Below are 288,358 nucleotides of genomic sequence, written 5' to 3' on the forward strand. Positions count from 1 at the left end.
TTTTAAAGCACATATTAGACACCAGGTGCAATGCTAGAGGCAGGAAAGAATATAAAGTTGGTACACATAAATCAGACTTTGCTCTTAAGTGGTTCACAGTGTACTAACACTGTTTCCAGAAAGTCGAGCAGAGAGACTGGACTCCAGGATATGGAAGCAGTTTCAGAAAACTCCAAAGAGAATCTAACAATTACCCAGGGGTCTAGAGAACTGAGCACTCTGCCTGCTCGTCAGTGCAGGTGATGGGAAGGAGGAGGGAGGGGGCATCAGTGAAAGTGTTGCCTCATGAAAAATTGGCCTGTTGGCCTGACAGGTGAAATCCAACCCCTCTGCTCTGTGGTAGTAATCCAACTCTGCTTCAGGTCTTAGTTGGGCAAGAACAAAAGGAACAATGCGTTCTTTAACTATCTTTTGTTGTTATTAGAGAGCCCTCCTTGCAGGAGGGGGAAAGGGAAGCGGTTGCAAAGCAAAATCCGAATGTAGTTATACTGATGCTAAATTGACTTTAGTTTTACGGCCTTGTAATCAGAGGCTGTAGTGGGCTGTGCGATGGTCTGCCCTGGGGTCTTTTCTGACCAGGTGGGGTGTTTGCCCTACCTGCAGGACAAAGAAGGAAAGTTAATATCCCTAAAAGCAGCCATTCAACCAATGCCAGGGAGGTAGGAAAAAAAAAAAAAAGTCCCAGCTTCTTGGCACTTTAATTAGAATAACTCTGGCGAATGCCCTACATCGTCTACCAGTTTTCTAGAGAGCCTGACCTCGAGCTGCTGGCAGGTAACCGGCTTGGTCCTGCCCCTTCCCTGGCTTCCTTCCCTTCCCTGACTCACTTCCCCGTATTCCTACCGGGTGTGCTGGGGCCACATTTCAAAGAAATCGCTCGTACTTGAAGGCTTGTCTTAGGCTCTGCTTCTAGGGGCACCCAAACCAACACAGAGACCGTGTCTTGAAAGTTTGCATCCATTATTTGCCAATCATGTTTAAAAAGACTGGCCTAAAGGTAACCTCTTTGAATCTTTCTTCAACTTGTCCACGGCCTTTTTGACCCAAAAAATATTCCACATTGTTATGATGATTATTGTTATTTTAAATAATTAGGTGGCCCAGCTGTAGTGTTCCGTGACTTAACCTCCTCAGAGGACGGATTCAAAACCCCATTCCTTACCCAGAAGAAAGGCCAATGACCCCCACAATGCTACCTTGATTTCCATGGGTTTAGGACGCTATGGTCTCTGACTCCAGGTTCCAGTGAATGCTGAGTTCCTGCTCTGCAGTCTGTGGCTGTTCCTTTACCGCCACCTTGGCCTTAACCTTTATCTGGAATTCAGCCTTTTTCATGGATTTTACCAGAATGGGGGGGGGGACGGGACACTGATATTCATTCATTCATTCAAAACAATATTTCTTAAGCATAAGTGTTCTTCCAGACACCATTCTGGGTTCTGGGGGAAATGAGTATGACAGACAAGGTCCTCATTTCCTGTGGTCAGGCCCATTTTAAATTCCATGTCTTACCTCTATTGGGACAGTTCTATGACTGACCTAAACTATCGTTTTTTCCCCCACTTACTGATCCATTCATCAAGCATTTGTACATATGTACTATGTGCCAGGCACATGTTCCAGAGCCACAGGGATGAACAGTCCCCGCCCTCAAACAACTATTCCTGCCCAACAAATATCAAGTCGCCATCAGAAAAGCCTAGATGGGGTAATTGCCTCATCTTCCAACCTCTGATGTTTATGGATTATAGGCCTGTCTCAAGTTGGTGGGTAGCAAAAAAGAAGGGTAAGAATCCAGACTACTGAAATATAGCTAAGGAAGGCTAGTGGATTCAGGACCAGAAATAGGGCTGAAGAGTTCACCCAGTTAGCAGTGGCACCCCCAAGAGAGGCTGGAAGATTAGGAAATAGGAGTATAGCCTGAGGATGGGTGGGTGGGTGGGTGGCAACACAAAACCAAACCAAATAAGACTCACAGTCCTCTGAGAGCAGTTGCCAGAGCAGAATGTTGAGTGACCCAACAGCGGTGACCTGGTGGCTCTAATTTCCCAGTCCTTATTATGAGTATATTCAGCCCATCATTTTGTTTTCAAAAGCTTGATTAAGACAACTGATTATGGTATCATCAATGCCAATAGAACTGCTACAAGGAACTTATTGGCAATCCAGCTAATTGGGTAATTTGGAATATACTCGAATAGGTCAAACCTGAGATATCCTGATTAGTGGTTTGTGGCTTTCCTATTCCAGTTGCAATCAGTCTTCTCACTCAACAGAATGAATGTCCTTGTGTATAATGAGCCAGTTGATTTTCTCTTAATTGAGCTTGTAGTGTAACTGGACCCCCTCATTCACTGGGAGCTGGCACAGCTCCCCTTTCGTTTGGATAGGAGACACCAGTACGTTAGCAGGCATTGTAGTGTTCTTTTATGCTTCATGCATCCTGCTGTCTCTATGATACTGTATCAATTCACAGAGGAAACTTGAGAGAGCTACAGTAGGTATTAATCTTAAACTAGGTTGGGGTCATACCTTAGCAAGTCTACCTTATTTTTCTTGTTGACCCCCCTCCCCTCTATTTATCTCTGTCTGAGCTCTACTTTGGGAGACTACACGCTCCCCAGTGATTACATCCCCCCTTCCTCTCCTGCAGAACATTCATACCTACTATTTCCCCCTACATTTCTTCTCCATTTCATTTCTCTTTTCCACTAGTAAATTAACCTCAGTATGAAGGTAAATATTTAACTTACACACTTGTTAATTTTTAGTAACATCTGATGTTCAGTCACTGTTTATGTTTATTTTTTAAATGTTTGGTTTCTTCTTAGGCTATAAATCCATGGAGACTACAGAGAATGGCACTGTGTAAAACAAACAACAAAAACCAAAAATAAAACTTTCAGTGATTCCTGTTCTTTTATAGTGGTTTAAAAATTAATTTCCAGTAACTTATCAAACTAATAAAAGATATTTACATGAGAATATTTGATAATTTAAGGAAAATAATATGCTAGTTTAGTTCAAATTTTAGTAAATATAAGAATCATGGGGTAGCTTGTTAAAAATGTAACCCCTAGTTTCTTGCCACACAAATACTAATTAATAGATCTGGGGTGACCACAAGTCTAAATTTTTAACAAGTTGCCCAGGTAACTCTCATGATAAACTTTGAACATCATTGCTCTAATTGGTAAAAATAAATATGTTGTGTAGTCAAAATATCTGTAGGTACCAAAGAGTGTTTGTAATTTCTTATACTAGACTATTGATTACCATTGGTTGCATAATAACTCCAAAACTTAAAGGTTTAAGACAATAAACAAAGTATGTGTGTCACTTGGGTAGTTCTTCTGGCCTGGGTTGGCTCGGCTAGAGCTGAATGATCTAGGACAGCCTTACTCACATGTTTTATGGTTGTCCTGAAATCATCTGGGACAGCAGGGATGATTTGGGTACATATCTCTTGCCATACAGAAGGCAAGCCGAAGTTTTGTCGCATGCCAGGTTCAGGGTTCCAAAGAGCAGCAAGAACAAACAAAGCTCTACTGCACAAATACTTTTTAATTCAGCAATGTTTACTATTGCCCCATTGACCAAAGGAAGTCATATGGCTAAGTCCAAAGTGGGAGGGAACTACCCAAGTGCATTGATTCAAAAAGGTGAAAAACTGAAGCTATTTTCGCATGATATAATTTCCACGCTCAGTTGAAAATGCAATTGACTTCCAAGCACCTGTATGGTAGGAAAAAAAAAAAAGGATCTTGGAGATCAAAGACTTGACCTAAACCAGCATTCCACTTAGCAACTGGAAGATGGGTAAGTCTCCTATCTCCTCAGTTTCACTTTCTTCATCCAGCTTTTTGTGGGAGTTCTTACCATAAGTTATATGAAGGAAGTATTTTTCTTTCAATATACCTGGAAACTGCAACTCATATCAATTAAATAACTTACGCAGGGTCACATAGCTAACGATGTGACATATGAGATTTTAACCCAGTTTTGTCTGACAAAACAAAAGAAAAAGAAAGAAAGAAACCTCTCCTCCCCTTTTAACTCTCCCACAATATAGTTCAGCAACATACAAGTTTATGTTTCATTTCCAAAGGCTCACATCCAAGGAAGCTAAAGCTGCAGCTATGATTTGGGGACTAGTAAAGGTTTATACTTACCTAGTTTAACTATGAATCTATGACCTTAATACCAATAAAAGATATTAAGAAGTTGTAAATCAATTTGAAATAAAGCGTCTAGGCACAAAATCATGTGTTGGTGGTATTATATTAATAGATATTTTGCCTCCCAAGTTTCTAGTTTATCCAATGTTTTAGAGTAAATATTATATAAGAATATAAGGGTTGCTTCAAACAAAACAAAACAAAACTATACAATTTAAGTTCCTCTGCTTGAACTTGTAAGTTTAAGATTTTATCTCCCTTCTGGGCAAGAAGAAAAATTTTGTTTTCATTTTTACTAAAAATAATAATTATGGATAAAATGATATAGTTTAAAAGAATTGGCTTTTATTCCATCTTTGGAATTTCCCACTCCAGAAATCCTTTCTCTCTTGGCAAAATATGACATAATGATTTGAAAGAAAGAAAAGAAGAAAAAAAAACACTTAAGTGTGTGAGGCCAGAAGTTAATTGAATAAGACCTTGGATTCTGATGAGTTTGTATTTTATGGTTGATTAACTTGTTTTAATACCAAAAAATGCTTAGGAAACCCAATTATCATGCCACTTAATCTGAGTTATTGGCTGATTTTTGCTAGTTCCTAGATGTCTTATTGACCAAGTTATATTTCCTACTATGACGTACAAGAGAAACTGAGCTTCAGTTTCAAAAGAAAAATTTAAGTTCAACATGTAAATAATTGCCCCAAATCAGAAATATTAAACTCTTAGATTCTTCGATCCTAAAATCTGAGTCTGTAATTTTCAGTTACCAATTTCCTCCTGCCCCTAAGACTAGGATAGATAGTGTGAGAAAATTAAGGCCCTAATATTTGCCTGTAATTGATCTGTTTTCTCCTAGCATGGTTGCCACCATTTCATCGTTGTCTTTTTCCTGTTTGAAATAAAGACATTGAAGTCAGGTACCTGGTTATAAATAAAGAAGGTAAAGAGGTAATAACTGAAATCATGATAACATTCTGGAAACTGCTGGCCATATTGTTTAAAAAAAAACAACAACAACAGCTCATCATTGGTATGTATATGTTACTGGTTCTCTCTCTACCAAAAAACAAAATAAAAAATACCTACTCCTAGGAGAGATAGCCATCTTTCTTCAGTTGCTAGAAGGAAGCAAGAGAGGTGACTAGACAAAGGCCTAGTAAGACTATTGGAAATTCTTATATAATCCTTTAAAATAAAGATTCTTCACTTAAAATGAGCTCCACAAATGAGTTTTAGGAAGTCTATTAACCTCTCCTTTCACAGTTGTTTGCAAAATTGTGCTATGCATTTTTCTGGTAGAGGTTCCGTGATATCTATCAGATTTTCACAGAACTCTGTGACCTATAAAATACTAGATTAAGAATGAATACTCATAAGTTCTTCATTCTTCTAAGCATAAATATTTTTCTGAGACATCAGGGAATCATGAGGCAAAGCAGAGGAAGACTGAACCATGATTTGATGTTTAGTGCAATTGGAGGCAACATGAAATCATACCTTTTCAAACACAGAATTCTAAGAAACAGGGTTGGCAAGACTGGCTGGAATGAAAGCAACTCTCATAATCCCTAGATTTGCCATTCCCCAGATGAGTAATGGAGAACCCTACATAGGGTGGTTCTCCTCTTTGTAGCATCACATAGTTAGAAGCAGAGCATTGAAACCACTGAGTTACTGAGACCTGTGGATTTAACCTGATTTACATTTTGTAAAGATATTTGATTGAATAACTGCTATATGCAAGGTATAATTCCAGACATTAAAGACACAGTGTTTAACTAAACAGAAATTAGGAAAGTAAGTAAGCCTTGATTCAGCTAAATTTGTAGGGGTATTAAGATACAATGAAAACTCTTTGAGCTGCTTTGTTAATCACAAATTCTCCCAAAGCCACGGAATTTTAGAACTAGCAGAAAACTTGATGAGTAACTACTTCAGTTCTCTTATTTTACGATACAGAAGTAAGAGCTTTGTTCGGGGTCATTTAGTTGAGATGGCAAGGCTGGGACTGAATCTTAGGTTTTCCTTCATCTAGCCCATTCATCTGTCCACTCTTTGAAGTTGTGCTTCTACATCCTGTCTATGATCACTTTTATTTGTAGAATCAAGCAATTTCAGAAATTTCTGCAGCTTCCCAAATACTTAGATGTCAACCTACAATCCCTGGAGCTCTTTCCTCTGAACATCAAGACTTCCATTCCACCTACCAAAAAAGAAGATAATTCAGAACTAATTGTTAAGTATACAGGATGACAAAAAATGGAACCTCACCAACTCCAAAATGAAAATAACTTCAAGATATACACCCAGCCTTTGCTCATAAACAGAAGCATCCCTGGCTCTTTCAAATCACAGTTTTAACTGGTCCACTCCCTCATGATGTCACATACAGTTTGACGTCTGGGCCACGTGCTAAACATACGGCTTCCTCCATTGTTTAATTCCCTTCCCTGAGTAAGATCCTTAGGCAACCAGGCTTCATTAGTTCAGGTGCTAGCCTCAGGGAACTACTTGTTTTAATTAGAAGGATGAAATGGCATTTTAATTGTGCACAATGATTAATAAACATGCTGAGCTGCTGCATAATGATCTGCTGCTTGAAGAGTTTGCTCCCCTAGTCCTGATATCTACATCCATTAACTGATTGTTATCCAGGTTGAGAGCTATTGAGCTCTTCCTCCAACCAAATTGTATATTGTTGTCTGTCCTCCAATTTATCTGCTAATAATAATTATTAGAGCTAAGTCTCTCTCTTTTTTTTTTTTTTTTTTTTGTAGTAACAGAGAGACAAGATGAGAATGGAGAGAGCTTGCAGAGTGGTATACAGTTTGTGTCATTTATTTCACTAAACTTCTTTGTGGAAGGGGGAAAATAATAGGACCAACCTTACGGGGTTTTGCAGAGATTAAAAGAGACAATGCATACAAAGCACTTAGCTGAGTGTGGTCCAGAGTAGGCACTCTGAAAATGTTAGCTGCTATTATCATTAGCGGTATTATTGTCATCGTCATCATTAACTTCCTTATCAACTTCATCATCACTAGCATCAAGACCATCATCTTGGCCAAGATTAGACACTTAGATTAGATTTAGATTAGACTCTTAGAGGTCGTAACGTCCACTATATGACATCTAAGTCAGGAACAGGATTAGTTGCATAAAAGAATGGAGGTTGGCTAGAGGATTTCCCAAGTTATCCTTTATGTTGTATGAGAGTAGATGGGAATGACTTATGTGCACAAAGAAGGTCATGTATCGTAAAGACTTAATCTCAGCTCCTCAGTAGTTGAATGAAATACTAGGTATGTAATATGAACTTCACTGAAAACAGAAACCAGAAAGCTGGATTAAAAAGTGATGTGCCCTATAAAGCTGCATGTGCTAGAGATTTGAAATAGTTTTATTGGCCACTATTATAATTGGGTGAGTCCTTACAACATTATTGCTACTTTCCCTAATGCTGACACCAGTAAATTGTTTTCCTTCCTGTCTCATGGAAATTGTTCCTCAAGGTTATAGATCTATCTTCAGGTCTTTTACTTGATTTGGGAGGGATAATTCTAGATGAAACCCAGGACAGCTGCCCCTATTCACTATTATAAATGTCCATTGTGATTGTTGGATTTTATGCAACTAATTCTGTTCCTGAACTTGAATGATTAATGATAGTATTTTAAAAAATTGGTTAGATGATCTACTGATCTACTTATCTTTCTATTTTGATATGTTACCATATCTGTACACCAATACAATTGACTATATGTCCAACAAGAGAAAAATAGGTATGACTGAACATGGTAGAAGCTAAATGTAAGAACTTCTTTTTATCCCCCCAGATGTTAACAAGTCTGCCCCACTGAAGATGTTTTCCTGTCCACAGGTTCATTATAGTTTAGTGAAGCAGATATGATTGATTACATGGGTCAAATTTTACATGGCCTCCAGGGCACACCTAATTCTTGTTGTTAGTTCCTTTAGGGGCACACAATTGTGTATGAAAACCAAAGGGGAAAGGTGAATGAACTCTTTTGGCCATGGGAGAGCAAGGGAAAAGGGTTTTTAAATAGATGATCAATCCAAAATACCTAGGATGGAGCAGAAAAAAAGAAAAGAAGATTAAACATATTTTCTTATCTGCCCATTTCACTAGCAAAGAAGCCTTTAAAATCACTTCCTTGAAGTTCCACTGAAATACAATCACACCCTAACTGCAATGGCTGACACTAAAGTTACTGACCCTATAGAGTATTGTTGAAGATGTGAAGAAACTGAAACTCTCATACACTGCTGGTGGTACATTACCTCTGTCCATGCAAAATAGTAAAAACCTCTTTGGAAAACAGCTCTGCAGGTTCTTAAAAAGTTAAACATGCAGCTGTTAAGCATTCAGCATTCCACTTCTAAGCATTAACTGAGGAATAAAAGCATATGTACATACAAAGACATACAAACAAACATTCATAAAGTTTATTTGCAATAGCCCCAAATTGGAAACTAAAATGCCCCTTAACAAGGATGCCCCTGCCTGATGCGGCTCAGTTGGTTGAGCATCACCCCATGCACCGAAGGGCACATGCTCAGGTTATGGGTTCGATCCCCCATGTTGGGGTGCATATGGGAAGCAATCAATTGATGTTTCTCTCTCACATCCATGTTTCTCATTCTCTCCTTCTCCCTTCCTCTCTCTCTAAATCAATAAAAATATATTTTAAAAATAATAAATAATAAATAAATAAATAAATAAATAAATAAATAAAAAGTCCCGTAACAGGGAAACATAAACAAGTTGTTGTACATCTTGCCTGTAATGGAATACTATTCAGCAAGGAAGAAGAATGAACTATTGATACATGCAGTAACAAATATGAATCTCAAAATAATTATGCTCAGAGAAAGAAGCCAGACATTATAATCTACAGTGACGGAAAACAGAGCAGTGTTGCTGCAGAGAAGTGTGGCAGGGAGACAAGTTAAAAGGGACACGAGGAAACGTGGGGGAGTGATGCATATATTCATTTTCTTGGTTGTGGTGATGGTTTCAGGGGTGTATACACATGCTAAAGCTTATCAAATTGAAGACTTTAAATATGTACAGTTTATTGAATATCAATTATACCGCAATGATGTTGAAATAAATAACTAAAATCACTTAGTTGAAATATTTGAGCATAATATCTATGCTAAGGGGACTACTGGTTAGGACAGATTTTATTCTGTAACAGTAACAACATAGTATATTACTATCTGGTAAATATATATATATTTTTTCTATTAAAGGCTTTCTGTTCTTATGTAAAGAGATGGGTTCAAGAAACAGTGCCCTTATGTACATATAGATACAATTAAATACAGGGTGGGGCAAAAATAGGTTTACAGTTGTTTGCATGGAAACTCATATGATAGTTAATAAATAATAATATAAGAATAAACTGTGTTTTGCATGCTCACAACTGTAAAACTACGTTTACCACACCCTATATATTGAGAAGACATTCTCTAATCACCATAGTAATAGAAATATAGCTGTGTAAGTATGTTTATGGTAAACTCTTAATTATTTAAGATCTTTTAAATAGCCAGCCAGTAATGTCATGCTAAATTAAGGACTTAGATTATTTTTCCAATTATTTTCTCCAAATTTGGAAGAACTTATGAGAACAGATTTTTCTGGAGAATCCAACTTTAATACTTTCCCTGTCACCCCCAGCCCAATGCCTTAGCATCACAGAGACAGTCAATCCTGGTCTGGTCTCAGGGAGTCAGTCCATTAATGAATCCTTCACCACCAGTGAATCCTTCCTTCACACAATTTACCTTTGACTTTCTCAACTTCACCTGACCTTGCCCCAGTTTTTCTGTGGACTTTACTGAGGTATTGGTGAGCAGGAGGGTGGGGGAGTGTGTGGGGTTTGGAGGGATTGACCAAAAAAGAGAAAAAGAGAGAAAAGTCTCAAGGACACCAACAACAGTGGGATGATTGCTGGGGGAGGAGGTGTTGAAAGAAGCTTAAAAAGATGAAGGGATAAAGAGAATATTCATTTAAAACATGCCTATATTTTTAAAGCACCATTTTCTTTCAAAATACCCCAAGCCCTAAAAACTTGGTATATAACAAAATCACTTTTGAAAAAAATGGTTTCTGAGAAATTTACTGACTTGAGAAAAAAATGTCTATTTAAACCTAATGTAGACATATATTCATATAACTGTCACATCAGATGCACATTTATTACTATTAACTTCATATTATCCATCAGTGCTCTTTAATAATCAAGAACTAAGTAAATTATAATAATTTAGATTTGTCTGTCTATACTGATTGATTAGTTTAATGGTGTTCTCTCTTTGTTAGGAACTCAACACAGCTTTGAGTGCTTATATAATAAAAACTATCACAATAGTTCAAAATTGTTTCAGTGAGAAAGAAAGAAAAAGGGAGGAGGGGAGGGAGGGAGGGAGGGAGGGAGGGAGGGAGGGAGGGAGGGAGGGAGGGAGGGAGGGAGGGAGGGAGGGAGGTTAAGAAAGAGAAAAAATAAAGAGAGAAGAGAGAGAAAAGTCTTATATATATATATACTCTTTCATTCTGTTATCATAATATTCACTCTATAGATTAGTTTAGATTTCCTTCTTCACTTCTCAATTTTAGCTGCATATTTTAGAGCCACTTGGGAACTTAAAATTTTTGTCTAATGTCTAGGTCAACCTCCAGACAGACTGCACAAGAAATTCTGAGAGTAGAGCCAGAGACTGGTGACTTTAATACCACGGGGGATTTGAAAACCGTGTCTTAAAAGGATGGGACTAGGAAATCAAATGTGCAAACTGATAACAGAAGTGCTAGGGCAGCCCTAATCTTCTCCTCAGATATTGATGTAACCTTGATGTCAGCTTCCTCTCGTTCTCTGGCCATTCTGTCTACCACATCCACCATAACTCCCCTTTTGGCATCCCTGCCGGTTCTCCTCCCACCCACTCCCTTCCCCAAATAAAATCAATAAGAAAAAGAAACCCTAGCCATGGAGGCTGAAGATGGTGAAGGGGACTCAGCCAGGACACTAGATCACATACCCCTCAACCACTTGACTTACCTCCCACCAAAGCCCTGTCTCCCCTTATTGCAACTGAGATTTTTTTCCTGCTTTTCCTCCATACGTTCCAGCTCCTGTCACCTCTGTTTTACAGAGCAATTCACCTCCATCCCAAACCTGTATACTCACAGGAAAAGAAAAGCAGAAAACAAAAAGCCAAGAAGTTCAAGAGTCTCTCTATCCTTAGAGACACTTTTCATCACCCCGTTATTATTTGAGCTTGCCTTTGCAAACTCCTGCACCTCAGGTGGCATATGAAACGCTTCTCCCGAACATCTCAGTGAGCTCCGCGAGCGGAACCTTTATACCATCTGCTGAGATACTAAAATAGTCTTCATATCATGTTATCGACATATGCTCATGCTGACCAAAAATTAACAAAAGGTAAGTCATATTCACATGTTAAGTAAATAAAACTCAGAGCTGATAAAAAAAAAAAAGGAACTGAAAAGGGATTGGCCAAACAAGTGCAGCTGACAAAATATGAGGTCAGGGAGTCACGACCAAAAAGATAGAGTGGAAACAACTGGTTGCAACCTTGTAGTTGATGATCATTAGCTTTATAGGTCCAGTGTAGATCCATGTTTCTGAAACTTCAGTAAGGGTCAAAAAATAATCTGAATTCTATCCCCAGGAACACTGATTAAGTAGGTCTGGAATTGGGTCCAAAATTGACATTTTTACCAGCTCCCACGTTTCTGATGCGGATCATCTATAGATCTGGTTTTGGGAGCTTACTATAAAGCGGGTAAGAATTATCTGAGGATCTTGTTGGAATGCAGATTCTGATTCTGTAGTGGAGAGGCCCATGTTTCTAACACACTTTTCTAACAAGCTCCAGGATAGTGCACATGACCCGCGTGCCACACCTTTGTAGTAAGGTAGCAGGAGTTTGAAAATTGAGTTTGGGGTAAGTGACACCTGACTTGAATGGTTGTCCATAAAAGGTAATTTTATGAAAATATCTCCTACATTCCTTGCTTTGACCAGGGCGTCTTCTGCCTGGCCTGAACTAGTTCCTTAGCTATGCTTCCCCTTACAGAGTTAATTAAGCTATCATGAACAGTTGTGGATTCATGAGTCTGTTTTCTTTGTTTAGAATACATTTGGCTACCTCCTATAACAGGGATTGATAAACTACTACAGGCGGGCCAAATCTGGCTGGTGCCTTTTTTGTAAATAAAGTATTATTAAACGCTGCCAGTCATTTGTTTCTGTATTGCCAATGGCTGCTTTCCTGTTGCCACAGGAGAGGCGAGTAATTGCCATAGAAACCATATGGCCCACAAAGTCTCAAATATTTACGATCTGAAACTCCACAAAAAATGTGATGACCCTTGACCTATGACAATTCATAGCCTCCCAAACTTTGTTTTCTGCAATCGGCCTTCAAGTATTTTGAGCATAAGATGTAGTAAAAGAAAAGGAGGGAAACCCTTTATTAATTCTGAGATTTTGCACAGAGCTCGGGAATTTCAGTTTCTCTCTCCTCTTACCACTTAATGTACCTCATTCTCTACTTTCTTCATTCATACATTTGTTTTGTTCCACTCAAGAAATAGTTTTACCAAGACCCATTAAGCTCCCAAGGAGGGACAGAGACGATCCGAGGGGGGAAAGATCATCTTATACTTGATCACAAGAAAGTCTTCTTGGGGAGGCTGAGATTTAAGTTTGATATTTCTTTAAAAAGCAGATATTTAATTGCAAGGACACAAAGGGAAGCGGAGGGAATGAATAAAGAAAGAAATCAAAGTCAAAACACGCAAAGCCTATTCCATAACCGAGCAAACAGTCTACGTAACTAGATTCATGTTTCGTACAAGCCAGTGGAAGACAGGATTAGGCTTCAAAACACTTTGAAAGCCAGTCTAAGAATCCGACATCGCCGTTCAATTCTTGCTGCTCCGAGAGTGGTCTCCAAACTGGTATTAGGGTATCCTGAACCTTTTTAGAAACAGGCTTTCTGCCCAAATCCAGGCCTGAATCGGATTCTACATGTTAACAAGGTCCCCAGGTCACCTGCATACAGATTAAAGCCGAGGAGCACAGCTAGGAGAGGAGACCCCCTGGGCGGTGGAGAAAGCACCGGGCTGGGCTTCCTGCGGGGCCCAGCGCTGCATCCCCCAACTCGGTGTCCTCAGGTAAGTCTCCTCAAAGCCCCGGGCTTCGGTCTGCTCACATACAAATGATGGTTTTTGAGCCTTTTCAACTCATTCTTTCATTCCAGGGGGATGAACTAAAGCAAGGTCAAGATGTGAAAAGTGAGATAATCAGTTTTGCTGTAGGAAGACCAACCTCAGGACTGTTCAACAGGAATTGGAGATGGGTGTGTGGGGGGGATTATTGAAGTATCAGTTAAAGGCACAATGTGGAATTTTAACATGAAGTCACGAGAATATAAACAAACATACTTTATGGGTAAAATGATTTACTAACGTAAATATCATCTTCGTATTAGCATCATTTTCCATTTTCTGCATTTTTAATACACTTTTATTAATGCATTAAACTGTAAGACACAGGTCATACCAAAAAAGAGTAAAAACAAAGAGAGAGAAAAACTGGAAAAAAAAAATCTTCCAAAACCCAGTAGTTGCAAAGAAATTCAAGCAATCATAATGAAAAATGTTAAAAAGTTGTAAAATAAATTGTTTTTTAAATTGTCATTCTTTTGATGGTGGGCATCTTTCTGATTAGAATATTGTGGCAAAAGCCATGGGGCCCTAGCAAGAAAAGTCCTCACGCCTTACTCAAAACTAGGTACAACATCAGCATTACTAAAGGCATAAATTAATTTTTAAAGGCATGAACAAGTTGACAAAATACTGGTCTTTTTACTCCCAAAGAAAAATTTTACTTTAATATGTTATCTAGTGACCAACTTGGAGGGTAGGGGTACTTCTAACTTGACTTTCTTTACTTTTCAAAACATTTCTCCCTCATAAACTTTTCTTCCAGTCCACAGTAGGTATCTTTAGCCATCTCTTCCAGATAAGTACAGAGCATTATTTGAACTGATTGAATTCAGCAGATCCACTTCATGGTCCTTTATTTATGTCCAACCACATTTAAAATAAATAAGGTTAATACTAATAGAACAAGGTTGTATGGGTCTTAGATCTATTTTTTTTCATCACACCTCTTTTGTTCCATCTTGCTTAGCAAATCAGATGCTAGATATATTTTGATTAGTTTGTACTTTAATGGATCATGTATCGAGGGTCCACCTTTCACATTGGGGCCATTAATTTTTCTTGAGCCTGATGGAAAAAACAGGTAGAGCTTTTTTTGTGTGTGCTGATTGAAAAGTGATGGATTATTTTCATGTGGTAAGAAACACAATGTTTTCTTTAGCACAGCAGGATATAATGTTTGCAAGGTCTAACAGTGAAATATTATGCATATCTGCCTCTGGCCAGCTGCCAGAAATGGAACAGCCAAATCAGGGGAGATTTTGAATTTGAATCTTAAAACCAGTGCAGCCTACAAAGAAACTAATGAGCCATTCCAAGCAGAAAAAGCATTTGTACTAATAGATGGTTCCTGCCACACACGCCAGCATTTAACAAAATGGTAAATAATTATTCATTTAAATGTTACCTTGAACTTTATTTCAAGGGGAAAGAAAAGATACTTATTCCAAGTAATTTCCGATAGGCACCACTGCAAGGAATTTTTTTTTTCTATTCCCAATTCAGAGGCCCATGACATTTCTTTTCCTGTGCAAGTAGAGTCATTTTCCATACAGTTTTTCTCCTCGTGTGGCTGAAAAATTGATTCACAGAAAATGTTATCGCACCTTTCTTTAGTTTTTAAAACTGGTATTTTCAAATCAGTACGCAGCACCCTGAAAAAGCTTTGAAGTGTTAGAAAAAATAAACACATAAGTACAATTTGTAGAGGTGGGGGAGGGGAGGTTTTGAGTTTTCTGAATATCTGGAGCTCCTTTGTTTCCAAAGTCAAGGGCCTGACAGTGGGAATGCTTTCTACACTTAGCATTTTTTTAATGTTTTGGGAAGCTATCGGTATATGAAGGGAAACACAATCCATATGTTCACTTACATCCAACTGATCAAGATACTGTTTTCTAAGAAATATTTGGTATCTTAGAAAGTTGGAGACTTCTTCTCTGAGCTTTTAAACTTTATTTCATCGTATTTTAGGGCTAGGAAATTTCATTTAGTGAGCATTAAAAGAAATCTGGGTCTCACGGAGCACTCGCTCAGTTTTAATGGAGAAGCTACACAACCCTACAAAAAATACCCTTGATATTACTGTCCCCCTTGTAAAGAGAGAAATCTAATGGGAGGAGACATTTGCTACCTCTTGATGCCTCATGTATTTTGCGTTGCTGTATTTCAATCTCCATTTTAAAGGTGGAATTATTAAATGATAGGCTTTCACTTTTAAGGCTGCAATAATCTCTCAGTGTTGTAACACTGCAGGGAGGGTGCAGGGACGCTCAGTCTCTCAGAAGCAGGGTGGGAAAGAAGAGGGGAAGAACTGCTGCACTGTCACATCTTGCTGTTTAGAAATCACAATCGAGACAGGCCTGTGACACATTCCATCAAGTCATTCTTCCCCCTGAGTTACTGGCCAGGTGTTCCATTTTCCTGGAAGCTGCATTAACTATCCTGGGCCCCTAGGGCACTGCAGAGGAATTTACTGCTATGTCACCCCAAATGGTGCTCCTGTGGCCCAAGGCCTGGTCTGTCTCCAAACTGACACAAAACCTCAAAGACCTGTTAGGAGTGGCTTATAAATTAGGAGAATATGGCTTATCTTCTAGATACTATTTTTTCAATGTCATGTATTGCATAGTGACTTTTGATTTGTTTAGTAGATATAAACAATATATTATTTTAAAGAGCTTAGAGATCACATAGCCCGTGTATTAACCTGCCAACAAGCCCCCAAAATCTTAATTAAAAATTTTTAAAAATGAAGTCCCATAAAATATGTAAAATCATGTAATTGTAAATTTAAATGTTTCTTTTTAAATTTGCTATGCAATAGCCACACTTGGTAGGAAACATATTCTTGATATATTAAAAAAAAAATCTATAAGAGCTACCCATATATTTAAATTGTGTGAACTAAATCTGCTTTGTTCAGGTGTTTAAAACTCATTAAAAATTAGGAATAAAGGAAAAGATCAGAGAACCTTAAAGAACATATTAGTAGAATGCTTGCGTAAATATATTTCTAAGCAAAATAGATCATGTCAATTCTGAAAAGATCTAAACTTAAAAGAAATGTCTGAGATGTGCTAGTTTCATCTGCAACTAATAGATGGTGTTTAGGCTGCCCTAAAACTGTGAGGTAACATTCAGAATTTAGAGGTGCAAGGGAAAAATAATTCTGGTTATGTTTTCATTGGAAGATAGAAGGAAGAAAGAGAGAGAGAGAAACAAAGATAGATTACACTAGTACTGTTGAAATGTTAAATGGTTGGTTAAATGATAATATGGTTCAATCATGATTAAATGAAGATAATAAAGTCTATTTGTTCAAGACAACTAAAAAGAACATAAACCATATAGTACATATTTGCATATGTATAATTATTGTACGTGTAATGTATAATTACTATATGAATGAAAACTATAATTTTTGTTTTTACAGTTTATGTTCCATTTTCCCTGAGGTTTCCTCCTGGTAGCAATCACGTTCCTATACAGGGGTGGGCAGCCATAGGGTTACAGCTGTGAGTACATGAAACACAAGAGCTTTTTCTTATATTATTATTTATTTATCTCTTATTGTTTTTAAATTTGTATTATTTATCTTATCATTATTGTTATTGTTCTGTATCTTTACTTATGATTTATCTTTTAGATAACGATGGCTGGTAATTTTACCCAGTTTTGTCTTTGATGACATCATTTCATGATTAGCATGACCACCGGGCTCATCTCACTGAGCCTGTGAATTCTACCTGGCGCCACTTCAGCTGCACGCTGTCCCTCACTTACCCTGATCTTCACTTTAGCCTCTGAAAATATCTCAGTAGAGTTCATTTATTAAAGAAAAATAACTAGCCTTTCATGCGTTTAATATTTAATGGGATAACAGTTTCACTTCAGGGCACAATAAATATACAAAAGATCTAACTAGAGATGTTATTTAAAAGTTTGATTGAAATTCAACATGCACTTTAAGACTTCTCCAGATTTCCCAACATTTTATGATATATTTATCCTGGGTAGCTAAAGCCCAAGTATGAGGAAGGAATCACTAGTACAAACTTTGCATTGTAAAGCTCCACTGAACATTGCCCAAACTTGTGAAGTGAAAAGCATAGTGGTTGATTAGCCATATACATATTTTTAATAATCGCACCTGAAGCACATTTCGTAGCTGCATAATCAGATGCCTTAGGTGTGGCAAATACACTTCCTCTCCAAGACTCAAAGTAAGAGTTCGCAAGTAAGAAAAACAATTGCAGTTCCATTACATGCCTGTGAATATAAAACACTAAGACAAGTCAGATCCCTTTTTCTAGTAGCAGATTTGAACTTAACCATATTTTCCTAAGAGTAATTTTCTATTACAAATCACAGTTACCCATCAGAAAAAGTATTTGAAGATATTCCTGGTAGTGTTAAAGTTTTCCTAAAAATGTTCTTGGCGTGTCCACTTTTACTGAGACATTTCTATAATTTATAGAAGTTGAATCCATCTTTCAGATAGTACCTTCCTATAGAGTCAAGAAACTCGTGCTTTTGAAACCTTAGTAGGACTAAGAGTTTTCAATTCATACACATTTTAACAAACATAGTCCATTTTAACCTTTGAAAACCTTAAAAGTAATGGACTTCTATTTCGCCCTAACAAAGCAAAGCAGTCCTGAAATTTTAACAGATAAATCTTAAAAATGCTTTCTCTTTTAAGGATTGTAGAGTTTCAAATGTTTGGATACTTAAAACCAACTGACAGATCTTTTATGAATATTTGGAAAATTATCCTTAGCCCAGCAAAGATGCAAAAAGATCATAATATGCGTTTTGGAAAGCTGTGTGGTGATATAAAAGACTCCCGTGCTCAGAGCAGACGGAAAATGGTAGTTATTATTAATTTAGAAAAACAAAAGAGCAGCCCAGCGTCTCCGTAATGTGGCAAGTCGTGTGCTCTTGAAGGAGACGGGGGTTTGTAATTGGATTTTAGAGTCATTTAGAAGACGAGATAAGATGTAATGGTTGTGTATTAGAGGTTAGAACTACAACAGAAACCCATAATGTAAGGGTTCATTGCACCGGGAGAAAACAGAACAAAGAAAAGCAGCGTGGAGCGGAAATGGCCTGAGTGGGCAGCAACCAGGTGGAGCAGGCTGGGGACGCGGCTGGAGGGTCCCGCAGGGGCCTGCTGTGCTGGGGCCGCTCCTTCTGCAGCAGACGGTGAGGAACGGGGCTTCCTTTAAAATGCTTTTTCTTTAGTGACTTTGTCACCTCCCACCTCCCTCTGCTCCCTACCAGCCAGTTCAGCTGGGCCTTTCTTTCTCCCCAGCAGCCCAAGGGTTCATCGCTGATCCTTGAGCCCTTACCCAGCCCTCCTGGGGGCTCACCTGCTGGACCCCAGGTTTTCTTGGGGGAGGCTGCGGGGGGGATTCTGTCTGCAGACTCCCCCGACAGCGCGCACACAGGCGCGCGCGCACACACACACACACACACACACACACAGGCATTCCCAGCCTCTCTGCATCCTTATGCAGGGAACTCAGGGCTTCTGCCCACTGGGAGAGCAGGGAAAGAGTCAGAAAAAGATAGTAGCACTTGCCTCCCAGCCCACCAATTGCATTCCAAGCCTTGGGCAGACAAACGCTCTCTTTCACCCCTTTGCTAGGGTCCCTTTCAGAGACTCTGCTACGGAGGTCCGCGCCCTCAGGTGGAGGCCTCAGGTGAGTTGCTTCTTTGGGAGTCAGCCGTCCAGGCACCGGCAGGGAGCTGCTGCCTCCAGGCCCGAGCCGCGCCGAGTCCAGGGGATGGCCCTGGAGTGAGCTCCGTCCCAGTTCCCGGCGCTTGGCTACCCCCTGCTGGGCGGGAAGCTCCCTGGCTCGCAGCATCCCCACCCAGGGTCGGGGCTCCTCCCAGAGCCTGCCACGGGGTCCTCTTCTTGCCTGTCAGATTGTTCTCACACGTCCCAACTTGAAGCTGGGGTGTGAAGTTACCTTCCAATCCCCGAGAGGTGTTATTTTTTATTTTTTTCCTCAAGCCCTTTGTATGCCAGTTTGAGCAGAACAAATCTATTTATTTTTTTGGGAGGGTTGGTTTATTAAAAGCAGGCACGTAACTCAAATGATATAGTGAAATGACGTTAGGCTTTGTTGAGCATGCAAAGTGTACTTGCTCAAGCCCCGTTTCCAGCCCGTCAGTGCGTTTTGTCCTGAAGCAGAAGGTAGGTCATGCTAAGAAGACCGGGCCCCGCATGCTGAAAATCTAGCATAACCCCCGAGCTTTCTCTAACCCTCTGCTCCCCACAACCTCTTTTGTTCACCTCTCAAGAAAACCCCAGCCACATGACGTAGGAAACTTTGGCAAGTATGTGTAGACGGGAAACCAATTTTTAACCAGATCAAGTTTTCAAATACAGATTAACACATTTTAATTGTCCTGCAAACTATTCTTAAAGTCACTCTTAACAAAATCCAGATTGGAGGAAATTCACTGCCGTCACTCTAATGTGTATACACTATTAAGACAGTTATGAAACCTCGGACACATTTGGAAGACGTGGCTTAAAAGTGCCTTTAATACGTAATAAAATAAAGTAAAATACAAATAAAAAGAGATTAGTTGTTATAAGCTGTAACACAGCTGCAGTGACAGAAACGGCAGAGACATGTAAACAGAGGGTGCTTTTAGTTACTCGGCGATCCAAATGTCTTTTTCAGACCCACGCAACTCTAATTCCAGCACACTTTTTGGTTTCATTTATTTTGCATACCAAGCAAAAAAGAAATGGACGTTCCGATCAAGTAAACAGGGGCTTATAATGGACAGCCACTGGACTGCCAGATAGGCAACTTCTGTTTACATGGGGCGCAAGAGTAAAGAAACAATGTCAAGACGGCATCCCCTCTGCATTTACTGGTGTGAAGTGGAAACCCAAATACATATTCGCCAACGAAGCAACGGGGGCGCTCGGGCCCAGAGCCTTGCGCGGTGCGTTCAAGTGTCAGAAGCCTGGAACTCCACGTCTTTTCACAGCCTCGGAAATAAACATGAACATTTCTCTCCGTCAGAACGGGGTAAACAAATTAGGCTTCTGCCAACTCCTGCAGTGGTTTTGGTCCCGTGTTGTGGCCTCCCATCAGCCCTACACTGTTTGCAGCTGAAGCAGGCTCCGCTGGATGCCTCCAGCGACTGACCGAAGAGAAGGGCTGACTATGAAGGAAGAAGCTGACTTGAGATTTCTCATTTCTGTTAAGCAGCGGAGTAGCCAGACACTGAGAATGCAGGTGACAAATGACTGTTTTAGCACAGTGCTGCACTCTACTCCTATTTTTTCTTGATGACTCCTGTGCCAACGACTGCTCTCAGGCCATCTTGCAATGCTTCGTTCAGAGAGTTTACAAGGGGGTGAGGGTGGGGGACAGGAACCCCAAGCAAAGAGATAGGCTTACCTCCAATGCAGGAGGCTCTTAATGTGAATGCAAGCAACCCTGACCTGACCCCCCCGCAGTTGGAGAAGCATGCCAGCCCTTCCACCAGGCTCTGTCAGGGGGCGTTTGGTTGTTCAGTCTTTGCTCCTGCTCAACAAATGGAGTGATTCCCTTCTCCAACCCTTGCTTTCTGGTGACTCCAAACTCTTTCTTATATCGGCCTCTTTTATTTCTTCTTTCCATTTTTCTTGAACATTCAACTCAGACCAGCCCGATTTGTGCTAAAAATACTCCCTTACAATGGCTTTATCAAATGCTCGGAGACTTGAGGGTCTTTCTGGTGTTCGATATTGCACACTGAGCTGTGAGGATGCAAAGTAAGTGAAAGATAGTGCCCTTGGCCTAAAGTTTATTAAAATACAATCGGAGAGACTGTATTAAACCAAGAATAACAATGGAATGCAAACAAAAGTTGAATAGTAAGATAATGATTATCCAAGATGAAGGACTTCAAAGAAGAGGAAAATCAGTGGGTTCAGAAAACATTTATACAGCTTCAGTGAGGAGATAAAACCTGACCAGACTGTGGCCTTGATTGTGGTGATGGTATCACAGGTATGTGCATATGTTCAAATTCATCAAAATGAAGACATTACATATGTACAACTTTTTGCATATCACTATACCTCAGTGAAACTGTCTTTAAAAACCTGAATGAATTAAACAATAGGAAACAGTGTCTGCCTGATTATTCTGTGTCCGGCACCATTCTAAATACTATCACGTGTACTATCTCCTTTAATCCTCTTAATCACCCTTAGAGGAGACAATAATTTACCTCCATTTTAGAGGTGAAAAAATTGAAGGCTTGGAAACATTAGGATCACATAGCTTGTAAATGGTGGGGCTGAGATTTGACCGCTAGCCCTTTACAAGCCTGACTTGTAAAACTATGCTGTAATAAGATGAGAGAATGGGTTTGCGGGGGGGGGGGGGGGGGGGGAAGCCACAGCATTGCAATCCAGCCTTCACCTTTGAACTGGGTGGGTTTCATTGTCCTACAACTCTGGAGTCACATTTGCAAACATTGTTAACCAAAATAACCTGAGACTGCTCCTACCCCAGAGAGTTCGGCATTGCATAGTTCCATATACATAGTAAAGGTCTTAAAACTCCCCAAGTTGCATATGAAAGAGACACCTGTGGCCAGTGAAAGAAATTCAAGTAACATTGGAAGGAAATGCAGGCAGCTGCAAAAGGACCATCCAAGGAAAATTTAAAAGTTTCCTTCATCCTTTGTCATTTTGAGTTTATGCTCAGAAGGATCTAGATGAAGGGGCCGGTCGTTACAAATTCGGATGCCTTTCTTCTAACAACCTAGGGACCTGCGACAAAAATCCCAATGGAGGTCCACAAATCGAATGCCTTTATTTTTAAAAATATAGCCAAGCTAATAAACTCTTAAAATAAAATGTGTTTTATCTTCCTATATTAATTAACCGCCTGGAAGGCCAATATTGAGTTTATTTATTTATTTTTCGATTCTCGGACTACTTGGAATTCTGTATTAGAATATGGCCATGTGGGGAGAGTTAGCTCATGGCCTCTGATCCCAACACCAGAATCTATCCTGTGGTCCCCGCCTCTCTATTGAACTCTGTCTCTGTTCTGTCTCAAGGGCCTCACACATCTAAGCTGTGTCCACAGACACCTACCCTAAGCGTCCCATTGGCCACTCCTCAGTCCTCAGGGTGTCACAGCCTGTCTTTAGGAGGAAAGACCCAGGTGTGGGGACTAAAAAAGAAATTAACATTTTTTCTTCCACCTTCTCATTTCTTCTAAGCTGGGCTAATAACCAAGTTAACAGAGACAGGCTAACAGGAGAAAACTGAGTTTTAAACATGTGCATAGGGAATTCACATAAGCATGAAAATTCCAAAGACAGTGAGGTAACGTTGGGTATATTAGACATTTTTTACAAAGGAGAAAAGACGAGGGAACAGGGAATTAGATTTCGGAAGTGAGAATGGGCAATTTACAGGTAGTTGAGGGAGAACAGAACACGCGTGGCAGGTAAATTATTGCTAAGCATCTCAGGAATAGTGGGGCGCAGGGGGTATCTAGCTAACAGGCACCTGTCTGTAGCCCTCTGTTTACCATACTTAATTCAAATTAGACTAAAGAACATCCTAAGGTCTTCCTGGAGGAGGTTTCTCTGTCTGTCTTGGGCAGAAAAGGGAAGGAGGTCAAAGTCTTCCTCTGAGTCTTGTTTCTTAATAAACAGCTTAAAGTCAATACCCCAGAAGGCAGCTTTATGATGGCAAAACTTTGGTTTTCCTCACAAGGAATGGGCCAGGCAGGTTTGGCATTATTCTCGCTGAGAATTCCAGGAGCCTGGGTACCTAGAGCATAATGCAGACCCTTGCTGCTCACAGCATCGGGGGCTTTTAGAAAAGCAGAGCCACTTTCGAAATACTGAATTAGAATCTCATTTTAGGAATGCAGAGGCCTAAAAAGGAAGGACGGCCGCTTGACAGGCAGCCCCACCTGTCTCAAGGACTCCTCGCCCTGTGGGGAGAGGTGGGGCTGAACAAGGGCAGAGATGGAGCCCACTAAAGAGCAGCACAGGACAGGAGCCCTTCTTGCTCAGGTCTGAAGGTTGACAAAGGCCAGGCAGATTACAAAAGTGATGCGGTAGGGATGTGGTAGGCCTACTCTAAAAGACACATGCCTCAGTCTATGAGGGGGATGTTGAGGGTGTAGCCATGTCTAAAATGGGTAGCTCACTGGGGTCCTGAGGATATGCTGGTCATCGGGTGAGGTCAAATTGTGGACAAGTGTAATTAATATACTAGACTGGTAGCTCTTACGGTTGGGAGGGTTGAGAGAGTGGGTATCACAATCTCCTGGAAAGGTATTAAACAATATTTATGCTCTTATCTCCACCCCAGAGAAAGTATCTAAAATTTTGGTTGAGGAAGGGAGATATATACATTTCTTAGGTCCTATTGATAGCCTGAATCTTCCCTACCCCCTGCCATCATATTGAAAGTTGTTTTGGACAACAAAGTACAGTTACTTATTTCCATTGATTGTCATGATTAAGGCCCAGGGTTGTGCTTGGAGGAAGCCAATGATCTTGCCTGATCCTTTTTCGGTAATTTTCTTGTCACAAGTATACATATGAAGGAAGGTCCATGCTCCATCCCTACTTGCCAAGTGAAAGCCAAATGGACAGTCGAAGAAAAGTTCTTGAACCCTTGGGTTCCCAAATGAATCTCTGCAGGAAATGCATCTTGCCCCATGCATCTGGATTTTACCACACAGGAGGATTCTGTCTTTGGATAGTTATATTCCTCATAGAAGGTGAAAGACAAAAAAAAAGTTGGATAAATCAAAAGGAAGGTGGTATAATTATTGAAGAATCCCAAAGCCATCTCTTCTTTTTCTTTATCCATATTTTATACATATGTATATTGCACAAACAATATCCAAGGCATAATTCAAAAATAATTTATCTTTGACATGGGAATACAATGCTATTTTTTTCTTTAACAAATTTTTATGGAGAACACACTACATACTAGGCACTTTCACATACGTTATTTCATTTAATCCTTACAATAACTCTTTGAGGAAGGCCTATAAGCAGTCTAAGGCACCGTCAGGATAAATGGCCTTCCCAGATCATTTATCAGCAGGCTAGTGGGAGAGTATCTCCAACTCATCCAGTGTTCTTTCCACAATGATGCGTCTTTTACTTAGTTATCTGGCGCTGCTGGGAACAAGATATTCCAAAAATAGGATCTCTCATTATAGAAATTTAGCCTGCATAGCGAAGTCTAAAAATCTGAACATTTAGAGGAAAGACTTTTTAATATATCTTGTCTATTTCCCTGCCTTCTAAATAAAGGGTAGTGCACATGAGCTAAACTTTTGCTTACAATTCAGAGCCATCATCATGAAATTTTTTATTGTGCTATGCACAAGTACGAATAGGTTTGCATATTTATATTTTCTAAATTTTCTGTCCCTTTCCCTCTCCTCTCTTATATGTCCAAATAAGCACTAGGAAGGCGAGCCCAAGAGTAAAGTGCATGGAATCAGTATAAGGGCTCTGTGACTCTTTTATGGACTGGAAGACCCTTTGAATTTCCAAATTTGGGGATAAAGCTGCTGGTGAACTGAATTTTGAGTAAGTTAAGAAGTAGCATTTGAAGTCCTGGAGCAATAGATTCACTTCCCTAAATCAGTCTCACTTAAGAAATTCCTGAGCCACACAAATAATTCGATGTAGCTCCCACCACTTGTTGAATAATAAAATGAGAGCAGAGTGTGAGTTAAGAGCGTGGACCCTAAAGCTAGACTGAGATGGTCTGTCTTTGTCATTTACTGGCAGTGTAACCTCAATCAAGTTATAGTGCTTCTCCATGCACCATTTTTCTCACCTGTTCTTAGGAGTTCTTATAAGGATAAAATAGGTTATTTACATTTGCAAAGCTCTTCAAAAAATGGCTGGCATGTGAGAATTGCTTTTAGATCGTAAAATAATATAGACAGAAGCCAAATTCAGATGGGGAAAAAAAAGCCACAGATAATCCTGAAAGTGTATAATCAAGGATCAACGACATAACTAGAACAACTCTAGATTTGAGGCTCCCCCTCCCTGCCATTATGTATGTGATGCCTATTAAAAGGGCCCCTCAGAAGTAGGCTGGTCATTGCTAGTGAACTCCATGGCTCGTGGTAACACGATCCATCCTGAGATGCTGCAACAGGCTGACATTTTCCACATGTAAATCCTGCACTTTGTAATGTAAGAGCAATTACTTTTATGAACAAAATCTTTTCAATCCACCATTTCGAATCCTGTTCTTGCCATGTCATAGTCAAAACATCTGTCCATTAAAGCCAATGTAAAAGTATATTAAACCAAGTGTGTTTGGTTTGGAACATCTGCTTCTTTCTACTGGAATGAGAACTATTCTAAATTCAATGGGTTCAGTCTGTAAGGCTTTCAGGAGAACTTTTCAGTCATATTCATGGGGATTATCAAATAGCCCACAGTTTTGATTACCGTTTCAGGTTCAAATAGAATTCAGAGTTCAACAAGGGACTCAATCAAAATAATGACAATAATAACAGCTATAATGCAAAGAATAAAAATCTTTGTATGACACTTTTACCTAGAGAATTTCATATATTGCTGGTAAGTATTATATAAACATGATATAATGGCTTGTACTATAATGAGTACTCTATACATTTTTAAATATCAATATTTTTCCCTTATTCTTCATTCTGCATTCTTGCTGAAAGTAGTCATAGTTTTCATACCAAACTTAAAGGAGGAAAAGAATGAACAGAGATTGAATTCAGGGGACCATGACTGGCAGAGATTTCTGATCATGCCTGACTCAACTCCAGTAGCTTTACATGTTTTCTCTATAGCCTTCATAGTTAAAGCTGAAACTACGTGAAAGTGTGAATAGATTTTCAAGAAGTAATTTACTAATAAATATATGTCTACAGCTCAGTTGTAAAGTTGTCCCAGATGTAATTAAATTTTGAAGAAAGATAGCTAAGAAATATAGTCAAGAAAATATTCTTATTTCCTTGTTTTCAACCAACATTTGGCTCATAAACAAAGAAGTGCTGTTTTCTAAAATAGCAAAGCCATGTATGTCTTCCCAGCCATGGCATTTGCACTGATCATTTTCCATATTTAATTTTCTTTCTAATCTATCAGCAATAATTTATAGTAGAAAGAATAGAGAATTTAGATTCACAAAAACTCCGTTTAAGTCCTAATATCACTAGCTGACTGTATGAATTTGCGCAACTAACATCTTTCACTTTAGCTCCTTCAATTCACAGTTAATACATGTTGCCTTATCTAGTAAGGTTGAATGTTGATGAAATTTGCAACATGTAAGAAGTTACATAATTGTTAAGTGCTTACTATGTGCCAGGCTTTATGAGAGATGTGGTTGATGGTTGAAAATGGTCCCCAGTGAATCAAGCCCCCTGGGTCTCTGCCCATGCAAAGTGCCTTTGCTACTCCTACATCTAGAGGTGGAGTCTGTGTTCCCATCCCCTGAATCTGGGTTGGGCTGGTAACTTGCTTTGACCAATAGAATGCAGCAGAAATGGCTTTCAGGGACTTTTTCCACTTTGACCTAGACCTTCTTTCACCCCAGGGATCCCATCACCATGTTAAGAAGTCCTGCCTATCCCCCTAGACGGAGAGGCCACATGAGGAGAGAAAGACCTTGGAGGGTGAGAAACCACATGGAGGGAGAGGCCACATGGGTAAGGACTGAGCCACTAGCTCTGGCCAACACCACATAGAAAAGAGATGAACAGACCCTTCTGATCCCTGCCCCAACTGCTGACCCATAAGATCATGAGCAATATTGTGGTGGTTCTGTGAAGTCACTAGGGTTTGCCCTGATTTGTTACATATCAGTAAATATACAAGGTGATTTATACTATATTGTCAATCTTCAGAACAACCCTCTGAAGCAAGACCTTGTGAATCAAAATGGACAGATATTGAGTGTAAAGACTACTTCATAAACCCTTGAACTAACAAGGCAGTCGTAACTTACAACAAAATCATGGAACTCTCTTCAGTTTCACTGAAGAGAAACTCTCTGCATCACAGTCTTGTTCCACTTCATGCAGTGATTCAGAAACCCCCAAATGTTCCCAATAAATCTCTGTCATTTCCCAATAGGCTAAAAGCCTATTGCTGGGTCTTGGAGACTGCAGACTCCAGCCTAATGTAAGTTCTGGGAAGATCAAAACCATTTGTATTATAACAAAATTTTCAGTTTCTCACATTAATGGAAACAAGACTCAAGTTTGTATTAAGTATTAAGCAGTAGCCTTTTGATGGAGTTTGGCTGGCGCATAGAATTTTAGAGCTGAAAGGAAGCTCAGAAGGCATCTGGTCCAAGCCTCAAATATCATAGCTAAAGAGTTGAGATGCAAGAAACTTGCTCAAGTCCACCCAGTCAGCTCACAGCAGCAGGGCCAAACCCGATACCCGATTCCCAGTCCACTGAGCACTTGCTGTGGACACCTAGGTAGGATTACTCACTTCTGGAATCTTAGAAAACATGACTAATTATATTTCTCCTTACATCATAGCTCCTTCTATTTTCGATAAATTGCATAATGTTGCCATTCAAGGCTAAATCTAAAGTCTTTCAAAAGAGAGTCTACTTATTTTTAAAAAACTACACCAGGATGACTTTTAAAGTAGCATAAAGAAAAGTGCACAGAAAAGGCCTACGTGGCATTTGATCAGATGGAAAAAACTATTTAATTGGGCAATCTGAGCTCAATTCTGAATTCATTATTTCTGATGCTTGTTGACATTTGAAGTGAGTCACCAATGTTACCTTCTTAGCATAAAACAAGTGACTGGGAGGAAATACCATGCGAGCGGCAGAACATCGTCTGGATGTATGAAGTGGTCGCAGAAAACAATTACAACATCCCATCCTATTCCAGTTTTATTTTCATGAGGCTCACTCGGCTTTCTTTGTCCTTTGTTGACTCAAAGAAAACAACTGGTGTTGGCCCAAAGAAAACAACTGGACCGATTTATCCCAGTCCTGTGGCCTATATGTATATATTGCCTTGGGCTGTGCCTTCTACAGCTGAAATGTTACTGCATGCTTCAAGCATTCATGTCTCATCTCCTGAACTAGATCAAGGTCTCTGAGTAGAGGCTGTGACTTAGATAGCTTCCTCCACAATACTTACCAAATTCTATACTTCAGGAAGGAGGAAAGTTGCTAAAATATACAGTGATGTTTAAAGCACATTGCTCTCTTTCCCAAGGTCATCATTTTATGCTGTACTGACTGAATTCCTTCTCTCAAGAAAGAAATAAGATGTTTTAAAAAGATACAAACTCAATTTAGAGAATCTGGAATTAGAATGTGCCCAGCCCCAGTGGTCTCTGCACAAAGAGCCATGTCAGGTACTGAGGCACCTGTAATCCACAAAGGACTCGAGGGACAATTGTAATTTAAATATATAAGTTATAAATTTGGGGAGGAGCATGTCACCGCCGTGTAGTCGTACTTTGTGATGTGAGCAGAGAAGGAGACCTTTGTAAGTTGGGAACTGGGAGGGAGCACTGCCTGGAAGTCTCCAATTACAAGGTAACCATCAATTTGCATCGTGGGTACTGCTGACTCTGCCCTAGATCCTTGCCTACCCCTACATGACCCAGGAAAGAGGAAGAGAGAGGGGGAAAAAAGGAGAGGCGTCTACCTGAATTAGCTAAATAATGCAAACAAAGTTCACAAATGGGCCTTTCTTTCCCTCCTCTAGGGTGTGCCAAGAATGCCTCCTGTCTGCCTCTGTCATTTTTTTTTTCCAAGTTAGATATTTGCTCTTCTACCAGAAAGCCTTTCTATTGACAGAGTAACAGAAGAGTAAATTTTAACTTGAAGTTTTTCCACAAAGCAGATGTCTTTTCTTGTGAGAATTGGCATATTTTTACCCTCAGAATGATCTCTGCTTTCATATGCCTAATTAAATTTTAGAGGTCCCCTGCTTAAATAAAGATTTATTAGCTGTTAAAGTTGTAGCATAATTCTTCTGCCACCTACATGCTATCCTTGAACATATTTACAAGCAGACTAGCTTATCCACTATAAAAATATGGGTGATTTAATGCTGCTATGTTATTGGTGTCAATTACCCAAATTCAGCTTTACAATAGAGCTTTCTGAAGATACTGTTATTTGACTTTGAGACTGTCACTGTGCTTGAAGAAAAAGGGTCTGTGAATTTCAGCTATTGACTGTTTGAACTAGTTAATCTAATGGAGGTAATCAGCTGGTCTGGAACACATTCCTGCATGAACACCACCACGTCCCTGAAAAGCCTTCTTCATGGGGGTAAGTGCATGGACACTGACACCCATGTGTTTAGTGAGATATGCAAAACTCATAGAAAGATTTACTATAATGATTTGAAAATCACTTCTGCAAACCAACAGCCTTGACACCTTCCATTTTTTTTTCTGGGATTTTTAGCTGTAATTGTGCCAACGCTAAGTTTTGGCAACATTCTTAAAATTTTCAGAATTGAATTAAATTTGGCAACATTTGCAAGCTTCTGAAGTCCCATGTAATGAGGACATTTCTAAGCATAGATTGCATGGTGCTTATTTCTCAGTGGAATACTTAATCTAATCAGGCCTCCAGAGTCAGTGCCGTCAACCCAATGAGAATCCTCATTGACCTCGAGTTGAAATATCCCTCGCAGACAAAATCAGAACACCCTGATCTGAGTGGGGACACTGGGCAGAAACAAAGTGTGTGTTTAGTTATTTAATAAACTGGAATACTTTGGAAGACACGACTTCTGTTTACTAATTTACAAGAAATGGGGAACTTCCTTAAGCTTCATTTCTTAAGTCCTCAAGCCCTTGTTCAGATGCCTCCCAGGCAAGTCCAAAACCTGTAGGTGATCACAGTCCATGGAAGTCAAAGGCCAGTGGATTGGCATTCTGATTTTAAAAAAGAAAAAGAAAGAAAGAAAGATGATAGAATTTTAGAGTTATGATTAAAATGGTCTTTGGGATCCTGTGGTACTATAATCCAAGGACCTTGAAGAAAAGTCCTTCCAAATAATTTTTAGAAAAATATCTCCCCATGCATTTCTGTCCATCATAAAAGCATCCCAGTTTTGAACAGTAATTTTGTTACGTTGTTACTTCACTGTAGGTTTAATAAATCAACATCTTGCATTTTTTGGGTTCACATCAAATTAGGGATTTTTTGTCTCATTGTGTTTATCTACCTACAAACACACATAAAAACAAGCATTTGTGTGTTTTTGCCTTAGTCGGTGGGGGACACAACACTTTTTTTTTTTTCCCAGAGGGAGAGCAACACACATATCATCTCCATCTTTACTGATTCATGTGTGGGCTTAAATTTTCATATGGTAATTAGAGGCTAACACACATTAGCCCTTAAAAAATAAAATAAAACTATTAAGAAGGAAAGAACATGACTTTTTTCTTTCTTGCCTATCCTAGCAACATGATGTTCCATGTAACACACAGTTGTCAGCGGTTTCAAGAATAGAAAGAAAGGTAAGGTGAGGTCAGCCCAGCTCTCATGAACCTGCTGGGAAATTACCAGCTGTCTGTCTGTCCCTACTGAGATTTCAGCATGTTTCTTCCATTACACACCGTTTAAGACTCTAAATAAAAAGCAACATCTATTAAATAAACACATTTACTTGTTCGTGTTTGATTTGCATTGCCAAATGGTTTCAAAATGACCACACATGCCACAGAGAAAGGGAAAGCGAAACCAGGCTGAGACAGGACATGTATCTTATAATCTATCAAGATGTGATTTATTAATGTTGCACCTCATTTAAAGAAAAACACAAACAATTGTGTGCACATGTGTGTGTATGCACATAATTTTTGAAACTATTTAGTCATTCTATTGTAATACATTTTGAGTCATAACAAAAAAAAACTATTTAATATTCTACTAAGCAGTGAGTGCTTTATTTGGATAGTCAGCCTTCAAGACTTAAAACATCTAGATGTTTGAATTTGGGAATGCAGTTACCACAGAGAGCTAGATTCTATAATTTTTAACACTGGTGTGTATAATAAATTACCACATTCTATTTAGAACCACTTGACTAACTTAATTTGCTTGATTAATAACAGGAACAGACAATAGGAAAATAATATATTTCTATAAGACTCAGGATTAAATCATCTATATTTAACAGTCAAATAATTTATTATATTCTGTATGATTTCTTTGAAATATAGGGCACTGATTGCATGGAATTATTTAATGTGAGCTATTAAAATGAAAGTTCATTTAGAACATGCAATATGTCTTCCTGAACCCTTACAAGTATAACCTGGGTTTTCCTTACTAGATCAATCTGTTAAAATTAAGTGAAAAACCATACCAAATGGTTTTTGTGGGCTCTGTCCCCACCCAGAAGTGAAAGAAATCCAACTTTATGTTAAAGTCACATTTTTCACTCACTGTCCCCCTGCCGCACATACGACTTTGGGAAGGTTCGTGAGGGTCTCTCCTGAGCTCCTGCTTATAACCTGGCGTCCCGCGTTTCCTCCTCTCCTGTTTTGGTTCTTCCTGAAGACATCTTCAGCTGCTAAGCCTCTACTATTAGTGTCCATCGAAGGCTTCAGTGACAGAAGATAATGCCACTGATGGCCTCCAAGTGTGCCCGTCTTTGTTGCTGCCTGAGACACCAATGAAAGATGCATGAGGGCCTCCCAACTCCTTTATTTGAGATGCAGGATAGTCTACTGTAGCTTGAGCCCTGGTATTTGCACTTTAACCTTGTCAGACCTTCCAGCCTTCCTTTTACCCCCTCTTACCTAAGCTGTATTTCCATAAATTACTCAAGAACAGAGCCTTCTGAATTTATTTTTGTTTTTTCTCACAATCTCTTCTGCCTAGAACTCAAGCATAGGTTCTTGTGGGCTGTCCTCAAGGCTATCTTTTCTGGTGTCATTGGATAGAGCTTCTATGCCTTGGAGGTCTCTCTTTTTACCATTCAGTTTTTTCTAAGAGCCGCCACCATCCCTTATACACAGACTTCACTAAACACATCCACACACCCTGCAAATTTTCCCCGAAAAGTTTTCACCTCCATGAAGATGTATAAAGTCAAGATAAGATCTCCTTTTGACATGTATATTTCAAACAGTCCTCTAGTTGTTCATTTCTTCTTCTTTTTTAAAAAAAATATATCTTTATTGATTTCAGAGAGAGGAAGGGAGACAGAAAGAGAGAGAGAGAAACAGTAATGATGAGAGAGTCATTGATCAGCTGCCTCTTGCAAGCCCCCAACTGGGGATCCAGCCCGAAACCCAGGCATGTGCCCTGACCAGGAATTGAACCGTGATCTCCTGGTTCATAGGTCAATGCTCAACCACTGAGCCACGCCCGGCAGGGCTGTTCTTCTTTTTAAAATTGAATTTATTATTGGTTTTGAATTATTAAAGAATTTCTTGAACTTCATGAGCAACATCATCTTATATCCCCCAATACCTTTCTGTGTGATATAATATCAAGGCATAGGAAGAACCCCAGAAAGAATAGCTTGCATTTTCTTCAACTTTGAGATATCTGTTTGGGGGATGTATTTTTGTTTTTTTGTTTGTTTCTGTACATTATAAAATTTCTAAAATTGGGACATTTCTTAAAACAATGTGTACATTTCATGTTTGGAATTTTACCTATTTCCCCCCCCTTGAAAACTCTTGAGAATAGATATAGCTTACAAATGATCACTGTCAATCAAACAAATACAATATATCAGATTTTGACTACTTTTTGTTTGCTTTTGCTTGGTAACTATATTTGGCCTGAGCTATCTCCAAAAACACATGTGTTAACAAACAGTAATACACTGTGGCTCAATTGCATAATTAAAGAGGTTACCTTTGACCCACATTTCAATGAATATGACTGAAGAAACCTAAACAACATGAAGATATGATATGTGTTACTACAACAGAATTATTCAGATCCTTGATATATACCTGAGTATATTATTTTCATGTGAGTCTACATGGACCATATATTATCCTGAGAATGAGCCAACAAATAGCCCACTCCTTGGGCTAGAGATACTCACATGAACTGAATTCATAGTTGCTGTCATACTTGATTTCCAACTTAAAGCAACATTTGCTTTATGGGGGCAGCAAATAAGATTCCACCACAAAGGGGCCTCACAGTTAAACAGGCAGATGCCAAAGGCCCATCACTTGGGAGCCAGCCTGGTCTAAAAGAAACCACCGTCAAGACCATCTGATGTTTTATTAGCAGTGCTTTGCTCAGCCTCTGGTTAAAAAGCAGTTCTTCGCAGCAACCCTGTTTTAGCTGTCCCCAGGGCTCTGGCTTGAAACAAAGTTTGACATTATTTTTTCTAAGCCAAAAGGGCACTCCTAGCATATTAGTATCAGACAAGACACCTGGCCAGGAGCACCGTAACTCATTTATTTCTCGCTGAACAAGTTATTACCCTCTCCTTTTGTGCCTGAATCGCTGTCCCCAGATGCCATTCCCATGGGCGACCTCTACCATCACAACACTCCACTCCTGGTACTGATAGGTCCATGTGCCAAGCCGCCTGAGGAGAAACATGGTTTGATATCTTGGGAGGCAATTCCTCTCCTTGGGGAAGGGCGGGCTCCCGTTGCTCAGCCTGGCCTCTCATTAATGAGCCCAGCTAGGTCTCTTTACTGCTCTATTTAACTGCATCCCCTCTGTTATTGATCATATTGTGCGATGGTACATTGGCTGAGGAAATGATGATTATGCTGTAAAGACAGGGCAGTGTTCTCTACAACTTAGCCACGCTCTGGAGTCGGCCTCAAATAAATGAATCGGAGATGCAACCTGGAAGAATGGAGACAGGAGTGAGGCCAGGCCCTGAGATTGAGACCATCTCCACTGTACGCCGGGACCACTCCAAAGGAGTTATTTCACAGTTTGGCCCAAAGGATTTAACATTAGAGGTCTTTGATTCCCTAAGTGGATAGTCTGCAATTTTGACATGGGACAGTGCGCCTGCATCATCACCTTTTTGTGTTTTCTGTATTTTCAGTTTTTCTCATTTCCATTTTATTTGGTACGGGGTCAAGTTAAGAATTTTGGTACATTCTTGCTTTATTCTTTATACTGAACATTGCATGGGACTGTAATCTTTTGTAATTCATGGATATTTCTTCTGAAAACTGACAGTTGTTTCAATTATAATCTCCTATATTCTGCTACGTCTAGTATTACCAATACCTCCTTGCTCAACACCCATTTAATATTTAGCTCAATCAGTCATGATAACAAAGGAATTCATTTATTTATTTTATAAATTACCCAACTGAAGATGAGAGGATCGTTGAATCAGTCAAGTTCCAATCAGGAGACAGAAACTGCATCATAATTTGAATAAGGAAAGTTTAATTAAAAGGATTATCAACTAAAAAGGGGGGAGTTTCCGACTAGGAGTAGGTAACTTATACCTACTAGGAGATAAGATTACAAAAGTACAGATACAGGGAGAAACCACTACCTCTAGGGCTGAGGCAGAGAACCCAATGAAGTCCCTTCTCCTTCAAGCGCTGAGACCCAGCCGCCCTGGAGGGCACATGATCGTGGTCCACTGCGTGGTTTGAGGCGTATGTGGAACTCCCTGCAGAGTTGCCCTGTGGGATGCTGGGAGAAGCCAATCAAGGGGCTAATGATGAAACTTGCTGTCACCACTGGTGGGTGCCCTGTGAGGTCCTCAATACCGTACACTGTGGAGCAAGCAGAGAACATACTGGGAACAGGAAGAAAAGCCCTTGCCTCTTCTAGTGTCTCTGTAGTGCCCTCTACTAAAAATTTTAACATTGCACAAGCTGGCAAGAGAGAAATGATTCATTCATAAAACCAGGGCAATGAAGGGTGGATTTGGAGCTGAGAAGCAATAGTCTAATAACTGGCACAGTTTGCCCCCTTAGGGTAGACCGAACTTCTTTACAGCAACAAGACTATTCTGTTTCGGCTTAACAACATATAGCTTTCCTTCAAACAAGTATAAAAATGCTTACCTTTTCCCAAAAATGAAGAGGCATATAGTCTCAACATTCATTTTGCCCATCACTAGGTATATTATTACTCCTCAAGTTCAGTTATAAGCTCACTGAATATTCTGTTCCTTAAGGACTAAACATATTGACAAGTAGAGCAACCATCAAGAAACTGGAGCCCAGTGTGTTGTGAGGACATCTCCTCCAAGCCCCACAGCACATCTCCCCCTACAGGAGTATTTCCACGGCCTTTCATTGTCTTCTTCCCAAGCGCCGGCCTATGTCTCCTGCCCCACCTGAGCTGAGATGACCCAGGGATGCTCACCACCCCCTACTGCTTCTCCTGCCACTTCCAACCCTCAGCCTTGCTGTGTTTTAACACCCAGCAGCTCCTAGATAATTCCTTAAGATGTCAGCGTAAGAAGATATGGATAATATGGGACTTACACAATGAAGAAAATTACACAAGTAATTGTTAAATTTTAATTTTGGCAAATAATTTCAATCTCCTTGCCCAAGTAGGAAAATGGACAAACTTGAGTTGAACTCATGTCCCTCCCATCTCTACTTTTTAATGAGAACTGAGTGGCCCAACATCAATGAGGAGAGAGATAAAGAGAAGCAGACTGGATCATTAGCCCATGAAAAGTTAAGACTTAACTAATACAATATGCCTTTTCTTCAGTCTAGTGTTTTTCTTCAATTGTTGCAAATCTGTGATTTGTTATATTTGACCCAGTGGAAGTCCTGCAAGTTGCACTGACCTATTAATAGAAGCAGCCTCCTAACAACCGAGAACCAGAGCTCGAGCCTGCTTTATTTCTCCACTTGCACCTCAACAGCAGCAGTGACCTTTGTCTATCACACACCAACCGTGTGGAAGGCCCCATATTTTTACTGACATCTCTGTTTGGCGTGTAAAGTTATATCCAAAAACCTTCATTTATTTAATCCTCCAGCTGTCTAAAAATCTTTATGGGTGACCATTTTTAGCTTGCCCTTTACCCTTTGCTTCCTGAACCCAGCCAGGTCCTTGCAGGGGGCTCCCAAGGGTCTAAAGATTGGTAGGAAAAGAAAAAGGAAATGGGATGTCTAGGGATGCAGAAGTCAGCTGGTAAATTCCGCGAAATTACGTTGGGGAGAAGCTGGTAAGAGAGATGCCACTGTGTTTTTATTTTTACTATCACAACACAAAATAATTAATGGGTAAAAAATACTTTTTAGTAATTGCTGTTCTTCATTAGTGTGAACCAAGGGCATAGTCTATCTAGGACAATAACATCTGCACCCCATATTTCATTATCACCAAACTTCACATTTCACACAAAAGCATTGCTAGCACAGCCTTACAGCTTTAATTAGTTTCTGCCATAGCTGTGAAGGTCAGCCAATTATTGTGTGTGAAATTTCAATATGAAGTGGCTGAATAGAAGACAGCATTGCAATAGTGTGGGATTCTGCACAGCAATAAATCTAGTGTTTTGGAACCATTTTTTTTAAAACAAGATAACATAAAAGAATCATCAGGTATGTATGGTTTCAAGGCTCACTGGTTAATTTAACATGTGCTTTGTTGGGGGCAAAAACCCATAATTTCTGATTGTTTCTTAAATTTCCTCTTATTACATCGTCGTTATCTATTACACAATTGTTAATGCTGATTTATGTTTTTGTGATTAACTTCTTTTAACTCACTTACAACTCCACTGGAACATTTCATCTAGGAATAAAGCCTGGTTTTACCAAGTTTTAGATGACTGAAAGTTAAAAAGACACAGACATACACTCACATATGTACACACACATATATATACATATATACATAAACGTATCTTGTAAATAAACAAATATATACATGTTTAAACACTGTATTTGACCCATAAACATGTAGGTGCTTATTAACTGATTAGGTCAACTTAAGAATGTCTTTCTACTTAAAAAAAATGCTGAATTAAACGATGTTTTACCAGGGATTGAACTTTATGAGTTTCCTATTTAGGGTCATAGAAATCTGAAGTTGGAACAAATCTTGATGCTCATCTGCTCCAGGGCCCTTTATTTTACAGATAAGGAAATATGCCCAAGCTTGATGCAGGATTTAGTGAGGTCACCCAGCTCCCTAGCAGTAGTGTCAGCAGCTAAACTTAAGTTCTGGTTCCCACTCCTCACAGCTTTCCGCAGGCCTGTTTTGCCATCGCAGAACAAGTTAGATAAGATATGCCACATGATATAGAAAAGCTCCAAATTTTGCTCAAGGATTTTTCATGAGGTTCGAATGCTGTTTATTTGTTTTGTTTAACACATAGACGTATATGTAGTTTAATACTGATTAAAGCAAACAAATATATACAGAGGCATCCTCCAAGGTACTTCAGGTGTCTAGAATGATTAAAATTATCTTGATAAGTTTACAGCCATCAGGGTATATAAGAAAAAAAAAAAAAGAGTAGAAAGAGGAAAATGCAGAATTAATAGAAATAGATCTTTCGTATAGGAGGGAAACAAAGACAAGGCAGAGCCAAGGGAGGAGTCCAAAGGATGAGTGGAAAGGAAGAAAACTGTAGGATGCTTAACAGCATCCTTGCCCTCTAACCACTAGATGCCTGTAGTGTCCCCCATCACCCAAACCTCACCCCAATCATGGCAATAAAAGTTGTCTCCAGACTTTACCAAATGTCCCCAGGCTGGGGCGGAGGGTAGAAAAATTCACTTGAGAACCACGTGTCTAAATTCTAGATTCTGGACCACAGGGTACTGTGGATCTTAGAAGACTTCTCAATTCCAAATAGCCAATCTGCTTCAGCCTCAGTGGGATGCAGGGCCCTTGAGCCTTCTTCCCTCATTTCCCAAGCTACCAGCTGGGATGGTAACATCACTCACTCCAGAGTTTTGGGAAGATAATGGCAGGAATGGGGTGATGAGATTTGATGATTTGGTGACTAATGGGAAGAAGTTAGATTGCAGTGAATTAAAGAATAAGTGACTGTTACTGAACCATAAGCAAGCAGAGCGACATGACTCTCAGAGAAGTTAAAAAGTAAAAGACCAGAAGTGATGCAGTATCTCGAGGGAACTGTAGGGTATCTCTCAGCCTCAGCAACTGTTGACATCTGGGGCAAGATAAGTCTTTATTGAGGGTGAAAGGGAAATGCTCCATGATTTTTTAGGATGTCTTCCAGCACCCTTGGTCTCTACCCACTAGCTACCAGCAGCACCCTTCCTTTCAGTTGTAAGAACCAAAAATATCTCTGGACATTGTCAAATGTCCACTAGGGGTTAAATCTCTCCTGGTTGAGAACCAGTGGATTAGGGAGAAGAGTTTTTGTTTTTTAATTTAAGGTGGAGAAAACTAAGTTAAGTTTTGAGGAACAGAAGAAAAGGCACATAGAATGGGAGAGACTGAAGATGCATGTGAGGGCAAGGAAACTTGGAGCAGGGACCAAAATGTGAGGAAGGTAATGAGGAAGACCTCGAGAGTGCCTTAGGTGGGAGAATGGGCTTCCCTTCAGAGCAAATTAAAAAAAAAGAAGAGGTCCCTAAAGAGGATACAGATGTTAGGAGCATTCAAACCAGGGTCTTGATATTTGAAGCAAAGTTGTGTGTGAGCTTTAACCTGACAATAGCATGTGAGAGGGAAACTTCATTGGAAAGTTGAGAAGCAGGCTGCAGATTGCTGCTTTGCTGAGATTAGAGAACATACTTTTCTAACAGAACCAGGAAGAAGTTCATCTAAGATGCCATATTAGTTGCTTACTCAATTGACCTTTGTCTAACTGGGCTCAGAAGCACAAGTGTACACTTCCTAAGACGAGGGCTTGAGAGAAGAACAAGAGAAGGACAGATGGTCAAGGGAGGTGGGGGTGGGGCAGGAAGTCTGTGTGAGTATAGCTGAGGCACAGCCCAGGGTAAGAGGTAAGTGTAGTCAATAAAGAGTCTATAGCTTGGAAACCAGGGAAGGCTGAAGGGATCATGCATCCCAATGAGGTTGAAGCAGATTATCTATTCAGGAATTGGGAAGACTTTCTAAGATCCATAATACCTATGGTCTAGAATCTGGAATCTGAATCAGTGGTTCTTAAATAAATTTGCCACACCCCATCCCTGCCTGGGGACATTTAGCAAAGTCTGGAGACCATTTTTGTCATGATTGGGGAAGAGGGCCACTACTGGCATCTAGTGGGTAGAGGCCAGGTATGATGCTAAACATCCTACAAGGCGCTGTACAGCCCTCACAATAAAGAATTATCTGGCCCATGATGTCTATAGCGTTCCTGCTCAAGAAACCTTGCTCTAGATTAAAACTAAATATCTAGTAAGTTATTTAATGGAAAATCTCATGAAATTTTTAAAGAAAATTAACCTGCTAAAAGTTCTTTTTATAATCCTATTATACCTTAGCATCATTTTTTATGGCTTCTTAGAAAGAAAGGACCTCCAATTGCTTTTGTTCATTTATTATTTCATTCAGACTAAGTTATTGAGTTTTATTATGGGGACCATATTAAACATTGGTGATATAAAAATAAGGTGGACATAGACAAGCATTAATTCAGAGAAAAGTATTGCTATGGACTGTGATGAGTCCCCCCAAATTCATATGTTGAAATCCCTGACTCCCAATGTAACTGTATTTAAAACCAAGGGCTATAAGGAGGTAATAAAGGTTAAATGAGGTCACAAAGGTGGGGTCACCATCCAATAGGATTTGCGTCTTTATAAGAAGAGACACCAAGGAGTTCTCTCTCCCTTTCTCTTTCCATCTCTACCCTCCCTTGCTCACAGGTCATCTGTGCATACAGAGAGATGGTGGCCACCTACAAGCCAGGAAGAGAGGCCTCACCAGAAACAAACATCCTGAACTCAGACTTCCAGCTTCCAGAACTGTGAGGAAATAAATGTCTGTTGTAAACAGACAATAGCCACCTAGTCTACAGTGTTTTGTTATGGCAGTCCAAGCAGACTAAGATAAATATATTCTCCTATTTGTCTGTTTTCATCCCCAGACTTGTCCTAAGCAAATGCCAGGTTTGCCTTAGGAGCCTCCCCAGTCTGACCTAACCCCTTTCTTATTGTCTCCTGTCCCCCTACCTTGGGCAGTATGGGAAAGAGATTGGACTCTCAAATTAGACAAACCTGATTCTAAACTCTAGCACCTAACCATAGAAACACTAAAGATTAGGACTTAAGTCCTCTGAGCCACAATATCCTCATTTATTATAATGGCCATAACCACATTTACTGGCAGGGGTGAGATATGACTTAAATGAAATATCAGGTGAGAAAGCCTAATAGTGTTCTAACACATGGCAGCCTCTCAATAGATAACAATTTCCATACGCCCTCTTGGATCACAATTGTATTCGCAGGCTGATTTCAGGAATGATTTAGTTTGCTCTTCCCAACTGTCTTATTAGGTGTTGGTTTAAAGAAGCTAAAGTTTTCTCTCTTCCAAAGAATACCCAAAAGAATTCTGAAAACTGGAAAATGTCAGTCCTCTAACAACTGAAAGCCCAGCGATGAATTTCTGGCCCCATAACAACAAGTGGTGGGAACAGTGGTATTTTGAGGTACACCTGACTAGTATCAGAAAAATTAAATAAATATGTAGTTTATACTTTAAAAAAATCAAACAAATAAAATAAAGCCTAACTATGTTTACTTCCAGCATAATAAATCAGTTAAGCATTTTTTGTGACATCAAATGGCACAGGAATGTATGTACAACTTACATACCTATCGATTCCTGCAATTTGCTGCGTGTTCATTATGTGCCAAGTACTGTGCTAAGCCGTCTACACCTGCTAACTCGGTTAATGCTGACAGAAGGTCTTGCTTCACAAGCACGTGCCGCTGAATTATGAATTGAGGGACATGAACCTCCATTGGATACTTATGACGAGCCTTTGTGTGATTTCTCTCAGGAGGGTAAGCAGAGCTGTCATGACTCCTGGAGGAGCTGGATGGCATCTGAATCAAAGAATTTCGGCCAGTTTCATTTGGCAAAAGATTATCACAAGTTTCAGATCAATTGTTTCAGGAGATTTCTTCAAATCATGTCTAAAACCATCTTATCTTTACCCTCTTTAGAATATCAACAAAAAAGACAAAGGCTCTTTTCATGAGGAATTTTTCATGCTCTGAAGCTGTATAAAAATAAAATACAGGTAGTCTCTCTGGTTCATCATCTGTAACCACATAGAGCCCTGTGGTTGGGGAAAGGGGGGGAGCGTTCAGTGCCCTCCCCTAACAAACAGGAAATGTGGCTCCTATTGCTATGTGACCCGGTCAGAAGGACACCTGATCTCTCAATCTGCCCCCATAATAGAGATTAGGAAAGAGACTGTGAGACCAAAGAGTAGGGTGACAGGTACCCATTAAAGCATGTTCTACCTTTTGCCTTCCAGACTCCAGCCTCTAAAGATAAACCTTCTCGTGTTAAACAACACAAATTAAAAGCTAAATCCTGTCTAAATGACCAGGCAGGGACCTACCTTTCCTAAGATACTCTCTCACCTTCAGCTTTCCAAGACAGTAAGAGCCTTCCTGGCAGAGTCTCATAACATCTCCACAGACTTTACTGAACTCATCATTTATTCTCTGGGTTCACTGATACAGCTCCATGAGGGCAGGGACCTGGACCTTGCCACTGCTGTGTTACCATCCCTAGCAATGTGCTATGTCAACAGCGTAGACACTCAGGAAATTATTGTTACAGAAGGAAGGAAGGGAAGAACAGAGAAAGGGGGAGTGTTATCCTAGACCCTAAGCAATGTGGAGAACCCCTAACAATGTAGTCCACTAGAATTGCTCTAGGTATCAAAGTTGAATAGTAAAGGTTGAAGGAATCTCATAAATATAACTGAGCTCAGCCCTTCACTTACTGAGGTTCAGAGGGTTAAGTGGCTGACCATGGCCATTCTCAAGCCTGCAGCAGAGGTTTCCTGGCCTTGGTCCCACAGCCCCTCCCTTACACAGCATGGCCTCTCTGGTGAGTGCTTCTGGCCCCTGTGTCAACATTCTCTATGTCTTTAAAAAGTAAATTGTGCCAGGCCGGACGTGGCTCAGTGGCTGAACATCAACCTAGGATCCAGGAGATTGAGGTTCGATTCCCAGTCAGGGCACATGCCCGGGCTGCCTGTCAATGACAACTATCTCATTACTGATGCTTCTCTCTCTCTCTCTCCCTTCCTCTCTCTGAAATCAATATACACTTTAAAAAAAAAAAAAAAAGTAAAGTGTGTTTAATGTAGAGCCATTAAGAAGTAGATGATGTACTTATTTATTTATTTGATGTACTAAGTTGACATAATCAGTTTTATTTTCTAATAATGGAGCACTCCCTGTTTCCAGAGTGTGTACACATGGGTTTGTGTGCATAGGGGTTTCCTCATCAAAGGAGAATGATTTGGAAGGACATGGAGAACTCACATTCTCAACAGTGTCCTCTTATTAGGGAAAATGCCCCAAGATTTTGAAATTGATGCAGCAGTGACATTTGATATTCTTGAGATTTCAAATCCTGAAATGTGCTGCATGCACACTGACTGTTGTGACTTGAAAGAAACATTGTGATAATTCCCAAGTTTAATGTCATGTCTGTGAATTAGGGAGTTAGGCCAATCAGGGTTTCTCAGGAGACAGAGAGTGGACAACTGCCAACCTGGGAAAAGCGAGCTACTGAGGCCTGATGCCAAAGCAAGAAGAAAGACGTCAGCTGTGAGGGGGGATGCACCTTCAAACATGGAACAAAAGGGCCCCAGCCAGCCTTCCCCAGCCAGCCCTCCACAGCCTCACCTCACCCCTGGGTCAGAGCTGAGAGCTGCTCAGGACTAGTTTCCAAAGAGCATCAAATCAAGAGTTTCAAACTTACAATGTAATATTACATTTACACAGTGTTTTAAAGGTCTATAAATTACTGCCCTTCTCTGTTGATTAGTGTAACACCCCCCTCCCCACCACAAGGACTAGAATCCTATATTTTTTAGGTGAGGAAACCAAGAATCGAGAGGTTAGATGATCCCTGAGCTAAGAGTAGAAGTTTATTTCTTGGCAACCAGTCCCATGGTCTTTCTACTTCACCTAGTGAAAACTCTTTGTTTTTGGAGGGGAGGGCAGGCAGTGATTAAGCTAAAAATTAAAAGATAGAAGCAAAAATAATGAGAGAAATGAAAAACTGTATTCTGGTCACCTACTCTTGGTTTCCCATCACTGTAAAAATGGGCAAGGATAGCAGAATAAATAAAATCCACATGTATATGAGACTACTATGTTAGACAGATGAAGCCACTCTCACAAAGCTATTTAAAAGTTATTTAAAGCTTTTAAAAGCTAACATCCTGTTAATTTTTAGTTGATTTGAGATAGATGTCTTCTGTCTTCCTTGGCAAGCCATGGGATGGCAGTTTTCTAGGGCGTGGTGAAATGGACACAGATCAGAGAACTGTATAAAGCATAGAGTTGGAATCATTGGCCCCCAGGTATTTGAGAGTTGACTGTCCTGTGATCTGACAAACGGGTTCCTTCTACCAAGTAATAAACAACTTTCTGGAAACCATTTTTCCATCACTTGGAAGAACATTTTTCAAAGTGTTCTAGCCGCTGGTGTTCAATATGTCAAGAAATACCTTTAAGCCAACTAAACCTCTAGAGATTTTTCTGTTTTCGCTCAACTCTCGTTTCAGTTCCAATATTTCTAGGAACACGTTGATTGATTTACTGTGGTAAATTACGAGATGTTTTTAACGTTGGATGCAATATATCTGATTTGTGATCTCCAGGCCTCCAATGTTTTATAGCAGAAGTTAAAAAATGTGCACCATCGCCTGGCACAAGCAGGCTCACCCGTAAGCCCATAAAAGCCTCTACCTGATGTGTTACTTCTTTTCTCACACCTTCTGACTCCGCTCTCCCTGATTTAGTCATGATCCACATCAATAACTTAGTGATGCATGATTTCAAACGGCTGAGTTGAGACTAGTCATGGAGCAATCTAAGTGTCATGCTGAAACATACAGATGCCAAGGGCTTGATGGAGGCTGGTTATACACAGTGACAGGCATCATCATAGAAGCAGAAAGGTATGCTGGATGTGTCTGAAAAAAGAAAAAAAGGTAAGCTTCAAGGCTTAACAGTTGCCTCTTGGGCTGTCCTTCCTGACAAACTGTGAGATCCGTGAGGCCTGTACCTGTTCTGCTCACTAGGGAACATCCAGTACCCAGCTCCATGCCCAGCCTGTGGGGGTGCGGTTCATATTTGCGGAAGGGGGGAACTAGAGAATGACCACGTGAGCCACCAAGAGGGAGAAGCACAAGTTAGACTGCAGTTAATCAAAGTCAAAAGCCATATTTCTCAACTGCTTTCCTCTCTTTTTTAACATTGTTTGCAAATTTCTGTCCAGTGTATTGTCAGTTTTTATACAGTTGGGCACAATCACCAACTGCTGTCTGTTGACTCAGTTTCTAATTAAGCTCCCTGTGGCGCAGTCAGTGCCCTTCTGTTCTGTGGCCGAAGAACCAAATTATAACTCTGTTAAACCCCCTTGCTGGCTATGTTAGTTTTCTAATGTCTGACATTAGAAAAGAGCTTGAGTTTAATGGCTCTGTACTAAGTTCCTGGGGTTCCAAGAAAAAGTGCTTGGTAATCTGTAACTCATCCCTCCTGTCACCGTTTCAACCCATCCCTGTTCTTCCCTGGACAACTGTTCACTTTCATGTCCCATTCTTAATTCCTCTCTGGATCAGTTAGCTTTTGCTGTGTCACAAACCACCATCCTTAGTGGCTTAAAACAACTACTATTTTATTTAGTTCATAATTCTGTGTATTATCAGTTAGGCTCAGCCAGGTGATTCTTCTGGCTTGATCCAGGCTCACCTGTTCTTGACAGGGCTCATGCACATACCTGAGGGGCTCAAATGGGTGGCTGGTACCTCACTCCGCAAGGCGTCTCCTCCAGGAGGCTAAGCTGGCCATGTTCATGTGGTGGAACAGGAGCCGCGAAGCCTCTGAATCTTGCTTCAGAACTCATATCATTTCTGTCATGTTGTACTAAGCAGAGCAAGTCACTAGGCCGGCCCAGATTTAAAGGGTAAAGAAGTAGATTTCTCTTCCCATGAGGAAGGACACAGATTTGTGACCATTTTGACAACTGACCACACTACCCTAGACTCCCTTCAGTTTCTTCAGCCTCATCATCTTCGTACATTTTCTAAAATAAGTTATACTTCTGTTTTTCTTGTATACAACTTCCAGACTCCATCTGTGTCTCGCTCACTCATACCACAGATTATTTATAAATTTGCCAGGCTCCATGTCCTGGCTCTCACCTTTACGAAGCTTAAGGCTAGAGTATAAGGCACATAACTAAGAGCGAGGTGATAAGGAACAGAATAAAGTATCCGAGGAATTACAGGAGTCTAGCACAGAGCTATTAAACTCAAGCCCAAAATGGTGAGCCAGGAGATTCCTGGGAAAGGTGATACTTCAACGAGCAGAAGAGTCTTTGAGATCAGTGCTACTCAAAGTCTGTAGACTAGGGACAGTCTTCAAATGTTTCATTACTGATCTGATGTAAGATAAGAGTATAGTTTGGAAAATTTTATAGCAATTTCGTGTTGCTGCAAAATCTAAGCACACCATTTTGAAAAAGTATTAGTCTGCAAGAAATTGAAAATTTTTTAAAAAAAAGATATTTCATCAGAGAGAGTCTGAGAAGCACTGAATAGGTGACAAGGGTAGAAGAGGGTCTCAGGCCTATGTGTGGTAGACTAATAAGAATGCCCCCCAAAAAAGATCCAATCTCAAGAACCTGTAAATGTTACTCTATATGGAAAAAAGGTGTTTTGCCCACATGAGTAAGTTCAGGATTATTCTGCATTATCTGGGTGGGTGCTAAATCCAAGCACAAATATCCTTGTGAAAGATGGACAGAGGGATATTTGACTGAAGAGGAGAAAGCAATGTGACCACAGAGGCAGAGGCTGGAATGATGTGGCCGCAAGCCAAGAAATGCCGGCAGCCACAAGAAATTGGCCTAGGAGTGCCTGGGATCCCCCCCTAGAGCCTCCAGAAGGAGAACAAACCTGCTAACCCTTGATTTCGGACTTCTGGCCTCCCAAACCATATGAGAATAAATTTCTACTGTTTAAGCCACTAAGTTTGTGCTGTTTGTGTTATTACAGTGTCCACAGAGAACTATTACAATATGTGGCATAAAGTAACATGATACTTTCAGGGATCTATACGAAGCTAGAAAATGACAGGAGTAAGAGATATATGTAGGGAGGAGTAGTAGAAATAAGAAAGAGGGAGGCAGAGGCTGGGAAAACCAAGGATCCCAACGTCATCCCAGACTGACGTTTGAATAACAAGGCTTTGGAAACCATTCACTTCTTAATGGTGACGTGACTAAACCACAGAGGAATATCTTCCTTTGAACTCAAGTGTGGGGAAAAAAGAGTCCATCTTGCATGAGTCTAAATTCAAAATAAATTGTGGTAATTGATGTGTACCCTAAGCTCAACTTTATCAAGAGAGGAGGCAATTTTAATGAGAAAAGTGAGGAATTTAGATTATTTACCTGGTTCATAAGAAATGGGTGCTGTAAATAAGCTACTGAGCTAGTAAAAGCAAATCCCCCAATCTGTACAGCCTCCATACACATGAACACACATACACATACACACACACACGCACGTACAGACACACATGCACATGTACACTCACACTGCAAACCCAGCCTACCGCGCTAACCCGAAGGAAAGGGAAAACCATTAAGGGAGGAGTGGTGAGAGACTGAAAACTGGCAATTGTTAGTGACATGTTTACTAAATATGCTTTAAAACATTAAACATACCATTGGAAAGCAGAGGAGCCAAGTGGTTGGAGAAGCCCACTGATTACAATTCAGGTTTGGTCTCTGATCTGCTTTCTCGGCACTTGGCTTCACAACAGGAGCTCAGCCAAACGAATCTGCATCTCTGGAGTCTCTGGGCAACTCCCACTTTGGCATTTCTGACACAGGAGAGCCAGCCAGGAAACCCCTTTTTGGAGGGGAACCATTGGCCAGACTCACTCTATCAACATCCAGACATCGTAGTTAATTACAAACACACAGGACCAACCTGACAGCCAGCCCGGCAAGTAGCAGACACCAGCCTTCCCCAGGGAACTGGCTTGGCTCCAGTGAGTAGTCTCAGTGACAAGAACCCTTTTAAGCAAGACACTCCAAGGACTCAGCAGATTGCGACAGGTTTTGTGTTGCAATGTAAAGACATTCTCTCCTACCACCTCCACTTCCTCAGAAATACCAGATTTCTAGTCAGAGACGGTAAATGGAAACCCCTGGCAATCAGATTATCCAACATTAAAAAAATACAAATGAGTTGCTAATCACATCCTTACTTCCCACCCATCTGGCACTGAACTCCTTTTAGATGGGAGACTAGGAAAAATCTTGAAAAGGAAATGGGTAAAACTCTTGACCCATGACTCAGGTGTGTGGGAGGAAATAGTTTGACTCAGAAGCTTCTGATGTCTCCCTTTTTTTGACATTTTCCAACAAGAAGCTATTGGGGAAGACTGGAAATTTGGCCACAAATGTTAAGATCTAGGCAATGAATTAGTCAAATGCTTTTATGGAGAACCCATTTGTACTTGACATTAACCTGGGTTGTCTGATGGAAAACCAGACTTCTTGAAAGAGGTGAGACCAGGAGAAAGGAGTGCCATGCAACTGGACACTGATTGACTAAAACAACTTGAGACATGCACCCTGTTTCACCCCATCCATCAGTACAACCCTGGCACTTGTACTTGTGACAGGAGAGTCCTTTGGACTGGTAAGTGACAGGGTTAATCACATTACTCCAGCAGCCCACCAGTGAGTGACGACCATCCACAGCCACGACTTTACCAAAGTCACTCAACTCAACTGAGCCAGAGCATTAAGCCAAAATTCTACATGGAGTTTTCGTACCCCTAGGACAATCCTACTACTGTGCAGCTTACCACTGCGGCGTAGAGCTTGGCTCTTAGGAGGAGTTCTCTAAAGCGGATCCCCCCTGCTCTAACACATTTGCTTTGCATCCCATCAACAACTTATTGTGCCACATTCAACTAGGTAAGAGCTTTATGCTTTAATCCTGGCTAGATGGTGGGGAGCTTCCTCAATTATTCTTCTCCGCGTGGAACCATATGTGGGCTTCTAACTCGCTTTTTCTGATGAAGAAATGTGTCTTTCCATGTAAGAGAAAGATGCTTTGTCCAGAAACCACAGCACCATCCCATTCCAGTAATCCCTGGTGTCTCTTACTTGGAAAGGTTTCTCAAGTAACATTTTCCCATTTGTATTCCATTGTCCTTTTACATGCTGCCCCTTTGAAGCTCAGATTCTTAAACTGTGTGCACATCTGTCACGCATAACCCTTCCCCTTAAGCATTCCAAAGGTCTGAGGCAGAATACCAAGTCCTCCTTCCCAGGTCTGCACTAGTCCGGGAGGAAATCTGTGCCCAGAAAGAGAATAGCCCTAATAGAATGACCTTTACTGAGGCTTGACATCTGCTACCTTGTAAGCTTCTTACACACTCAGCCTAATCCACCTGGAGGCTTTTCTGCTTGATGGAAGGTGATAAAAAAGCTGTTAGGCCATAAGCCTTGTCTTAGATTCAAAGCATGCAGGCTGCTTGAGATTCTGAGGCTTAGGGCAGACGCAGGGGGAAATATTTCTTCGTTCAGGTGCAATTCTCAAGATGCTTATTAGGATGAACTCCAGTCTAAGAACAACTTTATTGGTATGAAAGTCAAGGCAAGACTTCCTAGCAGGAAGGACGCTCCCAGCTTCCCGACATTTCATAGGAGCAATGTCCTGGTGATGATAAAACTTGCCGCGCCGACAAGAACCAAGGAGCCCAGCTCGAGAAATTTACAATCCACGGAGGATCAACAGCTTGTATTCTGGATATCTTAAAGGTGACTGCTCTCAAACGCCCGGCCGTCTGTGGTGATGAAAACCGAACACCCATAGTTATAAATAATCCAGTCTGTTTCTTACAGCAACTAAAGATAAGAACTGAATTCCAAATTGAACTGGCTTCTTGATTTACACCCCCGGCCAAGAGAAGGCAGCTCGGAGACCGGGCTTCTGAAAATCACAGGCACATCTCCCAGGGGAGAGGGAGCCCCTGAGATAAGTGACTGACGAGCTGCTCCCCCGAATAGTAGGATAATTGCTTCTCGGAATCGCGAAGTGAAATGAAAATGTGAACTCTGCTGCAAGAAGTAAAAAAGGGTGAAAATGTTACTGTATTATGGAAGAACTTTCCCCCAAAACACAAAAAGTGAGATTCCCGGTGCTCGGCAAAGTCACTCTGAAAAAGATTATTTGTAGTCTGCGCCAAGAGAAAAGTTTGCTTCATTTTAGTAAACGAAGAATTTGGTATGTTGGAAAGATATTTGTCCTTTGATAAACTGTTTATATTTTTCTCTCCCATATAGTTTGATTAGATTATGGAAATATAGGACTCTGTGTGTGTGTGTGTGTGTGTGTGTGTGTGTGTGTGTGTGTGTGTGTAAATATCTCACCATTGGCTTTATAGCAGGTATGAGATAAATAGGCCTCATGATTGCTGACACTACCAGTTCTGCACCCCTTTGATGTATAATCATATGTGAATCTTAGAACACCTGAGAAAACTTGTCCTTCAGGGAAAGGAGTGGGTGATATACATACTACTCTCAAAACAGAAATAAAAACTCCATCAATATTCACAATAGATAGGCGATTATTTTATCTGAATTTCATAGCATAAAAAAATGTGAGTAGATGAAATGACTTACACAAAGCCACACAGCTAGTAGGATTAGAACTGGTATTCCAGCTCCCTAATCTGCTCTTTCTCTAATAAAACATGTTCCCTTTAGTCTGAACCCAAAATGGACTACCTTTCAGAAAAGCTAACAGGGCCTGTAAATGCCATTGTGGGAAGTGATTTATTTTACCCGATCTTTATTCTTCCTGAAAGAGATGTCTGTATTTGCCAGGAGCTAAAACAGTGGTCGTTCTGCCCACCTGGCAGGAACATGGCTCCCCTGAGTTGTGAAGTTTAGGCGTATCAAATAAAGTGGAAGGAGGGAAAGTTACACTGATTTTATATCTCCCAGTTGAGATAATGCTACTGAGAACCACTCGGTTTGAATAAATTGAACAAGTGCACTTTTGATTAATTTCAAAGGATAAAGAAGTATAATATATTTTTCCCTGAATCAAAAGATGAAATGGATTGGAGCAAAATGAAGATTCTATTCTAAGAGATACTTAGCTTTATATTTATCTGCTGAATTGCAATAATAAATATGGAGAATAATTTGAGAAATCTATGCAAGTAAATGATCCCTCTACTAGGAAGTTTCATAGGTAAAACCTCTAAGCAAACAGAGCTATTTAAAACATACAATCTGCCCGGCCTGGCGTGGCTCAGTGGTTGAGGATCGACCTAGGATCTAGGAGATCGGGTTTCGTTTCCCAGTCAGGGCACATGCCAGGGTTGCGGGCTAGGCAGCCGATCAATGACTCATCATTGATGTTTCTATCTCTCTCTCCCTCTCCTTTCCTCTCTCTGAAATCAATAAAGATATGTTTTAAAAAATAATAATAAAATAAAACATACAATCTCATGAATGCAGATGAATCTATCATAACAGCTTTGGCCAACATTTTTCTAGGCTTACCATGTGCCAGGTCTTGTGCTAAATGGGCATTATTTCATTTCATCTTCACAACATCCCTATGAGGAAAGAATTAACATCATCTCCATTAACAGACTGAGGTTAGAAATTGGGGTCCCTGAAGAGGTGTAAGACTCCTGAGGCAAGGAGCAGAGCTGGGAATTGAAAACCCCATCTGCTTTTTCTTCTGCCTGGACCATAGTTCCAACTCCTCTTCACCTAGTTAACTTCTAAACATCCCCTAAATGACTCACTATCACCTCCTCAGGGAAGCCTTCCTGATCACCCTAACAATGTCAAAGTCTCATATTACAACCTCTCAAGGCAGCGTACATCTTCATTCACTAACCAAAATAATGATTTTGCATTTATTGGGTGAATAATTTGATCAACGTTTGCCATTATTCAGTACAGGAGATGCAGCAAGAGCACATGAGCATAGGAGCTTGGGATCCACTGGAGCTGCTATAGGGCATCAGCTGGAAGCAGCTAACCTGACAGAACACTGGAACGCCTGTTACATTTCCACTAAGGTGCCAACTCAGCGTTCACCATCTGCAGGCTCAGGGTGCGATGCCTCAAGATATAGTATATGAGAAAACAAACCAACCCTGTACCTAATGGATGGTGCTCGGCCTTCAGTAGCTAGAACACACAGGCTCATGGTCTCCCGGTGGCCCACCTACTGATTTTGTGTATCCCACCCCATCCCTTGAGACTCTGGTTGAATTAGAGATTCTGGGTCCCAGCAGGGGCTGAGGTGGGATGAGGAATGCTTTCATGTGGGGACAGAGGAAGGAGTTCTGTAACCTGAAGCTAATATTCCTGCCGATCATGCGTCATCGAAAGGGAATACCATAATGGCAGGTTTAGGTGACTGCATTCGTCACAGGAGCTGGGGAGCTGCTCCCGAATGCGGGCAGCGAGGAGTGTGTGTGGAGCTCACAGAGCACCTCCTGGGACTGTCATGACTGGAAGAACCATCACTTGACAAAGGTAAGGCAACCAAGGGCTGGACCTTGATTGGGGCCAGTTGTCCACTTGGCTGAGAGTATGGGAAACCTAGAATAAGCAGGAAAGGAGGGAAGTGATGAATATGGTTCATGAGCCTGGGACCAGCTGCAGCAGAGTGGACTGTAGATATTTATCTTAAATCTTTTTGGGGAGTCAGGATACGGTGGACTTCATGTGAGGTATAACTGTCCCTGAGTGGGGCAGGCTCACCTCAGATCTCAGCTGCAGCTCTGATGAGCACGCAGCTCCATGCACCTCAGGTCCTCACCAGCATCTCCGTGCTTTCCTGCCTCTAGAGGTTTTTTTTAAGTCATGGACTACATTTTGATCTGAGGTTTATTTATTATATGACTTTGGTTAAAAAACATTATTTTGACTGAACTAATCAAAAGTGTGTTTTGCAATTGTAATTTTTTTCTTTGGTGCACATTTCTGTCATATCATTAAAAGAGAAATAATAATCTAATATTTATGGTTTCACTATGGCTAACTGGCATCTTTGTCATTTAAAAAGGTGACTAAGTAGAAATCCTGCTTAATACACACTTATTTTGTGCCTTGACAAACAAAAAGTATTCAAATAAAATATGAAGCACTTATAGGCTCGATTGTTCCTGAATACTCCAAAATATTAGAGACTTTGAAGCCAATTGAGGTAATGATGTTCAGTCTAGGCCTATGTTATCTAATATGGTAGCCACTAGCCACATGCAGCTATTGAGTACTTGAAAGGTAGCTAATCCAAGTTGAGATGTATTGTATACATTAGAGTTCTAAGATATAGTATGAAAAAAATGAATGTAAAATATCTCATTAGTAGTTTTTCTGTATGATTACATGTTGAAATAATATTTGGGATATATTGGATTAAAGAAAATGTCTTATTAAAATTATTTTCACTCTCCTTACTTTTTTTAAAAGCAGCTATTAGAAAATTTAAAATTATCTGTATGGCTTGTGTTATATATCTCTTGGACAGTGCTGGCTGGGAGCTTTCCAAGCCAACTTCCTTCTAGTGGAGGAAGATCTTTTCATAAAAAGTCTTCATGAAGGCAAACTATATCTGATAGGAAAACTGATATACACTTATAGAAAAGGCGCTATTATCACATATCTCTTCTGATGATATTCCACTGACTTCATATCCTAAATAAAAGAAATAGCCCAATAAGTCAACATCTGCCTATTAAAGAGAAAACTGAGTTATGTCTACTGATTTAAGTCCTAATCATCCACTCTTTTTTCTTTTAAAAGTATTACTGTCCAACAAAGTTTGCAAGTAGTCCCTCTCTGACCCTATATACTCACACACCCCAAAAGGAATGTGGCTTGAAAAATATCTGTTGCTCTAACAAAAAATAATGAGAAGTTATAAACCAGAAACTACCATGCAAATAGTTGAGTTTGTCGAGAATCTACTTCATGTAATATGACATGACCTAGCTTGATCTCTTTTATCTCAGCAAGGATATAAAGGCCAGCCACAAGGAAACACAACAAACCCCAGGGAGCACTGCAGAGAAATCCAGCAGCTGCCCAGGGAAGGGCATCTTCTTGCCATCAACAAACCAAGCCAGGAAGAAAGGAGTGAGACTTTAAGTCCTCACTCTGCAAACTCAGTTATCTCGTCTGGGAAATTGTATTTAATCATGAGTAATTTGGCACCACTTTCTGCATGATTTGTCCTCTCAGAAAATGAGCAGACTCAGACTTGTGAAAATGGAAATTGATTTACTTTCTAATCTTCTTGAGCTCATCTATTTCAGGTCTACTTCTGGGATGTGTTAGGAGACCTCACAGTTTTCAAGTTGTAGAAATTTCTCTAAAAAAACAACAAAACACAAAAAGCTTAAGGAGATGCAGAAGGGGAACACACCTAGCTAACTGGTTTCCCATCCAGCAGCACATCTCTTACCAAGTGGGGACACTCAAGCCACAGTCTACTTTGAGAGGCACTGGCAGCCTTATTAGTGACGTGGGTATCTTCTCCCTTTCTCAGCTGGATCCACTCCATTCTATGTATCATGTTTGTTTAAGATAGGGCATACATTTTTAAATATTTCTATAAACAATATCAAGCAGAAATGGTACAATTAGATGCTAAATTATAGTGATGCTCGTTCAAAGGTAAATTACAGAGCTTTGGCCCACTTTGGGGAACATGTATTTAATGTCGCTGCCAATGTCTACTGGCAAGCCATCACCACAAACTAACCATTGGATTTCATAATAAAGCGCCATTGTGATCCACAAAAGCAACACTATCCCTTTAGGTGCTGGATTAGAATCCAGGCGAGTCCACAATATAGTTTTTACACATCATCAACTTCCACACAGGACATAAATTGCACTAATATAGTAATATACTGAAATCTCAGACCAACTGTTTGTCATCGGATTAGAATGTGATGACACAAAATAAGGATGTGAGATGGAATCTGTGCTGAGGTCTAAATTCACACTGGAAGTCTGGAAAGAAAAGACTGTTTATAAAATTATAGCCCAGGAATTGCTGCCAAAGTCAGCCTTTGGTGCAGCTGTAAGTCGGATGGAATCCACCTCCCTGACATCAGACCCACCCACTGGAATGCTGCTCCTCCGACTGGAGCTTCCCTGACAGGGAGCTGCATGTCATACTACAAAGTAGGACCTGTCACGCCAGTGCTGTTGGCCTGATTAATCTTCATGGTTGGTAGTAAATTATCCTCTCCCACCCAGCAAAAAAGGAGGCTCTCAGAGCACTTGTGGTCTCAGCATTCACATGTATCATCCCCAGGTTTTGAGTCTTGTTCAAAGGTTGTCAGATGTCATGCAACCTTGACCTTGGAAGATGAGGTTCTCTTTCCTTCTTCCGTGTTTTCCTTCTTCCTCAGTTCCCTTCCTGTCCTTCATCTTCTGTTCCCAAGAAATGACCACTTCCCCAGTACAGACCTGCTCCTACAAACATTGAGCTATGTCATTTACAAATCCCAAGGATACATTTTTGTTTTCTGTTGTTGAGAAACATTTGAGCCATATTGGAAGGTGCCATGGAGTAGGTGTTTATGCAGAAGGTTCATCAGGATGAGAGAATAAATAAAGTTTGATATAAGTATTTATACATTTCAGAAGCTCCCAAAGGACTACCTTAAATGGTTTTTTAAAAATATAATGTTTGGAGTTATAGCCACAATATAAAAATATTTAAATAAGTTTTAAGTGGTTTAGGACAGCTGGATGGTGAGGGTGGTGGACATAGGGTTAACAAGATTTGCTAACTGCTTCAATATATGTAAGTTGATCCTCATTAAACCAATGTTAGGCAAGAGGACTAGAGATTCATTCAACTTTATAAGTAAGAAAATTGGTGCTTAGAGATGTAAAGTGCCCTGCCCAGAGTTACCTCCTAAGTGAAAGAGTCTAAATGATCAGAATTCAAGTCTTCTGACTCTCAATCCAAAGTTCTACTTCCAAAAACCCATTTGGTACTTGGTTGCAATCAAAGAAACTTATAGATTCAGAGCAGTGGATTAGAATCAGCTAATCTTTCTACCTCTCAGCTATGGTTCATATACAAAACTGCCTTGCCAGTCTCAACTTTGTATTTAAAAGTTAGCAAATGTGTCTTTTCCATATGATGTTAAACTCCAGGTTGCCATAGGCAGTTAGCAGCTAGTAGTTATGAACTGGTTTGTTAATATTTATTTACAAAGATTTCTTGCGCATTTGCTATGTGCCAGGCTCTCAGTTAACTTATGAGCTATTAATTAATACAGTATATTTTGTATTGGAGCATCACCCCAAACACTCTAAAATAAACTGATTACTCTAGGTACCAAAAGTTTGTTTTTCTAGTTCTTGGTTTTTCATCATAAACCTTAGAGAATTCACTATTTGTACTAAGGGTGAGGTACCAGAGTAGGTATCCCTTTATGTTATCAGTGCTGAAATGAAGTAGCATGATTGTAACCGGGGGGGGGGGGGGGAGGGGGAGGGGGAAGCATGGCAATAGCTAAGAAGATGCCCCCAAATCCCTGGGCTAGGATGCAAGTGTATAAGAATTAAGAGGCATTGACCATGAACAGAAATGTGAGTTTGCAGGGCAATTTGAAATTAAAGACAGCAGGAATTCTTAAGAAGGTAAGACCCGTGCAGGCAATCCACTCAAGGTCACAGCAAATTTTCAGCCCCAGTAGCCACTTTTTAAGACTCTTTAGGCAAGTCATTCTTGCTGGTTTCAAAAACCCTGTATCATGAGCCCAGTTCTGACTTTCAGTTGTTTCTTTTGAAGGATGATCTTAAGAAAAGGAAAAGTTCTGTTGTATAAATTATTATAATAAAAAGTCAGCATGATGACTTTTACTTTGGTTTTTTCCCCCCTGGAATTAAGCACGGGCTCAAGGCCTTTCTCAAGATGCTACTGCCCCATAAATTCTCTTCTTCCTAAGCTTTAGATGTTCTTCTGCTGTAACAAATGTCCATGATTTGTAGATTTGGAAAATCCAGAACAGTTATTACTGAAGCATGTGCCTTTATAAATATTTCTCTTCAAACAAATAACTATCCCTCACATCACATTTTTGTCCCAGTTCTTTCCAAGATGATTACTCAGAAATCTAAAAGGTTGCAGTTACAATGTCTTTCTCCTTAAAAACAACAGAGATATGAGAATTTTCTGTTTTGATGCCTCAGTAGATTATTAGACCAAAGTCTTTAGCTAATTCGATCACTGTTGAGAATAAAATTAGATTATTCATAAGAAAATAATTATCTGTATATATTTTTATCTATATAGCATTTTCTGAAGTTGGTCAGTAACCTGGCTAATTTGATCAATGTACACAACTCACAACCATTTAATCAAGCTTAGTATTGAGCCGTGGCTTAAATATCCCAGTTTCAGAATTTATTTTTCAAAGATGCCTTCTTTGACTCTAGATGCATAAAATGAAAACGATGGAACCAAGACGTATAAAAATAAATGTGACAAGTTCTAGTCAGCCAATGGCACACCTTCTCTCAACCCAAGAAAATGTACTTTTGAGAAACTGTTTTATCGTATATGAGAGAAGAGGATTGTAGGGGTAGTGTACAATATGAGAAGGCAAAGGTGCTCAGACCAGGGAGCTTTTGAGGGGAATGATGTTGCCTGAAAAGCTAAAACATTTCTACATCTGTGTTACAGGAAACAGCTGTGTCCCTAAGCCCCTCACTTGGTTCCCCCATTATCTCACCTCTACTGTTTGCTGTATAGCAAACTACTCTCAAATTTAATGGCTTTACCACAACCATTTTATTTGTTCACAATTATTTCAGCCATAAATGTGAGCAGTGCTCAGTAGGGTCATTCTATAGAGCATCAGCTGGAGGGTGGAACGTCCAAGGTGGCTTCCATGAGGCTGCATCTCAGCAGCTGAGACAGGCTGGAAGTTTCAAAAATGCTTCCCTCAAATGTCTGGTACCTCAGTGCCCTTCTGTGTAGCCTTTCTTTCTCCACATAGCTAGCTTGGGCTTTCTCACAGCACGGTGAACCCACATCTTACCCGGTGGCTAGTTTCCACAAGAAGTGAAAATAGAAGATCCAGGTATCTTGAGCCCCATTTATAGTTACACAGCATCATACATTCTATTGGTTAAAACCAGTGACAGGCTAGGGCAGCCCAGATTCACGGATATGAAGTAATAGACGTCTCCTCCAGGTGAGAAGAGAGACCAAAGGAATCCGGGGCCGTGTTTTGCATTCCCCCATACTCGCCAACCAAGAGGGTCATCATTCGTCAGGTCAACCCCATAGCACCAAAGTTGAATTCCCCTTCTTAACTTTGAACCACCTTATCTGCTTTCCAAGATCTCTGAAACCTGAAATCCAAACAGTTCAATGATACCAAATGTTTCAAATTAGTGTGTCTTGTTGTTGCCAGTAGTTGGGGAGAAGATCAATATTAATGAAGAGAGAAGCTGTAAACATTGCTAATGAGGATGAAGCAGGAGAGACCCAGCTCCCCTGGAGGTGTCTCAGCAGCGGTGAGTGAAAGGACACGAGGCATGAAAGCCTGAATCTTCAGCGCGCCCAACAGACCACCACCACCAAGTTAGCACTGTGGATAAATTTTAATAGATGATGTCTTACAAAAAGCTCTTTGCTTGAAATTTAGCCCAAAGACTAAATTAGAGTCAAAGCCCCAGTCAGGTAACTGTGCTATAACATGTGAAGAATTGATTTTCTTATTTTCAGCTGTCAGACCTGCTACAAAGAATGAGTTTTAATTCTGGGGATGTTATTAAACTCCTTGCTTAACTGGCAGAAAAATGGAACTGCTAGCCGGGTGACGGTGGAGCTGCTGTCGGATTGAATGACACCTGTCAGAGTATGATGAATGACCCTCTCTTCCCCACAATCCCCTGTTCTGTCACTCAGGTGAGGCCCATTAATCTTCATCCTGGGCCTGTCAGACTAGGCACCCATGACGACAAAATGTCTTGAAGCATTTACCCCCAAGATGCACGGAACAATATGATCTTCTCATTGTCAGAGCCACATAAAATTAGCATAATTTATTATGACTCCCCTCCCCCTCACTCCCTACTTCTATCACCACCCCCCAAAAAGCAAGTGGGGGCTAGATGGGATTAGACAGATGGAGTGTAGGACCAGACTGCCAACTACGGAGCCCCCTGCAGTGCTTGATGAAGGGGGGAGCATCTCTACAAACCAATCAAAAAGCTGGCAGTTCAATTACAGAGTAATAAAGGGACATTCATCATTCAATTAGGCACCTGTCACGGTTTCACAAAAGGGAAAACTTCTAACCTGAGACTCTGGGGAGAAGATGCTACAACCAGGAGACAGGGAAATAAATGAAAAAAGGGACAAAGTCAATTACTGGCCCACCAGACAAAAGGATATGTTAAAAATAAGGGGAAAGTTCTCCCCAGGCAAAAATCAGAAAAGTTCGACGACCTTACCTAGATTAAAAGGGGCTAATATTAAAAGTAAGGTGGTGCCCTCCTCTATAGTACATCTCATGATTGAATTTCCCCCCTAGAAGCTACCCAGGAAACCGAATTTTGTAAGAAAAAAAAATGAGAAGGAAATACTAACTGTGTTACTCAAAAGCATTGTTCTTTAAATGACTAAGACGTGAGGGCTAAGAGAAGAAAACCAAGGCAGACATCCAGCTTTGATCCATCGCCATATCGGGAGGGTATGATTACAAGTGGCATTTTGAAAATATGATGCCCAGCTAACGATTGGAAATAAGAGTTGACAAATTTGATTTTCTTAGCAAGTGCATGTGCTGGTAATTGAGGCCAGAAAAAAAAAAATTCAAAGGAAAGAAATTTCACATTGCTTTAACTAAAACTCATTCTTATGATCTAGTGGCTATTTCCAACCTCATTCATGCTAAAGCTTCCAGAGGTCTTATGATACAAGATAAGCAAATGAAACGCAGAATGTTAAAGCTTAGAAGTAATAATAGCAACTAGCTTAGCCAGCCCCCTCACAGTTTGGGACACACAGAGCCAGGACCACCCACCTTGGGCAATGGTTCTGTAAATTACCTCCTATAAATTCCTGTTAGGGACTGGACATCACACCTCACCTCTACTCCCAGGCTCACTCCATGGCTCAGCACTGCTTCCCATATGCTTTAAATTATTAAAGATTTTTTAAACAATAAGAAACATTTTAAAGAAAAATATTAGCAAAAGCTCCTCATGTTATAAAATAGTCACAGGTAGAGTAAAAAATAAGGTATTTCTATTTTTTTTTTCTTGACAACTATTTTATTTTATTGTTTAAAATATTACAGATGTCCCCTTTTTTCCCCATGGACCACTTCCACCCCCAGGGTGGGTGGGTGGGAGACATTAACCAAAGGTGTTTCTATTTTGAATAAAAGTTTGCATATAGTCATTTTTTCAGAACTGATTATTCACTCTAATAACCTTTCTCTGCAGATTGTCAGGAGGAAGATGTATAATATGTATACTGTTTCTTTTGATAGTGATTTGGGCCATAAGTTTCATGCCATATTCATCATGTGCCACCATCCAGGCACCACCAGGCTTTCAGACGTGGTTTTAAAGGCACTTAGGTTATGATATCACACCCCCTCTAATTAATTCTGGGAAAGTTTCTTCTTTTTCCTTTCTATCGTCTTGGTTTATTTTCTTTTTAAGTTTTTTGCACTTTCATTTTCTGATTTGAAAAAATACTTGACCTTTGCTCTCGATAAGCTACACAACCAAGATGAAGTTCATTTTTAAAACAACTATCCAAGGAAATGTAAGGTTCTATATAGAGAAGAGAGATGCCTAGCTCAGACTTTTGTGAAGATCACAGAAAATGGTCTTCCTTTCAGATCTTCTTTAAGATCCTTATGAGGGAATAAAAATCTATGTCATGTTAAATTCATAGGTTTATATGTCTGTGTGTGTATGTGCACGTGTTATATCATGACACAAGTGTACAAACACACACCCTTACACTATAAATAAATTCCTTTCAACTTAGATTTTAAAGCCTCACCTGCAGCAAAACATAAAATAAAAAAATTCAGGGTCAACCTCATTTTGCTGTATGCTAAGATATATTGACAAGCCCCCTCTGCTGTTGTTCATAAGCCCTTAAATGTCATATCCCCAAATCAGTAGGATGGGTCATTCGGTCCAGAATGTATTTATCGGGTTAATAGGCTTCTGTAAAATATATTGTCAATTCCATTGGAGGAAGTGAAGCAGGGAAGAGAGGAAGTGACTTGTGCTACCTCCTCTCCCCATCGCTAGCATCTTGGTTGGAGTCATGTTGATGCATTGTTAATCTAAGAAGATTGTAGCGTTTTTTGAGGTTTACATTTTTCAATGGGAAAATAGAAACAAAATTAAAGGTGGAGGGTGAAAATCACCAAGGTTACAATCACTTATAATGCGAAACTTCTGAGATAGAAGAGTCTTCTTTTAAGCCCAGGTTTAAGTCCCTAACCAGTAACAAAATCTCAATAAATGTTCACTGATGCTAACTGAACAAAGAGAACTGACTCTAATAAAATTTTATACATAACTAAAATACACAAAAAGTTCTCCATTTGTTTATGTGCATATTTACCTATGAGACCCATCTGTATGGTGGTGGCAGGACACCCATCAGGGCCAGAAGTCCTGGTTACTGCCATGAACCGGCTGTGAGGTCCCAGGTGGCCGTTTCACCTGGACTTTAGATTACTCATTTGGAAAATGAAAGAATTGAATTAAATGACCTCAAGGCCCTTTCTACATATAATTATTTGATTTTCCAATTCATATCTTAAAGTTATATTTTCAGAATGATGTACATTGTTTTGGTGAAGAGGCCAATGATGTTGGAACCCAACCTCTTATTACATCTCCAAAAATAAGACAGGTTGTATCTTTTTTTAATCATATGCAGTGAGTATGAGTTTATAATATAAATATCTCAGATAATACAAAAAAAACCTGTTGCCTCTCACCCTCTCAGTGCTCTCACTGCTCCCAATAGGAATAACAATGCTGGCCCCAGGGCCCATTGCTATTGTAAATTGCCTGAGCTTGATCTGCTTCAAGGACCCAAGTTCAATTCCATCTTTAGCATGTAAAGCTAAACTGAAATTTGATGGAAGTTAATAAACAACTAAGGATAAGTTCATCCCAAGTTTGCTCTTTTTTAGTACAATTAACACTTCCATTCCAATAATTTTCAAGTTTTTAAGTTGAACAGAAATTATTTCTTTACTGGAAAGTTTGACTAAGGGAAAAACAAAAATCAAGGAGCATAAAACCATGTTTCTCAATGTGGTTCATACCATGGCACACACAGAAAAATGGTTAGAAGGTAAAAATCTCACCACTGAAATATACACCATCATTTTATATACCACTAAGAAAGAAAAATATAATTTCTCCTACCATTCACTGCAGAGCTTGGCATCTAATGGTCTTCATCTACTGAGGGGCCTCTTCCTTTCTCAGACTCATAAAACATTTGGTTGTTTATCCTGTCTGGGACATCTTTTGCTTCATCAGGATCACACTTACATCCACTTCTCTGTTTGCATGCCTCTCTGTGCACAAAATAACTTTTGTGCTTCAAGGCTGAATCATAATGTATTTTATTGAGGACACTTTAAGGGAACTCAACCCGATGCAAGCAGAACAACCATGTCCATCACTCAACTAAAGGTAGGACAATGTGAACAGCTCCCACCAAGTTTAGTCAGGCTATGTGCAGGCTATGACAACTACCTTATCACTGCCACCTGGCCAAAAGCAATTGGAAAATACTGATGGGGAAGCACCTTTGGATTTCAGAGATGTTAAATAAGTGGGGGGAAATTATGTCTTTGAATCCATGAAATAAGAATAAATGGGTAAGACTCCTATTTGTCCAGGCCAACCAGCCTGAGAGCCCCAGCAGCCCTGGCCCATCCTCAAGAGCATCTATAACCCATTCTCAGCCTCGCACACCAATAGCAAGAGCCAACTTAAAGGCCTGTGGAGTCCACTGCCAGAAATATTTCTCTAAACTAAATTCTGGAGAATTGTGACAAGTTGGGATGTGACAAATTAGAATTCATTTGACCAAAGTCACTACTTGTCTTTGGCTTTACAATCTACCTTACCAAAGCTGAAGATGTATATCCATGCCTTCTCATTTATTTTATTCTTTCAGGAAATTTGGATCCTTGCTCTTTCTTTAGTACAGGTTCCCCCCACTATCTAAACAGAGTGTTCCTATGAAACCATTTATAAGCTGAAATGGCATAAAGTGAAGGACCAATCACCTTAGGACACATCTGACTAACGAATGTACAAAATAAATAGAGATAAAACCCAGGTGCTCACAGACCCAGCTCACAGCTATGGCAGTGTGAGGCTAAGATGCTGAGGGTAGTTCCTGGGGAAGGAGCTCGGTGGTGCCACTTCGCTGCTCAGGGTGTGCACTGCCTCTATAATGACTCACAGCAAAGTAAATGCTGGGTGTTATTTTTGCTTTTCAGCTTTTTTCACAAAAGCAAAAATCTTCTGATTTTTTTTTCAGTCATTGAAAACAGATACTAATGTAGTTCTTCCATAAAAGCAAAGCGGTGTAATAGGAGGTTTCAAAAAACCGGGGATGCCTGTATTTGAACAATTATAACTGGCTGGGGATGCTGCTAGGGGATGGAATGTCAAAACACTTCCTCACACCTGTCTCTCTCTTTTCCGTGTTTCATCAATCTGCCTTTCAGGTAGCACCACCTCTATTGTCCATCATCCTACCTGTCTAGGACAAAAGGGGAGCATTTCCAGTGCTCTCCTAGCCTTCTTTTTGAGATATGAGTGGATGCCTCTGGCCAGCATCACAGTATTCCACTTCCTGAGGGATGGAAATTGGCTTCCTTGGTTTTCCTTGGTTGACCTTGAGTGAGTGACCCAAATAACAGGCTCGGGATGTAAGTCCCAGCCCTTGGCCTCTGCTCCACTCCAAAGCTCACTCAGTCTGACCTCATTGGTCTTCACTGTGAAAGCTCATTGAAATCCTCCTCTCACTCTCAAGTCATCTAGACCCAGACAGTCATCTAACCATTACAGTGAGTCCTAGTAAAACACAATTTGTCCAGTTTTTATTTTTTACTTATTTATTTTTAATTTGTCCAATTTTAGTAAGTAATTTTTAAAAAACATTTCAAATAAGCGTAGGCAGAGCTGGGTACCAACCAGATTTGGGTAATTTGCCTCAAGCTCGCAAATACATCCTCTGCATAACCCATATAGTAAATGAGAAGGTGTTTTGTTTTGTTTTGCTTTATTTTCCTGTGAAACATGCAGGCAGTGCTCAGACCTCCACCTCGCAGTCTGTTTGACTATAGATAGACAGGACCGAATATTAGGCATGATTGAACACCCATAATTCATTCATTTATTCATTCACTCACTCATTTACTCATCCGGTGAGTGTCTGTTATGTGTCAGGCATTATGCTGGGAATTGAAAATACAAAGATAAGTAAAATTTAAGCCCTGTTCTCTAGGAATTCACAGGCCAGTGGGGAGAGGCACACACAAATAGATAATTATAACAGTGTGATGAGCACACTGTCAAAGATTGTCCCTGAGTACCAGGGAAGCACAAAGTCAGGGCTGCCCTAATTTCCTGAGACTCTCGCAAGGTAGACTTCCCTCTAGTAGACTTCCGTCAGCGTGTGTGGTATCCTGGCTGAGTATTGAGAGACGGCGATGGTGTTTGAGCAGAAGAAAGGGGAAGTATAGAACAGAAGGCTTTGTTTCCCACTCCAGGTAAGGAAATGGAGGGTTAAAAAAAAAGTAATCACACCAACGCAAAAAGAGGAGGAAGATAGCAAAGTATCAGGAATGCAGCTGGATGAATAATTGATGAGCTGGTGGCCTAACAGAGAGTCTCATTAATATGATCCTGCAGGTTCATTAAGTACTGTTCCAGGCTTTTCTTGGAGGGGGCCTCCTGAGTCTTGATTAGGGATTGTGTGGCTTTCACTTTGACATCAGAACTTTGAGCCTTGGGTTTCGACAACTGCTTCCAAAGCTCCTATCCTTTTACCCCAGCACCTTTTAGAAGCTCTTCTCGATCCCTCTGTCACTAATCATGGGCCCCTAACCATGACAGTCAGTCCTAGTAAATAATATATCAAGATAAATGATAATTGTTCTGTTTTAAGTGTCTCCTAATGAGCATCATAAATTAAAAATTAATATTGCAAAGACTGTATGAATAGCATCAAATCCATAAACAAAGCAGCGGGTATCACGCTTGCAAATGAAAGCTAAACACCTCCCTTGTCCTTTTTTCCATTCCCCACCTCTTTCGACCCTCCCCCAACTCCTTTCCACCTTCATCTTAGTTCTGCAGATCTGAAATTCAGGCTACCAGGAACTACATTGCACATAACAATACCAGTCTTACTTTCCCACAGATTGTTTCTGGTTTGCTATTTACCTATCTTGCTTAGTGTGATTTGAATACCCAATCTTGAGATTTTATTTCTCATTATTTCGTTTCCTTAATCAGAGATGGAGAAGGTAGAATTGAATTATCAAATACTCTTTTAAATCATTTTATATTTTTCTATTGCAGTTGACATACAACATTACATTAGTTTCAGGTGTATACCGGTGATTAGACATTATATAACTTACTAAGTGATCATCCCAATAAATCTTGTACTCACCTGACACCACACAGAGTTATTAAAATATTATTGACTATATTCCCTATGCTATACTTTATGTCCCCAAGGCTATTCTGTAACTACCAATATGTGCTTCTTAATCCCTTCACCTTTTTCACACACACCTCAATCCCCTCTGAAGCTGGCAACCATTAAATGTTCTCTGCACCTATGAGTCTGCTTCTGCTCTGCTTATTTATTTTTATTTTTTTAGATTCGATTGTTGATAGATGTATATTTATTGTCATTTTATTGTTCATATTTTTTATCTTTTTAAAATTCTTCTTTTTAAAGAAAACCCTTTAACATTTCTTCTATTACTGGTTTAGTGGTAACAAACACCTTTAGCTTTTCCTTGTCTGGGAAACTCTTTATATGACCTTCAATTATAAATTATGGTTTTTTTTGGTAGAATAACCTTGGTTGTAGGTCCTTGCTTTCCATCACTTTGAATATTTCTTGCCACTCCCTTCTGGCCTGCAAAGTTGCTGTTGAGAAATCAGCTGAAAGTCTTATAAGAGCTCCCTTGTAAGTAATTAACTGCACTTCTCTTGCTGCTTTTAAGATTCTCTATTTGTCTTTAATCTTTGGCATTTGACTTATGATGTGTCTTAGTGTGGACCTCTTTGGGCTCCTCTTTGTTTGGACTCTGCACTTTCTGGACTTGTATGTCTACTTCCTTCACCAGGTAAGGGAAGTTTTCTGTCATTATTTTTAAAAATAAGTTTTTAATTTTTTGCTTTCTCTCTTCTCCTTCTGGCACCCCCATGATGCAAATGTTGGTCTGCTTGAAGTTGTTCCAGAGGCTCCTTACACTCTCTTCATGCTTTTGGATTCTGTTTTTCTTTTTGCTGTTCTGGTTGGGTGGTTTTTGCTTCCTCATGTTCCGAATTCTTGATTTGATTCTCAGCGTCCTCTACTGTTGATTGCCTGTAAATTATTCTTCATTTCAGTTCATGTGGCCTTCATTTCTAACGGTTTCTTTTTTATGGTTTCCATGTCCTTTTCCATGTTGCTGAAGTTCTCACTAAATTCCTTGACATTCTCACTAAGTGCCTTGAACATCCTTATAATTATTGTTTTAAACTCGGTATCTGGTAGTTTGCTTGCCTTCGTTTCATTTGGTTCTTTTTCTGGAGATGTCTCCTGTTCTTTCATTTGGGACCTGTTTCTTTGTCTCTGCATTTTGGCTGCCTCCCTATGTTTGTTTCTATATATTAGGTGGAGCTGCTACATCTCTTGGTCTTGGTAGAGTGACCTTGTGTAATAGGTATCTTGCAGGGCCCAGTGGTGCAGATTCTCCAGTGTGTGCTATGTGACACAGTCCTGTTGCGTTCTCATGCAGGCTGTCAACTGTGAGACTCCACACGGGTCATGCTCATATGAATATTTTTGACCACGTGGAAGTCTATTTCTTACTATGAATGAATGTCTTGGCTTTATTCTATATAACATCAATTTGACAAAAATTTCAGCTGCTTATGGACTAAAGAGACAAAGATTTCCTATCCTCACTGACTGCTGAATTCTCTATACTAAATCCATGTCTCTAAATGCTATCTCTCAGTGGATTCCCTTGTTTTTCTAATCCAGGGATTTGAATGGTCACATAGCCGCATGCGAAGAAAATATAAAAACAATCCACCTCTTTGGAAAGTGAGCTACATAACTAATAATAAAGGTAGTTTTACTTCAGGCCATTACCCAGATTACTTTGGCTAAACTTAGCTGAAATGCCATCCCTGTGCCTCTGAGGAATGTATGTAACACACATTGGTGCTGGCATTGTTGCCACTGTAATTCCCTCACAAAACTAGAGACACTCCAGTCATAATATTATGACAATGAAAAACTGGACCGCCCTCTCCCTGGGCTACCCTAAACCCAACTATGGTTAAGCCTCCCCAAAACCAAAGTGCACATAAGTACATACAGTGCTTTAGCTAATTAAATTCACTGCAGAACCAGAATTCCAAGAACAGCAGTAACACATTTTTATTTTATAAAAATGCCCCCATTGAAACAACAGATCTGAATGCAAATGTAAAACTAAGCATTTGATAATGTTCACTTTCACATCTGTCAACATTTTAGAGAAACTTCAAGTGGAATACATTTGTGGTTCTAGAAATTCATAGTTTATGCATAGAATACGTTTGAGGAGACTTTGTTTTCACAGGTACCCGGTTTTCACAAACCTTTGAAGCTAGAAGAGATCATGAAAGTCACGTAAACCGACCCCCTCATTTAACATGTGTGATGAAAGTTCAGAGAGGTTGAATCATACTCAAGGTTACTCACATGATTAGATTTCAGGAAATAGAAAGGCTAAAGAGAAATTAGGGGCAGGTTTCCCATTGTACCTTTGCATTTGAATGGCAAATGACTCCATCTGAGATCAAGGGCTAAGCCAGACAAAATTCACTGGTCACCTGACCTTTTGGTATTTTCACAAGCAAAATTGAATAGAGGCTGGAAACATCTGCCTAAATTGCTCTGGTAACATTATTGAGCTTTGTTTAATTTTTTGTTTGTTTGTTTGTTTGTTTAATAGAAATAGAATTGGCAGTGTTACACATCTTGTAGTGTTTAAATATTAATAATGTCACATATGATATAAAATTTGTTTTTATTATATTATAGAAGAGTATTCTTTCACAAAATGTTTCATGTTTCGATTCTCTCTGTATATATACACAGATAGACACATCTAAGCTGGGATATAATGAAAATGTATTTCTTACTATGAGTTATACTATAAAAAACAGAAATTCCCTTCTGTAGAAATTTTACTTTCACCCCATTTTAAAAACACAAAACAAAACAAAAAATCAGAAAACATAAAATAGCACCTTCCCATAAAATTTTGAGGAATTTTTTGTCCGATACGTACTTTTTTTAAATCACTGAATACTAAAATGTTTTTTCTCCCCTACGCCTAAAACAATGTTCTATAGATTATTAATATGAAAACAAAATGTAAAAAACTAGAGAAAATGACAACAGAGGAAAAAGGAAACAGAACATTCCTTCATGGTTTTAACGTACTTTTTTTTTCTTTCCTAAAATCAGATTTGAGGTAAATAACAAATTTAATGCACTCAATTCCCGGTACATAGTAAATAGTGTTGAATGAATGCTGAATGAACTAAGAGCCAACTTTTTCCCCTCCACAATTAACTTGCTATGCAAATCTAGGCAAAGTTCTTAACTTCTCTGAGCTCTAACTTCCTCAAGAGTAAAAAGAAAACAAACTAAAAAAAAAAAGATGACTGAGCAAGAGCAGTGTTCTTTTCAGGAACACTGGCAGAAATTTTCCATGAAATGTTAATAGATGGCTCATGAAAATCATCTATAACTGATAGGCCAATAGGTGATTGCTTCTCAGATTTCTGTTCTCTAACCCCATCTACGGATTCATGATCGCTCAAAGAGTCCTACTTTCTGGTTCAGAAACAGTGGCCTCTACAGAAGAAAAACAAAAAAGAAAAAGAACCCAAAGAATACCAAATAATAATAACAACAACATATATGTCACTCTAAATTTCTTTAATAGAAAAAGAAAATATATCCAACTATAAAGAACAATATTTTTGGCTATGAATTAGTAACCTCTTTCATTTTTATCCATCTGCCCTTTCACCAAAAGGGCGAAGAGAACAGAAGGCATTTTTCATTCAAATCAATATCTTGACCAAAAGACAGCACAGCAACAGTTACTCTGCACCACTTGACCAGGAGTGGTTCTCTGGGGTGAGCTCCTACTTAGGGAACTGGAAATAGCACAACCCCACCCACCTGCCTCTGTGACTTTGGACTAAAGGGGAGTCAAGTGAGTCCAGTTCTGGAGTTGTACCTGCCATCACCTATAAGCTGCAACTCTGGTTGCTAACACTGGAGTCAGAAAATATAGGCTACCCTTTCCGTGAAGGGGTTCTGAGTTTGGGCAGCCAGAGAGCATGGTTTACCTGGAGAAGCACAACATAATATTTAAAAGTATAATCTAGCCCAGCCAGGCGTGGCCCAGTGCTTGAGCATCGACCTAGGATCCAGGAGATCAAGGTTTGATTCCCGATCAAGGCACATGCCCGGGTTGCAGGTTCAATCCCCAGTCAGGGGCATGCAAGAGACAGCCGATCAATGACTCTCTCATCATTGATGTTTCTATCTCTCTCTCTCTCTCTCCCTTACTCTCTCTGAAATCAATAAAGATATATTTTTTAAAAAGTATAATGTAAAATTAGGCAACTCACTGAGGACTCTAAGCTTCAATATCTTTATGAAAAATGGAAATAAAACTGGAACCTACCTCATGAATTGTGAAAAGAATTAAATGAGAAAATACATTTGTAGAACTGGACCCAATATCTGATGCATAGTGACTGCTCAATAAATGGTGTCTATTTTTATTATGGTATAACTGAAACCAGACCATGATTAAGAGAGCAAGGATAAGAAAAATTTAAATGATGTGTTAATAAAGACACATTCTTCTGTGATGTAAAATGCACTGGAAAGACACCGGAGAGGTATACACACTGAATTGAAAACTAGTGCTGCCTTTATGGTTCATTTTGTTCACTTTACTCTAGCAAATGGCTTGGAAGAGTTAAAGAAAACCAATTGGTCACCCCTAGATAATTACCAAATCTTATACTTAATGGGTAGCCAGAGAAGCATCCATTTCTCAGGAGACATCCTTTCTCCATTGATTTATATTCTTTCCTTAAAATTACAACACATTTTGGACCAAAAATGTCAGGGTATTTTGCAACCATTCTGCCTCCTGAGGCTTGAATATGCCAATAAACACCTGCTAATTATCATTATTAAGAGCTGATATTTCATGCTTTGGTCTCTAATCATTGTAACATGGTCAAAGGTGGCTTCAGTTTACCCTGCTGCTCTTTTATCTCAGAGAAGTGGAGACAGAAGGGTGGAGAGGAGCAGCAGCTTTCCCAAAGGGCCCGCAGTCTGCATAAGTGACTGGGCCACCAAATCCTAAAATGTGGCAGTCCGCCAGATGGCAATTCTGGGCCCTTCACCATCCCACCCGACATGCAAATCAGGTCCACAATCACTTATTTTCCTGAGCTACTTGGGTGGTGAGCACAAGTCTCAATTCTTCCAGGTGTCTGTGCTGCAGAAATGGTTGACAGGCTGACACAAGGTATATTTTGGAAGGAAAATAAGAGTAAAGACTTAATTAAAGGATATCTGAAGAAAGCAAAAGAAATTACCCAACCTATCTGCAAACTGCACACTGGAAATGAATGGGTTCTTTAGTGTTTGGGACATTTTTAGTGTTATAAAAATGTAGACTATAGAGCTATTATATCAAGTAATTTATGGGATGAATATTGTAATTCATTGAATGTCACGACTTATCTTTTATTCATATAGTTACTATTCCATTACCAGAGAGGGAGGTTTGTCAAAGGTTAATTATTTTAAATTGCTCCAGCAAATTTATTTTGATTTGTACAATTTTTTTTTGAATAATCATAGGTCTATATATTCATACATCTTTATGAGGCTGCTTTTTAAAAAATAATATTCTTTGATGAGGCAGTTAAAGCTAGATAAATGCCTTAGTGATATCTTTCAAATATATCCTCTTTAACTCTGGGTGTAGATCTACAAAGAATTGTTTCATCATCATCATTATTATAATTATTATTATCATCATTCTTTTTTTTAAGACTTTCTATTTTTTCAAGAAAAATCCCAGTAACAAATGGCCAGGAAATAGAACTTTGACTTTCTCCAGGGGTCGGTCATGGTTCACAGTACCTTTGGCTCCGGGTCACTGTTTGCAATGCCCCCTGGATGGTGGCTGGGGAAGCTGCTGGCATCTGCGCTCCGCTGTGCCCGCCTCTGCCCCTCGGCCGGGGTTCGCCTCCTCAGGACAGGAAAACTGGTCCTGGGAGAGGGTGAATGCCAGAAGATAAAGCAAACACCTTCAAGGCTGAAAAAATCATTTTGAATTATAAACATAAATGAGAAAGAAAGCCAGAAGCCAAAAAGAACAATTAGGAAGGCTACAATGCATGCAGTTTATACAATCTATAGATTAATCCAGTTCCATCTCCCTCAAACCTAAAACCTCTCTCAGGAAGCCTTTAGAATGATGCTCGTTTTCTCTCCATTTCTCAAACACTTATGTATCAAATGTATATTTCATTAACATGGTCTTATTATTATATTGCTTTTCAATTATTCATAATTATTTGAGAGTTAGAGAGATACGGTGGGAACAGTCCACTTTGAAGCCAAAAGACCTAGGCTGACGTTGAAGTTCTATGTTTTACATAGGCTATTGCATTTTTCTGAGACTCAGTTTCTTTTATGTCAAAGAGGACTAAGAAAACTTACCTATGTGCTTTGTAGAATTGGCAATATGTCACCTAATAATTGCACATTTCTCTGGGTTTGTAAAATTCTTGCATATTTATCTCCTTTAATCCCCAAACAACAGTATAAGATGAACACAATTACCCATCCATTTTTATGTGAATTACATAAAAATGCTATTTTTAACACCATAAGTTATTATTATTTTCAGTCTGTGAATTTTATATCATCAATTTAATATTAACGGCCCTAGGATATAGCCTATGTGTATCTTTTATTTCTTTTTTAGTTTAGTTTATTCTTTCCTTATATTCCTTTCTTTTAAGTGGCTTAATGAATAGATTCAGAAGATAAATTTTTCCAATACAGATAACAAAGTGCTTTGCAAAATAAATGTTCAGCAGGGTTGTGTCTATGTGTTCCAGAGTAGCAGATTAATTTTACTGGATGCAGGAAGAAAATAATAATATACCATTTGATCAAAATCTTCTCTTTTTAACCAGTCGTACTAGTCTCATGCACATGGTGAAATGTTCTCAGAAAGCGCAGAAATTCGGTAGTACAGAAATAAATCATACATCTACTCTATAATGGACTTGATAAAACAAAAGCCACAGTAGATTCTTCGGGAAAGCATGACTAGTGGCTCAAGCACAGAAGCTGTGAGGTATTTCCCAGTTACTTACCTCACCAGAAGGCAAACTCCATCCGAATGAGACCCTTGTCTGTCTTGTTCACACTCAATATTTTAAGTGTCTGGAATATGATTGGTGCTTAATAAATATTACCCTAGCATAAGGTCTCTCTTATAGTTATATAAATCAGACAATTAGAAGACTAGGAAAATTTTCAGTTAAACAAGAACTTGGAATTTTGAAATGGGTTCAGAAGAGAAATAGCGTTGGAGATGGGACTCATTAAAGAAAGTTAAATTACTTAAAACAAGAAAAATAAAGGGAGATTATATCATATAGGATATCTTCAGGGGAGTAAAACATGCTCGCAAGGGGCTCCTTACCTCTGCTGTGAATAGCAGCAGAGCAAATGTGTTCATCTATGGCACAAAAGACGTGCATTAGTCAAAGTAAATAAACACATACAGCGGTGCCTCGGTTTTCAAACGTCTCCGTTGACGAACATTTTGGTTTACTAACGCCGTACACCCAGAAGGAAATGCTTCGGTTCTCGAACACGCCTCGGAAGTCGAACATGCCACACGACTTCTGCTGAGGGTGAGGTCCCGAGGCCCAGCTGTTGGCTGTGGATCCCTCGGTTTTCAAACGTTTCAGAACTTGAACGGTCTTCCAGAGCTGATTACATTCGAAAACCGAGGCACCGCTGTATATAAATACATGCACGCATTCGTGCAATAATCCCTCGTGGAGAAGGGATAGAAGGTGAAGAGGAAAGGGCAGCATTAGCTCTCCATGTGGGTCTGTTGCTATGTGTGAGGAGCAGACGCTGTGTCTCATTAAATAAGATCTCTGCAGTTGGTATTATTATAGATGAGAAACTGAGGCTAGGAATAGTTAAGAAACTTGCCCAAAGTCACATGCTGGTGGTCAACAGAGCCTGGAACTAGTGCACATCTCTCCCTCTGGGCTGAAGTGGTCATTAAGATGCCACCATGTTCAATCTCAGTGTTGACCAGCTCTACAGTGTTTCCTCCTTGGAGCCCAGAGGATTCTACAACTGGTTTCTATTTTTACTTAATAGACCGCATGACAGCAAAAGCTGATCGACAGCTGTGACAATGCAGAGTCTTTACTTCTGCTGCCCACAGAATTCTCTGCTCTAAAAAGATACAATACCTATGCAAATGGTTTACTCTTACTTAAAAACTCGCCCTTACCCAGATTCTACAGCAAAATTAGAGCCTAGCAAGACAGAACCATTGAATCAGCAAGTAGAGAGGTTTCAAAACAGAATACATGGCCCTGAATATTATTATGTTCCTGTCTTCAAGCTACACATCAATAAAAGGGTCTCTGAATTATTCTGCATTGTGGCATAAACTTGATCAATTAGCCACGTGGTGGTCAAATATCCACTTACTTTTGAATTATAGAATCTAGTATCTAAGATGAGATTTCTGTGTGAGGAGACACTGGGCAAAGTTGTGAGAGCACTGGCAGCAATTTGAGGACTATTAACAGCCAAAGATATTGCTATAAATCATCAAGGTGATGGAAAGAAAGGCAGGCCCCCAGACAGCACCATGGCAACACTTGAACCCACCCTTTCCTCAGGTCTATCAAGCACCACCAGAGAAAAGTGTGCAGCATCCAGCATCTTTCACCAGAGACGGTCTGATTCTCTTGGATGGGGCTATTTCTATTTTTAATTCTTTTTAGCAAAGACCTCCAAGTCCGGAAGCTTCCTCAAAGGCCTGCAAAGTGCTATTCTGATCACCCCTTCATGTTTCCAAGCTGCTCTGGGATAATGTGGTGGGGGGAAGGCCCCCAGGGGAACAGCTGATTGGATTCTGGCAAGACGGACCAAACATCTGCTTCAAACAAAAGACATCTGCATATTTCACATTTATTTTTCATAATTTACAGAAGCAACCTGCCAAAATTCAGCAAGGGAGAATACACTAGCAAGTAATTAGCTTAAAGTTTGCTTGCTTTAGAAGTGTGAGCATGAAGCCAGAGCTCACCTGGGAGGACATCAAGGAATGGTGCAACTGCAGTTTGATTTCTGGAAATTCAGTTTTAGACTTCGTATGAAAGGGCAGAAGACCCAGTGCTGCTGGGCTTGCAAGAGAGAAGTAAACCTGCCAGAGGTGACACTAAGAGGTTCTTTTGTCCTCACATCAAATAAAAAACCTTCTCACTAAAGGGGTGGTCTCAGATAATGTCATTTATTAAATAAGACTTGATTAAGCAGAAAGATTTTGCTCCTACCACTTAGCACTGCGGTGCCCAGGTGAGATGATGGTGCCACGCTACCTGGTGTTTAATTCAAGATGTGTCTACCAAGAGTGTCAGTGCTGCGGTGAGAAATCAGGGGTAAGGTGCTGGGTTATTTTTCAGGGCATCTGAAAGTCGTTACTTAACAAAAAATACTGGATAGTATATTTGCTGCCCCAATGATGGAATGTTTGGAATATGTGATGAAAACATCAAGAGACCAGGATAATGGATGAAATGATCAGTTTTAGTATATCCTGGTAGAAGGGATACAACAAATTATCTGCCCCCTATGAGCATATATTCCCAGTTGAATTTCAAGCTCTGCAAAGTCATTATTATGTGAAATAACTAAAGCTTGCTTAATTAGAGAACAAAAAGGGAAGAATGGATTTTTTATAACAGAGAGAGGGAGAGAGATTCTTTTCCAGCAAAAGAATTTCAATCCTGTGTCCAATATTAAATAAATAAATAAAAATACTAGCAATGAGATCCTCTGGGATTTCTTGTTATCTTAACTCCAAGGGAGAGGTATATTAAAGTAAAGGGTACAAAATATTAAGTGCTGTTTTATTGAAATATTTAAAACATAGATCCCTGGTGGAAAGTGGGACTGATATTTTGATTTTGCTTACAATTATCTCACAGTCTTAGTCATTGCTTTACAAAATTGTCTTCCTGGTTTACACAATGCTGACCCTATACAAACCTCTGTAAAAAAACACAGCAGTTCCAAAGGATTTAGCATCTTATGTGTTCAGTGTAGAAGTAATCTGTGAAATCCATGCACTATGCATAATTCCTTTGTGACTCCTAGCTAGTTCTAAGGAGTGACTTGTTTGAGGTCATTCCAACCATCTCCTGGTATATGTTTTGGATATCTGATTTAGCACTTTGATGGTGACATGTATATGCCAAACCCTAACCCTAACCCTAACCCTAACCCCAACCCTAACCCCAACCCTAACCCTAACCCCAACCCCAACCCCAGCCCCAGCCCCAGCCCCAGCCCCAACCCCAACTTTAACCCCAACCCCAACCCTAACCCCAACCCCAACCCCAACCCCAACCCTAACCCCAGCCCCAGCCCCAACCCCAACCCTAACCCTAACCCTAACCCCGTTTGAGGTTTGCTAGTTATCCTTAAACATACATTTTTTTTAACTTTCAATGTACTTAAATCCAAACCAGTGTATTATACACATAAACCTTTAATGCAATTACAAATTATCTTCTCTTTTTGCAAAGGACTCTTAACAGAGAGGCAGCTTGGAAGTGAAAAGAAGATAGACTTGACTTGAATCAAGAGCTATTACCTGGATTTGAATCCTGGTTCAACCATCTGTAAGCTCGGGGACCTTGGATCAATTACTTAAACTCTCTGGATCTCAGTTTCCTCACCTGTCTACTAGGGGTAGTATTTTTGCTGTAAGGATTTTTCCTGTGTTTGTCAAGGCCCCTAATTTGCCTACCCTGGCATTCTAATTTTCCGAAAATTTGAACTTCCTTCAACTTATGTGTCTCACATGCTCTGGGGCTCTTTGAAAGAACACTCGACCCAAAAGGAGGGGACGTCAGGCGAGAAGACAAACTTTGAAACCAAGTTTGAAAGTTGATTGAGAGGAATAACGTTAACATATTGGTGTTTGTCAGCCTATGAACGTCTGTGGAGGTCATAGCAGCTACAAGTAAAAATCGAAAGAGCTGTTTCTCTAAAATTTCTACAACATACTGGGGCACAGTTTGTACTGTTTGAGGGTCCACCTTCCCCACTTTCAGGACAGCACTGGGGGCGGGAGGGGGAGGGGGCGGGGCCGGTTTGACAGCAGCAGTGGCCGTGCCTGGTGGAAGCAGTGGGCAGGGGACTGGGGTGTTCCCAACAGAGGTAGCAGGCATGCTCAGACATAGAACATTCCCCCAAAATACCCAGTGGGAGAAGTGGCAACCAGCGGAAGTGTCCAGGAAACACCAGCTTTGAAACTTTTGGATAGTTTCAAAAGTTTCAGTACACCAGCTGTACTATCCAATATGATATCGCTAACCACATGTGGCTATTTAAATCAAAATGGATTAAAATTAAAAATTCAGTTCCTCAGCCTTGCTAAGAGATCCAGCATTGTAGACAGTTCTACTGGACAATGTTGGGCTAGTACACGACCAGTTTGTTCCAAAGCACATGTGAAAGACCCCTTAGAGCCCCTGAGGTGCCTGAAGACCGAGGCAGTGGGGTCGGGGCGTGAATGGGGCCTTGAAACAGCGGTCAGGAGCAAGGGCCGGTGAAACAGGAATTAGCCTCTTTAGCATGGCCTCCTTCCACCCAAGGTGAAAACTGGGGAAATGCACTGTATGTACAAAAGAAACCTAGCCTGTTGCCTTCAACATAAGGCTTCAAAAACTACAAACCCTCTTCTGCTTAAGATCTGTGTCGGTGTTCGTAATATCTAAGATAGCTATCGTTCCGTTGCCAGAATGATCCTCCTACCACCCATATTTGACCCTTAGCCTTTTCAAATCTGCCAAAGACTCTTCATCACATAGGGAATGTGGTGTGAAGTCTGGAGACTCACACGTTGCCAAGATGAGCAGGCGCTGGAGCCAGGGTGTGAATCCCAGCTCTGGTGCTTGTTGGCTGTGGATCCTGCCCCACCGGTTAACCTCTCTGAGCCTCAGATTTCTCATCTGTAAAGGTTAATATTAGCACTGACCTCATTAAGTTGTTATGAGTGCCTGGTACACCATCAGCACTAGGAACATGTTTGTTAAATGAATATGTGCATTCTTCAACAACTGGTCCAAAATCACATTTCAAGTTTGTCTTTGTGCCCATTCCCCTCTCTAGATTTCAGCCATGCAATATTCCCCCAACTTCACTTAAATTCGTATGAGATATATATATATATACACACACACACACATATATATGCATATATGTATATATAATATATATTACATATACATCCTTCAAAATGCACCTTCCTAAAGAATTTTTCCTAGATTAGTCCTACTTTAGCATGTTCATAGCTTATTGTGTATTTTGGCATTATAATCTTTATTTCATCTCACTCTGCCTTGCTCTTTATAGCTTGGTCTTTACTTGCCTGCAACTCACCCCAGACTGTGAAGTCCTCAAGGAATTATTCATGCTTGTAGCCCCCAGAACACATGTCTGAAATAGGTGCTCAATAAGTGCTCATAAGAGGGTAAGAGGAGGGAGAATATGTCATGCCTTTCAGATCTATTCTGTGAAATACCCACTTTGAGTGCTATATGCAGGTCTAAATTCAAGCATAAGTGCCTTTTAAACAACATCAGGTACAATATCCTCCAGGTGATGAGTAAAAAAATTGTTCCATCTCCATTACACATTCTGCTTGATGCCAAACATCAAGCTTCTTCATAGACAGCATCGTGGAAGGACGGACACAACCTTAAAGGACTGAGAGTGGTGACGCTTGATCTACACACCCAGTGCCATCAGCCCATTTACCTGCTTGTGAATTTCCCATGCAGATGATTTCTGAAGCTCCCTCTGGGTGCACTGAGGACAGTAGCCTGGAACCCAAATGCCCCTTTGTGGGGGCTGCTCTTGCTGGAAAGGGACAGGCTGAGCATAGCTCTCTCTCTGGCCAAGCAGACCTGTTTTTTTATGGGCTGCTGATTTTTAAGAATTAAAATGAACTTTACTTATACAGAAATAACATCACATAGAAACATGAGCACTCATTTTCTAAACTATCTCCCAGAAGTGAACCTTGGACCAAGGTGGCGATGAGCAGCACAGAACTACATTGGTAGCCCCGGAGGCATATCACTGAACAAAGGAAGGACCAGGGAGACGCACCCAGTGTGTGTACCCGGGCCATGCTTCCATTGCATAATTCTCCCGTGAATAAGAGTCATGTACTTTTGTGTAATAGTCCCATCTTGGCTCACAAAAGGGATCCAAGTTTCTGCCCAGGAACATTATTTTGGGTAATCAAGACGTGGGTCATATCACCAGCAAACTGGCAGGGTCATGTGTCCCTATTCTTCTCTCATTGGATGGCAGTGACTGACATTTATGGCAAGGTACCCACATGCTCAGCATTTGAATTTATCAACCCAGTCATGGCCATCAAATGATTTTGTACAGGACTGTTTCCTCTTTCCATCCAAAAAGGGTATGTATTTGTATCTCCAGTTGGAGCAGACTGGAGATCCAATCTGACTCAAGCGTTATCTCTGAACAGTTTCTAGAAAATCTCTTTTTTATTTGTTGATGTTTAAAAGCCACAGAAAGCACATATGTCTTTAATTTTTTTCTAATGAGTTTGATACTTAGTATTGCACAGTATGTGCACATCTTGGCCAGGGATGTTGGGGTCTGTCCCTTGAAATCTCCCCTCAGAGCCCCCTCACTCTCTTTAACATTTATACATACATGTTATAACATTTCTAATACAATACGTAAAAAAGACTCACCTCTTCTTAGCCTCCAAGTTTTTCTGGATGATTTCATTTCTTTGTAAGAAATGTAAAATGCAGCTTTATGAGTCTTTAAGAATCTAAAGAAAATAGCTACTAATGGTATCTTTTTATTGCCCACAATTCATCCTGCTGAAAAAGGCTGTTACATTCTTCGAGTTGATTATTGCTCAGTCTTAAACTTCTAATTGTTTTAGATTTTTTCACTTATTTTAGACATTTTCACTTTCCCCTCTAGAGTAAATTAAGATGAAAGGTAAATTAAAAGAGAGGAATTCAACATAAAGAGAATAAATAAACAAAACACAGATTGCAAAGCAGGAATGAAAACAAGGTCTCCCAGACCAATCTGTTAAAGGAATGCTACAAATGTGAAGTGTTTACTATTTTAAAACATTAATCATGTACTCACTCTGTTTATTTAGCTATCAATGTTTTTCCTGTAACTCTGACTTGAAAATGTGTAAGCTGTTGAGAATTAGGACTCAAGCTGAGGCCAAATGATATTTTGATTATTTATATTGCAGAGCTTGTCTTGAAACTTTAGAGATGCAGTCTTTTCGTTTCAATTCACACCTTTTTAAAAAGTCATTATTATTTTGTATAATGTGACATCTCAAATAACTTTTATTGCCACCCACTACCACACGCCCAAGTCAGAGCCATTAAAGATAGGGGCCGGAGCCTCGTCAATGGGCCTATTCAGAAGACTGCCCCCAGAGTGCCTTGACCTCGAACCCACGCCACAGCCCCAGACACTGCAGGGCAGGCCTGGCTTCGCCTTCACCATCAGGGGTCCCAAAGAACTGAGTTTCCCACATTTCTGGCGGTCTTTTGACAGATACTCCTATTTTTAATAAAATTTCACAATTCGAATCTGCTGATGGGACCTGGCTACCCAAGCTATTTCAAATACTCATCCTAAATAAGAGCTTCTCATCTTATCTCACCAAGTGACAAGCTCTGTTAAGGACAGAAACTGATCACATAGAGATGATTTATTCTCTCTGCCCATTGAGAAAGACGGAAAGGCCTGAGAATTTTCTCCTGGGATAAGGAAATGGGAAAATCACCCCATTAGAACACCAACAAGATACCCGGAAGTGTGTATTTTCCCTGAAAATTGTTATTACTGCCATAAAACTATCCACACGACTCAAGTGAGCGGGAAAATATTGGCATCTTTATTTTCTACAGCTGACATAAAATTCCTCCAGTGTCCACCCCGCTTCTTCTGATTTTAACAACTAGACCTCCTGTGCGAGCTGTTCCCTCCCCACGCACCCCTTCCCTCGCGGGTGTGAGGGTGCCAGGCCTCAGGCGGGTCCCCGCCTGGCTCCCGGGCTGTCGTCCAGCGCAGGGTCCCATGTGGTGCTTGGTGGGCTCTGGCTGATTCTCGCATGTTTCATCCTGCGTGTCCCAAGAGCACCCAGACTCTCACGCAGACAAGCCGGCCTGGGCCTGGCCTGGCTCTGCCTCAGGCTTTAAGAAACTCAGAAGGCTACGAGCCTCTGCCTTTCTCCACAGTCCCTGAGAGCCAGGAGGGCTTCCCTGCATTTCCTTCTCAGTCAAGCCCTGGGGGTTTCCTCCTGCTTTAATTCATCATCCTTCCTAGAGTGCCTTCCTTGCCTTCCTCTCTTCCCCAGGGCTATGAGAAGAGTAGCTGTTGAGGGAGGGACATGATTTATGTGAGGAAAAATAAAAACTTTATCAATTTCTTAGTTTCAAATTCGCATCCCATTAGAGTTGTGGAGAGTGCCCACCGTGGGGAGAGCAGGTGCTAGTGCTTCCAGTCCCTCCTGTCTGCCCTTCATCGCCCTCCGTCCCTCAATGGTAGCTCTACTCCTGCCCTCTGGGAGCCCAGTGCTCTTACAAGCTACTCACCTTCTTCAAACTAAACATTTCTGACAAACTAGCCCTTAGACACTCAATGTGTGATGTATCACCTCTCTTAGAGGAATTACAAAGAACTAACACTTGAGCCAAAGCAATGAATCACTAAAAGTGGAATTTTGAGTATGTGTGGTTGAAGAAGAGCACTGAGTGTAGACAAGGAGTTTTCCAGAGTCTGCCCAAATAATACCTTGTAGATGAGATAACCTCCTAGATCTTTCTATTTATATGTTCAACTAAACATGTACATACATGCCCATAAGCACACGCGTGTATGCAGACACACACAGGCACTTCAAATTGAAAAATGAAGGCAGGTGAACATGAGATTAACAACTATAAAAGAACTTTGAAAACATAAATATTTTACAAATATAAACTATTGTGTGTCAACTCATTTGACACTGACCTCATTAAACAAAGAAACAATAAAGAATCACAGACAAAATAGTTACGGAAATGGCGCAAACTAACCCAGGGAAATCCCAAATAACACAATTGGTTTCAGAATCAGCCAAAGCGTTGGCTTTAAACATGGTGTTTTTACCTAGTGACAAAAATAGCCACAGGCACCTCGCTGTGACCAGTCATTGACAAAATATCAACAGTCCTGTTTTGTAAAGGAAACAGTTTCAGGCAAATCTACATATGTTTACAAAAGCTGATTCCTTTTTAAAAATTTTTGTTTCCCATTTAAAGGCTATGGGAGTCTTAGTGGTGAATTAGTGGTGTTTTAGTTACTGCAATAAAAGCAACTTCCTGTATTTTTAATACACAATAATACTTAGAGGGTATGCGGTAATGTTTTAATTTTCCTATTTGCCTGAAATTTCTGACAAGAGGACACTCTTTGCAGCACGTGGAGGATGTGCCTGAGCTTGGCCTAGCAGTTCTGTTTGTGCCTCATGATAACATTTTGAGGAACAAATCTGGATTTGCCTGCGTCTATCTTGATGGGCTTTGTTTTTTGACATGTGCAGACAAACTTCACTGATGGTTTCATTAAATCTGTTACTGGAAGGATTATCTTTTCAAAATTCAGTTTGAAACTTCAGTCAAATCCCTTGTCTCCATTGCTGAAATTTTCACAAGTACCCATGAGAGAGTGTGAAAACCATGATGCTCAGAAAGGGCAAGGCCTCCATCCTTGGGTGGTGGTTGGATTTACTAGATAGATTTTCTTCTTTAGGAAGGATCATTACCATTTTGCTACTCAACCTTCCTTCCTTTACAGCCAAAGCATGCCTATTTGTTAGGGCACAAATGTGTCACAAGGTTACTACACACCAAGGATGCTATGCATCCGAGTCCAGGCCTTCAAGGCCCTTCTTAGGCTATGGGCATCTACACTTCACGTAACTCTCCAGATGAAAAAATTAAAATAGCAAAGCAAGAACCTACCTCTCACAGTAAGGAACAGCATCCGCTTCCAAGGAAATCTGATTGCCTGCTACTGCAGAAAAAGATGATTTAGTCTTGAGTTCAATTTGGGTTGTCACTCATCCAATATTTTTAAATCAAATATATATATTATAATAACAGTTACTCTACTTGGGGTACCTATTATCTGCTTTATTCCACTGTTTTGTGTTTTATTTCATTTTTATCCCAACTTCAATAATCATCTGATGTCGGTATTATTTATTTTTGCAGAAATGTAAGCTCAGAGAACTAAAGGGATTTGTCCAAGCTCACACTGTCAGTAATGGTACAGAGTGGGATTACAAACCCAAAAATTCTGAGACCCTACCTAGGGCTAGATTTTACATTTAACAGCTTGGGCCACCACCTTCTATGCTTTCAGCCCACCCTTACCGCAGCCACAGTGGCTGCAGGTGGTCTTCCTCAAGAATAATCTGCATCGCCTCCCTCAGCTGCTGACATAGGCCCTGAAGGGCCTCTGACACTGTGACACTGGGTCTCACTCACACAGGCAAGTATCCTTTATGTGCAAGAGTGGCTTTCCCCTTCTGTTCTTTGAACAATTCTACAACATGTGTGCACAGCTCTTCAGAAAGTGCCAACGGGTTCAAACTTGTTAATCATATTGGTGGCCTGTTCAATTCAGCAGTGCACCCTTGAATTGCTTTACTCTCCCAGGCCCATTTCTTGTTCCCTGGAACCACTTCCAAAAAAAAAGTCTATCTCTGCTCTGCTCTGCTCTCCAAAGGGAACCCAAGGTAAAACAAGTACATTGTGTCACACTCTAAGGGTGGCAGCCAAATGTATCAAATGGGAGGATGATTTGTTTTTATTTGGGAAAACTCTTTAATAGAAGTTTTTGGTTCTCAAAGGGAAGGCTTAGAGCCTACTCTAGAAGGAAAGCCTTCAGCAATGGGAAGTAACCAGCGATGTAAAACAAAAATGTTTTCTACAGGTAGAGATGTTATTTTGATATTACCTAAGCACAGGCCTTGGGGAGGAGCCAAGTGCATAGACAAGGAAAGAGAAAAGGGGAAAGGAGACTCGGACATGGGTGAGGGCACGGGTCCCAGAAATGTGACCTAGGACTAAGGATAGAAATGCTCGACAGGTCATCGCTTGTGATAAAGCATGCGTGCGCAACAGGCGTCATGACCAGACTTGTTCTGGAACTGTCTGTGTTATGTGACTCTCATGATTTCGCCAAATCTTCAGCAAAGTTGCTTAACCTTGACCACGTAAGGTGACTCTTCGACAATCTGAGGAATAGCGATGGGGGCTGTGTCTGTACACGGGGAGGAAGGAGAAGAGGAAGGGGCCATAGCCCACCCAAGTGCTGCCAGGAGAGCAGACGGCAACAGTAGAGCAGTTTTGGGTGGTGGCCCAGGATGAAAAGTGACAGACAATTAGTGGGACATCTAAGCACCTATCAGCTAAGTAATTCAGGGGCAGGGTTTCCTATAACTATATAGGGAATAAGTTTGAGTTGTTTTATTTAGATGTTAAAGAGAAAAACAGAAAAACTTGGGAATATTTGGGCAATATGCACAAATATGGGCAAGGAGCGTGTGATTCATACATTTCACATAAGCCCTTGAATATTCATTTGTTCTTTAAATATTTTTTAGATAGTCATTATGTGCCAGGTACCAGTCTAGACGCTGGGGTATGGGTGTGCGTGTGTGGCGGGGGAGTGGGGAAGCAGTAAACAAAACAGAAAAAAGAATTATATTGTATTGGGAGGAAAATAGTAAAAATACAGTCTTTTAGACCATAATGTGATCTATAAAGAAAATAAAAGGGCAAAGGGGATGTGTGACAAACAAAGAGGAAATGGTGGCACTATTTTTAGGTTTCATGCCAAAGAGCAAGTTTTGCAGACTATGACAGCTAAGGCCATGTATGCAGGCTTCAGCAAACGCTTATTTAATGAATGGGCAAGGTGCTGAGCTAGACAGCATGGAGAAGACAAAGGTGAACAAAAAGGGTCCTCAAGGATCTTTCAGGCTGACAAAGATGCTAAAGTGTTTACAGTCTAGCAGCCTTTCCCCACTGGGGTCTCACAAAAGAATTAAGGCCTAATGCCTTTGGGCCTCCATATTACGTAATGAGTTAACCTCTCTGCTATGCATCCAGAGTGTTAGTTATGAACCATCCTTGGGATAATTGAGAAAGAAAATAGTTACTCAACTCATTTTCTGTTTTCTGTGATAGAGATGAGGAACCCACGTCGAGAAAGGCAGAGAGAGGTGTGGATAAAAAACAGATCCGACACCTGTTTTTCTTTGTTTTATTTTTGGTGGTAGTTGTTTCCCTTTAAAGACATTCAAACCGCCTATATTGATGGTTGTTATTATGGGATAAATATAACAAGAAACAGAAAAGACAATTTGGCCTCTGCAGTTTGCTTGGGTTAAACAAAATATTTATCTTGGAAGAATTATGTGTACGACATTCATAAAAAGAGATATTACAGTCACTTTATTACCTTCCTTGGAATTTTACTTGAGGCTGGACTGAAACTATCACCACCTGGGTGCCACTAAAAGATATACCACAGAGCATACAGGTTAAGGCCATTCAGTTCTTGAGCCTCTGAGTTATTGTGTGGTTAGGCTTCGGCTGCTCCACCAGACTACAGATTTTCCTACTGCTTAACACTAGCAAATATGCTTATGAAATATACCTGAGAATGTTGAAGATATCTTACCAACTTTTCCATTTAAAATATTGTGTTCAGTTGTTCTGTGCTGTTATACCGTCCCTGTCTAGTACCCTTGGGTATTTCTCAAGGGTTGTGACCCACCTCACCCTTTCCTTTTAGCTGGAGTAGATTTCCTTCTATAAGATTTTAATAACCCCTAATGAAATAATGGATCATGGCAGCCTTTATCCATTGCTGCCAAAATCATTAGGTAAAAGGTGGGTGGGAAATTTTATAATGAATGGATCAGATTGATGCCATCTGGGAAGCCACTCACTGTTTGATCAGCCATATATTATGTGCTTGGGATATGGTGCAATAGGAAAGACACAGCAACACCTATGAAATCTTCTTAGACACAAATTTAAAACATAATTTAGCCAAATGTCTTGATCTCACTAGTGTACAGGAAATAGAAAAACCAGTTAAATGACATTATGAGGAAACAAAACCAGTTAAATGACATTATGAGGAAACAATCGACCATATTCATTCCTCAGAATAAAAGTAACTGGTAACTGAGGGAGGTAGCTATTATAGACTACAAGGAAATTAAGAGAAGTATCCAATACAATCATGGTATAGGTTCCAGAGTTCTGTCTAAGGTGAACCTTTCAGACATTGAAGTGGTCACATATCTGCATATCTTACCAACCAAAGCTTCTTAGCAAGTTTTCTCTCCCCAGAAGACATGTCTTATCTAGTTCTATTTAGAATTCTTCTGCTTCCTCTTCTCTCATGATCTCTCTTAGCTAATACTTTGATTGTCACTGGGTAATGACTTAATCTTTGTTATTACAACAGCTTCTTGTGACTAAGAAAATAAACATGGACAATAGCATATTTCAATACTTCAAACTTGCAGAAAATGCTGTAGAACTGGCCTGATAACACAGTTTTTAAAAACACACACACACAAAAACAAACTGCCTCAAAGCAGTTTCAAACCTTGGCAATCAGATTAGGGCTTTAGAGGTTTTAACACAGAGAAGCCACACCTACACCCTAACTCATTCCAGTTCCTATGTCCAGAAATCCAGCTTTGGGTTGGCATCAGAAACTTGACTTACCATCTAACCTCATGCCCAGGAACATACATGTTAAGATGAGCAATTAGCCCCTGGACCTTGAGTGGCAGCATTTTAACTTTCCTCATATGGATTGGATCATTCCCTACCAAACCAACAAACTTGAAATGCTAGTGGCGTTTTGCAAAAATTATACTCTGAACATGACTGTATTCAGACCACAATTTGTGCTAAGTTGTCTGAGACAGAAATGTATTAGCAAAGAGTCTAAGGCATAGCTTAAAATGATTGATTCAAGACTAAATCAGCAACGCTAATTTCTTGCAATGCTAGTTACATATGGTTGCATTAATATTCCCTTTTCAGAAATCCAGCTGAGAATCATTATTTAATGAAAGGCTTACAAATTGCATCCTACTTAATGGCTCTCATTGCAGATTCCTTTGTAGAAATGCAGAAAACATGTAGGTGACCATGTAAAATCTATACTACATTTGCAATGAACTGGGGAATTTTATTTACATGTACACGAAATATATACATATCTGTGTATGCATATAATACATATATAGGCATATATTATAGATATATCTATACATATATATAACCTGACACAGATACACAATATTTTATAATAACCCCATGAAGGGGTAAACATTCTTCAAAGTAGCCACAGAAATAGTACATATGTAATAGCACATGTGTAATATATATCATATACTACATATATTCAATAATATATAAAAATACATATATATGAAGATATCATTCTCATCTGTAATTTCTAAATTCACTAGTTTAAAGAATAGATTATGAGACACCTTAGAATTTGAGTTTCCAGATCAAACTGCCTTAGGTTTGAACACTGGCTTCACCATTCAGTAAATGTTATGTCCTCAACCCATTTTACTCCTTAATATTTAGTGTCCTCATCTTTAAAATAACAATTATGTTTACTCCCTTGAAGGTTGTTATAAAGATGAAAAAATTTGAAGCAAAAAATTTAACATAATATTTCACACAGAGCAAGTGCTCAAATAAGCATTCGCTCTGAATTTAATGCAAAAAATAACAAGAAGAATTGTAGTCTGATACGAAATAAACTGCAGGGTTTATGGACTTGCAAAGACTGAAAAGTTGAAGCTAAGTAGGGAGATGAACCAAAGATTTGTAGGTAGTCCAGAGACAGACTGTAAATGGAATAAATTTTGTGGAGAAATTTATATTTAAGCAATAATATGTTGGAGTTTTTCTTTCAAGCTAAAATAAGCCACCTGATTATTCTATAATATGTGTATATTATAATGTCATATATAATAATATCATAATATACTGAAGTGAGCAAAAGTAGGTATACAGTTGTTCATATGGAACAATATATAATACAAGAATAAATAATGTAAGAATGAACTCTGTGTTTCTCTTACAACTGTAAACCCACTTTTGCTCACCTTATATATTTCTTTTTTCTACTTTGCTAGCTAAAAACTAACTTTATTAGCTAAATAGCCAGCTTCCAGGAAGAACAATGTGATTTGAATAACTCCAGATTTCTTGCACTTGAAAAATTAACAGAAAAAAATACAGTGATTATTTATAGCCTCGCCCACCTGAGTCTATTAGCTTTGCTTTTCTCTCATTAGTAAACAGGCCCAAGGACTTTTGTACAAGCAGAATTATGAACTTAAGTACCCAGGGGTAAACATTCTTCAAAGTAGTCACAGAAACAGATAGTCGAAGACTTAACCAAGAAAGTAATGCCCAATCTCTCCGTGAGACTTCAGAATCCACAGCCAGAGAATCCACACAGTAGAATCCTTGTTAGTATGAACATGGTGGCTGTCTTGGTACCTGGCTACTTCATTAATTATGTTGATTCCATTAAAGCAGATTTTTTTAAGGAAAGAAGAGAGTTGATTGACTTTTCATTGAATTAATTTTTGTTTTGCCTAAATATTAATACAGTCTTTTAAGATAATCTCTTAGCAACATTAATAATGATCAGGTTTTTATCTATTTTATAGAATAGAATGTTTTCCCACATGCTATATCTCTTAATCCTCATGATGAACTTTAAGCATATTGTTGGCCTGACTTTAAAGAAATGAGTCACACGACTAATCCAGGTTTCACAATTTATTAGTAGGAGCTCCAGAGATGTCCCTACCCCAGAACCTCCCCTCTGTAGAATTGCCTAAGTATTTCGAGCATGCATTCTTCATACGTTAGCTATTTTTAAATTCTGTGTGACTCAGTGGTGGGCCTTCTTTCTTTAAAAAGGAAAAAAAGAGTGGTTTACAATATTCTAAATCAGGGGTAAAAATGATCTCCCACAAAAAGAGCCTCACTGATTCTAATGCATGCTCAATAGAACTGAAATGAGCTAAATCTGGAGGAAGCTTCAAGCAATTGAAAGAAGCCAGGAGCTCTCCATTTGAACCAGGAGTTCAGTGTCCATCTCTGCTGTCAGGAATTTGAAGAATATTCACAGTTTCCACTTGTTTTATCAATAGCTACCTCAATATTTCTAAGCTCTGTCACTGTATGCCTAGGTAATTAGGCCGAGGTGCTCAGGCACTGTATTATTCAAATATCATTTCCATGGAACACAGTCAGCTTCTAACATTTGTCATTATTTTGATGGGCTTGTTGCCACTTAAATAACTAAAGGGGAAAATTATAATTTCCTCTAAATTCATTTGTAGTTACTTTCACAAATAATTTTTGGCCACAGTCATCATATTGAGCATTGGCTATGTGTCAACTAAATCCTTGGAGATTATTTCAGCCTAATTGACGGTCCTAGTTAATTCCCAGAGGCTATTCTGAGAATGTTTTCCTTTTTTCCAAGTATTTTTTTTTAATGTTGGAAATCACTTTCAAATACACTTATTCTATTGGCTCTCTTTATCAAAGAAACCAGTTAACATTGTGTTATCTTATCTTTGATTGCATTATCTCTGATGTACATAAAAAGAAAAAGACTCTTAGGTGATTTTAAACCACTGTGAACAGTTTTGGGGTCTGGCTTAGATAAGAAAGCATGTATTGACAATTTTGAGAGGTTTAATCTAGGGCAGGGGTTAGAAAATTCCAAATTCCAGCTATGTTCATTCATTTACATACTGTCCATGGCCACTCGAACCCTAGAATGGCAGAGTCCAATGTTGTGTATAGCTTAAATATTCACCAACTGGTCCTTTAAGAAAAAGTCTGCAGACTCTTGATCTAGGAGAAACTTTGGCCTTGGCAACAATTTCAAAAAATAAAAATGTTTGTCTTAGCTGGACTTTATTTAGCCAGGAATCCAATATTGCCTCTCATCTCGGGACTCATACTGATGGTCACACTGATGGGCATGAAGCACTGAAAAGCTTTGAAGATCTTCTGAGTCAGCAAAGAGTAAATTCACTGTGGGTTTCTGCTGTCTAGATTCATAGCATTAAAATTGTTAGGAGGTTTCAACAACATCTTTCCCAAAAGAAGCAGGAACCTCTTCTACTATCTGCTTTACATGGGCCTTTGAGTCTTTAAGTAGAGACCCAGTGCCAGGGGCATAGGACTTCCCGGGATACCCATCCTATTTCTGTGGCAGCGCTGGCTCTTATTCTTGCTATTGTTTCTCCCCGCACACACACTGAGTTAATATGTGTTTTCTTGCCACTCACTTGCCCTATTATATCTGTAACTTTTTTATTAACCAGAATACTAATTAAACAGGCCACTCCATCCTTCCACTTTGCCTCATCACAGCAGATAAAGTAGGTCTTAAGTGATAGGTACAGGTTTGGGACTCAGACCTGCATTCAACTTCTCCCCACTTAAAGATGGTGTGGTCACAGGTAAATTGCTTTAACTTCTCTGAGCATCAATTTCCTCATTGACTAAATATGAAAAGCATGAGAATTTGAAGAAAGGCATGCAGAGGGTTCAGTGTGGTGCATGACACAAAAGGAGCTATTATTTGTAGTAGAAGGTAGCAGGCGTTTTCAATGTGCTATGAGTAAACGTGCAAGTGCCAGAGCATTCATAGGCCCAAACTAAGCCAGAGGAAGCACTGGGAGCATCTTAGTCACTAAAATTCACCTTATATTTTCAGACTTCCTTTAAAAAATCTAACATTACCTCATGTATGTCATAAATATTCCAGGGCAAGAATTAATCTATCTAGTTCTCTACATGCAAAAATAGGGCTTTAGTGTTTGATTTTAACTCATGAAGATTCCCAAAGAGTAAGTCGTGTAAGCATTAGACATTCTAAATATATACAGAGGGATATTTCAAGTACACTTATCTTTTCAACTCAGAAAAATAAATTGTGCAAATGAAGGAAATCGATAACCCAACAAGGGCCAGATTATGGGAATGTCTGTCTCTCATCTGGAATGACTGTGTTTTGTGAGATCCAGCCATGTCTGTAGTATCCGATTTTAATATGGCAATTCTCTCCAATTCTAAGTTCTTCTGTGTAAGGCAACATAGTGCATCTCTTGGGAAAAACTCACCCTGTATCTGCTCAAGTGAAAACATGAGGGTGCACATTCTGAGCTACATCTGCTCAAATCCGAGTTTCCAAGGAAACAAGGGACTGCTCATCTATCTGGAAAAATGAACTGATGAATCTCTCTCAGCCCTTTACAAACCTTGATTCCAAATCAAATTCCAGTGTAGAGTCTAAAAAATGTCAATGTACTGTCATTTCTGCCCAGGAAAACCCCGATGCCCTGGTGGCTGGCAGTCAGGCAAACATTAGCTGAGTTCTCTCACTGTTGTTTTCCTCTGAACTGTTAGTGGAATACTGTCAGTTACAGCCAGCTCCACACCGCACCTATGTGGGAATAACTTTTCATTGTATCCATCAGTAAAGCCAGACAGGGCCATGTGCATTGGGGATGCCTTGGGCCAGTCACATAAAGGAAGCACTGTGGTCCTCCCAGCTCTCCAGCTCACACAGTGGGCCCTGCAAAGAGCCGTGGGACACTCTGCTTCCAAACTTCCATTCATATTTCAATCCTAGTGGTTGAGAAGCATTTCTGAAATTCCTAAGCATTCTTTAGCATTTGCTGGTCAAAGTCCTTTAGATATGCTGCTTTGTTTAATAATCTCAACAAACCTTGAGGTAGACATCATGATTATTTTCATTCTCTAGAAGCTGAGGCACCGAGAGTTTCAGTAATTTCCTAAGGGAGCGCGGTTTGTAAGTGACGAAGCCGGGATTTGAACCCAAGCCGCGGTACCTCGAATCCATACCTCCAACACTCTATTCCATCTTCTAGGATGCTTCCCGTTCTGCTTTCTTCTAAGTTTCAAATGAGTAGGCCATTCACTTGTTTGTTCATTCATTTATTCGGCAAATATGTACCAGGCACCATGCTTGGCCCTGTGGACACAGCAGCAAACAAGAGAGGCAAAGTCCGCCCAGAGCTCGCACGCTGCGGGGGACAGGCCAGGAACAGGCGCAAATGCAGACCAGGCCGCAGTGCAAAGGGGCTGCGGTTGGAGAAGGTGAGGCTGGAAGGGGCCGCGGCGTGCTCAAGGCGCAGCGAGGGGGCCGGCTGAGGCAGAGGGAGAGCAGGGCCCGGGCCGAGAGGGCGGCTGAGCTTTATTCTCGGTGAAGTAATAAGTCACTGGAGAGTTTGAATCCCATTCGCGGTAGACCTTCCCTTTGTCCCATTGCAATGAAAGTCTGTAGGTAGGTGTGAAACACTCCTGTGCATCAGACGGAGAAAAATGCATACAACTCCCAGCCTCAGTTATATTTTTCTGGTATGACCTTAATTACACATATGGAACGTTTTTCAGTGTTCTTAAAGGACTAGACTTAGCTATTTATTTATTTCCTGGTTAAAGAGAAAGTATCCTGAGTAAGAAAATGCCGACGGGTAGGAGTAGAACTGCACAGGAGTTTGAAACAAAACATTAAAAAGGACCCGCTGAGCAGGCACCGGTCTACAGGGAGAATCCATGAGCGGACTGAGCGGGACCCTTCCTCTCATCATCGCACTTGCCCCCCAAAACGCCAGGGAACCTGAGGGCCCTCTATGGAGCATCCTGAGTGGCCAGGCCATGGGGTGGCGTCTTGCTTTGTTTCGTGTCTGTCTGTCTGTGCCTGGCACGATGCCTTGTTTAGCCGCAGTCCTCCAAGGAGGAGGAGAGGAAGGAGGCAGGGAGGCGACAGAGAGGAAGGGAGGAGGGGAGGGAGGTGCGAGGAAAGCAGCCCCTTTGCTTAGGGGCTGACATCTCTGCCTCCTGGCTTTGCATCTTCTCGGCCGTTTCTTTATTCTCAGCACTCCCTAACCCATCTTCCTGGGATAAAAAAAAAAAGCATCCAACATGACACTTCCAAAAGATTAATATTTTCATTTCAACATTTCTGAAAGTATTTCAATGAAATTGCTTTCAAATGGTTTATTTTATATTAGATCATTGAGAGATAGATTAATGTCATAAACGTAGGTACTAGCAAGCAATATTTTTGTCTACTATGTGCACATACTGTATATTTCATAACCTCTGATAACTTAAAGTCACTAATTTAAGTCAAATTAGGGAAAGGGCAGTAAAATAATTACTATATTGGTGCTCCTTCTTGATAATAAATGAGGGTGTTTTTTCCCTCCACCAGTACATAACAGTGTGCTTTTTCTTTGGGTAAGATATAATAGCACTGCTCTACACGAACAAAAATATTTTTACTGGCTATGCTATTACTGAGAAGTGCATTGGGAAAATGTAAAAATATTTCACCTTTATGTTGAAGAGCATAAACATAGAGGATTAAATAAAATTTTCACAGCTCTTGACACGTGCCATATGTAACGCTTGGTGAACGTCAAAGAGGCTTCTGCTTCTTCTGAGAATCAGAGACTAGAACTGGAGGGGAACTTGGGTATTTATTGACCCACCAACCAACTCAGCACAGCCAATTGGGCAAATGAGACCTACAGATGTTGAAGGACAAGCCAAAGTTCACGTAATTAATTGAAGAACCAGATGGGAAGCCTTGTTATCCACGATCCAGCCCAGTGTTAACCGCGCTACAAAACGCTGCCTCCCTGTGCTCCGCTGCACACTACTGGAAGTCAGCGTGAGGAGCCAGGAGCCAGGGCTCTGCATCAGGCCAATGGGACTTCAAGTCCTGATCCAGACTCTGTCTAGCTCTGTGAGCCTGGACAACACATTTTAACCTATGCAAGCCTGAATTTTTTCTACCAAAAGGATATTTAATATTGCCAACCTCAAAAATTTGTTTAAATATCAAGCTAAATGATTAAAGTACAGGCACACTGTAAATGCTATATAAATGTCAAATATTACTACTATTATTAACATTATTATTATTATTTCAACATGTAACACATGAAACCCTTAGTTTTCATGATAACTTTTGAATACATTTGTTCACTAAAATGGGAATCCTAAGTTCTTATATATACATAAAACTCTGCTCTGCTCAGAAAGCTTCAAAGTTAATTGACTCTAACAATCTAAATATTAAGTATGACTCCTGACAAGTTTGCAAATTCAAATAAATTCTAAAAGATGTTAGTTAAGACAATACAAGTGTAGAGAGTGAATAAGAGTTGACCCTTGCCTTCACAGACTGGTGTATATGCTATAAGAGAAGTGACAAAGAAGGGCTTTGGGAACAGAGCAGAAAGAAGAAATTCAGGTTGAGGAAAGCAAGATAGGCTTCATGGTAGAGACAACATTTAATCTGAGCCTTGAAAGAATCTGGAAATTACGTGGGCAAAGACCCACGCTGCAGGTCCACTGTGTTCCAGGCATCTGTAAGCTGTATTTTCCAGGACTGTACAAAACCCCATGTCCCTCAGAAGCACAGAGGATAATGGTAAATACTGAAGAGCGCTATGTGGTTGAATCACAGCGTTTGTGGGAGGTAAAAAGACTGGAGGTGAGTGAAAGATAAGAATGGAAAGGCAGGGTTGAGCCAGAAGAGCATCGTGGTGAGACATGTGGACTCTGGAATGCCAGGCCACATAAATCCCAGCTCCACCTCTTTGGAGCCAGGTGGGCTTGCCAAATTACCGAACCTCTCTGGACGTCAGTTTCCTCATTTATAATAGTAGCGCCTACTTCATAAGGTGGCTGGGACAATTAAATTAGTTACTACCCACAGAACATCTGGAGCAGTACCTGGGATATAGAGTTCTGTCATTGTTAGAAATCATCATCACTGTCATCGTCATCACTGTCATCATTATTATCAATGGGAGGTATTTAGTTACCATATTGGAGACTGAAGATCTACAGAGAAACAATCATATAAGGATGCATCCTGGTGAAAAGGCGACTTTATGAAGATTTCTTTGGTGTACTGCATGCACTTACTGACTTGACATCAAAATATATATTGCTTATCACTAGAAATATGGGAAATTTAAGTTACAGAAAAGAAACATCAATTTGCCTGGTAAATTAAAGACCTATGTGATAGCCTAGTAAAATTCTGTTGGCATTTCTTTATTTTTAAACTATATAAGCAGTAGATAAATGCATTTCAGTTGTAAAAAACAACCAGTACAGAAGCAAATAGAGTAAAAAGTAGAAGTTCCTCTCATGTTCCTGTCTCCCAGATCCCAGGATCACCCCTATTTTCTTCTATGTTAAGGATTAGTGCAACAATCTTGTTTCTGCACATTGACAATTACAAGTACATGTAACTTTTAAGCTTTTTAAAACTGTACTTTTTTTTTCAATTTTCCTTTCATTTAACAATATGTTTAAAGATCTTTACGGGCAGTATAATAGATTTGTCTCATCCTTTTAAACTGCTGCATAATATTCCAAATATTGCATCAGTAGTCATTCTACTCATGAACATTCAGGTTATTTCCCATGTTCACTTTTATGTGCAAGGCTGCAGTGGACAATTCTACATATATTTTCCCACACACACATGCTCAAATATTGCTGTATGGCAGATATTCATAAGGAAAATTGCTGACTCAAAGAACATTCTTAAATTTTGAGAGATTCTGCCATATTGGCCTCTGAAACGTTGGTATCAATTTATATAGCCATCAAAAATGAGAGTCTTTAATAACTCAAATTTTAAAAGTAATAATCAAATTCCAATTCCAGACTAAAGATACAATTGTTTTATTACCCTACATCAATGCATCTTACACTTTTTGGACTCACATTCCCCTTCGGGAATCTGATAAAGATTATGGATTTTCTCCAAAGAAAAGAGTGCACAGACACAAATATACTGAACTTTTACAATTTAGTAGATGTTTCACAGTCCCCAGGAGCTCAACCCAAGATTAAGGGCCTCTGTTTGAGTAAGTCAGGAGTTATGCATTCATGGGTGTGATGAGTGAGCGCTGGCACCCATTCTTGGATATCTATACTGCGGGCCTTTCTTAAGATCCTCTTGCTTTTCTACCTAAAAGGTGGCATGAGACTGGGTAAAGCAGTTGTGCCTTTCCTGCACTTCCTTTGGCAGTGAAAACTCTGCTTTCATGTCTATTTAATTCAGTTCTTTTGTCCTTCAGCCCTCAGTGAGCATGTATTTGTGTCTGAGTGTGTGTATGTGTGTGTTTGTTCAGGAAGTTGTGCTCATGAATAATCTTTGTAGCGTGTTAACATGGGACCAGACAAGCTGGGTTCAAAGTTCCAACTGACACCAAGTAGCCGTTTGACCTGGGGGAACTGGTTTAACCACATAGGCTGCCACTGGCCAATAGAATGTTCTGTGATGATTGAAATAATCTGTCCTGTCAGTACAGTGATCCCTAAGCACATGTGACTATTGGTCATCTTAAACATGGCTAATGTTACTGAGGAATAAAGCTTTTCATTTTTTTATTTTAATTTAAACTGAAATCATCACATAAGGCTACTGGCTACTATATTAGTGCAAATCTAGTGCTTTTGTTTTTTTTGTCCAGCAAACAGGAAGAATAATAATTCCTACCTTATAGGAGTATTGTGAGGAATAAATAAATTAAAGAGAGAGAGAGAAACATTAACACAAATGTTAAGTGATATTTCAAGTCAAAAGCTTATGCAATGTGTGCTAAAATTGTACTGAAGTAAGAGATAATCAACTGATCCCCTGTGTGGAAGCACTGTGAATTGAACTATTAAATTGAGTGATGTCTAGGAGTTATTTAGTCAGAAAGTGAGGAACAAAAGTTCCAGATTTAGACTGGAAGAAGAAATGACAGAGGTTTGTCGGAGGACTCAGGGTAGGCGGGTGTCTCGGGGAAGCTAATGGAGGCACCTACTGATCATGAAGATTGGGTACTACAAGTAGAGTCAGATGACCAGAGGTCTTCAATGGCAGGATAAGGAGGTTAAACTTCATTCATTTGACAAAGAAAAAGCATTTGAAGTTTTGAGGGTAGGCATGGTACAAGCTTCTGGAATCAATAAGCAGGAGAAAGGAGATGCAGACTGCAGACTTTTAGAGGATAAAAAAAAAAAAGTGGGGTCAGACAATAGGAGGGCCCTGGTCTGGCACGTGGTGTTTGCTTGTCATAAAGGTCACCTTCAAATTTCTTCCTATATAGTCTTTCCTCGTTTCCTCTGTCAAAGAATAAAACCCTTTCTGCTAACCCTGTCTGCAGTCTTCCTTCAAGCTGAGGCCTTGCTACATGTCTTTACCTCCTCTCTCAAAGACAGAAGCTTTAATGTTTTGTTAGTCCTGCTGTTCTGTCGTTCTGATTATCAGAGTAATAAGTAAACATTAGAGAAAATTCTTCAACTCCTGAAAATGTTAAAAATGCAGAAAAAATACATACGCCTACTACCAAGATCAATTGCATCTTCAGTCTGATCTTTCCATGATTTACAAAATTCTTCTTCCATTTTTTAATGCATTTTTCCCCTGAAATTCTCGGACCAGGAAAAATACATGCCTGAAACAGTATTTTACATGTGACAGGGGTTTATTAAGTGTCCCTCCAATGAATAAAGAATGGGTGGAAAGTTACTGAGAGTTTTATATGCCACAACTTACTTTAGAAGTATGGCATTTGCACTCTAAATACTTTACTATGAATCACTCTGGGAAATCTATACCTATTGCAAACACTTTATCACATCTTCCCTACTGTCTAATGATGCCAAAACTCTGGTAAATAAATACAAGAAAGTAGACTAATGACAATACCCACGCCCTTTTATTCATACTTTCCTCAGGCCAACTAATCAAGCCAGCGTCTAAGTGCCTTACAGGACACCGGAGTATTGACAAATACACCTCTGCGGATAGTTTTACACGCTCTGTTGAGTTTGACTGTTGATGGCCGTTAAAAATCACTGGAAAAGACAAGTCTGCCAAAATGAAGAAGCTCATTTATAGTTTTAGACCCAGGGCACTATACTCAAACTCAAGATCTTGCCTGCCTCATTCAAGCCAAAAAGCGCTGGAGGATTAGGTGTGGGTCCTGGATTCTTGATCTCAAATACAAGGTTAAAAGTTTGGTTCTGCCCATAGGTCTTAGTCACCCCATAAAACTGAGATGGATTTGGAAGCACTTTGCCCTATCAGAGCTTTCAATCAGCAGACCTACCGAACAGCAAATAAATTTGTGATGACTCTCAAGAGGGTAGCTAATAAACAAGATAAAATCTTCCTTTTGTGATATTCAATGGGTTATATAGTTGAAACATGGAGTCATCTATTAATAAAAGAGAGTCATTTAGTTTACTATAAACGTAAACCAGATTGTCACAGGGAACATTTAACAATGGTAAAATCAGCAAACTGGAGGATTTTATTTAATCACTTTTTTTTTCAGTGAGCTTCAACATCTGTAATTTTTAAAAAATTTTGAATAGTTCTTAAATAGATAGAAGAATGGAATTTATTTTTCTAATTCTAACAAAAGAGCTAATTATCAGTATGTGCCTGAACTTAGTGCACTACAATATTAGTATATGTGATCTCATGTAATAATGTGTAGTGCACTACATTCAGGCACATATTGATTGACATATAATTAATCTATATTAGTATATATATCATCTGCATAACATCAACAAATTATTATATATAGTTATATATATGTAATTGGAGAATACATTTGACTTATTTATTTTTTAAATATGTTTTTATTGATTTCAGAGAGAGGAAGGGAGAGGGAGAGAGAAATAAAAATATCAATGATGAGAAAGAATCATTGATCAGCTGCCTCCTGCACACCTCCTACTGGGGATCCATCCTGAAACCCAGGCATGTGCCCTGACCAGGAATGAAACCAGCAACCTCCCTGTTCATAGGTCTATGCTCAACCATTGAGCCACACTGGCCAGACCATATTTGACTTAAGTTGACCTTGTCCTGGTTAAAGGGGTTTTGTTGCTTTTGCATTGCAATTCTACTATTTTCATCTCTGACTTTTGTGTGGCTTTTCTTCTACTTTCAACCTCTTAAACCTACAATGGTTCCTGTTTCTCCATGTGTACCCATTTACAACATTTTTCTAATTGATACTTAAGGCCCCCAAGTCACCCATCCACAATTTCATTTCTGGACTGATTGTCCATTTTCCCCCCACACACCCTGCTGCAGTCGAGGCTGTCTTATCCGTCTTCCTCATCTCTCCAGCCCCTTTCGTAGGTAGGAGCTCTCCCTTGTTTAAACTCCCATTTCCCACAGGCTCATCTTCATCCGGTTAGCTAACTGCTTCATAGGCTTTCATTTTCCAGTTTTGTTTTTTCTTTTTTGAGATGTAATTCACATACCATAAAATTCACCATTTTAAAGTGTAGAATTCAGTGGTTTTTACTATATTCACAAAGTTATGCAACCATCATCACTATCCCATTTCAGAACATTTTTATCATTCTTAAAAGAAACTCTGGACCCTTAGCATTCCCTCCCTCCCTACTTTTCCCTCCTCTTAGCTCCTAAAAATCACTAATCAACTTTCTGCCTCTGGGGATTTACCTATTTGAGATATTTCAGATGAATGAAATCATACAATATGTCACCTTTTGTGTCTGGCTTTTTTTACTTAGCATGTTTTCAAGGTCCATTCATGTTATAGCATGTATCAGTATTTCATTCATTTTTTATGGCTGAATATTTTATTGTATAGAAAACTATATTTTATTATTTACCAGTTGATGGAGATATGGGTTATTCTCACTTTGGGGCTATTATGAGTAATGCTGCTGTGAACATTTGTGTACGAGAGTTTGTGTGGACATATGTTTCAATTCTTTTTAGCATACGCCTAGGAGTAGAATTGACAGATTATATGGTAACTCGATGTTTAACTTTCTAAGGAACTAACAAATTGTTTTCCAAAGAGTCTGCACTATTTTATATTCCCACCAGCAAAGAATCAAAGTTCTAATTTCTCCACATACTTGCCAATACATGTTAATATCTACCTTTCTGCTTGTAGCTATCTTACTGGGTATGAAGTAGCATTTCATTGTGGTTCTGATTTTTCTTTCCCCAGTAACTAATTGTATTGATCATCTTTTGATATGCTTATTTGGACATTTACATAACATCTTTGGAGAAACGTCTATTCAAATACTTTGTCTACTTTTTAATTGAGTTATTTTTCTTTTCAGTGTTCAGCTGAAGAGTTCTTTTTTTTTTTTTTAATATATCTATTGATTTCAGAGAGGAAGGGAGAGAGATAGAAACATCAATGATGAGAGAGTTGTCATTGATCAGCTGCCTCCTGCACACACCCCCACTGGGGATCGAGCCCGCAACCCGGGCACGTGCCCTGACTGGGAATCGAACCACGATCTCTTGGATCCTAGGTCGATGCTCAACCCCTGAGCCACACCCAGCCAGGCTGAAAGAGTTCTTTATGTATTCTGTATACTAAATCCTTAGCAGATATATGATTTACAAATATTTTCTACCATTCTGTGGATGGCCCTTTTACTTATTTGATAGTGCCCTTTGAAAATTTTTTTACTTGATGAAGTGCATTTATTTTCTTCGGTTTCTCATGCTTTTGTTGTTTTATCTAGGAAAAAATGGCCTAATCCAGGGTCACAAACATTTACAGCTAGAATTTTCTGAGAGTTTCATAGTTTTAGCTGTTAGATTTAGGTCTTTGCTTTATTTTGAACTAAGTTTTATGTATGGTGTGAGGTTGGGGTCCAACTATTTTTTTTTGCATGTGGATCCAGTTGTTCCAGTACCCTCCCTCCCCATTGAATAGTCCTGTCACCCACGCAGAAAATCAATTGACCATAAATGTTTATTTCTTACTCTCAGTTCTGTTCCATTGATCTACATTGTTTCTCTCCTGCCAATGTCACACAGTCTTAATTATTGTAAGCTTTGTAGCAAGTTTTTTAATTGCGAGTGTGAGTCTTCCATCTTTGTTCTCTTTCAAGGTTGTTTTGGCTATTCTGGGTCTCTTCAATTTCCACATGAGTTTTAGGATCAGTCTTCCAATTTCTTCAAAAAAACCACCTGGGATTTTGGTAGGGATTGAATCTGTAGATCGACTTGAGAATTATTGCCATCTCAGTAAATTTAAGACTTATAATCCATGAACGTGGATGTCTTCCTATTTATTTAGGTCCTCTTTAGTTTCTTTCAACAATGTTTTGTAGTTTTCAATATACAAGTCTTACACTTCTTCTTTTTTTTTAAGCTTATGGGCTTTAGTTTTGAATCTATAATTTATGTTTAAGCTTCTCCAGGCAAGTACCATGTCTCCCATTCCTTCTAAACCCCTTGTACAATCATTAGTTCTTACACTGATTTTTTAAATTCAGAATAAGTCCATTCCATCAAAATTAACTGATTATTTCTAAGACATGGCACTCTGTGCCTTGAGCATCTGATGCTTTCCTCCTCCCATGACTTTGTTCACTCTTCTTCCCATTTAAAATGACATGTGTCCTTAACTCTGCCAGCAGTACCCTTCAGATTTCTAAGACCTAGGTCAACTGTTTTCTTGTTTGTGAAACACTCCCACCATTTTCTCTAAATATTTTATTTATTCCTCAAATAACAGCTAATTGCATTAGATCTGTATGATAGTTACTTGGGTGTTAGGTTAGTGTTCTTAAAGAAGGTTTTTTAAAATTGATTATGGGTTTGTTTGGGTTTATTTTTTATTTATTTTTGTTTTTTAAATATATATTGATTTCAGAGAGAGGAAAGGAGAGGGAGAGAGAGAGAAACATCAATGATGAGAGAGTCATCATTGATCAGCTGCCTCCTGCACGCCCCTGACTGGGGATCGAGCCCACAATCCGGGCATGTGCCCTGACTGGGAATTGAACCGCAGTCGCCTGGATCCTCGGTCAACGCTCAACCGCTGAGCCATGCCTGGCTGGGCTGGGTTTATGTTTTTAAAATGACACTTGCCAAGTTCCCAAATGATAGACAGCTGACAAGTTTTCACCAGTTCATAGGATTTAGTGGAGTTCCAGTAGGAATATGACACTGGAGAGGAAATCTATGACATGACTGGCAGGCCCTAAAACATATGATCATGACAGGTAAATGCTTTACAGGGAAAGAAACAAGACTAAGTCCCTAAGGGCAGGGCTCACATCTACGTCATTCCATGTCCCTATGCCCAGTATAGCTTCTGTTATGCAGTAAGCACCTCATGCATATTTGACAACTGGACCACACTGCAGCTTTTACATTTAGTGTCAACACATACAGAGGGTCTCCTGAGTAAAAAGTTCTATTCAAGGTATGGTAAAAAAATTAAAAAGAAAATGTCCTTGGTCAAAGGAAATTACAATCCAATGGTGAAAAGAACAACACAGGAGAACACTTCACACTGCTAGATAAATGCATTGGCCTTCCTAATAACAATTTCAAAACCAAATGATTCTTTTGCAGGTTTTAAGGCACTGGTGCATACAGTTCTTTATGTCCCCAAGAAACTATGAAGATGGTTTGATATTATTGAATCCATGGGAAACATTAATCCCAGAGTTAGGATAAGAATTTGCATGCTTTTTTCTTTCAATGTCCTTGCTTTTTTTTGCAGCTGGTCCTTGATTGACTGCTGCAAGTTCTGCTATTTTGATAGTCAAGACTTACTTTATCTACATGAACAAGTGCTCTCTAATTTTGCCTGTGTTTTAGTTCAAATAATTATTCTATGACACACATATTTAGATCCAGGGGCGAAGAGTATATGTGAGAGACTGCAGGAATGTTTTCAGACTGTTTTCTAAATGATGCACCTGGCTTCTTGCTCCAAAAGTCCTCCATTCTTCATCACATGAAGTCACATAGCATCCATCTGCTATCACAGGTGTATTCTAGACTATACGACAGAACTTGTTTCTCCATAGAATAAATTTGAGTCCTGGATCCGAATCAATAAATCATCAAATCCATCGTCTCTGGTTCCCCTAGCCTTCATATTGCTATTTTTAATAATATAGATCTTCGATAATTCGTGGTATAATCAAAGGATGCCCCTCTACATTGACTCCAAAAAGTAGTATATCATAATGTAGCTATAAACATGAATTCATGAGCCAGAGCAGCTGGGTTTAAGTCCTGGTGCCAGAACTTATTAGCTATGTAACTGGTCAAGTTTCTTGACCTCTCTGGGCCTCAGATTCTTCTTCTGTGAAGGAGACAACAAGAATGCCAGCCTGACTGGCTACTGCATATAAAGTGTTTCAAGTAAACCCTTTCTATATTTTGTTATTATGAACAATTCTGTATTTGCTTGTCAGTCATGTTTTATAATGACCTCATCAGATTTGTGTGATTGATCAGGAATAAGTTCATCTTCATTAACTGTACCAAGAACTGAAGACAAATTTAAGTTCCCACTGAGAACACAGACATTCACAATTTCACACAAGGATTAAAACTCTAAAACACAACTTTTGTTCTTAAATATAACCAATCACAACACCTTTAACTTTCCATTTCCCCTTCAGGTCCACAAGTATGTGACATATCTTTTAAGATTTAATTTTAACTTTCTTAAAGTATAAATGTCAAACACACTTCCACAACGTTCTTTAAAATTTTTATTACTTCAAATGTATTTTTCCTTTTGTTCCCGTGGAGACCTCACATGGATAGAGATACGGGGGAAATTAACAGAACCCACCTTTATTTGTGGTTTTCATTCACTTCTGTGAGCTCAACTTATGCAGCGACTTTTGTTGGTAAATATCTTCTCCCTTAATTTTTCCACTTACACTCACTGTGGACTGGGAGCAATAGCAAATCCTTCTTTCTTCAGGGTTGAGCTGAACCCGGGATGAAGGGAACAGGATAATACTACAGAAAATACAGATGGCTCACACCAGCCTGGCAGTATTTTAATTAATAACTCTACAATTGCAGGAAAATCCTTTTTGTGATGACATCATTATTTTTTTAATTCAAAGAAAAGCTTGGTTCTTTTACTAAAATTTTCACCCCAGCTCTCTACATGTGCTCTGTAACTTTTTATTGTTATTTATAATCGAGCACATGATGTACTTTCTTTTCTACACATGTTCCTCAAGCCGATGTTGTAAAGCTTCAGCATGACTTAATTTTTGAACTCAAAGCTTATGGGAAATACTAGCAATTTCCAGTGACCTGACAATACCAAAGAAAACAGCATAAATGCATGTGTTGGAGGTAAGTGGATGCTAGTGGAGGGCTTGTAAGTTAAAAGCAACATTTTATAATCTCGGCAAGATGTAATGGGTAGTCAAAGTAATGAAGCTAACCCAGGCGTAATGATTAATCTCTGTGTGAGTCACGACCCCGGCAGCTGCATTCCAAATGAACTGCAATCTATATAATGCATTCTCAGGAAGACCAGACAAGAAGAAGTTGCATTAGTCCGTAGTGCAGATGGTCAAACTGGGTGTAGAAACATACTCAGCTCTGGCCTAAAAGAGCAGAGATCTAGGCTGAGTAATACTCATAAAAGGATCACAAGAGAGCATGGATGCTGACTAGTTCTACTTTATCAAAACAGAGTGTGGCATTCTCCCTTCCTGTTTCGATAACCAGCTGTGAGCTGAGATATTTAATAAAGGCTCTATGGGAGAGGTAAGACCGAGCAGGACCTTGTAAAATGGGTTGGAGCAGAAAGGCCATTCCGGGTAAGAGATACAACACGAACCACACTGTCACAGTAGGAATTCACAAGGTGTGTTTGAGGCCAGGTGATTATCCCTGACAGGTGGAAGAGGAGAATTGATGCTGAGAAGGGTGGACAATAAAAATGCGAAGCTTAGCAATGAAGTTTGCAATGAACGCCACCAGTGTTCGGGATACGCAGATGAATAACCTGGAAAATGGTTGAGGAAATTTACAGGAGTGGATATTTCTTACAGAAGGAAAATTAGGGCCTCGTAACAATGATTGGTTTGAATCTGTATTGTAACAAATAGGGAGCCTGGTGTCAAGGAATGGACACAGCCGTGACAAGGGACATGGAAGTTAGTCCTGGCACTGCCAAAATATGCTACTGGACCCACTTCTCTGGGCTTCAATTATCCAGAGGAAAACACTGGGCCAGACAATCCTGAGAACACACCTTGGAACAATGTTTACACATGACACTTGATCGCAAGGACTTCAATGATCCTGTGCCTTTGTGGTGGTCAGGTCCCCACTGTGGTCATGGGCAGTAATTCTAATAAACATGTGAAAAATACTCTCATTGCCTATCCACATTCATACACTTTCATTTTCTAAGGACATATGACTGAGAATAACATGCAGCCTCAGCATGCAAGGCTCCCAGCCCACTGGGAAGGTGAATATACTGGTCGTAACCAAGGACTTGACATGTATTAACTCAGTCTTTCCCATCTTACAGATGAAAAAGCTGAGGCACACAGAGGTTATATAATTTGCCTAAAGTTGCACAGCTAATTAATGACAGATCTGGGAGTAGAAGGGAGGTAGCGGGTTCTGGGGTCTGCATTCTTAGACCCTTATGGAGGTCTTACCTCTCAAAGCAGAAGTCGGTCATTGTAACCTGATGTGAATGACATACATGGAGGAGCTGTGCCCAGGCAAATGGGAGAGCCCAAAGGTCAGGTCTTGGATGACGCGCTCTCTTCAAGGGAACTGGTGGTAGGAGGCCTCGGTTCCAATGAGCGGTTGTGTCCACCGTGTTATGAGATTCCCTCTAGAAGTTGTTCAAGGCCACGTCCTTAATAGAAACGTGCTCGCATGTGAGAGGCCTGACTTTCATTTAGAACCACATTGTCTCCAGGCCTGTTTGTCTGTATAGATTTCCCCTTTTGACCCCTCCAGATATTAATGGCCCGTATCAATAGACATACTCTCTCTCTTTATTTCTCACTTTTGCCCCCTCCCTCAGTACCTGCCCCAGCTAAGCTTGGGAAGGGACATTAACAATTCTATGCTGCTAGTCTGTTGCTAAAAATCAAACCTGACACATTCTGGTTTTTGCTTTCACTAAAAAGCCAAAACTCTGGTTTCCCAAACATATTGCTTTGAAGACCTGGGAAAGAAAAAACAAGGGTGACTCTTCAGGGGTCATAATCTCAACCAAGGGCCCCTCCCAAAAATATTAATCCATTCTCTCTAATGCTTGCATGACAGTCTAAGGTCACTCCTACGTGTAACACGTCAGCTGCTCCTCGGGCTGATTGAGGTATGTGTCATTAGAGACTCTGGTTAAAAGCCCCAAGTACTTCTCACTTTGACCAGGGTGTCAGAGGTAAAAAGTCCATGAGGGTTTTATCTGCTGATCCAGCCAAGCCCCTCCACACCCAGCACACCCTCCAGATGGCAAGTCGTCTGCGTTTCGGTGACTGTCAGAAGATGTTCTAGAGCTCATTAAAAAGACGACACACTTTTCTTGCAGCTAATTTACTGAATTAAAAACACTAAACATAAATGTCTCTTGAGGTGCTCCTTTCCCCCCCAAAAAAATTATTTCTCAGAATTAAAATGTGTTTATACAATTTCAGAATTAAGCAATCCCTTCTTTTTTCACCTGCCGTGGATGTCTGAGCGCACAGCCAGCCTCTCTGAGAGCAGGAGGTCCCCAGGGTTACTGGTGTAATTCTTTTTACTCCGGGGTGCTCAAGCACAGAATTGCCTACAATCAATTTGCTTTCACATCCTGGCATTAAACTCACTGTATATAAAAGTATCACAAGTATTTTCAATATAATTCTAAGTAGCAGTGATTTAAAAGGCTTTTTATTGTAATGAAAAAAATTACAAGGCATAGTAAAAGCTGCACAGCCTATTTGACTGAATCCAATCAAACACATGTAAGATTCCCCATAACCTCAAAATGGGTCAAAATGACTTAAAAATTAAGAAAGACAATTGATAGGAGTCATTTGATGTCTAACAGATGAAGCAATATACCAGAACGATATTTTGACCTTCTGGTTTCTAAAAATACAAAATGAATCATAATTTAACTTGGTGCTATGGGGAAAGTTTTTTTTCAAAGATGTAGCTATATCTATAAATATTGGTATTGTTATAATCTTCTAAGTATATGCTCCTTTTTAAAGGTGAACCCAAAAGACCTCTAATAAAATACACATCGCTAGTTATCATGAGTACAGATGAAGTCTATCACTGATGTTTGATTAGAAGGCAAGAAGCATGACTTAGGCATCTACGGCCAGTTATTTAAATAATCACCAGTAAAATCCGGCTATACACAGTACTCTTGAACCTGAACATAAGTAAACATAAAAATGTTGCTAAAACCATGCAGTTCCTGACACATAGTAGGCCTTCAACAAATCGTAGTTAAATGGATGAAAGAATGAATATGAATAAATGAAGAACACACATCCAGAAGCAATCTGCTGCTTTATACTATTTTAAGTGAGTCCTTCTCCAATTTGTCTTTAAGAGAAATGAGGAAGGCAAATGAGAAAAGTTGAATTACAATCTGTGGCTTGAAAGCTCTGTGATATTCCCGGTCCTCCCAGACTACCGAAAGCATCTCTTCTGACTTAGTCTTTAACTTTGGTTTAAAGCCCTCTCGTGTTTATGCAAAGGCAGAGGCCCCCTCCCACCACCACCAAATGGCACATTGCTGGACCCCCAAGAGTTAACAGAAACAGCGCTGCGTCTGTTATTTTATCCACTAAAGAGGTGGAAGAGACGCAGCTGCCAGGTCAAACACAGGAAGCCCAATTAAAATGGGTTTCGACAAGCCATGAATAACATTTTAGTACAAGTACATCCCAAATACTGCACGAGACATACTTAGACTAGAAATTTTTCATCGTTTTCCTGGAATTTTCATTTCCTTGGCTCCCGTGTATTTTTCTTTGTTAATCTGGGCACCCCGGAAGGAAAGCAAGTGTCCTGACCAAATGCCAGGTGTTCCTGTGCCTGCAGACTCCGGCAGAGTAGGTGGACCTTCGGGTGGGAAGCAGCGGCGGAGTTACTCGGTGACGGCCAGCCTTTCGTAGTTCACGTGGTATTTTCAGGGGACGTTCACGCTGCACGTTGAATGCCTCTAACGACAGTGAGAGCACTCCCTGCAGACAAGGAAAGGCCGTGAACACAAGTGAAGAGAGACAAGGCAGGGGAGGTGTCAGGACGCAGAATAAACACTTTTTGACACTAACAGTATCTTCTAAGAGAATATTGGTCTGCATATATGTTTCTATAGACATATACTCAGATCAAAGATTAAAATGACTCCTCCGAAAGTCTTGAATTTCGATAAAATGGCAACTGTGTTTTTACACCGTGAAAGAAATTTAGTGCTAATGAAAGGTGGCAGATTGATTGACTGAATAATTATTAATATTTATTATATACCAGCAAGAAGCTAGACACAATTGGAACTTGCAGGCCAGGCCTCCATCGCCTCAGGAGGAAGTGGCCTGTCTTGGAACAGTGGGTGACGAGGACTTAAAGGGCAAGGTGACATATGTGGTTGCCGAACTGCAAGTTGAGATATTTGTTCAAATGAGATCTGACAATCCACAGAAGATAGCTGGAAAATTCTTAAAATCTACAATGTTCACAATTTAAAAACTGAAATTGTACCCTTTCCTTTTATTTCAAGGGCCCCCTTGATGTGTTACCATCAAGCCACAAGCCCAGGCAAGAAGAGTTGAGTTTCCCTGTGTTCAGAGCCTCAGGTCTGGCCGAGGGCGCGAGGGCTTCTGGATGGTACAAACTTTGACTCCAGCTTGATCAGGGCTTCAGAATTATTTTCCAGTAAAGTGCGAGACTATGAAAGGAGGACTTCCAAAGCCGATCTGAGGGAAGATGGAGAACCTCTGCGACCAGATCTACTACAAATGCAGTCAAGGGGAGGAGAGGAAACGGTATGCATCGGACTACCATGGGTCAGAACCCTGCTAGGTGTTATATATATGTGACTCATTTTAGTTCCTATAAATAACAATGTATGATTGGCATGACTTTTCTCATTTTACCAAGAGAATTGAACTAGTTACCCAAGATTATAGAACTGATATTGGTGGATAAGATTCTAATTCAGGCCTTTCTGACTAACATTGCAACGTAAGTACCTCTGAATCTGAAATAATCTCCTTCACTACTAGATAAAATTTCAGAATCTGAGCTGGTCAGAGGAAAGGCTTTACTTAAAGGGAAGGCAAACATGACAATTAAATGTTTTTACTTTCAATAAAGACATTTTCTTAGGTGGATTATGAAATGATGATTCCAAGGCAAAAAACAATTTAGAGTTGTTTACTATGATGAAACTCTGTTTATTTTGGTGTATGGCATTTCCCAAAATAAATTTCGAGAACACAAAACTTAAAGTTACATTAACTACTATGCTGTACTTCTGAAACAAATATAATATTTTTTTCAGCTATAGCTGAAAAAAACTTTTTAAATTTAAAAATAAAATAAAGTTCCATTATCCATTAGACACCAAAATTAAAAACAAAAAGTTAATCAGAAAAAAATAACCAACTCTGTTAACTTTAATTTCAATTCCTAAATGTGACTGCTAAATTAAAAAAAACACCTATAAAATAGAAACTTTAGGTCATGGCACAAAATAAACTTCAAATCAGACAGTCACAGGCTGTAAAAACTGGGATTCCAAAGTTGTGTAACTCAGATTTAAAATCCAGACTTCACCTGTTACTAGCTGTGTGATCTTGGCAAATTACACAGCCCCTCTGTGCCATAGTCTCCTCATCTATAAAATAAATGTAATGACAGAACCTACTTCATAGGGTTGTCATCAACATTAAGTAAAATATTCTATGGAACCACCTTGGCAGAAAACCCAGCACATAACAAGCAGTCAATAAATATCAGCTCTTATTTTTATCATCATTAAATGTTTTCTTAAAAATGGATACTCTAAAGTAAAATAAGGGGTTTACATTTATCTCTGCATTTTTCAAAGCTAAGACTACTAGACACCCAAAACCCCAAATGGTATTCTCTAAATCAATAGCAAAACGTTCTTGGCAATAGCTGCCTTTTAAATAACTCATTTTTCTAAACTGAAGCATGGAATTCCAAACCCCAGCCTGAGCCCACTTACTCCACAAGGCTGTGTTAAGATGCTGCGCAAGGAAAGAAAATGTTTGCCTTGCAGATGGGCCGAATCAAGAAAGGCGTTCTGAACCCCTTTGTCCCCTGAAAGCTCCCCTAGCCACAAGGTTGAGTTTTAACCACTAACCGCTCAGGGTTTATCAATGTTATTCTAAAATGAAATCTACAGGCAAGGGGTGTGTGTGTGTGTGTGTGTGTGTGTGTGTGTGTGTGTGTGTGTGTGTGTGTGTGTGTAGGAAGAATGATACAGTCTGGATAGGTAGCAGAAACACTGCAATGCCCCTGACTGGGTGCATGAACACCCCACTGCAGCTGGGTGCGCTGTGCAGTGGCCCCCAAGGGCAGGTGCGGTTGTCACCTGGTGCGGCCTCTAGGAATCCTGCTGAGTGAGCCACAAACTATAAGACCCAGACATGCTGCAATTTTTTTCCTCCTAAAGAAATTTACAGGCCATTTTCTCACCCTTCCCTCTGAGCTAGGATATTGAGGTTAAAACGTACCTACTGAGTAGGTAATGTATTTGGTATTAAGGATCCATCACACGCGCATGTCTTCTGAGCATAATGGTTCCTTTGGAGCTGTTATAGATACGCCATGAATAGATATTAGGAATAATACACAAAGAGTGGCTGAAGGAGATCCCATATTAACTACTGTCAGACTTTTAACATTATTTGAAACTCAGCTTTTTTTTTTTAATTCCTGAGGTTTAATACCTCTCTCTACTTTGTAAACTGAGCGCTTTTCAAAGAGAGCTCCAAATTCCTACAGAGCTGTCTTTAGGTGAGCTTTGATCTTTGCAGAGCACCTATCTTGTGTTTCTATAATTGCTCTGGTTTAACAAGGCTCCCTAGCACGTGAAAGGGGAAAATCCTTTTATTAAGGCTATAAACCTAACTGACTACAGTGATGGAATGTGCAGCTTGGGGGTAGCCCTTAACTCCCCAGGAAAGAAAAAAAATGGGAAACTGGGGGAAAGTCTTCATGTTAAAACAAAATGAAATATTTATGAAACATGTTTCTGGTGTCCAGGTGGTAAGAGGCTGCCCCGTGGTCCACTGAAAGGTTCATCTTTGTTAAGTATTGTGAACGCTGATTTCAATAATGGGGTGAAAGCTGAGGAAGTTATGGCTGAAATTTTGGCTAAAGATGACAGCTCTGGGTTTCGAGTTGCACAAAGCAGTCTGAGGGATTAAACCAACAAAGCCTGCTCAAAAGTATTGAGTTTCCAAAAGTGTAATCTTCCTACCGGTGATTCACACTCCTAGGATGGGGAGAATTCCTCATTTACTTTGACTTTGCCATATTAATCTTACTTTACAAATACACTCGGTGATTTATATCATGTTTAATTAACTGATTGAGGGCTCCGGTGGTAAAAATGGCATCGCATTAAGCTCCGTCCGTATGGCAAATTCGAATCACATCTTTAGCCTTGCAAGAGCAAAATATCCCGAGAGTCACTGATGACAGGATGTAGGAATTGAAATCAGGTCCCTCCTGTTGTTCGAGAATCCAGGGAGGGTGCCTGCCATATGCCCGTCATTTCCAGGGGGGGAAATGACAGGATAAAAGAAAGGAAGGCTCTAGTTCTTCCAATATGTTCAAATCTCAGATGAAAATGATTGTGCCGCATGCTGTACAGAGGCCAAGATTCACATGAAAGTAGCCCCCAAACTTCGCGGAGAGCGTAATGAGGGGGGTTTGTGGTGTTTTGATATGTGTTTTTGTTTTGTTTTGTTTTGTTTCTGAAATGACTGCTCAGGGTTTTTGAGAACTGATAGATGAAAATGCTGTGGTTTGGGGCTGAATATAGTAAGCAAGGAAATGCAAAGAATAAAAGAGGGAATTCTTATCTCATAAAATATATGTGCGCTGTGATTCAGTAAAAAGCAAATTGGGTTTGACTGCTTGAGCCGCACGCTGGGATACTGGTTTCGAAGTTTGCATTTTTGGAAGTGGGAGTTGCATAATTTTCCCCCTCAAAAATCTATGGTGATTATATGTGACATCTAAAGAAAAAAATGCGAGTTGACTACTGATCTCTTCCAAATAATTTCTTTGAAATTTTGAAATGCGTTTTAAATTATCTTAGCAAGACAACACAGAAGAAGTTTGAAAGGGGCAAACAATCAGTTTTACTCCTTAATGATCAGTGTTTTGTTCATCTTCTTTCAGCATTTTATTATTTGCGTATCTTAATATTATTATAATGATGTTATACCGTAATCTCGTATCCTATTTTTTTTCATTTAATATTTTATGACACATTTCCCATGCTGCTACGTGCCCATTTTTATTGACTGCGTAATATTTCATCAGATGAATATTATCATTTTTCTAACGATGCCTCCATCGTTAGGTATTAAAATACTTTCCCGTGTTTGCTATTATAAGTAACATTATAAAGAGTCTTTATACATACGGCTTTTCACACATTTTGAATTATTTTCTTAGGATCAATACCTATACCCATAAGTTTTCTTAAAGAAATGTTTCTTCCGAGGGAAAGTGGAAAGTAAAACATTCCGGGAGATATCACTATATTGAAAATCTTACCTTCTACGTGAAATCTATAAAAAAAAAAAAAAGTCAAACGTAGAAATGGAGAGTAGAATGCTGGTGGTCAGGGGCTGGGGCTGAGGGAAACGGGGAGGGGTTGTTTGTAAAAGGGCTCAGGCTTTCAGCTATAAGGTGAGTAAGGCCTGAGGCTCTAAAACACGGGATATAGTTGCTAACACTGTGCTATATAACTGAAATTTGCTAAGAGAGTAGAATTAAAATGTTCTCACCCCCCCCCCAAAAAGATAATAAAATGTGAGGCGATGGATGTTAATTAACTAGATGGGAGGAATTCTTCCACAGCGAATAAGTATATCAGATCACCACCATGTACACTTTAAATGGCTTACGATTTTGACGATTACACCTCAATAAAGCTGAAATTTAAAAACAAATAACAGATATCTTACCTGGAGTTAACATGCGATCCAAGGGTGCTTCACTCTTGTAGCAATATATTGGGAGCATGAGAAAAGTGCTTCATTTTTACTGCTGTGTCCCCTTCCTGCCCCCCTTTCTAAAAAGTGTATGATAACAATTAAATAAAATCAGAATTTCCTATTTTGTTTTACTCATCATTTGTCATTCTCTCCAAAAAAAAAAAAAAGTCTCTTTACATATAATTAAAGTTTTGAAAATGTATAACAGTTTCCTAGAGCGTATTGCAAATAGACTAATTATTACGCCAGCACACAGTTCACTTTTTTAAAGGACCATTATTTTAGCTATACCTGAAGTGTGGTCCTAATAATTAATAATCCTAGATGTTTTTGTGGCATTAATTCAGAATGTGATGAATTGGATAAGCTAGGCAATATATTTTAACTAAAACCACTTTGGATTTTGACAAGGAATTCAAACTTTTCAACTGTGGTCCGTAACGGCACAGGCTGCTTGTAAAAAGAATAATCGCCTCGACTTCTTCAACTTCCTGAAATCACTCAAAATAGAGCAGGTCAGGATTGTTTCATTTGGAAGTAATAAGTTCCAAAACACAGTGAGCTGCAGCACATTTTAATTATTGGTTTCAATTCTCAACGTTCTAGATTTTCCCAATCACCCTTTATATCTTCGGTTTCAAAATATGTATAAATTTAAAATTGTTATTTGCAGCCTTTTATCAAGAAATTGCCTGATTTATTTAATCTGGTCTTTGATGTCATGAAAAACACCCTCAAATTCAATTCTGTATTAGGGCTTAAATGTCATATTTTCAACAATTTTGGAGGCCTGAACTGCTCTTCTCTTTAGATGGTTTGTTCCAGTCGATGTTATTATTTGTCCGAAATAAAGTAACATCTTTTGTTTTCCAAGTCTATTCCTTTCAGTGAAACATTTTAAAAATAAAAAATAAGCATTCCCTCTGAGGCACTGGAAGGAGAGGCAATTAATGTGAATTTGATAAAACATAATGTACTGGGCTGACAGTAAAAAGGCAATGCTTGTTTGATTTTGACTAGTTTTGTCTTTAAATAATGGTCTTCTTTTGGCATTTAATGTATATTTGTCCGCAATAAACATAATTTATGAATATTTTAACACATGTGTACTCAGTGGGGTGGATTATCATACTGATATAAATAGAATTAATGAGCAGTCAACCTGCCACATGTCATGACATATGACAGGGCAGCCAGAGCACAGAAATAATTCTCGTCGTTTCATGATAAAGCCTTCTTCTTATTTCAACTTCTAAAAACTATGAACAGTCTTTATTTCCCCTTTATTTTGGAGTATGGTTCACCAAGTAGGAAACAGGATTCAGGTTTTAGTGCTGGTCTACTTTTTGATATTCAAAAAAAACCATTCTCTTGCCGTCTCTAAAACAAAATAAATATATCTGAACAAACTGACCCCATTCGGCCGAATTTCAGAGAATAGGTCATAGGTAGACAATCATTTTATGTATTTTAACTAGAAAAAAACCCAACCTACCCTTTTCTTCTTTTCATTTTGTGGTACTAGTATGATCTCGCCCAACTGCAGCTACCAGACCTTTATAAGAACAAAAACTTTCTAAGTGCTTCTAAATGCTAAAACAAATCTGACGGGCATATCGCCTGCATAAAATCCTCCTGAAGGAAACATCTTTTTAGCCAGTTATTTGTTCTCTGTGCACACAAAGCAACAATCTGTTAAGCGTGCCTAATAAGATTTAGTTTTTTTAAGGGATCAACCCAGTGGTATAAAGCTACCTCTTCAAACATGAGGTATGGGCATGCAAATTCTTCAGTTTCAGCATACTTCCTTTGACAAAGCATTCTGTTATTGAGGAAGCACATGGAAATTTAAAATTAACCTTTAATTTTCTTTTATTATTCTTATAGCCTGATTCCGGGTAAAAATGAGAAAAATTAAACTAGCACGTGGACTGCATTGTGGGGCGATCTGGCAGAAGGAAAGCCTTGGCAGAGATATGACACTACCACTCTTTAGAGACACAGATGGCAGGGTTGCAGCCTTCACTCCTCTTATCTTTTATTTTCAAAGAGAATATTCAAAGCTTTTAAAAACACTGTCACCCAAACCAAAGCTCTTTCCTAAACCGGCAAGCCCCGGGATGCTTTAGGGGAAATAACAGAACGTGACACCCGGCTCCTGGTCATCTGTTAGAGGAGGGGACCGCGCCGTGTGGGGCTCCGGGCTGAGGAACCTGCCCGGAGTGGCTCCCTTGGGGAAATCCAGCGCTTTCACCGGCGAAGAAAATGGGCACCACCTAGTGCTTTTCCGATGCAAAGGCCGGGTGTGCTGCTGTGGGAGCGAGCGGGCCTGCGTTGGGTGGCTGACCTTTACATAGGAAAAGAGAAAGGACTCCGTTGACTTCACCTCTATGCCCCAAACAAGAAAAGAAACGAGTGGTAACCTTAAGACAAATTGCAAATGCTTCCGAGTCAGAGATTGTCTTAGGGTCATTTTTTCCCCCCTTTTCTTTTTTAAAATAATTATTGGCCTGTTCATGGGAAAGAGAAACATTTGTACTTACTAAGATGCTAATTTCCCCTGTATTCTTTTTCTGCCTTTTCATTTCTTCTGCAGCTAACTTGTAAGAATTTCTAAGGATTTTTCATTTCATCCAAAGTGACAAAGCCAGAGCAAGCCATCCCACCCCCTAATCTATTTTAACAAGGAGCCTGTCTGGAGTTCTCCTAACACAACAAATAGCTTTTATGAAAAATGGTTCGTAGCACAAAATCTTTCGCAGCACAATAAGATCAGGTTAACCCGCATGCCTCTAGGAAAAAGCCTGGGAAGTTTTATCTGATTGGCAAAATGGACCCAGATATGAGTTCAAGGATTGAGTACACTTTGATGAAATTTCACAGCAATGAAGTCTGATTATCTGAATGACTGCTTAAGCCCTTTAAAAAATAACTTGGGGAAGCACTGGGTTTTTTGTTGGGAAAGCAGATCGTGCCGTAGGGAACGGCAGCGTGGCCACTACACACTGGTCCCTTTTTCTGTTAACACTTGGCTGAGAATTACTCTTAACCACTGTTGCATTCAAAAATAATGATGCTAATGATTTCTCTATTGCTAAAAGGTGGATCATCCTGCAATAAAATTAGAACCCTTCGTGTAGGCAGGGTGGAGCGCAGAGATGGTGTAACTGGCCTCACCAGGCCCGCGGCGCGCCGGGACCAGCGCGCTCTCGGCCCCTAGGTCCGCTGGCGGGGTGCGCCGCGCGGCGGGGCCCAGACGGAACACAGGCGGCAATGCCCGTAACTGCTCAGCGAAGAGCTGTGCCGCGGGCGGAAGCCTCGGGGCGACGGACGGAGGCAGACGAGGCCGGACTCCCTGCTCCGCTGGGCAGGCGCCTCCGCGCGAGCCGGCGGCGAGGCCCGGGGCCGCGCGCGGAGCTGCAGCGGGACCTGAGCGCGCGAGCGGGGAGGAAGCTCATCTGTTTACAGCAAATGTAACCACCTCCATCAAGGGTGAAAAAATACCTTGGAATGAGTTTCTCCTGTAAGCGGAAAGGAAAAATAAAGCGAGCCGAGCTCTCCGCGAGGACACGGGCGCGTGCCCCGCACCTGCAGGTTCATAGCTGAGCGAGGGCCTGTCCCGACGGGTTCCGAAGGGGCGCCAACGGTGAGCTGAAGCCCTCGGGGTGGCTGCGCCGGTGGCCCCGAACACGGGCCGCAGGACACGGAGAAGCCCGTCTTTCATCGCCTTGAAAGGAGCGCGGGCCAGGGGCTGGGCGCCCTCCCCGCAGCGCGGCCCGGGTTCGACTCCCGCGGGGCGGCGGGCCCCCAGCAGGGGCGGGCGGAGGCCCCGTCGGCGCGGTGCGCTCACATCCAGGCAGCTGCCTCCGCTCCCGGGCCTCTCTCCACCAAACCAGTTTGACGACGAAAGCAGGGTTACGCTTGGCTTCCAGTTGAAATCCCCCCCCCAGCGACCGTCCCGCCGTTCCGCTCGGCCTCTAAGCGAGCCCCCAGGTCTTGGCCTTCACTTCCCTCTCCCGGCCCACCTGCCCCGGCCCAGCCGCGTCCCCTGACTGCCTCAGCTCGCAGCGGACCCCGGGGATGACGCCCGGCGACAGTGGCCTTGCCCGCCGTGGGCAGGGCAGGGGCCTGCGGGCTCGCAGGGAAGGCGCCTCCCACGCCCGCCGCCGGCTCGGCCGCGCACTGAGCTCTGGCACACGCACCGATACTTGATTGCAGACAGAGAAGGGGGGGCGGGGAGAGGAAAGGAAAGTGGAGAGAGGGAGAGAGGGACGGTAAGAGGAGGGGAGGGAGGAGAATCAGTCTCTTTTTTTTCTTTTTTTTGCTCAATACTGTGTCGGTGGAAGCAAATAATATGTTTTGTTTCTTCTCCCGGGGACTCGCAGAAGAATTCCACATAGTAAACAAGGAGCCAAGGTAAGTAACACCAAATACAAGGACTGGGCTTGCGGGGAGCAAACGACTCATCCCTGCGGTAACCGGGCCTCGTGGCCCAGCCCGGTCGCCATGGGCCACACACTCCCCTCGCCGTGTCCCTCTCCCCTCCGATGGCACGGGCCTTGCACCCAGGGCTCAGCCTGGGGCCGGGGGCGTCTCGGCACACAGTCAGCCGCTCCGCGCCAGGGCGGCCCGCTGTCCTCACTCCCGTTTTTAACGGATGGCGTGTCATTCTGCCGAGGTAACCAAACTGAAAACAATCAATAGTTCTACCCAAACACCTATTATTTTAAGAATAAAGGAAGAGTGATTTCTTTGCTGCGAGGAGCACGGGAGATACTATTTGTTGTAGTTTAAATAAAATTGATTTTCTTTGCTTCAGGACTCGGATCCCTCAATGTGCTACCCTGGATGAATATATAAAACATAAAACAGTCATATCTGTTCTTTCGAAGGCACTTTGCTCGCTAATGCCGGTGCTGCTTTACTCCATGGGTTCATAAGTTCCAGCCCACCTGAGGAAGGTGGGTCAGGAGCCTGTGGACAGAAGCAAGAAGGGTCATTGAGTTTTTATTGTCATAGGCACAGTTCCATGCTCTTTCCCATGCAACAAGCCAATGAGTTAGATATTTAAAGTCAAGTCTGTCTTGTCGCAGAGCCCATGTTTTTCCACCATACCAATGACCACAGCTCTCAGTGAGAAAAGCTTTTTATAATGTAACCCTACACACACATACACTACTGAAACAAAGTGTAATAAAACAATACCTACCTTTATACATGCAATTTACTAGGATTCCACCCATCCTGCTTTACTACAGTTCAATTCTTTAATAATTCTGGTTGCAACCCCATTAAGTTGGTGTCACAACCCACTATTACAGCATGACCCACAATTTGGTAAATGCCACACTTACACCATGCTGCCCTTCAAAATTTTAAATATTGCTCTGCTGGACTTGATAGCAGTGTGGTGACCAAAAGCATGCTTGCAGATAGTATGCAGACAGTTCCATCAATATGATTTTAATTTTCAAGGTTTTCATCCAAGAACTGGGAGTTATAATATTTAATCTTAAAATTCTCGGGAAGTTCAATTTATTGACAGTGTTCTTTGCTTCTCAAGGAGTCTGTTACTCAGAATAAAAACAACTTAAAATTGAAATACGTTTCTTAGTAATAAAAGCCACAAGAAGGAATAATAATTATTATTATTGCCATTGTTAACAAGCATTGTGAGCTCATGTGGTAACTCATTTAATTCTCACTATCGCTTATGAAGTAGGTAAATATTAGTCCCACTGTATAGCCAGAATTTCTTCATCTTCCTTACCACAAATTTCCCTCCTAAGATGTTATTATATACCTCAAAAGATGAAGAAGATGATGGCTGTGACTCAAGGAATCTGCATGTTTATAGTTAGTTTAAATGAAATGGAAAAGCCTGTATCATCTGGTTGGTCTGATGAATTGACTGGTCTTTTAATGACAAATCATGGAATTTTTAAAAAATGTAGAAAACTTCCAGAATACATATTAATAGGTTGGCATGTATTTAACCTTCAACTAACACAGATTCCCAGACATAAGGGTCTATCATATTTGAAAGTGCCAAGGCAACTGGGGTTCCAGGGCTGGCTGACTCAGCAGTTCATCCGTGTATGGAGGATTCAAAGCCTTTTTGCATTTCCACCCTCCCATCCCCTCACCAGCTCTGCCCTCAGGTAGCTGCACAGTTCCAGGTATCATATTCAGCCTCCACGGTGATGAGAAGAAAGGTCTTTTTCCCAGAAGTGAATTAAATGCTCCTTAAATTTAAATCAACATTTTTCTTTGGCTAAAAATGAACTACATGTTAATTCCTAAACCAGTCACTGGCCAAGGGGAATGGAATCATGATTGAATTAGCTCTGCCCCTTGGAAATAGGGATGAGTTGCCTACCCTGAAGCACATGGGTCTGTGGGCAAGAAAGGTGGGTCTTGTGAGAAAATATATACTAAGAACTTTCTGATGCAAAGAAGGAAAATGTTTGGAGGGAAAGGGTTGGCGAAATATAATGTAGAACCACTTCTCATTACTTAATACATTTAATGTTTCATAAAAATTAGCAAATTTAACAAGGAAACATAGCTATAAAGAATTCACTATGTATTTCCTGTTTGATCTGAAATTAGCAGGGCCCAGTGTTTTCATTACCAGGAAGAAGAAAATTAGGTAGATTAATAAAATAAACATCTGAAAACTATCAAGGTTCATGAAAATAAACAAACACCATCCTATTTAATACACTAAAGGCAGGTTGGCATTTTCCAACAAATACAAGGCAAAACGTTATAGAATTTACTACTTCCTATTTCCTGGGTGGATTTGTTCTAATTCATTTAACAACATTTCCTAAGTGAAAATTTAGTTTGGGTTTTGAAAAATATCCATATGAAAGCCTACAGACTCATAGTGTCCTCTAAGTTTTAATAGGACCTGCAGTTTCAGATGTTTAGGTTGAGGTTTTCTTGCTGCCTTATGGCTTCTGAGCAACCTGCTGCCCTGTCAAAACATGCAAAGTGGTTTTTATTCTTTTAACTTTTCATTTTGACATAGTTGCAGATTCGCAGAAAAGAGCTCCAAGAATGGGTCAAAGAATTCCTGTTTAGCCTTCACCCGTAATTCCCAAATGTTAGCATTTTACCACATTGCCGCCTCCTCTCCCTGCCCTGTGCATGCAAACACACAAGCAGGCGCGCACACGCGTCGATGCCTCTCATATACAGATGTGGGATGCGTGTGTCTGCACACAAACGTTTTCTGAATAATTTGAGATTGTTATAGATACGATCCTCTTTTAGCCCTAAATATTATGTATATTTCTAATAGAGAAGGATCTCCCCTTACAGAACTACATACAATGATCAAAATCAGAAAATTAACATTAATACAGTACTATCACCTAGTTTATAGATTTTATTTAGGTTTTACCAAGTACCCCAGTAATGTTTTTATGGCCAAAAAAAAATGCATCATGCACTGCATTCAGTTGTCATTTAGCTTAATCTTTTTTATTCTGAAACAGTTCCTTCCTCTTTCCTTGGCAAACCGCTTTTAATATTTGTCATTAGCAAAACAGACTTAAAGAGTAAACATCATTCTAAAGCAGTGGTTCACCATGGAGGACTGCTTGGTGTTCCTCTGCCACTGCAGCCTCCTTTATCAGGACTGTCGATGTGAGGGTGTTTTCGCTGGTCTTCTAGAAGCCTGGACCTGCGCCAGCATACGGAGCACTAACAGGGAATCAGGTGATCCACTGGCCTGCTAGTCATCAGTTCGCTGCTGCTCACGAAGGGCAGCTCCGGGAACATCCCAAAGCACCTGAAACATTCCTAAGTTTAAAAGGTAATTGAAGACATTATAGAAAAAAACAAACACATTCATTTCAATAACTGAATGCCTAGATGCAATCCTTAGAAGTACTTCAATCTAAATAATTAGAATAGAGGTATTTATAATTGGTGAAAAAAATCATTGTTTCTAAACGAATGCGCAGAATCTGGTTTATGAGTATAAGAATAAAGATATTCTGACCAATTTTCTTTTCTTTTTTATTAACACTTGAATTAGCCTGCAAAAAAAATTCACACACACACACATATATATATATATATATATATATATATATATAAATATATCTTTATTGATTTCAGAGAGAAGAAAGGAGAGGGACAGAGAGAGATAGAAACATCAGTGATGAGAGAGTCATTGATCGGCTGCAGCCCACAACCCGGGCATGTGCCCTGACCGGATATCGAACCCTGATCGCCTGGATCCTACGTTGACGCTCAACCACTGAGCCACGCCGGCCAGGCAATTCACATATTTAAAAGTCCACTAAAGCCTCAGAAGCTCATTTTCGTTCACAGTGCTCATTGATTATTTTAATTTTTCAATTTATCAGATTTCATGTACGTAACAGCAAGCAAATACTTTAGAAATAAATGTTCCAAAAAGGCCTGGGCAAGTGTGTCTTATACATTTCTCTTTTTCTGGAAGTTGCCAATAAAATGTTTCCTGAATTTTTTTTTCACACCCATGTATTCTAAGTCATACAAAAAACAACAAGTTACCGGCCAAAATGATTAGCTGCCATTATGTTATAGCCAAATTTCTCGCTGATCCTCCTGTTTCCCTCCAGTCTTACAAAAGAAAAGGAAGAAATTACAGTTTAGGAAGAGAAAATTCCCAAACGGGCTGAGCTAGGGCATCTAAATCTGTAGCTGGGGCGAAAAACACTTGGCTCCATTCAAAAACCACTTTCTCAAGCTGATTTTTTTTTTTATACGTATCTTAAAAATAAGGGTGTTCCTTGAAGTAGGATTAGGAGCACCAAACCCTTCCCCTATACTCAGTAGTGAAAACAAATGACTAACCTTTTCTTCCAGTACAGAGCTGTGATACAACAGCCGGGAGGAAATCATTGGTTCACTTGAGCTGAATTCAAGATTACACTCAAGTCTGATTGCATGAGCCTATTCACATAGAAGAAGAGACAAAAGGCTAACAACTCTCTGGGTAGAGTGTTAGAGGCTCAATGTTTACAAGAAGAAATTGAGGGGAAGATTAGAGAATAATTTTCTCTTGGGGGATGATAATAGTTTAGGGCTCTTTTGTAGGGGAAGTCCTTTGCTAGGATTAAAGGCAGGATTATTGATAGAGAATTAAGAAACTGAAATGGAGAGCCTCTTAGGACGGCAATTTAGTCAGCATATCCAGGGAGTTCTTGAAATGCGAATTCTAAGGAATGGGTAATATTTAAGAAGAAAAGATAAATTCAAGCTCACAATTTCAAATGATGACACTATAAGTGGATCACAAAGTCATGGAATTGCCAATGCCTTTCGAGGAAAATCAAGAGACCAATAGCATGGTGACTTGGGTCAGTTTTTAAGGAAAGGTACAAATTCAAGAAAATTCAAGGGGTGATGTCAGCATCGCGGTGGAGTGAGAGGACTTCTTTATATCTCCCTTAAATCTACAACTAGTCGGACATCTATAACCCAACAAAGATTCCTCTGTTCACCACAGTGGCATGCCTGAGAGGTCCATGCATCCGTACATCTGAAGGTGGACTTGCTGGAACGCACAGAGGAGGCAGGTGGGGGAAAGGACAGGGGTGGTACAGAGGTCCCCAGCCACTGCAGCTGAGCTTAGGGCCCTAGCTAATACAGTAGCATAAGAGGAGTTGGGGTGCAACCCCACACTGTGGCCTGGTGGAGAGTAAGAGGGGCTGAAGCAGCTTAAGAGCCCAAGAATCCAGCCCCGCCCCCGGCACTGTTGCTGAGGCCAGCAGCAGCAGCAGAGATGTGTCTATGGCCTTGTCTATGGCCTCCAAGCTACAGCGCAAGGGCACCAGTGGCCACAGGGAACCAGGCAACAGCACCGTGAGTTTACAAATCTGGCCCCTCCACATACCACATCCCCCTACGAGGGTGGTACCCTAAGACCCAAGTAGGGACACCCATCATCCTGGTCACCCAGGAAGCAACTCCCACAACCATAGTGATGCCCTTGACCATGACCCCAGAGGCCCCGGTAGTACAGGTAATAGAAAACAAAAACTTGGACTATAGCACCATCTACTGGTAAACAAAAGAAAGACTTCCAATTACCCTGTCGAATTGCTAAAATCAAGAGAACCAAAATTAGAAAGGTGCGCATTGCTTCCAACATGCTGTCAAAGGAACAACACCTCAAGAACCACAAGCAACCAAGGTAACATGGTAACTCAAAAAGAAAATGGCAATTCTCCAGTAAACAAACTCAAAGTCATGAAAGATTGTGACCTAAATGATAGAGAATTCAAAGTAGCAGTCATAAAGAAACTCAACCAGATACAAAGAAACTCAGGCGATTCAACAAGCTCAGGAATACAATTAATGAACAGAAAGAGTACTTTACCAAAGAGATTAAAACTACAGAAAATAACTAAACAGAAATTCAAAACCTCAATAACTCAATAAGTGAGATTTAAAATGCTGTGGAAAGCATTAAAAATAGAGAAGACCATGTCAAAAAAAAAAAAAAAAAAAGAGAGAGAATGAATTAATGAACTTGAAAATAGTAATTTAGAAATTATTCAGGTGGAAAAAGAGAACTAATATTTTTTTAAAATGAAAGAACTCGAGAAAAACTATCTGACTCCATTAAAAAGGGCAACAGAAGAACTTTATGACTCCATCAGAAAGGACTCCAGTAGAAGAACTATCTGACTCCATTAGAAGTGGAGACATAGAATGGGTATCCCAGGAGGTAAAGAGAGGGAAAGGGGAACAGAGAACCTAGTGAAAGAAATAACTGATGGAACCTTCCCAAGCCTAGGGAAGGAACTGGACATTCAAGTACAACAAGCTAACAGAACACGCAATTATCTCAATGCCAAAAGACCTTCTTTAAGACATATTATACTAAAACTGTCAAAAGTTAATAAAAACAAAAAACAGTAACCTGCAAAACAAACCCTAACAAGTCATCAACAGATTTCTCATCAGAAATCTTCCAAGCCAGGAGAGAGTAGAATGACATATTCAAAATCTTGAAAGATAGAAACCACCAGCCAAGAATAATATAGCCAGCAAACTTATCCTTTAGATATGAAGGCAAAATAAAGATTTTTCCAGACAGACAAAAGCTGAGGGTATTTACCACCACAAGACCTGCAAGACAAGTAATGTTTAAATGAACTCTTCACTTGAAACAAAAAGACAAAAGTACACAAAACTTTGAGTAAGTTGACAGAAAGACACAGAAAATTGCAACTCTATTTTAGAATAGGGTGTTAAACACTTAATTACAACATGAAGGTTAATGGGGGGGAAAGCATGAAAATTACTATAGTTACTACAATTTGTAATGAACACAGAATATTAAAAGGGGTAATTTTTGACAACAAAAATACAAATGGGGTGGAGGGGAAGGATGAAAACTGTCTGAGTGAATGAAGATAAGATATTATCACAAGCCTGGCCGGGCGTGGCTCAGTGGTTGAGCGTTGACCTAGGATCCAGGCGATTGGGGTTCGATTCCCGGTCAGGGCACATGCCCGGGTTGTGGGCTAGGCAGCCGATCAATGACTCTCTCATCATTGATGTTTCTATCTCTGTCTCTTCCTCTCCCTTCCTCTCTCTGAAATCAATAAAGATATATTAAAAAAAAAAAAAAAAAGATACTATCACAAGAAAAAGAACTATTTTATTTGAGACATTTTGTACAAACCTCATGCTAAGCACAAAACAAAAATCTAGAACTGAGACACAAAACACACAAAAAAGAAGATATAGAGAAAACATCACAGAAAAACTAGGAAACAGACAGAACCACAAGGGAAAAGAAACACAGAAAATACAAAGCAATTTGAAAACAGAAGATAAAAGGTCAGTAGTAAGTCCTTATATTTCAATAATCACCCAAAATGTAAACGGGATGAACTCACCTATCAAAAGGCACAGAGTAGATGTATGAATTAAAAAACAAGACCCAATTACATGCTGCCTAAAGGAGACTTATCTAAGCTCCAAAGACAAACACAGGCTCCAAGTGAAAGGGTGAAAGATGATACTCCAACCAAATGGTATCCAAAGTGGGTGTAGCCATACATATATGAGAAAAACTAGACTTTAAGACCAAAAAAAAAAAGGTAACAAAAGACAAAGATGGACATTTTAAAATGGTAAAAGAGAGAGTCCATCAAAAAGACAGAACGTTTAATAATATATATGCACTCAACCTAGAATCACAAAAATACATAATGCATTTATTAACAGACCTAAGCAGAGAAATGGACAGCAACACAATGATAGCAGGAGATCTGAACATCCCACTTACAACAATGGATTAATCATCCAGACAGAAAGTTAATAAGGAAACATTGGCCTTAAATGACACACTAGGCCAGATGGACTTAATATTTCATCCCGAAGCAACAGAATACACATTCTTCTCAAGTGCACATGAAACATTCTCAAGGACAGACCATATGTTGCAACACAAAACAAGTCTCAACAAATTTAAAAGAACTGAAATTGTATCAAGCATCTTTTCCTACCACAACAGTATGACACTAGAAATCAACTTCCAGAAGGAAGCTGGAAAAATCACAAATATGTGAAGATAAAGCAACATGAAACTAAACTATTGGGTCAATGAATAAATAAAAAAAGAAATCAAAAGATACGTAGAGACCAATAAAAATTAAAATATGGCCTACCAAATCTTTAGAATGCAGCAAAAGCAGTACGAGGGAAGTTTATAGCAACACAGGCCTACCTCAAAAAAACACACAAATAAAAAATCTTAAATAAACAATCTAATATTACACCTTAGGGAACTAGAACAAGAAGAAATAAAGCCCAAAGTCAGGAGAAGTAAGAAAATAATAAAAATTAGAACAGAAATAATGAAATAGAGAATAATACAATAGAAAAAATTAATAATTCAAAGAGTTAATTCTTTGAAATGATAATATTGACAAATCTTTAGCTAAAGAAAAAAGAGAGGAACCTCATATAAAAAAATCAGAAATGAAAGAGGAAAAGTTGCCACAGACACCACAGAAATACAAAGGATTATAAAAGATGCCATAAAAGGCTATATTCCATGACACTGGACAACCTAGAAGGAGTGGACGAATTCTTAGGAGTGTACAACCTTCCTAGACTGAATCATAAGGAGTAAGAAAAACTGAAATGACCAATCACTATTAAGGAAATCGAAACAAGTAATCAAAAACCTCCCTTCAAATAAAGTACAAGACCAAATGGTTTTATTGGTGATTCTACCAAACATTCAAAAAAAGATTTAATACCTATTCTTCTCAAACTTTTTCAAAAAATTAAAAACATTTTGTTATGGTTAATCCTCACCTGAGGGTATTTTTTCCATTGATTCTTAGGGAGGGAGGGAGGGGGAGAGAGAGAAACATCAATGTGAGAGAGATACATCGACTGGTTGTCTCCTGCACACGCCCTGACTGGGGCCTGGGATCGAACCTGCAACCCAGGTATATGCACTTGACCAGAATCGAACCCTAGACCTTCGGTGCACTGGCTGACGCTCTAACCACTGGGCCACACTGGCCAGGGCAAGGAGGAGGGTATGCTTTATAACTCATTTCACAAGGCTAAGGCATCACAAACTATGATGTCACTCGTGTGGAATATAAAACAGAAAGCAAATGAACTAACAGAACTAATAGACAACAGACTAGTGGTTACCAAAAGGGAAGGGGGTGGGGGGGAGGGCAAAATGGGTCAAGGGGGTCAAATATATGGTAACAGAATGAAACTATACTTTTGGTGGTAAGCACACAATAGAGTATACAGATACTGAATTATAATGTTGTACAGATGAAATTTATATGATGTTATTGACCAATGTTATCTCAATACCAAAAAAAGCAAAAATAAAATACTAATAATCTACAGGTTAAGTTACAGCTATATCATGGCTAAAGAATAGTCATAATTAGGCACTGAATTAATGTTATATTACTCTTTTTTACCTAATTTCAAAAGGCTAGTCATACTTTTAGCAAAACTGCTGCCAAAAAAAAAAAAAGTTTGAGCTTGGCACCTTATAGTAAAATTCAATACTTCTAAATGTAAAGGATGTAAAATGAAAGGTTTCATTTGGAAGCAATAACTCATGTATAAGCCTGAACCTGACACTCTTCTTAAGATTACACTGGTTCCCAATTACCTACAAAACAAAAAATCAAATTTCTTATCTTGCTGTATCAACTAGAATATTGGCAGGAAAGATCTGGGAGTTAAAAATAATTTCTTAAAGGGACTATTTATAGAGGTGTTAAAGGGACTATTTATACAATGTTGAGACACTCAGGAACTAGCAACCAGAAGACACTACTACTCATTGACCTGAGAGGCAAGGAGTGGGGGAACAGGGTTATCATAACCTTTGGAGAATTGTAAACATGGAAGAAGAAAATATCTCAAGAAAATATCTAGTCAAATATTCACCGTTCTCAACCTTGGATGCACATTAGAGCTTGAAGAATTACTGACACCTGGGTCTTACCCCCAGAGATTCTGATTTAGTGCATCTGGGATACAGCCAGGCCATCAGGTTTTCAGAAACCTAGTAGATACTTCTGATGTATAGCCAAAGTAGAGAGCCACTGTCAAAGAGGGATGGCTGCCACCGTGCCAGAATGCAGGCACCCAGGAAAGGGAGAGAATGGGGAAAATATTCTCACCCCTACTACTTACAGAGTGGTCCTCGGGTGTCAATAGCAATTACCAGGGAGTTTGGTAGAAATACAGAATCATAGACAACCTCAGACTTAGTGAATCAGAATTTTCATTTCAAAAAGAACCCCAGGTAATTTGTATGTGTATTAAGGTTTGAGAAGTCCTTTTCTAATCTATTTCTTTTCTCATTTTTCATTGTGCTGCTGGTGCTTCCCATTAACCCAACGCCAATGGAAGCCAGAGGGCCAGGAAGCCTGGCTGATTGAGTCATAGTCGTTAGTCACATCAGGACACAGAACAGAAGAGTTCACAAACGAATCTGGGGAAACAAAGGTAATACGATCTGGTCAAAATGATATATTTATTCTTACCTTTATCCCACATTTCTAGAAATAACTTATTCTCTATTCTACCAGAGAATTCTGAAACACACACTTCACTTTCATTCACTCCTTTAACAAGCAATTTTTAGACTCTACTATACGTAAATACTGTGCTAGGTATTATGGAAGGAAAAAAATCAATAAGAAATGGTGCTTATGTTGAAGGAGTAGTGGAGTAGAATAGACAAGTAACAAATAAATTACAGGATTTCTTCAAGCAAGGAGGCAGATCATGCTAACAACAGAGCTCATCTTGAGAAATTGCAAAGTATAACCACTTAAAAACAACAAAATGTTTGAACTTATTTTAAAAAATAAATGAAAATGCATAGGTCCATAAACAAAGAGCAGTTAGCATGAAGAGCTGATGCAAAGCTGAAGGGTTATGGGGAGAATGGATAGGTGGGAGGAGGTAAGAGATGATGGGAAAGAGAAAAAATATCTATCCTCTGGCATAAGATATGTAGAAATAAACAAAAACAAAACCTCCTCAGAGTAATCAAGACCACAAGCCTTTATTTTGTACAAACTTGGGGTCCAAAGATCAGAAAATTACCAAAAAAATGGATCCCATAGATTTGATACCCCAACAACTGAGAAACCTTTCTCTATTATCTCTCAAAGGAAATTAACAAAATTCACCTAGAGAAAAGCCACATGAGAGTCAGCAGCCAGTATACACAGCAGGAAAAAATCCTAGAGAAAGTTTATACAGTACAAACTACATAAACATGTCTCAAATAAATTAGGTCTCTATTTTGCTGCAATGATCTATGTGTCTGCAATTCCAGTACCATACTGTTTTGATTACTATAGCTTTGTAATACAGTTTGAAATTAGGACATTCTTCTTTCTCAACTGTTATATATATTGATTGTGGAGGTACTTACATAAAACTATGTTTGTCAAAACTCATAGAACTGTACATGAAAAATAATAACGTTTACCCTATGTAAATTTAAAAATAAATGAATAAAAATGGTGGAGATAACATTTTGGACCAAAATACCATTGTCTTAGTTTCCTATGACTATTTTAACAAATTATCACAAACTTGGTGACTTAAAACAACATGAATTTATTCTCTTATAGTTCTGAAGGCCAGAAGGCCAAAATGAGTCTTATAGGGCTAAAATTAAGGTGCAGGCAGAGCCACGCCCCCTTTGGAGATTCTAGGGGACAATGTTTCTTGCCTCTTCCAATTTCAGGTGCCTGCTGGTGTTGACTTGTGACTGCATCTCTACAATCTCTGCCTCCACAGTCCCATTGCCTCTGTCTGTGCAAAAATCTCACTCTGTCTCACTTTATACTGGCATTTTGATTGCATTTGACCCACATGAATAATCCAAAATAATCTCCCCATCTCAAGATTCTTAATCTCATCTGCAAAATTGTTGCCTATAAAGTAATATTAACTAGCTCCAGGGATCAGGATGAGGACACCTGGGGAAGAAGAGTCATTGTCAGCTTCCCACAACCATATTAAAAGGAAGCAATTTATACAGGAAACTTTTAATGGGCTTACAGTGTTCAATTTCTTAATATAAGTGATAAAAAGCATAGGTGCTCAGCTTCTCAGTGGCAGAAAACAAGAAATGGGGCCATTTCTGGCTCAGTCAGTAATTTAAAGAAGTAGGAAAATGTATGGCAAATTCAGGCTGAAATGAAGAGACCCAAACAACCAGAATATGCAGTGTGCTAGGGCATACTGTGAAAAAATTTTAAAAGAATGGTTGTAAACAAATAATAGAGCACTTTGAATTCATTGAAACAATTTGCAGGCCTTAAAGAGCCAGTAAATATTTTTGAATCAATGGGAATCAAACCAGTGTATTTATTAGATATAGTAAACGCATACAAAGTATGATAGCATTTGTTATGTATTAAGAATGACTGACGCACTTTAAATATTTAAACATTTTATCTTTATAACAAACCTACGTGATAGATACTATTATTATCACCATTTCATAAATGCAGAAACTGAGGCCCAGAAAGATCAGGTTCACAGAGCTAGTAAGTCATAGGACCAGGAATCGAAGCCAGGCAGCCAGCCTCCAGAGTCTTTGCTTTAAGTATTTACTGAGGGAAAGAAAAGGAAAATACAGAATTTGGGCAGACCAGTAAAGATAACGACTGAGGAAGTAATACTCTGAAGAACTGGTGGAATCGGGATGAACTTGTCCAAAGCAGCCCCAAGTCCACAAATGCCCCGCGGATTCCCCGCCAGCAGGACTAGGCTGCGAGCATGCAGCAGAAAGTCAACGCCGGCGCATCACCCGAAGTAGATGCACTGATGCCTCGGGATCTTAAAGATCCCCCCATCTTTCTTGGCAGCACATCTGTCCTTCAAATCATTCCACAGGCCAAAAGAAAACCGTCAACTTACATTCCTGAGTAATTCTAGTCCAATATTTGCCCGCAAATGTGTGAGTAAACACACCTACTTCACACGGACCCTATAACATTTCTGAGAGTTGTAGACGTTTTCTTTAGAGCTGCAATAAAGTAACGGAATAAACGCATGGTTTGAAATTTTTTGTTCTGTTTTATATCCAGTTTCTGAGATTAGAATCATGTCCCTTTTCTATAAAATTGATCCGTTTTCTTTTGTACCATTTCAAATATAGTGTTTTATATCACTGTAGTTTCAGATGTTTTGTTTTTTTATTTCAAAGTCAAAACAATGAGCTCAATTGGGAAGCAAAATATGTGATTCTGCATGCCTTCAAAAATGCAAAAACTGCAGCATTCACTGGAACTCTCCCCAGGAGACTGCATTTCGGTTCCACTGACTACTAATTACTTACTCTCAGGGAAAGTGTCACACGGCTCTCCTTTCAGCACTTTGTTGGCCATGTGTCTCTGGCAATAATCTCTCAACACATAAGCACTGTTCCCTTTCAGCACATTATTTAATCAATAAAGTAATGCCCTTGCACCAGCCAGGCCCAGAGCCATCTTGTCACAAGTGTTAAATAAATGAAACAAACACCAGTCCTGCTTCTGCAACCTCGCCATTAATAAACATGAACAGAGATGCCTCCAATACAAAGTCCGTTCTCTGGAACATTTAAAACTGCATGCATACGCATGTTTGTGAGACCAGAAGAGGAATCATTTATAGGCTGGTCAGATTAGGCCTAGTCCCACCCAGTTGTTACTTTGATTCAAACTGGGAAAGGTGCCCTGGTACGCTCTCTCAGTCCTCCTTGTTCACTAGGGAATACGTTTCCTTATCTGTTTCTTGCCTGAATGAAGCACGCTCACCTTCGCAGGGTCTCCCTCCCCAAGGGGAAAAAAGTTTCCTCTGCTGCTCAGTCTACAAAGGTAGACTTTGGTGTGTCCCATAAATATTGTGCTTCTAGGTAGATGTGGACCCCCATTCATCTTCTCCTGGCTCTGTCTCATTGGTTATAAAGACACAGAAGAGAAGGGTAAGTCAGCCTTAGGCTCTTCCAAAATCCTAAAGCCTATGAAGTCTTTGAGGAAAGGGGTGGTGTTTCTTCTTTCCATCTCCATAGTTTAACAGATTCTGGCACAGAGTAGGCAGGGAATAGATGTTAAATGTATAAATGACTTCTTTGATAACATCCAGAATCACCTTCTGTGGAAGCCAGTGTCGTTTAAAACACCACATGTCAGAATAGATAACTCATTTTACACATAAAGAAACTGAGGCTCAGGAAGGACAAGTCAGTGGTCTGGAGTCACAGCAGGTGAGAAACTGAGCCAGAACTTCAACACCCCCAATTTGACCCCAGAGCCTGTGCTATGAACCCCTTAACAGCTCTGCTGTTCTCCTCCCAAGCTTTACCTGACGCACCATGACTTCTAGCTTTCTCTTATATGGTTGCATGGCTTATTATATTATGACAAAACTCACCCCCAGAAGTAGCAAAATGATAATGGCTCCCATTGGAAGCCACTGTTAATATGTTCAGCAAAGCTTCAGCCCAGTGACTGAGTGCATTCTGCATGAGAATCCTTCGCTAAAAGCTATTGAGAAAGCAAAGCAAGTGATGAGGTGTAGCCTGACCTCATTTGGGCTACAAACTGCTGAAGTTCTCAGAAGAATAAAACTGTTCTTACTGTATAGAATACAATTTGACCTAATAAGTTCTCCTACAGCTGAGTGTGACCTGGAAAAGAAGTGCTAACTAGAGAAGAAAATGTTAATCTCAAAATGGCATTTATGTTGGAATATAATGTGTTCATTTTCCTTTTTGAAAAGTTTTTTATTTCCAATTCAAATCCTAGAGCTTTCAAAGTCTGTCCCCCCCCCACCTCTGGGCCGCTCGCAGGGCACACGTTCTCGTGGCCGCCGACACTGCTGTGGGCGTTCCAAGCGTAAGCCAGCAGCGACCCCCAACTCCCTGGCACTCGGGAACCAAGAACCATGTTTTTATTAAGAAAAAATTACTCTGTCGTCATTCCATTTCCTGTGAGGACTAGCCCCTCCACAGCACTTCCAGGGGTTCCCCAAAGGCGCTCTCTGTTCAGTCCCTACGGGCATCACGGTCCCCTGAGTTGGCTCCAGCTCCGGGTGACTCTGCGAATGTGAGTGATGTCCACGGTGTCCTGGCCCCGCAGCCCTGCTCAGCTCCTGGGAACTACGCCCACGGCTTCTTCCATGGAGTCGCTCCACCTCGGGGCTGATGGCCGTCTTTCCCTGCTGCCTTCGACTTTCCCCAGAAGTCTTGTCTTTTCCAAAGAACGCTGCCTTCTCAGGGTGCGACCAAAGCAGGAAAGCTTCGGTTTTGCCATTTTTTGCCTCTAGGAACGTTTCAGGCTTAACTTGCTCCAGGAGCCGCTTGTTCGTCTCTCTGGCAGCCCAGGGTATCTGCAGAGCTTTCCTCCAAACCCATATTTCAGAGGAATCCATTTGTTTTAACCTTACCGGCCTTCTCCCTGCCCGTGTAGCCTCCGTAGGTAGTACCTGTGAGTAGGAGGGGGAGGGTGGCCTCAGCCTCGAGCTCTCCCGGCAGCTTTGCTCCGGGTGATCGTCCCTAATTCTCCCACTGCTGCCCCCGAGTCTCGGCCTTCTCGTCATTTCTTGGCTGCAGTTTTCCTTGCGGGTTGATGACTAAACCAAAGTGAGCAAAACCTTCAGCAGTTCTGATCCTCTTCGGGGTCTGTGCTAAAACTGTGTATTTCTTCTGTTGTCATTATTTTTGTTTGGATGTTTCAAACGCAGCCCCGCTTTGGGGATTTCACTTGTTTTCATCAAACCACCCTCCTTGTATAGTCTCCCTCGTTCTCGCCTGTCGCAAGCGCGGGGAGCTCCTTTTCCTTCACTCCCAGAGGCGTGATTATCAAATAAGAGCTGCTGTGTAAAACGGGCTTTTTTTGAAGATTATGGAAGGAAATCAGATTATACTGCAGATCAGATTAAAAGTCGACTTCAAATGGAATATTTTATATCATACATTCAGCCATCCTGCCACAGGTGGTACCTCTCACCAAGCCTCCTGCTCTCCTCACTCGTGACCTTAGCCATGTTGTCTTTCTACTAAAACCCTTTAACACCATCTCTCCCCTCAATACTGCCAGGCCCTAACACAGCTCCTTGAGTTACCAGGAGACAGCTGCCAAACTCTCGATCCTTGATTAGGTAAAGCAAATAAAGCACTTTCCCCAATATTTAGATGAGTTGGGGGATCACTCATTTTTCATAACCAAAGAGCCTAAAAGGGGATTTTTCTTACAAAAAGATATATTGCCTTTTTTTTGAAAGCAGCCATCTCAAAGGGCAGCCACCTTTTAACATTATATTTTTCTCAATATCCAACTTTTAGAGTTCTAGGAAGAGATGAGCAGAGGTTTGCCTGAGCAGCCGAAGCTGTCATCAGTGTGGATAACCACCCTTACCTGGAAACAGAGCTGTATGAAAGTTAACTAGGGGAAGTGCATGATATATAAGTATTCTTTTCTTAAATAAAATATAAATAACTCCTCCTGAACTGTTTCATAAGCCAATGTCATGTAAGATAAGTGTGATACTCCTGGTGTTATTCAATAAATATTTGCTAAATAAATTGGTGATTGCAGTTACCTCCCAAAGGAAAGGAGGCAAAAGGTGTAGGTAAAGTAAAACTGCTTAATTTTCACTTTAAGAGCAAAAACTTTAATAATTGCCCTGAGTCTGTTTTAGCAGAAATCAGGCACTTGGTTTTCATTAGGAAAGGCATTCAGAGATATTTCTCCTAATGAAAATCTAAAACCAGGCCTTTAAAATGGCTTAGTGATAGTGATGGTTCTTCAGAGAGCTCACCGGTTTCACAGCCCTATGGGACGTGTTGATCATTCATTTTATAGGTCAAGTGCAAGTGCGTTTATTAATGTATGCTCTGATCTAACTCACAGAGCAGGATTAACTTCGCAGTGCTTGATCAATGATACCCAAATTAATGGATTCATCAGCGCTGCCTATTGAGACACCCTCGTCATTTATACTGCATTTCTTCCAACTCGTAATTAGGCATGTAATCTGTGCAGCCTCTAAGACTCTTGGAAAGAAACCTACATCGGAGGAAAGTGGAGAGATCTCTATTATCTGATGCATTCGTTAACCTCGGTTCTGTTGCCTCATTGCTCCTATCTTAATAGGCATTCTCTCCCTTGCTGAAGTCCCGCCTCTCCTTATAAACCTTGTTCTCTAAGGTTATATTCTACACCAGGCCTTTCCCCCTCCCCCAAAACTTCTGTCCCTACTACTCCATTGAAACAACTCTCTCAAAAGTTTTCAACTATCTTCTAACCACCAAGCGTAATCACGTTTTATAGAATCTGTAACCGCTGATAACACTGACCACACACTCCTATACCTGAAAATAACTGGAAGGTTAATGTGGTGTGTGGGCAGGCTAAATAGCCATCTCAGACGGGTGAATAAAGAAAAATTAAATTTATTAAAAGGGGGTGGGGATATCTAAAGGGAAGGGCTATACAGCACTGAGCCAAAGGTTATTGGGTCCATGATGGCAGCAAAAATATACTTGGGGCAGTGAAACAAGACAGCACAGAAGAAGCCACAGGAGAGACTATGCTGGGCTGCTGTGGCTCCCTGAGAAGTCAGAGAGAAGGGGGCCTTGGAGACAGGTTCAGGGCGTAAGCCCAGGACGAGCTGCCACTACCCATTGCTCCCCTGGTTGCAAGTCTTGTGGGTCCCTGTGGAGGGATGGAGAAGGCTCTGGCATGCTCCCCCGGTGGGGAGCACCCACTGGGTCCTTTGTCCTGAGAGTATTTGTCTCTTTCTTGCAGGTGGGAATCTTAGGGGAGGTCTCAGGGGAGGGTCTTAATTGAATGGTCAGCTTTCCAGGTGTGCTCTTTCAGGGTCGTGGTCTCCTCTGATCGGTTGGTGCCGGGGTAGGGGGTCATTAGTCAATGTATCTGGTCCTGGGGCAGCCAAGGGCACCACTGGTCTAGTTTCTCTGCTTATCTGGGCCTGGAGCTGAAACACAACTGAGGCCTAGATGTTATCTTTAGGGAGGAACGCTCAGGGAGTCTAAACCACATGACCAGTGATATGCTAGGAGAGGACAGGTTACCCTGGGGACAAGGTTTTCGTTTTCCCAGCTTCACCCCTTGATAGGCATCTGGGGCTTCCTGCCCTGATGAGTTTCTGTACCTGGGTTTCTGTACCTGGCCCATCTAACACTAACATAATGTTATATGTCACATAAACCTCAATTTAAAAAAAGATTTAAAAGATTTTAAAAAGTTGGCTACAAATTCAGAGAATGAACAAAGAAATTCATCTGTATGTATTTAAAAGAGGGATATCCCAATACAAAGACACAGTAAAATTGAAAGGGGTAAAAAAAAAAGATACCTGCCCCTCCAAAAAAAATTTAGTCACTATATTAATAGCAGGAAGATGCAATTTAGGGCCCCAAAGGGAAATTCCAACTCAACTGTAATTACCAACACCCTGAGCCTTTCCAGTTGTTTTAGACAGCTGGGAGAGAAACAAAGGCACGTAAGAGGATTGAATGCTACTCAAGGGGTAAGAGCCTCGCCGAGTTCAACCCATAAGCACCCACTTTGACCCACTTCATTACATCCTTAGAAAAGTTGCTCAGGCTCTGCGTATTTAAAAAAGCAAAACAAAGCAAAACAAATCCCTAAAATTGACATGGGAAGTTGTGCCTCCAAGTCCAGGAACTCCTAGACCCCAGCCCTCATTAATACTCCTGATAGGAAGCCTTTACTTGCAGAAATGGGAACATTAAACTAGAAATTATATCAACTTTAAATGGCCAAAATGCAATTGTCTTTGGATGCCTAAATTAATTTTTTGCATGCAAAAATTAGAAAAATGCCAACTCTAAACTTAAACTGAATGGGAAGCATTAACGTAAACTGAATGGGAAGTGTTATCTTGATTTGGAAATTAAGAGCTTCTGAGAAGCACAAATAAATTCATTTTGCTCTGGAGAATGGCAGTTTTACACCTTACTTTATACATTACAATCAAAAGAGGAGACTTATGTGGGTTACATAAAATCCACTGGTGATAGATTAGAGAGGCAGGAGAAAGCAAAGTGGGGAAACCTCTGGGATTGGATAAAAAGTAAAATGATAGACACTTCTTTCACATAGGTGGGTGCAGGATAGTTAACAGTCAACAACTAGCTCAATGACAATGATGGGACTTGTGGTCTCCTCAGAGGGGAACCTGTGACTTGAGGGGTCAGGAAAAAGGAAAATGGCTTTGACATCCCAGTGATGTTACTGTAGTTGCAAAAATGTAGGCTGTGGGAATGGCATTGGGTGTTAGTCCAGTGGGATCAGATCAGACCTGGACCTGGGTTCAGCAACCTCAGTACTTGGGTTTTGGCTAGGAAAAAATTCAGAGCCAAGACCCAAACTGCAAGAGAACATTTATGTGGTAAAATCACAGAGGTGGAAGAATTCCTAGAAGAAATGGACCTAGGAAAAAAGTTAGAGGTAAAGGAAGGGCCCTTGGAGCTTGGGAGTGAGGAAGCTCATGCTAATGTGCCTGGATGGGGGGGGGGGGGGGGAGAAGGGGAAGGGAAAGGCACAGGAGTGCTCCCAGGGAGAGCACTGGCTCCTCTGTCCTACGGGCTTTAAGGGAGGGCATCTTAGGGGAAGTCCCAGGGAAAGATCTTATGATAATATTCAGCAGCTTTCCAGGTGTGTCCTGTCAGGGCTGTGGTCTCCACTGATTAACTGGTCAGGGCCAGGGCAGGTCCTGAGGTCAGCTGTGGCTGGTTTTGTTGCTTTTCTGGGCCTGGAGCTGAAATACAACTGAGGCCTAGATGTTCTCTCTCAGGAGGAAAGATCAGGGGGTCCAAACCGCATGACCAGTGATATGCTAGGGGAGGAAAGGCCACCCTGGGGGTGAAGTCCCACCCTACAACTGTCCCTTGTTAGGCACATGGGACTTTCCACCCTGATGACCCTCTATACCTAGCCCATCATCCTTGCTCTGCTCATGCCTGTCTATCACAAAAAGACAACAGACAGACTCAGTTAAAGGCTGACCTTGGTCAGGGAAGATACTGGCCTAGGACATGACTACCCACCATAAACTGCTTTTAGTTTAAAAAGTTCTGATTTCAGACCATCCTTTGTGGTTACTTAAGGTCTGAGTTTGCAAGGCCGCCACACAGGCTTCCCCTGAGCTTGTTGGGTTTAGTATGTGGCCCCTTTTCGTCCACAGTAAGATCTTGGACAAGTCTCTGGATCTCGATTTCCTTGTCTGGGAAATAAATGAGGGAATTAAAAACTCACTATGGTCTCTGGCAGCTCTTATATTCTAAAGATAAGTAACTTCCTCAAGGTGCAAATGCCAGAACCATCAGTAATTTACTGATAATGACATCAAGCACCCTCTTCTCCAGTCCATTCCTCTAAATCACCCCCCTACTTCTACGTCACACTGAGCCTTCAGCCTTGCTTCTCAGGACAGCAGACTATTCGAATTTTCCTTTCCCCACGGATTTCTCTTTTCCCTTTGCATATGTCAGTTCTTTTAACAGACCAGGATTCCTACATTTCCTCTCTGGGGGGGAAAAAGATAAGAAATTAAAGATAAGTCCTCATTTTGCTAGTGAAGGGAAACAGAGTACACCTCTTTGGCATATTGACTTTTTTGAGCCTGGTTAATTTTTTAAAAAGAGTGGACATAAGAGAAGCTCTGAAAAACTTGTGAAAGTCACCCTTTGTAAAAGGACATTTACATCTGTAAGGGAACTATCCATTGGTGAGGGTGTCTCCCTCCCTGTACCGGGGCGGCCTTCTCTGTCTGTAGAGAAGTTCAGAGCTTGAACCTGCATATCAATCGGTGTTTGCAGTGCTTTTCCTGGTTACCTCCCATAACCGACTCCCCATCCCCAAATCTTCTTTTGTCTTTAGCAGAAGGTGGTATTTGAGATGATGTCTTCCGCCACTCAGGTGAGTTACTCACCGTTCCTGGGCTTCTTCCATGCATACAGGAGGTATACATGTTCTTAAACTTTTAATTTCTTTTTCTCCTGCTAATATCTCTCATGTTAATTTCATTATTACTTTAGCCAGGAGACTGAAGGGTAGAAGAATAACTTTTCCTTCCTGACACTAGGAAGGAAAACACCTAGTGAATATTTTGCAACCAGTAGAAATTTCCAAAAACCAAATTAAAAAAAAAAAAAAAAATTGAGCCTTATACCATTTTAAGCCCTTATTCTTTTTTCTTATTTCACTAACTGGTGAATATTAATGAAAACATACGCACAGAGTGATCCAAAGCCCCTTTTTAGTAAAACCTCAGCACCTCCGGAAAAGTGTTTCACATGATGTGAATCACTAACTCTCTCAGGGTCCCTTCGCCATCCTTTATTAATGTCTATCATCAGCATATGATATAACCAAAATGTATTTTGTTCCTCATCAATAAAAATTCCCCAAGTTGTATAGTCCTAGAGCAAAAATTCAAAATGTTCAAAGAAAGAAAATGATGTGAGGTGACCAAAATTCCCCTTTGTCTCCCAAGGTTTCCACTCTGATATGCTGTCAATCCCACACCAACATGAGTCTTACGAAATCACATTTTATGGAATATTAAAATAAGAATACATATCTGCAGATAAGATAATCATATTTTACACTACAGGCTGCAGTTTTAATTAAAGTTGGCATATTTCTGCTGCTATGATTTAAAAGATTAACTAAGTTGGACAAGGTCTCCGGTCTTTAACTACACCCAACCTGTTTGTGATTTTGGCACTCTGAATTGTAGGTGTGTTATGAAGATGACAATGTGCCAGTCATCCAAGCTGTCAAACGCCTGCTAAGGTCTGTTCAGAGCCAAACTCATTTGCACTCAGATGAACACCTCCCACAAAGCAATCATTTAAATACCTATAGTTTCAGGTGCCAGTCATGGCTAGTAAAATGAACTTTACAACAAGCCTGAGATGATTTCCCAAAGTGCTGAAAAAATTCCACAGAAAAAACCAAGGTAGAGAATTATGGGAGTGATTAATACTGTAATGATAGTAGACCAAACATTCACAGGATAAAGCATTGGGGATGGACATGTGTGCAATCATATAGTTTAAACATCCTTCTGGAACAACTCGACTAAGAGTATTTTGAAACACAATATTAAAATCATGCCCTCCACTGAGTGGGAAAACACTTTCACACACTGTTAGTGGAAGTTTAAATAGATACAAATTTCTGACAAATAGTTCAAGGATATGCATCACAATATTTTAATGTTTATGTTTGCGGTGAAAAGGCACCAGGTGTTAACTGGCAGAGTTAGACCAGGCAACCTTGGTTCTTGACTTCAGCTAAGGGAAGAATTCAGAGCCAAGAACTCAACTTATAAGAGAAAGTTTATTTAAAAAGTCACAGAGGTAGAAAGAAGTAAGCCAGCTGGGCTGTGTGGGCTCAGGAAACAAGCTACAGAGGCAAAAAGGCCCTTGGAGCTTAGGAGAAGGAAAGCAGAGGTAAGGCACCTGGGGAAGCAGAGGGGGAAGCGTGGGTGTGCTTGAGAGAGAGAAAGCGTGTCCTGGAAAAAAGAGGGAGTGTGGAAACGTATGGGTGTGCTCAAGAGAGGGCTTTTAAGGGCAGGGATTTTAGGGGTGGTCCCAGGGAAGGATCTCAAAAGAATATTCATCAGATTTCCAGGTGTGTCCTTTCAGGGTCTTGGTCTCCACTGATTGCTGGGAGCTAGGGGAGGGGCGTCACTAGTCATCGCAGCTGGTCCTGATGTCAGCCATGGCATCACCCACTTTTCTGGGCCTGGAGCTGAAACACAACTGAGGCCTAAATGTTATCTCTACTTTGACCAAAACTCTGTCTCTGTGGTCAGCAGACCTGAGGCTTTGTTCCTGAGATTATCTGATGTGGGTCGGAACCTCATTGTCCTGAGGGCTTAATGCTTGAGAGGGTGGTCATGAGGTGGCCTAGATGGGAGTCCTATGAGGCCACTCCTCCTCCGAGGGGGTCTAGCCCATGACTAGCAACATGCTGGGGGGGGAAGTCACCCTGGGGGCCCCGAGGTCCTCGTGTTCCCAGCTTTCCCCATCACTGGGCCCCCGGGGCTCTCCGCCCTGGTGACCCTCTGTAGCTGGTCTGTTGTTCCCACTCTGCCTAACTGTGTCGTTTATGCACTTTGGTCCACTAATGCCAGAAACAGGGAGGGGGTGAGGGCAGCTGAAGAGCCTTCTAGGCAGAGGGGAGCTCATGTGCGAAGAAGGAAGTGACGGAAAATCCAAAGCCCTTTCCAGAACCGTGGACACAGAAATTCTCCGGCACTCGGGAGTTCAGGCTTCACAGCTGGGGCTCTGAAGCCACCACAAAGGTGACGTGTAACAGACGGTGATGTCCCTGAACGACTGGGAGGCTCCAGCCAGCCCCAGCACACCACTGAGAGAGAAGGAACGTGACCCAGAAGAGAAAGGAGGAGATGCTCAAGGGCTGTGACAGGACGGGGGGATGAGAATGTCCTGGCTCGAAGAGGACGGCAGTAAGAAGCAGAGGCTAACGGGGAGGCCAGCATCGATGTGGTCCCCCGGTTACGGTCCCTCATTCAGGGAGACTTAAAGGGTCTTATTTACAGGCCAGAGAGTCCTTCTGGGTAGTGGACCCACGGTGGTTCTTCGTTTTCTTAGGGACATATGGAATTGGTCAGTACTATTGGGATTTTTTCTGAAGCTTGAAGCTGGCACTTTGATTTCCAAATCAATACTAGAAGGCTCTGATCATTCCATCCCAAGAAGGTATGTACACATGTTGGAGCAAGGGCAAAAGGAGAAGGAACATTTTTATATTTTGTTAGAGAAAACCTCTGCTCAGTCCCTGAAACAGCAAAAGAAAGGTATAATTAGATGACATCAACACCCATTATCTTTGTTCCTATAGGCTTCCCAGTTGAGGAAGGTAATAGAAAAGTAACCACAAAACGAAAACTTTCTCTTTATACGCTCCTCTATCTTGGAGAAGTTCAACGTGCTTCGATGTTCAAAAATTAGGAAACACACACACGTACGCTCACCAGCATAGATTATCTCGGAGAGAAAATAAAGAACCTTACAGATAAAACATTTGGGGGGCGGGGATAATCTCTGGTTCGTAATGTATCCATGAGTGCATGCTAAATTGTGCTGAGAGAATCAACAACCAGAAAATAGCAGCAGCTTAAAACAACAGTCCATGGCACATTTACATCACATCCCAGCAACCACAGAGCAGAGGAAATGTGATGAGCCACTCATTGGCTCTTAAAGCTTGGGAGTGGAATGAACACATGATGGGTCCATTCATGTTTCGCTGGCCAGAGAAAGTTACTGGGCCACTCCTCAATTCAAAGGAGCGGGGTGCTTCATTCTCCTACAGGGTCTGAATATTTGTAAACAATAATATAGACTACCACTGTTAGTATTTTGAAATGTTTGTCTCACTGCTTAAAAAAAAAAAATCAGTCAGTGAATTTTGGCCTAACATGGATTTATCTCCTGATGGTTGAAGGGCCTCAAAACAGACATGAAAAACCAAGAGTGGATGTGAGAGGAGGGAAAATGAAATGACTGAGCCAGGGACTGATGTTCTTGATGAAGGTGGATATACGGACCAGGGGTCTGTTAATAACAATGACTGATGAGGTAGATGGTTAGCTTCTAAAGAAAGTAAGCCTCAAAACAGGGCAGTTTTTTGCAATAAGGTAAACACGAGTGCATAAGAAGTTAGAGATTGCTTCCACTTTCCCCTATTGTTCCCCTGATTATGTGAGAAGTGCTTGGGAAATAAATAGCCCATTTGGGGGAGATCTGATTTTATTTCAGTCATGGAGGTGAGGGGAAGCTGTGGACTAAACACTCAGGGCCGAGCTCATTTACGATGGGGCAGGGGCTTCCGTGGGCAGAGTGCACAGTGTTGGGATGAAGGCCGGTAACAGAAGGATGGGCGGTGAGAACATGCAGAATACAGGTAGAGAGGGCTGGAGGGACAGGTGACCAGAAAGGTTGGCATTTAGGACACAGGTAAAGTCACCTGAAAAGAGAAGTTTGAATCAGGTAGCTGATCCCAAGGGTCCGAGTGAACCACAGGACAAAGGCATTCCTAGCCCTGCAGAGGTTGAGATGGTGGGTGATTTCATAAGTGTGGGAGAGGCAGGAACTGCCAAGCCCCACAAAGGCCTAAACTCCAGATGAACTAGGTCACATGATAATTCCCTACTCATCCTGTAGAGGCTTCAGTCTGGATGGAACTCACTAAACAACAGGCAAAGGAAAGAAAACCCCTCAGCTAGGAAAACTGTTCCTCAGTTCTTTGTTTTTCTTTGCCCTTTCATTCTAAATTAAGAGCATATTATATATTTCATCTCTGCAAACGAAGCTTCTACAGGCTTCTAAAAGCTTCAGAGAAGCCCCAGCCAAGTAGCTCAGTTGGTTAGAGCATTGCCCAAATAGGCCAAGTTGCGGGGCCAACCCCCACTCCGGGCACACGCCAGAATCAACTGGTGAATGCATATATATGGGGGACAAGTGAGTGTTTCTCTGTCCCTCTTCCTCTCTCTCTCTCAAAACAATAAATACATTTTAAAAATTTAAATAAATAAATTCTTCATAGAAAAAAAGTTTGAGGAGAGAACCGGGCAAAAAGAAAATGCCAGTTTGAAAAGAAAAGCAGCTTCAAGGTTAGGGAACATGGAAGAGAAAAGAACAGAAATAAGTGAGAAAAATTCAAAAAATGATGGGCTCACGAGGTTTACTAAAGCAATTAAACAGGCAGGTAAATTTTTTTAATTGTGATTAGTAAAAACAGTTGCAGAAACTTCAAGGAAAGGAACAGTTCGACTCCATTAAAGATAAAACTGAAAATTAATATCAAGAGCTATTTTATTTCTCATTTTTTAAAATCAATGGACACATAAGAATATTATTCTGTGGACTAATCCCTTTTTTATTTAGTTTTTAAACTGTGATTTCTTTAGAACAAAACATCTCCCTCCAAATTGCATTGGCTGGTAAAATGCAACTAGACATTTCTCTCAGCACCTTAATGAATGGCATGCCTTGAATAACTCCATGGCTCTCAATATTATAACCAACAACCCAAACAAACACCTCTTCATACCACTCCTCACCAGAACCACTCACACTTCTCCTGAAGAAAGAAACTCTTTTTGTATTAAAGAGTTTCTTTCTGGTGCTTGTTCTCTGACTGCTAAGTGAGCTGACAGAAATTCTCGCGTCTGATCACAGTAATACAATATTAAGGAAGTAGCCTCCAAATGATAATAATGAATAAGTAGCATTTATGGGTCAAGAATTTTTTCCTAGTTGATTAAAATTCCAGAATCTAGAATTATTTAAAGTTCTGGTTTAATTTTTCTTAGAAATATGATTTTTGGCATTAGAGAATTAAAGGAATTTCTGAACTATAGATAAGGAATTAAATTCCTGGAGAAGAAATGAAAGTGTTTGTGTGAAATAAATTAAACTCCATTCATAAGCAATAAAATGTGCGAACAAGATATTTTTCTTCTGATAAATTAGCAAAAAAAGTGAAAAAACAGAAATGCACAATGCTTGCAAAGATGCAGCAAAATGGGTACTTTTGCACACAGCTAGATTGTTCTAATTCTTTTGGAAGCAATTTTATAATATATCAATTATAAATATATTAATTAAATACAAAATAAAAATATTTATAAATACAAACATATACTTTAAAGCACTAATTATGCTTTGGGGAATTTATCACCAAAGTCTTACACATAAGATAGTCTACCCAGCATTATCTATAATACTAGAAATTGGAAGTTTTAGTAGGACCTAAATGTTTCAAAGAGAGAAACATGTAACTATGCTATTATCAGCCACTGTGTAAAACATTGCAATTACTAGGAGTAAGAGCTCTAAAGACTTCAATATAAAAGCCTGATGTGGCTCGGCCGGGTGTGGCTCAGCGGTTGAGCATCGACCTAGGATCCAGAAGGCTGCAGTTTGATTCTCAGTCAGGGTACATGCCTGGGTTGTGGGCATGATCCCCAGCTGGGGACATGCAGGAGGCAGCCGATCAATGACGACTCTCTCATCATTGATGTTTTTCTCTCTCTCTCTCCCTTCCTCTCTCTGAAATCAATAAAGATATATTTGAAATAAATAAATAAATAAAAGGCTTGTGTGATGCATAAAATATTATAAAAACTGAATATACAGAATAATTAAAAATATATGCTCACAAACATGGTTGGTGTCAATGTGGCTATATGCTAACATACTTACACATATAAACACATATATACCTTAGGATCGTTTTGGGGTGGAAGCATTAGAAGCCCCCCCCCCACCAAAAACTGGTGTTTAAATAGTAAGGGCATTGAATAAATCGAGATCCTATCAAGAAACAAATGATACACTTAAATTAAAATACTTTTAATTTGACAAGGACTTATTTAGAAAGGAACTGGTTGCAGAGGTGCGAATGGGGTGTAGAGGAACCACAAGGGAAAATGCAGGAATATGGGGCTGGAGGCAAGAAAGCTGTTACTACCCTAAGGCCCTAACTGATGAAGGAAAAGAGGGTAAAGAAAAGGAAATAATAGCTGACAAATGAAGGTGATTTGCGGGGTTATGATAAGCAAATGCACCGACACACCTGCCGCAGAAAATGAATCCACCCCCGTGTTCGCTACACTGTGAGAGCTGACGTGACACAGAGTTTGAGAGGGGCAGGACTGTGACATCACAGGAACAAAGGCACGGCATAATTTGCGGGAAGAAAAGGCTCTGTGAACATTCGAAACCGCGCATCCCAAACCTCTGAATCCCAAAGTCTTCTCTAATTTTACCAGGCCGCAAACAGTGACATTAAAAACTGAGACAGATGTGCTATTTCTGGGAGGTCTCACAATAACTTTTGATCTGCTGCTGTAAATTCACAAGACAGAAATGGTGTGATCTAACCACGGGCAGGGCAAAATCAGCTTCATTTTGACATCATTCGAAGCCCAATTTGAAAATAAGAACAAATGGCAACAATGACACAGTGCTCCCTTTGAAGGCAGATTAAATGACAGGAATAACAATAATCAGAACGATATCAGTTACCCACATACACAGTCTTAGAAATGCTTTGTCTAAGAGTAAATGTACAATTTCCTGGTTTTGCTTATTATGCTAAAGTATCTAAGAATATGTCCTTGTTTTTAGAAACCCACACTGAAATATTTAGGGCTAAAGGGGGTATATGTTTGCAACTTCCTCTCAAATGATTCAGGTAAAAAAAAATGTATATATACATATAGATAGGAAAAACAAAGCAAACATGGTAAAATACTAACATTTAGAGAATCCTGATGATGGATACATGGGGATTCTTTGTATTATTTTCACTTTTCTGTGAGTCCGAAATTATTTCAAAGTAAAATGTTAATGTATAATGTATACAATGTCAAGGAATAAATTCTTAGAGATTAAATACCTCTTCTTAGTAAAAAAAGTGAGAGATGCAGAAGTAATTATTGAAGATGGCAGTGTGGGAGCAACAGTTGAAAACAGAGATTTATTTGTTAATCACCGTACAGTTATTGAATTTCCTGCACCCACCAAAAGTAAACATTTTTCCAGTCATCTGAAAACTCATCACCATTTTATATTGTTAATGACACTCTCAATGCATAATATGACACACTTGGATCTAGCACCTACACCATCTGGTGAGCTGAGGCACTAAAGACAGTGAAAGAACAAGAGAATTAATCAAAATTATGATACCAGATTTGTAAATGGACTCAGGTATAACTGTCATCAATATACACAAGCAGAAAATTAATAGTAAATGATAATATATTTGTCACTGAAGGCAAAGCTATACTTAGTTTTTTTTATCTTATGATAAAACTTAATGCTCAGCAGGAAAAGATACATTTACTTGTCAAATAGCATAAAGTAATTCCTTTATTGTCCTGAAATCATTTTCTTTCTGAGAAATATTAAAAACTGTAGGTTCTCGTTCAGCATTAATCTAACAGATATTTAGAGGCCACCTACCACATGTCAGGCACTATTGCAGGCACTGGGATATAAGGTAGAGAATAAAATAGGAAAATGTCCTGTCTTCTTTGTGCTTACATTGTAGTGAGGGTAACAAAAACAACAACAAAAAAGATAAAAAACTAAAATATACAGTATTACTGATACTTGCTAGGGTAAAAATATAAAGTGAAAAATAAAAAAAGAAAGAGAGATAAGAAATGTTCAGGGAGAGGGTGAAATTTTAGACAGGGTTGCCAGGGAAGTAATCATAAAGAAGGAAGTCCAGAGGGGGAACTGTGAGTGCAAAGGCCCTGAGGCAAAAGCATGCAGGGTGGGTTGAGGAACAGCAATGAGCCTTTTTGGCTGGAGCAGAGAGAAATAAGGGAGAGAACAGAAGATGAAGCCAGAAAGTACCTGGGATTTAGATCACATAAGACCTTATCAAAGTAATGGCCATGGTTTCTACTCCAAGTAAGACAGGAAACCATTAGCAGAAGCATAACATGATCGCTTATATGTTTTTCAGTATCTGCCTGGCTTCTGTCTTGAGAATGTGCTGTAGGAGAACAAGGCCAAAAGGAAAAAAAATAAAAATAATAAAAGTTTAAAACTCAGTTAAGGGATTTTAGCAATAATCCAGACAAGAGATAATGGAGATTCAGATCAGAATAGCAGCAATGATGGTGGTTGAATCAGGTAGACCTTGCTTTGAATGGACTGCAGAACTACAAATATGTCCCTGCAAACTAAAATTATGCATCTTAATAATCAAGTCTTATCAATAAGACTTATCAATAATCATAATCAATAATCAAGTCTTATCAATAAGTCTTATCAATAATCAATGAGAAAAATTACAATTGTTCCAGAACCTTTAAAATTTTTTCTCAAAACATTAAAATCTTCCTATTGCCAGTTATAAATATATAAAAGAATGAAAAATAGTTTATTATTTATTTAGGACTCTGTAATTTAAAACATTAGAAACACTGAGATTCAGTGTATTTCTTTGCAAAAACAAAAACTCTCCAAGAGTAATTTGAGAAAAGCTTGCCTTTTCCTTCCTGTAAAACTTAGAATAAGGAGCAAGCACCTTTCTCAAGCCTTGGTGAACTGCTATGATCCTGTTAAGTCTGGGTCATTCCCAACATTTACCCTTTCCACTTTCAGCGTCCTGAAATGCCTCTGAGAGCTCCCTCAGTGTGAAGTTATTTGTCAGCATTGCCTCCACCGGGGAATTCATCCTTTTTGTCACAACCACCTTCTTCTCTTGTGTTGATAAGTCTGCCTTAATGAAGCCCCTTAGCAAGGAGTCCAGTCTCCTCAAGGACGGCTGTGCCAACCTTCCCATGAACAGGTGTTTCTTCTATAGCTCCACGTATGTTTGATCTGAATTTCACTTCCAGCTGTATCATTTTTTGTGTCTTTGTTGCATTTTCATTTTTGTGGGTCAATTCCTTCTTCCTTTTTTTAATTGAATTTATTGGGGTGACATTGGTTAATAAAATTATATAGGTTTCAGGTGTATAATTCTATAATACATTGTCTGTATATTGTATTGTATTGTGTGTTCAGCACCCAAAGCCAAGTCTCCTTCCATCACCATTTATCCTTCACTTTACCCTCTCCTACCACCCCGGACACCTCTTAATTCCTTCTTTCGATTACCCACTTTTGCAAAATGCCACGTAGGTTTATCACTAAGAGACAAGGCGGCAATACAATCACACTGAACTGAATAATAGGTGTGCAGTGACCAGTCATCAACAGGATTTTAAAAAATGGCATGATTGGTTATTGATTATGATGCACAAGTGTTACTTACATAAGGATATGTGGACTGAAGAGCTAGCAGAGAAGTTTACACCTTATGCAATTACTCATCGTTAATATACTGTGGTAACTGAAATTCCAACCCTGTTTATTGGTGAACAGGTATTATTTAACTAAACCGTGGGAACTAAAATTCATGTCTATCAGGACCACAGAGGACTACCTGTATTTTGAAGGCAGAGACAATCGGATTTTTTGGAAGACAGGATGTTGGTATGAAAAAAGTTTCTCTTTCACAGTACTTGTCACAGGTGAAATTTTACATTTGTTGTTGATAATGATGATCTGATTATTGACTATCCACCTTGATAGCCAGCTTCATTATACAGTTGATGTTGCATTTTCCAAAACAGTATCCTTTTAAGTTTCACAACAATGCCATGAGGTGGGTATTACTAATGACATGTTGCAGATGAGAAAACAGAAGCTCAGAAAAGTTAAGTCATTTGCCCTAGTTTCACACAACTAGTAAGTGACAGACCAGGATTCAGATTCATATCTTCTGAATTCAAGATACTCAAGATACTGAATTCAGTACTCTTTCCCGTGAGCCACCTCATCTTACCAACCAGAAGTAGACCAGAGTCTCATAAAGCCTTGCTTTGAAAACCATAACACTATGTTTTCTATGCCACAATGAGTTACCAAAGAGAAGCTGTAGAATACAAGTGAGCGCAGAAATAAAATAAGCGTGGTGTGTTTGAATCTCCTGCCTGTATAAACATTCTACAAGTTTCCATTTAAATTCTGGTCTTAACCTCCACAACAAGGATATATAAAATATTTAAGGACTTCTTTGTTATCATAGCAACAAGACTAGCAGTGCCTAATTCAGCTTCTCCAGATTTCTAATTACATACAATACTTATGAAAATCCATAAAAAGACAAAACTGGCAACTACACTGGTGGAAGGCAAAAGAATGTACATATCCTAGACTTCAGAGAACACTGCACTATCTTCATAAACAATAAGGATGAATGAAGAAATGCATTCCTGAACTGCTGAGGCTCTGGCCTGCGAATCAGAGCATTAAGGAAGCGTACCTGAAAGGCAGAGAAGGCACTGACTGGCCACACCTAACTCAAAAGTGTCCGGGTGCACTTATCAGAAACTCACCTCTCTTCCCCTAAGGCCTTATCTTCTAATCCAGCAACTTTTCTCTCCTTCACCATTTCCAAAGCTGCTCTTTCCCTTCGCAGTCAGATATTATTCCTCTCAGGACGCAACAGTTCCAGAAATCAACACACATGATAGGGGTAGTTGAGGCAGACTTCTTGATCTCAATATAACAGCCAAAAAGACTATTGTTCTGGCTGTTTTAATAGCCAAAGCAGTCTTCCAGAATGTAAAACCATTGCTCTGTTACTAGCATATTGTTATTTTAGCAAGTAAGATGCTTAGCAGGCATAACTCACCCATTCCAATTAAGGGAAACGTTCACCTACTGTTTCATTTCTGATATGACATGAATTTCTTACAAGTACTTTTAGAAACAACAATAATTTTTAAGATTATCTAAAAAATAAAAATTTTAAAGTTTTCATTATTGTACAATAGCTTAAAGTATGCAATTAAATGTATCTATAATATTGAATACTAAAAAAAAACAATACGAATGGAAAATTATTTGAAAATATCCTGTGTAATCCAGAGCTGAGAATAAGACTGCATAATGTGACGTAAATATCCCTTCTCTCACAGCCATTTACTAATAAATGCCAAATCAAAATTAAAACATTATATAAAAATAAACAAATTGATAACATCCCTACTGGAGACAAAAGAAGATACCTTCCACTTGGGGGAATTTCCCTCTTTGCGTCTTCAATAAGGAGAAATTAAGAAATGCATTCCTGAACTGCTCAGTCTGCTTTGGGAATTGTAATCATGAAACCTACCAAGAGCAGCAGATTCCTTTAAATTTTCCAAAGGAAAAATATGTATTATCGCTAAGCTGACAAATGCATGTATTAGTTAAAAGTAAATGTGTCACTATTCTCATTTTAAGAGAAAAACGGAGGACTTGATATGCATCCCACGGAGGGTGCAAGTGATTTCTCAGACAGCGAGCACCTCCTTGTTCAGAATGGTCCTGGACAGAGCCCGTGACAGGACAGACATGCAATTCTAGGTCCCACGCTGTCCTTCTGACGCCGCCTGCCGCCCTCCTCAGCCTCCCCACGCGCGCCAGCCGGCCCAGCCCCGTCTCCCGCATCCCGCCTCACCTCCCTCACCCTCGGCTGTCCCAGGGCTGCGGCGCTCTGCGGGTAAGGCTGCCTGTCCGCTCCAAACTTCACTCAGCCATTGTTGTTAAAAACTGAAAATGCACTTGTTTCTTTCAACATGCAGCATTAAAAATAACCCAGCAGTCAACATGTCATGTCACATATGCAGGTAAAAATGGCAGATCCAATACACGCCTTTAATTTTGTTCCCTTCCATTAAAATGGTAATAAAGGGATTTTTGCTTTTAAATCCCCAAGTGGGGACGGGGGATAGAACAGGAGGAGAAACAACTTCAACGACATTTTGGAAAAAGGAAAGCGATGGAGGAGCGAAAACTAGCATCGAAGATCAGGAAAAGATGAACCTTACTGTGGCGAAGGAAGGAGGCGCGAATGTGCTCACAGAACCCTAAAGGCCCAGGTGCTGGAGGCCAAGGGCTTCCAGAAAGGGGCGCGAACAGGAGGGGAGCTGGTGAGGAGCAGTCAGAGACCAGGCCCCTTCCTCCACTCTGTGACGCGGGGAAATTCTCCCCCACCAGCTGGCAGAGACCAGGAATTCATTCTCTGAAGACCTGCCTCAATCTGACATTCTTAAACACAAGTGGGCTACCAAGATTCCCAGACAGCTGAGAACACCTCGTAACAGGAATAACTGAGATCAAGCAAACAGAAAGAAAGCACTGGGAGGAAACGGAAATTCTGCAGGGGAAAGAAAGCTTGAGAAAAACGCAATAATCCTAGAGACAGAAGAGCATGTAAGACACTATAAAAAGGAACACTCAAGGAACCAAAAAAAGGTCATGAAATTTAAAATGAGAGCATAATTTTAAGAAAACTTAATAGATTTATTAGGAAATAATAATTAGGAAATTTCCGAGGGGAAGAAAGAGAAAAAAAATGAAAGAAATAGAAAATCGGAGAGAAAAAAATAAGAAAGCTTGTATATTTGGTTTAAATTCTTATTTTCATTACTAAATAAATGTACGTTTTAAAAAGTCAAATTATACTAAAGGCTTATAACAAAAAAAAATATCAGTTCCCCTACCCACTTTTTCCTAGTTCCTATTTGGTAATGTCAAGGCAATCACATTGACATTTTCAGCCACCTCTTTTTGCCATTTACCTAACTTTATATGTTTAAATAATATGTGTATTTTGCTATGTTTAGATACATCAATTTTGGACATAGTCTAATTACTTCCTATCATGGTAGTTGAGCATTTTATTTACGCTTTCCCTGCTCCATGATTCCAATGTTGTTGTACTCATGTTAGATTTAAATCAATATCCAGTTATGTCTATGTGAATATTACTCACAGCTGAGCACTGTACTATGATTACATTTCCTTTCTTATATTTTTGCTGGAAGTTAATTATTACCATCTTTTTTTTTTTTTTTATCGAGGTACAATTTACACACAATAACGTGCACTCATCATTACAAGTGAATGAATTTTAGTAAGTCTATAGAGTTGTGCAGCTATCACTACAATCTAGCTTTGGAACCTTTCCATCACCCTCCCCTGCAAATTCCCTTTATGTGTGTTTGCAGTCAGTCCCAGCTTCAGCTCCCAGCCCCAGGCAACCACTCATCTGCTTTCTGTCTCTATAAATGTGCCCTTTTCGGGAAACTTCATATAAATGGAATCATGCAGTATGTAGTACTTTGTGTCTGGCTTCTTTCAGTTCCCATAATATTTTGAGAATCATTACGTTGTAGCATGTATCTGCAGTCTGTTCCTTTTTATTGATGAATAGTATTCTAGTTTATGGATAGGCAACACTTTGTTAACCTACTCAACAGTAAATGCACACTTGGACTGTTTCCACCTTTTGGCCACTATAAATAATGCTGCTGTGAATATATATGTGTATAAGTCTTTGTGTGGACTTATGTTTTCAGTTCTTTTGGATAAAAACCTTGGCATGGAATTGCTGAGTTGTACAGTAAGTGTATGTTTAACTTCTTAAGAAACTGCTAACCTATTTTCCAAAGTAGTTGTCTTATTTTACAGTCAAGTGAGCAATATATGGGAGTTTTAGTTACTCCATATCCTCACCTACACTTGAAATTGTCAATGCTTTTGTTTAAAGTCATTTTAATTTGTATCTCCCTAATGACTATTTTGAGCATCTTTTCATGGGTTTATTAGTCCATGATCTTGATGAAATGTCTATGCACTTGATTAGTTTTTGTTGTTGTTTTTTGCTGTCATAACAAATTACCACAAATGTGGCTGTTTGAATAATACACATTTATTATCTCACAGTTTCTGTAGGTGAGAAGTCCAGTCAGGCTCAGCTGGGTTCTCTGCTTAGAAGCTCACAAGACTGAAATTAAGGCATCAGCAGGATGTGTTCTTTATTGGATGCCCTGGGAAAGAATCTTCTTTCAAGTTCACTCAGGTTGTTGGCTGAAATTAGTTCCTCTGTTTCCTCACTGGCTACCATGCAAAGCCTAGTCTCTGCTTCCAAATGCTACCTGAATTCCGTCTCTTCTATGTGGTCCCCTCCAACAAGAGGGCGTGGCTTCCCTCTCACACTCGGAATCTCTCTGACGCTATCTTCTTTCTAGCTCATTTCTTTGAATCTAGCTTTTAAGGACTAATGTGATTAGATTGGGGCCACCCAGATAACCTAGGATAACATCCCTATGTTAAATTCCATAATCTTAATTACATTAGCAAAATTCCTCATGTAGCATAACATATTCACAGACTGGAGGTTTAGGGCATGGACACTGTGTGGGGGCAGGACATCTTGCCTACCACACCCATTTTTCAGTGGATTGCTTATCTTCCTGAGTTGTAACAGTGTTTTATATATTCTGAATACAAGGCCTCTAGCATATCTATCAGAGGTTAGCAACCTTTTCTGCAAATGGACAGGTAGTAAATACCTTGTTTTGTGGGTCATGTATTCTCTCTTTTCCATACTCTTCTTCTTTTAAACAACCCTTTAACACAGGAAAGCCATTCTTAGCTCATGGGTCTTACAGAAACACTCCACAGGACATTGTTTACCAAGCCGAGATGTGTGGTTTGCAAATATTTTCTCCACATTGGTGGCTTGTCTTAAAATTTTTTTACTGATGTCTTTGGAAGAGTGTGGTGGGCAAAAATTAAGGAGCTTTTCATAACCCCTGCCTCCTGGTATTGGAGCTTTGGCATAGTCCCTCCCCTGGAGCATGCTGAGACCTGTGACTTGCTTCTAACCAATGGGTTCCATGTACACAGAACACAGCACCCGGCTGCTACAGTCTCTCTTCCGCTATCGCCATTCTCTCTCTCTCCCTTCCTCTCTAAAAACCAATATAAACATATCCTCTTTCAATCTACATGTTATTCTTTTTAAAAGATTTTTTATTGATTTTTAGAGAGAGAGAGACAGGGAGAGGGGGAGAGAAAGAACCATCAATGTGAGAGCAAAACATTGATCAGCTGCCTAACTGGCAACCTTTCAGTGCACAGGATGACGTCAGCCCAACTGACTGAGCCACCCCGGCCAGGGCAATGTGCTCTCAATTTCTCTGTCTTATCTCATTGTACTGGCTAGAGCCTCCAGTAAAATGAGAGATCGAATGGGTGAGAGTAGACATCTTTGCCTTATTCTTAATCTTAGGGGAAAAGCACTACATCTTTCACAATAAGTATAATGTCAGCTGTAGAGTTCTGTAGATGTCCTCTATTACACTAAGAAAGGTGCCTGCTATTTCCAGTTTGTTGAATTTTTATCATTCATGGGTGCTAAACTTTTTAATAATATTTTGGTTCTTTATGTTTCTTGAGATGATCATGTGGTTTTTATCGTTTTTTTCTATTAATATGGTATATTACGTTGATTTCTTTTCAGATGTTAAAATAGCCTTGCATTTTTGTGAAAAATCCCACTATGGTGCACCTTTTTTCCTATGTTGCTGGATTTCATTTGCTAATTTTTTTTGAGGGTTTTTGCATCTATGTTAAAGGGAGCTACTGATCTGTAGTTTTTTTCTTTTTGCTATTTTTTTTTTCTCACTCATCTTTGGCAACCATCAGCTAATTCTCTGTACCTGTGTGTTATTTCCTGTTTTGTTTTGTTTGTAGCTTTCTTTTCTTGAGATAACTTTATGTGGCTTTAGTGTCAGGATAATACTAGTCTCATACCATTGGGAAATATCTTCTTTTCCTCTATTTTCTGGCAGAATTTGTGAAAGGTTGCTATTATCTCTTACTTAAATGTTGGATAGAATTCACTAGTGAAGATATCGGGTCGTGGGCTTTTTTCTGTGGATTTCTAATTATTAATTTAATTTCTTTACTTGTTTTTCTATTCAGATTTTCTATTTCTTCTTGAATCAGTTTCAGTAGTTTGCGTCTTTCTGGGAAATTGCTTCATCTAAGTTTTCTAATTTTTTGACATAATATTGTTGATAATATTAGAGTTGGTAGTGATGTCCCTGCTTTCATTCTTGAATTTACTAATTTGTGTCTTCTCTCTTTTTTTCTTGGTCATACCAGATTCAGGGTCAACACAGTAAGTATAGCTTAGTGGTCAGCCCGTGATTGGCCAGATGTTGACCTCAGACACCTGACGTTAGTAAGGTACACATCCTCTCATAGATGTTTGTTGGTTAGGAGCACATCCAAATCTGAGCCTGCTTTACACGCTGTCACACTTTTTCAGGTCTTCTCTATGTGGACTCAATAAAATTAATTCTGGTTTACACCTGTCTGTACGTGTTCCCAGTCTGCCAGTCACGTGGGAAGGTGTTAGCTAGCTCTTTCATGGTTAATATTTTTGGAATCCACCTGCTAAATTTCTGGTTACTTCACAGGTCTACCACTCATGCCAACCAGGACTGCAGCCTCAGGCTTGCATTGCAGAGCTCTGGATATTCTTTTCCTACTAAGGTTGCCACTATTACTGGCAGTGGTGTTGGGTGTGGTGTGTTTTGTTTTGTTTTTTGTTTTGCCTCCACTCTAAATTAAGGCAGCTCCTTCAACAGCAAAGCTGATGGCTTGACGGCCAGCTCCACGCTGTCACAAAGGCCGTGCCTGCTGAGCTGAAGGGCTGGGCGGGAACAGCACAAGGCACGAATGGCCTGCCTTCCACGCTTACCCAAAGTTCAGCAAAAATGTTTTAGTAATAAATGCTTCTCCATGTTTTGTTTGCCTTTGTTTGATTTCCAGAGCCCTGATTTTTTTTAAAGTTTGTCAAGTTTTATGCTTAATTTGGGGGAAGAGGATTGCCAGCTTTCTCACTTTGCCGTAATGGAAAGCCTTGTTTCGGCCACCAGGCACCTGAGCTAGACACCTGTATGTTCTCATTTATTTAGTTTTTCCTTATACTTATTGCTAAGTGTCCACACACATGCCAATAGTCAGGATCATTTTTCACCAGAAAGAAATCCCTCTCTTTTAATGCTTTATTATTTAAGTCTTCCCTCCTGAGAACTTTTATTCTGCTTTTTATCAAGAGTAGAAGTTAACTGCACCACTAATATCTTAGGTCATCACTTCCTAATGATCCTAGGAATTCCCTTTACCTATGTTCTGATTTAGATGATCTGTGTCCTGAATCTGAAGACTTTCTCTTTTCTGGTTTATTCCCTTATTTTGGTGTTAAACATAGTGCTCTTTCAGAGAGAATGGCGATGGAGATCCTCAACACACCCGCTTTTGTAGTCACATTGCTCAGATCTTTGCTTCCCTCAAAGCATTGTTTGGCTGGGTGGAATTTTGTTGTTGTTTTGTGAGGTGGACAATGCAATTTGAAATAAATAGCCTAATTGCTAGGGGAAATAGAGTGAGGAGAGAGAAGAAAAAGACCCAGAAATGGAGTCCTTTTTGCCAATGATTTAAAAATTAGAACTGCTTTCTTTTGAACAGGACAAATTGCTGATTCTGGCCTCAATGTGGTTTCAAGACCAAAGCAAAGGATACCGAAGGAAACACATCACATTCCTATTAGAGAAACATGAGGTAAGTTATAAGGTTGATGCAAAAGTTAACAACTGTCCATCCTAACAACAGATCAGTACAGATCTTTGTCTAAAACAAAGGTTCAATGTGCCAAGACTAGAACTTTAACAAAACTTGGATTAGTTCTAACACACAACCCTTGTCAAAAGCATCCTCCAGATCTGCTTATCTCAAATCCAATCAAAATAAGACTCACAGCTATGAACACCATGGTAGAGCCATGTACCCTGGAAATGATGGGACTGGTTGTGTCTTAGACTCTTGGATAAGAGGAAATAAGTGAGACAGTGCCTTTGAGAAAGATTTCATCCACTCCAGAACTGCTGACTTACTGCTCTGAAGCAGGAGATCGCTGATTGAGAGTCATCCTCTTTACAGTCAGGACGCAATTGGATCCTGACATCCCTCTGCAGCCAGCTCCTGGTTTTTATCCAGTATATCCACATCGATGTGGCCCCCCAAAATTTCCTAGTTTATGAACACTTTCTGAAAACTCTAAAGACTACCAGCACCTTTGAAATAGTGAGAGAGAAAAAAAGTTTATTTGCTGAGCAAAACTTCAATTGGACAAAACATCTGGGTCCTGAAAGTGCAGACAGAGTGCCTGCAGTGATCAGCCACACATTTATTTTTGCTTCTACTGTGAAGATGGAAGCTGTACACACAGTACTGAGGCCTCATTATGTTCTCCACCACTCTACACTGGCACCACGGGGCTGTCTACCTTCTACATGAACATTGTCTTCTGCAGTTAAAATAATTTTATCAATGCCAGGGATAAATTTATTACCTTTTCAAGAGGTTTTGTCAAGAACTAAAGGTATACTATTTAGTTCTTAGTTACAGTAAAGTTCATTAGATTTCAGAAAAACCTTAAAATGCTTTTTTGAAGGCTGGACAAATTTTTTGCTGCTGATGATAGAGTATGTGTTTGCCTTCGTTTACATTAAGGCAAAGAACATTCTCAGAACCATTTTAAAGGGAGATTTATTTTGGCCTGGCTCCCTTGGAAGATAACTTGGGTCCATATAAATGAAGTAAATTATTCCCTTTAAGACAATAGTCAGTGTGTGCAACCATGAAGTCTCAGCCAACGTGCAGAGTTAATCGTGCCCATAACTCTCAAATATTTACAAAGCACTGGGCCAAGCAACAAACGGACAATGCAGGGGCCAAGGCCTGCCTGGCCTCCATGTTTAAGTCAACTTTTCCCCTCTAATTCAGTCTTATAATACCATGTACCTCTTCTTCATAATACTTTCCATGAATGCAATTTTACATTTTAATGGTCTTTTTAATGTGCTCACTTGGCTACAATCCCAATTATTTATTCAAATACTAACCTAGATGTTGCTGTAGACATGATTTAAATCCACCAAGCAACTTTCTCCACGCCAAGAGGGACAAGCACACGTTTCCACTCCCAGGAAACCGAGCAGATGCCTGAACATGGGGCAGTCCCTGAAAATGATCACGATTATTTAATGTTTCGGGGAGGTGAGGTCGACCACGCTCAGTTTACAATTAATTTCGCAAGCCAGAACATAGTGTTCTGAGATTATTAAAAATAACTCAGAGAAGAAAAAATACACAGAAATAAAACAAAGTTTGGAAAACCTCCAGTGGAAGCACAGAAAAAATATTGTGGGAAACCAAACAAAAATAATGGTATTTTAATTGATTATTTGTAGATTAGCTGTTATGTAAATTAAAGGTCCTCTTATTGTGAAGTTATCAAGCAAAACCCAAGATTGAAAAGGTGTAGACAAAAATAATTTACTTTTAAATCTTGGTTATTGTATAATCTCTTTCTCTGTAGATAAACAATGGCTTAAGAAACATTATTTATCATATTAATAGCAAATGTTTTCACAATTTTAAATATGTTCTGTGTAGCCTTAGTTCTTCAAATACAGTCCAGTTCTTTTCATACCAACAAAAGAAACAATCTATACGGTATATAACAGTAATGGTTTTTGGTCTTTCCAACCAGGAAAACTACATTTTTTTCTGGTCTTAAAGTAAGGTTATTACTGGTTTTCTTATAAGGCTCAAAAAAAAAAAAAATCCACAAAATATCAGCCTAAACAGAAAACCCATTTCTCTCCCGACATTGCCTGGAGCAGTAACACAGGTCAGCACGCTGTGTGTGTGTGTGTGTGTGAATGTGTGAGTGTGTGAGTGTGTGTGTGTATGTGTGTGTGAGATATGTATTATGTTGCTGCTTCTCCTAGAAGATTTTTTCATTCCTCTCTAGCTACACTGTTTTAATTCTCTAAATATTAATAAAATTGAGGAACTAATCCTGTTGGACACATAACTTAAGCGTAAATGATAGCTCATAATGATACTAAGTTACAATCTAATAAGCAATTAGAGAATAAATAATAATACTGTGGGCAAGTCACAAAATAGACACTGCAATAGAAAATTTAAACTTACTACTGTGGCCTATTACCTTTACTCTTTTTATGTGCTTATATTGGGTTGGAATAAATGTCAAAATTTCTTCGTAAATATGGTCTTAATGAAAAATGAAGGTTTATAATTATATTCTTGCCAGGTGGGGGCTCATGGTTTACCTATGTGTCTTGGCATCCATAAGAAAAGGAAAACTGTAATGAAGTTATTTGAAACCTTCCGTTCTCATTAATAGCTTTTTTTCTAAAGTATGTAAATATTTCTTTTTATTAATATTAGGATAATTTTTCCTAAATTTTACCTCAAAATGTTTTGGAACATAAGGCAGAAAGGACTATGTAATGACTTTACCAAACCATTGAATAATAAGCATTGATTACAAGCCTCCATGACAGCACCATACCATGAGCCCAGCATTTAGCACTGGCCCTGCCATCTAGGGCAGAGCCAGGCAAACTACTGTCCATGAACCAAATGTAGCCTGGAGTCTAATTTTGTACAAATTTCTAGCCAAAATGGTTTCTACCTTTTTAAAGAGTAAACAAGTCATAAAAGAATATGAAACAGAGACAGCATGTGGTGTGCAAAGCCAAAAATATTAATCATGTGTCCTTTTACAGAATTTTGCCAACCCCTGGTCTAAAAGGCCACAGAACTGCCAGGAAAATGAGATGTGCCTATGTGCAATAATTGGTGAGAAACAGGATTATATAATCAAGTGCTAAAGTATAGAAATGGACTAAAGGTAAGGTAAGACTTCTGAGAAAAAGGGCACTAATCATTGTGAGCCACATTAGTAGGGTAAGTCCCTGCAGAGGATTGCCTCTGGAACCTCCCTGTGGTCATCGGGTAACCATGCAGGTTCTGACCCAGCAGGTCTGGGACATGCTCAAGGTTCTGAATTTCTAATAAGCTACCAGATGATACCCAGGTTGCACTTCTCCACACTACATTTTGAATAGCAAGGACTTAGAGGACAGGGAGGGTTTGGAAATGTAGAGTAGTAGAGGGGCTGCCTGTTGATGCACTTAGAAGCCATGGTAACAGGCTTAGGAAAATAGTGCAATACCAGAATAAAGGTACCTGTGTTTCCACACATATCTTGCCAATGAGATGACAACTCCCAGGGCCCAGTGTTCCCCAACACTATACCCTGGTTATTGATACTAGACCAAAGCCAAAAGAGTTCTTTACCTTCCTGTGAAATACACCAATCATTTTTTCCAATAGTCTGAAAGACATGAAAAGCCCTGTTGAAAGGAAAATTTTCTTATGCTAGAAACTGAATTAATAGAAGCAGAGTTAGTTTTGTAATATAGATTTTGCAATTAAACAAACTTCTTTCCTACATATTTTACAATCAAATTGATCCAAAATGTTATTTAAAACTTTAATATGTTTTAAATGCTGTAATTTCATTCCTAAACAATCAAAAGTCAAAAAAATCATCTGTATTCAGGACAATTCAAGCACCCCTTAGCATGTATTTGGCTAAGCTGGCTTAAAAACTACTAACAGTTGTAAAAATTTTAAGACTTTATTTGTACTGCAAAATAAAGAAACTTTTAATAGTATCAGGTACAGTGCAGCAGTGTTTTAAGTTAAAATTGTGACGACAGAGTGAATGATATGAATACTGCTGCTTGAAGAACACAGACAATCTTTAAAATCAGGACATCTTCCTGGAATTTGTAAGTGCAAAAACACCTAGATAGTGACTAGATTCCATTATCGCCAGGAAAAGGAAAGTTCTTAACCCTGAACAAAACAGTTTGGGGCTGCTCAGATATTTTCCCCCAAGGTTTCACTGAAAGCAGTAAAGAAAAACGTCTTTGCAAATTACCTCTGTGATACCCACAGCTGTTAATCGTGGGTAGATATAGGCCTGGTGGGGGCTGGTACCTGAAATGATCAGTGGGGTTGAATTTAATTGGTGCTGCTGCTAAGAAAGCACAGTGTGCAAAAAATATGCCCACTTCAGAACCGGGGAACCGCTTTGCTTCCTTCTTCCTGCCAGTATCACAGGCTGATCTCCCAGCAGTCACTTAGTGTAAAAGGTGCCTTCCTATCACAGACTCCCTTTCCCAGCAACCTTCTAATTCTCAGCCCCAGGAAACTGCCCCAGGCTCTCTTTCCTTTAACATTTACAGCCTGGCTTCATTTGTAAGCCTTTAACCTGTAGCGTACGACTCTCTAGGTCCGGTTTTGAGCTCAATCACTGAATTAAGAGTCTTCAAATTAACGAAAAGTTTGAGAAATGGGTAAGATGAGGAGATGTGGAAGGAATGGAGGTTACTTAAACTGGAGGAAGGGTAATGAGAGGTAAGAAACTCAGTGGTGTGCTGTAGCCAGCTCATACTAGCTCTTAAGAACTGATTATTAATCACAGCCATACACTTACATATTACAAATAAAAGTAATACAAAGGGGCACAAGGAAACTTTTTGGGGTAATGGATATGTTCATTACCTTGATTGTGGTGATGATTTCGAACATATTTAGTACTGTACAGTGACTTCTAATACACTGCAAATCTTATTTATTCCATTATGAAAGTTTATGTAAGATTTAACATAAGCCCACTCTTAGTCATTAAAACCTCCGCTGTTCTCATGGTATTTATTCTTGTATAGAAAGTGGTGGAAATTTGGACTCTATTTTAGAGGATGGGAAATGCGCTCTGATCAGTAAGATTTTGTCATGTGCCACCGAAAGCTCACCTGGTGACTGGTGGCACAGTTCATGGTGGCACAGTTAGGAACCTCTCCAACATACTCAACAGCTCAGGTGCAGGAGCTGAAAACTCAAATGGCATGACTGACCCAAAGTTTGAGGCCAGCAGGAAACTGTATGAGCAGGTTGAGAAGGGGAGAAAATTGTGGAAAGTGGTAAAGCCAGCGTTGAAATGTCATCCTGGAGTATGGGCTGGGAAGGCAAACACAGTCCACATTTTCTAAAATTTTAGCTCTTTGTGAAAACAGTGAGCCAAGAAATGTAAAAAAAAAGAAAAGGGTGATTTCAGATGACAGCCAGTGCCCACTATAAATCGTTTCAGTTCCAAATGAACCACTAGGACGCTTCAGCCCCCAGCCCCACCTTTAGATGGGACTGTGCTATATTTATACTCTATTTTGAAGTTTTCAGAATAATACTCCTTTAACTTATTACAAAAACCGCTCAAATTATTTATAACTGTGATTTTGCCAGTTTACAATAACCATCTTGTCCTTAAGAATGGCTTTGGCATCATGCTTTGCAAACAGCATTTAAAATAAAAGCATTTTTGCAGCTGGCATTTCTCTGTTCCCAACTGGTGCCTTCCAATAAAAATCGAGAAACAGTTAGACAAAAACCCTTGGTCCCAAGCTTTGCTTTAGTTCAGCTTTTATGAGGAATATAAGGAATACAGACTGCCTGGCATTAGCTCAAAGAAAGAAAATTTACTGTAAAGGGTTTGCATTGAAAGAGAAAAACAAATGGCTGGAATTACAGTGGAACCTGGCTTTAGGGACACTGCAGCTGAATGGTTGCTCAGTTTCCAAGTATGTGGAGTCTGTAGATGTTCAATCATTCCAATGGCTCTGTCAGCGTAACTTTCGAGTTCTTTCTGTTCCACTATCAGTAAGGTTCCTCAGAGTTTCTGGGCCCCCATGGTTTTGCACAAGGCCGTCTAACAAATTCTTACTTCAGATCTCTAAGAGGAAATAGGTCCCTCTCCCTGTATCTTTTGTGACAGTCAGGTGGAAAGCAAGCCTACAGATTGGTTTCTAAAGTCAAGTGCTCACCTCTAGCTCATTCAGTTTTACCTGCTTGGGGACACCTTGCGGGACCTGAGTCACACAGGCAGTAGAAGCTCTTGAGGCAGCAGTGCCCTCAGGAGAGGGATAAGCAGGGTAGGTGACTTCAATGACAAATGCTTGTAGGTCAGGACTGAGGAAAAATGGGCCCAGTACATAGGCAGGTTCATCTTGGGGTACATTTTAGAAACATGATGACAAAACTGTAAAAATGCTCTACTCATTTTGTTGCCTGTGAAGATCCTGCCAATTGTATCCTGATAAATTTAGAGCTGAAGCAGGGCTCTGCACACATACTGTGCTACATAACAGCACATTATGATTCTTTTTTTTTCTTTCTTGAAACAAAGACTTCTCACAATTAGCCATCCATCGAGCACATAGTATCATTGTAATGTAAGTGATAAGGCAATCACTCCACAAAAGAGCTCCTTACAACACACTCTCAATGTCTGTTTTTTGCTTAATAAACACTTTGAAGTTTATGAATTTCTGCAAGTAAACAAATAAGAGTTTAAGTTTGAATTATTAAAATGTTTTTCATTGTATTAAACCTTACTTACATGTATATATTATTCAAGTGCCTAGAAATGCTAAGTTTTGAGGTTTTTAATCATACACATTGCATTCAAATGTCTACAAGGCAACTTTTGTTTACTAAGAACATTTTATCAAGGAGCTAATTGTACTGTACTTATTCAGGAGTTATATTCAGGAAGTGCATTTAATTTGAACTACATTAGAACTGTAACAGATTGTGTGAATTAAGTAACTTTCAAGTGAAAACTTATGATAGTTTCCTACCACATAATGATTACAATTATAGCCATCCTGGGTGTGCTAAGGTAAAAACACATGTCTGCTCTTTGGACTCAAGTTGTTCCTTTTTACAACGGTTACTTGGGTACTAGAGAATTTGGACAGTTATGGGAAATTATTCACTGTTATTTTATTTGCAGCATTAATATGCTTTAAAGGATTACCACATGGTTATTACTCCTATAGGCACTATAAAATTCTCCAAACTTCTTTAACTATTTTCTAAGTGTGAGTTGGGTATTTTTCAGGGTGAATTAAGTCTTTTAGACAGATATGATGCCATCTATTTAATAAAGTGTTATAATGGACAGTTGACTTTTCTTTTTTTACTGCTTCTGGGATTCTTGGGCAGTTGAGAGGTAGGAGAAATCCCCAAGAGAAATAACAGTATACCTATTAATTTAGAAAACTGGAGGTTTAAGTAGTTAATTTGGATTTTAAGAGATGTAACCTCCCACGTAGTCATATCCAGTTATAAATATATAAAACTAAATATATGATTTAAAAATCTGTAGATTAAAAACAGTCACGGAAAGGGAAATAGTAGAAAGCCAAGGACCGAGGAAGAAAAAGGAATTTGGTCACAACGACTGACAATTGCTAGAGCTGAACCTCAAACTCAGTTCTAGGATTCCTGCTGGCCAAACTGAAGAATGAAAACACAGTAAATTACAAATAAATACATATAGGTTCCTCGATGGAAACAAAGATTTTTGCCTTACATTAAAATTTTAAAATGTTTTTATTGATAAATATAACATGCATACAGAAAAGTACACAAAAAAACATGTTCAGCTCAATGAATTATCACAAAATCAACAACTAGAACACGACAATGAACAAACACAACACATTAGATACTCCCCCTCCCTCTGTCCCCTTCTAGTTTGTCCCTTCTCCCCTCTCCAAAGTAACCATTACAGCAGTGATTTTCAAGCGGTGTGCTGCGAGAATTTTAAAAATATACAATACCTGACTATTTAGTCAGGGGCACTGACCTCTTTTCCCTTAGATTGTCAAGTAAAAAAATGACAATAGCCAACACAACCAGCCACCTAGTGTGAATAAATCAAAATTATGTCTATTTTCTGGCAGATCAGCAAAAATATAATATACACTTTTTTGGTGCGCTGCAGAATTTTAGATATTAGTTTATGTGTGCCGTGAGATGAAAAAGGTTGAAAATCGCTGCATTATAGCACTCGTGGAAGGACGAGGTGAGGGTGTGGTCTCTTTTGCTCAACTTAGAGAGATTTTTCCACATTCTTGCAGGAGCTGTATTTTCCTTTTCATCACTACGTAGCGTTTTGTTGAGCAAACATAGCTCAATACTTACCTACTATACTGTTAAAGAGCCTTTGGTTTACTTCCAGTTTGGGGTCATTTCGAGTTTTACTGCTAAAAGCAGTTTTACAAAATGTATCTGGATGCACAAGTCCATGCATTTCCATTGGATATATTCCTAGGAGTGGGACTGCTAGATCAAAACTGTTTTCCAAAGTGGTTGTACCAAGTTACACTCTCATTAGCAGTATCTGAGGGTTGCCACTGATTGGGTCTTGTGGCTCTGGGTCTCTCACAGGCTGTGATCAAGACTGCGGCTGTGGTCTCATGTCCATTTTACTTCCCTGATACCCTTATGGTCAGCCTTGTTAATTTTAGCAATTCCGATGGGTGTAGAGGAGTATCACATTGTGGTTCTAATTTTCATTTTCCTCATTACAAATAAGGTTGGGCATCTTTCTATAAGTTTGCTGATTATTTAGATATTTTTAAAAAGAGAGCTTGTTAAAGTATCTGACCCAGTCTTCTTACTGGTAGTCAATCATTTTCTTAATGATTTATATCAGTTCTTCATATATTTTACAAAAAGGTCCTTAATTTTACCTCTTGTAAATATCTTCTCTCAATCTGCACTTTGCTTTTCATTCTCTTTAATCTTGTCTTTGAGTCAGGCAGATCTCAAGTTATCAGTTTAATATAGTCAAATTTATAATTATTTTCTTTATAGTTGCTGACCTTTTTGTTCAATTTAAAATTCATTCTTTGTCATGAAGACAACTTATATCAACTTCTAGAAGGTTAATTATTATATCTTTTACAATAAAATACATAATCAATTGGCACTTGATTTGGTTTGAGGTAGAGGTCAAGTTTATTTCTCCGTGTGAATATCAAATTGATATTAAATCAAGCATCCACTAATGTAAAGGTTTGTGTCTTAAGTTTCCTATCGTTTCTCTCATCAGTTTGTCTGTCCTTTCACCGCTGTTGCTCTGTCTTAATTGCCTCATCTTTGTAAGCCTTGCGACTTGGTAGATAGCCAACTTCATTATTCTTCAAGAGTTTCTGGGATATTGTTAGCCTTTTGCAGTTCTGTACACATTTTAAAATAAACTTGTCATATTACACTTACACACTCCTACGGCGATTTTGAATGGATTTGCATTTAATCTATAGATCAATCTGAGAACTGACATTGTAACAATATGGAGTTTTGCAACCTATCAACATACATTCATCCTTTGTTTATTTAGGTGTTCAGTTTCTTTCAAAAACATTTCATAGCTCTCTCTGTAGGGGTGCTGCAATCTTTGGCTAAATTTATTCCTACTTATTTGATATCTTGTATGTTAAAATAAGTTGTATTTCTTTAAAACGTCAATGTTGCTTGTTACTAATCTACGGAAACACAGTTGATCTTTGAATATTGACTTTGTATCAGCTACTCTGTTAACCTATGAATTTAATAATTTTTTTCCCTACATTTTTTGGATTTTCTATGCAGGTCTCATCTATGAAAAAACAGTTTTATTGCTTCCTTCCGAATCTACACCTTTTATTTCTTGAAAATACTAAATCCCACAATAATGTGAACGCGTAATGTGCAAGCCTACTTGCAAATTCAACAAACAGATGTCAGCGGGTGAAATCCTTTCTCACCTCGCGTCTTCTCAGCTCAGTCACCGCGCGCGCCACCGCCCCTCCCACGCCCCTTTCCAGCCCAGAACACAGGCCGGAGCCCCGCGGGCTCGGAGGCCGTCTGCGCAGGCGCGCGCCTCCACACGCCGACCCCGCCTCCCCTCGCCAGACGCAGCCAATCAACGGCCGCCTCTTCCAGGCGCGCCACGGACAAAAATGGCGACTGCCGTTAGCGCCGCGTCGCTTTCCTAATTCCATTGCTCTACTCTTCCCGTGCACAATGTGAAAGGAGAAACCGTTGGTGGAGGGGGTGCTAGGCAATGAGTCGGCGAAGGAAATTTGGGGACAGCCCTGGCCTGAAGGACACGCAGCGCCAAGCGGCGGCGGCGGCGGCTGAGGAATGCAGCTCGGTGGTCGAGTCAGGGAAGAGGCGGCTGAGGTCGGCCCGCGGACCGGGGCTCCGCGGGGCCGGAGAGGGGCGTCTCCAGCCCCTGCCGCAGCAGGAGCAGCCTTCAGTAGCCGCTTCGTGCAGTAAAAGTAACCCCGAGGGTGAGACGTGGGGACACGGCAGCCCCCCGGCCCAGCTTGCAACTGGGAAGCGTGGGGTGGGAGTGGGGGTGGAGCCTGAAGGGTGTTTTCTTTCCTCTGGGCCGCTCCCCTCGGGAGTCCAAAACTAGCTCGACACACTTCCCCTCGGCTGGTCCCCGAATTTGAGCACTGCCCCCTGAGGTTTGGTCACCCACTTGTCGCCTCTGCCACAGGAATAGTGTCGTGTGGGGTTTACCTGTTGGAGGGAGGCGGGGAGGTAGGGAGGGCGGCCAGTCTCCGGGCTGCTGCTCGCAGTCGTCAGCAGCGGCGGGCCGTGGAGAAATACCCGATAGCCCTGTTGCCTTCAGCTTATTCCTGCGGGAATTATTTCCGCTTAAACGTTTTGCCCCAACTTCCTTTAGAGAAGGGAGCCTGTGGAACGCCGTAGGTCTACTCTGTCCTCAGAGCCTCGGCGGCGTCTCAGCTCCTGAGGAACAAGCCGGAAGTTTCTCTGTGTAACGCCCCTCACAGTACCCCCCACCCCCCAATACTTCGTTTCTGATCAGTTGTCGGTGTTCCCGTGTTTGAAAGATTTCTAATATATCCAGGTGGGAACGGAAACCCACACTTAAAGCTGTCTTCCTACAGCGAGTTCTTAACACACGGTTTTTGTTACCCCCCCTTCCCTTTAGTTTATTCCCATAAAGCAACACCAGCATGAACAAAAACCTCTTAAAAATAAAAAGCGATACCAGGCAAAACTTTCCAAGAAGTGGATCGCTAAAGCTCTTTAAAGTAATTGGTTGTAAGCTGGACAGAGCTGGCGAAAGCGGGCTGAGCAGATTTGCGCCGGGGTTTCCGCTGGGACGCTCGTGGGGGTGGAACCCGGCCTGGACCTTACCGGTGGCTCCCAAGGCCTCCGACTTCCGGTGGTAAAGAGGAGGGAGCAGGGTATACAGTGTTACACGTCTGGAGACCCACTAGATTATCTTAACACACTTGCTGTTTACATTGTTAACTTTGGGAAGTATTAGAAGGGCTTTTTAATGTGAAACCAATATTTCAATTGTAATTTACATTAAACCATCTCAGGGAGAAAATTGTACAATTGGACTATAAAATGTAATCTTGTTAAGAGCTACTAGTTGACACTGGGGCATTATGAAGCCATGCTTTAAAGTGCAACAACTGCTGTTTCAATCTTGTTTTGTGTAGAAAAGTATGAAACACCAAAGAGGGTGCTGAAAATGGATTTATTGTCATCTGCCTTCAGTTCTCCTAATGATCCAGATGGACAGAATGATATCTTCTGGGATCAAAATTCTCCAATGACCAAACAGTTAGGTAATGTGTCATTAACATTCTTACCAGGGTAACTATTTGTGAAGTGATTAGGATTTAACTACTGAATTTCAGTAGGGGAACAACATCAGGAACTTTCCCATATCTGGTGACACTTTTATCTGGTTGTATTGCTATGATGTGCATGTAATATCAGAGTGCATAGTGATCGAAGCTGTGCTAATTAAAATTGTTTCCTAAGAAGTGACCCCTATTTTTTAAAAATCAGTTTTTATTTACATTTATAGAAACATGTCTCTTTCTTTAGGTAAAGGAAGAAAAAAAAAGATTTACGCCACAGATAGTGATGAGATCTCACATATTGTTAACTGTATTGCTCCTCAGGTAAGTATCAGTAGTTGTATAATTTATTTTATGCCACTAAGCCCTTGTGTGGTTCATTTTTATCAAAAATGTTTTATCTTTTACAATTCTCTTTGCCAAAAATAGAGCAGCAGATATTACTGATACCCTTTCTACTACTGAAATGCATATTTTGAAAAAAGAAACAATGTAAAATTGGTAATTACATTTTCCTAAACATAATACCTAATTTTATTTTTTATTAAATGTATTGGGGTGACACGATTTAATATGATCATATAAGTTTCAGGTGTGGGATTCCATAATTATAAGCTCTGTATATTGCACTGTGTGCCCACCATCCAAAGTCAAATCATCTTCTGTCACCTTATTATAATCTTTTAGAGTGATGGTTTTTGACTAGAACTTTGTGTTTATTTTGTTTTTAATATTGTTTAACAGTGTATTGCACCATTTTCAAGTTACTAAAGTAATAGAATCGGACAACAAAAATTTAAACATAAGTTTTTTGTGATTGGTAATTGTGTACTGTCTATAGTGCAAGTTTTTCCCATTGAAACTGCTCTTAATATTGTTGATTGACAAGATCAAGAAACAGTGTAAAAGTGGGAAAAACTGAATTTGGACTTAGTTCTCAGACCACCTTCTATACTGGGTCACCTTAAGCAAATCACATAAGCTCTCAGGACTTCAGTTCATATGGCCATAAACTAGAATTACTTGTCTTACTCTCTGTATTGAGTTATTATGAGGATTATATTAGATAACATGTCTTCGTAAACTATAGAACACTGTAAATATGAGGTTATGTTAAAGTTAGTTATGATAGTTAAATTATTTTCCTGTAATAGAACCATCTGCAAAGGTTTATTTTTCTTTAATTTCTTGTACTGCTTGAGTGAATAGAAATATAATTTAAGTCAACCTCTGTTCTGAACCTCTTTACATTCCTCTCTTTTTTACTTATTTAACAAATTTAAATCCAGAAAACCCAATTATTGCTTAGTGTCTTCTCTGTAGGAAGTATATTTTTCCTTGACACACCAATGGATAGTGACTATATGTTGACCAAAAACAATAGATGGCTCTAACCCAAACTGTGGTTACACAGAATCACCATAATCCAGGTGGAGGAGACAGGAAATAAAGCTTTTCTTAATGGCTATAAAATATCCAAAATTACAACTATGATAGTCAAAACAACTCTGTTGCTACTAGCTCTACATTCCATGTTTGGCATGTCATAGAAATTCATTTTCCGTATGGTTCATTAGTTAAATAGCATTTATGCCATAATACTACTTACTTCATGAGTTAACAATAGAGCTTCATTAATTGTGAGTTTCACATGAAAGAAGCATAATAAAATGTGTTTGGGCTGGCGAGCCTAAATAGTGATAAAAAGATAGTTGAGTAAATTATTGGACTCTTTACCTAAGTGGGCTGGAAATAATAGCTCACATAAAGAAATGGCAACAGTATACAAGTGGTAACTTGTGTATAAGAAAAAATACAATGAAATTAGTTGCTTTTAAATGTTACCCTTTTCAACTGAGTAGTTTTAAAACATAAATCTTTGGTAGTATCAAGTTCATTTTAAAAGCTTTAAAAAATATTCTCAAAATGACATATTCATGTTGTTTATATATAGGTGAGTTCTCCTCAAATAATTATTTAAATCACCTTAATATTCTCAGAGATGACATTTAAAAATATATACGCACTTCCATTTTAATTGGACATTAATTTTCTTCAAGGATATTTTTTATGCAGTGTTGTTGGTTTGAAGATGGGGGATATATTTTCCATCATTTTTATAACTACATAGTGTGTACTCTTTAGGATTAAATAAAGTGTTTAGATATCTTATACAGCACCTAGATTGTATTGTATAATTATTAATGAAGAAATTTTAAAAATACAACACAAATAGTATAAAAAAATATACAAAGGAACCATATCTATGTAAAACTGGATAAATAAAGTTATCATACTTTCATTCTCTAAAAATTGAATGAGTGTAAAATTATGTGATAAATGGACAAAAAATCCATAATTAAATCATTAAGAATGTTGTTTTTCCTAAATCAAAATTATTGAAACAAAAGGGAAAAATAATACTGAAAGTGAAATTAATGCTTTTGTCTGTTTGTTTTTTAGTGTTTTGCAAAGCTAAAATCTACTAGGATCAGCTTACCATCTAAGAAAACTGCTTGTTGATCAATTAAGGATTCTAGTAAATAAACATGAACTGATATCTTTATGCCCAGCATTTTGCTAGAGGCTGAACTATCATAAGAATAATTCTTGCCTTCAAGTAACCTATAATGTAGTGATAAGATTATTTTTACTTTGTGTGATATTTATGTTCATTCTAGGTACTATAAAAATAGAATAGAAAATGGTTAATCTATTTGATCTGTTGGTTTGGTTTGTAACTAATGCATAACCTCATTCTGCCAATAATTTACATGCTCAGGTAACTGAAAGACATAGCAAAAATATACAAGACTAAAATGGCTTTTTCCCTACCTTACTCATTACATCATTTCTAACCTTATACTCATCTCTGACTCAGTCCTGACCTTAATTCTATCTAAGTGTTCTTAATTCAGGTCAATAGAGACTGTCCAACTTGGGATAAAGATTGTAATGGGGATAGGGAAAATTTGGAGAATCAAGTGACACAGAAAGAATTCTACATGTATCTTTCTTTATTCTTAAATCATGATGTCTACTATACAGTTTATTTCTAATACTGATGTTCATTGAGTATCTTATAACTTGATCAGCTTTCCTTTGATAAAAACGTGCTTTTATTATTAAATATGCATTTGTCAAATAAATCACTAAAACTTAACATTTTTTTAAAATAAGGAATTCCCAGTTCTGAACGTTTCCATTCCCTGAAATATAAATGTATCACTCTTTGCAATTTGTTATTACCATCTTCCAGCTTCTTATTGTTTTGAGATTGTTTAGTAACCATCACCTTACCAGAATTTATTACTTGAGGAAAACAATTTAACGTAGTTAAAATTTTCTTTCTCTTTTTGGATTTCACCTCCTTTTTCCCCTTCTGCCAAAGGATGAAAAACCAACCACGGACTCCATGCTCGATGTGTGGATTGGTGAAACTGCTATCCCTTGTACTCCTCATGTAGCTAAAGGAAAATCAAGAGCAAAACTCAGCTGCACAAAGTAAGTTCAGACTTTTTAGTTTTTCTGACATTCGGTGAAGTAAATGTATTCAGTAATTGCTTTGGTTTTGTAAATATAACAAAAACTTTTCCTTAGTTTTGACATGTAAAATTTTGGATTTAAAATAATCATAATGTGTTAAAATTTTCAAGTTTTGGCATATTAAAATGTGTCAAATAGCAGTTGAGTATTTATAATAACTCTGTAAGAACTTTTTTTATAACTTTTAAATATTTGTTTAATAGGTTAAAAACACAAAATCAAGAGGAAGAACTTATGAAATTGGCCAAGCAATTTGATAAAAATATGGAAGAGCTTGATGTGATTCAAGAGCAAAACAAGAGAAATCATGATTTTATCTGGATGATTTCAGAAGCAGAGACTTTAAATAATTATAATGTACAGATGCAGTTATTACATGACATGGTTCCAGAAATAGATAATGTTATAATAAAGAAGCCAATGAAAGAAAACACGAAGGTACTTCGTGTGGTAAATGATCAATATAGCAGTCAGAAGCCATTTGACCAAAATGCCGAAGCAGCCTTTAATGCCATTTTTGATGGTTCTACTCAGAAGTGCAGTGGACATTTAAGCCAAGATCTGTCAGATGCCTTGTGGAGCACCGTTAATACTACCTTTGGAAAGACAAGTGCCTTGAAAGAGGAGGAAATCATTACTAATGAAACTCAGGTTCCGGAAAAACTGCCGAGTAAACCCCCAGCAGCACTTTCTCATCAGGTGGGTGCTCCTGGAACGACAGAATCTTGTATGACTTCCAGTACTAAGGAGCCAGAAGTTTTTAAGCACGTGGATGCATTTACTGCTGGTGATTTTGAAGATGAATGGGAAAATTTACTAAATAATGAACCTTTTGTTATGGAAAATATAGAAATGTCTGAACCTTTTTCTGCTCCTGAAACAACCCAGATGGTTGATCAAAAAGAAATTTGTACTTTGAACAGTAAAAATGATAAAAGTAACTCAAGAATGAATATAAGCTTAGATGCTGGGTTTAGAGATTCAAAAATTTTAGGAAATGTTTCTTCAAAGACACATACCAATGAATTAATAGATGCTGGAAAATATAGATTTTCACCAAATTCAAGTGATAAACCAAACAAATTACTACCCACTGGAAATGAAATGAAATTTGAGAAACCTTTCAATAAAATCACTCAAGACAAAACTCAAGATTGTGCAGTTGCGTCTGATCTGACAAAAGGAAAGGAAGGTATTCATACTGAATTTATTTACAATGTAAATGCTTCTGGAAAAATGTCTACTTTGAACACAGGATATTCTAATGAACAAAAAAATAAGTCCATTTTTAATCATTCTTTCAAAACGCCTGCTAATATACTTCCTTTTGGCTCTGCTGCTTTGGGCAATGCAAATGAGACTAATGCATCAAAGTTAGGTTCTTTGTCTGATGATTGGAATGACCCATCATTTGCCAATGAAATTGTTAAAGCATGTCATCAGTTAGAGAATACCTGGGACACTGATGATGTAGAGGATGACTTATTATACCAAGCATGTGATGATATTGAAAAACTAACTCAGCAACAAGACATGAGAAAGGATAGCAAGACATCAGAAAGTATACTTGACATTGGTAATAGTTCCAAACATGGAGCCAAAAACACGTTTCCTATGTCTAAACAAGGAAGTCAATTGGTGCCATCAACATGTTTGAATCTGAGCAGTGTTTCAGCACAATCATCTTCATTAACAGATAGCTCACAGATCAATCAACCAGTGAAGATGCAGAAAAGGGAAATTTGTGGAAATTCTCCAAGTTTTTTAGGTGCTACAACAAATTTGACTATATACTCTAAGAACTCAAATTGTCTGATCAATAACCTGCCTGTCTCTTGGAATAATACTGATGTTCCAGTACAAGTGAATAGTTCCAAATCAGTTGTTACAAGACGTTCAAGTTTCAGTGTGAATTCAGATCATATGAGTACAGAAATGGCTACTTATAAGAAGAAATTGAATACTCGGTCTCTGTCCCATGGGACCATAACAGACGAAGCTCAGAGTGACCTTAACAGAACAGTTAGATTTTCTAAGTATACATTTACAAAGATCAAAAATTCTCAGATTCTTTCCCAGATTAATCAAAATCATATAACAGGAAGTATCCCTGATACCAAAATTATACAGAGTTTGGAGAAAAACAAAACTGTCGACTCATTATGTGGGAAGGCTGTTCAACAGCAATCTTTGGTGAAACCTTCTGAATCTTTGAAACAACCTTCAAAAGGTATGTATGAAATCATTTTCTTTGAAAGGTTATCATATTGGAAAGTAGCCAAACTAGTTTTTTTGTATTGGAATTGCATAACATGTAAGATAAAAATTATGATGTTTAACTAGAAGTCATAAAGTGATTCTTACAAATAATTATGCTATAATATACAACGAGTGGGTGACTTATGTTTTCAAAAGACTGCATCAGATTCTTTATCAGCATTTAACACAGCGACTACCATGTAGTAAGCTCTCAATAAATATTCAATGCTTTCTGAATTATTTTCTGAAAAATTGTACTTTAAATATATATATATTTCTGTGTGAGATTGTGTTTACAAAAATCTTGTTTAAAACTTGAATGATCTTACTCTTGTGTTTAGCAGAACATTGAGGTGAATAGTATTTTAAAATTTAGGGCATTTTAATTAAACATCTAGTATAATAGTTGATATGTCTCTGTTAATTGTGGTAAGAATTCTAATTACTCAGTACAACCTGTCATCTTTCATTCTTCCAATTCCTCTTTTCCCAAATTCTCCTTTCCATCAAAAAGTTCTATTGTTTCTACCACAAAAAACATATCTCAAAATTGTCCATTTTTCTCACTCTCTACTGCTTCCACCCTTTTCCAAGCCAACATTTATTGACTAGACTACTACAGTTCTTTTACCTGTCCCCTTTCAGTTCTAATCTCCAAACAGCAGAATAATTTTTTACAAATAGGTAAACAATGCATTCCTATGCTTAACCACAGCCTTCAATGACTGACCATCATTTTAAATAAAGTTTGAACTTGACACTGTTATCTATAAGGTCTTGGATTATCTCTCCTTAACCTGCCTGCCCTCTTTTTTCCCTTACCTACCCAGCTTCAGCTATACCAGTAGTCTTTAGTTCTTCCAAAAAATAAGTTATTTCCTATTTCAGGAGCTTTGACTAGGCTATCCCCAACTAATACTATTTCCCAACATTTGATCCCTACCTCCACCCTTGGGTTGGTGCTTTTCTATCCTTAGGTCTCAGTTTTAAGTATTACCTACCCTCTCACAGAAGCCTTCCTTGAATAATCTATAAGTAAGACTTTTCCTTGTTATTTTCCATCATATCTCTTATTTCCTTCACCTTTTTAAATCACAGTTAAATATTGATTACTATCTTAGTGCCTCTGCCTACCACAGCATCTGCCACTTAGAGGATGTATAATAAATATTTGAGTGAACATCATGTAATATAATATAAAAGGTATGTTATTCACTGATATCGTAATATTTTTTACAAGGGAAGATGTCTGGAGTAACTACTAGTACCTCTTAATGCCCAGTTCTTTCTCACAGCCTTAGTCCTGCAGATGCTGTTTCCTTCTCCAGGAATAGTACCCCCAAATCTGCCAGGCCATTTTCCATTTGTCCTTTAAAATACAATGCGTTTTTAACCACCTTCAGAATGATTTACATTCACTTCCTCTGGCTTACTCCAGTACCCAGCACTAACTTCTGTTACAGCATTTAGTATACTGACTTTTAATTATAGATTTTCTTAATTAGTCTCCCGCACTTGGGGCTGACATTAGGCCCCTTATCTGTTATGTAGATTAGCACTAATATGAGAAAGTTTTTCATTTCTTTTAGCATTAGATTTTTATTTTCTGTTTAGATTCTAGATAATGTTTTTGTTGGTATTACTGTTCAAACTTTATTAAGTGATCCCTCCCCTTTTAAAAATAAAAATTTTTATAAAATCCTCTATTTCTCTTTTTCCACATCCATTTCCCAGGAAAAGCCACTAATAAGAGTTTGGAATACATCATGTAACATTTTTTGTGCATATAAAATATAGATTTATTTAAATAGATGGGATTATAGACTATATACCTACCATTTGGCAACTTGTTTTTACCTTCACTTAATATATTGTAACTATATTTTCCTGTTAGTACATATAGATTTGCTTCATTCCTTTTATCATACTGTGTAGTATGTCATTATATGGATGTAACAGTTTAACTGTGTATATTGATGGAAGTGTAGTTTGTTTACAGTTTTTTACATTATAAACAATCCTCCAGTAAATATCCTTCTACATAAATTTCTGCATACTCTTGTGATTATATCTGTTAATTACTGAAAAATGGATGAGGCAGAATGTTTTGAATTTTGATGGCTATAACCAAATCTTCCCAAACAGTTACATCAATTTTTATTCTTATCAATACTAACAAAGAATATATCTCTACATTATGGCCCAAACTAGGTATTTTCGAACTTCAACAGTTGTCGATCAATGCCCTGGCTAGTGTGACTCTGTTCGCTGGGTGTCGTCTCATGCACGGTTGCCGGTTCGATTTCCAGTCAGGGCACAATCCCCTGTAGCGGACATGCAGAAGGCAGCCAGTAGATGTTTTGCTCTCACATCAATGTTTCTCTCTCCCTTTTCCTCTCTCTCTAAAAATGAATAAAAAAAAGTCTTTAAAAGAAACCAGAAAGGATTGTCAAGTCTATAATTTTAAATATTTATATTCAAATAAGTAATTAATTGACCCATACTCCCAAAATGAATGTATTTATATATAGTTATAATTTTATTAAAGACTAAATCTCTAGAATATTTGAGTTTTCCCAAAGCTTTTATCTACTAACCTATCTGCATTTTTTATGGATGAATAATCTGCCTTTCAGTTTACCTTATCAGTTTTTCCTTTGAGTTGCTTTGTAGCACCTAATTTTCTTTTTCTTTTTTTTTCTTTTTTTAATCCTCAACCTGAGGATATTTTTTCCATTGCTTTTCAGAGACGGGGAGGGGGGTGGAGATCCATGTGAGAGAGACAGTGGTGGTTGCCTCCCACACATGCCCCAACTAGGGCCAGGGATCTAGCCTGCAACCAAGGTATGTGTCCTTGGCCGGAATCAAACTGAGGACCCTTCAGTCTGCAGGCCAACATTCTAACCACTGAGCCAAACTGGCTAGGGTTTTTTGTTTGTTTGTTTGTTATTGATTTTAGAGCGAGAAGAAGGAAGAGAGAGAGAGAGAGAGAGAGAGAGAAACATCGATGTGAGAAAGAAACATCAGTTGGCTGCCTCCTCTACTCAACCTTACCAGGTATCAAGCCCCCCGCCTTGGCAGAGAATCCAACTGGCAAACTTTCAGTGCATGGAACCACACTCAACCAAACTGAGCTACACTGGCCAGGGCATATAGAATGTAATATTATAAGAATATTAACCTTGTTGATATTTCTGTTGTTTACACTTCCTTTTACTTTGTTATGTAGCAAACTGCTCTTCAGCAGATGTCTGAAACAAAATCCATTTAAGAACCTCATTCCTTGAAAGTAGGCAAACCATGGCCTGTCCAAATCTAGCCTATGTGGCCTGTTTTTGTACAGCCGGCATGCTAAGATGGTTTTCACATTATAAATGGTTGAAAAATCAAAAGAATATTTCATGACTTTTTAAAATTATAGTCTTCTCCAATTTTATTGTCCCTACACAAATTTGTATTTAAACAGAGCCACATCATTTGTTTATGTAATGTCAGTGGCTGTTTTCATGCTGCAATGACAGTTGAGCAGTTAGAATAAGAGATTATATGACCCGCAAAGGTTAATATATTTACTTTCTGGCCTATTACCAAAAAAAAAAAAATTGCTAACACCTACTTAGGTTAAAGATTAAGAGCCACTCTTGCTTTGTACCTTGCAATAGTTTGAGACTTTGCTATGTATTTTTATTGCAGATTGAGTTAAAGGAAGGGCTGATGAGAGAAATGGATGACTCTCTCTAAATCAAATTTTCATGGTGTGACCTTATTATATCCTTTGAAATTATTTTCCAGAATGTCACCAAGTCAACTGTAAGGCCAATTTTAGGGAGCTATGTTCTTTTCTGTCGTCATGGATTATTAACCTGTGTTCCTTCCAAATTCGTGGTCAATTGAATGTAAACTTTGTGTGTATGTATTTTGAGTTTTTTGTGTTTCTCAGGTTTGAGACTAAAATATTAGCTAATTAGCCTACCTAATTTTAAGTATCTTGTAGTGTCTTTCTGCAAGGAAAAAAAGCTACACTCTGAGATAATTAGTTTAAGAGATAAAAGGCATCGGAATCATTAGGGAGTTTATTTGAAATGTGTATCTCTTACCCAGAACATCCACTCCCATTCAGATTATATACTAAGAAAGAAAGGGAAGACAGGTGATATATTTCTCTTAGTTAACAAGAGAAATGTCTTGTAACAAATTCTGAATCTTTGTTTACATGTCAGTGTAAATATTTCTTTGCTACAGTACTGCAGATTCTTATTTACTTCTCCGAAAAGCAGATTTTACAATATAAATAGTTTTATGAATATAATACAAGGTCACTTAAATCTGTATTAAGGTAATGGTTTTAATTTTTAAACATTTAAATGAGGAAATAGGTTTGCTGTTTAAAGTTTGATTTTTATTAATATAATCTATTATTTTAGCTGTGACTTAACTATTGAATTAAATTCATTATATTAGAACTCAGCATTTTTGCAGAGGTAGAATTAGATGTTTTGTTAAAATAGAACTTATTTTCATTATTTAACTTGAAACATTGTTTTATAGTATGTTTATCTAAAGTATACACTAAAGTTTGCTGCATAAGAATATATATATCAGAATGCTTCACATTTTTATATACCAGAAAGACATTCAAATTGAAGATTTTAGTCAGATATTTTGCTTTTTAAAATAATTTTCTAATGTTTATATAAAATGTGTCCTTCAAATAAAAAGATAATATCTGACAGTGAGTTACATGTTTATTGACATGCTGGATTTCACTCTATCATGCTAAAATATTTCTCCTGAATGGCTGAAATGAAGTCTTGGAGTTCTATAGAGGTGAATATGAATATACCTTATCTTATAAATATACTATTTGAGGTATTGGTATCTAATTCATTATATTTTAACTACTTTACATTTAAAAATCCCAGTTTGTTTCTTAAATGTATTTGTTTGTTAGTTATATAAATTAGATGTCATTTTTCACAAGAATTATTTGCTGGGTAGTCAGAATGCACCATCAAATGAATTTTTTCACACTGTAAAAAGAATGCATCACATAGGGACAGGCTGATCGATGATTGGTTTTCTTTTATACAGCATTATGTCTGTACTTGGAATCTTATATTTAGTTGTTCAGTGTGATTTAATAGCCAAACCAATGTGGCAAGTCTGGGTAATAAAAAGGTAAAAAATTAAAACTCATGTTAAGAATGACTTTGTAGTCTATAAAACTAGTATCTGTATTTTGTTTCATTTTTAGAGGAAGAAGAGAAAAATAGAAAGTATTCTCCTGAAGAAATTAAGAGAAAAAGACAAGAAGCACTGGTTCGAAGAATGGCCAAAGCATCATCTGTAAAGGCAGCTCCCACTTAACTTGATTTCTTTAGTGAAATGGTGGTTGGAAGACTGAAAGACAGTTGATACCTATCGATGATAGGAAACATTGTTCTTGATTTCTCTGTGAGAAATTTAATGCTAAGTTATAAAGCATGGACTTCTTTATTTAATAAATCATGTTTGCATTGGTCAGTGAAATCTTTCCTTGGAGAAGGTATATATGAAAATAATTCCATGTAAGTTTTGGAAGTTCAGGGAAGTTAACAGTTATGTAGTAGAATTATATAGAGGAAAGGAGTTACATTTTTTAAATACTGTGATTGCAGAGGATTGTCAAAAAATAGGTTATCTACTTAATTTTTTGTTGTAATAAGGCTTTTCCTAATACAAAGCTTCAACCTACTAAGTTAAAGGGGACTATTTTTTAAATAGTTCTTACTTTCAGTATCTGTTCCTTAAGATTTTTATACATTTCTGAAGTTTAATACTTTCATATTCTTAGGAGCATGGTTGGTAGGAAATAAAGGACTCAGTTTATTTGTAAGGAAATTACTATTTTCATTTCCTGGTCTGAAATACAGATTTGAATTTGAATTTCCTAAAATGTGATGCATTTTGGAAACTTTCCACCATTTTTCGGGAAAATGTTGACTTAAGTTTTGTTTAGAAAAAAGTGGGTTGGCTACATAAGTAATGTAACATCATTAACATTTAGAACTGTCAGAAGCTTTAGATATCATTGATCCAGCTTCTTTGTTGTATAGATGAGAAATGAATACTGTTATTCGGAAAGTCACAAGGCAAGTGAAAGCTGTACTGGGATTAGAGGGATTCCTTTCATTCTGATGGATACCTAAACAATTGCACCATTTCCTTCAGAGTATTAATTAGTACCTAAAATAACTCGTTTGCTTTGGTATTATTTTATAGTATAAAACTAAAAAAAGTAAAAGTACATTGATACTGATTGTTTCTTGTATTGAAGAATGAATCCTTCTAGGGTATAAAAATGAGAACATCTTTTGTGTTTTTCTCTAACTATGTAATTGTCCTTGATTAATTTACTGACTTTATTAATTTGTTATTCTTTGTTATTCTTTTTATTCTTTTTGCCTGTTTGGAATTTGCTAAGCCAGAAGTAAAATCTAAGCAGAGGGCATAAGGGCAGTAATGATGCTTCATTCATCCCAAATGGCTTTAAAATGTGAAGGAAATAGTCGATACCTGTCAACTATTATGAATGTGAGGAAAGTTATAAATGTGAAATGCCTATTAAGTTGTTTACCACTATACAGGTGTCTTTTAACTATGATGATATGGAAATAATTAAATGCATTTTAAGGTATTGCTATATAGAGACATCATTTTAAAAATTGTATTTTCATATATATATGAGTGGGCAAAAGTAGGTTTACAGTTCGTATGGAGAAGATGCAGGCTATGATGATTACAATAGCTTTATTAACTCAAAAGAATGTCACAATGGCACAGGTGCTTAGGTACAATCTTGTAAGTGCTCAAATGGCCGGCCTTTATTATTTACACATTCTTGTAGCCTACTTGCTACCCTCAAGCACACTTTGGCACAGAGTTCTTTATTGTCATCAGTTTCTTGACATGCTTCTCACAACTGTAAACCGACTTTTGCTCATCCCTGTCCAGTAGAGTAACACATTCTAGGTAACCTTTATTATTCGTCTAAGAAAATATAATAACCTAAATAAATACAGTCATGTACCACTTGATGCGGATACATTCTGAGAAATGCATCTTTAAGTGGTTTTATCACTGTGTGAACATCATAGAATGTAACTTAAGCGTAGATGGTATAGTATAGCCTGTTATACACCTAGGCTATGTGATACAGTAAATGGTATAGTCTATCACACACCCAGGCTTTGTGATGATACAGCCTGTTGCTTTTTAGGGAGGAAAAATAATTTTCCTCTACCCCACTGGGTTATTGGCTGAGATATCCCTGTAAATAAATACAGGGAAAAAACAAAATGTAATAACATGGATATCTCCTATATACATAGTAAAGACCCAGGAAAATTGAGTAACTTGCCAAAATGGCTGAAGCCACCACCTTAAGTATCTTCAGCTGAAGACAGAAGATGTTGGGGGTGGGAGAGTCAGTTATGCAAGGGTGTCAGGGAAAGCACTGTAAGCAAGGGTAAGTCTGTTATGCAGATTTAAATGGTTGCCTTCTACATTGGTAAGAGTTTCTAAAGATCAAGTTGTCCCCCACTTCTTGGTATAGGGAGAGAGACACCCTTACAATTGGAGATTTCCCTTACAAATGTGTCTTTTACAAAGGGTAACTTCTACTTGGTTTTTAGCACTTCTCCCATGTCTGCTATTTCTTAAAATTATCCAGCCTGAAATAATCCTTATGCCAAAGAAACATATTTGGGGGTAACAAATTCTGTTCCTCTACAGTTCCTAAGCTATAAACCTGTATAGCATGTTAACTACTAGATTCTGTAGGCAGTTGTAACACAGTGGTAAGTATTCGTGTAACATGTTATGCTACCACATTAAGAGAGTTATGAAGTCATTAGGTGATGGAAATTTTTCAACTCCATTAAAATTGTATGGGGCCACCGTCATATATGTGGTCATCATTGCCTGAAACGTTATGCGACACATGACTATTAGGTAAGCTTTCTATGTAAGAAATGAACTGAGTATCTTTTTCTAAAGTGACTTCACTCTTCTTACTATGCTTTGGATATCTCTACCCTTGCTTCAGTTCTTCCCTGCCTACCACTTGCTTCCTCTAGAGTTCCTTTAGCCTATTCTAATTCTACACAAACAATTCCAGAGAATTGAAGAGGTAGACTGTTTCCCAACTCATTGTATGAAGTGAGCATTATCCAGATAATAAAACTAGAAACTGACATTGAAAGAAAACTAAAACCCAGTATCCCTCATGAGCATAAGTGCAAAATTTCTAGCAAAGCAAGTCCTATATTATGTAAAAAGAATGATGCATCATGACCAAATGGCGTTTATCCCAAAAATGCAGTTTGTTTTTAACATTTGAAAGTCCATGAAATTCACTATATCAACAACTGTAAAAGAAAAGTTACATTATTAATAGATTGAAAAGAAACTTCCTCAACCTGATTAAGGGCATCTACCAAAAAAAAGTACAGGTAACATGATTCGGTGAAAGTCTGTTTCCTTCCTAAAATTGGGAACAAGACAGTGATGTCTGCTCTCACTCTTTGTATTCAATATTGTGCTGGAGGTTCATAAGGCAAGAAAAAAATGAGAATCTTCTAGGTTGAAAAGAAGATACATAACTATATTTGCAGGCAACATGATCACCTATTTAGAAAGTCAATATAATCTATAAAAAATGCTACTGGGAGTAATATATTTACCAAGATTACAGGATACAACATTGATATATAAAAGTAAGTTACTTTCTATATTTAGCAACAAATGAAATTGAAATAAAATACTATTTACAAATGCTTCTATTTCCTTGAGTTTATTGGGGTGACACTGGTTAACAAAATTACAAAGGTTTCCGATGCACAATTCTACAACACATCATCTGTACACTGTTTTGTGTTCACCCAAAGTCAGGTCTCCATCCATCACCATTTAAAAATATGGAGTACTTAGAGATAAGTCTAACAAAAGATGTGGAAGACTTGTACATTGAAAAATCTAAAACATTCCTGAAAGACCTGAATAGATATACCATGCTTATAGTTCAGAAGACAATACTAAGATGCCACTTCTTCCCAAATCTATAGATTTGACACAATCCCAATCAAGTATCAACAGCCAAATTTTTGTAGAAACTGACTTTAAAATTCATATGAAAGTACAAAGGACCTAGAATTGCTAAACATGACTTTGAAAGAATAAAATTGGAACACATTACCTGATTTTAAGACTTGTAAATAAAGCTACAGAAATCAAGACTGGTAGTGGCATACAGATAAACAAAGAGATCGGTGAAACATAGTTTATAAGTAGATTCACATGTACATGGACAAGTGGATTTTGACAAAATACAAAGAATAAAAATATGCTGTAATAAATTGAATATATGCAAAATTCCGCTTTATAGGCCATGCTGTATAAAAATGAAAAATGTGTCATAGACCTAAATACAAAACTTTAAACTACGAAAACAGAAGAAACTGATTTTGCATTATCCAATATGACACCAAAAATAATTCATAAAAGAAATTGATGAGTAGGAATTCATCAAGATTTTTCCTGCTCTTCAAAAGACATATTCAGCCAAGGGTACCAAGACTACTCAATAGGGAAACAACAGTCTTCCACAAATGCTAGGACAACTGGATACTGACAAGCAGAAGAATTAAGTTGAATTCCTACCTCACCATATAAAAAAATTACTCAAAATGGATGAATGAGAGGGATAATAAAACACTGGGGGCCATGGGTATGTTTACCATGTACACATCAAAATGTATGAAGTACTCTTGAAGTATGTGCAACTTACTGTGTGTCAAATATATCTCAAAGCTGTTTGTTAAAAATGTAGTCGTGCACTGATGTTCATAGCAGCATTATTCACAATGGCTGAAACATGGAAGCAGCCCAGGCGTCCGTCCGCTGGCGGATGGTAAGCTGTAAAACGTGCTCGCACCTGCAGCGGGGCATTAGCCTCTGGGGAAGGCAATCCTGACGCCACACGTGGACGAACCTTGAAGACACGAGGCTAAGTGGAAAGCCGGTCACAAAAAGGCAAACTATGATTCCACTTCTGTGAAATCCTTGGAGTTGTCAACATCTTAGAGAGCAGAACGGTGGCTGCCAAGGGCTGGGGTTGGGAGGGAATGAGCTCTGGTTCAATGGGCTTCGAGCTGCAGTTTCACAAGATGGAAAAGGTTCTGGAGATGGCTGGTGGCTGCGACGAGAAAGCAGCTGTTTCGAGTTGCTTCCTAGGCCTTTTAGGGGAGGACAGCTCTGCTCACCCAGAGCCTGGACAGTTCATTAGGGTCCGAGCTTAGGGCTCCTACCTCAGGTTTCCTGGGCACCTGGAGAGCTGAGCCCCCGCTCCTCTCCCTTCCAGGACCTGTCAGGAACAAAGCTGTGGCTTGTCTTTCCTTGCGGGAGTGTATGGAAATGGCCTTTCATCAAAACGCCCCCTGGGGTGTTCATTTCCCCGAAGGGGGCTCCGATGCGACCTGTCAGCCTCTTGTGGGTGGCCTGTGCCCCTTCACTCAGCAGGCCTGATCTGCATATTCTTCATTTAATGCACCGGCTATGGGCCCCCAACACGGGCGATGTCGCACACCAGTATGAATGATTTAGTGCCACCGGACTTACCACGTAAAGTGGTTAAGATGATAAATTTTATGTGTAATTTACCATAATAAAAATTTGAAATAAATAGATAAATGTAGCATCTGAAGTCAAATGAATTTTTTATGCTCTGGTATTTTGAAATCAATTGGTCTATTTTGTGCTTTGAATAGATCTTTTACTCGTGTGTAAAATATCATCGTTCAATGGTTGTTTAGAACACAGAGGTTCACCGAGCCATGCATATCTTCCAAATGCTGACACGTTGTTAGACTATCACCTTTCTTTGCTATTACCAGTCATCTCAAGAAATGTCTTCCATGTGCTAAAAGCTGTCAAGCTCATGGTAGCTGTTACAAGTTTTCCAATATTCTAAGTTTTGCTTGAAAGCTTGACTTTTATCATTGACAAATAATAATAATGGTAATAATAATAATAATGTTTGTTGCTTTCCTCCAACTAACACATTTTTAAAAGAACAAAGCATGCATATCAGACACATTAAAATGGTTATGTGGGGTTGAGAAACATTGCTTCTCTTCAAGAAAGGCAATTACTAGGTCAAATTTTTATGTCGTTTTTGTTTTAAACATACCAGGCCAGTTCCAGGTTTTCGCATTCCTGTCTAAGGAGTACTGAAATAGTTGTATTAGTTCCTAAATATTGACAAAAATCTGGCAATGGAAAGGAACACTTAAGAACAACAACAAAAGAGCAAGAAAAGATAAAGAAGGAGCCGTGGGAGCGGGGACCAAAGTGCAAAACCCTTCCTGCACACCTTTCCTGCACTGTCCTGGGCACCGATGATGAAAATAATGGTTTTTATTCTTGCTTCTTGTTGTTACCGTTCTCAAATGTGAGAGACCTTCATGCTCAGTGTACTCATTTTTAGTACAGCCTTAGAGAAGCAATTTTCAACCAGTGTGCTGCAAGAACTGTTAAAACATGCAATACCTGACTATTTAGTCAGGGGCACTGACCAATTTCCCTTAGATTAGGGGGAAGAAAAAAAAAAAGAAATGACAACAGCCAACACAACAATAGCTGTCCGGTGTGAATAAATAAAAATAAACCTATTTTTTTGGTCAGATCGGCAAAAAATATAACATTTTTTGGTGTGCCGCAGAATCTTAGTAATTAGTTTATGTGCCTTGAGATGGAAAAGGTTGAAGGTCGCTGCCCTAGAGCGTATCGCTCCATAGCACCCGCTCCCACTCCCTTTCTGGGGAGACCTTGGTCTAGTGGCAGCTTGTCTGGACTGTCACTGTTTTTTACGTAAGGGCGTGTGACTGGGAGAACTCTGGAACGTCTTTCCTTCCTTGACACCGTCATTTATACCTAGACCACCTGTCCTATTCTATGGTACTCAGAGGTTCTGGAGCTTTCAAAGGAGATGCCCTTTATAACTGCCTAATGATTGAATAAATCATTACCCCTAATCCCTCCTTTAGTAAGAAGTCTTACTCCATAATTTTTTACCGATAGACGGTTCCATTTTCTAATATATTTACATCTTTTTTACTTCCCTGAACCCTACTTTAATGTTAAATCTTTCCAGATGGAACATCCCAGGTGGAGCTTCCATCAATCATAAATATTAGTGTACTAAGTACAGAAGGCAGGCTTATTATATTGGCAGGAGTGGGCAACATGTCAGTAACTACTAATTGTCAGATGTTTTGCTATGAGCTTGGCAAGTTTAGTGTCACTTCATTGTCACAACTGCCCAGTGACATTATTCCCAGGTCAGACATGAGGAGACAGGGTCTCAACGTTACTGTCCTGAGCAATATTCAATTTTTAAGACCAATGCAGGCTGACTCCAAACCTCATGCTCTTTTCGCAGTAATTATTTTCTACTTTATGTATTCCACAATCGCCATGTATATTCTTTCTTTAAATTTTTTTTTTTTATTGATTTTTTAGAGAGAGGGGAAGGGAGAGGGAAAGAGAAACATCAATGTGAGAGCAGAGTGTTGACCGGCCGCCTCCTGATGCCCCCTCCAGGGACTGAGCCTGCAGCCCCGGCATGTGCTCTGATCAGGAATCGAACCAGCAACCTTTCAGTGCACAGGACCGTTCTCAATCTGCTGAGCCACACTGGCCAGGGCCCATGTTATTCTTTTTAAATTCATTCACTCTTTTGCTATGACTGGTTTATGGTGTTATACAGGGCTTTTTTTTTTTTTCAGTACAACTGGACTGTTATATTAACAGGATGAGAATTTTAAATGTTTAGTAGAAAACATTTCCTCCTTTGATATGAAGAATTTAGTAGTGTCCTCTAAAGGCAATATAGAGAACACTGTTTAAGTGCCAAAGATATCCTGGGCCATTTATTATATCTCCAAGTTTGGGAGTACTCTTTGTAAGGCAGAGCAAGTCAGATGCAGAAAACTTTTTGACACTATTTAGTAACCTCAGATTTCTGTGGTTTTGTGCAATTTCATCTGTGCAATCTCTGGAAAGACATGCAAGAAACAGAAAATGCTAAGGGAGGAACAATGAAAATGAGCTTTAAAGGAAGGGGTGCTTTATATGATAGGACATTCAAGAATCTTTAAAAATAAAATTTAGTTTTTAAAGACACCAGTTACTCACCTGACTGTGTAGCATTAGTAATTGTTTTTGTTTTTATCAAGCAGTGTTTAAAATAAATGCAGGGAAAGAAAACAAGAAACCTAGTAAAACTGGTGAAGTTTATTCACTTACTTGAGTAAGGTTATTAAATTTAGAGGAAAAATATACGTTTTAATGTGTATTTTATAGCTTTAAGATATGAGGCATGCAAATCATTGTCTCTATATCTCAATACACAGAGAGGGAAATTTAAGCCATGGGGACACTAGTCCTTTAAACACCTGGGAAGGAAAACTCCACATCTCTAAGCTGTAACTATTGCCCAGACTATTGAAATGGCATTTCCAGAACTTGGCAATGGCTTACTCAGGAAGAGACCCACAGTTCTGGGCTCTCCAGACAGTCTCAGCACTTGTGACTATGTCCTTTGCTGACAAGCTCATTCAGATAGTTCACCAAGCTGTTCATCCTCAGCTTTGGAGTTCTGTTGACAATGATGTTTTCCCACAATCTGTAGTGGTGCCTTTAGAGACTCGAAGAGTTATGTTTATGAGTTAAATTCTTTAGTTGATTGTGCCTGTGCACTTTTTATGATGAAAGTGTTATCAGTGATACCAAGAAAACGGGGTAATTTTGAGGGGCAGAAGTTGAAGTATAGCTTACTTTCATTTATAACTAAATGTTTGTAGAGAAAATAATTACCAGGTAAAGACACTCAAGTCATTATATGAACACTTCCAAGTATTTTTAAAGCAATAAATAAATAAATTAATTAAAATAAAATAAATAAATAATAAATACTGATTTTTTAAGGTCTTAAATTTTACTTTTGTAAATTGTCACCTATACGTAAAGCAAAATTTAATTTGCCATTTCTGCTTTCATTACAGACTTACTCTCTATTCTTAGGCAAACTCTTACTATTTTCCCACCTCAGAATTCTAATATTCACAAAGGGAATTATATTTTATTATTCACTTAATTGGTACTTTGATTTGTACCTCACATTTCATAGTCTTTTTTAAACAGCAATGCTAACACTTACTGGACGCTGGCATCAACATTTTACATGCATTATTTCATTTAATTCCATTCTCCTATGAATAGGGCATTGCCCCATTTTGTAGATAGGGAAATGCTCAAACCTAGTGAAACATAAAGTGGTTAAGTTGTTCAAGGTCACACAGCTAATAAATGGTATTCGAACCAATCTGACACAAGCACTCACTCTCCTAACCTTTACTCTAGTATTTCCCATGGAAAATGTGACATCTGCATCTTACATGCGAAGAAACTGAGACTCAAATGAGGTCAAGTGACTCAGTCAAGGCTACAGGAGAGCCCAGACCTTTCCAATGTCATCCTACTAAATTTTGCACTAGATCCTGCTGTAGGTCTCACCCTCTGTTCTGTGTAGAGTTAGGAAATTTTAAAATTGTTTATATACCTCTAAGGATATTGGCTCTTAACCTGCTAAAGAGTCTATTTTTACATATATTTGATTAAAATATGCAATAAATGATATGAATTAATATCAAATAATATTTACAGTATATAATGGATGACTGTCATTTACAGGATTGGTTTGGACTATCCTCTTGTAAAGATCACTTTTGTTAAAATAATCATTTCCTAATTTAACTTTGGTGTACTTATATATTCCCACAAAAACACTGATTACAAATACATGCTCTATGTTAAAAATAATAGAAATAATTTTATAATTTATTGTCATTTGAAGTAGTAATAACTTATAAACTTTGTTGTATAGGGTTATTAGGTTTTGCCAGCAGGTAATTTTTGTTGAATGAAGTGCCTGTATTTTTTAAATTAATATATATATAAAAGAACTTAAGAATTTCAAAGCTTAACATTTTCAGTTGTTTGCTCAGCTAAAAAGAAGTTAGACAGACATTGCTAATCATTTAAAATACATTCTAAATTAAATTATGACTTGTTTCATTATTGCTTAATTTATTACTATTTGCTTTTGCCCTCATTTTCAATTCTGTGCTGGTGTTACAGTTCTTGATGTGAGCAGAATAGTAACTGATTTACTTCAATATAATGTGATTCCCTCTTTATACAGATTCAATCCATTTCAATATGCAGATTTTGAATTATCTTGCAATGGAGGCTTTTGATTTTATTCTTGTAACTCTCAAATACTCCAGTATGTTAGCAAATTTAGCTTTTTAGAAAAATGAATAAATAAAAAGTCCTTTTGATGTCAATATACTTTTAGCAGGGTATGGTAGCTGTTAAAAAATTTTTTTATGTGCCTGTTTTTGTAATTGATTTGTTATATATACTCTTGTTTTGGTTCTACTCATTGTCTCAGTACCAAGTACGATTAGTCCCTTCATTTTTTCTCATAAAGTATCTAGGAAATATATGTGAGGTTAAAGTACAGTCAACTTTTAAAAAAAGGTTTTGTTTCCAAGCTTAAAATTATGTAAATCCACTAATATTAGCACATTCGGTATTCATTTTTCCACTCAGTTTTGTAAAATATGATTAAAATATTCCAATAACTGCACAAACACCATTGTGTAAGAATGGTAATACTAACAAAACTGAACTGTAGACTTTCAGAATGAGGTGTGTAAGTGTGATTCTAATGAGTGTGGTATATAAAAAGAGACATAAGGACTACTGATGTAAGGTATTTAAATTTTTAAATTTAATACTATATCCTGCAAATAGGTCTGTGTCCAAAATCGTTGAAAATAATTTAATAAAATTAAACATTTTACCCTATTACTTAAAATTTTTAAGTTATAACTCATGCTTTAAGTTTGACCCAAGAGCTCAAATGATGCCTTGGGGTCTATCTGTCACACTCTCCCTCACACCTCTGTGTCCCCCATCTTCAGCCACACTCTCTCCAAACAGTGAAAATAAAAGTAGATTCTAACATTTCCATTTTAACGTGGTTTTTAATCTCAACCTCTGCAAGGAGACAGCGGCCCCCTCCCCCTGGCTTCCGTCTCAGTCACTGAACAAAAGCCCCGATTATCCCTGCTCACTCACAGCCCCCCGGGGGCAGGGAACTGGCTCCTTATTTGCCAGCCCCCCCAGGATCCTGTGACCTACAAGAGGGGCAGTTTCCAAACAGAGGGAATGTGGGGCAGACAAAAAAGTAACTTTTTTTTCTTGAGTTGGACCTTGTCTCCCCACCAAAAAAAAAAAAAATTATCATTATTCTAGACTTACTTTCCTTTGTTTTCTGAGATAGCAAGAAATAATATAATTCCTTTCAGCACCAGACAACTGTATAATTTGCCTCTTTTTATACTGTTGGATGTAGCCTTAATATCTGAGAGAAGACAGAATGCTGCTGATGAAAGGGGTGGATTACCTTAGGAAAGTATTACTGAAATCTCACATAACTCTCATATTTTTTGGTTCCAAGTTGAATATATTCCACATCAAAGTGAGCCAAATACTTTAAGCAAGTTATAGGATAAAACGTAGAAACAGTTCTATGTGTCTGGAAAAAAGCTCTAAAATTGATGAATTGAGTTTAAAATAACAACAAATAATCAATTTAAATGGTGTCATGTGGCAGCCAGAAAATATATAAATGTGCCCAGAAACCTCCCAATGAAGGTTCACATATAGCCCATCAACATTTTCCCTGCCACGCCGACCCCAGTTATCCATCTATATTTCCATTTGTCTGATGCTGGGCTCTGGATCAAGCTTCTGCGTCTGCTCTGTGTCTGGAGCTATAAATGTATGAGTCACAATACCACTTGGTGAAACAAGTTGAGAAAGTCAGTCTAAAAACATAACCACAAAAATCTTGGGTTTGAGGACAAACTAAATATTGTCCTACTTTTCTTTAGGTAACCATGTTAAAGAGGGAACGTGTGACCGCAAATCTCCGAAGATAAAATTTACCCAGCACTGAAAATATTTCTCCAAATAGTTAAATAGTATCTACTATTAGAATCATATATCGGTATTGTTTACTAATTAGTGATTTCAAATATAAACTTTTAATTACTCTAGAGAGGAAAAGAACTGCCTAATTAACCCATGTAATCATGAAAGATAATAAATTGTTGTTACTTTAAGTCCATAACTTTTAAGTGTCGGTTGTATGCATCAATAGATAACCAAAACAACTGATAAGTTTTGTTCTAATAAATTCCTTTATAATAAAAACACCATATAATGCCTTAGAGCCCTACTTCCCCATTTCTTTAAACATACCTAAGTTATCATGAGCAATGGTGAATTAACTATATTTTCTTATCTCCTCCTTTATCACCTGACTTTTCTTAATTATATTATATTTCATGTTCTTAACGTCTATGTATGTAATTATATATCTACTACTGAGTTGTTAGCTTTTAATGATGTGCTTTGATTTATAGCTATTAACAATGAAGGAACTGAAAAACTTAGAGTATGTCTCACCTTCTTTCCCCCTGCTCTTTTCATGTTTTGTTAATTGTATTATTTCTGCACTAGCCCATGTGACATTTATATTTTTTTTAACTCAATTTCTACATCTTTTTTTTTTTAAATCTTCAATGTTAATGGAATCAATGCTCAACATCAATCAGCCTTTCTATAGAATTTTTTATTCTAGTAGATTACTTAGGAAACACCCATGGGAATAACATTTTCTGAGTTCTTATACTTTTAGTATTTCCTGGGTTCTGGCATATTGCTTTATTTTTTAAATCATAGTTTGGCAAGGTATAAAATTCCTAGTGCTGCCACACACACACACACTTACTTTTCTTGAGGATTTTTCTGCATTATTTAGCTTTGAATTTTTCTATAGAAAAGTCTGAGACCAGCTAGATCCTTTCCACCCACTCCTCATACCTCAAAAGTAACTTTATCTTTTTGTCTGGCTACCCAAATACTTGTTTCTTTTTCATTGAAATCTTGTAAATTTGCTAGGATATGTCTCATTGTTTATCATTTTAAGTACATATTTATTTGACAGAATTTTCTCACTACGTGAATCCAAATCTTTTATTTCAGTGAAATATACTTAAACTATATTGCAAATTACTTGGGGTTTTTTCTTTTCTTTTCTTTATTTATTTTCTTTCCCCCGTTGGAACTCTACACAAATCAAGTCAATTTGCCTCTATTGTATTTTACATTTTTATTTCAATTTTCTTTACTTTTCAAATATCTCTCTTCTGTGTATTTTATTGTGTTATCTGCAATGTTTTCTCCATAGTGCTTCTATTTTGCCTCTATTTTTGTGAGGATTTTATTGTTTTTCTTTCATTTTATAGTTGAAGTTATATTTCATTGCTTCCTATTGTCTCATGATCTCTTCCCTGAGCTCTTAAATATATTTTTCATGTTTTCTTCATAGAGGCTATTGCTTCCTTGAGCTTTTTCTAGTGAAAAATTTAGTCGCAATTTATCTGCTACAGTAGACCATTTTTCTGCCTGTTTGTTTATAAGACATTCTTATATGTTCCCCCTTGTTTCCTTCTTTGGGTTATAGTATCTGTGTGGTTCTGGTGGTTCTTTTTTCACTGCTCATCATTATAGCAGTTGAGTTTTTCCAGGATCAGTTCTTTTCAGAGTTTTGTGTGTAGAAGAGTTTGTGGCTATTCCAGGTCATCTGGAATTCTCTTGAGGACCCATAATTTTGTATACGAGCGTGCCTGGTCTTCAGTTTCCCCAAATCAATGAAGATAGACACCATGGAGTTTTTTCACAATGCTAAACCTCTGCTCTCACTTTCTGCAAGAAAGTCTTCTTCCTGCAAATGTAGCTAATCGGCATGATTTCTTGCTTGTGCCATCATTTTTATTCTCAGAATTAAGCCAGATCCAGAGATTTTCCTCCCCCAGCATGCACATCCCATTCCCATGGTTATGCACAAGGCATTTGGATTTTGCATCTCAGAGAGTGCCCCTTATTTTTAAGAACAGTATTTTGCTGATTCTTTCTGAAATCGGAAGCTATGACGTTCTTTTTCCTGTACCTGTGCACTATCCCTGTTTGACCTCCACTCTTTTAAAATTCCTTTTAGGACTTGTTTTGCAGAAAAAGAGTGTGTTATTATATCCCCTCTGTGTTGTTTTGTGTGATTTCCAGGGGGAAAAAATGGGACAAATACTGACTTTATAGCATCACCTTCATTTTTTATGTGAGCTTTTGAGACATATTCAACACTATAGAAGTTATCTCCATTGGCTCGTTTCAATTTACAGAGATTATTAAAGCATATTTTAGGAAATACAGTTTTTAAACACAACTCTAGTTGAGTTTCTGTGTTTTTGCCTGTTTAAGAAACTCCCAGTTACACCTTGGACTTCTCACTATGTAAGTCACAATTGTTTTCTCTTAATTTTCTTAACTAGTCAGATGTTTAGACCCTAAAATATGTAATAAATGAATTTAAGTAACATGATAGATATGTTTAATTGTAGCCAGTTTTATTTCAGCTATTAGCGGGAAAACATCTCAGCAGCGCGCAGACTTAAAATCTATACTTTCATATATTTTCCATCAATACTCCTAGAGTTCTATTGCCTGACTCGGATTTTCATTCATCAGCTGAATGGACAATTAAAGCATTTGCTTTCTGGACCCATTTGCAGGCTGGAGTTTTATTGGGACTGCGTTGACATGTGGTGCCACAATGTTGGGATAATTATGTAAACAATTTATTGCATTTTATTCTGTCTTATAAACTTCAGTGGGAAAAGAAAGAATAAAATTGCTAAATTATGATTTTAGGGGAAGTGTATAAAGCCCCTTTAAAAAAATTAAGCTCTCCATAACTTGCAGTCAAAAGAATTTGGCCTAATATGAGAGGAAATGGAGACACAATTTGACATGAAGCCAGGAGTAAGGTTAGCACACAGAATGTATGCTATTGAGCTCTGTTCATTTTCAGCCATGGGGTAAAATTGCTCTTCTAAGCATGGGTTGGGGTGGCAGGGTGGGGGGTCGGGGGGAAGGGGGCAGGGACTATTCTGGGTTTCTTTATTAGTGGGGGTAGGAGAAGGCTCTGGGTTAGTTCTGTTTTGGTCTATTATTAAGCATTATTATAAGCCCTCAGTGATTCCACATTCTTTCATCTATTAATCAGGAACACCAATGATAACCAGAATTTCTGTTTTGTCTTCAAGTGTTTAGACTTACCCTTTCCTCAGTTTAATTTTAGTGGTCACATAGTCTTTATTTGTTAGTCTGATCCATTTATGCTGGACATGGAGAAGGGTCAGCCATACTCTGAAGTGCCAAGGTGCTGAGCAAAGCTTAGTTCTAGCTTGATCTCTTTCAGTGCCCCTAGATGCCAAGTTCATGTTGCAATTTGCTGATTGGGCCTGGGGGAGATCCCAGATAAACACTTCTCAAAAAAATGTCAAGGATGTGCCCGCATTTGAGAAGCATTGTCCTGAACTTTAGTCTCTGACTTGAATTAGTTAACGTTTTCAGAGAGCCTCTGCTACCATAGAAGCATCTTATTTTTAAGAGGTATGTGAGTTCACCACTTCTAATCAGCCAATGGGAATCAGAGTGGCAGAAGAACTAAGGCTAATGCTATTAAATAAGCAATCGAAAACCGCTCATTTTTCTAATCAGACAGTAAAGTATCTCTTCCTTGTGACACCTCAAGCCGCAGAAGCCACATCTTTGAGCAAGCTCTTTGGTATCAGAAGGTCCCTTTTTAACTCCATCCTTTCAGGATTGTGGATTGTGGTTGGGGGAAGCTTTGGAAGCAAAATCGATAGGGAATTTAAAAACCCCATGAACAATGTAAAAGAGGGGATTTGTTAAAGAGATTTAAGGACTACAAGTGAAATAGATGCTTCCTCTCCTGACAGATTTTAAATGGTTGGATTGAAAGCAATCTTCAAACTATACATCCTAATTTTTCTATTGGAAATAATTTTATGACCTTCCGTTGTAGCCATTTTCAGTTGATTGTCATAACTCTTGGGAGATTTTTTTATTAGTTATATATGGTGATTTAATTTTTCTATTCGATGACATGATAATTACACATTTTGGAAAAGTAATTATGCAGTTTTATTTTTGACAAAGTATAGAGTAAAAACTATAGATGTGAATAAAATTAGATTCACTAATGGAGTGATTGATATTTAATCAGTGTCCCAATTCTTTTCATGAAAAGAACTGTATCAAAAATAGCAAATGTTTTACTTGGTGGAACTGTAGGATAATGAATGAAAAACCATAGTTTGAAATGGGTTCCTCTTAATCTCATGATGGAGGTAAAGTATTCTAGCAACTGATTGCCCATTGGAATAATCTGGAAAGCATTTCAATGAATACCAGTGTCCATTGGGGGCTATCACCTGGGCATCAGTATTTTTTTTAAAGCTTCTCAGATTATTTTAGTTGGCAACTGACATGCAGAACCACTGACCTAGGTTATCCTGAAATATACTCATCTCAAATATTTACTAAGCCCATTATTGCTAAAATTGAGATAGACATTATGAAATATAATGCGTCTTAAGGAGCTTATATTGTACTCTCTCATCAGTAACTCTGGAGGAAGCCAGTTGTGTGTTGGCGGCAACATAGATGATTAAGAATATTGAAAGATTTACTAAATGCTTAATGTGAGAAGGAATAAGACACCATGGGACTTTTATTTTATTTCCCCTCTCAAAATTTTGGAAACTTATTTTTTAAAAAACGTAATTCAAATTTAGAGGGGGAAATATTTTGTTGTTTATAAATTAGCAAGAGAAACATTGGATCACTATATGAAGATGAGCACCACTCTTGTGAAAAAAATGTTGAAATGGACCAAGGGTTTGAGTCGAATAGGACACTTGGAGTATGAGGTGAAATTCATCAGTCACTAGTGAACACTGAAACTAACGGCCAATTTATATACCATAGGCATCTAAGTATGTGTTGGAGAGACAACAGAATCCCTTTGTTTACTAAGATTTGATTTCCAAATTGATTCCAGTTGACCTCAAATATATCTCCCAAAACTTATCACATTAACAAACATTAATTGAGTGCCTTATACATTTTCTACGAAGCATATAAATACTAAACTGAAAGCCAAAAGGGCAGCAGGTTTTAATTTTTCATGATGTTGTAATACGAGCTGGACAGAATTTTATGAATGAAAATTCACCTGGGTTAAGTACAAGCTCACAACCTTCTTTTAGCTGTTGGAATGTTTTCCTAAAGAATTTTGCCTTAGGCAAGTCTCTGCTTTTAGAAGAAATCAGATCAAGTTCAATTTTATCAGTGTTTTCCTTTTGGCTTGCTGTTTATTTTGCAAGTAAAACTCAAAACCAACAGTTGGGTTTAGGGTGAACATTAAGGAAATTTTGCCCACCCTGCCTGGTCTGCAATGAATCACCTTTGAAGAGCAATTTTTTTGCTATTTTCCACATTTCTCCAGAAAAGCAGATAAAGCATCTTGCGGTCTATATTAAAACAATTTTTTTGCATTTTAAAACAATGCACATTTAGTATATAAATTTCTGAATATCAGAAAAATAGAATTGTTTTTAACTGTACACTGTAATACCACCAAGCAGAACATATATATGACTATTACAGTTTTCTTTCTTTCCTTTTGACATTTTGTTTTTTGTATATATATTTGAATGGTGTTATAAAGTTATGATTATTCAATATCCACAATTTGTATCCTGTTTCTCTTCCCATTTGGAATTCATTTCATTCACTCAACAAATACTCATTGAGCAGTATAGCATTCGTTCTCATTTTATTTTTATTTTATGCATATAATTTCTTTTTTAAATACATCTTTATTGATTTCAGAAAGAGGAAGGGAGAGGGAGAGAGAGAGTAGAAACATCAATGATGAGAGAGTCATTGATCGGCCGCCTCCTGGCCGCCCCGACCATGGATGGAGCCCGCAACCCGGGCGTGTGCCCTGCCCGGGCATCGAACCGCAGTCTCCTGGATCCTAGGCCGACGCCCAACCGCTGAGCCACGCCCGGCTGGGCTATGCATATAATTTTTAATGGCTGCATAAAATCTCATAAAGTACATTTACCATAGTTTATGTAACCAATTTTATATTATTAGATGTTTAGTTTCCTATTACCTTTTGATCTGTGAAGTTGTTGTTTTTTTCCCTTAACTCTTAGTTTCTTTTCACTGGAAAAGTAATACATACACATCGTAAATCCAAACAGTAAAATGGGGTTTATATGAAAAATTTCCCTCACATCCCAAACTTCCAGATTCCTAGTCTTCCCCTTATTACCTGTTTCAATCTCCTCCATTTGAAAAAGTCTGTATTTACAAATTTCCCTTTTTCCTATACAAATAGAGAATTTTCTATATGCAATTTTCTCAGAGCTCTATGTAGCCCGTCCACGATTAACATTGTTTTGTTACAACATTGATGAGAAAAATGAAATCGATCTGAGCTGGGGCCACCGTCTGTGTGGGTTTTCCTCGGGGACTCCGTTTCCTCCCGCACCCCAAAGCTGTGTGTGTGAGGGGACGGTGGCGCTGACTGTCCCGGCCGGGGCGAGGGGGTGCAGGTGGGTGCCCCTGCGGTGGGAGGGCGCCCCGTCCAGGGTGCGGTCCTGCCTGGCCCCTGAGCTGGGCGACAGGCTCCTGCCACCCGCCTCAACTGGGAGAAGGGTTTGGGGGGGGGAATCAAACTCTTACTTATTTTTATTCATCTTTCGTAAGTGTATAAATAGCTCACATCTATTTCAATGTTTCTTAGGAGTGTTTTGGGTCTTTATTTAGAAGTTTGGTGATGCCTTTGTGACCAGAAATACGCAGTAGGACTTTAGCTTTTATTATATCAATTAGCTTATGATAAAATTGATTTTGTTATATGCAGTTTCTTTTAAAGTGACAGTTTCCTAGAAACTATGGATGACATTAATCAAGGACTTCAGAGTTTTCCATTTTTACGTCAACAATGCGGAATTAGTCCTTTATCTGCGAGCGCGTCTTGGTATCCTGTTCTAGTATTAGTTAATCAGTTCTCTACTGACATTTACCTGGGCTATTACGATTTTTTGTTTTGCTAGTTCTCTAGTAATTGGCTAGTTAGTATGGCATAAACAATGTTAAATTGTTCCTGACTTTAGCAGGATTGTATCTAGTCATCCAACATTAAACAAGATCCTGGCTTTTGACTTTAGATAAAAAATAATGTTAAGGAAGTCTCCATCTATAATTATGTTAATGAGACAAAAATCAAGAATGGCTGTTGTATTTTTAGTATCTATGGAAATAAATGTATTTTCTCCTTTGATCTATTAGTTGGTGGAAGTATATTAGTAAAGTTCTTAGAATCAAGTCATTTCTGTATTCCTAGGATGGATTTAGGTAATACAGCATTCTAATCATACTGTGTATACAGTTTCTATCATTTATTTTCATCTTAAACAACATAAAATCTTTTATAATTTTATTTTCAATCCTTTGTAGATATTATTTTATTGACTGCATATTTCCCATCTAGCAGATGCATTGTTTTTTTCTTAATCATCTTTCTATTGTTGGGTGTTTAATTTATTTCTATTTCAAGCTATTCTGAACAATGGGAAACCCCTTAAACAATTTTTTTGGTGTATTGAATATAAGTCAAACATAAGCCTCGGTCTTCTAGCTTTCAGGGTTTTAACATTTAATTTATAATAATTTGAGTCTCCATCTCACTATGGTGGAAAATCCAGTGTGTACTCCAGTGTGTCTCTTTGAGGATCCTCTGGGATCCTCTTGTCGTTGCATCTAGTTCAGATCTTTGGCTTCTGCTGAAATTTGATCTAATTTATATCTGACCTCTTGTGGAAGCCCCCTTTTCTTTCTTTTGTCGACTCAAGAGAGATCAGAATCCCCTTTTAAATTCTTCAAAACACAATCCAAACAAGGCAATTATCAAAGATAGTTACGTATAACAGGCTTTTATTGTTGATTGGCGAGTAGTTATGAGTTATAGCACAACAGGTAAGATTATAATATTTGACATTCACATTCTTAAAAGTCCTGTGGCTACTGGTGCTACTGAGAATTTCTCGTTTTGTGACTTTTTCTTGAACATTACCTTCCTCTTTCTCCTTTCATCTCTGGACTGTCCAGGGATGAGATGTCCCTCTGTCCTGCCTGTCCTTGAAAATTAAAAATCTTTCCCATTTTATTATGCAGAGCAAATCAATGCTCTCTTTATTTCCCCTTATCTCACAGCTGGCCATTCCTAAGGCCTGTCTTTCCACAACTGAAATGACCCTTCAGATTTTTCTGTTTTTAATCAAAAGACCCACCTCTCCTAAGGATTGCCCTGCTGGGTTTTCACCTACTGCTCCCGCCCCAGCCCCCACACTCCCCAGGGGACCTATCGGTGCAGAACACAGTCCTAAGTCTTGAACAGGATGAGTCAGATAATGCAGCCACAGCACTTGTGTGGCCTGACCTCCTGTGTTTTGGAAGACTTCTGATAATGTGGTAATTACCTGCCTTTTCTGTTGATGGAAGAATTAGATTGTTGGGATCCTAACACGACGTGTCTGTCAGCAGCGTTGATTCATCATCGCTGAATGCCAAGGTTTTCCCTGATTTGAAAAATGGGTGGATTAATTGATCAGTGTCTTTCACCTCCCTGCTCTCCCGTTTTTAATTCCCTCTGTATTCCTGCCTTCCGTTTCTCCTGCATGCTTTCTTCTCCAAGGGAGGCATCGTGGCATAGAGGGTGGCTGCCGGGAGGGCTGGACATAGTGTAAAGAACACGTTCATTCTTCCCTTTCGGCGCTAATCTGAGCTCTATTTTGCTTAGAAATCTCCTGAACGGTGTGGAATGGTTTAGCACCTCTTTCCCCCACTCCCTTTCTGTCCTATAAACCGTCCAGCCAAGCGTCCCTCTGTGGCTTCCACTGGCCTCCCAGCACTGTCCCTGGTTAGATTATGCCCGTCCTCTTTATAAAAAGGGATGGCACTCAGTTAGAGTTTTAGATATAGGGATGGTGGTCCCTATGTAATGTGTGTTGCATTACAAATATCAAATTGAGCACAGAACAGCGAATGCTCTCTATCAACAAACAGGAACAGCCTGATGTTCAGACTCTGAGTGTTGATTTGTCTCTAAGCTCATGAATTGTGCAGGTGAGATTTTCCTTAAATGTCTTAAACAGGACTTTGGATCTGGCTTACCTCCCCTTATGGCTAGTAATCATCATGGTCATCCTTTTCATCTCTCACCACTCTGCTCTCTTGCCTTTCTAGAGTTTACCCTTCCTACCCCCTCCCTCCTACTTAAAGTTAGTGGACAAGAAATGCCCAGCTGAGCTCTGAGAGAGGTCAAGGGCAGAGAGGGTGTCAGGACTGGCCAGGTGGTGAGAATTGAAGTCACAGAAGCAGGTGATATCAAAAGTAAGTGTAAAGACAAGAGGGTTATGGGTCAGGGATGTGTGCATTGTTCAAGGGGGGGGGGGGGACTTAGAAGTATCAGAAAAGGAACAATCTAATTAAGTAGGGGCAATGTCATATTTAATAATATTTTCTGATTCATGCCAACAGTGTGCAGTAAGCCTGCATTTTTCTTTTTCCCTTTCTCTAAATGGTTGGTACATTGTAATCATCAGGCCTCAGCTCAAGTGTTGCCTTGCAGAGAATTCTCCATCTGTCCTATGCAAGGTGTCCCCCACCCAGGAACTGTTATCTCATCACTTGGCTTATTTTCTCCATGGCATTCAATTCATCACAACACAGAATTATAATCTGCATTTTTTGTTTTTGTTTTTTTGAGTTTCTGTATCTCCCACTAGAATGTCAGACTCATGAGGGCTAAGAGGATTCCTGTTTTTTTTGTGTGTTTTTTTGTTATATCTCTAGGGCTTGGAACTTGGTAGATTATCAATAAGTATTTGTTAGAATATTGAATAAATGAGTTGTGCATCTAGGAGTGAAGTGAATGTGTATCCATTCTACCCCTTAGAATGTGAGCATGTGTGTACATGAGGGGATGTGAGCTTGTGTGAGCTTGTGTGTTTATATGATTGAAAGGATGCCCTAATGCTTATGAGATGCATGAAAGTGTGTGAATGTGTGTGTGCAAAAGTGTGTGAGTGTGTGCCTGTGAGTAGGTGTATGAGTGAGGGTGTGCACTGCCTGTGTATGTATGTGAGAAAGTATCGGTGTGAGTCTGTGAATATGTGTGTATTTGAAGAACATTAGAGAAACCTGATCTCTCTGATTTGATTTGAATCAAATACTTTAATTAAATACTCAACAATTAAGGTTTAATCAAGTACTTCAATTAAAATAATCCCATGATGACAAACTATAGTGTTATAACAAAGGAATATTTTATAATCCTCTGATTGAAGAGATTGACCTCATGAAGCTATCCGCTAAGATGGAATATGTTGAGTAAGAACTTGTGGGATTTTTGTTAAATCCTATGGGAACTCAATGCTTAATTTTTTCCTCTTCAAGGAGACAACCCTGCGATGTGCAGGGATTTCCTGGATAAGTGCATACCTTTCCTGCATAACGCCCATGCCATTCCTGCTGCCTGATAGATTCTTGTCCCGCCCGCTGCTTTGCTTGATTGAGGCCAACTCATCTCTCAAGTCTCAGTTCAAATGTTTGTTCCTCAGGGACTCTTTTCCCCAACCCACTCCCCTAACTCCACACTAGGATAAATGCCCATTATTTGTTCCTAGAGAGCCCTGTACTTCCACTTGGACACATGCACACAATTAATTACACTTGTGATATTTAAAGATTCACTATATCTCCTCCTCTAAGCTCCAGGAATACAGAGATCTCCCCTGTCTTGTTCATTGACACATCCCAGGATCTCACATGACATAAGTAAATGCTCAATAAAAGCTTATGGACTAAATAACTCATTTTTAAATATATATTTTAAAATATTTAAAAATATTTATTACATATATACATCCAAGAAATGATGACCCTTCCCAAGGGCAGGCTTTGCTTGGTGTGTAACACATAGACTCTCAAAAGAATAGATGTCCATCAATTGAACCTTGAGCTCATACTATCCTAGAGCTGAACAATGAACAATGAACAATGTGATGCTGAAGTCAGAACGTAATTGTCAATTCATCTGATTGTAACCCAAGTTTTGTCACTTATTAGCTAAGTGACCTTGAGAAATTTATATGACCTTTCTGAGGCTCAATTTCTTAGTGTTCAATCATTTTTTTCATTCAGGAAAATCTCTATAAAATAACTACGTTACCCTTTTGAAGGCTGTATAGTATTCTATTTGGTAACTCTACCATACTTTATTTAACCAAACAACACTGATAAACATTAAGGTTATATTCAACACAGGGTAAAGCAAAGCAGTTTTACTGTTGTTCTTTTGGAAAAGTAATACAATAATTAATAAATAATAATACAAGAATAAACTGTGTTTTGAGTACTTACAACTATAAACCTACTTTTGCCCCACCATGTATTTCTGTACTATTTTATTATTATAAAATTCCTACATATGTATACACGGATTTTGTGTACTTGTCCAATTATTTCATTGGAATATATTCAATGAAATCGGTGAGGCAAAATGTATACATTTGAAATTTTTATTTGTCTTAATGAATTGCCCTCTAGAAACATTCTATTTTAACATCTCATCTTTCATCTAAGAGAGTTCATCATTCCTCCCACATTCTGCTCAGTTCAGACTACTAACAACTTGTTTTTATGAGAAGCAAAGCGTATTATTTCATCATTTCACTTCGCATTGCTTTATTAGTAGTTGAACATCTGTTCTATCTCTGTCACTTGTCCATTTTCTCCCACAATTATCAATCTTTTCTTTTTTATTTACAAGAGCTTTTATATATAAAGGTAGTAGCCTTTTATATTAAGGTAGTAACTTTTTGTATAAGTTTAAACCATATTTTAGCATTTTGTCATTTTCCTATTGCTTTTGGTTATATAGAAGTTTAAAAACTTTAGGAAATAGATGGATTATGTATTCCTCCCACTAAGGTTTCTTGGCATAATATTGTTCTAAAAAAAAGTCTTAACGCGGAGAATATTGTTCATTACGGTTAACGTGACCTTCCTCACAATTACTGAATGGGAAGGCTTAAGGGCATTCAAGCTTCATTTAGTTATTTTCTAGGTAAATTCCAGGCTTTCTCGAGGGTTCTTTTTAATAGACTCCAAATTCGCCTCTTGAATGCCAAGGATAGTGGAGAAATATTCTGAAGAGATGCCCTGATCAACTTTTTAGGTCAAATGAGCATTTGTTTGGCCTTTATTCGTCTTTATTATGGTTTTATAAAGTTTGAGCACTTTTTTTCTTCTGTTCTTAACTAAAAGCTGATTCAGTTGCAAATGACTTAAATAAGAGAAGGAGCAGACCCCGGAGGGACCTCACCCAGGTTTAATCTCCACGAATATTTTGGGACTGATTCTGAGTCAGAAAATGTGGCTTGTAATAGCTGAAATGTGGTGTCTGAACAGCAGTTATAGCAAACTATTAGATTTTGTTGCTTCTTGTAATATTTTAGTCCCAAGAACAAACAACGGGAAAAAGAAAACTTCGCTCATTATGAAAACTTACCTGGAGATAAAGTCTACTGGAGCCTGAATTCACATACCGGTTCCCGACGATATAGGGGGGCCCTTTTACTCCTTGAGCGTCTAGGCAGGGCGAGCAAAAGTTCAGATAAAGCAAAAGTTTAAAAGACATGCCTTCATAATAGTTTCTTCCCCCCCCCCCCCCGCATTCTTAACCAAGCCCATACTGGACTGCCTGGCTCATCTGAATCACTTCCCAGAACCCCTGCTCCCCAACATAACTAATACCAGAGGTTGGGGGAGCTATCAGGCTCCGCTCAAGCTGCCTCCCTCGGGGATTTCATGCTTCCCTCCTTAGTTGTCAGAAATGCAGATCCCTTCAGGGTGCCCAGCCGTCAACACCTGTCATCCTGCCTTCCCTCAATGAAGTCATCACCGGCACACCTAGTCTGAGATTTTCCTCTATAATTAATTTCCCTGAGTCGCTGGATAACTTCATCTACCTCCTGCCGTAAACTTCTCATTTTTTGTGGTATCCTTATTTGCAACCAGAATTGAGCGCAGCACGGCTGTTTCCTTCAATGGTGCTATTCACTAAATACATCTTTCTCTTGATCTAAGTGACTCAAGTCAAATATTTACCTTATTTAGTTGATTTTAAGGTGCACTATCCCCACCCCCCACAATCACATTTCCACTTTTTTTTTGCAACCACAATATGTCCCAGGTTCATCACGCACATTTAAGGCAGTGTTTTCACGGTGGCTACTAAATTGCTCCTTTGTTTTACAGTGAATGGCTCTTAGACCCCCAGAGGTATGCTGAGTCAAAGGTACATCGTTACACTTCGTTATGGGTTCAGACTCTAATGAATTACTTTAACTCTTTTTTTTTTTTACTTTATTCCTCAGATATCAAGGCTTTTGCGGGGGGGAAAAAGGAGTTTTGCCTGTGGGTTTAGGCCTGAGCTCTTGTAGTTTGGTGTTTTTGACCCTTTCCTCCTTGGGGTTGCCTTCAGCTAGGTGAGTATTAGAAAGGAACTAATCCTGGAGACCCTCTAGGTTTTGCCTACATCTATCATCTCCTTTCTGCTTACACACACATACTATCTTTTACACTTTTGGCCGCTTGGGTATTTTCTTAAATTCCTTGCCCTTGAGTCTATGGACGCGTCTTATATGTTGCACTTTATTGAGAGCTTTGTCGAGGTCAAGGGTGGGTTATGTATAAACACTATTTTCTTTGTCTGGGCTCTTCCTCATGAATGTTCATGGAATTTTAACTGCTGAATCCCTTTAGCTCCAGGTTTGAACACTAAGGTTCTCTGTTCACCTTTCAAAAATCTAAAGGCATCTTTATTAGCTATAATTTTTTAAAATGTTTTTTAAAAAAAATCAAAACATGTACTGGATACAAACATATTTCCAGATAGAAAATGGAAATTTGATACGTAGATTGAAAAATAGGTATATGGATACATTTTTATCTTTATATATGTGAGCAATTTTACCTAAAACCTAAATAATTACTAGTATGTTTATTTCTATAGATATATACACAATTAGATATGCGATTATGGATTACATAAAGTTGACTTATGTGATTGGACATATGTATATAAATATGTGTAAATTTAGGCATATGTTTATAAACACACAAAATCCATTTAGTGGGGTACAGTAAAAACAGAGCCCAAATTCTAACTCTGTCATTTTCTTATTTTGTGATACTAAGTCATTTAAATATTCTGCTCCTCAGTTTCCACATCTGTATAATAAATATACAGCACTAATGCCCACCTTGCAAACTACAGAGGGCTATACACAGAATAATGCAAATACTTTTTAAAACTACAAAAATCTTTATAAATATTGATAATATGTGATGGTATTTATACAAACACTCCTCTTTCTACTCATGAAAAAAAAATCCCATCTTCTTCAAATGGTATATTTTGTCAATTATTATGCATCATTTTTTTTATTTACATCAATATGTAACACAAAAGAATGAAATTCTCTTTTAACAATTAGCAAATTGTTTTTAGATATATTTTATATCAATATATTATATATGCATATAATTCATTGTATATGTTTATTATATATAGTTGTCTGTGGTTTTAGAGACCACAAATATATGGAATACATTTACAACAGATATCAACTTTTCTTCAATACTTTAGCTCAGAAAACCCACAAGAAAAGACAAAATCCACTTTTAAAAGTTTTATTTCCCAGTTACTTACATTTAGCATATCCAAAATGTGATCTGTTAAAATAGTGTCATGTATAAGTAAATATAAAAAATGAAATAATAAGAGAAATCCACACAAATATCTGTGTCTAAAATTAAATTGGATAATCATGTAACTGCAAAGACCTGAAAAGTCTGGTAAGTTTTTAAACAATTAAGTCACAGCTGGCGTGGTCTGTGAGGCAATGTTATACCGGAGTTTCTGGGCCCCAGAACCACCGTGGCAATGTCCCAACAGAAGGCTCTGAGTATCACTGAGTCATGCATTTCGAACCAATCCCTATAACACACTACCGCTGAGACTTGCATTTATGTTCTCTTTGTTATGACATTAAAATGTAAGGAAACTTTCATGGAAGCCATGCCCGAGAATTTTCAGGGACTTAACCTCAGAATCAATTAGGTGGAGTCAATATGGACAAACTCTCTCCCTGAGATTCCAGTCTCATGTTAAAAATACTCTTTTTTCCTTTTAGGGTAAAGAGCCTTCTGTTTGGTGTCAGGTGCTTTCAGGTAGAGAGAGTAGGCGGACAAGCAACAGCCAGTGAATTACAACTAGGCTTACATTTCCCAAGGAGCTATAAGCAAGTAAACTTCTGCTTCTCCCTTCTTCCCACTCCCACACTCAGAAATGTCCCGCACCCGCCTCCTAAGCGTATCACTCCCCCAGCAAGCTATGGAATGTAATTCCTCTCTCCTCGAATCCAGGGAAGACTGGAGAATTGGTTCGTAACCAATGGAATGTGTCAGAAGTGACACCGCATGGCTTCTGAGACTAGGTAATAAAAGGAGACATAGCTTCTGCCGCGTGCACTGGGACACCGGCCTCCAGGGCGCTGAGCTGCCATGAAGAAATCTAAGGATTTTGTCGCGTGCAGTGGTCCCGCCAGCAGCTCAGCTGCAGTCCTGGTTGACAGCCAACATCACTGTCAAGCACAAGTCAAGATGCCTCCAGGGGACTCCAGCCCCTAACCTGTGCATCTTACCACCTGAGGCTGCAGGTGTCATGGAGGGGAGGCAAGCCAACCCCCCGGGCCCTGTAAGGAAATGTAAGGATAGTAACATGGTGATTTTATGCCACTACATTTTGGGGTCATTTGATTCATAATAGTAACTGGAATATCTCCCCTTTGAATCTAGCTGGCCTCTTGACTTAAGTCGGTCAATGGAATGAAGACAAAGTGACAGTGCAGCAGCCATCGCGATGAGAACATGCCTGGATTAGCTGGAGGATGAGAGACACGTACTTGAGTCTCCTACTTTAGTCACATACTTGAGACACATACTTGAGTCACCCCAGCTGAGACCAGCCTAGATCAGCCCACAACCAGCCAAAATCCAGATATGCAGCAAAACCACCTAGTTAACCACTCCAGAGAGGGGAGAAAAAAGTGTGTGTTGTCATGTGTCACTCAGGTTTTATGTTTGTTTGTTGTCACAGGAGATAGCAAACCAATACACGGCTTAAAAAATCCAAAAATTAATAATGCTCCCTACTTTGATCTCGTAGTCCTCTTTATTAACTGCTTTATGTCAATACCTTTCTTTGCAGCAAGACTTCTCAAATTAGTTATCTACTGACACTATTACCACTTCCTCACCTCCTAGGGTCTCCTCAGCCTAATTATTCTGACTCCTGGCCCCATCACTACACTGAAACTGCTCTTTTCAAAGTCAGCAGTGATTCTCATGATGCCAAATCTGGTGCGTTTTTTTCTTTATCATCTCCCTGGACCCGTCAGCAGCATTCAGTATTTGACCACACTGCATTTTCAAACATTTTTTTCTTTTGTCTTCTAAGATACCTCCAGGTTTCCCTCCTACTTCTTTGGATGCTCCCTCTTATCTCCTTTGTGGTTCATTTGCTTGTTCATTCATTTTTTGAAGGAATCTGTTGAGCACCTAGTATGTATCAACTATTTTGGGGGGTGTCGTGCAACGAAACAAAACAAAATTCTTGTCTTTGTAGGTCTTATGTTCTAATGAAAGGAGAAAATAAACAAGTAAACAGGTAAAGATATCACAAAGTGGTAAGTTCTATGGAGAAAAATAAAGCAGAGGAAGGGGGATAGGTAGTGACAGAAATGGGATTAGTGTTACTATTTTAAATAAGGTGGCCAGCAAGGTCCTCACTGAATGAATGGCATTTGCTTAGGCACCAGGAGCACATGAGGGAGTGACACATATGGCTTTCTGAGGAACACCACCTGCAAATGCCCTGATTTAGGATTGTGGATAGCATGTCCCTTGGCCTCTTTTTTGTTTGTTTCTAAAGTTTAATTAAAAACCCAAGAACAATGAAGCAATCCTTTGAAAACAAACATCTCACTTTGGCACCGTTTATTAGGGTATAAGAAAGGGAATGCCTTTCACACCTCATCTTGGATCATTTGGTAGAATCTTCTGGAGCATGGTCACTGACTCCTGCACAAAGCCTACTACATACTACCTATCTCTCAAATGTTGATTCTGCAGGGTTCAGTTTTTGTCTCTCTCTTCTCTCTATACTCATGCCTTGGGTGATCCTTTTCATTTCCAGTTTCAAATACCATCTATATGCTGACAGTGCTTAAGTTGACATGTTTAATTAAGATCTGAGCTTCAGATCCAAATATTCAACTGTACCCTTGACATCTCCACTTGAGGATCTCAAACTTACCACATCCAAAGAGAACTTTTTTTTTTAATTTAAAGTTTTATTGTTGACACTATTGGTGATGTCCCCCATTGCCCCCCCCTTTTTACCACCTCCACCCAGCTCCCCCCCTTCCTTGGCTTTCACCCCGTCCCCTCTGACATTTGTCATTCTGCAGAACTCTTTTTAATATCAACATCCCCTAAACTCAACCTCCTTTCCATCTTTGGAAAGAACCATCGACTCAATTTCTCAAGCTACAAGATTCCTCCACTTTACATATATACCCAGTTCAACTCATTAATTTTTTAGACTTTACCCCCAAAACATATCTCAAATCCATCCACCTCTTTCTATCTCCACTTCTCCCAAGTTGTGCCAAGGCACCAGTATTGAGTAACATATTCAGATATTCATGATATTCACAGCAGCTACATAAGATAAGATAGTAGAGGTGGGTCTACACTATATCATCACACAAACTTATTTAACTGAATTTAATTTAAGATAAAGCAAGGTTCCTAAAAGGTCACTACACATACATGAGTATGATGGCAACTTTGACTTTTTTAACTACTAGTCTTTCCATAAGTGTTTACCTTATGGAACTGCATTTGATCTATGATACTGGCTGGGTGTATTCCTATATGAGCTTAAAAGTAAAAAAGAGGCACGTTTTAGGTTGAGAAAACATTCAGAAAACTGGAAACAACTCAGTGCTTTTCTAAAGTCACTTTAATGTTTATGATTTTATCATTTTTATGTGTTCTAAGATGAGGCTGACAATTCTGGCCCATTCTTACTCTAGACCAGTTTATTAAATTATTAGATTCCTGGCTTTTACAGTGTGAATAGAGGCTTTTAATGAACATGAATAAGTATTATTTTAATAATGATTCACTGTGCTAAAATTTGGCATTTAAATGTATAAATAAGATCACAGCTGCCGACTTCTTCCAGTGAAGAAAAGAACAAAGGGAGTTAGCAACTCTTTCTAAGAGTCCACCTAAATCAATTAGGATGTGAAATCCATGCCTAAAATAATGTTTAATAAAAATGCTTGAAAGGGGGAAATTGTCTCACTTTAAGTTGAATGAATACGGTGGACAGCACGAGATTCCCGGATTACTGCTATGAGGCCCTAAGACACCAGGCTCAGGCCTTGCTAATAGTTCAATGGTAACTGGAATATTAATAAGATGTGTCATTCTGGTTATATAGAGTATGCATCAGAGCATTTTACCTGACTCTTCTGGATTGATTGGAGAGTGGCTGAAAATAATCTGATTGTCGCTCTTCTCAGTTTGCGAGCCCCATTTCAGAATGCTTACTTGCAGATTCTATTTAAGGACATATTCAAAATAAAATCGATGCATTTATAAACTAATTAGCTGGCCTCTATTGATTCATACTGCAGATATTCAGTTTGCGAAGCATTACTATTTTCACTAACTACCTGTAAATATTTTCTGAGTGGCATATTGGGTTAATGCTCTGGTCTTTCTCCCCAAGGGAACTGAACTAGCAACTACTGTAAGTCACAGCTGTGTTCCAGTTTTCTCCTAGTCAATACATGTTAATAAGGCTTCAGACTTTTATCACTGGATCTCGGTCAAGTTGTGAGCTCTGTACATTCTTGCATGTGAATAAAAGTAGAGGGACCTTGACCTTTGAACCGTTGGCTGTCTCCACTGCAGGGTATAAGTCAGAGGTCAGGGGTTCAGTGGAACCACGCTGTAGAAGGGTAAGCCCTTCAGGGATGTGGGCCCAGTCACCTGTTCTTAGTATTCCCCGAATGAGAAAGGGCAGGTGGCCTCTTACTTTGCCACAAATTTACCCACCAGTTGTCCTAGAAAAAGTAAAAAGAAGTCAGGCCGTATGTTCTTTCAGCATTTTCCTTGACTTTTAAAAAAAAAAAAGATATTTGGAGTCCATGTTCTATTTTTGAGAATGGTCATACCTCTCTAACTACGTCAAGCAAATTAGCAACCTTTGCTCTGGGACAGTCAAATATTCCTTAAACCGTGGAGACATGGCAAAGCTCATCTCTGGGGCACTGATGCAAACACTGGCTTAAAGATGTTCGTGGCTTTCGGACTGGAGCCTCTGGCTCTCCAGGCTTGCTTAGGAGGAGGTAATTGATTTACTCCTTCCACAGAGGTGGAGCGAGAGGACCAGGGGAGATAGGTTTAATTAATCTTAAATATCTCTGCAATTTAAGAATTGTAAGCCTGGAACAGTTCCTGTACTAACATGATTAGAAAATATTGACTTTCGAATACAATAATAATGTGTCATCTGAAACCCTTGATAAGTAACTTAAGTACTTCCTTAGCTTGCATCTTATTAAATTAGATGAGGTATGGTCGGGGCACATTACACAAAGACATTGAAATGAAAAATCAGACCTAAGGGTTTTAACATTGATTTTAAGAGAGCTAAAAGTCGCAAAGAAAACATATACGCTTCAGTTCTGTAACCTAGGAATGTAAGCTGTCTATTTTCTCTAGATGGATTTTTTAAAAGTATGTAATAATTTTCATGGTGCAACTGTAGTAAACATTCACAATTGGTGACCTTTTTGACAGCTGTAATCAATCATCAGATTATGTATGATGACCATATAATTTTAGTTTTATGGAAGGTTAACTCACACAGATTATGAGCTTTTGATGTTAAAATACAGAAGAAAGAGCCATGTCACACTGGTGTGCCTCGGAATACAGTCAGGGTAACCTACCCAACTCCCTTCATAAGGTTTAACTTAAAAATGTGTACAACAAGTCAGCTAGGAAAAGAGTTTAAAGATGTGATCCCAGTCAGCTGCAGCCTGACAGATCTCACTGTATTGATTAGTTTTCAAAGGCTGTACGGCATGTGTACCCTACTCACAAGAGAATTGGAATGAGGGGAGGAAAGCCTCCAAATGTCATCAAAGCAAATGGGCTGTGAACGCTGCTTCAAAGCCCGTCATCAGTTGCCAGGGTATCTGGCCACACAGCTCGGAAAGAGCTTCCTCTGGAGGGGAAGGGATGCAAAACCACTGCCTGGCAGGAAGATACCTGCTCAAATAGCAGGACGCACTCATTCTTGCTTGATCCATGGAATTAATTACAGGGTTAACATCTCATGAAATTTTGCCGGCTTTTTATCGTTTTCCTAAAAAAAAAAAAAAAAAAAAAGCAGAACTGGACCCCAGGCCTTTTCTGTTCTCTAATAAAATTGAAAATTGAGTTGTGTTCAAATGGGGCTCGAGTAAAATGAACAATTAAAAATATATTGCTAACAACGAGATGTATCAGGTGATCGGTTTAAGGCTTAATTAGTTCGGGGAACAATCTTTCCCATACAACTTACCAGGGAGAATAGAGCCATGGTGGGTGGATCAGAAGGCGTCGAAGAATAGGTTTTAAACATGTTTGTGCATATCTCTGTACATACATGTAGTACAGGAATGCAGGTGTATATGTCAGCATCTTTACATGTTTAGAATAAAAATTTTTCGCCAGCTTCCTTGGAGATATTTATTCCCCCTCAGCTAAAATGATTCAACGGCTGCTGATTAGCGATCCATTAGTTAGCTTGAAGGCAGCCAACAGATTTTACTGATCGTAATTTATCATTAAAGCAGAGAAATGCTTTCGGTATTTAAATAATGTATGCAGATAAATTCGCTCTTATTTTTTTAATTACCCACCTGTACCAACCTTGTAAGAATCCTTGCCCCCTAGTCAAAGTTTGCTCTCTTGGGGGAGTTTTCAAAGTTAAGGGAAAAAGGAAAGCCCTTCTCCCAGGTTGCATTGATCAATTCTGCCTTTCAACCCACCCGTCCACAAAATATATATGATGTGTTTCTGGTTACATTGGTAGTCCTTATGAAACTTGAAATTACCCCCCTGTTCACCATTGCAGACGGAGGGCTTGTCTTGCAAAATATGGTATCTCTGTCATTTCTTTAGCAAAGATTTCAGCACAGTAGGGATAAATCGGAGTCCTCAGAGCCCACTGCAGAACTGCAGGGGAAAATGGACATCGTTTAACTCTTCAAGACCTGTATAAACAGATGATGTCCTAGAAAATGTTATTTTTCTTCGGCTGCCCTAAAGCCAGGTCTTCTCCCAGCCACCACGGCGGGTGCCCAGTCAGCCTAAAAGGGCCGTTGGCACTGAGGCGTTTGGTAAATAGTGCCTCGCTGGGCTTCACCCTCCCCCAGGGCGTGCGGGAGAGATGCATGCTGACTGTGAGCAGGAAGGGCGAGTTTCCAGTCCTGCCAAATTAATTAGACTAGTGTAGACTGAAGTGAGTTTTGCCGTTAGGTAAGTTGAAAACATGTAAAGCAAACCATCCGAGCAATCTGAAAGGATTTTAAGAGAACAAAACATCCCCATGGAATTTTCTGTATTTGTGTGAGAAATATCATATATGTGAATAATTGTGTTGGGTAGCAATGTATATCATGTGTGAACTGATGCTAGTCCATGTGTTTATACAGCACATGCAAAAATATACACGGCAGACCAGTTGACAAAGGAAAGCCACAATTCAAATAACACCTATTTAATTAAAAAAACAAATATGAATAGATCTGACCCTTTTACTTACAGGAGCACACCTGGTTCTGTACTAAAAATTCTATCAGGTGAGCTTGTTAAGAGATTCATGAGAGCAGAGGGAGCAATGCAATTTGGCTGTTGTTTTACCAGGTTCCAGTTGGGTGCTTTGAGCCACAGACCTTATACAGGAGAAGGTACCGGAGAGAGGGGGTTCCATGTGCAGCAAGGTGCTCCTCTGAACACAGGGTCTGGGGGGTCCTTTGGGCTAATTTTAAATGACCTTTTGAGATGCATTTCCTTATATTCCACTCTATTCTGGGAAATTGATTTTGGTAATTAAAGTAATCAATTTATATATCTATAGAGCATTGACTGCTTTGTACCGCCTCCACAAAGCAGGCCGGCCGTGATGCAAAGTGATGTTTTCATATCCAGTTCCAAGGGGCTGGCTGCAGCCGCCCTCTTGGTCCTGGTCAGGAGAGGTCGGTTACCTGCACCAGCACTGGACGGGTTCATTGCATTATTTTAAACCTTGCTAAACCAAAGTATTTCCTGAATCACATAAAGATTGGTAAGTGATTTTCTTTTTGCAAAGGGCATGAGGGCCTGCATCTGTGTTTCATATATCCAGCTTTTCCCTATCCCTCCCCGAACCCCCCTTTTTTTAACCTTTCCAGTCTCCATGCATCTCACTCTCTTTAACTCCACTTTTCCTAACTTTTCACTAGTTCCTTTTTTCTGGAACCTAGCATTAACCAATGTTGATGGACCACTATCCAGGTGCCCTTCTGTCAGAAGAATGAGAATCTGTAAATATCAAAGCTCTGTCTTCTCTGCTGCTTAATATCCCATCCTGCTGCATCTTGGGTGGAACTCCACAGCCAATTCCAAAGGGAACTCTTCATCACCATCAACTGGTGCTCCCATGTCATTTTGGTGGTTTTTCATTCACAGAAGAGAGGAAGACAGAACTGCCTTGCATCTGAATCAGAATGCTGGGTTTGACTTCTCATATAACCCATGAAAATGCCTCCTGCAAAATGATGACTATAAAAAACATGAGACTACCTGCTTTGGCAGGTGATACCACAATCACTTGATGGCCTCTCTACCTTTGGGTGTCCCAAGATCTGTTTTAACTACCCACTTCTGTTTTTCAGGGAGACTCAACTGTCCTTCAGCCACAGAAGCAGGGCATGTCATCTCCCAAGTGAAAGAAATCCATGCCCACGATGAGTAATTTCCCAATTAAAATTCATCACCAAGAGCAGGCTTTATATCATTCTTGGACAACGTGAATCATCGTTGGTGCTGGGAAATGCGCGTCATAAACCTCCATGGTCGTAGAATGTCTACTTCCATGAGAACTTGTTTTATATTAGTAAATAAAACATCATCTGACATTTTTGTCACTTCTTATGTCTGGGTGCTGACGAAAATAATGGGAATGCTCAGAGGTTATGCGACATTGTTTATCAAGGAATGTAGGTGACGCCACAAAGTGTAAGTAACGCCATACAGCGGGATGATTGATCCCTGCTGCATATTTTAAAGCCCCTCTCATTGCTTATCGAAACCTTTTAGGTAATGCACTCCTCTCAGATATCATTTTATGTCTGAAGAGCTTTATAATTCATAATGAAAAGTTGCTTAGTTACCCCAACTGAATCCACAGCTTCAATTATTCTCTGTGCAAATGGTCCAACTCCATTTTGACCAATGTTTATGGTGTTTGGCAATTTTTCAGTAGCTACTTTGCTCTGATATGATTAATTTCTTGCATAATACTCTGCTTTGCGTGTGTGGAGCTGAAATAATCTTAGTAGACAGAAAGGAAAGGAAAGAACTGTGTGTCTCAGTTTTGGAAACATTTGAAACATCACATCACAGTGTTAAGAGTGCCAAAAACAACACCAGTTAGGCTTGATAAAGACAACTACAGGAGATGAGACCCGGCGTGGGACAGCCAGCCGTGCACTGTTTCATAGCCAGCTTGCTCTGTCTTAAGACATTGAGGCAGGGGAGAAGACAAATCCTCAGGATTTATCAAATGGGAACTCGATTGCCAGGGAAATACTGGCATTTTCTCATTCATATCTTTTTTTAGGGTTATTGCGGGCCTCTTTCTTTGACAGAATTACATAAAACACACTCTCCTCTTACTTATTAAGTGACTACACATGAGGTTGCTGTTCCTTATGCAGAAAGATGAGGGACATACATATCTGTTGAATAACAGAATGAACTCATTCATTCAGGAGCAGTATGTGTGGGACTACCTGGCCCCCTGACCTTAAGAAAATGTCGGTCCTCCCCTGTCCTTAGATGATTTCTGTTGCCCTGACACTCTGGAATTCTCATTTTTTCCAAAGTTTCTGATACAGTCTCTATTTTCTTCAACGCCTTGCCTTCTCTGTATTGGCCTATGGTGCATAGTTGTGAAATGACATTTATGATAGGAAGACTGAGAAGATAGATGGAAAGACCATGGGTCTTGAAGGCCCACCAACCTAGGGTAAAATTTGACAAATTATTGGCTGGCAGCCTGGAGAGAATAACTTAACCTCACACAGCCTCAGTTTCCCCATCAAAAAATGAGACTAACGATGGAATGAGTCTATGCTTATGTTCTAGGAAACCTCTTTTATTTTACTTAATGCTCCAGTGACACTTCCTATAGCACATGCCAGGGACTGCTCGAAGCATTCAATGTACCAATAAGATAGCTGCTATTACATCCCCATTTTACAGAGGAAGCAACTGAAGCCCAGAAGGGTTGAGTAATTTGACCAGGGTTACACAGCTAATAAGTGGCAAAGCCAGGATTAAAACCTAGTCTGTGTAGCTATAAATTTGTGCTCTCTCAACTACTACACAAAGCTTCCTTCTGTTACGGTTGCTGGCATTCTCAGCAGCATCATCTTTATTATTATCACTGCCATCATTACTATTATCATTATTATGACAACCAGAGGCACATGGAAGACCTGGTATCAAGTGGAGATAAATGGCCCATATGGTGCTAGTTGAATAGCATTATTGAGGCAAGGCCAGCCCTTCCTTCTCATCTCAAAGCCTGTGGACAGACATGGTCCCAAATGAGCAGCCCAAAGCTGATGCCGCACAGAAGGGCACATCCTCAGTTCTGCTAAGTGATGAGTGTTCATGGATCCCAAGGGCTCAAGGCTGCTGTAGGCCATCAAATTTTCTTTTCTTCATTTCAAACACACATATATTCTTGATATAATGTTAACACATATACTCTTGTTAAGATCTTCGCCATTCAGTATGTTGGTAGGGCAGCTTTTATTATAAAATTACTGTGCAGAGGAAAAGCATCTTTTTTACTAAAAGTTAGCTCTTGCAGGTAGCCCTTCATTATGTAGATGGAAGTAACAAATTTTCTCTCCTTTTCTAAAATGGAAATTGGCTGAACTTTTCTCAGAGAGGACGGCATTTTTTTTTTCCCTTCTCAGGAGAAAATAATGTAAAATTATCACCGTGAAAAGAGAGAGAGTCACCTGCTAGGGTCATCAGCTAAGTTTATGTGAAGGAGATCCTGGCTTTGTCAACGTTGCTTTCCCCAACAGATGTCCCTGAAATCAGTGGGAATCAGGGATTTCAAAGAACATGGATGTAAGTGTTTAGCTCAGCCAGATGAACAGAAGGAAAAGAAGGAGGGTGGAAGTCTCAGATCAAAGTGTTGCTTGACTCAGGAAACAAAGACTGATACTTACAATCACAGACAATTTTGATCTAATTCTTGGCGAAACAATATAAAACCGCACATAACATGTCTTTGTTTTCTTCACACTTAATTGGAAAAAATAATGTAGTTAAAATTTCCATGATTGTCACTACAACTCATTTCTTACCAAGAGCTTCCCATATCTAGAAAAATTGGAAAATCAGTTAAAAATTGTGAAAAATTCCTGAAAGCTGTCTATAGATATTTCCCTTTTTTCCGCTGCCTGCTTATAGTATTTACAGATGCACACACCCACATATCTGTATTCCGTCAAGAGTGGCTGGGTGCTTTAATCCTCAAACCTGGAAATTCGGGAAAGTAGAGGCATCATATAAACTCTGCAGAGGTACACATCCTTCCGTGGACTTACATTTGAGACCAAATAAAAAGTCTCTGGCAAATTTCATGAAACTCTTCAAACACAAGGCACACTTATGCTTGAATCCCAGTGAAGGGACTGGAATGAAGTTATGTGGTCAAAATTTTAATACCTAATTTTAATAGTACTGGATTGCATCAGGCGAGCAGTAGAATTTGGTTATCAAAAACTAAGGAAAAAAAATTAAGAAACAAAGGTAGAAGTATTTTTAAAAGTTGAAATCCTGAAAGGAGACCGCTGTATAGAGTAAGCATCAGGGAAGAGTTGTTTCCACATCTGAAATTCCGGCCACTTTCCCAGTTACAGCAAAGAAGGTTATGTGAGTATCTTAATAGTTCAGTTCACCAGAGTTTTCTGTTTCTCCTTCCTCTATTTCTAAAATAGGCTGTTTTCAAAAGCCTAATGTTGCAAAAATGGGAAAAGGAAAAGACATATGTATTGATAATCTGAGATTGATGATTTTTTTTTTTTAAAGAATTGGTATGTCAAAAGCATATGTTATGCCTCATGGCCAATATGGAAATGTCAGGGGTTTAATTGGCAGCTGTGACTAGCAGCACCTGCAAACAGCTCAGGGCTTGTTCCTGTGGTCTGGCAACATTCTTGCTTTATGCTTTAAATAAAGGCTTACTCCCTGGGACAGGAATAACTGACAGTGGGTGATTGATGATTGCCCATCACGCAATGGCTGACGTCTCCCGTTCGCCAGGTCCGTTTGGGAGCGCACGTCCAGGCTTCACTAACCGGGCCTGCCGTCCCGGAGGCGGCCTGGTTCAGAGCGCCTGGAAGAGACCGAGCTTTGCTAACTCGGAAAGATCGAGCACTGGGGACTCAGTGCGCCCTAGGAAGATGATCTTCCCAAATTCTCTTTCCTTTTTTTCTGCTTGCCATGTTGCCTTTGCTTTCTGAGAGTTTATTTGGCTTCACGTTCGATGTCAGGTTGCCTTTTACATTTCTCTGGTTCTCATTCCAAACTGGCTTTGCATTTGAAAGATGTGATGTGAGGATATATTGCTAATTATTAATTTATAGCACCCTGATGTCTGGGGACTATTTAAGTGTGAGTGCAGTAATGTTTACTATTTCAATTAGAAGGGGCAGAGAAAGTGCAAAGAAATAAGCCCACAGCACAAACAAATGACTCGCGTGCTTTCCCACGCCCGGCCACCCGTCAGTCCACAGTGGGCTTCCAGGTGCCGCCAAAAAGACCCCGGCAAACGTGGCGCATTGGAAAAAGCACCGGAGCAGCGAACCTTTCCAAACAAACACTGCTAAATTAGAGCAGCCTGGCGCTGTTCAATAAAACCCTGAGTATCTCGGGCTGGTATGTCCTAGCGTGAAGCCAACACTTAGCTTTAATTTTTCTTCCTATCTTCTCCTGAAGGCTAGTTTTGCCCCATGTATAATCTTTTGTGGTACATAGCTCTCTTGACTCCTTTTTTCCCTCCAACTGAAGTTTGATCTTCTCTGATGCACTTACAAATCGTTTCAATTTTTAGTGACTAGACCATTTTTGTGTGTGTTTGTTTTGTGGTCTCCATGCAGACTTAGGAAGGTGTTGAGTCGTTGTCCTAAGTAATTGGATCTTCCCCTAGAATTTTGCTCAGGGGCTAGTGCTCTGTAACCACTTACGAACTTAATTCTACAAATAGTGGTATTAGAGGTGTTTCGTTAGCCAAATATCAATAAAACAGCCAATCTGTTCGTAGCCCTTTCAGAGCCTCACCACGTTCTCCTGAAGGAGGCAGCGTAGGCATCAGCACTAGCATTTCTGGACCAAGGGAAGCAGAGCAACTGGTCCCACATGGCACACCCGTAGCCAGCACAGGAGCGTCTCTGAGCATCCAGCACTCACACCTGGCACCCTGGTGGTCTGTCCACTGGACTGTTTGGCTATTAAGGATGATGGACTGTATGACACAGATCACCTGCTTGTTGTGGTCTTTGACCAATGTGCAACCATAGCCAGAGAATGGTTTTTCTGTAAATGTCCTAATTCAACCAAAACCATTTTGTGAGCATCAGTGAACAAAAGATAGAGTTTCAAACATGTGCAAAAGTCTATGCTAGTTGTCATTCAGTACATTACTGCAAAATAAGGGAGGTCTGCTTTGCCTCTGAAATTACTGCCTTTGAATACGCATCCATCTAGCTGGCTTTCCAAATAACTTTGCTTTTTTTTTTTGCTATAAAATCTGCTGTCTCTCTTTCAGTTTAATTGCATTTAGCTTTACAGTCTCTCCCAGGAAGAACAGCTAATTATAATATATTTCAGCAGAGAAAGGCAGGTGTTAGGTAAGGTGTAAGTCCTAGTTTTAGCCTTGACAATTCATGCAATTTAACTGGATCTCAGTGTAAATCACCAGACTGGGCAAGCATGATCTCATCATCCTGTGTTTGCAGGGGATCACGTGACTACAGATTTGAACTTTGAGGTTGTAAAATGACAGTAATAATTGGCAATAATAAATGAAATGTAGTCTTGTGTACAAGGAAACCTAATTCATCTGCAAATCCAAATGAATCAGACATGGAAAGTGGCTAAGATCATTTGGATAAGGAATCAGGGTTGAACCTTGTCTAAGCATTTACTAGCCATGTGACCTTGGGCAAGTCTTTTAACTTCTCTGCTTCTGTTTCTTTATCTGAAAATTGGGGAAATGCCAGTATTAACCTGCAGGTGGTTGTGAGGATTAAATCAGGTAAGGTATATAAAGCACACCATAGTGCCTGGGACAGAGCTAGGTATACCTAGCCTTATTTTCAGATAATGATTTTATTGTAAAAGGCTAAAATCTCCAGGAAAACAGCAGAGATAGTGAGGGCAGAAATGTGAGAAATATCCAGAAGCAAATCCTCCTTTAACAAATGCTGGCATTTCAGAACATATCTGAAGCAAGTGCTTGCTCTTGGGATGAATGGGTTCCTTCAGTATTGAGATCATCTTAAACAGGGCACCTACAGTCAAAATATCCGATCATTTCTATGAAAGTACTCCTCAAATTGTTCCGGTGTGTTTTTGTGTGTATGCATAAGTTTCTCGTAGGTTTGGAAATAGTAGGAGGTGGTATCGTATAGGCTGAAAAGCTGAATGATTTACTGAATTTTCCCCTTTCCAGCTGGTTGTTTTGGCCCAGGCCAGTTCTGGCCCAACTCTGTTGACTATAATTTCTGGGCTGCTCTCATGAAACCTCCAGGTAGTTACCACTTTTTCCCAGGAATCTGCCAAGTGCACTGGTGCATGATTAACCAGGCCTCTTCCCCATTTCTGGAACAAAGTGGAATCTGCAGGCAGACTCTGATTATTGTTTGGAAAAATTATCATTTCTAGTGATAAACAATTGAAAACAATTTTAAGAGTACCTCTAATACATCCATGTATACCAGCCTTCCTTAAATATTGCATTATGGTTCTTTGCTAAGGGTCAAAGTCACCCATGACTTACTCTTCCATGCTCTTCTAAATATTATTCTCCATGTACAGGTCACCATCCTCTCTTGACCCTAGCATGCTGCTATCCATATTTTAAGATCTTGCTTAGGTTTACCTCTTCCTTGACTTCTCCAGAAAAAGTAAAAATTAGTCACTCCATCCTTTGGGTGATTTTTGCACAGATAGAAATGAGACTTTATATGCATTGCGCCGTATGGCATTTCCTTGTTGTATATATCTGTTTGCTTTTCTAGACAGTAAGTCTTTGAGAGAGGGGCCTTTTCATTCCTCTTTGAATCTCCAATCATTATCATGGCCTTTAGACACAAGATGTGTTGTGAACAGAGTTCCTAACGGTTTTATACTGACTCAAGAATTCATCTAGACAACTATATGCTATCAATAAAATCAAGTAGAAATAAGAGTTCTAGCTTACGCAGAGGAACCGCTTATTGAGAAGCATGCCTTAGAGGGAAACAATTCATCCGATGCCTTTGACAAAGCAGTATTTGCTTACCACCCCTACAAATTCCACAACTCTTCAAACCGTAATGAAACAGATAGAATCTTGGCCATTTAATGGATGCTCACACTTGCAAACTTTAAAAATGATGTTGATAATGAGAAACAATGATAAGCTTTGAGCAGTTCAGCTCTAAGTGGCTCAGTCCCTATGGTTGGAAGGTTGCCATGGCCTTATCTTTTTTGCAACATAGTGTATTTAGTGCAAAACTGACTTTCTTCGTATTTTGGAGAGAGGGAGAACATCCAAAACAATTAATACAAACAAAATATCTAAAATAATTAAGGAGCAAACTCTGAGGCCTAGAGAACAAGCGTATGTCATCGCCTCTCAGATGAGAGCTGTTATTGCTGCACGGGCTTCCCATGCCCTCCACACCCAACCCCCTTGAGGCTCTTAGAGCAGAAAATTTCTCACAATTTTCATTAAGAACCATTATATCCAGAGGACCATAATTCAGCTATAACAGATTGTTCTGGGCTGTAATATTTTTCAACACGAGAGCAAATGTTTCTTCAATCATTTTTTAAAAGGGAGAAAGTAGTTATTTTGAATGCACATAGAATGCAAATAAAGTGACTATGGACGTTTGGGCAGCTCACACATCCTAAGTCCAAGGCAGCTTTTATTTAAAAATTGAAAATTGGCAAGTGATCAATCAACACTGGCTTCTAATTGCTTTTAGTGTCTTGACAAAATAAAAATGCTATTTTAATGGTAGAGATGTTTTCCTTTGAAAAGGGTCCGTGGAGCATGCTCAAACTACAGGGGTGCTTTCCTCCCAATACACAATCCACATGCTCCGTTGCATATGCATCTTCAGTGCTGGACCGCACGCCTGTGATTGACATAAGGCATGTTAATTTAAAAAATGTTTTCCAAAGTGCCTAAACATATGTTTGTGCATTCTAGTTATTTCATGGTATTAGATGGAAAACACGCAAACTTAAAAAAATGTTGACTGTGCATGGCCATACAATGGAATATAATGGAAACCAGAAAAGGAGAGGACTTGTGTCATTTCCTAGGCAAGGCAAAAAAAAAAAAAAGAAACAAAACAAAAAAATCCTTTGACAATTCAGTCCTGTTAAAGTTAGGAGACAATACTGACATAAGAAAACACACTGCACATTAAGGCAGCAGAGTCCTTCTTAATCACAGCAGGTCTAGACAGCTCCCACAGCTGTGTCTGCTCTCGCTCCGAGTGATGTGTGGCCCTAGCTGGAGGGTGGCGTGAGCTCAGAAGGAATGTCAGCTCAGGGTCTTAATTGATTTCCTTCTGCCGGGGTGTCTGTGTGACAGTGTGGTTTTGCATTTGCTGGGAGGCAGCTTAGTGGGAGAGCCTTAGGTGTACAGCACCTCGACTCACCAAATCACAGGGAAAAGCTGTCATCCTACTGAGAGCTCGCGCGCCCCTGCCTGGCAGAGCAACCTGCCTTCCCTTTGGGCCAGTTTTCAGCCTCATGGCCTGCCCTTTCTGTGGCTTCCCTGGCTTTCCTGATGCTTGGCCGAGACTGCTTCTTGTGGCATGCCTTGATGCAGCCCAATATGGGGGTCTGACGTTAAAAGGCTATAGACCAGCAATTTTCAACCTGTGTGCCACAAGAATTTTTAAAACATGCAGTACCTGAATGTTTAGTCATGGGCACTGACCTCTTTTCCCTTAGACTGTCAAATAAAAAAATGACAATAGTCAACACAACAATAGTTATCCGGTGTGCATGAATCAAAATTATACTTATTTTTTTGTCAGATCAGCAAAAAATCTATTTTTTGGTGTGCCACAGAATTTTAGTAATTAGTTTATGTGTGCCATGAGATGAAAAAGGTTGAACATCACTGCTATAGACCATATCTTTATGCCTGTTGGCTCTAGGTGCTCTTTAACCGTCAGGATCAGCCCTCCTCCCCATTTCCTGTGGGAATGGAGGTGACAGACACCTGATGGCTCTAAATGCACTCATCCAAATGCCTAAAAAAGAACACTGCTAATAAGATGCAAGAACAGAATCCATGGTGGGGGGGGCTCTTCACCTATGGAGCCTGTGCCCCAATTATTTATGGTAACCAGTGGAGCTAGATCTGATTTAGTCTGTCCTCTTATTCTGAACTACTGTGACATTGAAGATTTGTCTATACCAGGGGTTCTCAATTCAACAGACAGGAGACTGGCATTGTGATGGCCTTGGGGGAGAGTGACAGGCAGGATCCAGTGTTGCAACCCTGTTATCAGTCAAATGGGGGATTATTTTGCTGAAAGCTTGGATTAATGGTAGCGACAGCCTCTGAGAAGCACCTTGGGGGTTAAAGGTGGTAAAGTTCAAAAGTTTGTTGGGGAGAAAATTTGTTGGGGAGAAAACTTGCTTAGGGCAGGAACACAATATACTATAGCCTCATTGAGGGCAGGAACATTTGGTCAGAAACAACATTTTACTACATCTCCACTGACCATCCAAGCAAAATTATCCCCCAATTGGTTGACAAAATGGAATTTTAAAAAATCAAGCCGGCCATCCTTTCAAATGCAGCCCTCTAGCCTGGGAATGTGGAAAGCCAGGCTCTTGTTCCAACTTTGGGCAGCTAAGGAGTTTCCAAACCTTGGTATTTCCCCCCGAAGCCACCCCAGCATCATTTACTCCATTACACTAAAAGACTAATGGGGGCAGGTTTTTTGAAATCATGAAAACCACCTTTACAGGCTCCAGTTTACTCATCTGTAAGATGATGTCACCATGTGACAAGCTGAGTTCTGAGGTCCCTTCTGTACTAACACAGACCATGCTATGATTCTGATTACCCTTCCCGGTGAGGCTTCTCTTATTGTTCTGAGACATTTGAAAGAATATATCTGATATATTTAGAAGTTGAACATTAAAATTCTCCTCAGACACATGTATCTTTCATGTGGTGCACTATTTGCAAATGCCATTTGGGGCCGATTCTTTTTCTTGTTGATCTGAGGTGGGTCAGAGAGGTTTGGCTCCAAATCCCCTGTTGTGTACACAGTGAAACCAAGGGCAAGGCGATCTGTAACTTACCCGCAAGCATCACTATCATCGTCATCATCGTCATCTTCATTTCATTCTCATTTTTTCCCCTTCAGATTTAATCTAGTAGGCCACGCTGACCCGGGTTAAGAATTTTTCAAATACAAGTGGTCGAAATGTTACTTTACTTGGCAAAACAAGGGCAGAGTAAGTAATTTTAAAAAAATGTGTCCTCAGACACGCCTTATAAGGAAGGTTTTCTTTCTAGGGGGCTTTGGGCTCTCATTAATCTATTTCTTTCACCAATAAAATGAAGAATGGAACGAGACGATCAGAGTGGAGAGTCCGGCGTGAACCTAACATGCTTCTGAAAAGTTGTTTTCATTTCACGTCAGTGAAGCTCGCTGGCCAGTGCATCGCAGGTCTGCTACCTGGGGCCTGGACTTCACTCCCAGCTTGGACGTGGTTTATTGGTTTCCAGCGCCTCTCAAGCCAGTGGGAGGAACGGAGGACTGCTTAGTGCAGTAAGTATTAGGGCATGTGCAGAACTATAAATATCCCCTTGCCCTGCCTCATTCAGCATTCATACAAAGACATTTCTCTGCATTCTGCTTTTTCCTTAATTGAGATATATATTTATTTTAAAACTTTATTCCTTTTATACATATATATATATATTACACATGGTGCAAAAATATAAAGTAAGCAATTTAGATATTTAACATTTGACATAACTTCCTTTGTGCCCTTTGGCACACATAATTATGGAGTCCAAGTGCTTATGTGAGGATTTTAACAATGGCAAGGTAGTGGAAAGTCCAGTGTTTCCAGTAATCGCAAGAACCACGGCAGCGAAAGCAGTTAACTTACTACTTAAAAATAATCCTTTCAAAGCAATAGTTCAGAAGGTATGGAGTAGCTTAGAGAAGAACAAGCTGACAGCAACCTGCCTTACCATATTGTTTCACTGGTTGTGGCGATGTGCTTCTAATTAAACGTGTGATTAGCAGAAGCGAGGGAATCCACACTGCGGCAGATGTGGCCGAGATCGAATGTTGTTCCTATGTCTCACTCAGTTGCATAAAATTCCTCAATATCCCTAACACTCTTTACCCCACTCTCTCAAAACAGATTTGCCAAGTAAATCGTGAACTAAACAGCTCTCTTCTGATTCTGTTAACATAAGTGGAACCTGGTACTGCTCAATCCATAAGCCATTGACAGAGGGCTGTGCTCAGCTAAGAGCTTAGCCCTTACTAAGACTGGCGATATTTCTTGCGCAATCATGCACAAAATAAAAAATGTAATCAGGGAGCCAGCTACAATGCGAATGCCTAGGCTCCATGCCCAAAGATGCTGACTTGGGGCCCAGGGCCCTGGTGCCTTTCACAACAGGCTCCAGGGGGATTCTGATGACAACAGCAGTGGCCGGAATAGTGAGAAGCAGTGGAAAAGGTCTTGCCACGCATCTTAGGTGAAAGGTTTTGCCCTGAGCCTGCAGCATTGTGCTGAAGGTCCAGGATCTCAATTCCTCATCCCAAGACCCAAGAGGACATTTGAGTCAATTTTCCTTGTGACGCTGAAACGCTCAAATGTCTGGAGAGAAGTGACTTGTTTGAACTCATGAAGCAGAAAGTGGCAGAGCCAACTGAGGAATCGGGGCCTCTGGACAAAGCACAGCCATCTCGCACTAAATCCCACAGTGGAGGCACAGGATAAATCAGGGAGCAAGGCTAAGGGAGGCAGTGGGTGTCAACTCTTCAGTCCCTTTTCCTCCCGCGCCTGCTCACTGTTGTTCAGCCCCAGCCCACGTAGAGAAGCTCTCCGCACATTCCCTCTGGCTCACCGCACTCTCCCCATTTGGCGTCTTCTTCGCAGGGGCACCTGAGAGCTGTGACATTCTATTCATCCTTCAAGTCCAACTGTGGTGTTAAGAGTCCCTAATGTGGTAACACAGCGCCAACAACGGGAAAAAACAAGTACTTGGAGGCATTCACAGGGCAGCTGCCGCTTCAAGTGGGACCTCTCCCTGCTTCCTCAGCTAAGGTTGTGCAACTTCTACCTTTTGTGTGAGGCAAACACAACCACCCTGGCTCCCCATGGCCCTCAATGGATACCCCACAGCCAGACAACTGCAGACTGGCGGGCAGAGCAGCTTCCCTGAGTGAGGAGATTTATTTTTATCCATTTGGAAGCATTTGGGGAAGATCCTGGGATTTTTTTTTTCCTCTAGGTGGTAGACATCTTGCTGTATTTCTACCCAAGCCCTGCTTTGCTGACCCGGAATGTTAATAAAATAAAGGCAACTAAGAAGCGAGGTTCCAGGGTGAGGCTGAGAACAAGGGTTTTAGAAACGGTTTTGAATCTAGTCTAAAAGGCAGTTCCAGGCCTTCTGTTACGGGAAGAGCAGAGATGAAAGTATGACTTTTTCCACTCCTGGATCATTTCTCGGCTGAACTGCTCTTAGCTCTTCACTTTATAAATTCTCGCTGTACACCCGAATAAAGAGGAAACTCTTCATTTCCCTGCCCCAGCAGTCCTTCTTAAGTAAGACTACACTGAAGACTTAGCAATTACTTGGTTAGTTAGAAAATTTGGTAATAATTATTCATTCAATTTGATCAAATATTCATTATTCAAAATAACCATAGAATTGCCAAATCTCCATTCCACTTTTTTGCTTGACATAGCTTTTTGCTCGCATCCATACAAAGACTGAACCACTGAAGAGACTTGCCCCCAGGTCACCTAATAGTTCCCTGCCATTTTCTTTATTGTCTGCCCTCAAATCCTCTTTTTGTAGTGAGCAAAGGAAGGGAAATGACGCTGGGTTCCAAATTTCATTAGAAAAGCTTCCATTTAAAACAAAATGTATTTCATATTCTAATTGCAACCAGAACTAGTGAGGGCAGTGGTTTTCAACCTTGTGAGAACAGTGGAGCTGCTCTTGAGTACAGCTGACTTCAATGAGCCCCTCTCCTTCATCCAGCTTGTGGATTATAGGGCATTTTCAAAAAATAGTTACACTGTGCAAAACATAAACACATTGCATGTCTTTTTTTTGGCTAACAAAATATACATAATTTTGTTAACCCCCTTCAAAAAATGGTAATAGTAGTGTTATCATAATAAAGTGTTCTGTTTTCCTTACAGCCCAAGTTTGAGTTTGTATACTCAAAACTGTTTGAAAAACAAAAACACAACTGTTAATTAAAACCTGGTTTTTCTTCCTCCCCCCAAACAAGGAGCTGTTGAATTCCACTGTTGTTTTGTTACACTGTTGCTGATTCAAACCTGCTTGTGGATGTAAACACAGCTTCTGTCCCTCCTTGATAGGTGCAAAGGAGCTCAATGAACGCCTGCATGACAACTAACGTTTACCGAACGCTTACCCTGGGCCAAGCCCTGTGCCTAGCACTTTACAACGGTTAATCTATGTAATCCTGCCTGGAAAGAAGAAACTATGATTTCCATGTTACAAGTGAAAAATTAGGCTTAGAAATGTCAGGAAGGTGCCCAAATTCACCCCGACTGGGCAGGTGAGGGTCCATGGCTTTCTCCTCCATGCTGAACCAGCACATGATGACGTATATACTTTTTGTTTTTTACCAAAAACTTGTAATAGCTATTTATCTATCTATCTATCATCTATCTATCTATCTATCTATCTATCTATCTATCTATCTATCTATCTATCTATCTATCATCTATCTATCATCTATGTATCTATCTATCTATCTATCTATCTATCATCTATCTATCATCATCTATCTATCATCTATCTATCATCTATCTGTTTATTTCCATCACTATTTATCCCCCTTCCGCCCTCCTCCATCTCCACCACCCTTCCCCGCAATCGCCACACTGTTGTCTGAGTCCAAGAGCTCTTCCTCTCTTTCTGTTTTCATTTTTGCTCAGTCCCTTACTTTTGATTCACACTGAGGTTGTGAGCCTCCAAATCTTCCCTCTCACCACCACCACTGGTTTAGCAAAGGACACTTGGAAAATACTATTAATAATATGGAATCCTCTACTAAAATACTCAAATTCAAAATCTATTTACTCACACCCATGAACCCTGTAGAAAGCGCCTCGTTACTAAGAAGTTATTATCCAGGTCTTTGAACTGTAATTGCTCCCAGGACTCTGAGCCACAGGACAGAGCAGATAATGCAATGGAGAGCAGAGGAGAGGTTCAGCAGAGACATTGCAGCGTGTTCCCCTCTTCCTCCTGTTCCTTTTTCGGTAGGCCTTGCCTTAGGCAAGGAGCAGAGGCAAAGAGCAGAAATCAAGGGAACTGGGGTGGGCATCTTTCCGAAAATGTTATTTCAAGGCCTAGAGATGAATATGCCCACATGCCTCCAGGCGGACACTGCTATTACCAGTACACCCAGGGAAGACTGACGCTCTAAGAAGAATCCTGAATGAACCCCTTCCTTGGCAGCAACAGGGTAGGTACTCCACTTGGGACAGACCACTCGGCCTTTAGTTTTTCTGTTAACGCACTCAGAAGCCAGGCTTTGGGCTTCTGGGATGCACCAACCCATTCTCTCTATCAACAATATGCACTTATTGAGCACCAAAAGTCTTGGTGGGAGGCAGATCCCCAATCTCCTCCAGGGGCTGCAAATAAGGGAGTTGTTCCTATTACTGATTGCATTCACAATGGCCCACCTGGGACACAGGTTGTTTTCCTAAAATTATTTCATTTTATATATGTGGAATTGGAACTTTTTACCTACAATTCCAGTGGCCTGTTCCAAGATTTTTCACAGACTTTTTCTCTATGCAGTTTAAAAATGGGTTTCATATCGTCCATATGTAACAATCTTACATTTTTGCACTGTGGTAAGAGATGGAATCATTTCCCCGGAATAAACATCAGTCTTCAGTTACTTTTACTTTTAGATTCAGTGAAAGAATAGTTGAAAGGTGTTTTTCAAAATGCACAAAGGAGATACAAGATTTTTATTTAGAGAAGAAGTATTTGATATGATCATTAAATCCTCCAAATTAAGTTTTCTATTTTAATTTAATCTTTGTACTTCCAACTGTCCACATACAGCCGGGGGAGGGGCAATACCATGATGTTGTTGTTTTTAAATTCAATAAAGGTAAATGATCTTTTTAGACATTTTCTGATATGCATACAGACTACCTATATATATGTATAACGTATATGAATAAGTCCTCAGCTGAAGTAGCAACAGTGACCTCTAGTGTGTCTTTTTAATTTTCTCACTCTGTAACTTTAACTCATTGTTTTTTTAACCTCTAGGGCATTATTTAAGCAAAATTTTCCAGTTCGCATTTGGTCTAATTTCTGTATTGACTCTATACACTGAGAACTGATTTTTCAGAGAATTTCTTTGATCCTAGTATGTATGATAAAGTAATTGTGTCTTCATTAATGACTGTAATTATAGTACATAAAGCTGCCATTTACATGAATAATCACCCACCCCTTCCCCCCAAAATAAGGCCGGCTTTATTTGCAAGATGAATTCCACTTTGACTGAATAACTCTTTGAGTTCTCAGCCAAGAGCATCCATACCACACGAAGTCATGTATTGTTTGCAAGAGAGCTCATTTCTCTTTGATGAGACCCCCTACTTCTTTTCATTAAAATTAATTTGAGAGAAAATCAAAGAATCTATCTGGGGGCCCAAACCTGATTTTGGTATTTCCGTATTTTGGGTTTTGCCCTGGATGTGTGCTGATGTCAGGGCAGAACCCACAAGAATGCAGAGCTGCGGCTCTGGCAGCTTATGTCAGCACTTCTAGTCCAAGTTCCTCCTTTCAGGAGCTTATAACATTGCAATAAAATTTGTTATGGGCTGGAACTTGGCATACAGGAGCTTGGGCTAACACTGTAAAGCAGTTTGGAAGTTTCTTTTTTTCTTTCTCTTTCTCCCTCTCTCCTTCTCTCTCCCTCCCCACCCCCCTTTTTTTCCCCAAGCAAGTGTTCAAATCTGTTGTGTCCTGTCTCAAAATAAAGGTCTGGTCAGATGGACTTGGCTTTGCCTTGGTTTGCATGTTAGAGGCAATTGAGAAGGGCCCCCTACCTACTCCATAGTAAGCTCCTTTAGGATGAGTTGGAAAGGAAAAGAGAAAAAGCTATAAAGGAGTAAATGTTTCCTGCAAATGAAGGAGGCTCTTCCAAGTGCAATTGTTGGAAAACATCCTCGAGGGTAGGAGAGGGAGATAGGGAAAGGTTTTCAAGATTGTTTTCTATAATTGGGTGATCTTCGGTGCCCCCCAACAGCTGGGCTTGTTGGCAAACAAGAAGCTGCATGTGGAAAACATGCTCCAATCTGTGTAAACGAAGCAAGGCAGAAAAATAAGCATCATCCCCAGGTTAAAAACAAAACAAAACATGCAGACCTCAGACTCCTGGAGAACGAGGCAGGAGGGTGTGAGTAAATATGCTTTGTAATGTAGCATATTTAAAATGTACAAAATATACTAATATTAATATGTAATATATACCTTATCAGGCATGTCTCCCTTCCTATTGTCTTACTGCTATTGCCGGTAAGAGTCTGTGTCTCAATGACAATCTGAGACGGCACTTATCCAAAGAAAGAACTACAGTCAAATCCGAGAAGTGACGAACGCCCTGGGAGGAAATTCATTAGAGCTGTATATAGCTCAATCAAGAATTCCGGAGTTGGGAGGAGTTGTAGAGCTTTGCTTGACCAACCTCCCTCATTTTCAGGTGAACAAAGGCCGAAATGTCACCTTATGCATGGTCAGAGCTGATGTCCAGCTAGAACACACAATATCCGCTCACAGGTTGTTGGTGGCCAGCATGTGCTCTAAGCAGACAGTGTGCAGTCTGTGCTGGCCGATGGTTCCTGGGCATTTCTGAATAGCACCCATGCCTGTGGTCACATAGTGAGTTTGTGGCAAGCTGCTTAGTCCTGGGCTTTTCTGCCAGTTATCCAAAATTGTCCAGACTCTAAACTTTATAGCTTGGCAGATCGACAGCAGAAGCTTTCCTAACCAGAGCCCACTGAACTGCTTTGCTGGATTAGACCCACCCCATTAGCATCCGCTCTCTAGACACTGCATAAAAGTAGACTTTTGGTGGCGAGGATGCAATAGCGTATAAGATATTCAGTTATGATGTTGTACACCTGAAATTCATATAATGTTATAAACCAGTGTTACTTCACTCAGTGTGATAAAAACAAAACCGGCTGCAGGATAAATGCCGATGGCGCCTCACAGTGGAACCACGTGCTCACCAAAAACCAGTTGCCTCTGCAGATTGTTTCCAAACCAGCTCGCGTCATTGTACTTTTTAATATATTTAAGTCATTTGGCAAAATATTATATAAAAAGAAAATATGAAGGTAAGAAGGGTTATATCTATAAAAAATTAAGCTAAGTGCTTTGGGAAGACTTGATAACGGTGAATGTTTGATAAAATAGGCTGCTGAAATAGGAGTGGGTAAGACAACTGTAAAAGATTAGAAAAAGCTGTAAAAAACGCGGACAGCTTCTCGGCAGTCGAATTGCTTTGCAAGTATCATTAAATTTTCTCAGAGAAACCCCAAACTGGAAATTGTAGAAATGCATCCTGGATCTGATTTATTCAAGAAAGGTGCCCTGGGACTCCAAAGAGGGTCCCGATAGGACAGGAGGAAGCAGCCTCACTGCCGCATCCACACATGCGAGCGAGTGAATGTGCATGAGAATGGATGTTTAAGTATAACATCATTTAAAATCATTCCCCACTTAAACAAACTTTGAGTTAATTGATTAACAAGTGGTCTTATCACGCCTGATAAGAGGGCTCTTCCACTACTTTTAAATCTGCCATCTCGAGAGGACCCCGGAGAGGACTTTGCGGTCTTCAGTTCTGGGTGCGGGGGGCAGGGGCTGGGGGTGAAGGGCTGAAGCAATGAAAGGTGGTGAAGCTTTAAAGAGGAAATGATGATATATCTGGGTAGGCCCCTTACAAATGATGCAGATTTAGAAGGCCACTGGCAGACATCGGTCAGTGGGTGATAAGAGGGAATTCACATATGAATGACTTAGAAGGACTCGCTGGGAGAACAAATGTGCTGCTCTTACCCCGTGAGCAGAAGCTCACACATAGGTTCCTACAGGCAGCCTCCTCCCTCCTCCGTCTGCCCACTTCCAGACCATTTAAGGACAGGAAAATGCAGACACGTCTGGGCAGGCTATTTGCAAGGTTGTTTTATGTCTCCCTTTTATCTGCCTCTGCAGCTGCAGGACGGTTCCCTGGGTCAGATTTGCCAGAATCTTCCTTTCGCAGCCATTAACCGGGGAGGCCTCTCCCATTAGCCCCCGCTGGTGCGTTCATAAAAATGTTTTGAGTCCCTGCAGTTGGAGGCATGTAATGCTAGATATGGTTTTGACCGTCCTAACAGAGTCACCACTGTATCTTTTAAAGATATAATTTGATTGATTGGAGCACAGTTCTTCTGTTAAAACCATTTGGGCTTTAAAAAGCTTGGGTTGGGGATAGAAGGATAGCGTTCAGTTTGCATCCTCTGGCTTTTGTCAATTTGTGTCAGACCTTAATGTAATCTTTCCTTTTCAGTATAAATAACATAGAAGTTCTTCCTTTTAAAACAACTAAAGAAATGGACTTGTATTTTTAAATCCAAGAAATGAATCTCTCAGGAAGGAGAGTGTCTCCTTATTTTCTCTTTTGAATCCATGGTTTCAGTTCTCCTTTACTTAAAGGGAATATTAAAGATTTTTTGAGAGATTTTTGAGATTTTTCTGGTATTTTGACATATCCTTCTTTATATGTTCTTTGTTGTTTTAAGGAAGAAGGACAATATTTATGGAAAAAATGATCACTTTAAGCATCTCATATCATTGGTAGATTTTTTTAAGTTTAAATAATAATGTCACTCTATCCAAGAAACACGAGTACTGTGGTAGCAAAATAGAGAGCTAGAGATGTTTGCTGCAGGATTGTTTAAACTAGTGAGAAAACTCGAAATAACATGAGTGTCTGTTAACAGGAATTTGGTTAAATAAAAATGATGAAATAGCAATACAATAATTGAAAGAGTAACATTAACCATATCCACTGACGTTACATCTCCATGATTTTTTGAGTAGAAAATAACAAAAATAGTTTAGAGTATTATGCTAAGCAAAGTAAGCCAGTCAGAGAAAGACACGTATCACATGACCTCACTCATATGTGGAATCTAATGAAAAAAATAGACCCAGAAACATAGAACCATGGAACAGACTGAGGAATCTCAGAGGGAAGATGGGGGTCGGTGGGGAGAGATTAACCAAAGAATTTATATGCATATATGCTTAACACATGGACACAGACAATAGTGTGGTGAAGGCCTGGGTGGGGGAGGACACGGATATATGTATACAAACATCTACCTACCTACCTACCTATCTATAAAGAGAGAGGAATTTGAAAGAAAAGGCAGACACCAAAACGGTAATAGTGCCTAGCTTTGGGTGACAGGATTTAGATTATTATTGTTATTACTATTATTATTCTTTTAGCTACAAAAGAATTGAAAGCTTCTTGAAAAAATGCAAAGGACAGCAGTCGGGGAGCACTTGAAGCACATTAGGACAGATTCTGCTGGTTGGCTGACCCAGCATTTATTCCCAACCCCCATCTCAGTCAGTACCTTCCACTATTGAGACTGGAAAAGGAAAATACTGCCCCAGCTTCCTTTGTAAGTAGAAGTGGCCATGTGACATAATTTTGGTGATAAGGCAAAAGTGAAAATATGTTGAGGCCAGGGGAATCTAAGAAACCTGATTTGGTTGTGTAGTGACTCAGTAGCCATCACATAACCTGTGATTACTACCTGACACGGCAGAAGCTTGAATATCACCTTATATGACAAAAGACATGATTAAGGATCTTCAGAGGAGTTTCTCCTGGATTGTCTGGGTAGGCCCTAAAAGAAATCACATGTATCTAAGGGAGATGCAGAGATTGGAGATAGACTCACAGAGACGCAAAAGAGAGAAAGGCAAGTTGAAGATGGAGGCAGAGATTGGAACACAAGCCCAGGAACGCTGGCAGCCACCAGAAGCTGGAAGAGGTGAGGGCGAGACTCTCCTCTACAGCCTCACAGGAAATATGGCTCTGCTGACACTGATTTCAGTTGGGCCATACTGATCTCTAATTTCTGGCCTTCAGAACTGTAAGATAATAAATTTGTTTTAAGCTATCAAGTGTGTGGTTGTTACAACAGCCACAAGAACCTAATACAGTCACATATATGTGATATGTGCATGCATTCTATGGAAAAGTTTGGGACACACTGGCTTATTACGCCACCCATCTCAGGGGAAATATTTGCATATTTTACAAAGACCCTTTAGAAACACAATGCCTTAACTCTGGGAAGCATTGCAAGGCCCTGTCAGGTGGGAGGGAATATATTTAAGTTAGGCTAATTTAATGCCAGTACAATGACAACCTTAAGGACACTACAGCCTTTTCCATCCAAAGCCACTGGTGAATTTTGATGGATTTGAGGCCCATTTTAATTGTGTCACCTTGAACAAGTCATTTGATAACTCTCCATCTCAAACATTCGTCTCTAAAATGGAGAAATTGGTTTTCACTTTAGAAGTAGGATTTGAATATTAAAGAAGATAGTGAATGTTAAAGCATTATGTAAATTGTAACAGGCTGTGAATTCAGCAGCGTTATTATTATTTTCTGTGCATGAGACCTTGAAGATTTCAGGTTGAGGAGGCAAATGACATCCTAGGTTGGATGCCTGTTACCTCACTGGCTTTTTGTGAAGGTGAAGCAAGGGCAAAGTGATTGCTGCCAGTGCTGAGGGCAGATCAAGTGACAAATGTGGTGTAAAAGGACTCATTTCATCCTTAGAACAACTCTTGGGGGTAGGTATTACAACCTCCATTTTGCCAAAAAATGATTATATTTTGGAGGACTTACACTGTCCTGGCACATAGTAGGTACTCAATAAACAGTAGCTGATACTAAATTTGGTTGCCATTGGGCCTTGCAATTTCTGCCTCAGTTCTACACTAGGCCTATTCTATTGCTCAAAGCAAATTAAAAAGAACCATGATTTGAATCAAATGATGAACTTTCTGCTGCTGCTCTGTAGAGCTCGTTTAAAACAATAAGCACCTGCGTGACTCAAATGACTAACCAGGCACATGCTTGCGCTGCTGGCTGCCTACTTCTTGAGGTGGGTAAATCGACAGAACCAAGGATCTCTGTACTGCAGCCTCTTGATCTTCCACGGAGGTTCTAGGGAAGGAGAATTATACCTGTCTTCTTAGCCTCTAGAAGCATTCCTCAAGCTTCCCTTTCTTTAAGCACATAAGAGGAAAGGCCGTGGGCAGGTCCGCCCATCGCCCACACTTTGTAAGTTAATTATCATCTTAAGTAGCTGGAGATCCTCTGGCTTTCTTTCAGGGCCTCTCTAGACAGTGTCTTGGAAAGGCATCAGTTATCTCAGTAATCTCCTTTATTATTCATGTTCAAAATACCCACTTAGTGGAAGTTAACTCCGACCTCAAGTCCTGTGAAATGACCTGAGTACAGAAGAGAGGCTTGGATTTCCTGGTTTCGAGGTGAACAATGGTCTGTAGTTTGGTGCTCCGTGATTCATACGGGATCAGGCAAGTACATTTTGGCACAATGGGTGGTTTTCTTTACAGGCAGAACACAGAAGGAGCTTTTAGTGAAATGCACTATCAATTTATAAGGAAAAATATGCCATGCCAATGCATTTCAAGAAAAATACATTAACTATGTCCTTAACAATGATCCTAAGAAGGAGTTCAGAGTCTAACACTAGAGGGATGCTAAATGCTTCTTTATTTGTGAGAGGTAGGAGGAGGTAGGAGAAAGAGAGAGCATTAACAAGACGAATGGCAAATAAAGATTAATAAGCAAAGGAATGTGATATTAGGGGAGGAGCAGCAATGTCCAAAACCAAGGATACCCCAAGGGATGAGAGGTTGAGAACAAGAGATCTGAAGGGTAGGGAGACCTTGGGTATGAACATGTAAATCTTGGCAGACTTTATGAAGGTTGTGGCATTTAAGTGTTGCCTTTGAAAGATGAGGAGGGTATTTAGTGGCAGCTAAAGAGAACACATACTCAATAAAGAGAATCTTATATGTGAAAGTAAGAGAACATGTAGGAAAATACAAAGCCACTCAAAGGTTTTTTTTAAATCTGATGATTTCAGGGATTAATATAGAGATCATTATATATGGGTAATTATTCATTAATTTAGGGCTAGGCAGGCAGACCAGAACTTGTCGATGGAAAGGCTTTAAAAATTCCGATGTAGAGACACATGTGCATCAGGGATTCATTGAATAAAAAGGAAATTGTCTGTGAGATTAAACCCAAATTTAAAGGTGAAGCCAATTGGCACAATCCCCACATGGGCGTATACAAAGTGAGTTATAACTCAGGCACCAGCCCCAGTCCCAGCCCCAGACCTCTCTAGCTTGCAGCAACAACACTGTAGTAATAAAACTATGGCACGGACCCTAACACTACAGAGGAGCTCAAGGAGACATTGTCCAGCTCCTTTTTGCTTCAAAGACAGTTTCCTGCTATAGAGAGTGAGGTTCGGAAAGTGACTTGCCCAAATACATACTGCTTATAAGTGGCAAAACAGGGAATATAACCTGAGTTCTTGGCTTTGGGCAGTGATCCATCTCTCCACTCAGCAGTCACCGCCTCCTGCCTGTCCTAAACAAGGATTTGAGCTCATCTCACAATATCTGAGAAGAGATGGCCCTAGAAGAGAAATATCCTTACCTGGCCCAACTGACCAATCAATAGGTGTCCCAGAAGGATCAGGAAGGGAGTCTTGGTATCATCTTAAAAAATCCTCTCCTCCTGATCTGACCCCACCATTCTAGTGATTCCTACAGTGATTCCTGAAAACCCTCAAGAAATATTGTTAAAAATTCATTCATATACCTCTAGAGAATAATACATTAGATAATTATTGGCTATTAATTCCTTAGAATAGCTAAGCCCATCAGATATTTCTGTAGTGATAGCTGGCTGGGTCGAGTGTAATAAACAGAGAAGTGGATTTGAAATATTTTTAACAGCAGAGTCTGTTTTCAAAAATATTGTGAAACTTCTATCTAATAACCTTTATCAAGTAGATCAATGGGGTTGCATCAAATAATTTTTAATTGGGGGTTGGGAAGATAGCCACAGTCTCAGGATGGCATGTTTAAATTAGGTGTCTATACAGTTCCTGAAATGTCACTGTATAAACAATTCTAGAAAACTCAGATCAAAAACCAATAGACTCCTGGTTACATACACCAAAGACAGTTCATATGGTTGTCCACTGGGAAGGGAGACTATGAGTATTGATTTCATTTCTAAAAATTTCTGATTTTGTATAGTATATTTAATATGTGACTTACATATGTATGTAACATGAATAATCTGAGGTCCTGTCCAGGGCAGAAAGAGACCTGCGTAGAGCCATGAAGGGCCCAGCAGAGCTTGTGGGGCCTGAAGCTGGTACAATTTTGGGGGTCTCTCTTTAAGAAAATGAATGTGAATTTGTAACTTACAATATTCAGTATGAATAGAATATATATTTAGGGTGAGAAAAGAAATTATAACACATTACTGGAGATTTCGAGATTTTTTTTTTTCCTTCTGAGATTTCTTATGCAGTTTATCGGAAACATAACATAGAAACAATTCTTAATTGCAGCCTGGCTTCCCCTTCCCGCCTGTAACTCCCAGCAACATCCACCACTCACAGGGGCCCGCATGAGTAAGAGGCTCAAATCCACGTGCGGCCACTGGCTACCCAGGGGCTGGAGAGGAGACTGCCCAGCACGGAGGCCTTCGCCTTGCTCTGAGAAGGGGGAGAAAGGGCTTACGGACGTATCGGCCAAGAGCCTGTCTAGAACTGGTAGGTGCCCATGCTTATTTTGCATAAATTAAATTTTATCACTCATTTTGAGTTAAAAGGAAAATGTTATGGGCCAGTGACATAAAAAGATTGGAGTCAGGCAGAACCACTTCCAATTCTAGGGTGGCCAATGGTCCCAGTGTGCCTAGGACGGTCTCGGTTTTAGCACCACACCTCACCTTTGGTCAGCCACTCCCAACCAGCTCTGCTACTCAGAGACCATAGACTGTTTGGGGGCAAATTACCTATCTTGCTAAGGCCAAGTTTCCTCATCTATGAAATGGAGATAATAGGAGTACCTCTCTCTCTCTCATGGCTTTTTTTTTAAATCCTCACCTGAGGATATTTTTTCCATTGCTTTTCAGAGACAGTGAACGGGAGGGAGGAAGGGGGAGAGAGAGAAGGAGAGAGAAACATCGATGTGAGAGAGACACATCAACTGGTTGCCTCCTGCACGCGCCCAGACAGGGGTCAGGTAATAAACCTGCAACCCAGGTATGTGCCCTTGGCCGGGAATCAAACCTGCAACCCTTCGGTGCGCGGTCTCGGGCTCTGAACGCTGAGCAACACCGACCAGGGCTGTCACGGTTCATTTGAACGCTGACTGGGACCATCTTCACTGAAGGATTCAGAGAGGCCGGGAGGGCAGAGCAGGCGCCGGGGGACAGGAGACGGCGTGTGCTTCGTGCCGTGGGCATCTGCGCCAGGTTCTGCGCAGCCCTTTCCAGGGCCTCAGAACCACAGGCCTTCCTTTGACTCACAGTGTTTGTTGATTAGTTGAGATTGATTGCATTTGAGCCCCTGAATTTTCCCATCACCTTGTGTCTATGGGTAGAGAACACTTCTCCAAAGTGCTCCTCACGTACAGGAAAGCCTGCTTGCTGCAGTCCCCTACCACAACATTGGGTGACAACACGGAGGACACTATGTGACCTCTTCCTGACCTTTCCGACATTCACCCATCCCTGAAGTTAAGTGCTTTTCATGAGTGTCTGAAGCCAAGGGAATAGAGTTTTTTCGTTTGTTTGTTTCAAAGAAAAACGGAAAGGTATCTAGTTCAGAAATTGACACGAGTAAAAGCAAATTATCCATTAGGGAGATCATATGGAGTAGTAGAAAGGGCACGGCTTTCTTTTTTTTATTTACTTATATTTGTATCAGGACCGTGGAATTGTAATTCTGCTTTCCCAGTGGGAGCTGTGTGACTTTGAACAACTTACTTAACCTTTCTGAGTTTTTGCTTCTTGTTCAGAATGTGGGGAAAAAACCCCAAAACACATCCATAGAGTTATTGGAAGAATTAAATACATTAGGTAATGTAAATAAAGCACTTAGCACAGGGCCTGCCTTAGAAAGTGCCTTTTTAAAAAATACAATTACAGGAAATTCTCAGACCTTCTTGAGTGAGCACTGAATCAAAACAATAGGATTGAAACCTGTCTTTTCTGTGTCCACGAACATAAAATAAAGTATGTGCACCAGTTTCCAAAATATGAGTTAAAATTGAACTGAGGAAGAAGAAAACATTGATGTACTTTTAATTTCAGTTATGAAAGGGACCCCTGAGAAAGAGACTGTGCTGAGTATGGGTCAGAAACAGTGAGAATTATCCCCAAAGGGCATGTGCCTGTGTCCTGGGGGTCCTGGGGGTCCTGGAGGCTGGGACAGAGGCTGAGGTCTCGAACTGGAGAACATTGGAAGATACCCACTCAAAACTCCCTCTGCGTGGAGTGTGTATGGGGTCTGTACCAGGCCCACAGTAAACGACAGGGTTAACAGGCAGAGAGCTTTAAGTGTGAAGATTTCATGTTTGGAGAACCATCTAGGGATCGTAGTCCACTCATCAGCATTTTAAATCATCGGGTCACGGGGAAGCATAGCGAGCAGAGATTTTACAGGCAGCTGTGGAATGCTTTCTCACTCTTGAGTCCTATGCCAATCTGGAACCCAGGAAACGCTGGAATATGCATGTTGACCTGGAGGCTATAAAATACATTCTCCAAAGATAGGCAGAAGATGCAAAAACACTGAGAAAAGGGCTCGGTGAAACTTGAAGAGTTGATGGTCATACTGGTTGCATCCAAATGTAGCTTGGTCATTTGAGGGGCTAAGGATTTTATGGAAGATAGTAAAAGTAAAAAATAAATAAATAAATAATCCATTTTTTAGGTCCAAGTAATAGGATTTCCCTAGATTTAGACGGAATTGGGAACTAAGGAAACTTTAGGTGACGACCTTGGAGATGTGAAAATTGCCCAATGTGAAGGTTCCTATGGGTAGAGAGCAAGTTGAGAAACCTTTCTTTTCAGTGATTCTATACCAAAATGCTAACAATGGATCCCCCAAAATTGAAAAACAAAAACAAAAAACACAACAGGGCTCATTCTCTCTCTCTCTCTTCTGATTAGTTATTTGTTGCATTGTGAGCTGGAGAACATAAAGAAGTGAGGTAGGGATGAGTGGAGAAAACAGAACGAAAGGAGGCAAAGTGGGTGAAAAGGGAGAAGTGAGTTTAGCAAGAAAAGTGGAATAGGAAGAATATGGATTTCAGGTTTATTGTTTTGGATTTTCAGGTGTACAAACTAGTTAGTATCTTTAGCTCCCATTGTCATCCAAGGCAGATACATAAATAGTCTTAATTCTGAAATAACTATTGCACAGGGAGCAAACATCAGATACTTTAGATCTATATACATAAAAGATTGCTGACATGGGTGGCAAATACCACATGAAACCTGGACAGGCTGAATTTGTTTAATAACTGCCAGATTTATAGGCAGATATAACACTTTCTTCAAGGGTTATCCATCTAATTGTGATGCCTTAATTCCCTATGCATGGGGCAAGAATAAAAAAACTTCCAATTCATTTTAAGGATGAAATAAGCCGTTTGATTACCTAAGGTTATATATTCTTGGATGTGCATCAGCTGCTTTCTAAAATACCATGCTGCTACAACACTTTGGTTTGATTTAGATTAGCAATGAAATAAAATAGCCCTTCCCATAAAGTAAATATCTTCATGGGGATGACCAAAGTGTAGAGCAAGACAAGGATCTGGCTAATTGTACATATGACTCTGATATACAAAGGACACTATACCTCAAGGTCCTTTCAGCTCTGCCAGAACATAAGAAATCACTCTTCCATAGAATACTTCACAATCAGAGTTTTTCTTTACATGACCTACTCATTAATAGATATTTAATTGTAGTAGAAAATAAAGTCAATAAAATCCAACTCTTTTCCTCTTGAGATTTCTACTCATGTCTCCAAAGAAATTTTCTTGTTACAAAAGCATTCAGACACTTTTCCATCTCTCCTAACAGACTTGACCAGACTTAACAGATAAGAGGACAATTTAAAAACCAACCAAATAAAATACATAAATAAAAATATACTTGGTATAAACAATGATAAATAAGTGTAAAGATTCAAATATTCCATCTGCCTTGTGGAGTAATACAGGCTTGGGCAAAAGTAGATTTACAGTTGTGAGTACACAAAACACAGTTTATTCTTGTATTATTATTTATTAATTCTTGTATTATTTTCCATACAAACAATTGTAAACCTACTTTTGCCCCACTCTATATTTAAAACAGGGGCCAATGTCCAAACTTTGGGGTAAAAATTTTTTTTAAACATCCCATGTTATTAACCAATGCAGTCTTGAAATACCTTAGTAAGAGGTAACACCTTGGACATTGGATAAAATGCTAAACCCTTAGCTTGACATATAGGGTGCCCATGACCTTGTCCTAACCTATGCCTCTATCTATTGTAAACAATCCTGCAACATGCACATATAATCTGCTCCAGGCAATCTGGTTTCTGTAAGGTTCCCATTGCTGAGTCCATCTTGAGCACTCTTCTCTCTGCTCACTTGCTCGGGCTTATATTCACTTGGCTTCCCCTTCTCTTTCCTTCTCTACCTTCAAAAGTTGGCTCTTTCAGAGCTGGCCCCAATTTCACATTCTACAACCTCCCTGATAGATTCAATGTGAAGTTAGCTCTCTTCCCCTCCAAGTTATTATATTTCTCATCAATATAATTCATTTGGAAAAAGAAAAAGAAGGAACCACTTATTTTCTTGCCTTATCTCTCTGAATATCATTCTCTGTGCAGGTATGTCTTGTCTCACCAAACTGCTCAAAGCGTTTTAGGATGAAAAAGCATGTTTCTCACTGTTCAACTCAATTGACTAGCTATGTCTACACAGAGAGTGCAAGATATGTTCATGTACGATCTGGAGAGTACTCTGTCATAGACTTACGTTGTAGCTATATCAGGAAATACAGTCAGTCAGTCCATAAGACTAACTCACCAGACAGGAAACACAATCAATTAGATAGAAATTATCTACTAAACAAGCAGATACAGACTTTCATAATTCTTTAACAACTTTTTTAGATCAATAAAAACCTCCTGGAAAGACATAAAATCCATGGTAGTTTCTAAACTTACAGTTTATTGTAAGTCACTTATTAGAACTATATAGATAAGTTGCAGTCTCATGTTGCACTAAGCATTTTAAACCAAAGATATGATTGCAATTACTAGCTTCTATTTGTAAATGCAGAAACATAATAATAATAATAGTAGTTTTGCTTTGGGCATTTCTTTGAAGGATCCAAGACTTGCTTACCATATGCCATTCTAATTAATACAGCTTATTTCTGTTGACTGAGCTTTTTATTTGTTTGTTTTCTAAGTTTGTGGGTCTGTTTCCGTGAACTAACAAGAAAGGAGATTTAAAAATAAGCCATGACGAAACTGGACAGCAAGGGGCTTCGTGAATGCATGTAGACACAGGCCTTGTCCCCTCATTCACTCCCTTTCCCAAACCAGCATTCCCTCCACTCCTCTGCCTCCATGGATTTACCTTAGATTCTTTACTCTGCAAGGGCATTTGGCACTCATCACTTTCCATGTCAGGAGATGTGGCCTTGGCCACAAAGTTCTCAATATATCATCAGGTCTTTGTTGGGCTCTAGTTTCAGTTTTTCTTAACGGTGCATTTTACCAGACAGCTTTTTCATACATCATTAAACAGCAACTATAACACTTGTGCCCTCTTTCTGATTTAGAGTAGATAGTAATGTTTAACATCACATTTAACACCACATGCTCTTCACCACTTGAGCAATCTCATAGGAATGAATTGTCAATAATACCTCTAAATTAAGGCCCCACGGAGCTCGAAAGATAAGCCTGGTCTCTCAGAAGAAGTACAATGACAATGCTAGATAATGCATTTACTTACAAACCTGAATTTGGGGTCTCCTTTTCTTTCTCTTAGTGACTCCAGCATCTAAGCCTTAAGAATTATATTAAAAGCAAGTTAAGAAAGTGATTGCCTTGTCAACCATGGATCTAGAACCATTTCAATCAGCATTTATTGCGCATGTCGTCTAGGAGAGAAGTAGGGAAGTAGTAAACACGTAGACACTGCCTTCAAGGAGTTTGAAAGCAATCAGGGGAAAAAGAAACATAAACAAGAAAGTGTAAAACAACACCTACCTGTAGGCAGGTGCTTGTAACTACATATTATAGAAACGACCCCAGGTTCATACTTCTACGTACTTACTATGTTGAAGTCATCTGGGAATATCGCTGTCACCCCTGTTAGACTGGAGGTTAGCGGTGGGTAGAGGCTGTTTTACTCCTCCTTGTTTTGTTGTGCCTAGGACACTCTCTGAAGCTGAAAAATGTATGTTGAAATAATCCAATCATGGTGGCATGTGGAATGAAAGGGAAAGAAACATGGAGGGTCTGACGTGGAAAAGCTTGAGAAGCATAAAATACTTCTCAAGTTTTTTTCTAAAAACAAAGAAAGTGGTATTTTCTTTTTAATGTTTTTTGCCTACAAAGTGCATCACTTAACTGAAAGCAGAGTGTGCATTCTAAGAAGACAAGCGTTCTCCTTCGGCAAATATATGGCTGGAATGAAGGCAACTAGCTGCCAAGTTACACTCCTTGCCTTCAGGTTTTTCCATGGAAATGATGCTCTCTGCTTACAAAAGCATTTCCCTATTTTTGTATAAGGCCTTAGTCTACCCCCACCCCGAGCTCCTGGAAATAGGGAGAGAGTCAGTATCAGCAGCCACATGGGAAATGGTATTTGTAGTGATCATGTATGCAAAACAGTCCTGCTAGAATTATTCAGATAAGCGAGGTTGTGGCTTGAAATATCCTGATAACTAACCTTCCAAATTTTGTCTTTCTATGTCCATTGGTTGGGATGAAGAGAGAATGACTGAAAATGGAAACTTTAGAAGGCTTGAGAGATGTGGGATGATCAAGGGGAAGGGAGATGTTTCCAAAAGACCCATCAGTCTAGAAAATAAACCTTGAGCTCTCCCCAGGAGCATGGAGTCTGTGCCAGAGTAGACACCTTCGTGTATTTCCAGTAAACTCTCTTTAAAAGCACTCTGAATGCAAAAGTCGGGGGTTTACAGGCAAGTTAAATTTCCCTGAAGTCTCATGTTTTATTTTCTCATGAATTTTGCATTTTACCCACATTTTACTCACATGCATTCCAATATGTTTTCCCCACTCCCCTCTGATTTTTTATCATATGGTGATTAATGCTCCTGTGATGTCTTATCCTTGGCTCATTTTGAGCAACAGGGCTTTAAAATATAAGTTCTGAGAGCAGAAATTTAACTTTCCCATAGTATTCAGTTGCTAAAGACCTACAGCTTTCTCTCCTGAGGCTAGATAGTCAATAATCGTGCCCAACAAATGTGTACGTTTATAAATGTCACATTTCTGCTTTCTCAATTAAATGGCTGCCACTTATTTATGAATACAGCCAATATTTATTGAGCATCTACAGTATGCAAAGTACTGAGCTAAGCCTCTGTTAGGTGAAGGAATAAATCACAGTGTTGAAAGTAGACAGTCATGGCTTGTCTTTCTGCCACAGGCTCAGGAGAGAAAATAGCCTGGACTAAAGTACTAGTGTCCCACTGTCAGCTGGAGACTTTTGAAGCCACTTAACTTTGGTGGTACAACCACTTACTCCCACTCCAAACTGTGCTCAGAAAAATCTAAAAATGTAGACCTAATTCCTTCTCAAAGAATGGAGCAGACTTCATAGACTTTTTTTGTACATGTCATACCCTCATTCAAGCACAATTTCATTAATTTTCCCAGGTGATTAATTTTATAGAATTTTGGTTGGTGACATGTTTTTTCCTGGCCCTCCTGGGAATATCTGAAATATAGTCTCTTGCTATAAGTTTATAATAGAAAGTTTGATAACAGAAAATACTATATGTCAAATGTCCCCAGCAGATTTCCACAAAGGGGGAGGTAAAAAATAGTGTTCATATACTGTTTCTACCCCAGTGCCTTTGTGTCTCAATAAGTATTTACTTAGAGTGTATAGCTAACTCCTGAAGCTTCTTGGCCTACCTCAGTTTGTAAAACCATTTACTTAATATACTTTAAAAACCTGGAGGTGTGCTGCTTAATGGTTTAATTCATACTTTGCAGTTCCCTTCCATGAAAAACTCACTAACAGTGACCTCTTCCATCCTTTTTGTGATTGGCAACCAAACAAGCATAGAGTATTTATAGCATGTCAAGCCCTGTGGTAGGAAGAGTGGAAGATACAAGGGTATGTAAGGCGGCTATGGAACCTTCTCTCGGGGAGCTGCCTGCTTAGCTGGAGAAGACAACCATGCACATCAGTAGCTCCAGCCTAACATGCCAGGATAGCATAAGTGCCACCACAGGTTTGGTGTCACCAAAAACAAGGGATTATGACCATCTGCAAGGATTGCAGATTGTTTCACAAATTAAAGATTTGGAATATATACATATATCAAATCATTATGTCGTCCACCTAGAACTAATACAATGTTACATGTCAATTATATCTCAACTAAGACAAAAGATAACATTTCAGCTCAATTGTGGATCAAAATTTTACTAGCGCGCTGCCAGGTCTGGCTCAGCAGTTGAGCATCGACCTAAGATCCAGGAGATCAGGGTTCGATTCCCGGTCGGGGCACATGCCCGGGGTAAGGGCTCGATCCCCAGTCAGGGGTGTGCAGAAGGAAGCCGATCAATGACAACTCTCTAATGATTGATGTTTCTATCTCTCTCTCTCCCTCTCCCTTCCTCTCTCTGAAATCAATAAAAATATATTAATAAAAAAAAAAAAAAGACTAGCAAAGAGGGTGGGGATGTTTGAAGAAAAGCATTCCCAGCAGAAAGGAAATAGTGGACAGAGACATTTGGGCAAGAGAACCCAGAGTTTATTTTGGGAAAGGACAAGCCATTCCTTGTGATGGGGACTATCTGGGAGGGTAAATGAGAGTTAGCAGAGCGCCTGCATCGCTCAACAAGGGAATTAAGAGTCAGCGCTCCAAAAGAGCCTTGAGCTGTGTTGTAGAGAGAAAGTCCCACTAGCGTGATGCACATTCTGGAAGGCAACTTCACCTGATTAGTCGGCTACAGTATATCCAGCTGGCTCAAGGTGACTAGAGATTCCCCCTCTCTTTGGAATCACTGAGCTAGAGTGGCTGCCCATTGATGAAGATATTCCTCGAAACATGAAGGACTCAATGTAGCAGTAAGATTGGCCAGGGACCTGTACAGGGTCATCAGATTCCTATATGAATCATCTCTCCGTGTGCACAGAGCTGAAAAAGATTGAGATTGACTGTCTGGAAGGGGTGGCTTCAAAATGCGCAGATTTTAGGATTCTCAGAATAGCATTTATTCTTCCTTCCTGTCATTAAAATATTAGGAATTGGTTTTTAAAAATCAGTCTCTCTGCCCAGATTTTTATCTCTTGTCTTCCTCTTGGCTTTTTCTACTTTCTCCCACCATAAACAAGTAAGTATAAGTAAGTAAATAAATAAATATCATCTATTAAAAAAGGCAAAACATGAACAACCTAGAACCTGAAGAGAACAGTGAGGAAAAACGCAGCACCCGAGACAAGAGAAAGTGGGATGGGTGCCGTAAATCTCAAGAAAATGTGAACATTTGGCAGATGGCAAAAAGTGGCTCCCTACCCCTGATGCAGAGCCTACTGCAGAAGAACCCCCCTGAAGCCAGCCTTCTGGATTTAAAACCGGGTGAGATACTTCTGCACCTCTGCACCTTCAGACTTCCTTGGCCCCGGCAATCACAAGCTCCGGCTGCTGTACACTGGGTTATCTCACTCCCCTGGTTGTCCTAGAAGCAGAGAAAGAATCACTTTCTAACCAGAATTTTTATTGTTTTCATCACACAAGCTTCAGTCAAGCTATTAAAAAAAAGACTTTCTCTTATGAAATTTCTCTTCGAAAATAATGAAGTATAAGACAAGAGGAAATGACCTCAGGCAAGTGAAAAAATACTGGTAAAGCTGTAAAAAAACTTTCCAGACGTTTCTCGGGATTTTTGTGTTCTGTCAAACTTCATCCATAGTCATCCTTCCCTGTCTCCAGGCAGCAAGGCTCTGAGAAGGTGTGTTTCTTATCTAACATTTATCATCCTGAAAGAGCTAGTTCTCCTCCTGTCTCACCTAGAAAACTGTCAAACCAGGGATGGGACTCAGTCTTCTGTAAACAACCCCCTCCCCCTAGCCAAAATAACAACAACAACAATTTAACCTAGAGAAGAAACTGATATGATGCTCTCTGCCATTTGCAGAACATAAAGGAGTATCCCTGCCCCAGCTGCTATCCAAACCGTAAATAAATTTGCAGTGCTTTTTGGGGGGTGAACCAGAGAGTTTAGCAGAAAGCAGCAAAGAGATGGAAAGAGATCCTAAATCGTTGCCTGAACTTCGTCCTCAGTTAGCGCCTCCCCCCCTCTTTTCCTCTGCAAAAGGAGCTAGCAGGTGGCACGCTATGCAGCAAACCAGCAGCAGGCCGGCTGCAGCTGTGCATGTTTGGCAAACAAATGTTTCATTTTGGAATTGGTCGTGGGCCAGCTCCGTGGAGTTGGGGCGGGGAGAAGAACCTGCTGCTGTTGCTGCACTGGAGCAGCAGAGCAGGTCCATGGATGCCAATAACCCAAATCTCCCCACGGAGCAGCAGAGTCAGCTCCGGTGCCACTCTTAGAGGCCTCCCACGCACCTTCCCAGCCCTGACGGAGAAAGAGGGCCCAAGGAGAGAAGGTCCCCTTCTTGTGAGGAGTAGCACTCATGAACAGAGGGAACTTCATGTGGAGTTTCCCACGTTCACTGCCTCTTTTGCAGAGAACTGGAATTCTGTCATGAGATGGAATCTGCAAGCATTGCATCGCACCTTTGGGGAAGTTCAAGTTCTCTGGGAGCTCACTTCTCTAGTCCAGCTCCCAGGATCCTGTGGAAGGAGCTCTAAGTTAATATCGAGGACTGCTGGATGGGTCCCATTTTTCTAATTCTGGGCAGCTAATGCATTGGCACATCCATTGCTCCATTTATATGATTTTGGGGAGGCAGCTTCCTGCCTTTTAGATGTCTCTAATAATAGTTATAAAAGAGATGTGAAATAAATGTTTACTTTTTTTTTTTTTTTTTTACCTGAAAGGGTCACATCTAAAGTGGAGTCAACTGAGAAGGTCTAATAGCAGTATCTTTTGGAATTAGTGCAAACAGCTTTAGTGTTGTTATCCCAGAGGAGGCTACCTAATGGCGGGAAGTCCCCTACATCTGAAATCTAGACAACTGGAAAGCACACATAATTGACTGGCTTAGTGGGGTACTATGGTCTGAATGTTTATGTCCCCCTAAGATGGTGGTATTAGGAGGTGGAGTCTTTGGGAGGTGCTTAAGTTATAAGGGTGTAGTGTCTCATAAAAGACGCTCCAGAGAGATCCCTAGCCCCTTCCAACCATGTGAGGACACAGCAAGAAGGTGCCATCTATGAACCAGAAAGTGGGTCCTCACTAGACACAGGATCTGTTGGCACCATGATCTTGGACTTTCCAGCCTCCATAACTGTGAGAAATAAATTTTTATGGTTTATAAGCTACTCAGTTTGTAGTACTACTTATTCAGCCTGAAGGGTCTAAGACATGGGGGTGAGGGGTGTGTGGGGGGGATTCTTTCATTTCTCTATTATGATAGACATAAACATCTAAGTTGCTATGGGGATCCATAAAGAAGGCCACCTTCTGCATATGTCATGTGATGGAGAGGAAGAGGAAGGAGCTGCTTCAAAACTGACCCAATCTTCTTCCCCTTATAAGTCCATTTTACAGTCTAATGATAATTGATGCCCTTAATGAGGACAGAATTTCAATAGAGATCTCAAGTAATTTCTGTGCCATCAAATAATAAATTACTTTTAGGGGAGTTTCAGCACTTCAAACCTAAGCCTCAGATTGATATGTATTTGGTCACCCTTAGAGGTAAACAACATATCTCAACTAACCAGAAAAACCCTCATTTATTTTAGAGAAATGAGAATAGATGTTTTTGTACACCAGTAAGAAAGTCACAGGATACTTCTACATTGTACCACACATCTGCATGAAAATTGAAAAAGTTAATCCAGTAACCAGTTATAGTTAGTATCCAAGATATTTGATAATGACAGTTAAGATTTTTTAATATGTATAAATGTGCACCGAATTTTTAATTTTTTAAATTCAGATACCTCGTTTAAATGATTGATCTGTGTATTTCTACTGGTCTTAGTCCAATCCTCCCTCTCCAATTGCTGGTTTTGTGAAATGACTATACGAAGTAATCAGAACAGTGAGCACAGATGAGAAGCAGCTGTCAACGTCAGGGTCCCAGCCTCCTGGTAGACATTCTACAAAATATCATATCTGGAGTAAATTTCCCTGGGCCTCTCTTATCTAAAGCTTTTGTCGTGCAAGACCAGAAATTTTGAGTCACCTAATTACAAAGTAGAGCAGGCACGTTTGTGAATTTTATGTCAGCTCCCATGTTTTGAAGATGTGTTCCGTGGGGCTGCATAGGGGTAAATTGTTGAGTTTAAGTAGATGGTTAGCCAGATGATTGCAAAAGTGGTTTCTTTCTTTTTAATTTTGACCTCCTTGGTAAGCTTTAATGACTACCTAATCTCCATTAGCCAGCATCCCCTTTGCTGCTGGACGATATCAAACACTCATGATAAGAAACTATGGTGTTCAGTTTTGCTCTCTGTCTGCTTCCCACCATGGGAATGTAAACTTTTCAGCTGGTCTTGGTTTTGCTTTCCACTCACTGTATCCCCAGTACCTGAATGAAAAAAAAATCCTAGCAGAGAATGCTGCCATGCATGCAAATAAGAGAAAAACAAATGAAGATTCGCACATATTTGCTTGAATACTTGCATATGCATAAGGTATCTCTGAGAGCGTCGTGCACACCTGATGACATTTGCTTTGGGTGAAAGGCAGGGCATTTTTCATGCTCCACCCTTTGCAGCTCTTGAATTTTGAAGAATCATGTGATGATGCAAAGTATTCAAAACCAAAGGAATAACGGTTTAAAAAACGGAATGCGCCATACTTGCAAACAGAGTTTAGATGCCTCTGAGGAAACGATTATTTTTCCATTCCTGTCAGTCCTATGAGCCTTTACACTCTGCTTGTCTAGGGGAGTCCAAATCATCTCATATTCTTACATATTTAGTCTCATCATCTTCAAATATTTGTCAAATAAAACAACATGAAAAGACTCTGGCCCCTAATTCAGATTGTTCTATGCCATGAAAGAAAAAATCGAATGAGGCAATTACACAGGAGGGATGGAATTGCATAATTAAGAACATTCGCGATGGTTTTACTGAACAGCATTAAAACGGTCCATTTTCCAATCATTCATTGCTTTTATTGGACACCATCCTGATTTAATAGAATGGTTCTTCTTAATGCTGTTAATTTCTGGAAAGGCTCCAAGGCAAATGAAATCTTGATACTCATGTTCTGGGAATATAAGTTGTGAAGTGATGGAGGTGGGGAGGGTGAGGGGAGGTCTTGCTAAAGATGAATTTCACTCTGAAATCTAACGAGACATTTCATACCTCATCACGACCTAGCTGGTTTATCTCAATGCTTCTTCCCAGACTCTAGGATGATCTTCTGTCACATTGAACAAGATTCAGGCAGCTAACTCAGAGACGGTAAGGAGAGAAACGAAAACCATACTACGGATCAACTGCTTCATGCTTTTTTCTGTCTGTTACCCCCACACAAGGGAGTTATGCATGATTTTAGTCCATATAATTATATCGAATATTTACACTTACATCAATCATGAGAATATTAATAGCGGTATCATTACGATAGGTTGATCCAAAATCTTACTTCAAGAGACACCAAGGTTTTCTTGGGGTTGTGTTTGGGGTCGCCCTTGTCATAGACCAGTGTGGTGGGCTGGGTTGCAGCTCTTGATGTAACTGCTTCTTGAATGTCCAAACGGAAATCCAAATGTGGCCATAGCACCCCCATCTCTAGACTGCTATCCAGTTCTCTGCACTAAGCTGCAACTTGGGAGTTTAGGCAAGTTCCTGACTAAAAGAAGATGGCTGAAGATATCCAACAAGTTCATAAAAAATCATCAGGGAACTGTGAGTCAGGAAGCCTTAGACGAAGTAATTGAGTAGGTGCATGTTAATTAGTCTGGAAGAATCAGATTAACAAAACACGTTCAGCTTAACCACAATATCCCTGGGTTCACAACTGTAAGTTACACATACTCCAGACATTTTTAAATATATAACAAAACTCCGACTCAGACAATGCAAATTCAAAATTATGTGTGTGTTTTTCAGGTAAAGAAAGGTTTCCTTTTGTATTTCCTGTGAGAAAAAATATTGTTTCCTTAATTAGAGGAGTAAAAATAATTCCAGACGTGGCTGGTGTGGCTCCACTCATGCACCAAAGAGTCTTGGGTTTGATACCTGGTCGAGAGCACATACATGGGTAGCAGGTTTAATCTCCAGTGGGAGGCAACCAATCAGTGTGTCCCTCTCACATTGATGTCTCTCTCTCTCTCTCTGTTTCTCTCTTCCCCATCCTCCCGCCCTTCCACTCTCTCTAAAAAAATCGATGGAAAAATATCCTCAGGTGAGGGTTAACAAACAAACCAAAATAAACAACAAAAAAATTTCCAAAATCAACATTTAGTTTAAATAAATAAAATTCCTTTCAAATATTTCAAAAACACCTATTTACTTATAAACAGCAAATACACTTGCTTAGAAAATATTAATAAAGCAGAAAACATCTTATTCTAGTCCTTTGAAATAACCAGGACTGCATTATTTTTTAAGGATTTTATAACTAAAACTTTCCTCAATTGCTACAAATCAATAGGGTTTGACCAAGTCTTACATATGCATTATACATGGAATGTGTACAAACTATACAATTTTTAGCCGAGTACATTTTCAGCATCAAGATGTCCTCCATATAATGATCACACAGAATTCCCAATGATAAAGAGACAAAATTTCACGTTTTTTCTGGAAACATATCAAAAGTTTACATTGCAATGGAAAAGAAATTATGGTCATTAGATGTTTGGTTCACTTAACTCAAGAATCTGGTGTCCAAAAATTCTGGATAGTGGACCTTGTCTTCAGAGGAGTCCCTCAATATAGTTAGTAATCATTAAAGTCCAGGGAACAATGACAATAGATGCCAGCCAGCTTGTAGCTGGTATGTCTGAATTGGCGCCTGCTTGAGAAACACGAGTTCTGTGTATCTGGAGGTATGACTATGCAAAGCCTTGGCCTAGTTTCCGACCTTGGCAGAGGAGCACAGCAGTGGTACAGCACCCTGGGAATCCCAGAGGGCAAAACATTCCACTGCTTCTCTTTAAGTCCCCAAGGTTAACAAATCACAGACAGGAAAGTTGACAAGGCACATAAATATTTATTTATTAAAATGTGCACGGTCGCCATTTCACCTACGTGGGCAGGTTAATTAAGTGGTAGATGCATGTTCTAAGAATAGGTTGTTTTCAAAGTGCTTCGTGGCTGTGTCCACACACACAGATTACTTTGAAAAGCCAGCCTTCTGAATTTAGTCAATCAATTAGTGACCAGTTATTTTCATATTTCTTTTAAATTAATCTCCTAATTCTGGCTGTAATTTTTAAATATTTGGAATATAAAAAATTCACCTCATAGCACTACTAAAATAATTTTTATTTTGTTACGTTCAGACATTTATCATAGAATCTCAGACTTAGAAGAGACACCAGAATTATTGGACCCAATCTCCTCTCCTTTAGAGAAAGCCTCTCACCCAGATTCTTGAGTTAGTTTCTGTTTAATAACTTCCAGCTGTGAGGAGCTTACTATCTCTCATGAATACTTTTCTAATTAACAAATTATTTTATTCATTCCAGCTGCACATTGCTTTTAATTTGGGAGATTTTGTTGGTTGGTTGGGTGTATTGTTACATTTTGCACACATTATTTGTAGTTTGTGAGATGACATCTATAGGTGAAAAATTAAATTAAGTAATGGCTACTTTCTAGCATGCTCTGAGTGGTCGGAATAGGAATAAAGCTTTCTTTAGAACACAGTTTTTCATGTTCTCTGGGGAAGTCCAAGTCTGAAGTATGTGACAAAGTGGTGAAAAAAAAGAGAAGGTCAAAAGGTCAACATCAATTCTCAATGGATATTTATTAAACTATTAATGTATTCAGAATTTATTTGCTGCTCAGTGGGTGACTCGGCCTTTAGCGATTAGTGATGGGCCTAGAATAACTTCCTGGGATTGTTTGGGAACCCGGAATTCTGAACTGCATTTTAGAAGAGAGCTGGGATTTGGAGAGGTGTAACGGAGAAAAATAATTTTATTCGGGAGTCATGTAATTCAAGGGTGTGAGAAACCAAATACAGAACCTGTGGTGAACAGAGGGGAAACCAACTTGCCAGAATGGAGAGTGGGTTGAAGAGAGGAGGGACAAGCTGTCCTGCCCAGGATTATCAAAGCTTCGGGTAGAGATCTAGCCAAGGTCACTGAGCCTTCCAAGAGACCAGGGAAGATGTCTTTAATGAGTAAGCATTCTGACATCACTTGTTTTAGAAATGAGATCAATAGAGTGAGACATGACTCACCCTTCTTGGTAAATTTACCAAATTAAACACAGACGGACATTGTCTTTTACATGCCCATTCTAGTCCTTATAAAGACAAAGAGGATGATTCTGAATGTGGCCATTGCCAAATCATGCTGGGACTGGAGATTTATCCCAATCAGCCTGGCCTCAAGGGAACAAACTACACAAATCATACACACATCTGTGTCCCCACACTGACATCTTTTGAGTAACATTTCTAGTTTCAGCTTCATTTTCAATGTGAAATAGAGTGCAGTGAAAAGATTCAGGAATATATAATCCAACTGTGAAAAAAGTACACTAACTGAAACACTGGGAAACCTGGTCATTGACCACGTAACATGCTTTCTACATTAATCTGATCGCATGAGCTAACACCTCGCGTTTGTTTTCCTAGTGAATTACAATGTCTAGCCAGGTCCTCATTAGCCAAGGTAATCCACTTCTAGTGTGAAACCGGACCTGTTTTGAATCTGTGTGTGTGCGGGTTACCTGTGTCTCACAGTCCCTGGGACCACTCCCCCAGAAGAATGGACCGCCGAAGACACATTTATCAGCTGTGACAATTCTTCTATTGTTACCGCGCTTTGTCAAATGTGACCACCCACAGGCACTTAGCAAAACATAAAGATTTATCACCCGATTCCCCTATTCACGGTCACTTGGGTATTTTGATTTTCGGTGTGATGCCAAGACGTCTTCCTTCATTATGTGCCACGGATAAGGCATCCGCGCTATGCCTCCTACACATGAGTTTGTTAGGTTTTAGGCCTTCCCTCCACCATAAAATATGAACTGTCACGGCCAGTGTTCGGTCTATTTATCTCTGAATTACTGCCCCTCACATTAGAGTTTCCATCCGACGAGTAGAGGGGGAGAGATGGCTGCTTGTTTGCCCCCAGGAAACAAACACTGGAAGCTGAAATGCTCTTAACAGGAAGGGCTGACGCCGAGCGAGGAAACGGGCCCGCGGTGGTAACCAAGTGAACTGTAGTGTGGAGCTGTGGCGGCGACAGGCTCAGGCAACACCCCTCCTTCTTCGTTCACCCGTGGCCCTGTGCCACGGACTCACGTTTCCAAATAAACACAGGGTCAGGAGACACTGAGCAGGGGAGCTGCTTTACTCATTCCAGCCAGCCCAAGGCCCATTTAGACAAAGATTCCCATTTCATAGTTTCACCGAAAAAGAGAGGATGTTGAGTAGAGGGTAATCAAGGATTCATGGGCGGACGCTGAGTGCATTCTGCCCCACTGGGGATTTTCATCGACGTGCTTCCCCAACGATTGTTTTAAGCAAAATTTTGAACGGTTGGATTAACTGGTCCAGTGCTGTTTATACACAGTCCAGGGAAATATTTTGTCCCTGTTGTGAATACCTCACCCTAAATTAAAGTAAACCTGGCTATAGAGGGGGTGCGATTTCTGCTGCCTGCCACAGTCTCTGGTTGGGTAAGCTTCTCGGTTAAAGTCACCCCTCCCTCACTTCCGTTTTGCCCCGGGGAAAGGAGATAGATACATAGGCATTCAGCCCTGACAGGTAAGTGCTTGCCACTTATAAAATCCAATAAATAAATTCTAAATAAATATATCTGCAAATCGAAACCATTTTGAGCTACTTAACTGAGTGCATATCTAGTCCTTTGTACACATATTTGTACAAAGTGTTGCCTGTAATTTTAAAGATGCTTGCCTCCGGGAGGTTTCGTTTTTCCATTGAAGTCCCCTTGATTTACTGTACGCAATATGTTACAGCTTCCTTATTTGCTCCTTTGGGACAGTTACTGACAGTAAATCTCTATTAAAATATTATTCCATATGGTTGCATGAAAATTTTATTGCAGTGAGCCTGGGGCTGAAGGTCACAGCTGAGTAGCTGCAGTTAAGTATTGCTGTCTATGGACTCGGAGGTACATCTGTTCTGGGAGCTGGAGTAAAATTAGAATTTTACTGTCAATAGCATTTCTCCAAAACTAGTTACATTTGTTTACTGTGGCTGGCTGGGCCTTTTTCTACACAGTATTGAAACGCACGTGCCTGGCCCAGCACCCATATCTTGCAGGGTGGGAGTTTTCATACAGAATTTGTTGAACCTGAAGGTCATTGGAGAAGTCCCTAATTGATATTTCGTGTATGATACATGAAAATTTAATTTGATCTCTTCTAATTTGAGTCTATTGCTCATTCACATTGGTTTTAGCCATAACTCATTGTTTGTTCTAAACACTTCTTGGAAATCAGGTCATACAAACTTAATAAATGCTACCAAAGGATGATTTTTAATCAGCATCTCTGGAGCAAATGAGAGAGTATCCACCCAACAATCTTTCATTGGTTTGTATCTCTGATTGAAAATGGTGGGGTGGATTGGACACCATTTACCTGGGAATGGAATGCCTTTAGTTCAAATGTTGGTATATAGTACTCACCCCTGAACAGAGTGGGAAAACCAAGGGACTCTTGAAAGCACAATTCCACTGCATAGCTGTGGCTATATCAGTGTTTAATGGCCTTTAAACACCACATTTAACACTTGGGAGCCAGGTCAACCAATGTCAATGTTGAGCTTGTATTTGCCTTTTTTTTTTTTTTAAAAAAGAAGAAACATTCAGCCATACTTTTAAGCCCATCTTTCTCAGCGGTCTATGTCTAGCCTAATCCAATTCTACCCCAGACTCTCCCAGGCCAAAGCACTGTTAAGTTGTAAGGAGAAAGCCAGCCTAAGAAGTTCCAGGTCTATGATCATGTCTCCACAAAGCTCACCAGCATCTTGACTGGAGCTTCACCCAATAATGATTTGAACAGTAGATTCAGAAATTTGAGTTGACTCTGCATCAGGTTTCTTTTTTGGTACTAATTAATGTCCAACCTTATTTCTGAGACTCCATTGGTTATCTTCTATTATATCCAGAAGTTTAGGGAAATGTTCAAACATAAGTCACCATACTGAACTTTTAGGAAGCAGTAGATGGGGGTGCAAGGGAAAGAAGTGAGAAGGAGGTTGGGAGGTATTAGAGAAAAGGAGTTACATACGCTGAGTGCCGACAGTGGACAAGCCCTGATGCTTCTCAAGGCACTAATCCTCATACTCACAAGGCCCCTGTGAGTTAGGCATAGCTTCCCATTTTACAGATGGCAAAACCAAGGTACACTGAGATTTAGTAATATGTTCAGTTACAATGATATTAAACAGAGCTAGATTCAAAGCAATATGGCCCAATGACTGTTATTAACCATGGTACTCTACTGTGCCTTGTATGAGTAGCATTGTGGGGAAGGCACAGAGGGTCCCAATTGATTTTCCAATAGCAAATCAAGTTTGACTTAAAGACACAGACCATGCTGTTTGGCCTCAGGATGTAGTCGGAGTAAGTCCAGTCTCTCTGTCATTTATGAAAACAAGGATCATGTTCTTGACCCCCAACCATGAGAACAGATATGGACCAAGCTTAACTTTGAAGACTAGTTGTACTTTCATGAAATATATAGTGAAGCACAGCGTTCAATTTGATGGATCTGATGAACTAGGTAGAGTCTCTCCTCAAGAAAAAAAAAAAAAATGGTCCTTACAAAAAGAAATATATTTCAGAGATGTAGGTTATCACAGACTAAATCTCAACCTCAGCCTTCAACCTTCATTATTTCCACTCTGCATACCTCCCTCCCCAACACATACACATAATAGCTGAGCAAAAGGGAAACAGTGTTGTTGAGACCAAGAAAAGAGGTAAATTTGGGAGGTAAGCCTGAGCCAAAATTCCTCATGGAGAGCTAAGAGCAAACTTTGGGAAGATCAAATACAAGGAATAATCCAGAAGACCAGAGGCAGAGCCAGAATCTGGGCAGAGGGCTCTAAGTGGGGAAGAGGTGTATTAAGAGCAAGACAAAGGGTGCCTGAGATTGTCAGGAGTAGCCCCGAGGCATCAGTGCCTCAAATGGCTTAAATGTTTAGCAGGCTTAAAGGATTGGAGATTCATTCTCTTTTCAGCAAGTATTTTTAAAAATTTTATTTTGAAAACATTTTAGACTTACCTAGAAGTTGCAAAAAAGGAAACAGAATTCCCATATATCTCTCTTCCACTTTTGCCGAGCAGTAACATTTCGCATAGTACCATGATCAAAATCAGGAGATTGACATTGGACGATACTTTTAATAAGCAATACAGACTTTATTTGCATTTCATCAGAACAAGTATTTTTTGGAGTGCTTTTTTTGTGCCTGACACAAATTGTGCTAAGGGTTGGGGTGTATCCCTGGCCTTAGAGTGTTTTTAATTTTTTGACAAAAGCTCGCAGGCCAGCCACATGCTACTTGGCTGTACAGTTCTGTGGCTAGTATTTGGAAATACTGTCATCTCACTGAGTTAGCATAACACAGGGGAAGCACTAATTATATCTCTCTGAGCATCTTTCATTTCACATAAACACACAAAGACGGAAACTTAGTTCTTTATGTCTCCAAATTACAGAGAATGTACAAGAGTGAAGAATTCCCAGGGGGAGGTTTTTAGTGGAAGAGCAGTTGGAAAATAAGCCAAGAGCTAGGGAGTTTCCTTCTTGGCCTCAAAGAATAAAACTGGAATCTTTGAAAGCTGTGAACTTTGGAAATACTATTAAGTGTTCGCCAGGTGTGTGTGTGCATTGACAACTCAAATAGAATCTCTCAAAAACTTTGAGGTTTCAGATATTCTTTTATTGGTAATTATAGATATTTTTTATTTTCTATATTAAGTAGCAATCAGCCATTAGAAACAAGACTAATTTCTATATGATTAGGTTTTGCCTATTTTGAGAAAGCTGGAATGTATATTGCTACATATATAAGGTCAGGATTTTGACAATAACATAAATGAATTCATGGTAAAGGAAATATTTTTTTTAGAATTGGTTTTACTGTGTCATTATATAATATCCCCCCCATTTTTTTGTGAGTTTTTTTTTTTTTTGGTAAACTAGAAGTCGTTTCAAATTGCTTTATGTATCACATAAATACTTTAAAAGAAATGTGTATGTCCTGTTTGGAGAAGAGTCTATTCAGGTCTTCTGCCCAATTTTTAGTTGGATTGTTTGTCTTCCTTTTGTTGAGTTGTATGAATTCCTTATATATTTGGGAAATTAACCCCTTATCAGATGTATCAAATAAGCCAGTCTGAGAAAGACAAGTATCACATGATCTCATTTAAATGCAGAATCTAATGAACAAAATAAACTGACAAACAAAATAGACCCAGAGACATTGAAGCATGCAACAGACTGACATATTTCAGAGGGAATGGAGGGGCAGGAGAGATTAACCAAAGAATTTATTTGCATATATGCATAACCCATGGACACAGACAATTGTGTGGTGAAGGCCTGGGGAGGGGCAGGAGTGAGGTGGAAGGGGTTAATGGGGGGCAAAAGGGAGCACTGGTAATATTTTCAACAATAAAAATAAAAATAAATTAAAAATAAATGTGTAAAATGATTACAGCTATGTCCTGGAGAGTGAAAGTTAGTCTCTCTATGAGAGTCCACTTTAAATCCTATCATTTAGAAGTAAATGCAGTAATGCTACATAAATACATATTTACCCACCATAAATGCCTGTATCCACACATGGGCACCTGTGATAGAGACACAAAAAGCAACAGCAGGCAGACTCCCTTTCCTCTCAGCTTGGGCTACAGAGCTCCTTGGATTTGCTTATGTGATAAGGGGGAAAAGATCATTTTAAAGTTAAATCGCCTAGTGAACCCATCTATCATTTGCAAAAAAGTAATGAGCTGGAGCCAGAAGCCGAAGTCTCTGCTTTCTCCCCTTTCTCATGGCCAAGATGTCAGCCATAAAAAGCCATTTTTCTTGATGTGTAATCAAACAATAGATTAAGACTTGGAAGGCGTCGGTGATCAATTGTCTGATAATATGTGACAGATCTTGTCAGATTGACGAAATGTACCCCAATCCAAAGGGAGCGAAGGCTCTGAGCTGTGAAGGTGCTTCCCGGGGCCGCCGCCTGAGCAGCAGAGGCCTCTGAGATGCCAGCTACCTTGTGCCTCAGCACCAAGCAGGATTTCTGCTGTGAAAGCAGCCACCGTGGATTGACATAAGTTAATAACTAATTAGATGCATTTCAGTGATCGCTTAACTTTAATTGGTTTTGTATCTTATTTTTCAAAGGAGGGAGGTATAGACATGTCCTAATATTTTACCATAATAATGTTCCGCAACACATGAAATGAATTCCCCTCCCCTCTCCCCCGCATCCTGACGGGCCGATAAAAATAGTGCTCAGTGGTTAAATAAAGAAAAGATTTTAAAGAAAGCAGACGTAGTGATAAACGGCAACGAAGTCAAGCAGCCGGCAGGCTCCTTGGTGGATCTGCCACCTGATGGTTTGTCCTGGGACCCTAGCAAAGCCTCCAGGTTTCACTTAGTTTGCAAAACCCACACTTAGCAGAGGGGGCGAAGAAGAGTCGGGTTGTTGACACCTTTCCCAGCAGTTCCAAACCCGCCTGGAATACCCGCTCATCTCTGACCGGCCCCAACTGAAGGCAATGAGGGAAAAACACATCTCAGAATCACCTGAACTTATTTTGGGAGCTCAAGGAAAGTACAAGTTAGGGGTTTGATTTTTTTTTTTTTTTTACTTAGCCCCAAGCTTGGGAAGAAAAGTTTTATTTTTACAGGAGGCCAAAAAAAGGACTGAAATAGGTTTTAAATTCTTTCCTAATGCAAAGGCAAGGAATCTGACAACTCAGCATTTTCTTCCAGCGTTGCCGTAAAAGAGGACATGGTGCTGAAGCAATTATTTCTGTATAAACAAGCTGTCTCCCATTTGGGAGACGTTTACATTTGGTGTTTTAGATACAATCCCCGGGAAGCCGATGCAGAGCTTTTATATGTGTGCAGAGAAAAGCTGGGGAAGGTATAGGGTAGACGGTCAGAAGGGGAGGTTAACACTGAAAACTCAACTCCTCTGGTCCCATGGAGCTATAATCTGAAATAGATACATCTCATACACCTAAAAAATCTTGTATTTATTCATTTATCATGTGGGGTGGGTGTGTGTTCGCGTGCGCCAGAACCATTCTAGGCCCTGAGGATGATCCAGACAGCGCCTCCCCTTCGTTGGGTTTGAAACGGAGGTACATTAGAAATTATCTAGCCCCAGTCTTTGTGTTTTCCAAACTGAATTCCAGGGAACTAATTGGAGGTCTTTATGGGGGTGGAATAATGAAGGAAAGCTAAGCAGATCCGTTCTATACCCACTCTCAGTTTCATCCAAAAGACTTTCACTTTGGTCTTTTTTATATATATTAGAATTTCCTATAAGATTTTTTTAAAAAAGAATTATGGGAGAGAAAGAATGAGAGAACCAGAATCCAACTCTATTTTATGCAAAGAAAAGTTCTTGAGCCTGAGAAGCCTTCTATGACACATTTGGTGACAGTCTGGAGAGTCCCGCTGGTCTGCTGAGAGGCTATCATATCCGGTCGCCCAGGAGGCCAGCAGCTCTCACCCCTGTGCCCTGTGCTGCTCAGGATGGCAGGAGCTTTTCCACCTGAGGAGAAACAAAGGCTCGAGGCGGGCGCTACCCAGCACAGAGCTCCCACAGACAGAACCGGGAGCTGCGCTCTCCCTTGCTTCCTGGATGCAGTGTAGGGATGAGCTGTTTTCTGTTTTCCACTTTAGGTTTTCGGTGTGTAGGAGGCCACCTTTCCCCTGATCATAAGAAATGTTGGGGAGTTCTTATGTGCACTCCCATAGCATTTGCTGGCATTCTGAAGGAGTAAACTCACTACCATGAGAGTCCGTTAATTTCCCACCTTGGATCCAAATTCTTCCTGAAACTCCTGAGATCCCAATGATGATCATGGCTAATATGAGAGTACTGAAAATTATGGCGAAATGCTAATTCAGTAGACTAGGGGTGAGAGGCTAAGATCTAAGATGAAGAGAACAGGTAAATCAGTGGGTATAAAATTTCAATTATGCAAAATTAATATGTTCTAGAGCTCTTCCGTACAACATTGTGCCTATAGATAATAATACTGCATTGTATACTTAAAATTAAAAATATGCTAAGGGGGTAGATCTCATGTTAAGTGTTCTGACCAAAATTAAAACCTCCAGGGGAATTTAAGGGCACTTTCCTTTCCCTCTGCTCTGGAGGGAGGGCATGAAGTTGTTTATAATTGAGAACTTCAGAGCCAGACAGTGGCAAGTCTTGGTTTATCTGGTTTGAGAACAGAAATCATCATGACTCTTGAGCATTCTCTGTAGACAAGTGTGAGTTTCTACATCAGCCAAGGCAGCTGGGCCTTTTCAGCCCTGTCCACCCCCTTTCTGTCTGGCCTAGTGCCAAGGCCCAGCCTCTTTTGTCCATTCCTAACATAAACTATTCTTATCTTAATAAACTTGGAAATGTGACACCCATTTTAATGTCTACCCTAGAGTCAAAAAGAACAATTTTGAGGACAAAATCCCCGAGGTAAGATACTACTTTAGAGAGAACTTTGGGGAAAGAAGAGGAGCTTGAGATGCTGTGAAGCAAGTACAAGACATTAAACAGAGGGAAAAAACCATCTGACACAGGGCCTAAGACATTATACTCATTCCATAAACATTGATTGAATGAATGAATGAGTGTTGAGCATGAGATGTCAGTCCTTCTCAAGCTATGATTCAGGATAACTGATTTTCAAGCCTTGTATCTGAGCATCTCAGAAGGTTTTCCTGATGAAGGTAATGAATCCAGCGTCAGAGGTATGGGCAAGGAGATAGATAGGGATCCAATCTATCCTGTGCCTGTTTTCACTCCTGATTGCATCCCATCAGGAGTACCAGCATCTGGTGGAAATGAACATGTAAACAGCTTTTTAAGTTTAAAAAATCATAGAAAAGAACGAACACCTGAGAAGCTGCACAGACTGAGAGAAATGGGCTCTTGCTAAAACTTTAATACAAATGGCCATGGAAAAGATAGAGAATTTGATATTGAGCATTTTCCATCTTCCCAAGACAGAGTTCAAATAGATTTGATATGTATAAGAAGACAGTCTAATTGTAACCTTGCAATAGGCAAGGTCAAGTAAGATACTAAGTTTAATGAAAAAGAGTGTCTGATTTGTACTCGATCACTCTCTTGAGAGCTAATACGATAATTCACACAGGGTCAAAGGCTTGCTCTTTCCCCAGCTTCTGCAAGGCTAGAGCTAGAGTGGAAAAGAGCGGGAATTGGGAATTGTCTTTCATCTGGCAAGAAAAGTCAGATTTCAGTGTTTGGTAAATAAAGATGAAGAACTGTTACATCCAGATGCTGATATTCTCTGCAAGAAGTACAGGGCTAGGAGGTTCACAGACATTTTTGGGGCACCACCTATTTCTAATTCTTCAGTAAGAAGTGACCTACTTAAAAATTGCCAGAGAAAGCTAATCGGGCTTTATGTAAGTTCAGTATAAGACATATTTTCAAGGGTCCTCTAACCAGTTGACCCAACCTTGCTTTACAAACAAGAAAGCATAGGCTTTGAGTGACACATTAACACATTCAAAATCAGTGGCATAACAGTGACAAGAACCTGTAGCTCATGATGCCACCTCCTTGGGTCCTTTTTTTTGGTGAGATACAGGAAGTATTTTACTCAGTATATTACCCATGTTAACCCTGGTTGGGCTCTGTGGGATATCAAGAGACACATGATATCATACCTGCTCACAGGATGACGTGAACCTTATTAGGAAGAAAAGACACATGATGCTGCTAGAACCAGACAGCCTTACACTGTGATTCATGTGCCAAGTTGCAGTAGGCATGAATCCCACTCACTACACAGTAAATAAAATTTGATGTTCATAGTAGCCATATAAGCCAAAGAGCCCCATTTGGCAGAAACTGAGGCTTAGGTTGAATGACTTGCTCATGGTCAAATAGGAATATGTTACAGAAATGGAATTTGAAGTTGGGACTTGTCATTGAAGTCTTTCTCACTATACTTTGCAAGATTTTAACGTTATAACTCTTGTTTTTTTAAGAGGCATGAGAGACACAACACCTAGTCATCTCTAGGATACAGCTGTTGTTATAAAATTAATAAGGTAAAATAATTATTTTTTAGCATTTAGCTTCAACAAAACCATCATTTTATGAGTGAAATATTGCTTTGAAAATAATTGCTGCTTTCAATGACTTGTGCAACCTCTGACAGGTGTCAAAATATCATGGAGATGGAGCCTCGATCACTGTTGAATTCCTGCAGAATCAGAATATTCTGAGAGCTATTGCCAGTCTGTATGAAACCACATTATTGCAAAATTCATGGAAAACAAGTCATGAATAGTGAATGTCCATTTTTTAGGTTTCCAGATGTGGTTTCTAAAACAGGGATCAGTGTAAAAAAGGGGGAGGGTACTACAAAAATGAGCACAACCCACAAACATAAACAATAATAAAGGAAATAGGTACATTAAATCACAGAAGTTCTACAACTCTAAAACTACAATATTAAAAGCCAGCCATGAACAGTTATCTACAACGAATACCTTGGGCTGAAATCTAACCCCATGCATGTAAAAATACTACAGTCATAAAAATAAATTTATAGGAATACATTCTTATTGTAAGTAATACTATGAGATTTTTTTTTAAAGTTTCGTTATCTTTATTATTGAAAATATTACAGATGTCCCCTTTTTACCCCCATTTTACATGAGAAAATTAGGGCTAAAATGCCTAAATATACTGGAAAGATCATGGTAAGAAGAATAGTTGCATGTATAATGCAATCCTTAATCACTTAGAAATTCATTACTTTTTAATTTGTTTTCCAGAATTACCCAAGAGATTTTCTCAGTGAGAACAAAACACATGGTTAAATGATAGCATCTACCCACCAATTTATTATTGTTTTTGTTTGTGGGTTGTTGAATTATTTCTTGGCCTCATGAAAAGCCAAAACTAGTTGAACAGCTCTCCAAAAATACTGTGCTGGAGCTGAAACCAAGCATGGAAAATGTTGGCTTGTAGAATGTGATTATGAATCACTAAAAATGATACTGGAAATCCACATAAAATATTCACTCCAGAAACAAATGGGAAATACGAAATGCATGAGCTGGAAGAGATAAATAGTGCCACAATCATTTGAGAGTCGGCAACACCAGAGAGAAAGGAAGCAAGGATAAAAATTACAGTAGCTTCTGGCTCATGGCACAAAATAAAATGAAGTCCTGGTAGTTAGGGGATCCAAGAATCATATTTATATGTTCTGGGGTTTACTAACTGGAATACTTGAGCTACATTGGATTTTGCCCTCAGACTAGATTCTAGGTGCTTATTTATGTTTTTATAGCAATAGTAACTGAAGCAAGACATCCCAATGCAGTTCTTTTGACATGGGCCATGTAGCTATCATTTTAAAGTGGTTAAGTTAAAATAGTTATGTCCTCAGTAGATATCCCTGACCATCGTTTCATTCCTCAGCCCAACTATAAGACAACTCTCTAAACTTTTTTGATACTTCTTGGTAAACATGTTGTGAAAGCACCTGCTAAAAACTCCCTTGGGTAATCTAAAACTCTAAAGTTTAATAACTTGGCTTTTAAGCAATGTCAAAATGTTCCTAAATCAAAATGGTGACATCAAACTGTCTGGGTCAAAAAGTTATAAACTTTTTAGAAATATAAAACCCAAATGCCACCTGACAAGATAAATATAAGGTCTATTATGAGGAAAATTGCAACTTTGATGAGAGATATCAAAGAGCTAAATTAATGGAGAGATATTCTATATTCATGGATAAGAAGACTCAGTATCATCAAGATGTCAGTTCTCAACTTGATCTATAAATTCAATGCAATATGCAATTCTAATCAAAAGCCTAGCAAGTTATTTTGGAGATATTGAGAAACTAGTTTTAAAATTTATGTGGAGACACAAAAGACCCAGAATAGCCAATTAATTCTTGAAGGGCAAGGACAAAGTTGAAAGACTGACACTACTCACCTTCAGGACAATATACAACTACAGTGATTAAGACGGTGTGGTATTGGCAGAAGAACAGACAAACAGAATGGAGAGACCAGAAATAGAACATATAAACTATAGTCAACTAATCTGTGACAATGGAGCAAAAGCACTATAAAGGAGCAAAGATAGTCTTTTCAACAAATGGTGCTGGAACAACTAGATATCCACATGAAAAAAAAAAAAAAAAAACACACACCCCCCAAAAACAAAGACTTTACACACAGACTTTACACCCTTCCCAGAAAGTAACTAAAATGGATCATAGACCTAAGTGTAACATACAAAACTATAAGATTTCTAGAAGATGATATAGGAGAAGACATAATTGGCTTTAGATATGGTGATGACTTTTTAGGCACAACATCAAAGGTACAGTCTGTGAAAGGAATAACTGATAAGCTGGACTTCATTAAAATTTAATTCTGCTCCATGAAAGACAATGCCAACAAAATGGGAAGACAAGCCATAGACTAGCAGAAAATATTTGCAAAAGACACATCTGATAAAGGACTGTTATAGAATGTACATAAAAATCTCTTAAAGTCCAATCAGAAAACAAACAGCTCTGTTTAAAAAGGGGGGGGGGGACCCTGAACATTCACTTTACCAAAGAAGATATACTGATGGCAAGTAAGCCTATGAAAAGTTGTTCAACATCATATGTCATAAGGGAATTTCAAGTTAAACAGTGAGTTACTACTCCATACCTATTAGAATGGCCACAATCCAAAACACTGACACCAAGTGCTGGTAGAAATGCACAATTGTGCAGCCACTTTGGAAGACAGTTTGGAATTTTCTTACAAAATCAAACATGCTCTTACCATATGATTCAGCAGTCACACTCCTTGGTATTTACCCAAATGAACTGGAAACGTATGTCCACAAAAATCCTGCACAATGATGTTTATAGAAGCTTATTCATAATTGCCAAGACTTGAAAGCAACCAAAATATCCTTCAGATGGTGAAAGGATTGATAAATTGGTATATTCAGACAATGGAATTTAAGGCTAAAAAAAAAAAAGAAAGCTATCAAGCCCTGAAAAGATACGGAAGGAACTTAAATGCATATTACTAAGTGAAAGAAGCCAATCAGAAAAGGCTGCCTACTATATGATTCCAACTCTACAACATTCTCCAAAAAACAAAACTACAGGGACAGTTAAAGAATCAGTGATTGCTAGGGGTTGGGGGCTGGGAAGGAGAATAGGCTGGACAGAGAAGATTTTTAGGACATCGAAGCTGCTCCATATGCTTCTACAAAGGTGGATACATGCATTATATTTTTTCCAAAACACACAGAATGTACAATACCAAGAATGAACCATAATGTAAACTATGGACTTTGGGTGATATGATGTGTCAGTGTAGGTTCATTGATTATAATACATGTACCTCTGTGGTACAGAGTATCCATAGAGGAGGAGGTTGTTTGTTGGGGAGGGTACAGGAGATATACGGGAACTCTCTATTTTCTGCTCAATTTTGCTGTGAACCTAAAATTTCCCTTAAAATATTTATTAATTTTAGAAAACCAAATGCTTGCATGACTTGGGGAGGGGGAAGGGAGTGGTAATATTTGGTAGTGTTGCCAGAAGAAGAGAGGAAGGAGCCCCATTTACCAATAAATCTGCTTCTTATATAATTAACCAAAAGGATGAAACTTTTATAAAATGTCCATTAGCAGCAAAGGAAATGGACTTGTTTTTTTAATTATTGGGAAATAGACATTAAATGTGTATATAATATAAATACAACTTAAAGTTCTCAAAGCATAGTCTAGAGTTTTCTGAGACCCTTCCAGAGGGTCCCACTATTTTCATAATGACACTGAAACATCATTTGCCTTTTTCACTGTGCTCATGTTTGCACCCACGATGCCAAAACAATGGTGGGTAGAAATGCTGGAGCCTGAACCAGGGCAGTGGCACCAAACTGTACTACTGGTCACTGTGTTCTTCTCCAGTGTGCACTTGCAAATAAAATAATGCTGGCTTCTTTTAGGAATGTCTTTTTTTTTTTTTAATATATTTTTATTGATTTCAGAGAGAGGAAGGGAGAGAGAGAGAGAAACATTAGTGATGAGAGAGTCCTCATTGATCGGCTGCCTCCTGCACACCCCCGACCAGGAATCGAACCCGCAACCCAGGCATGTGCCCTGACAGGGAATCGAACCTCGATCTCCTGGATCTTAGGTCGATGCTCAACCACCGAGCCACGCCCGGCTGGGCAGAAATGTCTTTGATAAAACTGTAAAAGTAGTTTATTGTATTAAATCTTGACTCAAGTACACATAACAAAACAGGACATACGCACAGAGCGGTTCTGTTGCCCACAGAAGTATGACATGGTCTTGAGGTGCAGCACTGTGTTGTGAGCTGAACTAGCTGCTTTGTTCAAGGACCATGATGTGCATTTGAAAGAACAAATGACAGACACACCGTGATTATTCAGGCTTGGCCATTGACAGACATTTTCTCAAGAATGAATGAAGTGAGCCTGTCACCTCCAGGAAAACAACTGACAATATTTGTTGTCAATTGAAAATTTTGAGCTTTCAAGCAAATAATTAGAATTTTGGAAAACTTGTATGAGCTTGACAGTTCCCAGTATTTAAAGACTCTCCTGATGATATCAGTGGTGATACTGACGAATGTTGTTGTTGTTTTATGTTGTGGAATGAAATGTGTCAACATTTAGAATATCTGCATAACTCAGTAAATCGATATTTTGTAGATGACCAATGGGTGATGGCCTAAAATCATACATGGGTAAAAGATCCATTCAAAGTGCAAGAAGACCAATGGATTTTACTGTAACAAAGTATTAAAAGTTCACTGATACAGTTTTAGATACTATATTGAAACTAACCTTTAAGAAACTACCACTTGTCAAGTTTGGATGAAGTATAAAAGAATATCCAGTTGGGTTGTTTTTTAAAAAAGCTATTGCAATATGCCCACACTTTCCAACTGCATAGCTATAGAAGGCTAGATTTTCTTCAGATTCTTCAACCAAATCCCATGATTTTATAAACGGAATAGAAGGGAAACCAGATATTAAAATCTAGCTGTCTTATAGTAAGCCAGACATTAAAGAGATTTGAAAAAAATGAGAAACAATGCCACTTTGCTCATTCAATTTTGTTTTACTTTTCTTGGAAAACAGTAATTTTCATAAAAATAAATCATTTATGTTATTAGGTAATGAGCTTATATTTATAATTTCCAAATACAGTCTTAATTTTGCTCAGTTTTAATTTTGAATATAGTAAATATCATTAGACAGAACTCACATAACTAGAAGTCCTTTGGAGTCTGCAATAATTTTTAAGAGTGTAAAGGGGTCCTGAGACCAAAATGTTGAGAACCAATAATTTAAAGAAATAATAAAACAGATGCCGTGTATTCAATGCATAACTTAAAGAATAAAACATGAGTAGCATCTTTGAAGCCACTGTATTTCCTGCCTAGAATATAGCTTCTTTCTTTCTCCCAGATGTGAGCATATTACATTAGCTTTATATCAACCATGCTCTTGCTTTTCTTCCTAGTTTATCTGACATGCCTATCTCCCTATACAATATTTAATCTTGCCTGTTTATGAACTGCATACGAATGCAACCCTACTATATGTCATAATTTGAGTTTCCTTGAAAGCAGTGCCTGAGAAAATAACTTGGGTGTAGGTAGTATATTTTGGAGGGGATCCCAGGAAGCAGAAGTGGGAAGCTAGGAGTAGAGACTAGAGAAAGGAGAAAGCGAAAGTACATTATAGTGCTGGTTACTGCTGTGGGCAACCGAGGACGGTCCTGCTGGGCACCCCCTGTGAAAATACGTGAAACCCATTTCAGAACTGACCCACCAGACCAGAGGAGAGGAGACGAGGCCTTATTCACTGACTACCTCCACCTGGTTGTTGCTGTTCTCAGGGGCTTCACTCCCTTGCACATTTAGGTTGAGTGGCTTCCCACGGTTCCAAGAAAGGCTTGAGGCAGAAAGCAGAGGCCCCTCATTGTGACCTTTCGGTGACACTGGTCGCTGCATGGACCCGTCCACCACATCTGCCTGAAATCATGCGAGCTGAAGGGATATGGAGTGAGGGCCACCGCAAGTGCTGGCTACCCTGTATAGATTCTTTTACGACTTTCTGCTTTCTTTCCAGACTATGTGATTAAGATACTTTGGGTTGGTATTAGTCGTTTTAGCTAACTCACTTCCACTGAGGCCCAGTACTCCCTTGTCTGACTGTTATACGGCTTCATTTCCATTCTTTTGTTGGACCTTTGCTTATTTCTTGACCTGGGGGCTTTTGTTAAGGCTACTGCAGGAAAACAAGTAAAACAAACATTTTCCTGTCCTTACATTTCATCTAAAAATTCCATAGTCAGCAGAAATGAGGTCTCCACTTCAATTTTGCATTTCAAAGCTTGCACCAATTCGATTGGCCGATGTAAGTCACACTCTGGCTGCAAGGGATTCTGGGAAGCATAAGTTTGAGCTTTCTGACCTCTGCAGTGCAGGAAGGCGCCCTAGAAGGAGCCCCACGTCCAACACAGTGGGCAAGCGGGCAACAGCTATAAAAATTAAAAATACACATACCCCTTTAATCCTGTGCTTTTTACTCTAGTAATCTATTCCATAGAAATAGAAGTACTAATATAAAAGAGCATATATACCATCCCATTTATTGCAGAATTATTTCTGGTGGACTGAAAGTATATGTCCTTTACTAAAGGAGTGGCTGGATCTATTTAAATAGAGTAAAAGAATGAATGAGAGCAACACCAGCTGGCTTGGAGTGATTCCACAACACATTATTGAGTAAGAAGAGCAAGATGCTAGAATGTACATACGTGTTATACAATCCCGTTTTCTTCAGTGAGACAATGGACAACGAAAGGTGACTATATATAGGGGTGGGGGAAAGCACGTTTACAGTTGCACTGTGGCATTCTTTTGAGTTAATAAATCTATTGTACTAATCATAACCTGCATGTCTTCTTTCATATGAACAACTGTAAATCTACTTTTTCCAACCCTGTATATACTTATACAAGTATAGACACTATATAGAAGGCCACCCACTGGGCTGTTAACAGGGCTTATAGCATAGTTAGGAAAGTGATATAAAGCTAAGGTGGGCAAAGAAGAAGAGGAGATATAGGTGATATAGGGATAGGGGTAGGGATGGGGTAGGGAGAGGGAGAGGGACAGAGACGGAGACAGAGACAGAGATAGAGATAGAGATAAGAGATAGATAAAGATATATGTAAAAGTATGGACCCCTCAGTGTGATTCTTTAGGAGGCTGGATTTTTTTTTTTTTAAATATATCTTTATTGATTTCAGAGAGAGGAAAGGAGAGGGAGAGAGAGATAGAAACATCAATGATGAGAGAGTCATTGATTGAGCCCGCAACCCGGGCATGTGACCTGACCGGGAATCGAACCCCAATCTCCTGGATCGTAGGTTGACGCTCAACTGCTGAGCCACGCCCGGCCGGGCAGGAGGCTGGATTTTTAAGCAACTTATATTTCTTTATATTTTTATCTACTATTAAAATTATAGTGAATATATATTATGTACATAATCAGTACAAAACAATAAATCCTTATTTAGTATGAAAAAATTTCCTTTTTTTAATGGAACTGGGCATAGAGGAGTGGTAGACAGGTAAAGGGGATTATTGTTTTATATCATCTACTCTGTGCTATTACACTTGATGCCATACACACACACACTTTGATAAATGTATAAGAAAATGTATTTTTTTAAGTTAGCCAATAAAATATTCTTGTTTGGCTAAGGTTGATTCTTGCCCCTGTGCTCTGAGCTCACCCAGTTCAACCCCCTCACTCCATTAACTACCTTCTTTCCTACAGTATCAGATCCTTTTGTGCCTCTTCTCTGAGGGTTAGAAACATAACCACCTCTTCCCCTCCTCGGGAGACCCTGCTTGAGCGTTACAACCTCCTCGAGCTCCCCCACCATCTTGCAGCTTTGCGTTGTGGCTGTGAGAAAGCAGCTTGAGGGAGTTGCTTATCCTCGATGTCTCCCATCGCATTTATCCCTCATCATCCCACATTATAGCTTTTTCCCTGACAAATGTGCCCGTGGACCTTCCCCCAGGGTCAGCATGGCCTCCTCACTGCCCGCTCTAGTCATCCCGGTGTCTCAGGAGCCCCTGACCCTCTGAACAACCATCTTCATAGCCATCTTTCATTCCTCATTTCATATTTTCAGAGCTCTGTCTTCTCCCCATTCCCTTGCTTTATGTGAATTTTCTCGGGGCCCTCCACTAGCCCTTTATCTGCCTTAAATGTCAGTGTCTCTCAGGCCCCCACTTCCTCTCCTTCTTATTGCATTCACTTTCCCTGGAGATGACATTCATGCTCATGGCTTCAGCAGGGATGACGCAAATCTGTATTTATGGCATAGATAACTCGCCAGAGTTCCTGACCCACGTTTCAAACAGCCTCCTGGAAACCTCCTAGATGTCTTCCTTGTTCACTAAACTGTACTGTGAAAGGCAGAATGTATTGTCTTCCCCAGAACAGATACGCCCGCCCCGATCATCAGTCTGTGTTCTGCATCTTGTTGAATGGTGTCATCATCCGCCAGCCCACAAAAAGGGACTTGAACTATGAAGTCATCGTCTAACCCTGATTCGTATCATATATAATCACCAGTTCCTTTGAACTCTAACTCCTAAAAGCCTCTGGAGCCCTTCTGTTCACTCCCTAGCTTCCACCTCTGCCTCAGTTCATATCATCACCGCTCACTTGAACGCTTACAATCTTTTATCTCTAGGGGCACCGCCTTCGAGCGATCTTTCACGCTGCCAGCAACGTAAACTCTCTTAAATGCAAAGCTGAATAGATCACACCCATGCTCAGAATTCTTGACTAACTTCCCATGACCCGCCCCACCTACCTCTCTGAAATCACCTCTTACCACTTATTCACATGTGAGCGACCAACCCTTCGACACACCGAATTGTTTACAGTTCCCAAGTCCCGTTCCAAGATTTAAACTATGCCTTTGGACCATGCGAGCACTTCTCCAGCATAAGGTAGCCTCGCCATTTCATGGTCCCGTGCTTCCATCTGCTTCCCCAGTAGACTGTAAGTGCCTCCATGGGGTGAGGCTCTCTTCTACTCCCACAAACAGCATATGCCCAGTATTTGCTCCATATTGGTGGACTATTGAATAAACTCATGTTTGCATGTACAGGCACTGAGTATAGATAGGAGGAAATGGCTTTCCCAGTTCACACGGTAGGAAATAAGGCCACGTGAAGTAAACCCCACTCTTGCCTGGAATCTGTGTTGGGCACTCTTCTCTGTTAGTTATATAAACCTAAGCAGGATACTCTCATCTTGAATCTCAATTTTCTCATCTCTGGGAGAATTATTTCCAAGGAATCATTTAGTTCTAATATTTGCTTTAACATGGTGGTGAGTTCAGATTTCTATTCTATCAACAGGGCGAGTAATTTAGCTTCTCTCTGTCTTAATGTTCTGACCTATAAAATGGGAATATCAATAGGAAGTTAATTTATAGTGTTCTTATGATTATTAACTGGGAGGACAAGCTGAAGGGTTTAAGAGAATACTTAGCCCATGATAAGCATTTAGCATGTTTTAGCTATTTTTACATTCTGCATAGGTATGGAGCCAAAACACCTGAGCCCTTCTATCATAGAAGTGGATGGCCAAAGTCCAGGTAACTGGTGGTTTAGAAACAATAGCTTATGAATTGACTTTCAGATGACAAATATGGATCATTATTCTTAGCTTGTGGTTAGCTTTCCCAATAACCCATAAGTTAGTATAATATAATTGTTTAAAAATGGCAAATACATTTTATAGCTTGGTAGTTTTTTCCCAAATGTTTTGGACAGTTTTAAACTCTAACTGTATTGCTAATTTTATCTCAGTTAAATCACTAGTAAGGCAGTTTTGAAAGTTGAGAAAATGCCTAATATGTTTTACGTTACTTTACTGAAAATTTCTACCAACTTTAACAAGTTCCCCACCACTAAGTCTACAATGTATGTTTCCATGAAAATATTTAGGTAAATATATATTTTTTTAATTATATAGAAGCCGAATTTTATAAACTCTAGACTCATGCTCTTGATCTTTTCTCTTTGGTTCCTGTGACAGAAGATAGTTAAATGATCATCTTTGAAAATGTGATGAAAATACATAGAAACTAACATCATTCCAATGTCTAATCAAAACAGCAAGAAAAAAAATACAGTTCAGCACAATGACACCAGCCTATATGCCAGTGCATCTAGAAATGCCCCTTCTTTAGATGTGCCAATCTGTGTTTCAAGTGCTCTAGACAACACTAAATCAAGACTTTTTTGCCACCGTTGTCCATGGCAGTGTGTACTTGAAAGAAAATCTAATCAGTGTGTGTCTCATTGATTTATAAACCACCAAATGTTGATTTAACATAGCTGTTGGATCACCAGGAAACATCTAAGTTGTTTTATGATTCCTCTAACCAGCCACCACCCCAAAACAGAAAGCTATATTTTTCCTGCCATAAACAAAACAGAACATTAAATTCTGAGTCAGGTTAGAAACTGCCAGCTCAGTGGGGCTCAGGGTGGCATTCGATTTTGAGGTTCCAGGTTTTCCTTGCTCCTGCCAACAACAAAAAAAGGAACAGAAAATCAGGAAAAACAAAATAAAACATCAACAGCGTCCCCCTTGGTTCTCCACTTGCGGGGTTGGACCTGGCTTGTCCTGGGAGTCTGTGGGGCACAGCGTCTGTTTTCTCTGCCCCTGGATGTTGGGTTACACCTGGCAGGGGCAGAGCAGCAGGAGCTAGAGGAAGATGAACGGAGACCCAGGGAACGGCTGCCTAGTTGAGGCACGGTGGGATGCTGCTCGTGGACTCCCGACAGATGAGCAGAAGGGGTGTCAGGTGGCAACCAAGGCAGCACAGGCCTCCTGCCTTCTCTGTGTGCCTGAGGCAGTGCAGGAGGCTAAGAGGTGCTGCCAGAAACAGCGCCCTTTTCCTTGTCGCCGCAGTTGCAAACATGAATTGCAGCTGAGTAACGGGTTGCAAGGGGGGCTCATGCTCTGCTGGAGCCTGTGAGCTGGGACGCAGAGCGGCCCGCCACTCGGCCTGTTTGTCGCCACGGGAGTGCCCGAACTGTCCTTGTCGAATACCAGCTCACTAGCCCCTCTCAGGCGGAGCCAGCTACAGCTTCCTCTGCTTTTAAACACCAAAGGAAAACGCCACGGACTACAGAAAGCACAAAGCAGAAGAGCCCCTGCATGCCCCTAGGCGGCCTGGGATTGTCATTTTGAAGGATTGTTATTACTATATTTTGACGCCAGTGGACATATTGAACTTCTTTCCTTGGTGCCATTGGTGTCAGCGGGATCAAAGGTGCGTGCGCGCGTCTGGGTCTGCACAGGCATGGCAGGAGGCGAGACGGATGGGACAGGAAGAGGGCCGGAAAGATGGGGCTGAAGAAGGAATGAAAGATGAGGGTGGGTGGGAGCCCTGGTTTGAGGTTATGTGGCTCATGGAAGATGAATCATTCTATAATATAGTTCAAAGAGGGGACCAGCACACATATCTTCTTCAAAGGCATTCTGCCCCTGGTGAGCCACATTCTCCGAGCTTATTGAAGAAACCAAGGAGCCCATTTATTGTGGGCAAGACTGATCCCAGGTAGAGGAAACTGAGGCATTGGGCATAAGCAGAGGCATTACGCTGGCTGTAAGAGCAGTAATTAGAGCAGGTGAATTCTTACTCACTCCCTGGATGCCATTTGTTTGGTATCTGTTAGGTGTCAAGCACTGTAAGATGAACAACAAGGTATAGACCAGCCCATGGTGGATGTGCAGCGATCTCCTCTACAGCACACTAGGATGGCCTCATAAAAGGCCGGGGAACGCGTAGCTAAGGAAAAGAACATAAAGCAGCAGTTTTCAACCTAACCAGGCAGACAGGGTTACTTTCTGGGGGACACAAGAGTATAAGTCTTTCCAAAGGACAGTTGAAGGAGATGGGGGAGCAGAAGTTAAGTAGATTGGCAAAGGCAAAGGAGTTTTAAGAAGAGGAAAGAATCGTAGCCAACACTTATTATATTCAGCCTGTACCAAGAACAGGCCTGAGTGCTTTACGCATATTAAGTCATGTAACTACAACAACTATGTCAGAGAAGCCAGATCATCACCCACATTCCTGCTCTGCAGATAAGGAAAGTGGGGCAGGAAGAGAGTAGTAACTTGATCAAGATCAAACGGCTAATAATGGGAAAAACCAGGATGTTAACCCAGGTGGTCTGTGTTTGGAGTTCATGCTCTTAACTACCATAATATACTGCCTTTTCTTGCTAGAAGAAAAAAAAAGGTATAAAGATGTGGAGTGTTCAAGTACCCTTGTTTCAGTTCAAACAGTTCATCTCTTGTGGATCAAGTGCTGATGTTTGAAATAAGAAGATGGCCCAGTTCTTACCCCCAAGGTGCTTAAAAGAAAATAAGGAGAGAGAACCTTAAACATCTGATTCCAATATAATGCGAAATAATGTTTAGATACGTTAGCTGATTTTCTTTTTATTCCCTGTCATTCTTTTTGACTCCATGGTCCTTCTCTCAACCAAAAACTAGACATTAGGATTATTAAAGCAGAAAGGAAGAAGAGAGTCATTCTGAAGAGCAAACACCAGGGTCTGAAGGACCCAGGGCCTAAGGGGTAGGACATGAACAGTGAGTAGATTTGGAAGAATTCAGCATGTAACAAGTCCATGGGGCCCTCCTCCTACCGCTCGCCCCAACCACCGCCTCCTCAGTGAGATGAAAAGCCCCTAGTCTGGGAGGAGAGGGGGAGAGTAAGAGGAGAAGCAGAGTAGGAGGCCAGTGTGAGTCCCTGAGATGGGTCCCTGGGACAGATGCTTTGGAAAGATCCCAGGGCTGAGAAGGCTGCTCCTTCCTTCCTGGGAAACTGGCTATATGAGTCTGGCATTTTGGAAAGAGTTCTGAATGGGGGACATGAATTTGGGGTCATCAGCATCAGTAGCTGGTATGTACAGCACTGGACTGGTGAGATCACAGAGAAAGCTGTAGAAGGCGGTAGGGGTAGGTCTCATGTAGCCCTTGGCACCAGGTGAGGACGGGCTCATTAGAGGTGTCTACGCAGGTAGGGCTGGGATGTCCTCGCAGATTTTCTCTGAGCTAAGATGACGCAGTTCCCATATTTCCCATAAGAAGCTCCATGGCAGGGCAATTAACATTTTGTCCAATATTATATTCCCGGGGCCTAAGATAGTGCCTGGGACATAGTAGATGCCCATAGTTTATGCAAAGAATAAATGAATATGCTTCAGGAGGTTTGTTGGAACAATAAGGAGAGGCTTGCAGTTTATTAATTCATTCAACAAATAATTGCAATATGCAGTAACTGTGCTAATTGCTTTGCATATATCCATGAACAAGGGCTTGGAGCTTATATTTTGTTAGGGGCCACAGAAAATAAACACTGAACCACAATTATGAGTTTGCTCTAGAGTATGTTGCCCTGAAGGATCAGGCCGAAATCACCCTCTCTGGGACCTTGTGTAAAATTGTACCGCTGTTTGATGTCTTCTCCTTACTGCTCCTGCCCCTGTCCCATTTCTTGGTTTCTTCTGGGAGCTTTTCCTTAATAAATTGCTTGCAGACAAATCTTGCTCTCAGGGTCTGCTTCTAAGGAGCCTGACCTGAGATAGCGGTGGTGCTAGAAAGTAAGCTTAGTTATAGAAAAATATATAATATTTACTTTTTTGCCTCCCTGAGTTTATAGCTTGAACCTGATACCTGCTGCAAATATAATGCAATAAACGCCACAATCAAAATTTATGCAAAGAAATGGCACTTGGTCCATTGTGGAGGAATCAGAAAGAGCTTCCTAGACAATGAGGAGAAAGTTGTTGGGCGAAGGGTGGTGGAAATCATGCTAAGAAGGGGTAACAAGTACAAAGGCTCGGGCATCATAGCATGTGGGGGCCTGCACCTGGTCGAGGCCTGCAGGGGAGAGCTGTGGCACGTGGCCTGGCAGGTGCTCGGACCACGCCCTGTCTGTGGGGGATGGGTGGGGAGAGGTGACGATGCTTAGTGGGCAAAGGGGCAATCATGAGGGGCTCCCGGGTTAAGAATTTGAACTTTCCCTCAAGGTATTCAGGTAGTGGAGGAGTTTTGTTTTATTCTGTAATTAGGTCCTATAGTCACATGACACAAAATTTTAAAGTACAAAAGGTTTACAATTAAAGAGAGATTCTGTCTCCCCTCCCTCCCCTGGACATGGAAGCCGCCGACACGAGTTTCCAGAGTATCCTTCAGGTTGCGGGTTTGATTCCCGGTCAGGGCACACACCCAGGTTGCGGGTTTGATCCCTGGTCGGGCGCGTGTGGAAGGCAACTGATCGTTGTTTGTCTCTTCAAATAATGTTTCTCTCTCTCTCCCTTCCTCTCTCAAATCAATAAACGTATCTTCTGGTGAGGGTTAAAAATAAATAAATTAATTAAATAGTCATTTAACAATTTTCCTTAACAAAATAAATCCACCTGTGGCCTCTCTCCCGCCTGGAGAGTGGGAGATTTGATAACAGGCATTTGGGGGCTCTCCCAGGGTTGCTGCACAATTCCTCCTGAGAGACGGACAGAGGCCTCGAACCCCGAGCGCAGTGTAGCTGTTGCTAGTTCCTCACCTCCCAAGCCTGTAGTGGCCCTTTGAACATGGCGTGTGGCTTCAAGGTAGACGTAGTAATCTCAGGGCATGTCAACATAAGGAGTTAAATACAGGAATCCAGTGTCCAGTGCTTACAGTGTTCTTTAAAAAAACTCACTCACCATTTTAAAGGCTCTGTTCTCCTTTCTATGTAACTGAGGACAAATAGATTTGTATTCCAGCTGCTTCATCCATGGTCATATGGGCGGTGCTCTCGCACTTCCATACTTTTGTGAACAAGTTCTCTTGTATTCCTTCTGGAAGGTGAGCTAGTCAGGAACCTGGCGGCCATGCGATCGATGAGGTCCTTGGGACGTTGCCATAAGAGATTCAGCCAAGCTCGCACACAGCAGGTCTTCAGCCAGGTTAGGCTTAGAATGAAGGGTTCAATAATCCAGCGATCTTTATATCACGCACTGTGGCAGCCAGAACAGCAGTCGCCAATTGTCACACCCCAAGGAGATGTTAAAATGTGAATACAGAAATAGCACTGATTATGGGCCACATCACTCCTTTAGGTGGGTCTTCGCAAGCGGCAGGAGGGCTTTCTATGTCCAGGTAAGAAACTGGGACAAACAAGGCAACAGAGAGCAGAGGTAGGCTTTCGTGTTTGGTGGAGAGGGATGGTTTCTACAGTACCTTTGTTTTTAATATTGGATCTTTCCCTGCAAGTGCATGGATACAGCGCAGAGACATCTATTACCTGCTCCCGAAACATCATCAAAAGCCCCATGGGCAGCGAGTATAATACAATGTGCCAAGATGACAAGTGTGAAGTGTGTCAAGTCAGGGAACACCATAAATCCTCTATTCAATTCTCAAAGAGTGTGATGCACAAACGCCCATTCATCTTGCTCCCTTGCGCTTCCACCGTGTTCGGAGACGGCGTCTAATAGGCGGGTGAGGGCTCCCTCTGTGCTGAGCTCCTGAGGGCAGGACTCATTAGCTAGGTGGCCGTCTCTGAAATTATTACATCCGGGCACTCCGGGAAAATAGGAACCTGAGGTAGCACACCACGCCTTGCCGCTCTCATTTGTCAAAACCTGGCGCCGGTTAGAAATGACACAGGATAACAAGTCCAGAAGCATCTAGAACAAACAAGAATGATTCATCTCTGAAGACCGGGTGAAAAAACACCCCTGTCCATCCACGTATCAACTATACCAGTCATGAAAATAAGTACTGGTTCACATACCCAACGCCTAAAAAAAATCAGGTGGGCTATCAGGAAATTATATTACAGTTAAAATAGAAACCAGATCTAGGAAAAAATTAAATAGGCTGCACTCTATGTTTGTGCATCATTAGGTTTGATTTTTCAAGGAAAAAAGTAAGTTTATGAAGGGAAACAGTATTTGGCTGGAGAAAAATATATGCATCCATCCCCCCTAGTTCTGAAACATCAGAAGAGGTGAAAAAAGGTGGAAAGGACATTCAAGAGAGTGAAAGGGGCCAGCTGGGCGAGAGGAAGAGCTATCTAAGGCCAGAGAACGGGCAGAATTTGAACAATAAGATCTTAAATGTATGAAGTGCTCACCAGGTGCCAGGCCTTGCTAAACTTTTCTCATGTGTCATCTCAATTTAGTCTCGCAGCTATACATGGATGGTACTATTATCATCTCATTCACTGAGGAGAAAACAGGCACAAGAAGGTTACATGACTTAAAGGTCAAATATTTGAATTCAGGCAGCCCGCCCAAAGTTCATAGCGTTAATAACTAAAGCAGTAGTTTTCAAGCTTTATCTTGCATCAGGATTTCCTGGAGGGCTTGTTAAAGCCCAGATTGCTGACCCCAGCCCCAGCGTTCCTGGTTCAATAGGGGAGACCTGGGAATTTGCCTTTCTAACAAGTTCTCAGACGATGCTGATGGTGCTGGTCCAGGGACCACACCTTGAGAACCACCGCATTAAGCTATGTTGCCCATTTACCAGGTGAGTGTTCTAGTTCTAGCTTCACCAAATGCATAGATTAAAAAGAGACCAAGTCAGGTAACAACGAAGAAACACAACTAACTACAGCAAACCACTTTTAAAAAATATCACAGCTGAGATTTGGAAATCTTGAAGTGAATATTTGCAATATATAAACAGAGATGCTCTCCTCTTTACATATGAATAAAAATTTGCATACTTACAAATGAGGCGAGAACACAGAAGCTTCTACAGGTAAAGCAAGGCATACAGCTGCACCGGTGGTAAAAGCTATTGGCATACATTTGCCCCGAGCATGCTCAAGCCAAAGGAAAAACACAAAAAAAATACTTTGATGCAGGTGCGGCCATAAAAATGCACATTATATATATGTCCTAGCCAGCTTGCAAAAGCATATATATATGTAGAGAGAGAGAGAGATACATATATATGTGTGTGTGCATATGTATATATACTAAGCAACATGGACAATTTTCACCAACTCCACGTCAAAATGTGAGAATTTCACTTAAGTTTAGGAATCCAGCAGAATTCATTGTCTTTGAAATATATAGCAAAAGTCAACTGACACCCTCAAGAAAACTTTTATTCTTGGATCACAAGACACATATTTAAACAAAGGTATTTTATATATATATATATATATATATATATATATATATATATATATATATATATATATATATGTTAGTAGAAGATTTTTTTTAAAAATGCAAAGTGTTTCCTGTAGTAACCAAAAAGTCTCCCATCTTTTCGCATGTGGGTAGGCCACCTGTATGTCCTCTTTGGAGAAGTGCCTATTCAGGTCTTTTGCCCATTTATTAAGTGGATTGTTTGGGTTTTTTGGTGTTTAGTTGTCTAAGTTCTTTACAAATTTTGGATACTGACCCCTTATCAGCTCTATCATTGGCCAATATGTTCTCCCATTCAGTCGGTTGCCTTTTCATTTTGTTGATGGTTTCCTTTGCTGTTCAAAAACTTTTTAGCTTGATGTAGTCCCATTTGTTTAATTTTTTCTTTTTTTGCCTTTGCCCAAGGAAATATATCAGAGAAAAATATTGCTATGAAAAATGTCTGAGATTTTACTGCCTAAGTTTTCTTCTAGGATTTTTATGATTTTGAGTCTAACATTTAAGTCTTTAATCCATGTTGAGTTTATTTTTGTGTAAGGTGTAAGAAGGTGGTCTAGCTTCATTTTTTGCCTATATCTGTCCAATTTTGGCAACGCCATTTATTGAATAGAATATCTTTAACCCATTGTATGTTCTTGCCTCCTTTGTCAAATTTTAATTGACCATAACTGATTTCACTTATATGTGGAATCTAATGAAGAAAATAAAACTAACAAACAAAATAGAAACAGACTCATAGGTAGAAAACAGACTGAGAGCTGCCAGAGGGGAGGGAATTAGGGGGGCTGTGTAAAAAAGGTGAAGGGATTAAGCAAAAAACCCACAAAACTCATTGACAGACAACAGTATGGTGATTACCAGAGGGAAAGGGTCGGGGGGAGCAGGAGAGAATAAAGGGGGATAGATGGTGACGAAATGAGACTTGACTGAGGGTGGTGAACACACAGTACAATATACAGATGATGTGTTGTAGAATTGTGCACCTGAAACCTATATAATTTTATTAACCAATGTTGCCCCAACAAATTCAATTTTTTAAAAAGTCTCCCAAGCCTGGATACTATTTTCATTTCCCCATGCTGGTAATTTTGACATAGAAAGAAGGCATGTGCAAAATAAAATCAGCCATGTAATAATTTTTTGGACGCTATGCCAAAGCTCAGAGAACACAAAGGATTTAGGCATCATGACTGTCATGATGAGGCTTTCAGCCTAATTGGAAAGACTTTATATTTTTACTTATATGTATGACTATGTCTCTATATCCCATAATGTCTTAGTTTTAGCCAATCGTGATTATGCATTGAATCCAGAGGACGGCACGGAACATTTCTTTACCTTTCCCATGGAACCTCCTGCAGCGCCTACCTCAGTGCGACGGTTTGTGTCTTCTTCCCCTGGGATGTTGAGAGGGAGTAAAAGTGTCAATGAAAGGAGAAGAAAAGTATATATATACATGGACAAGGTCAAATGTTTACCAAATTTGTCATATATATTGTGCAAAAGATAAATACGTATAAACTCAGAGGACAGAGATATCACTGACATCTTAGCAAACTCGCTAAGAGACTACGGAGCTTCAGGTGTGAAAGAAGGTTGAGAGATGACAATGGGGGGGGACATGCCAGACATAACAAAGGCTCAGCGGGAAGACTGTTGATCTAATATATGCCATTATGAAGAAGGTGGTAAGTGATGGGGACAGCAAAGATCCAAGTAGGGAAAACACCTAAGACTAGCATAGAAAAGTATTACTGAGCAGATCAGAGAGGGACTCGGAGGTCACACCAAGGGCGACTTTTACTCTATAGGCATTGGGAAGTTTGAGAGGAGTGATGTAACAAAGTGATGGTATAAACAGGCAAGATGGTGGCATTTGATGGGATATATTAGAAGGGAGAACATCAGTTAAGAAAGTGATGTTCTCCCTTCTCAAGGCAGGCCAATGCAAATGTAAAGAGGGATGACCGTGAGCCTGGAAATCAAGGAAAAATCCTGCCTGGGCTGTGACTGTGGCTGAAGAAGAAGGAATAGTCAAGGAATCATGTCAAGCTTTTCTCAATGCCTGGGCAGAAATAGCACCTGAGGCCCAGAGGCATTGAATGACTTGACCAGGCCTACAGTTAGCTGGTGGCAGGGTGGCACTGAGATATTTGGGATCCCAGCGCAGCCTTTCTTCCAGTACATCATGTCGCCTTGTGAATCTTCATACAAAGCTTCTGAGCCTTGACTTTACTGCGCACCACGATGGCTCTAAAACCACGTGGCCCATCTCGTGACAACAGAAAGGAGCTATTGTTTCTAGATCCCAAGTTTTAATTGAAATGAGTGGCTTTAGAAGAAATTTTTTATTTTTCAAATCCAAACAGGATGATTTATTTATAATATCATGATGAAGGGTTGTTGTTGTTTTTTCCTAAACAGAAACTCAGCTGGTGCCTCATTCCCTAGGTAATCTTCCCCAGTCCTCGCTCTTCATTGGTTCTCAAGGTTCTTCAAACTTAGGACTTGACACTGAAGGCCAGATAATTCCCTTTGGTGGTGCCACCCTGTGCATTACAGAATGTTCAGCAGCGTCTCCAACCTCTACTCACTAGCACGTCCCCCGCCCAGTTGTTACAATACAAACAAATAAATTGCCAAAAGTCCCCTGGGGGACAAAAATCACTCTTTGTCAAGAAACACTGCTTTAGAGGTATTAAAAAGACATACTAGCCCTAGCCGGTTTGGCTCAGTGGTTAGAGCCTAGGCCTGCAGACTGAAGGGTCCTGGGTTCAATTCTAGCCCAGAGCACGTACCTCAGTTGCAGGCTCAATCCCCAGCCCAGGTCAGGGCACATGCAGGAGGCAACCAATTGATGTCTCTCTCTCTCTCTCTCCCTTCCACTCTCTCAGAAAAGCAATGGAAAAAGTATCCCCAGGTGAGGATTAAAAAATAAATCAATGAAAATAAAAAGACATATTAATGAAGATAACATTCCTATTGGTAAAACCAAGTTCAGTCTCTGAATGGTGGTTTTCTTGTGTGTGTGTGGGGGGGGGAGAAAGAATGGGGGAGAGTTGGAGAGACAAGACTCAGTCACCAGTCACCACCCCTGAGTTTCACCTCAAAGTCCACCTTAAGGGGCTATCACTACATCTGGACACAAATGGAAGGTGATTCACTTACAAATAGAACCCAAAGGCCTTTTGTGGGCTTTAAGAAACATATGACAATAAACTGCTTTCCATGAACCCCCCTCTTCATTTAAACTCAGTTAAATTCCCTTTGGCTGTTTAAAAGAGATTTTTGTCTCTCCAAACAGACAGAATTGCAACCACCTTCAGCAAATTTAATGTCAGAATTATAAACCCTCCAAAAAATGGGGACACACCGTGGAGGACAGAGCCAAGCTCCCTGTCACTAATGGCCCTGGTCTATTGGCAAGACCACGGAAATGGCCCTTTCCCCGAGAAGGACGTGGCTATTCCTGCACACTGTTCCTCTACCCCAAAGGGGCAGGCTTGGGGAGCAATAAAGTAACTGAGAGACATAATGTTCCATCAACATCAAACTCTGTAACTTCGTCTTTCAGATTCATCAGGAATTGAGTAAAGGAAAAGGGACCTGTTACATTTAATCCAAAACTGACAAGACATTTGTATTCATGTGGCAAGAAGTTACATCTGCCAACCAGGCTCCTCTCTTCCTTAAGTAAAAGCTTCGTGTCAGCTCTTCTGTTTACTCAATCGAAGGCTGCTTTCTGGTCTCACTTGCTTTCCTATATATTTATATTGAAAGAATACATTCTCAGCAGCTTTTAGGCCCTTAAATGCATTTCAAGAGGAGACCAAGCCCAATCACTGTTACTTAATTAACACAATTGTGAAGACTTCAATCTAGCTACACAATAGCTTTCCTGACCTTGCAGAAGGAGGCATGACTTCATTATTGAGTATATTGTTTCCTATAAACATATAAAACCCCTACAATAACAATCCCATCAGCTGAAATGAAGTTATCTGAGAACAGAATTAAACTCTAAATGACCTTTTGCTCTACTCCGTAGCCCCCTATTAATAATTTCTAATCTAATCAGTGTGGATAAATGTACTAAGACTGGTCATGCTAGGCACAGGGCCAGCCCGGCCAATTGCCGTCCATCTGATTCATTCCAGTCCAGAGCTTGTCTGGAAAAGACGCATCCCTCGCTGAGAGGCCACTGCCTGATTTCCTCTTTTGTTATCTTTTAGCGGCAAAGTCATGTCCTTGTAACTGATAGACACGTTTCTTTGTAAATAACCCTGGAGTGACTGATAGAGCTTTTGCCAGACAAAGGCAGCAAATAGCAAGGCATTACTCATGCCAAGCCGGAGAACACTGTGTCACGGCTGACAAATTTATGGGAGATATGAGCTCACCTCTTGCACAAATATATACTTTCCTGGCAAATTCATCACATGCTTTAATGGCCCCATACTGCATTTGTCAGCTGTCTGTCCCTGTGCCTTGTTGCCTTTGGTTTCCTGTCAAGGATTGTTTGTTGAAATCATCTAGCAGCCCCAGTCTTCAGCGGCGAGGCCCAAGAAAGATCAATGATGACACCTGTATTGATAATATTTTACATTCAACTATTTGGCTGATAAATCATTTTAACAATGCTGATATGTTTATTGAGTGTCTGCCGGCATCACAATTATATGGAAAGCGATGCCAACTTAAATCTTTGCTTTGTTGGTCTGGATTTTATTTCTTTCCATTCATTTTCCCATAATTAAATGTGCCTCTGAACAGGTTTGACTTTCCCATCTCAGTAGAGGCATGTGAAAACAGAAGAGGTGACCTTGTACTTCCACACATTGGTTTGTTTAAAAAATAAGAAGAATAAAATAAAGAAAAAGAAAAGAAATGACAGCCTAGTGGTTATCCTTGGGGGGGGGGTCTTAGAGTCCTGAGAATGTTCTGGTTCTTGACCTGGGTTTTAGAACAAAGGTGTGTGAGTTTGTGAAAATTCTTTGAGCTCCTTTATAATATGCGCAGTTTTCTGTATGTACGTTGTACTTCAATAAAAAGTTACACAAAAAATTAGCAAACGTCACACAGGCACACACATATTGTAAACATACAGGCTCAGATTCAGTGCTTGTTACCTTGAAGCTTTCTATTACCCATAGTCCCTTTGGTTTGTTCCTATAAATATCATATGTCTAACATGGGAATTATGTTCGACACAGGCATATTAGAAGGAATCATATCACACCACCCCCACCCCAACCTGGAACTTCAAAGAAAACCTTAGGGATTCCAAATTTCTTAGCCTTTACCTTCTCTGTAGGACACTTTTGTCATGAAAGCCAAGGTCTCCACAAGGAAATAGATACTAACGCATCAAGAAGAGACCAAATTCTCCCTTGATTTCTCCTTTAGGTTCCCTTTGATAAGTCATGTGCACAATCTATGTCTATGAATAAATATACCTGTGTCAGATAAATATAAAACATTCAAATTAAAAGTGAAAAATCCAACTACTGAACTGACTAACTCATTAATGGAAACACCGGGATGCCTGGGCTTCCCAGAAGCCCTCAACAGACTGTGTCATTGGCCAGAATTGTCTCATATAGCTCTCCCATTCTCAAGGAAGTCTGGGATAGAAACTACTCAGCTCCTTCAGCCTCTATATTAGCTGCAGGTAATGAGATAGCATTTGGGAAGGGGCGTTGAATTGGCCAACTCACAGTTCTAACTGGATGAGAGAAAGCCAGAATAGGCCACGGGTGAAATGGATATACAGAGAGTCCCCGACTTATGATGGTTTGACTTATGATTTTTTCACTTTACGGTGGTGAGACAATGATATGCATGCAATAGAAACTGTACTTAGAATTTTAAATTTTGATCTTTTCCTGGGGTAGTGACATGCAGTACAGTAGTCTCTCATGAGGCTGGGTAGTGGTAGTGAGCCACAGCCCCCAGTCAGCCACTCGGCCACCAGGGTAAACAACTGATACTCTATAGTGTGCTGCGTTGTCAGCATTTTTTAAAATATTGTTTAGTTTTCATATCTCATCATTTCCACAAAATGCCCATCTGTGTTTTCTGCTTTTGGTGAAAAAAAGAAGGCAGTTACTTGAGATAAAACTCAAGATAATTGCCCAACTGTAAGCTAATATGTGTGTTCTGAACACATTTAATGTAGGCTAGGCTAAGCTATGATGTTCAGTAGCTTAGGTGTATTAAATGCATTTTTGACTTACCATATTTTTAATTTATAATGGGTTTATCAGGCTACAACCCCATCATAAGTCAAGGAGTATCTGTATAAAGAAAGTCCAGGAAAGAATTATTTAAGTGAGTGGTTTCAACCTTGTACGCTCATGGTAATCATTTGGCTAACACCCACAGAGATTCCGATTTAATTGGTCTTGGGTGCGGCCCCAGCATCAAGTTCTTTAAAAGCTCCCTTAAGTGATTCTAATGCTCAGCTAAGATTAAGAGCTTCTGATTTAAACAGATAAGTAGAAAGACTTTCTGAATGCCCAAAGAAAATAGCAAAAGTATTAGATGTATCACCAGCCATTATTTTTGTGGATATGAATTGCAGATTAAACAAAGGTTTAAATAAGAGCTTATAGTTAGAAGAGTAAGAGTCTTGAAAAATAATCCCATGGTTTTGCAAACACTTGAGTGACACACGGGCATTAGACAGAACATGACAAAGTTTATTTTATTTTATTTTATTTTTTAAATATATCTTTATTGATTTCAGAGAGAGGAAAGGAGAGGGAGAGAGAGAGATAGAAACATCAATGATGAGAGAGTCATTGATCAAGCCCGCAACCTGGGCATGTGCCCTGACCGGGAATCAAACCCTGATCCCCTGGATCCCAGGTCGACGCTCAACCGCTGAGCCACGCCTGGCCGGGCGAACAAGTTTATTTTTAATAGTAGTATGTTGATTAATCAATGCTCAA

At 39.7% G+C, this 288,358-nt stretch overlaps 1 protein-coding gene across 3 annotated transcripts; it reads left to right on the forward strand.

The window, feature by feature from the left end:
- Positions 1 to 166,415: 166,415 nt before the first annotated feature.
- ETAA1 (ETAA1 activator of ATR kinase) lies at positions 166,416 to 182,704 on the forward strand. Of its 3 annotated transcripts, none has more exons than XM_081156395.1 (6): positions 166,416 to 166,768; positions 167,963 to 168,091; positions 168,357 to 168,433; positions 171,501 to 171,613; positions 171,859 to 173,885; positions 179,169 to 182,704. In XM_081156395.1, the coding sequence occupies exons 1-6, from the start codon at positions 166,540 to 166,542 to the stop codon at positions 179,279 to 179,281; spliced, it is 2,688 nt and encodes an 895-aa protein (XP_081012521.1). In that variant the 5' UTR covers positions 166,416 to 166,539; the 3' UTR covers positions 179,282 to 182,704. The 3 variants fall into 3 exon arrangements, with proteins under 3 accessions (XP_081012521.1, XP_081012522.1, XP_081012523.1); XM_081156396.1 differs by lacking the exon at positions 179,169 to 182,704 and adding an exon at positions 177,608 to 178,164; XM_081156397.1 differs by lacking the exon at positions 166,416 to 166,768 and having other exon boundaries at positions 168,083 to 168,086.
- Positions 182,705 to 288,358: the final 105,654 nt, after the last annotated feature.

The sequence above is a fragment of the Miniopterus schreibersii genome (genome assembly GCF_964146895.1).
Source record: "Miniopterus schreibersii genome assembly, chromosome: 13".
Taxonomy (NCBI): domain Eukaryota; kingdom Metazoa; phylum Chordata; class Mammalia; order Chiroptera; family Miniopteridae; genus Miniopterus; species Miniopterus schreibersii.

Excerpts from the sequence above, each read along its gene's own strand:
- ETAA1 (XM_081156395.1), top strand. The coding sequence starts at position 166,540 with ATGAGTCGGCGAAGGAAATTTGGGGACAGCCCTGGCCTGAAGGACACG. Across the intron at positions 166,769-167,962 it reads CAGTAAAAGTAACCCCGAGG|AAAAGTATGAAACACCAAAG; the intron begins GTGAGACGTGGG and ends TGTTTTGTGTAG. Across the intron at positions 168,434-171,500 it reads TTAACTGTATTGCTCCTCAG|GATGAAAAACCAACCACGGA; the intron begins GTAAGTATCAGT and ends CTTCTGCCAAAG.